This window comes from Bos grunniens, chromosome 5 (assembly GCF_055505025.1).
Source record: "Bos grunniens cultivar Pamir isolate PY7600 chromosome 5, Bosgru_T2T1.0, whole genome shotgun sequence".
Lineage (NCBI taxonomy): Eukaryota > Metazoa > Chordata > Mammalia > Artiodactyla > Bovidae > Bos > Bos grunniens.
The window spans coordinates 39,172,870-39,461,227 of NC_141169.1; the positions used below are offsets into that span (position 1 = coordinate 39,172,870).

The 288,358-nt window shown below is 39.6% G+C and overlaps 2 protein-coding genes and 2 pseudogenes across 11 annotated transcripts in view; 2 read left to right on the top strand and 2 right to left on the bottom strand.

Moving 5' to 3' along the window:
- Positions 1 to 476: 476 nt before the first annotated feature.
- On the top strand, positions 477 to 88,617 carry YAF2 (YY1 associated factor 2). 8 transcript variants are annotated; one of them, XR_015163760.1, is made up of 6 exons: positions 477 to 1,879; positions 2,325 to 2,450; positions 27,313 to 27,445; positions 27,539 to 27,638; positions 79,213 to 79,365; positions 80,163 to 81,952. XR_015163760.1 is itself a non-coding variant. In XM_086399913.1 (5 exons), exons 1-5 carry the CDS (start codon positions 1,854 to 1,856, stop codon positions 80,398 to 80,400), a joined length of 615 nt encoding a protein of 204 aa, XP_086256039.1. In that variant the 5' UTR covers positions 1,497 to 1,853; the 3' UTR covers positions 80,401 to 81,547. The 8 variants fall into 8 exon arrangements, 7 of the variants coding, with proteins under 7 accessions (XP_086256033.1, XP_086256034.1, XP_086256039.1 ...); XM_086399913.1 differs by lacking the exon at positions 27,539 to 27,638 and having other exon boundaries at positions 1,497 to 1,879; positions 27,374 to 27,445; positions 80,163 to 81,547; XM_086399908.1 differs by lacking the exons at positions 27,313 to 27,445; positions 27,539 to 27,638 and having other exon boundaries at positions 1,378 to 1,879; positions 80,163 to 88,617.
- Positions 88,618 to 91,067: 2,450 nt separating this feature from the next.
- On the top strand, positions 91,068 to 142,917 carry GXYLT1 (glucoside xylosyltransferase 1). 2 transcript variants are annotated; one of them, XM_086399915.1, is made up of 8 exons: positions 91,068 to 91,495; positions 99,904 to 99,996; positions 109,148 to 109,319; positions 114,800 to 114,925; positions 118,778 to 119,029; positions 127,677 to 127,800; positions 128,009 to 128,181; positions 137,087 to 142,917. In XM_086399915.1, exons 1-8 carry the CDS (start codon positions 91,275 to 91,277, stop codon positions 137,246 to 137,248), a joined length of 1,323 nt encoding a protein of 440 aa, XP_086256041.1. In that variant the 5' UTR covers positions 91,068 to 91,274; the 3' UTR covers positions 137,249 to 142,917. The 2 variants fall into 2 exon arrangements, with proteins under 2 accessions (XP_086256041.1, XP_086256040.1); XM_086399914.1 differs by lacking the exon at positions 99,904 to 99,996 and having other exon boundaries at positions 91,112 to 91,495.
- A 42,037-nt stretch (positions 142,918 to 184,954) lies between these two features.
- On the bottom strand, positions 184,955 to 186,298 carry LOC147371794 (splicing factor 45-like; annotated as a pseudogene).
- Positions 186,299 to 287,299: 101,001 nt separating this feature from the next.
- Positions 287,300 to 288,358, bottom strand: part of LOC147371795 (pyruvate dehydrogenase (acetyl-transferring) kinase isozyme 3, mitochondrial pseudogene) — a 2,088-nt pseudogene continuing 1,029 nt past the window's right edge. Inside the window, exon 1 of the transcript XR_015164834.1 lies at positions 287,300 to 288,358. This exon is cut by the window's right edge and continues 1,029 nt beyond it. The product of XR_015164834.1 is annotated as a pyruvate dehydrogenase (acetyl-transferring) kinase isozyme 3, mitochondrial pseudogene (transcript).

Genomic DNA, 288,358 nt, shown 5'->3' on the forward strand with positions numbered 1-288,358 from the left:
CAGACACACAAAAAATAAACTTGTGGTTACCTAAGGGGAGAGGGAAGCAGGGAGGGGCAAATTAGGGATTAACAAACTAATATGTATAAAATAGATAAGCAACAAAGATATATTGTATAGTACCCAAAATTATAACCATTATCTTGTAACAATTTATAGAGTATAATCTGTAACAATATTGAATCACTATGCTGCAGCCTGAAATTGATACTGTTAGTCAACTATACTTCAATTGAAAAAGGAAAGAAAACATGACTTGATGAAAGACTGACAGGATATTTGAGCTCTAACCTGGCCAGTTCATTAAAGAAAACATTTAACCTGGTCCCTAAATTCCTTGTCTTTCAAATGTAGTTAGGCTAGTTGATGAGAACATTTGCATAGTCACAAATGTGTAAATTTCCAGACCTTTAAAACACGAATTTGTGTAAAGAGATTTACAAAGTGCCTGCACATAGTGCTAAAGAGTGTTTGTTTTTTTTTAATTAGGCCAAGTCTGAGAGCCTAAGCAAAGTTCTTGATCAGCGAGGTGACACAATGTTACCAGAATTTTATTTTTAATCTGGTTGTGAATTACTGAATAGATTGAGGAGGTGGGGCTGAAGCTCAGAGACTAGTTGGATGGCAACTGCCAGAGTCCAGGAGGGCATCCAGTACGTTGAAGTAAAATCAGACCTGGGAGGACAGTGTTCTTTTTTTTTTTTTTGATTTATTATTAATTGAAGGATAGTTACAATATTGTGTTGGTTTCTGCCATACATCAACATGGATCAGCCACAGGTATACATATGTCCCCTCCTTCTTGAGCCTCCCTCTCTCCTTCCACTCCACCCACGCCACCCTCCTGGGTTGTCACAGACCCCCGGTTTGAGTTCCCTGAGTCATACAGCAAATTCCCACTGGGTCTCTATTTTACAGATGTTAGTGCGTATGTTTCCATGCTACTCTCTCCATTCATCCCACCCTCTGAAAGTGTTCTTTCCTTAACAACGTTCAGGGCATATCAAGCTCGTTATTTAAAAAGAAGAAAAAAGGTCTTATGAGTGTTTTCTTCATTTTTTTTTTTTTTGAAGCAGTTACTGTAGAGGCCTCGGAGTCGAGAAGAGCGCATCTGCAATTAAACGAGGGTTAGAGTCCTAGCTTTATCCTTTTCTAATTACGTAATATAGAGGAAATCACCTAACCTCTCCGGAGCCTCAGTTTCTTTTCCTCCGGAGTAAGGGCAACAATCCTTACTTGGTAGAGCATTCGTGTGCACAAAACCAAGTGGCTCAAAGCACCTAGCAATGGCGCTCACTGGCTCCCGCCTGTCCCCGGGGATCCTTCGGGCTGGGCAGACGCGCCGAGACGCGCCAGGCCCGGAAAGCGGTTCTACCTGGAGACCGCGGCCGCACTCTCTGGTCCGGAGCTGAGATGACCTCCGAACGCCGGCCCACCTCGGCCCAGGCTTCCGGCGGGATGGCACAAGATAACCCCGACAGAGCGGCTCGGGGGACGCCCAAGGGAAGCAGGCGGCTCGGGGCAGAGAGGTGGCGACGGCGTTGGAGGCTGCGGCGGCCACCCCTACGCCGCCGCCAGCGAACTCCCCGCGAGTGCTGGGCCGCGCTGGCCGCGTTTGAAGTCTCCGGCGCGGCCGCTGGTTGGCTGGCGCGGGTCACGTGGCCCAGGCAGGAGTTTCCCCGACAGCTGGAGGCTGCGTGGGATCCGGCGGCGGCTCCGGAGCTCGGCGGTGCGGCCTTCCCCACCCCCTCCCTCCCTCCTCCCCCGCCCGCTTCCGCCCGGCTTATTATCCTCCTTATTGACAAACAGAGCGGCTGCGGCGGCGACTCTCGGCGTGCGTTTGTAGCCAAGTCATGGGAGACAAGAAGAGCCCCACCAGGTAACAGCGCCCGGGCCCCGGGGCCCGGACTGTGCAGGCGGCGGGGCCCTTGCGCCGGGCTTCGGGCGGCCGCCTCGCTCGCCGCCGGGGCAGCGGGACGAGAACGGGGGCGGTGCCGCCGCTGTGCGAGCGCTGCCGCGTGAAGGGCCGGCGCCGGCCGCCCCACAATGGAGCCGCGATGGCGGCGGCCCCGGGTGTCCGGCGGCAGCCCTGGGTGTCCAGCGGCGGCCCCGGGTGTCCAGCGGCGGCGGCTACTGCTGCGGCCGTGCTCGCGCCCCCGCCTTCCTGACTCCCCTCCCCCTCCGAGCGAGAGCCTGGCGCGCCGGGGACCGGCGGGGCGGGGGTCGCGGCACTGGGGCTGGGGGCGGGGCGGGGGCGGCTGCGGGGCCCGGGCGCGGCCCGCTGGTGACCCCGCGCCGCGTCGTGTCCGGGTTATGTCCTGCAGGCCGAAGCGGCAGCCGAAGCCGTCCTCGGATGAGGGTTACTGGGACTGTAGCGTCTGCACCTTCCGGAACAGCGCCGAGGCCTTCAAGTGCATGATGTGCGATGTGCGGAAGGGCACCTCCACCCGGTGAGTCCCGGGCCTGCCCCGCGCGCCGCCAGCCCCCGGGGTCCCGGCGCCGAGGACGCCCCTGCGGCCGCCGCCCCCTCCCAGGATATTGGCAGACCCGGCGGGCCGAGGCGAGACTGAGGTGGTGGCCGCGATAGGAACTGGGTCAGATTGATCACGACCCGAGCGATGCTTTGCGGTGAGGGTAATTGAAGAGGCTGTAATGTTTTTTGCTGCCAAGAGAGACTAAATTATTTAAGGGAGGCATTAGCTCTGCCGCGATTAATTTGTGTCGCTGGATGTAATGCCACCCCCACCCCCCCATCCGCACCACATTCTCTGGATGAAATAACGTTGGCTGCATTGTTGTGATAGTGTGTAGGAATCAGAAAAATCATGAAAACCTCTTTAGGAGCAAACGATGTAATTTAATTTCGTTCCTCAAAAAAAGTATCTGATTAGAGAATACACAATAGATTAAGCTTCCTTTTTTAATATAGACTCTGGAAAGGTCAAATCAGGGATTTGTGTAGTGTTTTAAATCTCAGTTCTTTAATGTTTTATAAATAGTTGGAGGTGAGCCCAAGTCACAGGGACACATTTTTCCTGAAAGTATCTGAATATCTTTAGTTTGATTAAATGGCAATTTATTTTACTATACAAATGAGATAAAATGATCTCTGCCTATTTTCAGTCTTTATTTCATTGTCAGCTTACAGTATGATAACAGTCTTTTAAAAAACCACTTAGGTGTATTAAGTGGATAAAGACGATCATTCAGGAGATTCAAAGTCAGTGACATTCTTGAACTGCCAGCACTTGGTTGCTGTGATTTGTGGCCTGATATTTAGAGGGCATATATTTTTGATTAAAGTTTCTTGGAAAGTGAATTGTCATGAGTATACGAATGCAATATACTGTTGCTTTTGAAAAGGGCTATATGATATTAACCTTGGGGGAATATATTCAGTAGAAGTTATGATTCTAAAAACGAGATATCTTGATTCTAATTAAATTTTAAATGTAAAGACATAAATGGTTATAAAAACTTTAAATTTTAAGATTTGCTTATTGAAGCTAGCTGCTTTTGACATACTTGTCTTTTTGTAAACCATAATATGCTGTTTGTATAGTCTCATTAAATTCAATAAATTGTTAAATATTTTTTTGATATCTTCTAAAAAGCAAACTTTCGAACAACTACTAAATTCAAGGGAATGTAACAACATACGAAAAAGGAAAAAGCACCATTTGCTGAAATGAATGTGGTAGCTATTTTTGGACCCGTGATTTAAGTATTTTGAAAAGCAAAGTATCTTTATACCTTTTAGTTTATATAAGGTTTGATTTGGTTTAGATTGTATTTATCTATGCAGTACTTTGTACTGTTTTAAATGCTCAATAAGCAATGTTAAGAAAAGGCAGGAACTTTAATGTGGAGACAGTTATAATCTTAACCTCTGGTACAGTATTGTTGCTTTTTGTTGTTCCCTTTCTATGTTCTTGTAGCCATTAGAAAAATACTGAAACTAGAAGAGCCTATATGTTTATTTGCAGGGACAGCAAGGAAGGGGGGAAGCTGGTGTCCTACTCCACAGCCAGTCTTGGGGTTAGAGGAACCCTGAGAAATAGAGTAGGTGGTGGCAGCTCAGAAGAGAAGAAACAGGCCGAATACCTGGCACCTGGAAGAAGAAGGAATATAGTGCACAGGGGAGTTGGCCCGGGACAGAGAAGTGGGCCTAGTTTAAAAGAGGTTTGAGGCCCACGTTGGGGGCCCCTGACATTTTTTACCAGTACATCTGAGCTCTTATAGATCCAATTTTTAGTGGTGGAAACATTTCTTGAGAAGGACTCAGAGAAGCATTGTCATTTGGATTGAAACTGAAGAGGCTCTGGGCAACTCACCAGAAGTCTAAGGGACACTCTGTTCCTAAAAGTAAGTGTTCTACACTACGACCCTCTCAGCTTCTTCCTTCCTCTCTCTGAATTTGTCTCTTCTCTTTTGATTTTGGCCCTAAGTTAAACCTAAGAGCTCTAATTTCTCTGTTATTTGTTACTTTTCTCCCACTGTTTCTGAAATGCAGAGTGGAATCCATGTTTGGAGAGAACAATGGAACAGGGCATTGTTAATAGGGCAGATATTGATTGCACCACAAAATATTTGCCTCTCTGGTGGTGTTAGAAATACAGAATTAAAGGACTATATAATACTCAGGAGCAGAAGTTTCAGTAGTTGGAAGAAATAATTCTCTACGACTGACATGTTAATTAGCAGTTAGGGTAATTTCAAGAATGAGGTTGGCGATTACCAAGGCAGGGACTGGATAGCTGCAAAGCAGAAGGAGGCAGTTTCCTAATGACTTGTTTGTGAGACTGACGGGACTTCAGTCCCTTGGGTCAGACTGATCTTTGAACTGATTCTGTCTTAGTTGCCAAATGTGAGGCCATGTTTAAGCCAATCCCAGACATTTGAAAAACTTTTCTTTTTAAACCTCCAGAGAAGATGGAGTCTGTGGTCTCCCTTTAAAGTCTTTCTGGCAAGTCTTTTTTGTTTAAAGGATATCTAGTTCAAATCCTTTTATATTGCAACAGAAGATCTTTTCCTTTGACAATATCCCTGGTAAGTCATGTTTTTTTGCAGAGTAGCTGTATGAAATAAAATGGGGTTATATTCATAGCAGAGTTTTAAGATGAAATGTGATTTGAAGTAACTTCAATTCCTAAATTGTTAGCTTCTTTAAATGTATGCCATTTCCCCAATTGAATTGCAATTTTGTACTTGCTGGCCTTAGTTAGTTTAAATTTGATTAATTTTTAAAAAAAAATCTAAACTCTAAATAACTAGATAGTTCCAGTACTGAAAGTTTTATACATTGTGCTTTTGTAAGAAAATCAATGACAAATGTCAGTCTGACAGGAAAAATCGAAGAAGTTACAGTGACAATTACTATTAAAAGTGCTACACATTTTCCTTTATCTTTATATTTCATTCTTTTAAGGCAATAGTGTCTCAGATATAAGTCTAAGAAACTTTAAAAAATCAAGAACAATTCTGAATTATCAGAGAAAAAGAAGTAGCATAGCGTGTGTGAGGTAGTACAGTCAATATGTTGAGTTAGAGTGGTATCTTATTGTCACTTCATATAGGAATGGAAATTAATGCTTAATTCAGATTGTAGATATTTGAAAATGAAAGTTGATAGAGCTATTTGGTTTTGAACTGTGATCTAAATGAATACTTAAAAACACCTAGCCCAGAGCAGGCTTTCAAATGTAATTTCAAGTATAATAGGTAGTGTTGTATTTTCTGAGGGTAAATTGTATTAGTTCCTTTGGGTTTCTCAGAGATGTTACAAGAATGATGAGAAAGGTTTCATGTATTAGCAAGAGCACTAGGTGTTATACTAGGAGTTTAACCATGAATTCTTATTTTTAACCACTTCAACATTCAGCAATGTTTACTGAACATCTTATTTTGTCCTGGGGTTGAGCTAGGTACTAGACTTACAGTGGTGAACAAAATAGATACTTGTTTCTTCTATAAAACTTTATGATTTGCTGTCAGTTCAGAAACACTTTGAATTGTACCCAATTCTATACATGAGGTCGTATTAGTAATTCTTAATGTGTAAGCAGAAGAGGTGAAATTTTCTTATTTAAAAAAACAGTGTTTATAATTAAATACAGCATTATGGTTAGGATTTGACTGTTGGTAAAAAGAGTGATTTAGTTTCTATAAAATGGAAGTAAATGATAAAATTCACATTTTTTTGAAGAAACCTTAAACCAGTTATCATCTGATAAAAATCTTTTCAGTGTCATTGTTGTCATGCTTGCTTTCTGTCTTCTAATTTGAGGCTTGGCACAGATTTCATCTAGACTCTTGTGTGAGAATGTGGAGAAAAACACTGAGGACCATCTCAGGCAGTGTGTTTTTCAGAAATGCAGAGTTGTGAGCCTCCCTTACCTGAGGAACCTTTCCCACCACACAGTTATATTGTTCATAGACTTCTGATTCTAAGAGGTTGGCTTATTTTCTCTACATCTTGGGTTAGAGTAGCCACACGGTTCTTTGTATCTTGGGTTAGAGTAGCCACATGGTTCTTTGTTTACAGAGAAATTTTAAAAAGTGATTAGTGTTTGGATAGTAATGGTTTTCAAAGTGTGAACCAAGAGTCCCTAAAGACTTCTTAGGGAGTCTGTAAACTCCAAACAATTTTCATAATCATTCTAAGATGTTACTTGCCTTTTTCACTGTGTTGACACTTGAGGTGGTGGTACAGAGTTAATGCTGGGTAATGTTGTTGGCTTGGGGCTTTGCTGGTGGCTCGGTGATTAAGAATCCGCCTGCCAGTTCAGGAGACGCGGGTTCAGTCACTGATTTGGGAAGGTTCCACGTGTCTCGGAACAACTAAACCCATATGCCACAACTACTGAGTACTAGAGCTCTTTAGAGCCCAGGAGCCACCACAAGAGGCACCACCACCGTGAGAGGCCCCTGCTTGCCACAACTAGAGAAAAGCCTGTACAGAAGTGAAGACCCAGCACAGCCAAGAATAAATAAATAAAATTATAAAAAAAACCCCAAACCTGCTAGCTCTTCAGTGGCACCACATTGCTGTATTCATCGTAATTTCACCACCATGCACATGTTGTAAAAATCATGCTAGTTTCACTTTAGAATATCCTTCGTGAAGCAATGAAAATGATTAATTTTAGAAAGTCTCGTGTCTTTTAAAATATTCTGTCTGATGAACTGGGAAGTACAAGTAAGGCATTCCTGCTGCATACCAAAATCATGTGGTTGATTCACGGGAAAGCATTTTTGTAGTTGTTTGAGTTTTGAGCAGAACTAGCTTTTTTGATAGAATATTGTTTTTATTTGAGAGAATACCTAGCAAACTGTGGTTATTCAGACTTGGATACTCATTAGATATTTTCTCAAAAATGAACATAGTCTGTCACTTCAAGGAAAACAATTGATGGTATTTGTTGCCAATGAAGAAAACTGAGCTTTCAAGTGAAAATTTTTGAAAACTTGTAACCTCTATATTGAGTTTAAGAGCTTCCTAGTACTTTAAAGATGAGATTGGATGGTTATATCAACAAATATAATTTCTGATACTTTATCATAAAGTTTGTTATCATTTGGAAGATTTGTATAACTCACTAAACCAGTATTTCCCAATTACCAGTGTATTATGTTATAAAACCATACATAGATAATCCATTCAAAGTATAAAAGAACCAGTGGATTTTAAGGGAACCCTGTGAAAACTTCCCTGATGTGGTTCCAGATTTCATATGCAACTAACCTTTTAGAAACAACTCCTTTTTGTGTTTTTATGTACGTATGGAAGAATATCCACAATTATCTGAAAAGGCTATTAAAATATGCCTCCCTTTCTCAACTAAAAATTTGTGGGAGTCAAGATTTTCTTCATATTCTTAAAAAAACACATTGCACAAAATTGAATGCAAGAGGCATTATGACAATCCAGATGTCTTACGTTAAGCTGAATAGTTGAGTACATTAAAAATACACAAGTACACAAAGTTATGTTTGTTTTGGAAAATATAGTTTTTTTTCATAAAAATATATTAAAATATTTTAAAATGAAGTAATGTATAAATTTTTCTGTTTTTATTTTCAGTGTAGTAATTTATTTCTTGGTTTAGATAAGAGCTAGATAAACAAAAGCTCTTTTAGCTTTTGAGAGTATAATGAGATCCTGGGACCAAAATATTTATGCACTGCTGGCGTAGAGTTTTACTACCTTGGGTTTCTGTATGCGGTAGATGTCCTTCATTAAGCATTCTTTCCTTTTCTTTTGTCCTTAGTTAAGTGACAGCTCTCAGATATAACCTAGTGACCCCTAGTGACCTAGTGTTAAACTCAGAAGCCTAATTCTCAAGTCTTTTTCATGACACCTCAGCAGTATTTGATGTTGGCAGCCTTTCCTAAAAATTTAAGTTCCCCTTCCTTGACATCTCTAACACTCCTTTTCTTAGTTTTCCTAATACATTTTGAAATTAACTTCTGCTTACCCCAAATTGACTTCTCTCTATTCCTTATTTTGTATGGGACATAAGCTTTATGGAATTTCATTGTCTCAACTTTGATTTCAATTCATCATCCTCCCTCATGTCTGGTCTTCTTTTGGCTTTTTCTCAAATCTGTCCTTTTTACAGTTTTTGTTGTTAGAGTTAAGAAGCCAGTTATCATTTCTCTCATGAGTTATTGGACAAATGGATTTCTTCTCCAGAACACTGCTAATGTTACTACCTTCAGCACTTTTTTGACACCTGTGGGATTATTTTGATTGCTCTGTATTAAAAAAAAAAATTGAGATCTTTCTAGTGACTGGTTAATAAAGGTTGAGCTCTTGAGCATGGTATTCAAGGCCATGACAACCTATGTCTAGATTGCCTTGCTAGTTTCAGTTCTTGCTATGTATCCCAGCCAGGCCTGTGCTGCATCAGCACTCAAGTATTCCTATCAGATGGTGCTTCTAAAAAGAAGTCCTGTGGGATTGCAGCCCTCCCTGCACCCACTCCCACTATCATATTGATTCAGTGTATCTTTTTATGTGTATGTGTGTATAGTTACTTCCGCAGCAGAACACAGTACTGTGTAGGTGTTTGCTCTCCCCAACAAGGACTATCTTACTTTGCTATCTCTGAAGCTAGTACTTGGAACATTTTAGGCATTTAAACCTTGTCTGTTAATGTTCTTTTAAATTTGTTACTATTTGCCACCTGGCATTGCTTTTCCAATAACTTTAGAGATTGTCTTTGTAAAAATATGATTGGATTATTTTGTCTTAATTTGTTAAGTATATACTAATCCTTCGTGCATTTAAAAAATTTTTTGCAATTTTGCCAAATAGTAAAAGCACTATTTTTACAGTTGGATTAGTAACTGAGATGAGTAATTCTGAGTACTTTTTTAAAACATGGAAATAGTATTTTTATAATACAATATTTGTTTATTTCAAAGATCAGATAAAAACAAAGAGCTTAGCACATGTCTTATTTCTATTACCATATTTTATTTCTTATACACATTCTTAAAAGCATGTATGTGTACAAGAGAAAAAACAACTTTTATCTCAGTTTTAGTACATTTTTGGCTGTATCATTTTTTGTATTGACATATAACATGTTTCATGTTTTAACATTATTTCAAGGATGATATTGTACATGAATACCTTAACATTTTTAAGGTTTAACTTTGGAAAATTCTATGTTTATTATCTCACACCCTTTTGTTAGGTCTTGTTATTTACATTACTGAAGTTTGCATAGTATTGAAGTACTTCCTGACTATACTGAAATCATAAAAGAGTACAACATATTGTCAAGTATTTTTTATTACTCGATTAAATTGTAAGTTCTCCATTGAATATTCAAAGTTAAAATAGTTGATGTCAAGAGCCTATCAGAAACTAAAATATACTGGACATAAATTTGTAATATTTGAGATTGTTTAATTGAAAAATAATTTAGAATTCAGATTTTTGCAATTGTTTGAACTGTACTGACTTTAAAATTAACCAATGGAATGAATTAAATTTAATTATAATTAAAATGGCACTAATTTTTACCTTATGATTGAGGTAGCATTGTTTTATCTATCAACACGTTACTTTTAAAGATAAATCAGTTGTACAAATTAGCAGACACCTGTGTAACTGTAGAAATTAGCTGTTTTTCAGCCACTAAATCATGTCCAACTCTTGCTACTCCACGGACTAACACACCAGGTTCCTCTGTCCTCCTCTGTCTCCCGGAGTTTGCTCAAATTCACGTCCATTGAGTCAGTGATGCTATCTAACCATCTCATCTTCTCCCACTTCTCCTTTCCTGATAGAGATTAGGCAGACATTAAAAAGAAAAAAGAAATTTCCCTCATCTTGTGCTTCTTTACTATTTCTAATTTTTGTGAGTCAAGCTAAAAGAACTAGTCATTGATATCTTTCTAGAATTGGTTATTTTGCCTGCATTGTTAACTGCTGCTTCAAGATCCAGCTCACATGCATAGTCTCTGTGCCGTTCTCCTAAGTCCATCCAAAGCTTGCCTGCCTTTGTGTCTTTGTTCATACCTCTCATTGTGATCTCTAACTTGAGCATTTCCTCATAAACCCAGAATTGGTTTTGTCTTTCTCATGAAGCTGAGTATTTGAAAAAGGTGGAATTCTGATACAGTTTAAGTCAATACTTGGAAAAGAAACCTTCTGTATACATGTATGAATTATTGGAAATAAATGATCAGAAGTGAACAGAATCTAGATTCTGAAATCTTCAATTGCATAGCAAACATCTTCTTGTTGTTTGTTGGGCAACATGTTGTCATTGGACATGTACCATATGCCAGAAATTATGTTGCTGCTGCTACTGCTACATCAGTCCTGTCCGACTCTGTGCGACCCCATAGACAACAGCCCACCAGGCTCCTGTCCCTGGGATTCTCCAGGCAAGAATACTGGAGTGGGTTGCCATTTCCTTCTCCAGGGCATGAAAGTGAAAAGTGCAAGTGAAGTTGCTCAATGGTGTCCGACTCTAGCGACCCCATGGACTGCAGCCCACCAGGCTCCTCCGTCCATGGAATTAGGCCTGTAGAATTGTAGACACCAGTTCCAGCTTCTAAGAGTTTGAAATCTAGCAAAGAAGATTGATAGTATTTGCTAATGAGTAAACAAAAGAAGGAATTTAAAATTTTACAATATTGTCTAGTTTTTGGACCTACAGTTTTTATATTCAAGTTGAGTATAAAAACAGTTACTGTAGTGGCCAGTAGTAAAGTGCTTTTGGTACAAAGTGTGCTTTAATATTGTGGCCAATTTCCAGTTTGATTGATTACCTTTCTCCTAAGAAATTTCAGCCAAATGAAGCTGCCACTTTATTGTTGGGTAAAACCCTCTTTCTCTTTATATGTGTGTATATATGTATGTGGGTATATATATATATGTATATATGCATATATGTATAAATACGTATGTTTTTAAAAGGGATTGCTGTTTTTAACAAGATGTTTAAGGAGGAGGAGAAGGGGTTGACAGAGGATGAGATGGCTGGATGGCATCACTGACTCAATGGACATGAATTTGAGTAAACTCCAGGAGATGGTGAAGGACAAGGAAACCTCGTGTGCTGCAGTCCATGGGGTCACAAAGAGTCAGGCATGACTTAGTGACTAAACGATGAACAACAGGAGGATGTTTCCTATGTAATTGAAGATTTCAGAAGACTAAGATGATTACTATCAAGACTATGACAAATTTACATAGGATGGATTGAATGAGGTTTATGTATATTTTGTACTTATCCCAGGAGCCATTTTTTTCTCAGCTGTCTTATTGGTTATATTGGCAGTGATCTTCATTATGCCACTCAGGTTTTGTTTTTCTAGTTTGTTTTTCCTTTAAAAGTGTTGAGAAAATTAAATGAGTTAATTTCTGTAAAGCCTTTATCATTGTGGCTGGTACAAGTAAGTACTCACTAAATATTTTTTAAAAATATTTATAACTTATTGCTACCAAATTAATTCTTAGTTATTATAGGTTGTTTCTGTGGGTAGGGATTCAATAAAAGCAATATCATTAAATTATTTATCATTCATATAGTGCTTTACTGTGTTCAGAATGCTTTTGTTTATTCTTCCATTTGCTCATCAAGCCACCCTACATTCAGGAGAGGGAGATGGTCATCTAATCATAGTTTTATTGCTAGAAGCATAGTTGTTTTTTTTTTTAATTCTAAATAAACCAAAGAAACACAGGTTTGTTTGACTCACCCTTCTGTCTCTGATAAAGAGGTTTATGAAACTATTTTATTTGGGTGAAAGATTTCTTTGCTGTTCCTCTTTCCTTCGAGGTTAGATATCTGGCCCACATGCTTTGGTACAAGATTGGCATTCTTTGGGGTATCAAGTTTTCATTCAGTGAAACCTGAGATGGTTCCTTTTTTTAAAAGACACATTTTCCTTAAATAGTGATTTTAATAAGTTGTAAAATATTATGTAATTGTGACTTTGAAAATAAATTATTCATTTAACAAATATTTACTGAACACTTAGCTGTGTTTTGTTTATCGGCTTTTATTCCTGCTAAAATCTCTACCTTTTGTTACATGATATGTGATCTATGATTGATCAGTTTTAAAAGATTCAGTAGAGATTTCATTCCTTAATATTGTTTATTATGGCAATTTACAGAATTACTGAGACTTTTAAGAGCTGCCATAGTGTTTAGTCATTTCCTGAGAGAGGCTGTTTTTTATTTCTTGAAACCTTAATGGTAGAGGGCTTCCCAGATGGCTCAGCAGTAAAGAGTCCATCTGTAATCCAGGAGATGCAGGAGACTGGGTTTGATCCGTGCGTCGGAGCTGTCCCTTGGAGGAGGAAATGGCAACCCACTTCAGTATTCTTGCCTGGAAAGTCTCATGGACAGAGGGGCCTGGTGGGCTACAGTCCACGAGGACACAAAGAGTTGGGCACGACTGAGCGCACGGGCACCTCATGGTAGAGAGAGAAGGTGGTCTCCAGAGGGAAGTTTTGAGGTGTATGGGGCGGAGATGTTGGTATTAAAACTTCTGAAATTGTCGAGGCCGTTATTGTTTCCAGATCCTTTTGTTTGACGTTTTCAGCTCAGTTTAGAGGATTCTTGTTTCACTCAAGTCTTAGAGAACTGCCAGGTAACACATAGCAATATGCTGGGTGAGGTCTTTTCTATGTGTTGGAACTCATGGCTCTAGCTTAGTTTCTTGACAAGTAAGAAAACAGGCCTGGAAAGATTGTGACCTGTTCAAGGTCAGTAGCTGGTTAATGCCAGGTTCAAATGTTTGGATTTCTTTAAGTCTTTTTTATTACCTTGCTGTGGTAGCTTTAAATTTGCTGCTGCTGAGTCACTTCAGTCGTGTCCAACTCTGTGCAACCCCACAGATGGCAGCCCACCAGGCTCCCCCGTCCCTGGGATTCTCCAGGCAAGAACACTGGAGTGGGTTGCCATTTCCTTCTCTAATTTAAATTTGCTAGCAAGTAGTTTCTTAAGGATTTCTTCTGGTGAATTTCCTATGCCTGTAGCTAGTGTTGTACACCTTGAAAACTTCTAACATTAAACCTACTACTTATAACTAATACATGAACTTATGTTAAAATTTGGGCTAGCATTATACTGAATAAAGAACAAAATGACTGTTGTTTTCCTTATTTTAGGTAATATTTTTGAAGTTAAAATGTTAAACTTCATTTTGATGTCTTTTATGGTAATGGTTATTGTGCTATATATTCTGACTTCTTTGATACCATAGTGTTTCTTAGGAGAAAAATCCCAGTAAATATTATTTCCTTCTTTTATTTGTGATACAAATACTAAGAATCTCTAATAGTATAACTAATAACAAATATGAATGTGTGTGTATGATAAAAAAATTTGTACAGTTCTCTGATAATTTTTAGGCATGAGTTGAGAGTCACTTCATCTTTGCATATTTTATAGTCTGATCACAGCTTTTTTATACAATATCATCCTTTATAGGATATACTAATGATGATAAACTTACAACAGCAGCAAGTAGGTAATATTCTATGCCAGAGAAGTAGTTGCTCAGGAAGTAGACCTCTTATGTGTGTTTTCAGAGTAGGCAGAGTTGTTTTAGTCGCTTTTCATCTTTTTCCATCCTTGTTCTTTATTTACTTTTTGTCTACCCAAGGCCCAGCATCTGCTTGATAATAATTTATAGCCTACTTTCTGAAATGTTCTGATTCCTTTATGTTGTTACTCCACCAGCAGTTATTCCTTTATTAGAACTTTCCTGTTTTAGGTAAATCTAAATAAAATGATACTTTCAACTATGAATGTAAATAACCTGAGCATGGGGGATAGAATTATTTTTTTGCTTTAAGACAGTAACTCTTTTTGGTAATAAAAGCACTACATGTTTATTGAAGATACTAAAGTATAAGGAGGAAAATAGGAATGCGCACCCATTATGACATCTCTCCAGCCAGAGAGATGTTAGTACAGCATTGAATGCACAGCCATCCATTCTTTCAGCTGTACTGCTTGTTCAGGGCTAGCTCTGGGAAGCCTCCTTCCTGCAAGTTGCAGGAAATAAGAAGTAAGGAGGAGACAGGTTTACCGCTTAGAATCAAGTAACATGTTTCTTGGCGTAGAGAGAGCTGTTTTTTCCTTTAGAAGGGTGCAGAGGTTTTGAATTGTGCTGTTTGGAGCCCTGAGATCTCTTGAAGTTGTCTCAGTGGCTGCCAATAGAGCAAACACGTGGGGCTTTGTGTTCCCCCTACTCTACTTCAGCCAGATCATCTGTGCTCTTAGACATTTTGTTGTTCAGTTGCCCATTCGTGTGTGACTCTTTGTGACCCCATGCATTGCAGCACGCCAAGCCTTTCTGATCCTCACCATTCCCGAAGTTTACCCAAGTTCATGTCCATTGCATCAGTGATGCCATCCAGCCATCTCATCCTCTGTCATCCCGTTCTCCTGCCTTCAATCTTTCCCAGTATCGGGGACTTGTCCAACGAGTCAGCTGTTCGCATCAGATGACCAAAATACTGAAGCTTCAACTTCAGCATCAGTCCTTCCAATGAGTATTCAGGGTTCATTTCCCTTAAGATTTACTTGATCTTGCTGTCCAAGGGGCTTTGAGGAATATTCTCCAGTACCACAGTTTGAAGGCATCAATTCTTCGGCTTTCTCCCTTCTTTACAGTTCAGCTCTCACAACCATACGTGACCACTGGGAAGACCACAGCCTTGACTTACACATTTTACTTACTAGGATTTCTCTTAATTTTTATTTCCTAAACGTGTGGTGCTGTCAAAACTTTTTGAAGATCATTGTCCTGTTCTATCCATTCTACCACTCAAATTCTGTTCAGCACAGGCTGGGTTAATTGTGCCTAGACTTCTTAGGCTCACATTTCAAAGGAAAGAGCTAATACTGACTTTTGTACAGTGGTGGGGGAATTTGAAGCTTTTCCCTTCGAAAAGCCTTTTTCTTTCTCCCTCCTTCCCTGTTCCTTTCCTTTTTGTTCACCCATCTTGGACTTTATTTTTTGCTCTTTTTATTTTTTTAAAGACATTTTTGCTTTTTTTTTTTTTTTTTTTTTTTTAAGACCAAGGCTGGTAAGGCCCAGAGCTCTATAATCATTGATTAGATACATAATGAGCAGTACAACTTACAGGGTCATCAAGTTGTACTTTATGATAAAACTTAGTAAGACTATTTCCTCATCTATATGAACGTGGTTATCAGATTTGCTCAGTATGCTAGTTTTTTGTAACCTTCATGTCTCTGGTTCACACAGCACTTTTTTGGTTCCTTGGTAGTGTGCGTTTTAATTGTAATCTTGCCATCTTCCACTTATGTAGAGTTTCATTATACTTGTTTTTAGTGCAGGAAAATATATTTAGTTTTATTTTTTAAAATGTGTATTTGTTTTTAATTTTTATGTATACTCATTATGATAACAAAAAGCAAAACAAAGGAAAGAATGTTGATATTTATGAGTTGCTTGTAATTATGTAGTATAGTGGTGAAGAGTTTTGATTCTGTAACTCATCTTCTTGGACTTACATATTAGTCTCCACTTACTGACTATGTGAACTTAGGAAAGTTACTATGAACCTGTTTTTTCATTTGTAAACGGAGATGATAATAACAACCAAGGGTGGTTGTAAGGATTAAATGAGATAATTTTTGTAAAGTACTTGGCACAGTGCCTGGCATACAATAAGTCCTCAGAAAATATTAGTTGAAACAGTCAAATACCTGAGTGGTGATATCATAGTAGATTTGTATTTAGGGGTATGACATTCCCTATTGTCAAATGTGTGGGTTCCAGTGGGGTGAGTGACAAAACCAGAACATAAGGGTAAGTGTCTTCTACTGAAAAATAATATTTCATCAGATTGCCTCAGGGATGTTTTCTCCTCTTACCTCCTTCCATCTCTCCCTCTTTCTTCTCTTCCTTGTGTGTGTGTGTGTGCATGTGTATGTGTGTGTGTGAAGCTGATGTGGACTGTCATAGAAACATTTGGACCTCACCAGTAAAAGTTTTAACCTCTAGGAAGTACTTTGATAGTATAATAATGGTAAGCAGTTTATATAGACTTAATTGAATAGTTAAAAACAGCCTTTTTTTAAACTAAGAGTAAGTGTATTTTCATGTATTTGAGCAAACTCCAGGAGATAGTGGAGGACAGGGGCGCCTGATGTGCTTCAGTCCATGGGGTTGCAAGGAGTCCAACATGACTTAGTGACTGCACAACAGCAACAAGTCTGTTTTCAAGGTTGGATTGACAGACAGCTTGGTCATGGTCTTTTTTAGGCCACTGTGTCTTCTTGTTTATTATATTATTTCCTCTGCTTCATACTCTCCTATTCGTGACAGTTTCTTTCTTATTCTTTATGACTGCTCAAAGCATCATCTCTCTCAAGAAGCATTTCTTTATCTATTAGGCTAGAATGAATACCCTTTCAATTAGTCTTAAAGTGTTCTGTGCAAAATGTGATGATCATATTTACAGTGTACTGAAAATATTTTATTTTGCTTCCCTGAACTGTATTTCCTTGAGAATAGTGCCACTGATACTGGAATCACATTTTAGTTTAAATCCCTAACATGCCATTTATGGTCATATAACCATAGGACTCTGTGTTGATGATTGAATTTGATAATTGATATAAGAAACTTAACATAATTTTTAGTTAATAACAATGATAATAATTGTAAATGACATTAATAAAGGATCCCAATGTCTATCATTGTGTCTTGCATGAAAGCGAAAGTCGATTAGCCATGTCCAACTTTTTGCGACCCCATGAACTACACAATCCATGGAATTTTCCAGGCCAGAATACTGGAGTGGGTAGCCTTTCCCTTCTCCAGGGGATCTTCCCAACCCAGGGATCGAACCCAGGTCTCCTGCATTGCAGACAGATTCTTTACCAGCTGAGCCATCAGGGAAGCCCATAGGTACTGACAATGCTTAACTGAATTGCAAAGGCTCTTTATCATTTATCTGGTTCTATTGTTCCTTTAAACTGTTTGTCACTTGTTTTTAAGGAACACTTACATCATTTCATTTCATTTTTTGAACTTTTGAGTTGGGTAGAGTATTTACTTCATAAGAGAACTTGTGTTAACCTAAATTATCTTCATACTCAACTTTTGCAGGAGTTTAAAATGTTTTCTTTTGCCATCAAAATAATGCATAGTAGAAACGAGAGCAGGCAGCATTTTATTCTGCTTAAATCATGCTTACTGTTTGTTGAATCTTAACTAGAGGTAGAGAAACCATTTGGTGGAATTCATTGCAGTATGCTAGGCAAGAGACAGTAGTGGCCTAAACAAAGTTAATGCCAATAGGAGAGAGAAATGAATGGATTCTAGATATGTTTAGGAGAAAATATATAGGCCTTGATGGATGGTTGAATATGGTTGTGGAAGATAGGAAGTTGGGTTTTAGAGAGGAAAATTTAGAGAGTATTTAGAGAGAAATTGAGGATAAATCCCCGGATTCTGGCTTAGTTATACAGCTAGGTCAATGGAGATACTTTTCACTGAAAGGGAACAGAAGAAAGGACAGGTTTTGGGGAAGGTAATATTCATTGGAAGGACTGATGCTAATGCTGAAGCTCCAGTGCTTTGGCCACCTGAGGCGAAGAGCTGACTTATTGGAAAAGGCCCTGATGCTGGGAAAGATTGAAGGCAAAAGGAGAAGGGGGCAGCAGAGGTGGAGACCCATATAGCATCACTGACTCAATGAACATGCATTTGAGCAAACTCTGGGAGATAGTGAAGGACAAGGAATCCTGGCATACTACAGTTCATGGGGTGAGGAGTCAGACGTGACTTGGCGACTGAATAGCAACAAATGGGTCACTTTTAGATTTGTTGAATTTCAAGCATCTGAGAGAAATATGAGAGGGTAGATATATGAGGCAGTTGGATATGTGGTGCTTAAGCTTAGGAAGGAAATCAGAGCTTTAAATGTATGTTCAGTAGTCATCAGCACATATGACCAATTGAGGCCATGAGAGTGAGACAGATCAAGGAGAGAATAGATTGAATAGCATGAGAAACGGAGAAGGCAGTGGCACCCCACTCCAGTACTCTTGCCTGGAAAATCCCATGGACGGAGGAGCCTGGTAGGCTGCAGTCCACGGGGCCGCGAAGAGTCGGACATGACTGAGCGACTTCACTTTCACTTTTCACTTTCCTGCATTGGAGAAGGAAATGGCAACCCACTCCAGTGTTCTTGCCTGGAGAATCCCAGGGACGGCGGAGCCTGGGGTTGCACAGAGTCGGACATGACTGAAGTGACTTAGCAGCAGCAGCAGCATGAGAAAAGAGAACCCAGGACAGAAACTGAGAAACATCATCACTTCCTTAAGGTAGAAGAAAAGCACCATATAAAGAAGAAGAAAGAAATGGAGGAGAAAGAAAAATTAACTAGGGTATAAAAAGCCCAGGAGAGAGTAATGTTATAGGAATAGAAGGAAAAGAATGTTTTCAAAAGGAGAGGATGTGGTTGGCCATGGCAGAGGGCTTTTACTTTGGTCAGAATCTTAATTTTTCCTTTGCATTCTGTGTAGTGTTTATTTTTAACAAGTGTTGCATTAACATTTATATTTCAAATTGTAACAATAATATAATCCTGCATAGTTCTTGGGCTAAGCTTTCCATGATAGTTTCAACAATTCTGAATTAAATCTATAGATCACATAAAGGAGGTTATGGATGTGAGAGTTGGACTATAAAGAAAGCTGAGCACTGAAGAATTGACGCTTTTGAACTGTGGTGTTGGAGAAGACTCTTGAGAGTCCCTTGGACTGCAAGGAGATCCAACCAGTCCGTTCTAAAGGAGATCAGTCCTGGGTGCTTTTTGGAAGGACTGCTGTTGAGGCTGAAACTCCAGTACTTTGGCCACCTGATGCGGAGAGCTGACTCATTGGAAAAGAAAAGACCCTGATGCTGGGAAAGATTGAGGGCAGGAGGAGAAGGGGACGACAGAGGATGAGATGGTTGGATGGCATCATCGACTTGATGGACATGGGTTTGGGTGGACTCTGGGAGTTGGTGATGGACAGGGAGGCCTGGCATGCTGCGGTTCATGAGGTCGCAAAGAGTCAGACACGACTGAGCGACTGAACTGAACTGAATGATGGTAGATCAGGAGATGAGTAAAATTATGTTACTCTTTCAAGGAATAATGCTCTAATTATCTAGTTAAATCTGTAACTAAGCCTCTACGTTTACAGGTAACTCCTGATTGTAGCTATAGAAATGAATAGAATTAATTTGAAAATTGGGTCCAGGTTAGTATCAAAAATATTTTAAGTGGTAAGTATATTAACTTGGAACACTGTTTTGGAAAATTGCATTGTTAATTGTGGGGGAGCTTGTATAGTTTGAAGAAGTCCTTATCTTCTGTTTTTAGAAGGAAAGAATAATAGTTTTAGATTAGCTTAGTAAGCAAATCACAATACTTTTCATACAGTTCTACAGTTTGGTCTCTAAAGTGATAGCCATTGTGGGGTATGTTGACTTTGATGTGATCCATGATTCAGATTTTTTTTTAGGCAAAATAATTTTGTGACCTTTTAAGCCCTAGAGAAGGAAACAGCAACCCACTCCAGTATTCTTGCATGGGAAATTACATAGACAGAGGAGCCTGGAGGGCTACAGTCTGTTGGGTCAAAAAAGGGTCAGACATGACTTAGGGACTAAACAACAAGCAGATGTATGCTAGCTAGATATAAACAAACAGATATATAGCTAGATATAGATAAGCTCTAATAAGCCCATTTGTGGGGTATCTCTTTTGAGAATGTATGTTCATTACACTATGATTCAGATTTTATGAGTGCTGAATTAACAATATTTAGAATATAGTCAGTAGGTTGCAAACTGTTACTGTTGACCTCAGACTATTTGAGATTTATTGTTAGAAAAGTTTGCCATTGTTTTATAAAATCAATTTTACACTGAAAATATGCACTTATATTTTAGAGATGGTTATTAAAAATTGAACTGAAAATGAATACAGGGCTTAGAATCTCCTCAGATTAATTTTAATATTATAGTCAGAAAAGGTGAGAAAAAAGGTGAAGTTGCAGAGTAGAAGTTAGACTTCTTTATCATGTTGACATTCAAAATAGTTAGCTGTTTGTTATTTTTGTGTATTTAACTTGGATACTGACTATAATTAGCATATAAAGGACTAATGCTCCTGATACTTTGAACTAGGATCAGGAAAATATTTCCTTGAACTAGAAACTATTAAGGATAGAGGAGTGAGTGAGTGAGCGGGTGAAAGTTGCTCAGTCCGATTCTTTGGGACCCCATAGACTATAGAGTCCGTGGAATTCTCCAGGCGACACTACTGAAGTGGGCAGCCCTTCCCTTCTTCAGGGGATCTTCCCAACTCAGGCATCTTCCCAACCCAGGGATTGAACGGGGGACTCCTGCGTTGCAGGCAGATTCTTTACCAGCTGAGCCACAAGGAAAGCCCAAGAATACTGGAGTGGGTAGTCTATCCCTTCTCCAGTGGATCTTCCTGACTCAGGAATCGAATTGGGGTCTCCTGCATTGCAGGCAGATTCTTTACCAACTGAGCTACCAGGGAAGCCCCAAGAATAGAGGATATTAAAAGACCCCAATGCTGGGAAAGATTGAAGGCAAAAGGAGAAAGGGGCAGCAGAGGATGAAATGGTTAGACAGCATCACTTACTCAATGGACAGGAATTTGAGCAAATTCCCAGGAGATAGTGGAGGACAGAAGGGCCTGGCATGCTGCAGTTCATGGGTTGCAAAGCATCAGACATGACTTAGTGATTGAACAACAACATATTAACTTTCTACAGAAGTACCTCATTTTAAGATAGAGTTTTTAAAATGTGTTGCTTAGTTAAAGGCCTAGGGTATTTGTCAAATTAGAAAGATCAAAATATTGTTGAAGATCAATTAATGTGATTAAGGTGTCCTTAGGAAGAATGACTAGAACATAAAATGATATAAAACGCAAAACCATATAGCATTATGACACGGGGTAATTGGTCATGTTTAGCATAGTACAGGGGGCGGTAGGAAGTGAGAGATGTTATTTGGCACTTGCTAGAATGGTGCTTTATTCTGGAGTTGTAGTGATGTAGGCTTCTTTATATTAAGTTAACCACATCTTAAACTTAAAAATTAAAAAACGTAGCTTGTAGATAACAGCAGCCAGTTTTCAGGGCCGCACACCTAGACTGTGTGCACTGTGCAGGTCTTTGTAGTGCTTTGGCTCTGTCCAGAGGGTTGATGTGGGGCAGGAAACAGACCTGGAAGATGACGTCTGATTTGTTCGCAGTTTGAGGAGGTTTGTAGGTATAATTGAGTTGGGTCTTATCTGCTTTAGCCCTAGGTTGAATTTTTGAACCTAAAACCCAAAAATTCAGAATTGGGCCTCCACCAATTGGGACTCATGTTTTCCGGTGAGTTCCTTTTTAGGCACCAAATTGATACTCACTTTGCAACTTTTAGCTTAATACTAATTACTTTGTAACGCTTTCCGTATTAGTTACCTATTGCTGTATAACAAACTACCCCAAAATTTAGTGGTAGAAAACAATCAGCATTTATTATACTCCCTCCCTCTCCCCCATCCTTTCAGTTTAGCAGGTGGTTCTGGCTCAGGATCTCTCAGGCCCAACTATGGAGGGATCCATGTCCAAGCTCTCATGGTTTTCAGTGGCCTTAGAATACCTGCTCCCAGGTTACTCACACAGCTGTTAGCAGGCCTCTCTCGGAACTCTGGCTGTCACAACATGACAGCTTACTTACCCCAAAGCACCATATCTGGTGAGAGTCATGAAAACAAGAGCCACTGTCCTTTTATAATCTAATTTTGGGAGTGACATCCATTACTTTGGCAGCTTCCCTGGTGGCTCAGATGGTAAAGAATCTGCTGCAATGCAGGAGACCTGGGTTCAAGCCCTGAGTTGAGAAGAACCCCTGGAGAAAGAAATGGCTACACACTCCAGTATTCCTCCCTGGAGAATTCCATGAACAGAGGAGCCTGGTGGGCTACCGTCCATGGGGTCGCAGAGTGGGACATGACTGAGCGACTAACGCTTTCCATTACTTCTGCTAAATTCTGTTCCCTAGAAGTGGGTCACTAAATTCACCCCATACTCGGGAGGAGATTACAGAAGGGCATGTATACCAGGAGGTGGGATCATTGTGGACCATCTTAAAGGCTGCCCACCACAATGTCCTTTAAAGTTGAAAACGTTTTTTTTTGTTGTTGTTACAGAATTCGTTATTGAAAGGAAAGTTTATAGAGGAAACCCAGAATATAAAATGGATAAATAGAGAGCTGTTCTCTCCAGAGCAGGGGTTTTAGGAAGCTAGAGCTGACCTACTAGCATCCCTCCCCTTCAGCTTTTCTGAACAGTTTGAGTATTAGTATGTTTACCATCTAATGTCCATCAGGAACATGAATATATACTATTTTCCTCAACCTTTCCTTTTATAATTTGTTAGCAGTTGCAGTTCTAAGATTCTAGCTTATAACAGTCAGGTTTTAGAACATGAAAAAATGATTTGTGTAAATGTTTCTGGCAATTTTAATAGTCTGGGGAGCTTTCTTTACTAGTAAATCTAATGGAATACCTGATTTTGTAATATTAGCAGATATAATTCATATATTGATAGGATAGTGATAGTGATTTACTTAGTAACTACTGTCTAGAATGTTTTCTTAACTATTTCCAAATTGTATGTATTTTTTAAAAAATCACAGGTATATCAATGATATTTGTACTTCAATTTCAATATTAACTTGTTTCGTATCTCTTTCATACTGCAAATCGTGATTCTTAAGTGAAGTGAAAGCCACTCAGTCATGTCCGACTCTTTGGGAACCCATGGACTATACAGTCCATGGAATTCTCCAGGCCAGAATAATGGAGTGGGCAGCCTTTCCCTTCCCCAGGGGGTCGTCCCAACCCAAGGATCGAACGTCTCCCGCATTGCAGGCAGATTCTTTACCAGCTGAGCCACAAGGGAAGCCCAAGAATACTGGAGTGGGTAATCTATCCCTCTCCAGCAGATCTTCCTGACCCAGGAATCAAACTGGGGTCTCCTGCATTGCAGGCAGATTCTTTACCAACTGAGCTATCAGGGAAGACCAATTCATGATTCCTAATGAATACCATAAATTCTTATTTTCTTTCTCTTGCAATATAAAGAATATAATCTCAAAATAATAGTAGAGTCATCCTTGTGTACCCATGGGGGATTGGTTCTGGGACCTTCTCCGTTACCAAAATCTGAATATGCCACAGTCACTTATATGTAGGTTTAGGATTATTAACAGCATATTCCACAAACCTACACATCCTCTTGTATATTTTAAATAATCCCTGGGATACTTATAATTCCTAATACAATATAAATGCTCTGTAAATAGTTGTTAGCATGAGAAATTCATGTTCTGCTTTTTGAAACTTAGTGGAAATTTTTTCTGAATATTTTTGACGTGTGGTTGGTAGAATCTGTGGATCCTGAGCCCGTGATACAGAGAGCCAACAGTTAATACAAACAATAAATCTCTAAACTTAGAATTTTTTTAGTAGTTCTTTGCAGATACGTAAAATCATTTGAAAATAATTCCATTTCTAGGTGGATATGTTACAATTTGATAACATGGTTAGATTCCAGGCATAGTTTTTAAATGCATTACTTAACTCTAGTACTTTGGCCACCTCATGCGAAGAGTTGACTCATTGGAAAAGACTCTGATGCTGGGACGGATTTGGGGGCAGGAGAAGGGAACGACAGAGGATGAGATGGCTGAATGGCATCACTGACTCGATGGACGTGAGTCTGAGTGAACTCCAGGAGTTGGTGATGGACAGGGAGGCCTGGTGTGCTGCAGTTCATGGGGTCTCAAAGAGCAACACGACTGAGCAACTGAACTGAACTGAAATGAACTTACATTTTTATTAACTTAATCGTCATAACTGTTCTGTGAAGTAGGTTCTGTTTTTACCCCTATTTTACAGATAAGTATAGTTTTTTCATCTTGATTTTAGGTTATTTATGTTAACAAGAAAATAATGCTGTTTTTGTTTCTTTATGAGTTCATGTAGAGCTAAAGGATAAAGCTGAAGGAAAGGAAAATTTAATTAACAGATTATCTGATGAGCTTGTTAAGGAACAAAGAAAGATGACAGTTTCCTTAAATAACATTATTTAATAAGTAAGTTTACAGCTCACTTTTGACCTTACTTTACTTAATTGAGCTACACACCTCCCCCTATATTTATGAACCATTATGATGTCACTTAAGTATATGTGAATATATGTATAATATTAAATTTTATTACCTGCTAAAAGATTTCACATCCCGGATTTACCATGAACAACTTTCTACAACTATAGTACCCTACATTAGAATTGCAAACCTTATTTGAAAATTTGAACATGTACTTGGAATCACAGAACCAGTTGTCATTTAAGTTGCTTCCAGCCAAAACATAATATCTAGCAGTAGTGGAAGTGAAAGTTAGCTAACTTATTTTTTTTTCTGAGCAGTTTTTTCAAAAGTTCAGATTGATTTTTTAGAGTAGATTCTCATTAGTGAAATGCTTTATTAGGTTCTTAATTACTTGTTAACCTTTTTGTGAACCAGTATTATAATTGTTAGAACTTACAAAGGCTATTTTTGAGTAGAGTATTCTAATTTCTGGAATTTCTTTTCTAAGCTATTCTAATAAAATCCATTTTAGTTAAACCTATGGCATAATAACAGCAACAAATAGCTTTGAATGCTGGTCTCTTAAGTGACCTTTTAGGTTACCTTAAAATATTTTCAAGATATTTTAATTTCAAATTATTTTAAAAAGTGCATTTGATTTTATTTTAAATTCACAAGATCTTAGTCTAAATGAAGACTGTATGTGTTGCTATTAATTAAAATTGGAAATTATTGTTTCCAATTTCATTAGTTCTTAATGAAAAGTTTTATACTAGCTTTTACTGTAGGATAAAATATTTGGATTATTGCTCCTGTATCGGTTGTGTTAATCCAAACACATAGGACCTTCATGCCATGTACTGCTTCACACTTCAGGAAATATAAGTTAACTAGGAATCTAATTTAAACTAGATGATCCTTTTGGAATTTATCTCTATATTGCAGTTAGAAATTGAGGTCTATGTAGTGCTCCTGTTTGCCTGAATGAGTCATTTAAAAACTAATGCACTAATTGCTATTATTTTTTAAAACTCAGATTTATATAAAATGGATATAGCTTATCCAAAACAAATTGTATCCTTAAGTGAGAATCTAGGAAAAGTCTTGACATGGTGCTGTCCACCTTTACTAAATATAAATATTACCTCATAACAAGATTGAAATGCTAGATTTTCATTAGAGTTACATTTTAAGAATTTTTTTTGAATTACATTTTGTTTTTGATGAATTAATGATTTTATATACCATCTTACCCTGTTTACTCTTAAAGTAGAAGCTATGTATTTAATTTTTTCCATAAAAAGAAGAACCATGAAACCATATTTTTTGAAGGTAGGAAATAACTATTAAATAGCAGCATAATGAGAAAAGGAAGACTGTTACTGAAATATATCTGTATCTTCAATAGGAGCTAGTGTTTGAAGTCATCACTACTATAGCACATCAAAATGGACATGTACCTGATGAATATGTATTGCTGCTGCTGCTGCTAAGTCACTTCAGTCGTGTCCGACTCTGTGCGACCCCATAGATGGCAGCCCACCAGGTCCGCTGTCCCTGGGATTCTCCAGGCGAGAATACTGGAGTGGGTTGCCATTTCTTTCTCTAATGCATGAAAGTGAAAAGTGAAAGTGAAGTCTCTCAGTCGTGTCCGACTTCTTTGAATATGTATTGAGTTAAAGGTAAAAGCAATCTTCATGTGTCCCTGAAGATAAATTTCTATTGAGGATACCTTTCTTTTGTTAGAAATAGTTTTCTTTTTGTTTTGTTTTGTAATGACAGGTCCAATTTAAAAAGTATAACAGTTAATTGAAAATATTACTGTACTACTTTTATAAGTGTTTACATTAAAATCAGCATTTTTATTTATCAGTGGCCTGGCATTCTTAAGGGCTTCACAGGTGGTGAAGTGGTAAAGAATCCGCCTGCCAATGCAGGAGATGTGGGTTTGATCCCTGGGTCAGGAAGATCCCCTGGAGAAAGAAATGGCAACCCACTCCAGTATTCTTGCCTGGAGAATCCCCATGGACAGAGGGGCCTGGTGGGCTACAGTCCATGGGGTCACAAAGAGTCAGACATGAACATAGCACAGTGACATACTTACATATATATATGTGGTTGGTTTGTTATAGGTAACAAATGGTTATTTTAAAGACTTATTGAGTGATGAATGGGACTTGCATTGCTGCTGTTTATCTGAAGTGTTATAGATTGTTAATTGACTGTAGTGGCCTCTACACCCAAATTCAGCCTACGTTAATGACAGTGTCTAGAAAGAAACGGTAGATTTTGATCAATTAATTACCCTTTACGGATATTAAAAAATGATGGTAGTACTTTAATGAGACAAAATAGTCCGATAGCTGATATTTTTATAAATTAAAATGTTGCTGTTGTTGCAGTAGAGATTTTAAAATGAAACTATTCAAATCATTTTCTTTTTCTTGTGTTTCTAATAGTGCCAGAAGTTTCTGTTGACTATATAGTTAGCACATTGTTTCTGTATTTACTTTGGTGTGTTCATGTATAGTTATCTAATTAATTTGCAGCCCTTTCCCCTGTAGTTCTTTATGTATTAATCTCAAATAAATTTAAATAATTTTCTTATTCTGATAGAGAAGAAAAAGCTGGATCACTTACCAGTAACTGGAGTTGTCCTATTGGGTAATCTCCACAGATCCACATTCTTTGAAGTTATTGTGAATGCCTCGTGGACCATGGGACTGTTGAAATTTCCAATTTCAGGAAGGTAAGCAAGCACACTGAAGCATGTCTCTAGCATCTCCCAAATCCCCTTCCCTCCACTTTCTTACATATGCATCTGTCCTGCATGCCCCCTCAGTTCCAGTGGATGCCCGTCAGGAAGATTCCCATGCTGGACAGAAGGGCAGGAGAGGTGGATCTGTGAGGGAAAAGACCCAATAGGATAACTCAAGTTACCGGTAAGTAGTCTAGTTTTCACAGACTTGAGATTCTTTTTGCCCATTTCTTCTCTTGAGGAGTTCATTTAATTGCAAAGAGAGGAAATGGTTTGGGATAGTTTCTTTTTGTAAGTTTTATGTGGATTATAGTATTTATTGTATAGACGATAAATACCTAGTTCTTAATGGACATATGAATGAATGTGACATTAAGGTACAGCATTTACATAATAGTTTATAAAAATTATGTATTTACTACCTTTTGGTAAATAGTGTAATAGTTCTAAAGCAATATGAGGAGCTATGTGTTGAATTACTTTAGTTCTTTTATTTGTGATACTGCTTTTATTGAAGTAGATGCTCCTACTGTAAAATTTCTGCTTGTGTCTAATTTAGCCAAATTATTTTGACATTGTACTGAACAGCAAGAATAGTTTTACATTAATTGACCAACACTTCTTACTGATATAATTTTCAGTGTACCTTAAATTTCATTGAATGTATGTTTGGAAATAATTTAAGGTATCTTGCAATTATATTTACTACTTTGTTGTTTATAATGGATAGCCTTATTAATGTGAAGGGTAACACAGTTGGTTCAGTGTGAGCTCTGCCTCAGTTACTAACCCTATTTATTTGTATAAATGTTAGAATTGTATAGAGTTCCTTGCTTCCCATTTCTCTCTTACTCATTCTGTATTGTTACCAGTTACCGTTTCTAAAAGGCCACTTACATTACATAAAGAGCCATAGTGATGCCATGCTCTTGCTGTTTTATAAAATTTCATCCATAGCTCAGTACTTAGGGCCTCTCATAATCCAGTCCTATTTATCCAGCCTTAATTTCTTTTTATCCAGCCTTAATTTCTTCAATTTGAAACTTTTGTTTTGGTGTTACCTCAGCATTTATGCTTTAGCTTGTGCTTTTCCGTTTTCTTGAAATGACCTTGGAAGATCCATTCTGCTTCTCTATATTTTAAAGTTGAAGTTAAGTCCTATCCCTTACGTATATCCTTTTATGCTGACATCTCTGTTCGTCTCTTTCTTCAGTGAAAAAATGAGATTACTATGAGGCTTGAATTAATTAATTAATGAAATGTACTTAGAATAGTGACTAGCAGCACATACTAACTTCTCTTATTAACTATTATTTGACCATAGATTTATCTTAAATATTTTTGTGATTGTACATATAATTCTTATCTGTATGACACAGTTTAGCTTTAAATATTGGTATCAGATTGTACCAATAGATATTTCTTCTGATACAAAACTGTTACTCTGACTTTATTGTCTTTGACAGCAAGTATAGGCTTTTATTGGGCTTCCCTTGTGGCTCAGAGAATAAAGAATATGCCTGGGATGGGAAGATCCCCTGGAGAAGGTAAAGGCTACCCACTCCAGTATTTTGGCCTAGAAAATTCCATGGACTGTATAGTCCATTGGGTTGGAAAGAGTTGGACACGACTGAGAGACTTTTTTTTTTTAATAGGCTTTTTTTTTTTTTGTCTGTAACCTTACTTCTTAAGGTTAGTGACTGAGATTAAATCATGCCCATTGAAAAGTTAGTTTTCATGTAGAATGACATACATACTTACCAGTTTTTTCATTTGTAAAATAGGTTTTCATTTGGCTAATCAATCCTGTTTGTACTGTATGTTTTTCTTAAGAACAGCTTTCCTTCAAAGCTGATATACATTGTTAATTTCCATTGCACTCGAGAAAAGACTGTATAGTATTGAGAGAGTTAATTAGATTGTATTCACTTTAAGACTGTGTGTTATTGGAAAACAATCTGGAAACTTAATGTACTTGATTTTTGAGGCCTGAATATCTTAGGAGATAGTTGGTTGATTTTTTTTCAGAAATGCTTGAATTTAAAATACCTGTCTGATGAAACAGTATATAGAATCTGATTTCAAGGCCATTGAAGGAAGGAAATGCTCTTTGACAGATTGGGTGTCACTTTATTTTATTTTGTGGCTGTCCCATGCGCCGTGTGGGATCTTAGTTCTCTGACAAGGGATCAAACCTGTGCCCCCTGCATTGAAAGTGTGGAGTCTTCACTGGGCCTCCAGTGAAGTCCCAAGTGTCACTTCTAAATAATCACCAGAGAACCACTTCAGGTCCAGTTAGATGAGCCAAACTGAAGAATGTTTAGTCAAATGACAGCAGTGTTTGATTTGAATCTGCTGACTGTTCAGTCTCCTGATTTTTTAGTGTGATTGTGGTATGGTGGTTACATTGAGAATGGCCTTATTCTTTAGAGGTACATGCTGAAATACTTAGAAGTGAAATGTCATGGTGAGTTCAGAAAAATCATGTGTGGGTATCTGAATGTGGTATATGTTATGTGTATGTAAAGAGAGATAAAGGGAGAGAGAAAGCAAATCTGGCAAGTTTTAACAGTTTTGGGTCTAGGGGAAGGGTATAGTGGTACACATTGTACTTTAAGCTTTCCTGTGGCTCTGATATTTTTCAAAGAAAAGTTGTGTGTGGGGGAGAGTACTTTAAAAAGAACTTTATTGTGCTTCACTTTCTCTAATTCTAAAATGACAATAATAGAACTTATTCTTTCCATGCCCTGATGCAGGTAGGCACAGTGGGATAACATTTGGTAGAATAGCAGCCAGGAGAGCTTTTTAAGAAGTAATTTTCTTTTTACGTTAAAAAAGAATTTTATAGTGGAGAACTGTTCAAAGAACATTTCACCTAAAAGTGTATTAGATTAAAATATATCTGTTCCCTTTTTTATTATTCAGAGCACATTCCATTATAATTGAATAAAAACAATCAAGTAACAGTAAATACATGTAGATATATAAATTAACCAATTGAAATCTTGAAAATGAAAATATCTAGTTATAAAATAATCATGGGCAAAACAGAAGATTAGACATAGATAAAGAGAAACGTTGTTAATTCCAAGATAAAACCAATAACTCATCCAGGACCAGAGCCCAGGGAGATGAAGAATGAAAAATAGAAAAGAAAAACTAAGACACTTTAGGGCTAGCTTGCAAAGCTCCAATGTAATGTACAGAAGACAGAATATGGAGAATGGTAGAGAAGCAATATTGAAGAAAAATGACTAAGGATTTTTCAAATATTAAAAAGAAATAATGGAAATTAAGAAATGACTAGAGTGGAATCACAAAAACGTTGTATCAAAACTAGAAGGATGTAAGAAAAGTGGTACTTAGGGGTAAATTTATAACCTTAAATGGCTGTGTTAGATTGAAAAAAAGTAAGTGAGCCATATATACAACTCAAGAAACAAAAATAAAAAGTAAAACCAAAGACAGGAGAAAAGAGAAAATAAAAATGGAATTAGATGAACTAGAAATAATCAACAATAGAAATGACAGCAATCATCTTTCAAATCAAAGCTGTTTCTCTTCAGCTAACTAAGTACTGGAAATACCAAGAAGCACATGACATAATAAAATTATAAAATGGGATATAATTACAAATAATAATTGTAATTTAAAAAATCATAAGAAATCACTATTAATTTGTTATAAATTTTTAAAAACCTGATGAAATTGTCTGTTTTCTAGGCAAAATATCAGTTAGAAATTGACTGTAAAAGAAAAAGATAGTCATAGAAACTAAAAACCATTAAAAAATTGAAGCTGTAGTAAATTTCCCCAAGAAGTTTTTAAAAATATCAGCTTAATTGCCGTATAGTTCATAAACCATACCACCTACCCACCTAAAATGTACAATTTAATGGTTTTTAATATTTTTACATAATTGTTGAATCATCATCATAGCTAATTTTTAGGATATTTTCATCACCTCAGAAAGAAATGGTGTACCTATTAGCAGTCAGTTCCAATTCTCTGAAACCCTCCAGCCTTAGACAGTCACTAATCTACTCTCTTGTTTCTATAGGTTTGCCTGTTCTAGATCTTTCACATAAATAGAATCATTTAATAAATGGCCTTTTGTGGTTTGCTTCTTTCATTTAGCATATTTTTAAGGTCCAGCCATGTTGAAACATGTATCATATACCTCATTCCTTTTTATGGCCATATAATATTTCATTGTATGGATATACCACATCAGTTGATGGATATTTGGATTTTTTCCCATTATGAATAGTCCTTATACTGGCATTTGTGTATAAGATTTTGTGTAAACATAGTTATATGTTTTCATTTCTCTTGGATGTATACCTAGGGGTAGAATTGATGGGTCTTGTGGAAACCATGGAACAACAACAAATAGGGAAAGGAGTACATCAGGGCTGTCTATTGTCACCCTGCTTATTTAACTTCTATGCAGAGTACATCATGAGAAACACTGGGTTGGAGGAAGTACAAGCTGGAATCAAGATTGCTGGGAGAAATATCAATAACCTCACATATGCAGATTACACCACTTTTATGGCAGAAAGCAAAGAATTAAAGAGCCTCTTGATGAAAGTGAAAGAGGAGCTTGAAAAAGTTGGCTTAAAACTCAACATTCAGAAAACTAAGATCATGGCATCTGGTCCCATCACTTCATGGCAAATAGATGGGAAAACAGTGTCAGACTTTATTTTTTTGGGCTCCAAAATCACTGCAGATGGTGACTGCAGCCATGAAATTAAAAGACGCTTGCTGTTTGGAAGAAAAATTATGACCAACCTAGACAGCATATTAAAAAGCAGAGACATTACTTTCCCAACAAAGGTCCATATAGTCAAAGCTATGGTTTTTCCAGTAGTCATGTATGGATGTGAGAGTTGGACTATAAAGAAAGCTGAGTGCCGAAGAATTGATGCTTTTGAACTGTGGTGTTGGAGAAGACTCTTGAGAGTCCCCTGGACTGCAAGGAGATCCAACCAGTCCATCTTAAAGGAAATCAGTCCTGAATATTCATTGGAAGGACTGATGCTGAAGCTGAAAGTCCAATACTTTGGCCACGGGATGCAAAGAACTGACTCATTTGAAAGGACCCTGATGCTGGGAAAGATTGAAGGCAGGAGGAGAAGAGGGTGACAGAGGATGAGATGGTTGGATGGCATCACCGACTCAATGGACATGAGTTTGAGTAAACTCCGGGAGTTGATGATGGACAGGGAGGCCCGGCATGGTGCAGTCCCTGGGGTCACAAAGAGTCGGACACGACGGAGTGACTGAACTGAACTGTGGTAACCATGGAAGCTTTTAAGGGACTATCAAACTATTTTACAGAGTAGCTGTACCATTTTACTTTTCAACCAACAGTGTATGAAGGTTCTAGTTTTTCTACACCCTCATCAGCATTTTCATTATATGTTTTTTTTTTAGTAAAGCATTCCTAATGGGTGTGAAGCAGTATCATAAAGAATAGTTTTAATTGTGATTTTGTTATCATAATTTCAGACATATTTTTGGGGAACAGGTAATCCCAATTTTATACAAACTGACCTAGATAGTAGAAAAAGAGGGAGAGCTGTTCTGTTGTTTATCAGAGAAACTTACCCTGGAAACCTAAACTGAAAAGAATATGCAAGGAAAAATAATGGTACATTCAATCTCATTTACAAACAGAGACAAAATTTTTAATTAGGATAAGAATGTAAACATAGCTCAATATTTGAAAATTATTAAGACGATCTTGAAAGATTTGATAAAATTCTTATAGAACTCAATACTCATTAGTTTTGTTTTTTTTTTAAAGTAACCTTTAAACCATGACGAGAAACATGTTTCTTCCAATAGATGCTCTCTTTAAAACTTAACTGTCTAAATCTTAGAAACATACCCATTAATATCAAGAACAGGACAAATATACCTCTACTAGTAAGATTAAAAAAAAAAAGGAAATAAATTACAAAAGGACTAGAAAGGAAGAAAAATGAGATGAATGTATCCATAGGAAATTAAAAACAAAAAATAACAGACTATGGTACTTCCTTGTGGTTCAGTGGTCAAGACTCGACATTCCCAATGCAGGAGACACAGGTTCAATCCCTGCTCAGTAAACTAAGATCCCACGTGCCATGTGATGTGGCCAAAAAAAAAAAAAAAAAAAATTTTTTTTAAATCAACAGAATAGGGAATTCCCTGGCAGTGCAGTGGTTAACATTCAGCACTTTCATTGCTATGAGCCTGGGTTCCATCCCTGATCAGGAAACTAAGATCCCTCAAGTCATGTGGCTTGGTCAAAAAAACCCTCAAAAAGCCATCAACAGACTGACTATATTCATAAGAGAATTCAGTGTTGCTGGATACAAGATCAACATTCAAGTTGACAGTAGCTAATTAGGAAATAAAAATACCTCTTTTACAGCAAATTCTATGAAGTACCCAAAGTTTTATTGAAGGACATAAAATTAGACATGAACAAAAGACAAGATATAATTATTAGTGGGAAGTATAAATATTGCTAAAAAATTAACTTCTGTATGACTTATATGTAGTTTCAGACAAAAACCTGATAGAATTTGTTTTCTTTTTTGGAGGAAAATGATCTTCATATACAAAAGTAAAGAACCAAGACAGTTGTGAAAGAAGAATAAGAATGAGGAGGAAGGAGTTGACTGTTGGATATCTAGATTAATCTTAAATTTTGGTATTTAGAATAGAATCTGACACAGTAATGAAAAATAGTAAACTGCTACACACAACATGTGTGTGGCTTTCCTAGTGGCTCAGACAGTAAAGAATTCACCTGCAATGTGGGAGACCTGGGTTTGAGCTCTGGGTTGGGAAGATCCCCTGGAAGAGGACATGGCAACCCACTCCAGTATTGTTGTCTGAGAAATCCCATGGACAGAGGAGCCTGACGGGCTACAGTCCGTGGGGTCACGAAACATCGGCACACACAACATGAAATGAATCTTCCAGACTTAGCATTGAGCAAAAGAAGTGGGACAGAAAAGAGTTCATATGGTATGAGTTCATTTTTAGGAAGCTCAAAAACAGAACTAATCTATGATGATTGAGATCAGAATAGTAGTTCTCTTGGAAGCATGGTACTAACTGAGAATGTGTATGAGGGAGATTCTGAAGCATTGAAAAAAGTTAAATCTTAGTCTGAGTTGGATCACACAGGGGTATACATACTTAAAAATCAGGTTGTACACAGTACTTGTATTTAAAGTAGTATAGTCTTAATAATACGAAAAAACAGATTCATATAACAGAATAGAGTTAAGAAATGGATCCATATATATTTGAGAAGTTGGTTGGTGCTCAAGATGGCATTTTCTGTCATCAGGGAAAGGAAATGTGAACTGTTGGATTGGTTTTTCTATATGGGGGAAAACTAGATTTCTACTTCAGGACATATGCAGAAATAAATTCCAGTTGAATTAAATACTAATCGTGAAACCTGTTTTTTTTTTAAAAAAGGAAAATATCTTTTTAAAAAAGTAAAGTATAGGTATCTTCAGAATATGTAAGGCCTTTTTTAACAAGTCAAGAAAAAAAGAAGAAACCATCAGGGATGAAAAACCATCAAGGATTTGACTACCTAAAAAAAAAAAGAAAAAACAACCTTAGGTTTAATGTAAGTTCCCATAAACCCAAATAAAACATAATGTCACAACTGGGAGATATATATAATGTCTGTACTATCCAGTGTTTTTGTGTCCAGAATATGTAAAGATCAAAAGAGGTAAGATAGGTAATACAAATAAAATGAACAATGGATAGTAAGACAATTCACGGCAAAGACTGGAAATTGTACTGAGAGGATGGTTAGTCTGTTTGTAGGGATTTTATTTGAAAGTGTTAGTTGCTCAGTCATGTCTGACTCTTTGTGACCCCATAGATTGTAGCCTGCCAGGGTCCTCTGTCTGTGGAATTCTCCAGGCAAGAATACCAGAGTGGGTAGCCATTCCCTTCTCCAGGGGATCTTCTCAACCCAGGGGTTGAACGTGGGTCTCCTACATTGCAGGCAAATTCTTTATTGTCTGAGCCACCAGGGACATCCCATTTTTAGGGTAGATGCAGTTAAAAACTTACGAGTCATCAGTGTTTACCCATTAAGTTGCAAGGCTCAGGATCAGGTAAGTGTTACACACATAAGATAAGTGTTACACAATTAGAAATGTGCATACACAGTTACCCAACAATTTCTATTTAAGATATTGTCTAGAGAAGCTTGCACATTTGCCCAGGGTGATTTGTGCAGGGATGTTCATCTGGAAAACAGTCTAAATGGCTGCAATAAGAGTCACGGATATATAGGATATAATAGTTATTTAATTAAGAATTCCCTGAGTCTATGATTAGGTTACAGGCTTCCCTGTTGGCTCAGATGGTAAAGAGTCTGCCTGAAGAGTCTGCCTGCATTTCGATCCTTGGGTTTGGAAGATCCCCTGGAGAATGAAATGGCGACTAACTATAGTATCCTTGAGTGGAAAATCTCATGGACAGAGAAGCCTAGTGGGCTATGGTCCATAGGGTCGCAAAGAGTCAGACATGACTGAGCCACTACACTTTCACTTTTCATGATTAGGTTATTATCAGTGGTTTAATTTACTTATTTATGGCTACACTGGGTCTTCATTGTTGTACACAGGCTTTCTCTAGTTACCGAGAGTTGGGGCTCTTCTTTGTTGTGGTGTTTGGGCTTCTCATTTTGTGGCTTCTCTTGTTGCAGAGCACAGGCTCTAGAGCGGGGGCTCAGTAGTTTTGCCTCGTGGGCTTAGTTGCCCCGTGGCATGTGGAATCTTCCCACATCAGGGATCAAATCCGTGTCCTCTGCATTGGTAGGCTGCTTCTTTACTTCCGAGCCACCAGAGAAGTCCAGTGATTTTTTTTTTAATATAATAAAGTGGTACTGTCTATAACCATGATTGTTTTAAGCATTTTATAAACATTAAATATTTTAGTCCTCATGAGAACTTAGAAGTAAGTACTGTCATTGTCTCCACTTTTTAGATGGAATACTAAAGCATAGAGGAGTAAATACCCCTGCCTACTCTCATGGGTAGTAAATAGCAGAGCTGGGATTCACAGTTGCCTTGCTCGAGTCCACTATGCCATGTTGCCTTTTGATGTTTAAAAATATGGAGAGGCCTCCTAAATATAAGGAAAAGTTAATTCCTTACATAAATGTAAGGAAGAGTCTCATTTACACCAGTTCATGGTAGTTGTTACCACTGAATGGGATTGGGAGGTGAGGGAGATCCAGTGATGGTGGTAAAATAAAACTAGCATAGGGAACTTTCCTTCAAGATGATGTATATTACTATATAGCTTTTAAATACTTGCACTTATTGTTTATATATGCTTATTCTGTTAAAAGAAACACTGAAAAGATTGGCCTTTATTTTAATCTTTATTTTTCTTTTTTTTTAAATTTTATTTTATTTTTAAACTTTACAGTATTGTATTGGTTCTGCCATATATCGAATTTATTTTTCTTGATATTGGTTATATAGAAAAAGAAAAAAGCAGTGGCCCTAGAACAATGGCTATGATTTAGTCTAGTTCTGAGATAGTGAGCAGCACATAAGTGCCAGACCCTGGATTAGGGTGCTGGAGATAGGGTGGTTTCATCCTCAATGGCTCAGCAGGTAAAGAATCTGCCTGCAATGCAGGAGATGCAGGTTCGATCCCTGGGTTGAGAAGATCCCCTGGGGGAGGAAATGGCAACCGACTCCAGTATTCTTGCCTGGAAAATCCCATGGACAGAGGAGCTTGGAAGGCTGCAGTCCACGGAGTGAACAAAAGAGTCGGACACAACTGAGGGGCTAACACTTTTATCCTCTCTCTTTAAGGAGTTCAGAGTTGTACAAGGAAAGAGATTAAAAAAATAGTTTTAATTCAGTATGTTATATCCGGATCTCTTCTTCTTCCCTATTTCTCTGTCCCCATCCTTTCCCCTCCATATGCAACTGGAGAAGGGGGAAATGTCTTGAGCTGAGGCAAGAGAAACAGGCAGTGAAATATTGATTGTGATTCTACTGCCTATTCTTTTAAAAACTACCGGGGAGTAAATTCTATAATGGTCGGTGATTGTGGCTTGTTTACCGTCTCCGAAACTTGGTATAATGCCCTGTGCTTAACAGACCCCTGGATGTTGGAATGAATAACTAATGCACTTTGACGTTTTACTCTCAAATGACTTAGCACCTCAACCCAAAGTTCTTAAGCCATCTAGGGTATCTTCCATTGACTAATAAAGTTTAAAGCAATTTACCTGAGAACTTTATATGAAGTCTTATGTAAAATTGTTTTGTGCCAAAGAATTCTGACTTGAGAAATATTTTCATCTGTAGGAAATTTTGGATCTCTAAAATCTAATATAATTTTCTTTGTGCTGAGTCCATGGACTATTTCCAGGTGGTACTAGTATTTATAATCTGAGAATTCTAGTGTCTTTTAAAATTTATCTTTTAAAGTGACTACCACTTTTCAGTCCCACCAATGATGAATGAGAATTCCTGTTGCTTCACATCTCTCCAGTGTTTGGTGGTATCAGTGTTCTGGATTTTGACCATTCCAAGTAGGGCAACCAAGTAATTTTTGTTTTAACTTTAGTAAGATCATGTTATTCCCCATTTAGAATCTTCACATCCTACTTCATTTCCCATCCTACTTAGAATAAAATCCCAAGTTATTTCCAACTGTATGAGAGGAAGGCTTTGTATGATCTGGTCCATGGCCACCTCTTCAAACTAGTTTTACCATTTTCTCTCTTTTTCATTGCAATTCAGACATGTTGGTCACCCTAGTGTTCTTTGAACATGCCAGCCTTCTGCTTCAGGGCCTTTGCAGTTGGTCTTGCCTTTCCTGGAATGTTTCACATCTAGATACCTTCAGGGCTTACTCCTGTATTTCACTGAGGACTCTGCTTAAGTGTAACCTTGTCAGAGATGCTTCTCTGATTTTCCTGCCAAAAAATAGCACTTCTGTGCTTCTTCCTATACCCTGCTTTATTTTTCTTCTACTGCTACCTCATAATGTATATATGTATACTTGTTTATAATAATATATATAAATTATATATATAATATATATGTAGCCTATCTTTATGAAAATGTGCGCTTCATGTGTGCATTTCTGTATACCTCTAGAGTAGAACTGGTACACAGATGGTGTTTAATAAATATCTGTTGAGTGGATGAATGATTGTATTACATCAAAAAATGCTTTAATGTTAGTGATTTAGAATATTATGGTAGGACATAATCAGACACATAAGGCAGGCTTAAAACTTAATAAATAATTAATAATTAAATGTTTAATTTCACAACATGTAATCTATCCAAGGCTAGGAATTTTTTCTTCCTTGCTATATTCCCATGCCTAGAATGTTTCATGGCAGTAATACACATTTGATTAAGTATTTGCTGAATGAATGAGTTTATGTAGCATATCTTTTAAATAAACAACCAAATTATGCTATATGTAAAAGTAATATTGAATAGAACTAAAAGTAGACCACAGAACTCCAGAATTGGGAGAAAGGGGACGGGGATGAGCGATAAGTACTATGTAAATTTTTGGATCCAGCTTCACCATTTGCCAACTGCTCCAAGCCAGCACTGCTGCTTGTCAGGCCTACTCTAATACTGTACCATTTGTTCTTCAGTTCCGTATGTGTCATGTTTCATTCTCTATGTTTAAAATTTAAAAGTATTTCAGGATCTTTCCGTTCAGTTCAGTTCAGTCACTCAGTCGTGTCCGACTCTTTGTGACCCCATGAATCGCCAGGCCTCCCTGTCCATCACCAACTCCTGGAGGTCACTCAGACTCACGTCTATCGAGTCAGTGATGCCATCCAGCCATCTCATCCTCTGTCGTCCCCTTCTCCTCCTGCCCCCAATCCTTCCCAGCATCAGTCTTTTCCAATGAGTACTGTACCTAAAATAAAACTGAGATTCTCTCTTTAACTTGGAGACCTGATGTGGCCTTTTTACCTCTTAATCTCATTTAGTTCATCCCTCTTGCTCAATATCCTTCAGCTTTTCCTTCTGTTTCTATAGGCCATCAAGTTCTCTGACACACTTATACACTTACTGCTTACTTTCTGCCCATTATAACCTTTCTTTCACTGTGTCATTGAAGCACCTTCTTTGTGTTATTTAAGTCTGAGTGTGTTGGATCTTGTGAGCAGTCTTCCTTGAAAACCTTATCTACCCCTGCTCATATTAGAATTGCTTCTGATATTTGCATGGGGTGGGGAAGAACAAAACCACAGTTTGTAATTATGTATAGTGTCAGTCGCTCAGTTGCCTCCGACTCTTTGTGACCCCATGAACTGTAGCCCGCCAGTCTCCTCTGTCCATGGGATCCTCCAGGCAAGAATACTGGATTGGATTGCCACTCCTTTCTCCATTATTATGTATATGTGCTAACTTTTTTTTCATTTACCATTGTGTTCTTAATGCTAAGCATGGTACTTGGCACATAATAGGTGCTCAGTAAATTTTAAAAGATGCTTACTCCTTGAAAGGAAAGTTATGACCAACCTAGACAGCATATTAAAAAGCAGAGACATTACTTTGCCAACAAAGGTCCGTCTAGTCAAGGCTGTGGTTTTTCCAGTGGTCATGTATGGATGTGAGAGTTCGACTGTGAAGAAAGCTGAGCGCTGAAGAATTGATGCTTTTGAACTGTGGTGTTGGAGAAGACTCTTGAGAGTCCCTTGGACTGCAAGGAGATCCAACCAGTCCATCCTAAAGGAGATCAGCCCTGGGATTTCCTTGGAAGGAATGATGCTAAAGCTGAAACTCCAATACTTTGGCCACCTCATGCGAAGAGCTGACTCATTGGAAAAGACTGTGATGCTGGGAGGGATTGGGGGCAGGAGGAGAAGGGGACGACAGAGGATGAGATGGCTGGATGGCATCACCGACTCGATGGACGTGAGTTTAAGTGAACTCCAGGAGTTGGTGATGGACAGGGAGGCCTGGCCTGCTGCAGTTCATGGGGTCATAAAGAGTCGGACATGACTGAGCGATTGAATTGAACTGAACTGTTTAACATGTGAATAACTGTATAGCAAAAGATGGAATATAAAAATGAGCGTGAAAGGAAAAAAAGACCCTCAAAACCAGAAAAAAGATCATATGTGCTTATTAAAACAACAGAAATCCATGACATAAGCTCAGCTGTTAAGCAAGACTCTGATAAATCATAAAACCCAACTACATGCTTGATGTTAGAAACATTTAGAACAAAACTTCTGAGGGAGTTGTGGGTAAATGTATAATCAAAACAAGATACTAGGCAAATAAAAACAAAAAATTAATTGTTGCATGGTATTGCTAAACAAAGGTGAATTAAAAGTAAATTAACATTAGGTGAAAAAAGATGCACAGTGTAGTATGTATGTACATACATACCTGTCTTATCTATTTCTCTCTATATTCACACACACATATATATAAAATCAAGCATATAGTTACCAATATGAAGAGAACCACAAATCTTTATTTCTTGAAGATGAAGCATTGAAATGTTTAAAATAAAAATTATAAATTCAAGAAGGAAGAGAAAGAAGTCTAACGGTAACAGACTTTAAAACATCTTTCAGTTCTAGCCATGTCAGAAAAATTAAAAATAGAATCTGGAGATCTGAATTATGTAATTAATAAATCCATATAATATACTTTGTTATTATAAAAAGAATAGCATATTTTTAATTCCCCATGGGACATTGTCAAAAATAAATACTAGAAAGAAAGTTGGGGGAAAAAAGGTATTAACTACATGCTCTACAATGAAATCTTAAGTTAATAGAAAAGTTAGAACCAGAAACCAACCACAAAATCTTCCCAACCTCAAAACAAAAACCTCAGCTAATTGAGTTTAAAAATGTAAAAACATTCTCCTAAAAAATTTTAGATCAAAGGTCTAAAGGTACCTCAAACCAGCAATTGTGGTCTCTCTAGAAAATAATTACAATAAAAATTAAATACAAGGACTTCCCTGGCAGTTCAGCAGTTAACACTCTACTCCCAAGGCAGGGGGCGCAGGTTCAATCCCTAGTTAAGGAATAAAGATCCCACGTACCACATGGTATGGCTTAAAAAAATAAACTAAATAAATACATAAATTTATTTAAAAAATTAAATATATAAATATAAGACATAAGTAATTTCTAAAAGTTTCATTACTAAATGAAAATAAACAAGTTAGCATTCAAAGAATTTATTAAAAGAACAATAACACAAACCTAAGGAAAGATGGAAAAAAATAATAAAGCACAACATAGCAAGTAATAAATAAGAAAACAAAACAGGTAGTTAAGATAAATACAACCAAGAACTGATTCTTTGTTTAAAACAAAAATAAGACTAGCTAACTTTTTTTTTGTAAACAAAAGGATAAAGTACAAAACTTAAAATTTAGATTATGAAGAAGAAAGCAACCGTAGATGTAAATAATACAAACATAAGAGAATGGTTGGCACAATAAATAAATTAGAAAGCATTGGGAAAACATATCATTTTCTAGGAAAATAGACATTATTCTATATTCAAAACTGATCTAAGAAGAGACTGAAAATCTGAACCTACCAAGCCCAAATGGTTTTACAAGTGGTTTCTTTCAAGCCTTCATGGAACAGATAATTTCACATATATTTAAATTGACCTAGAGAAAATAAGGAGGAATCGAGGCTTTCCTATTATTTTTAAAAAAACTTCAGCATAAGTCCTTCCAATAACCAGGGCTGATTTTATTTAGGATTGACTTGTTTGATCTTGTAGTCCAAGGGGCTCTCAAGAATCTTCTCCAGCACCACAGTTTGAAAGCATCAATTCTTTGGTGCTCAGCCTTCTTTATGGTCCAGCTCTCATATCTGTACATGACTACTGGAAAAACCATAACTTTGACTATATGGGACCTTTGTCAGCAAAGTGATGTCTCTGCCTTTTTATACACTGTCTAGATTTTTCCATTGCTTTCCTTCCAGGGAGCAAACATCTTTTAATTTTGTGGCCTTAGTCACCATCCACAGTGATTTTGGAGCCCAAGAAAATAAAATCTATCACTGCTTCCACCTTTCCCCCTTCTATTTTTCATAAAGTAATGGGACTGGATACCATGATCTTCCTTTTTTTAGTGTTGAGTTTCAAGCCAGCTCGTTCACCTTTGTCAGGAAGGTCTTTAGTTTCTCTTCACTTTCTGCCATAAGGGTGAACTCGGCTATCTTGATTCCAGATTATGTTTCATCCAGCCTGGCATTTCACATGATGTTAATCTGCATAGCAGTTAAATAAACAGGGTGAAAATATATAGCCTTGTACTTCTTTCTCAGTTTTGAACCAGTCAGTTGTTCCATATCCAATTCTAACTGTTGAAGCAAAAGGCAAGGGAGAAAGGGAAAGGTATACCCAACTGAGTGGAGATTTCCAGAGAACAGAAAGAGCGATAAGAAAGCCTTCTTCAATGAACAATGCAAAGGAATAGAGGAAAACAATAGAATAGGAAAAACTAGAAATCCCTTCAAGAAAACTGGAGATATCAAGGGAACATTTCATGCAAGAATGGGTATGAAAAAAGACAGAAATGACAAGGACCTGACAGACAGAAGAGGTGGTAAGAATACACAGAAGAACTATACAAGAAAGGTTTTAATGACCCAGATAACCATGATGGTGTGGTCACTTTCCTAGAACTGGACATCCTGGAGTGTAAAGTTAAGTGGGGCTTAGGAAGAATTATTGTGAACAAAACTAGGGAGGTTATGGAATTCCAGCTGAGCTATTTAAAATCCTGAAACATAATGCTGTTAAAGTGCTTCGCTCAATATGCCAGCAAATTTCCAAAACTCAGCAGTCGCCACAGGACTGGAAAGGTCAGTATTCATAACAGTACCATACAGTTACACTCATTTCACATGCTACCAAGGTTATGTTCAAAATCCTTCAATCTAGCATTCAGTAGTATGTGAACTGAGAACTTCCAGATACTTAAGTGTATTAGTAGATAAAAGGAAAAAAGCTATGTGATTATCTCAATAGATCTTGAAATACAGTTAATAAAGTCAGACATTTATTCCTGGAAGCAGTCTTTAGTAATAACATGATTAAAATATGTACCTCAAAATCATACTCAGGAAAGTGCTTCAGGGAGATATATTAGAAATTAAGTGATATTAATATTAGAAACAAGGCAAGGCAGTTCTCATCACTATTATTTAACTTTGTTCTAGATGTGCTAACAGTAAAAGAAATTAGAGAAGCATGATATCGAAGTAATCCCCAAACACTTTGGATAACATTCAAGTGCCTTGTTCTGGGCATTTAGTTACCATGTTCAAGAGCTAAACTTTCAGCCACATTTCAGTTATTTCCACAAATGCAGTCTCATAGTGTTTTTGATTAGCTTATTTTAGTGGTTTTCCCATTAAAAAATCTCAAAAAATTTTGTTTGGAGCGCTAATGAATAAAGTGAAAGCAGAACTACTTTTGTTGCAGAGGGATTAGGGAGCACTGTAGTCACCTCTTCGTCATCCATGACTCCTCCATTAGCTTCTGGGAATGCTGCGTGCAACTTTAAGAATTACAACTCTATTCTGTTTCATGGAATTTTTTTTGTGTCACAGTTGTTAATAGTGATATAAAACAATTTTTGTATAAAATACGACCACCAATTTGATAAGATCTTATTACTCTTGGCAATTTTCAGTCCTTCTTTGGTTATGGTAGATATTAAATTAGAAGCAGCTCGGGGCTTGGAGTTGTGATTGAGATGACTAAGGTTGCCTAAAGCAGTTATACAGAGAAGTGGTAACTGATGCCAAGATGGGACACAATAAAAACACCAACTAGAATGAGGCAGCAGTCTGGAACTGCCATTTCAGATAAAGGCAGACTTTGCAAAACATCTTAATGGCTCCAGAACACCATGCTGCATGAAGTTCTAAAAGATGGTTCTGAGTAGAAAAGACAGCACAGCCTTGTGACATGTGGGAAGTATGGGCTGTGGAAAGACAGATACTACATAATGTGGAACATATGTGGAATCTAAAAAAGTTGAACTCATAAAAGCAGGGTGAATGGTTGCTTCCAGGGGCTGGGGATGAAAGAAATGGGGAAATGTTGGTAAAATGGTACAAAGTATCAGTTATGCAGAATAAGTAAATTCTGGGGAATCTAATGTATTAATCCATGTATTCAGTTCAGTTCAGTCGCTCAGTTGTGTCTGACACTTTGCAACCCCATGGACTCCAGCATGCCAGGTCTCTCTATTCATCAGCAGCTCCAAGAGCCTACTCGGTCTTATGTCCATTGAGTCGATGATGCCATCCAACCATCTCATCCTCTGTTGTCCCCTTCTCCTCCCGCCTTCAATGTTTCCCAGCATCAGAGTCTTTTCAAATGAGTTGGTTCTTCACATCAGGTGGCCAAAGTATTGGAGTTTCAGCTTCAGGATCAGTCCTTCCAGTAAATATTTAGGACTGATTTCCTTTAGGATGGACTGGTTGGATCTCCTTGCAGTCCAAGGGACTCTCAAGAGTCTTCTCCAACACCACAGTTCAAAAGCATCAGTACTTCGGTGCTCAGCTTTCTTTGTAGTACAACTCTCACACCATACATGACTACTGGAACAACCATAGCTTTGACTAGATGGGCTGCAGTCACCATCTGCAGTGATTTTGGATTAATCCAAGTTAATACATGGTTAACTGTAGTAACCATGTACAGCATGGTTGCTGTAGTTAGTAATATTATATACTGGAAAATTGTCAGAAGATTACATCTTTAATATTCTCTACATCTTTAATGTTTTCACCACCGCAAAAAGGTGATATTATGTGATGGATATGTTAATTAGTCTGTGTAACCATTTCATAGTATATATGTATATCAAAACATTACATTGTACAGCTTAAATTGTATATAGTTTTGTCAGTTGTGCTTTTTTTGGTTTATTTTTAATTGGAGGATAATTGCTTTCCAATAGTGTTGGTTTCTGCCATACATCAGCTTGAATCAGCCATAGGTATACATATGTCCCCTCCCTTTTGAACCTCCCTTCTACCTCCCACCCTATCGCACCCTACTGGGTTGTCACGGGGCACTGGATTTGAGCTCCCTGCTTCATACAGCAAATTCCCACTGGCTCTCTGTTTTATGTCTGGTAACGTATATGTTTCAACGCTACTCTCAGTTCGTCCCACCCTCTCCTTGCCCCACTGTGTCCACAAGTCTGTTGTCTATGTCTGTGTCTCCATTGCTGCCTTGCAAATAGGTTCATCAGTACCGTCTTGCTAGGTTCCAATATATGCGTTGATATATGATACTCATTTTTCTCTTTGTGACTGACTTTGCTGTATAATAAGCTCTAGGTTCATATACTTCATTAGAACTGACTTGAATGCTTTCCTTTTTATGGCTGAGTAATATTTCATTGTATATATGTACCACAACTTCATTCATCTGTCAGTGGACATCTAGGTTGCTTCCATATCCTACCTATTGTAAATGTTGCTGTGATGAACATTGGGGTACATGGTGTCTTTTTTCAGTTATGGTTTCCTCAGAGTATATGACCAGAAATGGGATTGTTAGGTCATATGGTAGTTTTATTCCTAATTTTTTAAGGAATCCCCATACTGTTCTCCATAGAGGCTGTCTCAATTTATATTCCCGCCAACAGTGCAAGAGGGTTCTTTTTTATCTACACGCTTTCCAGCATTTATTATTTGTAGATCTTTTGATGATGGCCATTCTGACTGGTGTGAGGTGATACCTCATTGTAGTTTTGATTTGCATTTCTATAATAATGAATGATGTTGAGCATCTTTTCATGTATTTATTAGCCATCTGTGCGTCTTTTTTGGAGAAATACCTGTTTAGGTCTTCTGCCTACCGTTAGATTGGGTTGTTTGTTTTTCTGGTTTTGAACAACATAAGCTGGTTGTATATTTTGGAGATTAATCCTTTGTTAGTTGTTTCATTTGCTGTTGTTTTCTCCCATTTTTGAGTTTTGTCTCCTTACCTTGTTTATAGTTTCCTTACAAAAGCCTTTAAGTTTAATTAGGTCCCATTTTTTTATTTTTGTTTTTATTTCCATTACTCTAGAAGCTGAGTCATAAAGAATTTTGCTGTGATTTATGTCAGAGTGTTCTGCCTATGTTTTATAGTTTCTGGTCTTACATTTGGTCTTTAATCCAGTTTGAGTTTATCGTTGCCTATGGTATTAGGAAGTGTTCTAATTTCATTCTGTATACGTACCTGTTCAGTTTTCCCAGCACCCCTATTGAAGAGACTGTTTTTTCTCCAAAGTTCTCATAGATGTGTGGGTTTATCTCTGGGCTTTTACCTTGCTCTGGTGGTTTATATTTCTGTTTTTTGTGCCAATACCATACTGTCTTTATGACTGTAGCTTTGTAGTATAGTCTGAAGTCAGGAAGATTGATTTCTCCAGCTCCATTCTTCTTTCTCAAGATGGCTTTAACTATTCAGGGTCTTTTGTGTTTCCATACAAATGGTGAAATTTTTTGGGCTAGCTCTGTGAAAAATACCTTTGGTAGTTTGGTAAGGATTGTATTGAATCTCTAGATTGCCTTGGGTCATGTAGTCATTTTTATAATATTGATTCTTCCAACCCAAGAACGTGGTCTATCTCTCCATCTGCTGTGTCGTCTTTGATTTCGTTCATCAGTGTCTTATAGTTTTCTGCATACAAGTTTTTTGTCTCTTTAGGTAGGTTTATTCCTAGGTATTTTATTCTTTTCATTGCAATGGTGAATTGAATTGTTTCCTTAACTTCTCTTTTTGATTTTTCATTGTTAGTTTATAAGAATGAAACGGATTTCTGTCTATTAACTTTATATCCTCCAACTTTACTATATTCATTGATTAGCTCTAGTAATTTTCTGGTGGCATCTTTAGGGTTTTCTGTGGATAGCATTAATGTCATCTGCAAACAGTGAGAGTTTTAGTTCTTCCTTTCCAATCTGGATTCCTTTTATTTCTTTTTCTTCTCTGTTTGCAGTGGCTGGGACTTCCAAAACTATGTTGACTAATAGTGGCCAGAGTGTGCTCCCTTGTGTTTGTCAATTGCACCTTAATAAAGCTGGCAAAAAATAAAAGTGCAGACTTTAGAATCAGGCAAACCTGGAGTTCAGTATAACTTGGAATATGATCATTACAGATTCATTAAGAATCACAGATTCTTAAACATACTGAACCTTGGTTTACCTGTCATATAAAAAGGAATATGAAATTAAATAAGTTAGTGAATGTATAAAGCTTAGTATGACCTTTGGCACTTGTAAGGTGTCTTGAAAAGATTAATAGCTTTTATATGTACTGTGTACTAAGGCAGTGAAGCCTGTACTGCATTTGGGGAACAAAATAAAAGATTAGTTTTTTTATGTGTGTGTATATATATATATTTAAAATATATTTTATTGAAATATAGTTGACTTACAATGTTTCAAGTGCACAACAAGGTGAATCAATTATTCAAATACACATAAATTATTTTTGAAATTATTTTCCATCATAGGTTATTGGACGATTTTGACTATGGTTCCCTGTGCTATACGGTAAAATTTGTTGCTTGTTGCATATCTATTTTTAAATTAGAAATCTAGCTTCTGTTCATACTAAGTCAAACAAGTGGAATCAAAATGTCATGATTTTTTTTAGTTTAGTTTAGTTCAGTTGCTCAGTCGTGTCCGACTCTTTACGACCCCATGAATTGCAGCATGCCAGGCCTCCCTGTCCATCACCAACTCCTGGAGTTCACGCAAACTCACGTCCATCAAGTTGGTGATGCCATCCAGCCATCTCATCCTCTGTCGTCCCCTTCTCCTCCTGCCCCCAATCCCTCCCAGCATCACAGTCTTTTCCAATGAGTCAACTCTTCACATGAGATGGCCAAAGTACTGGAGCTTCAGCTCTAGCATCATTCCCTCCAAAGAACACCCAAGGATGATCTCCTTCAGAATGGACTGGTTGGATCTCCTTGCAGTCCAAGGGACTCTCAAGAGTCTTCTCCAACACCACAGTTCAAAAGCATCAATTCTTTGGCGCTCAGCTTTCTTCACAGTAAAACTCTCACATCCATACATGACCACTGGAAAAACCATAGCCTTGACTAGACGGACCTTTGTTGGCAAAGTAATGTCTCTGCTTTTGAATATGCTATCTAGGTTGGTTATCTTTTCTTCCAAGGAGTAAGCATCTTTTAATTTCATGGCTGCAGTCACCATCTGCAGTGATTTTGGAGCCCCCCAAAATAAAGTCTGACACTGTTTCCACTGTTTCCCCATCTATTTCCCATGAAGTGGTGGGACCAGATGCCATAGTTAGGCAAAAACTCATAAGTTTTCTAAAATATATACATTATGCATGTTTATATATATGTATAAAAAAGCTTTTCTGCCACACTTGATAAAGGCTGGAGTAAGAACATCAGAAAAAAAAAGAGATGGAGAAATTGGAGAAGATAAACTAAATGAAAGGGGAGCATTGAATATGAAAGATGTAAGTAAAAGAGTATCATACAGTCCAGTTGTTTTTAAACATGACTACTCATTAGAAACATATATGGAGCTCTGGAGAAAAAAGCAATACCTGAGCATTTATATTATATATTTCAAGATAATTCTGATATGCATCTGGATTTTAAGGAGTGATTACAGATTTTTCTATCAGATCTTCATTTTGCTGATACAAATTTCTATTATTTTTCTGTTGACCAACATGATACAGTGGTATTAAGTGAGTAATGTTTACTCAATCACAATGATGAAAGATCTTTATCAGTTTTCACCATCAATAGCTAGACAAAAATAAAAGATAATTACAGTTTGCAAGCCATAATGGAACATGATTAACTTAACAATATAAAATCAGTTCAGTTCAGTTGCTCAGTTGTGTCTGATTCTGCGACCCCATGGACTGCAGCATGCCAGGCTTCCCTGTCCATCATCAATTCCCAGAGCTTGCTCAAACTCATGTCCATCAAGTTGGTGATGCCATCCAACCATCTCATCCTCTGTCACCCCCTTCTCCTCCTGCCTTCAATCTTTCCCAGCATCATGGTTTTTCAAATGAGTCAGCTCTTCACATCAGGTGGCCAAAGCATTGGAATTTCAGCTTCAGCATCAGTCCTTCCAATGAATATTCAGGACTGATTTCCTTTAGGATGAACTGGTTGGATCTCCTTGCAGTCCAAGGGACTCTCAGAAGTCTTCTCTAACACCACAATTCAAAAGCATCAATTCTTTGGCACTCAGCTTTCTTTATAATCCAACTCTCACTTCCATATGTGACTACTGGAAAAACCATAGCTTTGACTAGATGGACCTTTGTTAGTAAAGGAATGTCTCTGCTTTTTAATAGGCCATTTAGATTGGTCATAGCTTTTCTTCCAAGGAGTAAGCGTCTTTTAATTTCATGGCTGCAGTCACCATCTGCAGTGATTTTGGAGCCCCCAAAAATAAAGTCTGACATTGGTTCCATTGTTTCCCCATCTGTTTGCCATGAAGTAATGGAACCAGATGCCATGATCTTAGTTTTCTGAATGTTGAGTTTTAAGCCAACTTTTTTACTCTCCTCTTTTACTTTCATCAAGAGGCTCTTTAGTTCTTCGCTTTCTACCATAAGGGTGGTGTCATCTGCATACCTGAGGTTATTGATATTTCTCCCAGCAATATTGATTCTAGCTTGTGCTTTATCCAGCCTGACATTTTATATGATGTACTCTGTATGTAAGTTAAATAAGCAGGGTGACGACATACAGCCTTGATGTACTCTTTTCCCAATTTCAAACCAGTCTGTTGTTCCATGTCTAGTTCCAACTGTTGCTTCCTGACCTGTATACAGATTTCTCAGGAGGTAGGTCAGGTGCTCTGATATTCCTGTCTTTTGAAGAATTTTCCACAGTTTGTGGTTATCCACACAGTCAAAGGCTTTGGAGTAGTCAATAAAGCAGAAGTAGATGTTTTTCTGGAACTCTCTTGCTTTTTCAGTGATCCAACGGATGTTGGCAATTTGATCTCTGGTTCTTCTGGCTTTTCTAAATCCAGCTTGAACATCTGGAAGTCCACAGTTCACACACTGTTGATGCCTGGCTTGGAGAATTTTGAGCATTACATTGCTAGCGTGGGAGATGAGTGCAGTCGTGCTCAAAATGTGTTTGAACATTCTTTGGCATTACCTTTCTTTGGGATTGGAATGAAAACTGACCTTTTCCAGTCCTGTGGCCACTGCTGAGTTTTCCAAATTTGCTGGTATATCGAGTGCAGCACTTTCATAACTGGATTTGAAATAGCTCAACTGGAATTCCATCACCTCCACTAGCTTTGTCCGTGGAGGTGCTTCCTAGGCCAACTTGACTTTAGACTCCAGGATGTCTGGCTCTAGGTGAGTGATCACACCATCATGATTATCTGTGTCATTAACATCTTTCTTGTATAGTTTTTCTGTGTATTTTGCCACCTCTTCTTAATATTTTCAGCTTCTGTTAGGTCCATGCCATTTCTTTCCTTGATTGTGCCCATCTTTGCATGAAATGTTCCCTTGGTATCTCTAATTTTCTTGACTTGATCTCTAGTCTTTCTCATTCTTTTGTTTTCCTCTATTTCTTTGCATTTATCACTGAGGAAGGCTTTCTTATTGCTCCTTGCTATTCTTTGGAACTCTGCATTCAGATGAATATATCTTTCCTTTTCTCCTTTGTCTTTTGCTTCTCTTCTTTTCTCACCTATTTTAAGCTCTCCTCAGACAACCATTTAGCATTTTTGCATTTCTTTTTCTTGGGAATGGTTTTGATCACCACCTCCTGTATATCAGGACCATACAGTGTATACCTCCGACCATAGTTATTCAGGCACTCTGTCTATCAGCTCTAATCCCTTGAATCTGTTTGTCACTTCCACTGACAAATTAAGGGATTTGATTTAAGTCATGCCTGAATGGTCTAGTGGTTTTCCCTACTTTCTTCAATTTAAGTCTGAATTTGGCAATAAGGAGTTCATGATCTGAGCCACAGTCAGCTCCCAGTCTTGTTTTTGCTGACTGTGTAGAGCTTTTCCATCTGTGGCTGCAAAGAGTATAATCAATCTGATTTCGGTATTGACCATCTGGTGATGTCCATGTGTAGAGTGGTCTCTTGTGTTGTTGGAAGAGGGTGTTTGCTATGACCAGTGCGTTCTCTTGGCAGAACTCTGTTAGCCTTTGCCCTGCTTCATTTTGTACTCCAAGGCCAAACTTGTCTGTTACTCCAGGTATCTCTTGACTTCCTACTTTTGCATTCCAGTCTCCTATGTGAAAAGGACATCTTTTTTGGGTGTTAGTTCCAGAAAGTCTTGCAGGTCATCATAGAACCATTCAGCTTCAGCTTCTTTGGCATTGTTGGTTAGGGCATAGACTTGGATTCCTGTGATATTCAATGGTGGAGTAAAAGATGTGTGCTCATCTTCTCCTGTGAGAACTCCAGAATTGCAACTTCCTGCTGAACAACCATAACAGGAGAATGTTGGATCCCACAAAAAAAAAAAAAAAAAAGAAACAAGATATATAGCCATTAATCCAAATTTTTGGAGAACTTTATGAAGGCTGAGTTAAATCTTCTCTTAGCAGACAGAAAATAATAATCATTTGTTGATATCTTGTGTCTCTGTGAAGAATTCATATGTAATGTAATCAAAGGGAAACAGACTTAACAGTGATTAGTATTACTAGGCTCAGTGTTTTAAAATCTTTCTGATTACAGGACACTATCTTTTGAAAGAATCCTCTTTAAATTAGAAATCTCTGTGATTGTAGAGATCCTGAATTAAATTGAACAAACCATATGAAGAATACAACAAAAGTTGATTTTATGGCATTTATATTTTAAAAAGACAATTTTGATCAAATTTGTGATTAATGTTTTAAAAATCAAGTGTATACACACGTCTAATACATATATACATGTGTGTGTGTTAGTCGTTTCAGTTGTGTCCGATTCTTTGTGACCCCATGGATTATAGCCTGCCAGGCTCCTGGGTACATGGGATTCTCCAGGCAAGAATATTGGAGTGGATTGCCATGCCCTCCTTCAGGGGATCTTCCCAACCCGGGGATCGAATTCTGGTCTCCTGTCTTGCTGGTGGACTCTTTACCATCTGAGCCAAGAGAAGCACATATATACATACACAAGACCAAATAATAAAGTTGAAGCACATCTCTGCTTTGTGGTGTCACCGTGCTCTTATGCTTCAGTTATAAATTGTGACATCATTGTTCATTCCTCCCCTCTGTCTCAACACCTCCAAATAAAAATAGATTTCTGATTATTTTCCCTACATATGCTCTCGCATGTAGCCCATCTAATCCCTGAAGCTCTATTTTAAACACTTCTGTAGTAACAATTTCTTAATGATTTTCTTTGCTTTCAGTCTAACCCTGAGCGTCTTGCATGGTCAGCAATGAGGATTCAAAAACAGTTTCAACTTTTAAACTTTTATTTATATGTTGTTGTTATTCAGTAGCTAAGTTGTTTCCCACTCTTTGTGACCCATGGAATGCAGCACGCCAGGCTTCCCTGTCCTCCACTATGTCCTGGAATTTGCTCAAGTTCATGTCCATTGAGTCAGTGGTGCTATCTAACTTTTTCATCATCTGCTGCCCTCTTTCTTTTGCCTTCAGTCTTTTTCAGCATCACTCTGTTTTCCAGTGAGTTGGCTCTTCACATTGGGTGGCCAAAGTATTGGAGATTCAGCTTCAGCATCAATCCTTCCATTGAATATTCAGGGTTGATTTCCTTTAGCATTGACTGGTTTGATCTCCTTGCTATTCAAAGGATTCTCAAGAGTCTTCCCAGGACCACAATTTGAAAGCATCTATTCTTTGCTTCGAAAGCCTTCTTTATGGTCCTACTCTCACACCTGTCCATGACTACTGGAAAAACCATAGCTTTGACTATATGGACCTTTGTCAGCAAAGTGATTTCTTTGCTTTGTAATATGCTGTCTATGTTGGTCATAGATTTCCTTCCAAGAAGCCAGTGTCTTCTAGGTGCAGTCACCAGCTATGGTGACTTTATATAACATTATATGAAGTTTCAAACATATGATAGAAAGAATATTATATGGATTGAACTTGATAGCTCCTTATTCTTTCAGAATGAAATCCAGACTCCAGACCACTGAATATATATCAGTCAGAACTGTCCATAGCCTGGCTTCAACTTGCCTTTCCACCTTTATCTCTACACACGAGGCTAAGTTTAAGTACCGTCTCCTTAGCGGGGCTTCCCTGACATGTTTCTTTTCAACTCTGACTCTCCTAGCTGCAGGTGTGCTCTTTGAGTGTATCCTACTCCTCATATTTTTTTCAACAAATATTTATTAAGACTATACCAAGTTCTAGGTCATTATTGAATTCCTCCTGACAGTTTCTTCTACTAAATTGAGCCTCCATGACATTAGGAACCACGTCATCTTCATCGTTTGGTCTCTTCTTCCATTTAGCACAGTGTCTTGCATATAGATGAAGCTTTGAAGTCAGTAGTGATCTCAACAGTTGACCTTCAGTTATTTTCAAATAGATCATTACCTAATAAAATTATACACATGACATTCAGAAAGTCTTTAGAATTAAAAATTAAAAAGTTTTTAGGATTACAAATTTCTGTTTTAACTTTTTAATTTTTTTCTGTTTTTATTTTTAAAGTATAATAGATTGTTAAAAGTCTGGAAAATATAGATAAGAGCAAAAAAGAAGATTAAAATGACTTTTGAAACCTAGAGATAACAACCTAAAACGTTTTAAAAACTTTGCATTGATGTATTCTGTTCACTTGATTCAGTCTCTTCCCCACTCCCACCCCCTTCTGTATTCCTCTTTCCCACACCAGAAACCACTTTCTTTTCACCTGGATTTTTGGCAAACAGATTTATATATTTCTGTGTAACAGAGTATTCCAAAACATTTGTTTTCTTACAGCTTTTGTGAAGGAGTAGTTTGGGAACAGCTTAGCTTGATAGTTCTGGCCTTGGGTTTATCATGAGGTTGCAATTAAGATGTTAACTGAGGCTACAGTTGTTTGAAGGCCAGACCCAGCTGCAGCATCTGCTTCCAAGATGGTGCACTCACACTGGCTTTTGTTGGTGGGACGTCTCAGTGTCTTGCCATGTGTACTTCCCCATAGGCCCTGCATGAATGTTCTGATGACATAACAGCTGGCTTCCCCAGTGTGAGTGATCAAGGGTGAGCAAGATAGAAGGCAAGTGTTGTTTATGACATAGCCTCGAAAGTCCCACTTAAATCCACTTCTGCAGTTTCCTTCTGTTGGTAGAAATCAGCACTGTTCATCTTAGGAGGAGCCTGTGTAAGGGTGTGAATGCCAAGAGATGTGAAACTGTCTTGGAGGCCAGCAACAGTTGTCTAATCTAGCTCCAGAACTGCGAAACAGAGGGGAAATGAATAAGCCAAATAGCTTTTAGTTTTTTCCAAATTGGGATTTTGTAGTGTAGAAGTGATTTTTTTTTTAAGATGACAAAGTATGAAAAACTTAAAGTCTTATAAAAGTATGTGTTCCTAAATCATATTTTAATTCTACCTTCACGTATCAGCTTTCAGATTTCTTACACAATTATAGGTTGCTGAAATGATAGCAAGCAATAGCTTGCTCAGATAATTCTGAATGTTCAAACTGAACATACCTCCAAGATTATAGATAGTTCCTTAAACTGTTTCTTGCACTCTCAAACTCTTGATCAACTTTGTCTTACTAAAATGCTGAAAGTTTGCATTTTTTCAAATTGAGGCAGTGGTGAGTGTAATATTAATTAGCTTCCTGGTTATTTTTTAGTGGGAAGATCAATCTCTAGGTGATCAACCCACCATATCTGACTTTTCTTAAACTAAAACAGAATTTATTATTTTGTACCCTAAATCACCATATTTCATGCTACTCAAGATTTTAAACATATTGCTCAGATATTTATATTACTTGAACAAGTCTCTAGAAGTCATAGAAATGATCATTTCACATGTTATCAGTGTTTTAAAGAAACATAAACATTTTTTACTGCAACAGATTATATTGATGTGCAAAATTCAGTATATTCAATGTTTTCTTTGTATAGAAAAACATTATGACCATTCTGATCACATTGAATCAAAACAGGGAGGTGTATTTTTGATTGCCAGCTATATACTGAACAGTAAAGTAATGTGAAGGTTAGGCAATCAACTGCAACCTCTTTTGTAAGTTGGTATCTATACAAATGGGCTTCCCAGGTGGCACTAGTGGTAAAGAACCTGCCTGCCGGTGCAGGAGACATAAGAGACGTGGGTTTGATCCCTGGGTCAGGAAGCATGGTAACCCACTCCAGTATCTTTGCCTGGAGAATCCCATGGACAGAGGAGCCTGGTGGGCTATAGTCCAAAGGGTCGCAGAGAGTTGGACACGACTGAAGCGACTTAGCATACACACATGCATCTATATAAATATCTGGTGTTCTATCAATACTGACCCTGACCCACCTTTTGCAACTGATACTGTGGTTCACAGTTTTCAATATAGTGTCACTCTACTGGAAATAACTTTTCTGTAGCTTGGGATGTCAGTGATAAATCAAACAAAATCATTGATCATTTCTCTTTCAAATAGATTGCTTATAATGACATAAGAACTGCTTGGGTTTTTTTCACATTTATTTTTTTCCAACTGTAAAACAAAAATATCTGCTAGCGGGCACATGTACAATACATAGTATTGTATGCTATTAACATTATATGATGTCCAACTATATCATATTACAGGAATTTTATGCCTTCTACTTTCCCTTTAAACATATCATTGACTTTGTGAATTTTTTTAAAAAGCTTCTAGTTTATGATGTTTTTGATAATTGCCAACCTCCGCTGGATCATGGAAAAAGCAAGAGAGTTCCAGAAAAACATCTATTTCTGCTTTATTGACTATGCCAAAGCCTTTGACTGTGTGGATCACAATAAACTGTGGGAAATTCTGAAAGAAATGGGAATACCAGACCACCTGACCTGCCTCTTGAGAAATCTGTATGCAGGTCAGGAAGCAACAGTTAGAATTGGACATGGGACAACAGACTGGTTCCAAATAGGAAAAGGAGTCCGTCAAGGCTGTGTTTTGTCACCCTGCTTATTTAACTTATATGCAGAGTACATCATGAGAAACGCTGGGCTGGAAGAAACACAAGCTGGAATCAAGATTGCCGGGAGAAATATCAATAACCTCAGATATGCAGATGACACCACCCTTAGGGCAGAAAGTGAAGAGGAACTAAAAAGCCTCTTGATGAAAGTGAAAGTGGAGAGTGAAAAAGTTGGCTTGAAGCTCAACATTCAGAAAACAAAGATCATGGCATCTGGTCCCATCACTTCATGGGAAACGGATGGGGAAACAGTAGAAACAGTGTCAGACTTTATTTTTTTGGGCTCCAAAATCACTGCATATGGTGACTGCAGCCATGAAATTAAAAGATGCTTGTTCCTTGGAAGGAAAGTTATGTCCAACCTAGATAGCATATTGAAAAGCAGAGACATTACTTTGCCAACAAAGGTCCGTCTAGTCAAGGCTATGGTTTTTCCAGTGGTCATGTATGGATGTGAGAGTTGGACTGTGAAGAAGGCTGAGCGCTGAAGAATTGATGCTTTTGAACTGTGGTGTTGGAGACGACTTGAGAGTCCCTTGGACTGCAAGGAGATCCAACCAGTCCATTCTGAAGGAGATCAGCCCTGGGATTTCTTTGGAAGGAATGATGCTAAAGCGGAAACTCCAGTACTTTGGCCACCTCATGCGAAGAGTTGACTCATTGGAAAAGACTGTGATGCTGGGAGGGATTGAGGGCAGGAGGAGAAGGGGACGACAGAGGATGAGATGGCTGGATGGCATCACTGACTCGCTGGACGTGAGTCTGAGTGAACTCTGGAGTTGGTGATGGCCAGGGATGCCTGGTGTGCTGCAATTCATGGGGTCGCAAAAGAGTTGGACACGACTGAGCAACTGATCTGATCTGATCTGATCTGAAAACTATGAATGCTACCTTTATAGTTTTAGACTTAGCTGTTTTTGATGACAGAGTTCATTGATTTCACACCAAAGACCGTATTTTGCCTTCATTTTGTAAAAGCTTACTTGGTTTGACAGAAAAGTACTACATTTTAAAAAATAATTCAGAAGCTTCAATGCTCATGCCACTGTTTGAAAAAAGATTATACCGTGATCATGTGAGATGACAGGATGCTAGTTTATTAAAAAACAGTTTTCAGATATTTATCAGATATTTTTCCATTCACACTTTTCTTTTCCAGGTATTTGTGCATACACATGATGTAGATTCATTTACCTGTCATAATGACTGATGCTCTGTATTCTCTTGAAGCCCTATTCAGTGAATTCTGGTATTTTTTCACTTCTACTCTTATGAGTTTGAGTTACACATTATGAAATAATAAGGTTTTTGTGGAAATTTGTAATTGACCTTCCTTTTAAATTTATCATTATACCAGGCTGCCTGTAGATACTTAATAGATGACAGGGACACTGGTGGTACACAAGCCAAACTTTGAAAGTATTGCACTGAGTTGTTCCAGGAGCAGTTGTTAAAATAGCCACAGATCTGATTATTACATAAGTAATAGGTCTGGCAGGTAAAAAATAAAGGAGAGATAAAAATGAAAGTAGAAGTTATTAATGCCTTGTGATGATTCTGAAAAACCATTGTCTTAACCCACACCAGGCCAGGAAGCAGAGGAGAAGCAGTAGAGCAAGGAGTAGGATAGACAACACAAAGGAAACTTCATAACAAGAAGAACTGATAGTACAGACTAAAGGTGAACAGTACAAAGGAGTGAAAAGAAATACCAGTTGGAACTTGTGCGAACATTAAGTGAAGAAGAAATCAAGTATTTACTTGAGTAACTTCAAGCACAGGACAGCTTGTCCCATGCTGAAGGTGCTGTATCTGATAGATGATTTGTTATAGTCCAGTGGTGACCTGAGTCCATACCATAATCTCTGTGTAATATATAAAGATTCAGTGGATCAGAGTAGGTGTATCAAAGAGGCCATTATCATCCAATATGGGTATCAGATTTTCTGTAATGAAGGATGATGTCATAATACCTGGAATCTGAATTGGTCTTAATAAGTATATTATCTATTTCTGCATAATAAATTATCTCAACATTTAGCTGCTTAAAAACACAAACATTAATTGCCTCACTGGTTCTTTGGGTTAGGAATCTGGGGACAGCTTAGCTGGGGCTTCTGACTTGGGCTGCAGTCATCTCAAGGCATCGGTGAGGGAGGAATTGCTTCCAGGCTTGCTTAGGTGGCTGTTGGCAGCCCTCCTTTCCTCACTGGGTGCTGAACAGGCTTCTTTGTCATGTGGACCACTTTATATAGAGGCACTCACAACAAGGCAGGAAGATGTGAACAAGGTGGAAGATAGAGTCCTTTGGTCTCCTAATTTTGGAAGTGGCATCAATCAATTTTGTTGTAGTCTGTTAGAAGCACTTTATAAGATCCAGTCACTCCCAGGGACATGAGATAGGGCATGAATACCAGTGAGTGGGATTACTGGGGACATCCTAGAAGAAGGCTGCCACAATAAACATGTTCATGAATGAGTAGATGAATGAAGGAAAGAAGAAAAACTTAAGAAAAATAGCTTGTACTAGTAAGTCCTCTACAAATATGGATTACTAGAAAAGAAGCTGAGCCATAGAACAGAAAATTAATCTCCGGATAAGACTTGTTTTAGCTTAAAATAGACATCTTGATCAATAAGTACACTAGGAGTTCTTCAATATCATAAAAGAAAGACTTTGAAAATATAAGTGCTATTTTCTGCAGACTGTAACTCAACATCTTTTTTTTTTTTAAGATTTACTTAATTTTTTGACTGTGGTGGGTCTTCATTGCTGTACTCGAGCTTGCTGTAGTTGCAGTCAGCGGGGTTGCCTTTTCATTGTGGTGCGTGTTCTTCTCATTGTGGTGGCTTTTCTTGTTGCTGAACACAGGCTGAGGTGTGCGGGCTTCAGTAGTGGGCTCAGTAGTTTCGACTTGCCTGTGGACTAAGTAGTTGTGGCTCATAGGCTTAGTTTTTCTCACCATCTTTTAAATGTTATCAGTTTCTATGTTTACAAAAGTTAATGACTTTTGATGTGTTTCAGTCATTGGTTTCCAGCTCTCCTGCACATTGGGATCCCTTTAGGAACTAGAAAACCGAACTAAAAAAGAATACCAGACTCTATTCCAGGCTAAATAAATCACAGCTCCAAAAGGTGGGGCCCAGACAAGGAAGTAGTGTCGTAAAAGCTCCTCAGGTGTTAGCAGTTTGTCATCAGGGTTTGGGACCACTGATTTAAGTGGTTCTGGTTTTTGGGGGAGAGGGATTGTGTTGCATTGATAGGTCAGATGAGAGGGATTGGTATTTTTAAGAAACTACTTACTTTTGTCTGTGCTGGGTCTTCGCGGCTGCGTGGGCTTTTCTCTAGTTGTTGATGGTGTGATGGTGAGCAGGGGCCGCTCTCTAGTTGTGGTGTGAGGCCTTCTCATTGCGGTGGCTCCTCGTGTTGTGGAACCTGGGCTCTAGGACACGCAGGCTTCAGTAGTTTCGGCTCCCGGACTCTAGAGCACAGGCTCAGTTGCTCTGCGGCATGTGGGATCTTCTGGATGGGTGATCAAACAAACCTGTGTCTGCTGCGTGGGCAGGCAGATTCTTTACCACTGAACCACCAGGGAACCCCTAAGTGGTTCTTAAAGGAAAGATTTGAGCATATACCCTTTCTCAGGTGTAGTACAAATTGAAAAAGGAAATAATTTTATTAACAAGCTTTCTTTATTCAACATGTTTATTGTGTCTAGTATGTGCATAGCACATGTGGGGGATTAAAATACATATACGTAGTCTAAAAATGGGACTAAGCTTTACTTCGTGGTATATATGTATTTACTATGATTACCTGATAGTCCTCATGGGCTGTGGGATTTTCGAGAGGGGAGAGATACATACAGGCTCCAGTAAGAAGGCTGTTTGGAAGAGGTGGGATCTGGGTGCGTTAGAGCAGTACAAGGTGCAAGGCAGTAATTTGCTTCACTTGACAGATCCTAGAATCTGACTTGGAGAAATTTGACAGTTTAGCTAGCACTTTGATCTTACTCTGTAGTGGCTATATAAGAAGAGCAATGGAGGAGCTATGAAAAATACCAAGTTTCACTGCTGGAGAATTTTATTCAGTTGGTCTGAGTGGGGCCTAAGTATTGTGATTTGTAAAAGACTTCCTGTGTTGGCTGCTGTGCAACCAGCGTTCAAAAACTGCTATAGGACCGCCTAAGGTCCCTGGAAATCTTTGAGGAGGAGGGTTTCAATTTACCCTTCTATTAAAAACACATTAGGGTGGCTTTTTGTTTTGTTTTGTTTTTTATGCCATAGAAAGAGGGCAAACAGCAGTGAACAAAATAAAACAGGACAAAGTCCTTGTTTACACTTATAGGGGTGGAAGGCAGCTTAAATTCTTTTCTGGTAGAGGAAGACAGGCAATAAACTAATAATACATGATGTGATAAGCAAAAACAAATGTTTTGAAGGAAATAAAGCATAATGAGGGAAACAGGAATGGGCACAGAAGGGGGAGTAGGATCAGAGAAGAGAGTGCTATTTTATGTCAAGTTAGGAGAGACTTCCCTGATGGTTGGCATGTGAGCAGAGACATGGAAGAAGTGAGGGAGTGAGTAGACAGAGGAAGTCATAAGGGAAACTTCCAGGCAGCCATAGGCCAGTGAGGTTGGATGTTGTGGACTGCATTGTGCAAAACACATACCTGTACCCATTTATATATCCAAACCTTAATCCCCAGCATGACTGTTTGGAGATAGGGCTTCCAGGAGGTCATGAAAGTTAAATAAGTTGTAAGTGAAGTGAAAGTTGCTCAGTTATGTCCGACTCTTTGCCATCCCATGGGCTACATGGTCCATGGAATTATCCAGGCCAGAATACTGGAATGGGTAGCTCCTCCCTTCTCCAGGGGATCTTCCCAATCCAGGGATCAAACTCAGGTCTCCCACATTGCAGGCAGATTCTTTACCAGCTGAACCAGCAGGGAAGGCCAAGGTCATAAGTATGAAATCCTAATGGGATGGGATTGGTGACCTTTTAAGAAGAGGAAAAAGAAATCACTCTCCCTGTTTGCCATGAGAGAAACAGCAGGGAGGCCTCTGCAAGCCAGGAGGGGGAGCACTCACCAGAAGCTGAATCCTCGACTTGATGTTGGACTTTCTGTCTCCCAAACTTTGAGAAAATAAATTTCTGTTCTTTCAGCTACCCAGTCTCCAGTATTTGTTATGGCAGCCCTAGCCAACTAAGACAGCATATTAAAAAGCAGAGACATTACTTTGCCATCAAAGATCCATATAGTCAAAGTATGGTTTTTCGAGTAGTCATGTATGGATGTGAGTATTGGACCGTAAAGAAAGCTGAGTGCTGAAGAATTGATGCTTTTGAACTGTGGTGTTGGAGAAGACTCCTGAGAGTCCTTGGACTGCAAGGAGATCCAACCAATCAATCCTAAAAGAAATCAGTCCTGAGTATTCATTGAAAGGACTGATGGCTGAAGCAGAACCTTTAATACTTTGGCCACCTGATGTGAAGAACTGACTCATTAGAAAAGACCCTGATTCTGGGAAGGATTGAAGGCAGGAGGACAAGGTGATGACAGAGGACAAGATGGTTGAATGACATTACCCACTCGATGGACTTGAGTTTGAGCAAGCTCTGGGAGTTGGTGATGGACAGAGAAGCCTGGAGTCCATGGGGTCGCAAAGAGTCAGACACAGCTAAGTGACTGAACTGAACCAACTGAGACTCCGGAAACAGAGGATTTCAGAGGGGAGAGTATAGGAGATGAAGTAGAAGAGGAACTAAATCATGTAGGGCTGCAGTCTAGGGCAAGAATTTTGGATTTTCTTGTCAGTTGCCATGTATTCTTTTTGCCTGGGGAAGGAGTTGGGTAGGGAGGAGGAATCCATTGAATTGTTTCAGGCATAGGAGTGGTATACTTTGATTTACACCTAGAAGGATCAGCTGGCTGCTTTGAGGGAGCATAGTCTTCCTTCCAGGGACATCAGTTATCTTGATAACTGTTGCACATATAGTATCAGTGGGAACAGTGTGAAATCATCCAATTCTAGATATAGTTTGAAGGTAGAGTGGAAAGAAATTGCTTGTGAATTAGATGTGGGTGTGAGAGAAAGTGGGGCATGAATACTGTGTCTAAGTGTCTGGTCAGAGAAACTGAAAAAATGGAGTGCTATTTACTAAGATAGGAAGACTGTCAAAGAATGGAAGAATGGGAGGAGGGAGCAATCAAAATGATAAGTTATTTTGAGTTGCTGCTAAACATCCAAATGAAGATTTAAGTAGGTAGTTGGTTTATAAGAGTTTAGAGGGGACACTGGGGCTGGTGATAGAAATTTTGGAGTATCATTGTATAGATCAGTAGTTTTCAACCTTGGATGCCCTTTATAATCAGCTTGGGAATTTTCAGAACATTTCTAAACCTGGTCCCACCCCTGTATATTCTCATTTAATGTGGGAGTGGGGCTCAGGTATTCCTGTTTTAATTTGGCTAGTGGTTAAACATTTTTTTCAACAACTTTTATTGAGGTATATTTGATGCCCCATGTACTACACACAAAGTGTGCAGTTTGATAAGTTTTGGCAGATGAATACACCTGTGAAACCATCACCACAATTATGATAGTGAAACATATCCATCACCAGCAGAAGTTTCTTTATATCCTATTTCAGTTCTTCCCTATTATGCCTCCCTCCCATCTTCAGTCACTGAGCAACTGCTGATCTGCTTTCTGTGTAGATTAGCTTACATTTTCTGGGATTCTATAAATGAAATCTTAACAGTATATACTCTTCTGTGTGTCTTCTGTAACTGTTTTGAGTGTAACTCCTTTAAGTATAATTCCTTTTTGTTACTGAGTAGTATTCCATGGTATGAATCTCTTTTTTTATTCAGCTGTTAATGAACATTTGGGTTGTTTTCAGTTTGGGGCCACCACAAATAAAGCTACTGTGAACGTTTGTGTATAAGTCTTTGTGTGGACATATATTTCCTTTAGATAAATATCTTAGAATGGAATAGCTGGCTTGTATGGATCACATTTTTTAATATATTTCAGCATGAGGGATTTTGTGTGTGCATGGATGTATGTGTGTCCTTGAGGAAACCTTTTATGCCCAGAAGTTTTTCAGACACTATTTTCATTATTAAAATTAATACTCAGTGTATTAATTTCAGTTTAAATCTATAATTTTTTTCTTAAACATTCATTTTGACAGATCTTACTCAATTTAGAAAATTTAGCAAAATTTAACTTATTTTTTCCTAGGTGCAGTTATTTTTAAGAAGCATCACAGGTTAATTCTGATGTGGAGCCAGGGCTGAGAACCATGGCACAGATAGTATTTAAAGCCAAATATTGAATGAGGTCACCTAGGATAGTCATTTTTCAAGCTTTTGTTTGCAAGCAAATACACATATTCCTGGGGCAAATTCTGAGAATTTGTATTTCTGCGAGGCTCCCAGATGCTGATACCCTCAGTTGAGCCGATGGATCATACTTTGAATAGCCCATCCTAGAAGGTTAATGTAGATAGAAGAGATAACCTCAAGGCTGATTCCTGGCCCCTCCAAAGTTTAGAATTTGGAAAGAGGAGTAGAAAATGAGGCAAAAAAAAAAAAAAAAGAGGGTGGTGTTCTAGAGGCTTCTGAAGATAATTATAGTTCTGTCAGGAGGTAAAGTGTGATAAACTCTAAAATATGGCTTGAAGAAACGGAGTGAAATTTGAGCTGTAGTTGACTAATGGACATGGTAAAGTGCTCATTGAAATACTTTACTTGAAAGAAGTGCTTTTGGTGGAGTGATAGGGACAAAAGCCTGATTGATGTGAGCTCATGAGAGAAGGGAGGAAAGTAAGTACAGACAAATCATTTAATGCTTACTGTGGAAAAGAGAACAAAGAAATGGGGCAAGTGACTAGAAGGGGATGTGGAAGTAGGGATGGGCTTTCTTTTTTTTTCTTTTTCAGGTAAGAACTATCATAATGTATTTGTATGCTGACAGGAATAACAGTAGAGAGGGAAATATGGTTGGAGCAGGAGTTGTGTCCTGGGAGAAGGAATCTTGTTGGCAGATAGAGGCATGACTAAATAGGAATATGGAGAGGGAAAATTAGACTATCAAATAGCATCTGTTGTCTTTCTGAAATGAGAATCAAGGTCACTCCATGATAAGTAAAGAGAACACAGTAAGTTTTGTTCAGCACTCTATCCTCAGTACTTAGAATGGTAATTTGAACATGTGAGGGCTTAGTTAATATTTGTTAACTGAATGAATGTAAGGAAGAGTGACCTTGGATTGGAGGGGAGGAGGTAAGGAGTCAAGTCAGGTAGTACAGAAGGTGGCTGTTGGCTTAGGCCAGAGTAGTGCTTATGGGGATGATGAGAGCTGTTCCAATAATATTGAAAGAAAAGTGAAAGGACTTGATTTTAATTTGACTAAGGGGATGGAAAAGTTGAGGATGACTTGTCTATAGCTCTGGAGCATGTCTTTAGTCTTTCAAATGAAGTGGACTGTGATGTTCTTTAATTATTTGAGTGATTTTTCAAAGACTTAACTGCTGAACACTAGCATAGTTTTTATAAAGTTGATGTAGTCATCTATCTTGTCTATACTTACCAGAGAGTGTTTCAGTAGCTCCCAAGGAATCAAGTCTCTCCTGCCACCATCTCTCAGGAATTTAGGGAAAATTGTGTCCCGGGCCTCTGAGGAAATGTTTGATGTTGAAAATTAAATGTATGTAAACCCTGGAATAAAAATTCTTCAAAATACTCAGCATAGATTCTTAAAATGATGACGGATACTGTACATTGCATTCTATAAGCAAATTAAGGCAAGTGACAAGACAAAGTGCATTGAACCTGAGGTGTCAGTTGGTTTGGTGTGAATACCTTGGATCAGCAGACAGAATTGCTTTCCTCACAGCCATACCTCAGGGTCAACTGGGAGATGCAAGGATGAGCACTGAACAGGTGGGGGCTGTGGAGTCTCCACGTTAACTTCAGTAGAAGTTAGTTTGCTTTTGAGATTGATTCAAGATGGTGGTGTAGAAGCACATGTGTTCATCTCCTCCTGGGAGAGCACCAAAATCGAAATTGGCTGTTAAACAGCCATCGACAGGAGGATGCTGGAACCCCCCCAAAGAAGATACCCCATGTCCAAAGACAAGGAAAAAGCCACAACGAGACAGTAGGAGGAACACAATCACAATAAAATCAAATCACATACTCGCCAGGTGGGTGACCACAAAGTGGAGCACAGTAATACCAAAGAAGTTCTCTTCCATTTGGGAAGGTTCTGAACCCCACATCACGCTTCCCAGCCTGGGGATCTGACAAAGGGACTGGGAATCCCCAGGGAATCTGACTTTGAAGACCAGTGAGATTTTATTATAGGACTTCCATCAGACTAGGGGGAACAGAAATTCTACTCTTAGAGGGCACAGACAAAATCCTGTGTGCATCAAGTGTCAGGGGAAAGGAACAGTGACTCTATAGGAGACTGAACCAGACCTCCTGCTAGTGTTGGAGGGTCTCCTGTGGAGGCGTGAGTCACTGGTGGCTCACCATTGGCATGGGGGCACTGGCAGCAGCAATCCTGGAAGGTGCTCCTTGGCATAAGCCCTCTTCGAGAGTTAGCCCTACCACAGAGCGCATAGACCCCAGGGCTGAGACGCCTCAGGCCAAACAAGTAACAAGAAGGGAGTGCAACCCCACTTATCAGCAGATAACTGGATTAAAGTTTTACTGAGCATGGCCCTGCCTGCCAGACCAAGACCCACTTTCCCCCACCACTAGTCCCTCCCATCAGGAAACTTACACAGGCCTCTTAGCCTTATCCACCAGAGGGCAGACAGAAGAAGCAAGAAGAACCACTATCCCACAGTGGCTAGAACAAAAACCACGTCACAGAAAGTTAATCAGAATGAAAAAGTAGCAGGTTATGTCTCAGATGTAGGGACAAGATAAAACCTCAGAAAAGCAACTAAATGAAGTGGAGATAGGCAACTGTCCAGAAAAAGAATTCAGGATAATGATAGTGAAGATGATCCAGGATCTTGGAAAAAGAATGGGGAAGATGCAAGAAATGCTTACCAAAGACCTAGAAGAACTAAAGAACAAACAGAGATGAATGATACAGTAGAAGGAATCATAGCAGAATAACTGAGGCAGAAGAATGGATAAGTGACCTGGAGGACAGAATATAGAAAAAAGAAAGAAAATGAAGACAGTCTGAGACTTCTGGGACAACATTAAATGCACCAACATTTGCATTTTAGGGGTCCCAGAAGGAGAAGAGAGAGAGAAAGGATCCAAGAAAATATTTGAAGAGATAATAGCTGAAAAGTTCCCTAACATGGGAAAGGAAATAATCAGCCAAGTCCAGGAATTCCACACACAGAGTCCCAGGCAGGATAAACCCAAGGAGGAACACACTGAGACACATCATAATCAAACTGATGAAAACTAAAGACAGAGATAAAATATGAAAAACAACAAGGGAAAATGACAAATAACATACAAGGGTACAAGCCAGAAGGGAATGGCAAGATTATTTGAAGTGATGAAAGGGAAGAACTTACAACCAAGAATACTCTACTCAGCAGGACTCTCATTGAGATTTGATGGAGAAATCAAAAGCTTTCCAGACAAGCACAAGTTAAGAGAATTTAGCAGCACCAAATCAGCTTTACAGCAAATGCTAAGGGAACTTCTCTGGCAGGAAACACAAGAGAAGGAAAAGACCTACACAAAATAAACCCAAAACAATTAAGATAATTACCTTAAGTGTAAATGGATTAAATACACCAACCAAAAGATGTAGACTGGCTAGGCAGATGAAAACATGTATGCACTTCCACTTAGCACATCATTCTACTTAACCCCCCAAATTGTATGTAATTATTTTATATTGTTAGGTTAATCATATTTCCATATGTTTGAAGTTGTAATTATCTTTTATTTTTTTGTCTAGCTATTGAGTGTAAAAACTGATAAACATCTTTTATTATTGTGATTATGTAACTATTATTTGCTTAATACTATTGTATCATGATTGGTCAACAAAAATTAGACTTCTATATCACGAAAACTATCATTTAATAGAAAAACCTATTTAAAATTTAGGTGCATATCCGAATTATTTTGAAATTTTTTGAGAAATACAAATGCCCAAGTATTGCTTTTTTTCTCCAAAGCTCCAGATGTGTTTCTAATGAGCACCTATGTTTAAAAACAATTGGACTATATGATGGTCTTTTACTTTTATCTAGTATGTTTCACTTTTTCTATTTCATATTCAGTGCTCCCTTTTCATTTAGTTTGTTTTCCAATTTCTCCATCTCTTTTTTCTTGTTCTTTCTCAATCCTTTATCAAGCATAGTAGAAAAGCTTTAGTATACATATGTAAATATAATAGTATGTATAATATAAAGAGTATGTATAATATATATATTTTAGAAATTTTAGGAATTTTTGCCTAGCTAAATAATTTATGACATTTTGATTCCACTTATTTGACTTAATATGAACAGAATGATAGATTTCTGATTTATATTTACTCAGAACTTTGGTATAGTTCCATGGATTTTGGCACCTAGTATTACTGCTAAAAGTTTAGAAAGTTTATTAATGATTTTTGAAAAAGAGAATTTGAATGAGGCTTGAAACCTCTAATCCAATTCTGAGAATATAAAGAAATACTGTATCATAAAAAAACAGGAAGTTAAATGTGATACAGTATTGTTAAAGTACAGATTTTGTTCAAATTACAAAAAAATCTTATGCTAGTGTCCATTATTTATTTTCATACCTTATTCAAGATTCCACATTGTATTTAGTTGCATTGAGCATCTCCAGTGCATGCAACAGATTCTGGTAAGTTCTTTTTTTATTTTTATTCTAGTACAAATATTTTCTGATTTTCTTTGTTGTATCTTCTTAGATATACCCATCATTTAAAAGTGGACATTTAATTTTCAAATATATGGGATTTTAAGTTATCTTAGTTACCTTAAATTTCTCATTTTAATATTGATTGCTCATTAAATGCTTTCTTCTCTATAGTCACCCTCTGTTTTTTCAGTCTCCTAACTTGATTGAGGCTTTCAGTGGTTAAATCAAAGATCTCTCTTGGTAAATGTCACATTGCACTTGAAAATATGTTGGTTATTTTCAAATAGCTTTTGATACTGATTTTTAACAAAATTCCATAGTGATAAGAGAACACAGTCTGTATGATTTCAATACCTTTGCTGTTGTTCAGTCACCTAGTTGTGTCCGACTTTGCAGTGCCCCAGGCTTCCCTGTCCCTCACCATCTCCTGGAATTTGCCCAAGTTCATTTCCATTACATTGGTGATGCCATCCAGCCATCTCATCCTCTGTCACCCTCTTTTCCTTCTGCCTTCAATCTTTCCTAGCATCATGGTCTTTTCCAGTGAGTTGGCTATTCTCATCACGTGGCCAAAGTATTCGAGCTTTAGCTTCAACATCAGTCCTTTCAGTGATTATTCTGGGTTGATTTCCTTTAAGATTGACTGGTTTGATCTCCTTGCTGTCCAAGGAGCACCACAGTTTCAAAGCATCAATTCTTTGTCACTCTACCTTCTTTATGTCAAGGTCTCAACCATATGTGACTACTGGAAAGACCATAGCCTTGACTATACAGACTTTTGTTGTCAAAGTGATGTCTTTGCTTTTTTAACAGACTGTCTAGGTTTGCAATAGCTTTCCTGTCAAGAAGCAATCGTCTACTAATTCCATGGCTGCAGTCACCATCCACAGTGATTATAGAGCCCAAGAAGAGGAAATCAGTCACCGCTTCTACCTTTCCCCCTTCTATTTGGCTTGAAGTGATGGGGCTGGATGCCATGATCTTAGTTTTTTTAATATTGAGTTTTAAGCTGGCCTTTTCACTCTCCTCCTTCACATCAAGAGACTGTTTAGTTCCTCTTTGCTTTCTGCCATTAGAGTGATACCATCCACATATCTAAGGTTGTTGGTATTTCTCCCAGCATTCTTGATTCCAGCTTATAACTCATCCAGCCTGACATTTCTCATGATGTACTGAGCCTATAAGTTTAATAAACAGGGTGACAATAAACAGCCTTGTCGTACTAGTTTGTCAGTCCTGAACCAGTCAGTTCTCTATAGGATTCTTCTGTTGTTTCTTGACCAGTATACAGGTTTCTCAGCAGACAGGTAAGATGGTCTGGTATTCCCATCTCTTTAGAGTTTTCCACTGTTATGATCCACACAATCAAAGGCTTTAGCGTTGTCAATGAAACAGGTAGATTTTTTCTGGAATTCCCTTGCTTTCTCTGTGATCCAGAAAATATTGGCAATTTGATTTCTGATTTCTCTGCCTTTTCTAAACCCAGCTTGAACATCTGGAAGTTCTCTGTTCATGTAATGCTGAAGCCTAGCATGCAGGAGTTTGAGCATAACCTTACTAGCATGGGAGATGATTGCAATTGTCTGGTGGTTTGAACATTCTTTAGTACTGCTCTTCTTGGGAATTGGGATTTGGATTGATCTTTTGCAGTCCTGTGGCCACTACTAGACCATGAAACTTTTGTACTTTGTTTTATGTCCCTGGATGCGTTCCAGTGTCTCCTAGTTGATAGTCTATGGGAACTTATCTACTGTTGTGTGAAAATTGTATAAATCTTAATTATATTAAGTTGATTCATGGTGCTTTTCAGGTCTACTGTACCCTTCTACTTTTCTATCCATGCTATTAATTTTTGAAAGTTTAATATTGAAACTCCAACTAAAAATCTTAATTTACTTAAAATTAATTGTAATATATAGTGGGAATATATGTAACTTTGTTCTGTATTTTCTAAGTCTCCTGTGTTACCATACTTATAATTTAAAAAATAAAGATATATAAAAGACTTTAGTTTGCTTTCAGTTTTATATATTGTGATTCTTTGTAAAGATTTTATTTGCATGATTATCTACTGTAGAAATAGTAACAGAAAATATTTGTATATCTCTAGGGTAGGTAGCATTGAGTTTTGCTGAGAAGTTAGTGCTGGTATTAGCAGAGTAGATTATTTCATTGTTTGGAGGTGGGGAAAGCCACATAGAAAGGACTTTTTAATCCTTTAATAGTCACTATTTATGCAAAGCAGTCATACTTTAAACCTTTAATTCGTTTTCATGAAAAAGGAAGTAAATGGCTCAGAAGCAAAATGGCATCAGCAAATTTTTCAAGAAAGTGAATTCTTGGAAGTTGGCACCTAGTTAAATCAGTGTTTACAAAATTAATTTATAGTTGTATTTATGCATCATATTTAACAGGTTTTTATGATTGGTACTGTTGAGATATTTATTGAGCATCTAATACTGTAAGATCTACTGTATATGTATTTGTTGGGGATAGAAAAACAGGCAATATGTGATCTTTTCCCACGTAGGAATTAGAGTCCCATTGGTGAGGAGATAGAATGCAGCCATAAAAGGATCAACAGCATTGCAGAAGAGAGTAAAAGACCACCACTCCACAGAGCTGCTGCAGGGGTTCCACAGACATGTGATGTACATTTCTTTTTAAAAATTTCAGTAACCTGTTATATAAATGTGTTCTATGTACTAAATAGGGCTTCCCAGGTGGATAGTGGTACAAAATCCGCCTGCAGTGCAGGAGACACACTGGAGATATGGGTTCAATCCCTGGGTTGGGAAGATTCCCCTGGAGGAGGAAATGGCAACCCACTCTAGTATTCTTGCCTGGGGAAATCCCATGGACAGAGGAGCCTGGCAGGCTACAGTCCATGGAGCTGCATAGAGTCTGACATGACTGATCGACTAAGCAGCAGGATCAGTGTGCATCAAATATTCACGTGCACAAAAGGAAGATGATAAAGCTTACTAATTTATTTTGCTTATTAGTTCACTTTTTTTTTTTACCACTTCAAAATATAGTAGCAAATCCTTCATTTGTATTTCTCCAACATAGTGAAAACATTCACATGGCCTTAGCAACATTATTTAGTCATCATTTTCTCTCTTCTACCTCTGCTCTCACACAATAGTTTTGCTCCCAAGCTACACTCATCAAAACCTCTGTAGCCTCAAAAACTGATCTGTCGAAAATAAGATCTGACCTAGAAAGCCTGGGAAAGGAAGACACACTGAGCAGGCCAGGCCACGGAATGTACTTCCCTGGGCCCTGGGGGGAGAAATCCAGGGAATTTCAACGGAGTAACTTACCTACCTTCATGCTTGTTAGGCTGCACGGTGTTTGGGCTCTCTGACTCCAAGTCATCGTATGACAGTAATCCTGGATGAGTTTTTCTGCAGATTTAAGCAGACCACCTGATCTGCCTCTTGAGAAACCTATATGCAGGTCAGGAAGCAACAGTTAGAACTGGACATGGAACAACAGACTGGTTCCAAATAGGAAAAGGAGTAGGTCAAGGCTGTATATTGTCGCCCTGCTTATTTAACTTCTATGCAGAGTACATCATGAGAAACGCTGGGCTGGAAGAAGCACAAGCTGGAATCAAGATTGCTGGGAGAAATATCAATCACCTTCTGAGGTGCTATGCAGATGACACCACCCTTAGGGCAGAAAGTGAAGAGGAACTAAAAAGCCTCTTGATGAAAGTGAAAGAGGAGAGTGAAAAAGCTGGCTTAAAGCTCAACATTCAGAAAACGAAGATCATGGCATCTGGTCCCATTACTTCATGGGAAATAGATGAGGAAACAGTGGAAACAGTGTCAGACTTTATTTTTTTGAGCTCCAAAATCACTGTATATGGTGACTGCAGCCATGAAATTAAAAGACGCTTAACTCCTTGAAAGCAAAGTTATGACCAACCTAGATAGCAGAGACATTGCTTTGCCAACAAAGGTCCATTTAGTCAAGGCTATGGTTTTTCCAGTGGTCATGTATGGATGTGAGAGTTGGATTGTGAAGAAGGCTGAGTGCCGAAGAATTGATGCTTTTGAACTGTGGTTTTGGAGAAGACTCTTGAGAGTCCCTTGGACTGCAAGGAGATCCAACCAGTCCATTCTAAAGGAGATCAGCCCTGGGTGTTCTTTGGAAGGAATGATGCTAAAGCTGAAACTCCAGTACTTTGGCCACCTCATGCGAAGAGTTGACTCATTGGAAAAGACTTTGATGCTGGGAGGGATTGTGGGCAGGAGGAAGAGGGGATGACAGAGGATGAGATGGCTGGATGGCATCACTGACTCGATGAACGTGAGTTTTAGTGAACTCTGGGAGTTGGTGATGGGCAGGGATGCCTTGCATGCTGCGATTCATGGGGTGGCAAAGAGTCAGACACGACTGAGCGACTGAACTGAACTGAAGAATTATAACATGAATAGTCTTTTAAGAACAGAAAGGGATATGGTTTCTCACACAAGTAGTCATTCAACCCAAAAGACTCTGTCATGAAATATTTCACAATAGTGAACCTGAATCATCTTGTTTTGCTGTAGGACATGTGATAGTATTCTTTCTTCATCTTTGATATTTGGCACTGAAATTTGATATGATTGATAAGTGGACAGCTGCTGAAGGGTTGGAGTGTATACCTAGTCTAGAAATGACAATGTGTGATATTTTGGGAGCAAAGAAAATGGCTGTCCTCTTCAAAAAATTGTGAGCTGTCAGGCTTTCAGATTAAAAGTGTTTTGATGATGCAATGCAAGACATGGAAGCAAAGAGAAGCCAGAGTCTATTAGAGATGTATTTGAGATCAGGAGTCACTATTTACAAGGTAGATATGTTCCTAGGATTAGGCCTATCAAGCTGATGAGGAATTAGTTACATTAGTCTATATCAGGTCTGCTGCTGCTGCTGCTGCTAAGTCACTTCAGTCGTGTCCGACTCTGTGCGATCCCATAGACGGCAGCCCACCAGGCTCCTCTGTCCCTGGGATTCTCCAGGCAAGAACACTGGAGTGGGTTGCCATTTCCTTCTCCAATTCATGAAAGTGAAAAGTGAAAGTGAAGTCACTCAGTCATGTCCGACTCTTAGCGACCCCATGGACTGCAGCCTACCAAGCTCCTCCATCCATGGGATTTTCCAGGCAAGAGCACCGGAGTGGGGTGCCATTGCCTTCACTATATCAGGTCTATATACCTTCAAATAGAATAAAAATTTGGGTTTACTACATTTTAAAGTCTTATAAAATTTTTAGTAATATTAAAATTTTTAATATTAACTGTTCCTTTGTTTTTTACTTCTGTAAATTATTCATAAAATGATTTAAAAGAGGAGAGTGGCAGTCCATGGTGATGGCTGTTTTTCTTGGTGTACTGATGGTTTAAACATGAGCTAAAGTTCCTTCCATCATGGAGTAAATCCTCTGTCTGATTTTTGAAATCACAGCACATCCTTTTTTCCTTCTTGGTGCTTTTGACAAAAGTTACTTTTATTTATTTAGTTATCCTTTGTGTGGCTTCTCTCCCATATATTAAGGAAACACTTTGAGGGTGAGAACTGTGTCTGTCTCGTTCACAGTGAATCTCCAGCACCGTGTCTAGTGTCTGACACGTGTGGATGTGCAATATATTTGTCAAACAGTGGGGCTTCTTTATAAAATCTTCCTTGGTTATATTTTTGGACTTTTGTTAGCAGTGTATCAACAGACTTGCAACAAGTTTAAGTTTTTGGTTTAGTTTTTTAACTCACTTAAATTTATTATATTGCTTCAATTTACAATATACGTATTTTAGTGTTTTGCAACAGATTGTATCTTTCTCAGCTATGAATAATGTTGCCTCCTTTAGAAAAGAATGAATAATTGCTTTATATCTTATTTATTGCCTATCCAGTTCGACAAAACTAATTTGTGATGAGGTTAATCAAGCTTAAAATATTTATTTCGTAATATTCAGCACATAGAATTTTTGTTGCAGGGTGGTTGGGGTGGAGGGCAGAGACATAGTTAGAAACGGTATATATCAAGCCACCATTAACCAGTCTCCTACCCACATGAAAAGTCAAACAGCTCCTAAAAGTACTTTGTTCTGATGAGTAGGAGATATCCATAAATGTTTGTTGAAATGTTCCCTCCTCTTTTTTTTAATGTTACAGGAAATCAATTTTTAGGTTACAGGAAAGCAAAAGAGACCTGTCAAACTTTACATAGTCTCTTTGACCTATTTGTGATGGATACATAGGGAGACATGGAGATCCCAAAATTTTGGAATGCCATATTTTACAAGTTACATCAAATCATGACATATGTGAATAATAGAGTACAGTTGAGATATGTCTGGATAGCACTTGTTTTTCTAACTGGGTAACCTTTTTGTCCTCCTGATCACAGAACCTTCAGGATTGTAGGTTTATTGTCAAAAATCATGAATGATAAATTGCTGAACATAAAAAAGGCATACCATATACATACCCTTCCCCTAATATCCTAACTATCTCCCATATCTTATCTCCCACCTCTAAAATCCCCTGCTCTCCTCTAGATTTTTCTCACTAAGTAGAAAATGGATCACAGTTAAACCTAAGACTCTAGAGATAGGAGAGCTTTCTTTTGAATAGAGCATGGTGAAGGTGAGTCAGTTTATGATAGGCTGAAAAGATGGTCAGAAGCTGTGTTCCTCCTGCCTTCATTGAAGGCTCTTTAAAACTCATTCAGCCATTAGAGAGCAGCGGAAAGCTTGTTCAGTAGTTAAGCTACGTGTATACACATGTTTTGTGCTTCTTTCATCCATAGTTGTACCACATCAAATAATCCTACAAAAGAGGAGCAAAGATGTAATTTTTAAGTGAAAATCAACCATCTAATTAAAATAAGAATAAAAGAATGAATTAATAGGAAAATCTAGGATTGAAAGAGAAAGAGATGTAACTACTGAAAAACAAAAACAATATTTTTTGAGGCAGAAGAGAGCAACTATAGAAAGTTTGTTGGTGCTTAAAAACTAACAAAAAATTAACAACAGACAGACAGTGCCAAGTACACAGATTACTGGTTGCTTGTGCGAACACTGGTCTCACATTTCCACTTGCCCCAGGGACACCTTTTCTTAAATTTTATAAAATCCACAAGCCCAGCACGACCAGCACCATCATTTCTAGTTTGTTGTGATGGTCTTCGAGCTTGTCCCCCGATTCCAGTCTTTCACCTGACCAGGCCAGCTAGTCTTTCTTTCTGTGTTGTGTTCACCTTGTAGGAGAATATACATTTATTATTTTTATTCTTACCTCTGAGAATATGGCACTTAGAAGAAATCTAGATTCATAACTTGTTTTAAAATATTGATTTATTTAACTCAACCTCATGGTTTTATGGAGAAAATCATTCTCTACTGACTGATATGCTTTCCTTTTCAGATTTATGGGCCATATAAAAAGGGGAAATGGTTCTAGAAAAATTCTGGAGCGAGAACTTGTTAACTATGAAAAACACTTGGCAGCAGTTTTATTGTAAGGTTCATGAAGTTGGGAATGAGTTTTCTAATTTCTTTCTTACGTAAAAGTGGGAGTGACTGAGGAACTGTGTCTCGTAAGCAACATGTACCAAGTTGGAGACAGATACTGATGGGGAAGGGGAGTGGTTGATAGTGTTGTAAAAATATTAAGTACCTAACCACAACACAGCAGTTACATTCCTAAAAACTTAGTGATCAGAGAATCCATGATTGAGACAGTTTCGTCTTAAGGGAAATACTGTATTGAGGTTAATAATGAATCCAGAAAAACCTAGAAAAATATTCAGTTTTGCTTAAAAACAGCACTAAATAAAGAGAATATACATGATTATATATCTGAAGTTAGTGATAATGGCCTATAAATAACTAAAGTCAATTTATTGATTGATGGAAACATCAGGATTTCTACTCTAGAATGTGAATTTTTAAAATTTTCCAGTTTATTGTAATTCAGTTTAAAGTTTTTATAAATTTATTTTGTATTCAGTTTTAGGTTTAAGGGAGTAACAGTACAAACTGTAATAAAGGAAGTTGTGAAATTCAGACACCCATAATACCTTGGGAGAGAAATGATGACCACACCTCAGTTGCATTATATAGCTTGGAGTGACTCTCAATTTTAGGTGACTCACTGTTCACCAGGCACTAGTCTAACCAAATCTTTATACAACCTGCCACACCTTTGAACTCTTTCTTTTCATACCCTAGAATAATTAAAAGAGAAATTAATTCCTGCTGCTTTTGCCTTTCACTACTTGCTTGCTTCTATGTAGTGAGTGAGTGGTTGAGCCTGTGAGTATGCATAGAGACAGTATTCCTTTCCTTAAAAAACATCTTTGTGGGTGAAGGGTGGGAGGGAGGTTCAAGAGGGAGGGAACATATGTATACTAATCGCTGATTGTAAAGCAGTTGTCTTCCAATTAAAATTTTTTAATAAATGCAAAAACCTTTCCTCGTTAAACCTGATTTTATCATTCATTCATTTTTCAACAAATATTAGGTATCTAGTATTTTCCAATACTATGCTAGGTACTAGTTATCCAGTGGTATATAAAACTGATATTGTCTCTTTCTTTGTAGAGTTTATACTCTAGATGAAGAAAGAGACGGTGAAATTAAAATTGCAATTCCTTCCTTAAAACTCCCTGTGTTCCTTACCTTTTTTTCTTCCATAGCATTTATCCACATCTAAGACTTTATTTTTTGTTAAATTTCATCCACAGAATACTGGTTACATGAGAACAAGCAAGAATTTCTGTACGTTTTGCTAAGGGACTATGTTGGTTGAGAAGTGGGAAAGGCATGTTTAATTAGTCACCATGTCCCCTGATTCTCTGTTTCTTCATTCTGTCTTTAAATAACCCCATGGCTGCTTCCTTTTTAGTTCAAGCCCTTTGTATTTTAGCCTGATCTATTAAAGTGGCTTTCCCTGCCTCTGTAGTACCTTTCTCTTCCACATTGCTGCCAGTAATTTTTGTAAAATTCAAGTCTGAATTTCTTCAGTGAGCTCCCATCTTTAAAGAGTAAATCAGAGTCCTTAGCTTTGCATTATCAGGTTCCTTCATATCTTTTTTCATTTCTCTGCTGCTCCCTGCTCTCCATCTTAAAGTCTTTGTTGCAGTAATGTTAATATATTACACTCCTTCAAGCTTCTTTGCAAAGTGTGGTGGCTGGACCAGAGGCTTCTGCTTAACTGGGAAGCTATTAAAAATGCAGATTTTAGGGTCCGTCTGAGACCTACTGAATCAGAACCCGGGGAGCAGAGCTAAGCAAGCTAAACAAGACTTTCTAGTAATCCTGATGTACCTTAAATTTGAGAACAGTGCTTTAGTCCTTTTTCTTTTAAAGTTTATTTCCTGAACAAGCTCAGCCAATAATATTTTCATCTATGTAACTCTTGATATGTATGTATCATTAACCCTGGTATCTGGGTTAGCCCTACTTTTTTTTTTTTTAATCGAATTTATTATTTATTTATTTATTTTTTACTTTACAATACTGTATTGGTTTTGCTGTATTCTGGACATCTTTCTTGGATATCCTACCTTTACTTCAAACTCTGTTGGTTCTAAACAAAATTCAGTATCCATCTATTAAGATGTTTTATATACTGCATTTCCTGTTTCCTCCTTCAAAGGATTCCTTCCTCCTTACAGCTTTGAAAGCTAGATTGTGCAGTATTTTCTCTTTGGTTTCTATTTTGTCTTGCTTTAGAAGAACAGAGGAAAAAAAATGTTTTTAATAGCTGTGCTGACCAAAAGAGGGTCAGGATTTTCCAGGCAATAGATTACTGTTGTTTGTAGACCATCTGTTATGATTTATTTTTATCTTACTTTTCCCTGTTTCGTTCTCCCATCTTTTTTCCCCTCTTTAGTAGTCTTTCTCATTTTAAGAGACCCTCAGCCTCCCACACTGTACCATAAAGTTGGAGGGATCCTTGACCCTGGGCTAATAGAGTGACAACTGGTACCAAAGGCTGTAGTCAGGCAACATTTCATCTCTCTTGGTACAGTTTTGCAGTAGGTTCTCAATACATTTATTTATTTATTTTTAATAAGTAAGCTAGGCAAGTCTCAAAAGACTGGGAAGATCTCCAAGGTTAAAAAAGCACAGTGAAATTGTGGCTAGATAGGTAAGGAAACTTAAAGACTTTAACAATAAGGAGAAAATTTACTGAATGAATAAACGAATGATTTTTAAAGAAAAGAATAGCCACTGTCACAGATGGTGAGCTATTTCCTTCTCTGAAAGAGGAGGGATACATTTAGATTTTATTTCAGTGTAAACTTTCAAATTTAATTTAAAAGTTTCATGTTTGTTTATATGTTTGCTTCCCCATGAGCACAGTTTGATATACATTTTTAATAATTTTCATGTCAATTTATGTGACAGTTACATTTTAATTGTTTGACTATATATCTTGGGTGATAACTTTGAACTGTTATTATAGTTCTATTTTTGTTGACTAGGAAAGAAATTATGTGTGTGTGTATATACATATATAGATCTGTTAAATTACACATCTGAATTACCTTAGATATGAAAATTTTTATATGTGAAAATCACAATATATATCTATTCTCATAATTTGAGGTAGTCTCATAAAAAATCATGTTCTTAAATTATAGTAAGAAAAAAACCTTTGTTTTTAACATGCACACAGGAAACCTCGACCTGTCTCCCAGTTGGTTGCACAGCAGGTTACTCAGCAGTTTGTACCCCCTACACAGTCAAAGAAAGAGAAAAAAGATAAAGTAGAAAAAGAAAAAAGTGAAAAGGAAACAACTAGCAAAAAGAACAGTCATAAGAAAACCAGGTAAATTTGAAGAGTGTTTTAATGGTACTTTTGAAATAATAAAATTAACCATTTAATATTGTCTTTTAACACTGATATATAAAGTAGAATATGAAATATATAATATAGAAATAAAAGATTTCATCTGTTTTACTATGTCATGAAAGTATTTTTTCAAGTTGAAGATATATTAGAAATTAAATATGGAGGCCACAAATACAGGCTTAAGTGTGCGGACACTTTCTGCTTTTTGTTTTTGTTTTACTAGATTAAAAGACATTTGTGTTTGAACTATTTCTTTTTCACTCATAAAGCCAGGAGTGATATTCACAATACTGAACAGATATTTGCATGAATTCTAACCAGTCGGAATGGTTTTGGGTCCTGGCAGAGCAGACAGTCACGATGCCCTTATCGTAAGTGCGCATCACTGGAGTGGCAGCCCTCCATCTGACTCAGCCTTAGCTGCTGTCAGCTTCCTCTGTGATGCAGCTGTGACTGCTGTTCTAAAATCTTTACTGTAGTAAAATTGATAAGCTGTTTGCCAAACTGAGATAAAGTTATAAAAGCGCAAGTAGGAGACCATTACTCCCAGTATTTTTTGTCATGTTGAGGAAGATTCATGAATGATTGGCTTGATTAATGTTAATGATTTCAAGCATTTAATTATATTTTTGCATTTAGTTACACATGAATAGAGAGCTTTAAATATAGATGTACTTATTTTGTCATTTTTACTTAATTTAATATGCACTGCATGCTCAGAGACTTGGTAGAGAGAAAAGCTAGTTAAAAATTTTATTATCTTTTGTGTTTAGGCCAAGATTGAAAAATGTGGATCGGAGTAGTGCTCAACATTTGGAAGTTACCGTTGGAGATCTGACAGTCATTATTACAGACTTTAAGGAGAAAACGAAGTCCCCGCCTGCGTCTAGTGCTGCCTCTGCAGATCAACACAGTCAGAGTGGCTCCAGCTCTGATAACACAGAGAGGGGAATGTCCAGGTCGTCTTCACCCAGAGGAGAAGCCTCATCACTGAATGGAGAATCTCATTAAAGTCTATTTTCTCCAGTTTCCATCACTTCTGTCATACCATGCAAATACACAGATTATGCCAAGAAGTACCACATTTTCATGACAAACATATTCGTGCACAATCCATGATTTACGTTTTAATTAAAATAGAAATTTGTTAGAATTCGTTAGGTTTTAATTGCAATCTGTGCCTACCAAACATTTCCAGACTTAATGTTTTGGTCTCCACAGTTAAGCTGCCATGAAAATGTGGTTGAGTTATTCATTATGCAGTGTTATTGGTAAGTCTATTTTCACTTTTAGTTTAGTGAATTCTAACACATAATTCTTGAATTCTCTACTATTGGCATGTAACGAATTTAAATTTTTATAACATAGTGCAAGCTGCCTAAATATGTATTATTTGAGAATTGTGAAACAAATAGTTATATGTATACAAGTCAAAGATCAACTTAATCAACTATTGCTGCAACAGAATTTTCTTAATGGATATCCTCTTAAATACACCTGCTGGTACTTGGTGTGGTTAAATAGGAAGATTGTTATTAAATAAAGAATTTGTATGAACCATTGCCAATGTTTTTGACACATTTTACTAAATTATTGTTTCTGAATTACATTTTAGGTTTTATCTGTTTTGGGGGGATTTGCTTATCTTTCAAAACATTCATTTATTGTAATGTTTACTAGCAGACTAGTAAACAATAAAACATTGATTACGTAGCTTTATAATTCAGGTTTAGTGCTATTGTCATTGAACACTGGTATTTTCTGTATTGTATAGAACATTAAAATTCAAGTAATTATAAGCATTTGACGAAAACAGAAAAGAAAAGCTGTAATTTTAAGAGCTGCAATTTTGGAAAAGCTTTAATTTAATAATAGTTTTATCACTGTTTCCTTGCCCCAGACTTATCCAGGGTCATAGGAGTATGAATCTAATTAATACACAAATGGGAACTGTTGCACAGAACCAGGAAATAACTAATATTTAATCAGCTTAATTGGCCTCTTTATTAAATATAACAATTCTTATAAAAATTATAGTACCCTATTTTCAGAGACACTTGCCAGTTTATGCATTTATCAATATCCTAAAATTAAAAAAATATTTACAGCCCCACTTACTATTATGTAAATTTACCAATAAAATATTTTTATGACTACAGATTTTGCATTTTTGTTTGCAACTAATAAAAGTGTTTCATGTTGTCTTTAAAAATCAAACTTAGAAACCACACAGTACTTCTTAAATTCTAGGGTCTCCTGCTTTCTCTTAGCCATTTGTTTAATACATATTTACCTGTAGGAGACTTTTGAACTATAAATGAACTTAAAATCATAATGTGGATACAAAATATCACATAAAAACATCATGATCGCATTTGAAGAAAGGAAACTGTAGACTCTGACAGTTGTGATATTTGGTGGTTTCATGTGGTAATGTAACTTTTTGTTTAATTGCAGTACTTTTTACAGGCACTATGGTACTGTCTTTTTGTAAGATGCAAGTTGTGAAATACAGTTAATTGCATACAGTAAAAGTCTGTGATTAAAACATTTATATACCTCATTCTTTAGTGTTGTTAAGTGGAAGAATTTTGTTTTTAAGATACTTCCAGTGGAACCCCAAATAACTGGTATGTTCTTTTAAAACATGAAATTTTTAAATTTTATTCTTTTTCACATGTTTCAAATGTTTTATATATATGCATATATATTCATTTTTTAGACATAGTAAAAATTGCAAGTATTAACTGTAATAGGGAAAATATTATAATATTTAAGTTAGAACTACTCTTTGGAGGTACTGGGTCTTCTGATGATGATCAAATACTTTCTAGATGTGTTTTAAATGGACTGCAAGAGAGAATAATCGGACAGAAGATGGGATTTTACCTGAACGGAGCATAGTCATCTGTGTGAATAGTAAGGAGACACTGCAGCATGGAAATGAAGAGTGCTAACTGGTGTCTGGCATTTTAATCTCTTGTAGAACCTAAGGTAGCTTGAGTTAGTCACTCCAGGTCATTTCCTCTTTGGTATACAGGGATAATGATAATCATGTCTAGCTCGTAGTGTTGTTGGATTAAATGTCAATCCATATGCAGTTCTTAATAATTACCTGATCCATACCCAATGCTCAGTAAAGGTGAGCCGTTAACTGTCTTTATAGGTAAAATCCCATTTACAGAAACATAATGCTTTTTGGGTTTTTTTTGATAACAAAAATTATTTCCATGCCTTCTTGGATGACTGAAAGGAATTGTGTTCTACAGGTTAAACTGAATTTTTACACCAGATGTTTGCTCTGATCCCAGATGAGCTGTCTTTCTATAATTAACTTGATGATATGTATTATGAGACAAGAGAAATGAGTTGAGTTGGCTACTTTGACATTTTGTTTTCCTTTCGTTAATTATAGTTACGTTTATCTGCCTTTGTTTCACCCTACCTCAAATACACTTCCAAACCAGGAGACAGACCCCAATTCTATAAATACTTATCTCTAATGTTCAAGTATGCAAAAAGATTCAGAGCCTGGGCTTAAGGTATATATTTAGCTCTGTTTCATCAATTTACCTTGTGGTTTTAATAGTGGATTCTTTTAGCCAAATTCTACACAAAAAGAGCATTTGGATGTTTTTCAGAGTTTATTAGCTTATTTTGATATAAGTAAGAGTGAAGATATAATTTGAGGCGTACAAGAATACATATTCTTAAAACCTTTTATATTACACAGAAATAGTTGACTTAATAACTTAAAGGTTTTATTTTTATTAAATGCTTCCTAAAATTATAGTGATTATAGACAAAGTGAAAACATTTAAAAAGAAAAGACCTCAGCTTTTCTAAGTTGACATATTTATTACCATTTTTTTAGACAAAAGTCCTCATTGCCTGACAATATTGTAGTTTATTCATAGTATATGAATTTATGCTGAGTGGTCCAGAATTTTTAGTTTCCACTGACAGTCTTATTTTACCTGTTTCCTTGGTCTGCCACTTATCTCTTTCCTTAAATCTTTTAAAGACTTGAAGTAGGAACTGGGCCATTAATAAACTTCTGTACTGTACTTTGAAAATTAAGTGAAAACAGTGAATGTGTGTGTTAAGAATAATCACAGAGTAACACTTTGACTTAGCACTGGCTCCCCTCTTCAACCACAGGCACCTTCAGGTGTCTGGAACAACAACGGAAATGTAGAAAAACTGTAGAAATGTCATCAGTGACAAAATAGCCGAGCAGAATCAGGAGACAGCGGAGGTTACAGAATACACGACGTGACTGATCATTTTGTGAAAGCAGAAGGAAAAAACATTCCCTGGCTATTGAGGGTGATGAAAAAGAAGGTCCCCTAATAACAGAGGCAAGAAAATGAGGGAGGCAGAGAAAAAGCAATAATAGTAGGAGAAATTAGAAAATGGCACATTGGAATGCAGTTGATGACAGCAGAGAAGAACCACTAGGAAGGGAGAAAGAGAACAAATAGAAGAATTTGTCTTGGAAAGTCTCTTGGAAAAAATTTTAAAACATGATAAATCATCTTCATAATGATGCATTGTTCCAGTTGTGTTTACTAGAGCAGCAATATGTGAAATAGCTATAAAATGATTTTCTTCAAAACCAGTTCACTTTTAGAAGCGTCATAGAGAAGATTTACCTTGAATTATATGAACACTTTGCTGTCTTGAATCACAGCCCTGCTAGCCTGGATAATCTAAATGTTATACTTTTTAATACAGATTTGTATTTAGCCAGTGCAGGTATTCCTGCCTGTGCAGAATGGGCCAATTCTGGAGCATATGAAGTGTCATGATAAGACCAGGTCCATATGTACTAGAAAAATCAAGTAGAGCTCTGGAAGCTTTCAGTTCTCTGGGACATGTTTCATGTTCTGAATTGCTTTTTGGTGGTGATTTCTCTCCCCTCCTTCAGTGAAAGTTGTAGACTATAGTTGCTGTTTGATCACTACTTCCAGTATTTTCCTGATCTTGATTTTCTTGATGTTGGTATTCAGTGAACATTTATTGAGTATATTTGTGTGCTAGGCACTGGTCTGGGGGTTGATTTCAAAGAGGACTAAGATGTGGAACTCTCATACTAGAGGAGAGATCTGTAAATATAATGGCATTACTTCAACACTAAAAATACATATACAGAAGTAACAGAGAAGAGGGAGTGCTTGCCACTTTCCTTTCCTTCCTAGAAAATTCAGGCTTGGCCTGAGTGCCCACTGTGAGTCCACATTGATATTAGGATCTCACCTTGATAACTTGCAGCTGATAATGTTGGGTGTTAACCAGTAACTTTAGCCAGCTACCATTTCATCACCCTAGCTTGAATTTTCAAAAGTTAGACCGTAAGCCATGTAATGTGAGATTATTATTTTCCTGTTCTAATGTTTAAAAGTCAGTAAACCATTGAATGAGATCTCCTGTTGCCTTTTTGTGAGGATATTGAGGAAACATTACATCTCTCAGAATCTAAATGAGAAATTTTGTTCAGACCTGTTTCAGGAAGAGCTTTACTTCAACCTGAGAAATCAATTTGCATGTTTCTTATGAACAATGCAAATCACTGACTGTTTTCAGTGTTTGCTTTAGTTGTGAGAAATCTCAGATTAAAATCAGGCCTACTTTTAATATTTAGGTAGAACTCAATCATCTGTGTATTTGTATTCTGACTTGTTATTTTTGATCCAACTATATTTTTTTAGATTCCAATTTTTATCTACTTAACCTTTTTCCTTGTGTTCTAAAGTTCCTCAAATCTCTTCTGTAAATAAGGCTAAATAGTAATACTTAAAAAAAAATATCAAAAAAGCTGCTTAATTTTAGTTGTAAGGATAAGCCCCAATGTGAAATTTTCAGGGCAAGTATCCAGTAAAATGCATCCAACTGAAATTCCTGTAGAGTGGAAATAATACACAAGTTTGGTAGGTCTTCAGTTAACATCCAGGGAAACCTGGATCTGCTGATTTACCTAGAAGTAGGGAATGTGAATGAAAGTTACTATTTCATCTTCATATTTTCATCAACTCTTACAAGAGAATTCAGAAGCTAAACTGGGTACCAAGATTTATTAATTTAAACTTTTTCATGTGTATTATTTTCACTGTTTTAATTCAGACTAATAGAAACAATGAGGTTAGCCTGTGTTTAGAGTTGGGATACTCTTATAAAACCAGTTGGGGAGAAGACTCCTAAAGAACAAAAATGTAGTGAGAGCATTAAAAAGGAAAGTAGGTTGGTTTCAAAATTAAAGAACTGAGTGATCTGGCCTTTGGTCGGAGAGAGAGCTTTTGGTCTTTAATAAGAGATATATGAAAGACTATGATGTTTTCAATATACGATAAGTAAATAATGTAAGGGACACTTAATTAGAACAAAAAGAATTTTTTAACTATTTAAAATACAAAAATGAGAAAAAAATTCAACATATGAAACCTATTAATATTTAAAAAAAACATACGACTGTTTAGGATGTAATTTCTATATAGAAAGGCATATAGATAACAAGAATTCTGACTTTATTTTTCAACTAAGCACTGTACTTCTGAAGTGTAATGGTATCAGAATTCTTTATTTTCATCTTTCAATTTGGAGGAATCTAGGTCCAGATGGCATGAATGTTTTAATTCTTATTTTCCCCGTGACTAAATTTCCCTACAAATCTAGACTTTTAATTTCACTGACACTAAATAATAATAGATTGTAATCTATTAATGGGAATGGAGAGTTCCTGTAGATTTAACCAGGGAGGATTATAAGGATGGCCCATAGGATATTCCTTTCTCCCATCCCCACTCTGCCTCTTCATACTCTCCCTCCTTTGTGGGCAGAAATAAACCAGCTGAATTCTGGGATTATTTGGGAGTGAAAAATGAAAGTGAGAGCCGCTCAGTTGTGTCCGACTCTTTGCGACCCCATGGACTATACAGTACATGGAATTCTCCAGGCCACAATTCTGGAGTGGGTACCTGTTCCCTTCTCCAGGGGATCTTGCCAACCCAGGAATCGAACTGGGGTCTCCTGCATTAAAGTGTCACCATTTATTAGTTTTCCACTGCCACTTTTTTCCTAATCTTTTTGCCTACAGCTGAGTTTTTTGAGCGTGAAAATAATCACTTTACTCTTTCATCTTCCCCCTTACCCTACCCTTTTTCCATATTTGCTGGTCTGAATGAACACAAAATGAAATTTTTTGCTCCAACTGACAACATAGTCTTCCAACTTTTTCCTCCAGTCCAACAAGGTCTCTAGGAAGTGGCTTGTGAAAAAGGTAATTTCACTAGAGGCCAAGAAGAGGAGAGAGTGGTTTTCACTTTCAGTGTGAATTTCTGATTCTTTGTGCTCTGCAACTAATCTGATTTCTGTTTCTTTGGTTGTAAATTTAATTTGTCTTATACCTTAAGACCGATCTCACAGATTTCCATGTAATATCTTTTTTTTTCCTTTTTGCTTTTCCTTTTAATCTGCATAACTTAGTTTAGCATTTATTTGTTCATAGTGAGATAGCTTGGAGAAGGCAATGGCACCCCACTCCAGTATTCTTGCCTGGAAAACCCCATGTACGGAGGAGCCTGGTAGGCTGAAGTCCACGGGATCGCTGAGGGTCAGACATGACTAAGCGACTTCACTTTCACTTTTCACTTTCACTTTTCACTTTCACTTTTCACTTTCCTGCATTGGAGAAGGAAATGGCAACCCACTCCAGTGTTCTTGCCTGGAGAATCCCAGGGACGGGGGAGCCTTGTGGGCTGCCGTCTATGGTGTCGCACAGAGTTGGACACGACTGAAGTGACTTAGCAGCAGCAGCAGCATGGTATAAGGGAAAAAAACAAATACACAGTTTGGATCCTCAAATGTTCCCATTTGAATTATGGATCTTCATTATTAGCCATGTGGTTAATGAACTTCTCTAAATTTCAGGTTCCTTGTTTTTATTAAAGAATAAAATAACATCTATTTCATATAGCTGTTATCAGGATTAAGTTAGATTATGCAGACCTTTATAAAGTGAAAGTTATATAAAAAAAGTCTTTGAGCTTTACTCTGAAAAGGTGTAGAATTTACCTTGTTCCTCATAGGATATCTTTTTTTAAAGAAGTACTGAAATGTAGAATTGGAAAAGAAATGTTGAGCAGAACCTAAATTTGCTCTAGAATGACTTGGGAAAGATTTTTAAAATTTCATTAACTTGAGTGTCTATTATATATCCAACATGTACCAGGAGCTGCATGAAAAATCAAGATTAATCTTTTGAATATAAGATTGTTGATACTGGGATTATCCTGAATCTGAGAGTTTTCCAGGTCTGGAGAAGGTCTCTATCTCCATAATTTAACCAACAACCAATGTTGCTGTTTTTAAATTTCTTTTCATCCACCTAAACTTAACCTTTTTGACAGAATGAAGGGAAAATCAAAATTGATTAAAAATGTGAATATAGCCAGCCTGTCATTAGAGAATCAAGAGGGTGGTCTAGAGATGCCAAAATAGACTTAAGAACATGTACATACACAGAGTAAATGAAATAAATGCCTAACCGTTACGACAAAAATATTTTAAATCACTTGCAGTAATTTACAGTTGATTTTAGAAATATCAATATGTATGAATCCTGGAAATGATCAGAAGTATTCACACAGCTCCTTATACTCCAGGATAACCAGTTAGGATAGTGGGTGGGTAATACAAAAGTCATATCTAGTTTTGGAATGCCATATATACTTTTTCAACAATTTCCTTTTTAATTACAGGATTAAAAGGGATCTAAAGGTCTAGAACCCTGATGTCAAGTAAAAGGATGATTGTGCTTCTCGATATGCTCTTCCCATATATTGTGCAGAAATGAATACTGCCATTCCAGTATTTTAACATTCTCTGGGTCATTAAATTATTCTTTATTATATTTAGTTTGTTGCAATAGAAACAATCGTAGTTAGCATCTCTTTAAACTAAACATACTTTGAGTACTAGCTCGTACTCTAGTTTCTTGTTACAATATCCTTTAGTTGTCTCTCAAAGTCTATTTTCTGTTCTTACAGATGCTTTTATTATCCATCTTTGTATCTCACTAAGTTTCTATTTATTTCTCTAAGAATTGTAAGGTGTAGTGAAAGGATTATTGTTGCTGTTTTTACTTGCCTGTCTCCCCTTTTGGGGGCAGTACAGAATAGCCCCTTGTCTGGCATGTAGAACATATTCAATAAATGTTTATTGAATGAATAAGTGTATGTTTTCATTCTATTCATACATCTTATCAGCATGCTAGTTTTACTTTTTTGTTAAGTAAGGCAAAAAATTTAATCCTTATAGGGGGAGAAACTGAGGCTTAAATGTGTTAGTAAGTAGTTCCCATGGTCACAGAAGCAGCACTTATTTGGTGTAGGGATTCCAAATGAAGAAGTACTACTAATTACACAGCATTTCCCGGTCTTGTTTTACATGGCCAAACTCTTCCAAGCTTCAACTGCAATTTGAACAGTTTAACAGCATGATTTTTCTCCATGGAGAGAGAGAGAGAGAGAGAGAGGGAGTGTGTGTGTGTGTGTGTGTGTGTGTGTGTGTGTTTAAAGCCTCCTTCCTTTCCCTCACTTTCTGGCACTGTAGCTGCTTTCTGGCTCGTTTGCTCTCTCTCCCAGCCTCCACACAGTAGCCAGAATCTGCCCTCCAAAAGGCAGATGTTACCATGTTACTTCATAACTTAAAACACCCTCAGTGGTTCACCGTTGTCTGCCAGATTACCTTCAAACTCCTTGGTGTGCTGAACAAGGAATTCAGATATCTGGCCCCTTCAACCTCCAGTCTTATCGCTCATCATATTTTCTCTTGCGTTTGCTTAACTGATGGTATCACACTTCTCCCAGCTCCCTGAACACAAGAGCCTGTTTCACTGATTCCTCAGCCTGGAATCACTTCCATTACCCCATCCAAGACTCTGGGGCCAGTTTTGCTATACTCAAAGATTCACAAAGAACAGAAGTAAAACCTATGAATCACTGAAGTAGTTACCAGTAAAAGTGTATTGTGCACACAACCAAAAGACAGCAAACTGGTAACACTCAAACCAAAATATGCAATGAGGCTTAGAGGTATATTGTTATCAAGCAGTGTATATAGTGTGAAGGCAGTGAGTGTGTTGTCTTTTCAGTGATTGGTTAAAACATTACAATTTTTTCTTTCTTTTTTTTTTTTTTTTGCAGTTTAAACTTCAAACATTGAATATTTTATTCAACTGCTTTTCTTTCTTATTTCTAAATTCTTTTTATTATACAAGTTTCAGGTGTATAGCATTATAGGTTGCACTAGTAGTAAAGAACCTGCCTGCCAATGCAGGAGATATAAGAGACCTAGGTTCAATCCCTGGGTTGGGAAGATCCCCTGGAGGAGAACTTGGCAATCCACTCCAGTATTGCCTGGAGAAGCCCACGCACAGAGGAGCCAGGTGGGCTATATTTCATGGGGTCGAAGAATCCCTCACGACTGAAGCAATTTAGTAGACATTCTGCAAAGGCATCACTACCATAAGTCTAGTTATTAACCATCACCATACAATTGACTCCCTTCATCTATTTGCCTATGCCCCCGGGAGAATTTACTTAAATGAAAAGGGAATTGGTTAGTGGTTACCTCATACCAGTTTTGGGGACTTAAATATTTAAGTTATACTTATTTTCAGATGTATAGGCAAGAAGTGACGCAGATCAAGTTAAACTCTTATCCTGCAAAATATGCTAAATTAACCTTTGCTTGTATGACCCGGTTTTGTCTGGTCAAGGAATTTGCAAGTCTGGTCTCTGTTTCATTTGACATTATGAAGTATCTCCTGACCATGCCCGCAGGTAGAACTGGTGCTCCTTTCTGTGTGTACCCACACCTTTACAGGTTTCTATCCTGACGTCTGTATGGTTGTATTGCACTTACAAATATTCACTGTCCCACCCCCATGCCCCAACTAGGGGTTTTTGTGCTCCAAGATACTCACAGTGCTTGGCACATAGTAATCATCTATAAATGTTCAATAGATGAATGGCGTGAAAATAGGGCCGAAGAAGAGGGAGAAGGACTGGAAAGCTCTCTTTAGGGGGATATTATTGCAAATGGTGAGTTGTGAGCTGGTTCATAAAGGAGTAAAAGCTTGGACCTTAGTCTTACAGGAACTTACAACCTCGATGGGAGGCGGAATATGCATCCTCAACAGCATTAGGCATCTGCACTCGATTTCTGCGTGAGAACGGCTCGAACCAACTCTATTACAGGATACTGGAGGCTAGGGAAGTCGCTGCTGGATGAGGTTGGAGCGGAAAAGCGGCTTAATCAAGTGCCTTCTCAATACAAGCCGTTTTTTGTGCGTTAAGCAATTTAATCTTTACAACCATCCTATGATGAGGATATCATCTCCATTTTAGAAACGAAGAAACCCGCTCAGAGAATTTAGGTCGCTCAGCGTCCCAAACTACTGTGTGGCAGAACCATAATTTGAAATTGGGTCAGTTGCCTCCAACGCCCCGCTCATTTCGCTACACTTCTGCAGCGCAGTTGGGAGTTGCAGGGCTTGGGAGTCGCTCGCCCGGCAGTCCCCAGTTCCCAGAGCTCCAGGACACCCCAGCCCACCAGGCGCGCCCCGCCCTCGCGCTCAGTGCGCCGGCGCGTCGGGCCGCCAGCCCTCCGGGAGGGGCCCGCGGCGGAGGCGGGGTCAGGGCGCCGGGGCGGGGTGTCGGCGCGCTGGTGAAGGTGGTGGGCAGGGAGCGGAGTGGGGCGGGTGCGAGGCCGTGGCGGAGGAGGAACTTGTTGCGCTCGCGGCTGCGCGGTGCCGCTCCCTCGGTTCCAGTTCGCCCGGGCGGGCGCGGCGACGGCGGCGGCGGCAGCAGCGCTGGGCCAGCGCGATGCGGCGCTATCTGCGCGTCGTGGTGCTGTGCCTGGCCTGCGGCTTCTGCTCGCTTCTCTATGCCTTCAGCCAGCTCGCCGTGTCCCTGGAGGAAGGAGCGGGCGGCGTTGGCGGGAAGCCGCAGGCCGCAGCGGCTTCCTGGCTTGGGGGCGATGGACGCGGAGCCGGGAGAGGGGTGGGCAGCGCGGGCCCTGCGGCGCATCACGGCCGGTCGGACAGGTACGGGCGGTTCCCTCTTGGGGGGCCGGGGGTGCTGCGGCACGGGGCTCGGGACTCGGCCTGGCCCGGGCTGCCCGCGAGTCCGCCTAGCGCCTCTCGCCGCCGGGCCCGCGTCTCCCGCTCCTTTGCAGCCGACTCTGACCTTCTTTGCTCGTTTCCCTCCTTCCCTTCACCCCAGGGGTGAGCTCCGTGCTGCTCTAGCCCGAGAGCACACCACGCGTTTTGCGTTTGTCTTCTGACCTGTTCCTTAGGCACAATTCAGAGCAGTTAGAAATTAATTTTCAACTCTTACTTGACAGTTGCGTCTTCCTTTTCTTTCTTTCTTAGAATTTGTCGAAAATAAGGGGGTCTTACAAAACCTTCTTGCTGTCTGACTAGTGGGAATTCCCTCTTGTTTCCATGGCGTTCCAGTTGAGATATTTAAACAGCCGCCTGGCGCCCTGGTTCAGCTTTCCGCCTCCCTCGTAAATGAGGCGTCTAAATTTCCTGTTAACGCTTAAAATTTTCATTATTAGCCGATCAGTTAAATCTGGAGAGAGCATTTTCTGCTGATGGTGAATTTTTCTTTAGGAAACAATCGGTCTATTGTGAAACTTAGAGCAAGTTAAGAAAAATAAGGGATACTTAACATACGTCTTTTGTGAGTTGGGATAGAGGTGTCTTTCTTTAAAAATGGGAATTTAAAAAGCACAGTGACTTAAGTGGATTAACACAAATCACTGTCAGAGTTGGAATCAGTATGAGATTTAAATGGAAAAAAGAATGCAACGCATTACGAATGCTTAAAATCTGAGTGCTCCCACTTCCTTGAAAAAGAGGCTCCTCCATTTCTGGGCAACTCTCTTGCTCCGAGTACGCTTTTAGTAAGAGGCAAAGGCTGCTTTGATCGGATAAAATATCGGATTGGTAGGAGGAGGGAGCGCAGGTCAGCTGTAGACTGTTGAAGGTTCTTCTCAAAGTTGATGGCCATTCCTAAAATGCAAAGGAGCGTTTGGGCAGAGGAGCAGCACAGAAGAGCCGGACTGTCGTGTTTTTTCACCCTCTGACTTGATTACAAGGGCTCTGTTCATAAAAGCAGAACTACTTTCCAGAGCCAGGTTTGTCACTGCCTTTATCTGTCCTGGGAGAGGCAGTGACCGAAGATCTGGACGAGCTCATGAAAAGCTGATCGAAGTCTGTGTTGTTCTGTGAAGCATTTAAAGTTAAGGGAAGGAAACTGTTTTTGTATTGGGTAGAATTGAAGAAACATTTTTGTCAAAATGGAATTGAACTATGATACTAGCATTTCAATTTGATAGAGTAACATGCATTTTTAGTGCCTTGTCTGAGATACTTAAATATTTTGTGACAAATTTTTATAAACTGTATTTGCTTGGCTAGCTAATTTTAACAGAATTACGTTATTTGAAATTCAGAAAATAAGCGCCTCAGTTTTAAAAGATATTTTATAGAGCTGTTACTGAAATCTGAAGTTTGATGTGTCAGAACCAACTAAAAGCTTTGTATTATAAGTCCTCTGAGCAGCATAACTCCTCATTTTAAATGAGGCATATATTTGAGTTAAAACTGAAGGTGTATCATTCTTTGCTAAAATGTTGTGAAATAACATTTCACCGTGTGTGCATGCATAAGAAGGTTGAGAAGAGGAACAACGTGGAAAAGCTGGATTGCTTGGATCGCATGATTTGATTACGGTCAGGAGAATTCCTAAAAGATACCAGGCTCTTTTCATTTTAGATATTATCATTTATAACATCTTTTTAGACTTCTCACAGAGTTCAGTTTTTTTGGCTATCATGGGATATGGAGTAGGCATTAACCTGCTTCCAGTGTATAAATTGTTTAGCCAAGATGCAGGGAGCATCAGTAGTGGACCAGAATTAGGAACTGTGTATCTTCTGCTTGCTCTGCCAGTACTCCTGTAAAGCTGCTGTGCAAAGACCCTAGTCTAGATAGTGTTTAATCAGTGAAAAATGGGGCTATGAGGCAAGCAACGTCTGTTTTTTCCTTGGTAGGACTTATCAATTACATTCTTACTTTTTTTTGAAGCAGTCTTAGCTCAAAGATTAAAACTACTATTTCTCTCTCTCATTTAACACAAGGGATTACAGTTGTATCTAATAGGTTCCACTGGTCAAATCTTAATAGAAAATATTCATTGCACAGTATTCCATGATAACAAAATACTTGTAAACGTCCTTTCACATTCTCAAAGTAAAAAGTTGAAAATGATGGAAACAGTTTTTCAGTGAAATTTATTATTAATTAGTCATTTTGTTTGAATCCATTGTTTTGGTATTTAGAAAATGGGTAGATCTTAGTGTCAGACAAACCTGTGCTGTCTTTCTGGCTCTGATTGCTATGAAACCTTGACCACCTTTCTGCTTTACTTTTCTCACCTGTAAAATATAGTTTATATTTACTTTAATAGCTCAAGTCGGTAAAGAATCCGCCTGCAATGCAGGAGACCTGAGTTCGATTCCTGGGTCAGGACGATACCCTGGAGAAGGAAATGGCAACCCACTCCAGTATTCTTGCCTGGAGAATCCCATGGACAGAGGAGCCTGGCAGGCTACAGTCTATGGGGTTTCAAGAGTCGGACTTGACTGAATGACTAAGCACACAGCACACACACAATCAGAATTCTTAGTTGTCAGTCATCAGAACCCATTAAAACTGACTTAATATAGTATTATATATAGACTATAGACTATGTAATAATAGACTATATATATGTGAGTCTCTCTCTCTCTATATATATATAGTATTACATATAGACTTATATGGGTTGTTAGAAGGAACAGGAGAAATGCTTGCTCAGCCATAGGAACCTCAAGGGCTGAGGACTCTTTCTCTTCTGCTGTATACAGGCTTTGTTCATGCATCTTTCCACTTCTTACAGTGTTTCATCTCTAATCTCAAGTAAAAATTCTAGAAAAAGACTCTCTTTGGACTTGCTTTGCATCACATGCCCATCGTGGGCCAGCTGTTGTTGACTGGAATGGGGACCTCTGATTCTGTGGGCTATATCCCTTGCACATCTCTACTGCAGACAGAATCACATGACCGGTGTAGGAGAGGAGTGCTGCCTCAGTGGAGGGAAGTGAGAGACTCTGAAGCTGCTAACTATGGACAGACTGTGTTACAGGTATTCGATCTACAGCACTTAATATTACCAGGTGTCAGTAATTCTCCAGAAGGAATTAAACCATTTTGTAACTACATTCTCAGGATGAGTAATTTCTCACCTTTCACTGATGAATCCTGGTAGTGGCGAACCAAGAAACTACTAAGCACTTCAGTGATGCCTTTTCTGGACTGTCCTACCCTTAGTGTGAATGACTGTTACCTTGAGAGGTAGGCATCTTACTTTCCTTTGCAGATCTGGTCAGGCCATCAAGTTATGGTTTCTGCTGGGTCCCAGGAACACCAGTAGGATATACTGAAAATGTAGGGTGCCAAGAGTCAGGGCTTTGGAAACAGGCTTCAGCTTTGCCCCTTATTGACTCTGTTAACCTTGAACACATTTCCTCATCAGTTACAAAGAGGTAAGAGTATCTATGATAACTGGGTTTTTTGGTGGGAACCGAAATAAAATAGCATGTGTAGATTACTTGGTGGTGCCTAGCACAGTAAAATTAGAGCTAATTCAGTGATGGTTTTGATCATTTAACTTTTAAGTGATTTTTTTTTTTTTTCTTGATTTCTGACCTTTGAGGAAAATTGAGGCCCCAGTCCAGACCTACTAAACCAGAGTGCCAGGCAGTGGGGCCTGGGAATATATATTTTAGATATGTGCTCCAGGTTATTGTTATAAAACCAAAGATTGATTAAACCATTGATTTAACTGGGAATCATTTGACCACTATTTTTGCACTGTTGTTTTCTGGGGGAGAATTTTCTTCCCTCTTCCTTGTGCTTATTTTTGAAGAGGAGAGGAGTTAAGCAGTGAACAGTGAAGAAGGCTGAATTATTTACTAAAGCCACTTTAATCTCTGCTTTGTTAATGCAGCGACATCTTATATAAAAACCAGTAACTTAGCACCTTGTATTTCATTTCATTGAAGATTACATTTCATGTATTTGTAAAGTGCTTAGCACAAACTTAACTAGTAATTAGTTATTCTGTGATTTTGAAAAGCGAAAATGATTAGGCAAGTGAAAAAATGTGTACTTTTGATTTAGAAATCCTATTTTAAAACCTTAAGATTATTATCTATGTGTCATATCTGTTGGAAATACTTCCCCCAAACATGTTGACTTAAATTTGTTGTTGGAGTGTATACTACGTGAAGTTCAAAATTTTACTGTATTCAGATTGGCAGGTTTTCCTTTTCTTTTTACTGTTGTTGTGTAGAAAAACTTTCTATCAGTGGGATTCCCCCCCCCCCGCCCGCCCCTTTTTCTTTACATTTAAATCTTTAATTCAGTTTTTTTTTTTTTTGGATAGAGGATAGGTTGTACAGTGTGATGCTAACCTATTTTTTGAAATAACTGTTCATTGCCATTTATATGTAGACAATTCTTTCTCACTTCCTGACTATTCCTGAAACTAGATATTTAAGAAGAAGAAAACTGATTAGAGCTAGAAACTAATCTAACTTGTCTGAAGACAATTTTTAGGTAAAAATGGGCTGTGCAGGTACTGATCTTTAAATAGTAGTGGTCAGAACCATGGGAATGGTCTCCTCTTACGTGGCTGTGAGCATCTTCGTTTCTCTCGCAGTCACAGTGAAGGTATCCGTTCATGCCTTAAGGTGCATCATTGGTGAGGCACCTCATTGAGACATTGTTATGCTGGATATGCCTAGACATATCCCCGACTCTCAGTATGTATGGTTTTCACTAAAGCCTCATGGTTATCATGGATGTTTTGAAATGAAAAATACCTTTTCCAGTTGAATTTAAAAGTATAACTGACCTTCCACTATTGGATTTAAGTAAATTTGAAGTTTGGAAACTGTTATCGTGGAGAGAGTTGCTACTGTTTAATGCTCTGTTTATCTCCAGAGGGTGATGCCTCAGTTTTTAAAACATTTTTCAAGTACTGAAATTTGTGACCTGTTTGTTTTTTTAAACTTTTGAAGTAAATGTAAGTTTACAGGAAACTTTGTGGACATCCCATTTAATCTTCACTCAGTTTTTCCCCAGTAGTGACATCTTACGTGAGCTTGGTATAATACCTCTATATCTGGAATATATGTGTATGAACGTAGTGGAGTACTGGAACCCTAGACACTGACATTGTACAACCCATACACCATCTTCAGACATCACCAGTTTTACATACACGTGTGTGTGTGTGTAGTTTTATGATGTTTTATCAATAGGTAAAGTTCCTGTCACCACCCCCACAGTCATCATGGAGAGTCCCGTGCTGTCCCTTGATCAGTTTGTGTCTAGACAAGCCACCTAGTTAGAAACATTAAGCCTATGAAGTAGGAGGATGAGCCTTAGTAAAGTTTTATTTCTGTCTGATCCACGGTGGAAAAACTTTGCATTTATGAACTTTACTGATTCTGGATATCATTACTTACTGAAGACATACCTATTTGGCTCAGCTACAATTTTATTCCATTAAATATATTGAAGTTATCTTTTTGAATTTTGTATATCTAATGTTCCATTTTTCAGTAGTCTTAAGGAATAAAAGCAAAAGGAACTAATAACTAGAACTTGGATAAGTACCTTTACTTTTCCAACATTTTTAAGATTTTTTTTTTCTGGCCTGAAAGTGCAAGTACTATCATCGCTAGTTTAGTTGCTTTTCCTAATTTATTGTTTGTAGTGAGGGTTACTGGTATGTAATGAGTTCTCAGTATGAGTTTCTACTTTTTCAGTCTTTAAAACCAAGTTTTCATAAGTGAGAGAATGTAAGCTTGGGAGATAGAAAACTTAAGTAAATTATGTCTCCTCTTGCCAGCAGCACCTCAGTGTTTTATGTGTGTGTGTGTGTTTTTTTTTTAAATAAGGAAAATGTATAATCACTAATGGATATGTTTTATATTTTCATTAAAGAAAGAAACAAAACATTCTTCCTATAAACTGTGTTTTCTGACATTGAGTTATTTATGGTCAAGAAACTTAGGTAAAACTTGACATTTTTTTCCCCTGTAGTTTTATCTGCATTAATCAGTTTACAGTGGTTACACGATCCAGCAATTCCTCTTGTAGGGATATGTACTCACACTCAAGAGAACTGCAAACATATGTTCACTTTAAAATTGTACATGAATCTTCATAAAAGCATTATTTATAATAGCCAAAACTATCAATGACCCAAATATTCACTAATTCAAGAATGGATAAAGAAAATGTGGTATATACATTTATTTATAAAAGGGAATATTATTTGGCCATTAAAAGGAATGAAATGTGCTGATAAGTGCTACAGTGGGTGAACCTTGAAAATAAGCTAAGCGAAAAAAAAGTCAGATTCAAAAGGCCACATACTAATGATTCCATTTATCTATGGAGACAGAAAATAAATGTGTGATTCCTTAGGGCTAAGGGATTGAATAATGCAAGTTAAGGCAGAAAATGGTGTTAATACATAATTTCAGATAATCATTTTTACAGAAAAATTTACTTAGTCATTTTCTTGAGACTTCATTTTCATTTTCTACTGTTGGAAGATTTGACAGGAAACGGAATAACTAGCTTCCTTCCTTAAATAAAGGTGTTGATTATAAATAAATTGTGGGCTTGAAAGAAAGGTTTGATAATCTGTATCTGAAAGATAGGGATACCTATTTGAACAGTTCGTTGTGAGGCTGAAATGGATGTGAAAGCTCTTGAGTCTGGAAAAAAAACTTCGTAGTTGCCACTTCCACTGAGCCTAAGGAAATGCAAAAGTTAAAAAGTAGGTGACCACACCTGGAAGGGGACAAACATAAATTTCCTTATCAAGTTGTACATTTTACTGGTCTGTACATGTTTTCTTTTTCTTATTTATTAACCATTTAAATTAAGATACGTTAACGTTTTATGCTGTGCTTGAGAATGCCGTCCCTTTCAAGAAAAACCACATTACAATGTCAGTTTTTCCCATTGATTTAAAATTCTGATCTAGTTCCTTGTGCAGTAGTATACAGAATTACTTAGGCAGGGTTTTAAAAACTACTAGTTTTTTAAAAAAAAAACTACCAGTGCCTGGCCCCAGAGAAGGCACTGGCACCCTACTCCAGTGCTCTTGCCTGGAAAATCCCATGGGCGGAGGAGCCTGGTGGGCTGCATGCAGTCCATGGGGTCGCTAAGAGTCGGACACGACTGAGCGACTTCGCTTTCACTTTCCACTTTCATGCATTGGAGAAGGAAATGGCAACCCACTCCGGTGTTCTTGCCTGGAGAATCCCAGGGACAGAGGAGCCTAGTGGGCTGCGGTCTATGGGGTCGCACAGAGTCGGACATGACTGACGCGACTTAGCAGCAGCAGCAGTGCCTGGCCCTGTTTTCACAGTTTCTGATTTAACAGGTCTGGTGTAGGGGTCTCTGGTGACTTCACTGTGTGTCCTGGATCTGAAACTCCCCTGTCTTAACCTGTTGGCATTTGTGAGAGGTGGACTCAGAGATCTTGCAAATATGACATTTCATAGACCTTTCACTGTAAGAACAGTCAATTGAATTCATGATGATGGGACATGGTTTAGTGACTCTGGCTTCAGACTTGCTTACTTTAGTAAACTCAGGCTTCCACTGTCCTGAATTACCAGCTAGACTATTGTTTTGAGAAGAAATAACAATGAAAATACATACATTTTGTATTGTTAAGTAGCTGCTGTTGTGTGTGGTTTCTTTTTTTTTTTAGCTCCAACCTGCAGTCTAAGAAGAAATTTGATCCTCCCGTTTAGCTTGTGAAATACAGTGAAGCTGAGATAAATGTAGAAAAGTGAAACAGAACTGTGAATATCAGCATGATTTCTTATTTCCCACTTAAAACATCATATGTGTAACTTGGATTCAAGATTAATTTAAAAGCGTTTAAAGATCTTTTTCCTTTCCACCAGCATTTGTGGCTTAAATTTTGCCCCAGGATAAGCAGATGTTTTGTTTGGCTGAAATAGATTTTTTTTTTCTAGGGGGGATGTGTGCAGTTCATGAAGGAAAATTTTAGAAGTATTCCAGTATTTTCTGTGTCATCTGAGAAGGAGATCTTACTATATTAGAGAATTCATGACTAAAAAACTTTTCCAGTCTGTAGTATTTTCTGCCTAAAAGTTTCACAGTTCTGTTTAAAATAGTGGTACCCTAAGGGAGAAATCAATTTCCAGAAATCCTCATTACCATAGCAGGTTGGATTTGCAGTTTTGTTGCTGTAAAATAGAACAGTACGTTTTTATGTTATTGAGTAAATTTCTTGTTAGTTTTAAGCCTGAATACTCACATAGGTTTCTGTCTCACTCTGTTAGGTGTAAAGAGTTCTCTCTGTGTTACTGGAATCCCTATTGGATGCTGCCCTCTGATGTTTGTGGAATGAACTGCTTTTGGGAAGCGGCCTTTAGGTAGGCACTTAATATTTAATTGGTAGATCAGTGTAGGTAAGATCAGATAGTAGATAATACATTTTTAACTGTAACAGGTCAGAAAAAGGTTTCTTTTCTTGTCTTCTAACATTATCATAAAAGTAAGTAAGTCATTTTCTGATTAGGTTTTCTTTTTTTTCCCACTTTGAAGTAGTTACGACTAATTTTTAAATCCATACTTTGTGTGAAATGCTCTAAAATTTTTTAGATGTTATTAAGATAAACCATTGTTCATAGAACAATTTATGGTCTAATTTTAGGTAATAGGTGATAAAATGATAAACAGATATTGAATATAGACTTCCACTGACATTTGCAGGCATGTGGCATTTATCTAATTTAAAGCTGGTGTACTAAAAAAACATTTGTAGGTAGATGGAGACAACTGGGGCAGGGTTAAGTTGGTCATTAGCAGAGGGATTGAATATTTGGGAATGGGAGGAAAAAGACAAATGTATAATGAAGAAGCAAATGATGTGACAATGTTTATTGACCCTTTTTAAAAAAGTTTTTGAAGAGTGTGGCTTTGTTAACTTATCAGGATAATGAAGGCACAGGGTTGGCTGACTCTGGTACCTCCTGCTTCTAACCCTGGATGAGGGAAACAAGTGTAGGTAGAAATGGAATATCAGACTCTGAGATAGTGGCAGGGGAATGCCCTCCCCAAGAGTAACATTTTTTTGTGATTCATTTGAATTTTAATTCTACTCATTCCATTTGCCAGGCACAGTGCTAGATGGTAAGAATCAGACTGAGTCTGGTTAACACGGCCCTGTTCTTCTGGAGCTTACATTCTGATGGAAGCTTCAGATCTGAGATTATAGTAGAGGGTGACAAGTTATAGCCAAGATGATGGGAGAAGCAGGTGATCATCAGATGGAATTATCTTAAGGCGTCAAGGAAGGCTTTTTGGAGGGGTTGACTACATGAACAGGAAATTAGCTAGGCTTAAGGACAGGAGGTGACATATTCCAGGTGGGAAGAACTGCATTCTTAATCAATACTAGTAGTGTATATTTTTAAATTCTTATAGTCCAGATATATTATGCAGCCCACAAACAACTGGGAAGAAATCGTTGAAATCAGATATTTTAATCTGGTTGCTATGGAAAAGATTGGATGAATGAAATTCTAATACGAGTCAGTCAAGTCAGATTATGTAAACTTTTAAATAAAACTAAGTTTTTAAGGTAATCTTACCATTCAGCTTGTTCATAATTTTGGAGAGTAGGAGCTCCATATTTTTCCTTCTTTAAAGAGTTGGCTAATGAATAGAGTATTGACAAGCTTCACTTGTTGTCTCTGGTCTTGTGACATAAATCTGTTCACTCTGGAAGCTGGGTAAGCTTGAAAGCCCCTGTATTCTCCGATTTATACAACCCAGACCCTTTTGTAAGTTCTGGCATGAGTAATAATCTTTCTACTCCTTTACTGCAGGAGCAGCCTAGAGAAGCTGACCTAATCTGAATCCTGGAGCTCTGCTCAATATTCCTTTTGTTTGAGCCTCTCCAACTCATTATTTTCCCAACACTCCCATGTATTCCCTGGAAGGAATTCCGTGTGGATGGATACATGATATTGCAAACCTTGTGCTTTTTACCATCCTAAATTGGAGATTTTAAAAGTTATACATCCAAAGTGTAATTCTGAAACCGTTTTAGATGTATGTATGCATATTACTGTATGTGTACATATATGTATATGTACATATTACTGTAACATACTGTTAACATGTATCATATCATTATGTAAAATCTCTTAAACTTAGTGTATGATCAGGCCACCCAAGATGGCTTGTTCTCTTGCTCTCTGTACATTCCCTCTCCACCGGTGCCTACTTCACATTCACCCTACTCATGTGACTGACCTTCCTGCGTACTTGCCCCTAAACGGACTAGTGAGTGTTCTAACACTTAAATCAGAACATCTCTATGATAGCTTATCAAAGGGATGGTAAGAGGCCTACCCCTCTGCTGGTTTCCCTGGTAACCAGTGAGCCAACCTGAGGTCAGTTCTCGATAACTGGTAATCTTTCCTTCCCCAGAAGCTCAATAACTGGTCATCTTTCCTTCCCCAGAAGCAGACACTGCTGCCCTGTCCTCTGCACACGGTGGGGTGTTGCTGCAGGGCCTTGCCTCCTATGTGTAAACTCCCCTTGTCCATTAAGCCACTGGTGTCCCTGTCGCGTGACTCCAGCCTCCCCCTCCTGTCTTGGAACTGAGCAAGTACAGGCTTGCAGGCCTGCATGCTGCAGTCCAGCATGCGCAGTTTCTTGCTGTAAACTTGGGAATCCCGTATTTACTTGGCCTGTTCACACTGGCAGACAAGCCAAAGTGCTGTACAGCTGCTGTGTCATTCTCATGCTCCACTTCAGTATTTAATTAACACCGCATTTTGGCCTGACTCGAGGGCTTCTCCACCCACCTAGGAAAGCATCTTGGAAATCCCCTCTGCCAACATTAGGACTCCCGTCTTGTCTGGCAGCAGTGGGCCCTCAGCTGGCACCGTTTTCTCCTCCTCAGACTTGTCTCAGAGTTCCCAGTTTGAATTTGTATATTTTGATCTTCTCTGGAGGGTTAATTCCTCCCAATTGATTTATTATACTATGATCATAAAGTAACAGTTCAGTGGCTCAGTCCTGTCTGACTTTTTGGGATCCCATGGACTGCCAGAAGTAACATAAAAAAGCCCAAATCGCCACGTGTTTTGTCCATTTCCTGCATGTGCTTTTGGTAATTTGTATCTGCATCTGAGTGTTTGCTGGCTGACTGTGCCCCAGTGCTCACACCTCGTCTCCCTCCTCTGTCCTTGAAACAACTGCGAAGTCCCTACAGCACCTGCTTCCAGCCCTTTCCCTTCAAGCCTCCTTCCTTTATTTTTTCTCTTCACCAGCAAGCATTTATAAGAGTATCTTCTGGCTTTACTTCCTTAAAAAACAAAAGCCACCTTCACACCTCAACTGTGAGCAGCACCCGCTGCTGACCCGATGTCACCTCTGGTGTCGGAATTGTTCCGAGGCCTAATCTGCTTCCTTGTTACCTCTTCCTCTGTCTTCCTTTCAGTGCTGTCTCCATCTCTGGCTCTTGAGACCAGTGTCCCAGGGTTTGTTTCTCTCTGCCTCTGGACTCCTTAGGACTCTGCTCTTTCCCTGCTCCCTGGATGGTCACGGGATCAACCTGTTTAATTGGTCTCTTCAGTCCAGAGCTCTTTCCTGAGCTCCCGAGCCGTGTTTGCAGCTGCGCTGGGGTGATTTTTACCTGCCGATTCGTTCTGGCTCATCACGCCTCCCCTCGTCTGGGTTTTGTATCTTCACGCGCGGTGGACTTTGCGTGTGTCAGTCCACAGTGACTATTCCTGCTTGTCTCCTTTCTTGCCCGGGCTCTTGCCGGCCCCCTCCTTTCTCTGCCTGAACTCCCATGCCATCATTTCTCATCCAGCCACTGTGATCTCACTTCCTGCCCACCTCTTCTTCCTTCTCTGTATCCTGTCACGTACCGTACCTGCTGCATCTCCTGTGGTTGTGAATTGTTACCCATTTCAAGAAGTGCTGGCTTTGTAGACAGACACCAAGTGTTGCTCATTATTTAAGCCCCATTATTTAGCCAGGTGCTTGGCAACCAGTAAATGACTAGTAGTAATTTCCCCCAGCACTTCCAGACTTAAGGTTAGATGTTTGTGTAGTAAACCCTCTTAGCAACCTCAGTTGTTTTCTAGTTAAGCAGTTACCATGCTTTTTGTTTAAATCTTTAAAAAATCTGTTCTTCACAACAGGCTCTAAATTGTATGAGGTTCGGATCGTGGCTTTCTGGCTTATCCCGTGTCTAGCATGTGAAAGGAGTTCAAATATTACAAAGAATGGATAATCCCTTGTGTTCTAAAAATTATAAGCCTGCACCAGCATTGTGTTGTCACCATAACTTTAGCATTCATTATTGGGAATTATAATTTTGCCACCTAGTAGAGTAAAATGATATTTTTTATTGATTTATATTCATTGATTATTTCTTGATATATTTCTGTATGTGTTTATCTTTTAAAAGTTTTGTTTGCATTGTCTGTATTGATATTTACCTGTTTGGTTTTTAATGATTACTTTATGAACTCTAAGAAGAATATATTTGACATTGATTACAAATGTTTACCTAATCTGTTTAATTTAAAAATTTTAGCTATCTTTTCATTATATAATCTCTTAATTTTAATATTATTAAATGACTTGAGCTTTTAAAATAATCTTTCTCTTTGTGATGGGAATTGATTTTCAGTTCATAGTGTCTGTGTATTTACTACTTGAACTGTTATCTTGAATGGTTCCATACTAGTTTTAAGAGGTATATTTTTACAGACTATGTTAAATTGTATTTTAACAGTTAATACTTCATATTGAATTTTTAGATTTTTAATGCTTTACATAAAATCTTGCAGTTTTTTGCAAAGAATTGCATTTTGTCCCAAAAGTGATTTATGCGTGCTGCATGTTAAGTTGCTTCAGTTGTGTTTGACTCTTGTGACCCCGTGGACTGTAGCCTGTCAGGCTCTACTGTCCATGGGATTCTCTAGGCAAGAATACTGGAGTGGGTTGCCATGCCCTTTTCCAAAAGTGATTTATATACAACCTTTAAAGTAGTTTTACCTAGTATGATAATTCACTACAATTCTTTTTCTCTATAGTAAGAGGAAAAACTTTTTTTTTAAAAGGTTACACATTAAGGAAATTATCATTAGTGTTTCTGAGTAGAGTTTTCCAATTTTGTTCAACTGCAAATTTTAAAAATTAGTTCATAGTAGCTATTATTTTAGTTTGAGGAGAATGTTACCAGAAATGTAATTACTTACCTTGAGTTTATGTACTTCGTTATAATGCTAATTCCTAGTCTAAATCTTATTGTATGTTGTTTTCTTTTATAGAGAAAACACTAGTTTAATTATAGGCTAGAAGAACACACTGGAAGCTTTCAGTGTGGCCTGATTTTTTAAAAAGAGAGGGAAAGTTATTATTCCTTTATAACAGGAATGTTACTTAAAATAAGTCTGTTCTTAAGGCTTATTTACAGTATTTATATTAGAATTTTCATCTAAAACATTGTGTTAACTTTTTTCCCTAGATTCCTCCTCTCAACTTTCTACCTTGATAAGTTTTCACATCTACAGAGGCTATAAGAACAACAGAGTGGACACACTTACCCGTACTGGATATTCACCTGTTACTAACATTTTGCCATTTTGTGGCTGAATCATTTGAGCAACAGCCATTATGACACATGGGCTTCTCAGGTTGCTCAGCAGTAAAGAATCCACCAGCAATGTGGAAGAAGCGGGTTCGATCCCTGGGTCAGGAAGATCCCCTGGAGAAGGAACTGGCAACCCATTCCAGTCTTCTTGCTTAGAAGATCTCATGGACAGAGGAGCCTGGCAGGCTACAGTCCTTGGAGTCACAAAAATCAGGCACAACTGAGAGATTAAATCGCCACCACCATGACACATATTTTTGTATTTGCCTAAGAACATGTATTGCCTAAGAACACGGGTATTCTCCAATTTCACCATAACAAAATTGGCACTTCAGTTTATTTAACACTGACAATATGTGTATGTTAGTTGCTCAAACGTGTCCAACTGTTTGCGACCCCATGGACTGTAGCCTGCCAGGCTCCTCTGTCCATGAAATTCTCCAGGCAAGAATACTGGAGTGGGTGGCCATTTCCTGCTTCAAACACTGATAATATTATATTTGTATACTACATATACATTTATATATATTCATATCTCCTTATTTACCTATTAATGAATTTTATATCTTTTCTTTCCCATTCAGAACCCAGTCAAGGAAAATACATTACATTCAGTTATTTAAATCTATTTAGTCCCCCTTTTCTCTAGGACAGTTTGCAGACTTTTTTTTGAAGGAGGGGCAGGGCAGGGACATGATATTTTTGTTTTGTAGAATGTTCCTTTGTTTGAACTTGCCTGTCCGCTTGGGATCAGATTCAGGATCTTTGGCAGGAATTCTGCACAGGAGATCCGGTGCCCTTTGGGCGTGCTGTTGGGAGGCACCTGGTGGTAGATGGTTAACATAATTGGTTGTTTGATCAGGTGGTTATGGTGGTGGTATCACGTTTCTACACTGTTTCAGTATCATTATCCCCTTTGTAATGTGTGGGGATAAAACCTTGATACTGTGTGGTTTTAGCATCTATTAATTATTCCTGTTCAAATCATCTACTACAAGAGTGAATGCAAAATAGTGCTTTGTTTGGTTTTCCCATTCCTTCTACATTTTTTGGTTGGTATTCTTCTTTAAAGGAGAGTTCCTCCCCCTGCCCTCCTTACCCTTTACTAGTATCATTTTGGACCCATTGATTCAGTTTTTTTGATAGAATGTGTTACCCTTCATTACTGTCAAAATTGCTGTTTGTGTTCAGGTGATGCCAAATTTAGTCATGGGGACCCTCAGGTATTAACTTTGAATTATCTGAAGGATATCTTCTGATCCTATATCTGTAGAAGAAGAGAGTGGACTTTAAAATGTCCTTTTGGATAACATTTCTTTAAATCCACAGGGGTTTTTTCTTATTCACACTGTGATTAATATATAACATATAGCACATTTTTGTAGATCCTGACAATATTAACACCATTCAGTTGGGATCAAAATTCCTTGAATGGCTACTTTCCTATTAATTTCTTCGAAAGTTTCAGTCATCCCTTCCTCTAGTGTAGAAGCTTACTTTAGATTTCGTCCAGTTGCAGTGACTTCCCATCCCTGGGTCTAGGGACTGGGTGGTGGGCAGAGACATCTTCAAACCATGTTTTGTCTTCTCAGTTTAGATGTACTGTGTATAATGCTTTTACTGAAAAGAGACACAGAAAAGCAAATTTCATAGAAACTGGTGGGAGGAGTGCTAGCAGTATGATTAGAAGAAGCCTTGCTGCAGTGCCTGAGAGCCAGAGTCCCTGGGACTGACTCAGAGGGACTTTTTTTCCATGAAGAACATTTGACTTGTTTTTCTTGAGAAGGTTTATTCTGCTTCTTGTCTCTGTATGTAGAGAGTTCTCTGCAAAGTGGCACATGCCTGTTACTGCTTACTCTCTTAAGTCTCCAGGCTTTTTATCTTTGAAACAGGATCGAGTTATGGCCAGCTGGGTAATTCGAGCCCATTATAAGATTCTCAGATCTTGGTCATCATAAGGAACAGGATCTGGAGGCGTTTATCAGAAAGATGAGACAGTTTAGAGCTCTGTGAAATTGTTGTGTGTCTTGATTGCCCTGGCTTCTGCTTGTGTTACTTGACTTCCACTGCTTAGAGATGAACTGGGTTCACATGCCCTTGTTTAGATATAGAATGTGTGGATGGTCTCCCCTGATAGGGATCCAGTGTTAAACACTGACGGGCTCCACAGAAAAGAGGGGAATGGATAGAGGGTGCAGACAGGAAGGAGGTGCTGTTGCTTTCTAATTGCTATCAGTACAGAAGAACAGAGCTTTCAAAAGACCCGAGCTTGGGCTACACCTTATGTGTGAGAGAGGTGGCATAGCAGGTGGGTAGGGAAAGGCTGGCCTCTCTGTGACCCTGTAACAGAAGGAGCTTGGACGACTGGATAGCCACATGCAAAATTGTGCAGTTGTCCCCTCTTCAGACCACTCATAAAAATCAGTTCCTGGTAGATTGATGTAAATTTTAAAGGCAAGATATGTACCTGATATCTTAATCTTATTAATAATCTTAATAACTTGATGAGTGAAATATCAGCACCGTTTCTTGAATAGTAAATATTCTTCTTCCAAGAATACCACTTTATATGTGACTTCTCCATTTACCACCTTTAACAAAGTGGTGTAATAATGTTTAACTTTGTCAGGTATCTGGGGAAAGTTTCATTTTCTTAAAAGCAGTTTTTGTTGTTTTTTTGTAAAGAGCTTCACCTTTAGAATAATCAGCCCATTAAGGGTAAGTTATCAAGGTTATGAGTTTCAGTCTCCCAGTTGAGGGATCAGGGAAGGAAATCACCCCTTTTTTTCCTAGGAGGTGAGTATTCTGTGCTGAAGGCTGACAGTTACCAGTAATTGTGTATACAAGAGAAATGAACCTGTTTTCAGGCCTCAGGAACCCAGTAAGACCAGAAAAGCATCAGTTTCAACTGCTGTCTTAAGTGTCTCTAGGCCCTTAACAAACAAGCTTGTTAATAGGAATGGACAGATCCACAGTAAAAGCAGGAGCACGTTTTATCTATCTATCTATCTATCTCCAGGCTTAATTTTTTATCATGTTAATATAAATAATTGGTATAATTATTAAAAAGGATAAAAGTATAATTCCAAATGTTTAATGTTAAAACATTAAGATGTATGAATTTAATATTTGGGCCTACCTGGCTTAGTGGTAAAGAATCCACCTGCCCAAGGCAAGAGATGCAGAAGACATGAGCTCAGTCCCTGTGTTGGGAAGATCCCCTGGAGGAGGAAATGGTAACCTACTCCAGTATTCTTGCCTGGGAAATCCCATGGACAGAGGAGCCTGGCGGGCTGTAGTCCATGGGGTTGCAAAGAGTCAGACATGACTGAGCACACACACATGCCTGCATTTTTTTATATAGTCAGTTGTTTGTATTTAATTTTATTTAGCATATTTTCTCTTTTTTGATATCCTCATTAGTTGAGGGAATATCCATGAACAAGATTTTCTTCGGAAAACAGTTCTGGGTCCACTCTGCCACATGCAAACGTGAATACTCAAGATTCCAAAGTCCTGTGCTAATAAGCAATGTAACTGCAATAATTTTAGCCTGTAAAATTAAGAAAAATGATTGATCACCCACCTGTTCCTGCTACTTAGTAATATATATATACAACTATTAATGTTAAACAATATAATTTCTAATGCCCTTTACATTTTACAGAAGGGATCTCTAAACAAAAATTGAAGTCAACAAAGTGATTTAATTATATACATATATTTTTTCATATTCTTTCCATTATGGTTTATTGCAGGATATTGAATATAATCCCTTCTGCTATACAGTAGGACCTTATTGTTCAAACCTAAGTCTTTGAACACAGTCAGAATACCATGTTGTTAACATGTTACCCTGTACTAAAACTGTTGGAATATGTGGTTATCTTTTCTATCAGATATGGCGTGAAAATGCAGCCCGTTGAGAGAGTGCACCTAGCCGTGGTTGCCTGCGGGGAAAGACTGGAAGAAACTGTAACCATGTTGAAGTCAGCGCTCATTTTTAGCATCAAACCTCTTCAGTTCCATATTTTTGCTGAAGATCAACTGCATGATAGTTTTAAAGGCATAGTAAGTATTTGAGACTTAGTCAGGTCTGTAGAGTTGAATATTTAACATATACTATAGTAAAATGTTGTTGAACAAAAATATTTATCCTGCAGCTCTGCCCTCTTAGAGTGGGGACTGCTCCCTGCTGCCACTTGCGTCTGTGCATCCAGACCTGGGGTGTAAGAAGGAGGCTTGTCTCTGTGAAGGTGTTAGGCTGCTTAGTCCTACTTAGTCCTTTGCCAAGCATGGAGGTTTTGTTTTACTAACTGTAGTTCCAGGATGTTTTGACTGAGAAGTCCTGTGTCTTAATTGTGTTCCCATCCGTGCCTTGAGAGTGGCTCAGTCAGAGTGTGCACAAGGTTTTGATTCTGTTTTGAGTGGAGGGAACTTTTAATTGATAATATGGAAGGAAGTGACTTCTTGTTCTGATAGTAAGGTTTTCTATTTTGGTTTTGCATTAGTTGCAATCAGTTTGGCTGTAACGGCAGAAAACCCAAAATGTCTTAAAAAGATAGAAGTTTATTTCTCTCTTATATAAAAGCAGGTAGTCTGTGTTACGTGGCAGCCCCATGTTTTCAGGGATTCTGCTCTTTTTTCTCTCATGTGGCTGAGCCATCTTTAACATAAGACTTCTACCTCATGATCCAGGATGGCTGCTCAAGCTCCAGTCATCACACTCATATCCTAGCCAACATGAGGGAAAAAGGAGTGAAGAACAGTGTTCTCCTCCTTTCTAAGGAGACTTTCTAGAAGTCGCACAGGATGTTCCTGCCAGTATATCATTGGTCTGATCTTAGTCATGTGACCATATCTAGCTACTTGTGAAGATTGAAAATATACTCTTTTAATCAGGACCACTGCATTATCTTAGCAAAAAAAATTACTATGCAGGAAGAAGAGAACAGATAAACATAGAAGGGAGAACATACACAAAAAAGAAAATTCCCCAGAAATCTCATGACCTTGTGTTCTGAAATGGTGGTAAAAGTGACGGTGGTTATGCCTTAACCATCTCTGTCTGTCTCTCTGTGTCCATTCAGTTAAGCTTTCAAACTGATTTGGATTTTTATGCTTGACCTATGTAGGTAAAGCTTGTTTGATATTTTCTCAGGTAATTTAGTTCATTTTTCATATTAGTTGAAAAATACTACTTGTGACCTCAAGTCTTTTAGTTTCCTGCTAAAATCTTTGATTCTAAGAGGTATAAAGCTTTACTTACTGTTTTACAAGGAATGGAATTGGAACATTCTCTTAAGACCGTACACAAAAACTCAAAATGGATTGAAAACCTAAATGTAACACCTGAGACCATAAAACTCATGGAAGAAGATATAGGAAGAACACTGTTTGACATAAATCATAGCAGTGTTTTTTGGATCTGTCTCCTAAAGCAAAAATAAACACATAGGACCTCATTAAGCTTAAAAGCTTTTACACAGTGAAGGAAACCATTGACCAGCCAAAAAGACACAGCTTACTTAATGGGAGAAATACTTGCAGATGATATGACCAGTATGCCTAGCATGCAGGATTTACTCAAAATCCTGCATGCTAGGCTTCAGCATTACATGAACTGGGAAATTCCAGATGTCCAAGCTGGGTTTAGAAAAGGCTGAGGAACCAGAGATCAAATTGCCAGCATTTGCTGGATCATAGAGAAATCAAGCGAATTCCAGAAAAGCATCTACCTCTGTTTCATTGACTATGCTAAAGCATTTGACTGTGTGGATCATAAAAAACTGTGGAAGGCTCTTAAATTAAGAGATGGGAATACCAGACCACCTTACCTTTATGTTGAGAAACCTGTGTGCCAGTCAAGAAGCAACAGTTAGAAACCTGTGTGCAACAGCTGACTGGTACAGGATTGAGAAAGGAGTATGACAAGGCTGTATATTGTCACCCGTTTATTTATCTTACAGAGCACATCATGAGAAATGTTGGGTTGGGTGGGTTACAAGCTGGAATCAAGATAGCTGGGAGAAACATCATCAGCCTCAGATATGCAGATGATACCACTCTAATGGCAGCAAAGAGGAACTAAAGAACCTCTTGATGAAGGTGAAGGAGGAGAGTGAAAAAGCTGACTTAAAACTCACTATTGAGAAATGAAGATCATGGAATCTGGTCCTGTCACTTCATGGCAAATAGAGGGGGAAAAGGTGGAAGCAGTGACAGATTTCCTCTTCTTGGGCTCTAAAATCACTGCAGATGGTTACTGTAGCCTTAAAATTAGAAGACGATTGCTTCTTGGCAAGAAACCTATAACAAATCTAGACAGTGTGTTATAAAGCAAAGACATCACTTTGCCGACAAAGGTCTGTATAGTCAAGGCTATGGTCTTTCCAGTAATTATGTACAGTTGTGGGAGCTGGACCATGAAGAAGGTAGAGCACTGAAGAATTGATGCTTTTGAACTGTGGTGTTGGAGAAGACTCCTGAGAGTCCCTTGGATAGGAACGAGATCAAACCAGTCAATCTTAAAGGAAATCAACCCCGAACACTCATTGGACTGATGCTGAAGTTCCAACACTTTGGCCACTTGTTGTGAATAGCTGACTCATTGGAAAACACTGATGCTGGGAAAGATTAAAGGCAGAAGGAGAAGAGGGTGACAGAGGATGAGATGCCTGGATGGCATCACTGATACAAGGGACATTAACTTGGGCAAACTCTGGAAGATGGTGATGGACAAGGAAGCCTGGTGTGCTGCAATCTATGGGTCACAAAGAGTTGGACACGATTTGGCGACTGAACAACAACATGACCAGTAAGGGGTTAATGTCCAAAATATATAAACAACTCATACGACTTACCATCAAAAAACAGCCTGATTAAAAAAATGGGCAGAAGAACTGAGTAGACGTTTCTCCAGAGAGGACATGCAGATGACCAACAGTCATAGGAAGAGATGGTCAATATTGCATGTTAGTCATCAGGGAAACGCAGATCAAAACCACGGTGGATCTTGCCTCATACCTGTCATAATGGCTATCATCACGAAGATCCGAACAGCAAATGTTAGGATGTGGAAAAAGGGAATCCTGTGTGCTCTTGGTGAGAATGTAAAGTGGTGCAGACTGTGGAAAACCGTATGGAGGTTTCTCAAAGAATTGAAAATAGAACTACCATATGACTTAGCAGTTCCACTCCTGGGTTTATATTTGGGGAAAAAACCTAAAAACACTCATTAGAAAAGATGCATGCACCCCAATGTTCATAGCAGCATTACTTACAGTTGCTAAGATATGGAAGCAACCTGTGTCCATCAACAGATGAATGGATAAAGAAGAGGTTGTGTGTACACACACACACACACACACACACACACACACACACACACACACACACACACACACACACACACACACACACACACACACACACACACACACAGTGAAATGCTAACAAGCCATAAAGAAGAATGAAAATGTTGCCATTTGCATCAACATGGATGGACTTGGAGGATACTGTGCTAAGTGAAATAAGAGAAAAAAAGTACTGTTTAATATTACTTATAGGTGGAATCTAAAAATTACAGTGAGCAAGTGAATATAACTAAAAAGAAACAGACTCACAGTTATAGAGAACAAACTAGTGGTTACCAGTGGGGAGAGGGAAAGGAGGAGGGATAATACAAGGGTAGGAGATTAAGAAATGCAGACTATTATGTATAAAATAAGCTACAGGATATATTGTACAACATAGGAACTGTAGCTGGTATTTTATAATAACTATAAATGGTGTATAACCTTTAAAAAGTGTGTATCACTGTATTGTATACCTGTAACTTACAGAATATTGTACATCAGCTGTAGTTCAATAAAATAACCAAAATAAAAGCCTTACTTAACCATTTTAAAATATTTATAGTTTCTGTATCTGTGATATGTGCTTTTCTGATCCTAAGGTCATTATCTGGGTTGTTTTCTGAAATATTAACAGAAGAATTAATCTTGTCCTAACAGTTCAAAGACCAGCAACAGATTGCTACCAACTGTGGAAGCCTTTGAAAATATAATATAAAAGTAAAATAAATTTATTGCTTCATCTTATATGCAGCTCTCTGTTGTCTTCAAATCTGGATGAGTTATTGCTTGTGTAGTATTATTATATTTTTAAACTTAGTTTTTCATTAACTATCATAGTTAACTCTGAGAATGTTTGGGTTTTCTTTTGATGAAAGAGAATCAAATATTTTCTGGAATGTGCTTTTACTGCAAAAAAGATGACTAGATACTGGAGCTTTAAAAATGATTAAGATTTCATTTTGATGTTGGTATTTAAAGGGTCTTTAATAAGTGATTAATAAGTCACGCAAGGGTAATAAAATGCTAGTGTTTGAAACTAGTTGATGGAGACATCAAAGCTGTGTTGGATATAAAGCTATTCCCTTAAACTATGTTGGAAGGCATATGTTCCTTCCAAACATATGTTGGAAGAAAAGAAGAAGGAGGATGTTTCTAAAAATTACTTGAACACAGACATAATTCAAAAAGAGACCTTCAGTCTGTATTTTTTTCTTCTCCCAGAGATTGTGAATGCTCTGTAGAAAATTTACATCAACAATACTGTTGAAGCAGCAATGATAGGTAACGCTTTCTGAATTTGAAACAATTCAGAGTCTCCAGATGCATTCAGGAAACTAAAATGTATTCATTATAGATTTTCAGATGAGAAAATCAGATTTTGCTTTTTTTTGTAATGATTTTTAAAAAATTGGCACTGGAAGAATTTCCCTGGCAGACCAGTGGTAAGGACTTGGAGCTTTTCTGGCCAAGGGCCTGGGTTCAGTCCCTGATTGGAGAGATGTGAGATCCTGTGGGCCGCACAGTGCGGCCAGAAACAAAAACTCTGCGTTAGATATATATTTACTGAAATATTTAATCATGAGGAATATCTATGAATATAGAAAATGCATAGATAAATATTTTCTTTCTTTTTTAAAAAATATATTTTGGCCATGCGTCACAGCATGTGGGATCTTAGTTTCCCAGCCAGGGATGAACCTGAGCCCCCCTGCGGTGGAAACATGGAGTCTTAACCACTGGACCACCAGAGAAGTCCTGATAATATTTTCTCATCAGTTCTTTCCGTTGATCTGACTCGGATTGTAAACATTTTCTATTATGTCATACATACGATGGTAATAAAATTAGTGCTTAATTTTTCTGACTTCAACTTGTTTAAGGATTGAGAAGATTTGTACATCAGGTCAAGTTTGATGGAGGTGAACAGTTTGTATAGTTCTTTCAACTTCCTGGTTTTTTGACTGATACTCTTATCCTTTTAATTGTCCCTTAGATCTTTATGGTGAATTCTTTCTAGCTATTAGAATGATTTTAAGATTTTGAATGAAAACGGTGGGAAAGAAAAATCTTCTTTCTCTTAACTGTGTATGACATACGATGTATAACATCTTAATTTTTAGCTTTTGAAAAATAATCTTGGTTTATAATTTTGCAGAAGTTTGAATTGAGTTCTTTTATTTTTTTTTATTGTAGCTTGACAGCTGGTCATTTCTGCAAACATTTAATTATTCATTATACCCGATAACTTTTCCAAGTGAGAATGCAGCAGAGTGGAAAAAACTGTTTAAACCGTGTGCTTCCCAGAGATTGTTCTTGCCAGTAAGTTTTTCTCCAGTGTTTTTTGTTTGCATCTTGCTTTTACACACGAGTTAATGAAGAGTTTCATGTAAATCAGTTAAATGAACACACACAAATTATTTTCCCTTTGAATATTAGAAGAAAGAAAAAACTTCCCATAGAACAAATAAAAGCTATGGTAAAATATGCTGTTAAAAATGAAAAGTGTAAGTAATTTCTGTTGCAATACTATTTCTTACATTTTAATTTATTCAATTGCTATAAACTGTTTCTTCTCTGAGGAGGAGTTGCCTGTCTGCCTGCTAAGTCACTTCAGTTGTGTCCGATTCTTGCGACCCCATGGACTATGGCCCACCAGGCTCCTCTGGCCAGGGGATTCTCTACGCAGGAATAGTGGAGTGGGTTGCCATGCCCTTCTCCAGGGAATCTTCCCGACCCAGGGACTGTACCCACGTCTCTTATGCTTCCTGCATTGGCAGGCAGGTTCTTTACTGCTAGCGCCATGTGGGAAGCCCTGAGAAGGAGTTAGAGGTTATCAGATCTTAATGCAGCCAAGTCTTTGCCAGTAGGAATGCAGTGGCAGGATCACCTGCCAGTTGCAGGCTGCATTTGTAATTTGGGAAATGAAGCAGTTTATTAAATAACTATTTCTGTTTTAACAGCAAGTCAGTTCACCTTTTCTAGCTGGTGCTTTTAACACAGAAACAGAATTTGAGGCACGTGAACTAAAAGGGAAATGGGAACCATTTATTCAGTGGGGCTCTTTGGTGGTAGTCTCTGGTGATAAACCCTGATTATTATTTTTTTAATCTAAAAATATTCAGGGACTTCCCTGGTGGTCCAGTGATTAAGACTCTGCCCCCAGTGTAGAGGGCCCAGGTTTGAGCCCTAGTTAGGGAACTAGATCCCACTGCCACAGCTAGCGATAGAGGATCCCATGTGTCGCTATTAAGACCCAGTACACTCAAACAAGTAATAAATAAATATTTTTAAAAATATTCAGAAGCAAGATTACCTCTTCCATTTTAATTCACCCACATTTAAAAAATTCTCAGTAGTTGTTAAAACCACTATAATGTTTAAAATAATTACGGTAGTAGAAATATTGAAAGTGCATGAGTTCTGTATAGGAATTATCGGGAAGAAGCTTGTTTGTTATTAAGTGGAATAAGGCAGTTCTTAGCATATTGAGAATAGAGTTTGTCAAATCTAGAATGTCAGTTAAGATTTAAAATCATGTTACATTTTGATAGCTGAATCTGCCTAACCAGTAGGTTTATTGCTGGGCATAAAAAGTCTTGATCCTAGGCTATCTTCCTTGTTGTCTGCCTCCCTTGTAAGAAGCACACAAATAAGGGATTAAGAGGGGAAAAGCCTAAGAAGTTTTAGATAACTTCATGCAGGCTTTAAATTTTAAAAATTAAAAAAAATATTTAGGTTGAATCATTGCAGTGTTACATCATTTAATTAGTAGTTTGAGTGCCTTTGTTCTGCCACGTATCCGTACTGAAGTGCTGTGCATATAGGAATGAATATGTACCCAGATTTCTTGTTTTCATAGAGTTTATTGTCTGATATGGGAGATGAACATTTAAACAAGCACTTTATGACATTAAATAAACAAGAATACACCACTGGAAAGCAATGAGTGGTGAAAGAAGCATGAGGTTACAACCACTGCTCTTCTGTTTTATTCAGCATTGTAAAGTTTACTTGTTGATGTTTTGATAGGAAGTTTGCCAGATCATTTAATGATGTGATGTAGTTAAAAATTTGAAATGCTGAAATTAAATACTTGAAACCTGTCAAATTGTTCTTGTACTTCATTCACTCTTAGTTCTGCATCTTTTTAACCAGTTCTAAGTAAGTTGATTCTTCATTTTTCTTAAATGAAGAATTTTCCTAAAGTATTTACTGAAGTAGTTAAGTAAAAACCTTAACTTTCTCCTCTTTTAAAATGGAGGGATTAAGGGACTTCCCTGGTCCAGTGGTTAAGAATCTACCTTACAGTGCAGGGATGTGGTTTCGATCCCTGAACAGGCAACCAACATCCCACGTGCCACAGGGCAGCTAAGCCTGCACACTGCAGGAAAGACCCCATGTTCCACGACTAAGACCTGACACAGCCAAGTCAATTAATAAACATTAAAAAACTTTTTTAAAAAATGGAGGGATTAAAAGATCCAATGTAAGCTCTGGCAAATCTTCCTTCCTCCAGAAGGAACCATAGAAAAATACTGATGTGATTGTCATTTCACCTTATGTGTGAAGGTGGACTTCCTTGGTGGCTTCCAGGTGGACTTCCCTGGTGGCTCAGTGGTAAAGCGTCCACCTGCAATGCAGGAAACGTGGGTTCCATCCCTGGGTTGAGAAGATCCCCTGAGGAGGAAGTGATTACCCACTCCAGTATTCTTGGCTGGGAAATCCTATGGACAGAGGAGCCTAGTGGGCTACAGTCCAGAGTCACAAAGAGTGGGACATGACTAAGTGACAGAACACACACACACACACACATACAACGTGACCGCCGATGGCAGTGGCTCCCGACAGTGACCTTGGAGCTTCCTGTAGCGTCTTCCTAGATTGCTAACAATACAGTAGTCTGTAAACACATTTGTCTCATGGTACAGAAGCAAAACAATTGCGTTCGCTTTTCTGTCCTCCAAAAAAGAAGAGAGGGACAGACAGACAGACACATACATACATATCCTTTTAATTATAGTCCTTGAACAAGTGAACCTTCTCTATTCAGGCTCTGTGGTTAACTGTCAGGTTTTTTTCCCTCAGCCTGCTATTAAATCTGGGGGCATGGAGTGATTTCAGCTTCGCAACTGGTCATTAAGGTGATGGCTTAACCCTAGCTTCAGAAGGAGGCAGCAGCTTTGAAAGGGAGCAGAATGAGGATCAAGCTCTTATCCTCATTATATTCTTAACCAAAAAGCTTTAATTTAGGTTAACCTAATCATTGAGTCTTACTAGTACACTGGGATAGACAAATTTAAATTTGCAGGGGTCAGATTCTAAAGTCTTTGGGTGAGGCAGAAATAAAAACTTACCCTTGAAAATTCCTGTAAAAGATACATGTTGGAGGTTTAACCCCCGGAGTGGGGAAGATCCTATGGAGTAGGAAAGGGCAACCTACTCCAACATTCTTGCCTGAAACATTCCATGGACAGAGGAACTTGGCAGGCTGCAGGCCACGGGGCTGCAAAGAGTTAGACACAGCTGAATACAGCCAGAGCAGAAAGGAGGTTTGACATGTCTTGGAGAAGTGACATAGCCAGTCTTCCAAGACAAGTCTTGTTTTAGCCCTTGCTATTTAAATGCAGGATCTTTGATTTGTTAGGAGATGGTCAGCTCATCTTTAAGAGCATGGACTCAAGCTTGGTGGTCTGGATTTCAATTTTGGCTCTACTGATTGCTGGCTGAGGGCATTATGAAGTAAAGGTACCAGTTATTAGTGTTACGGTAGAGGGGACAAGTTCAGATCTTCATTTGTATTGGCTAATTTCTGTATTTATCTCAGGAAATTAAGATTTGCTATGTCAGTTCACCAAAGGTAATGTTGTTTTCCATTATGGAAAACATTTCCTCCCTAGTCGTTGAGGATATTGCTTTTACTTTTTTAGTCTAGTTTTTAGTATTGAGTTTTTATTCTGATGTGTTTTCATAGCTTTTCTTCTTTAAAAGTTAATAAAAAGATTAGCAGAATATCTATATATGCTATTGTAAAAATGGCAGACTTGGGAAAAATTAATTAAAAAAATTAATGTCAAGTAGTTTATCTCTTAAGTAGTTTTTAAAAAAATAATGAAAGCCTCTTGGTGTTTTATAATGAAATAGAGTTACTGATTCAAATATCTCTCCCCGTAGTTAATCCTGAAAGAAGTTGACTCACTATTGTATGTTGACACTGATATCCTTTTTTTACGGCCCATTGACGATATTTGGGCTTTGCTAAAGAAGTTTAATTCCACACAAATTGCTGCAATGGCACCAGAACATGAAGAGCCTCGAATAGGCTGGTATAATCGCTTTGCCAGACATCCATACTATGGGAAAACTGGAGTGAACTCGGGAGTTATGCTGATGAACATGACCAGAATGAGAAGGAAGTATTTCAAGGTAAGTGACTGATTCAGGTTAGCATTCTGCTCTTTTCCCTCCAGATTGTTTGGTTTCCAATTTAGTTTTGTTTTATTAAAAGCTAGATTGACCTATTCAGAATTTTTCTACTTACCTAGAATAATTGAAGCAAGTGTGTTCTTAGTATTCTGTTTATTAGAGCATTACAGTAGGTCAAAGCAGATGGCATTACAGTCAAGTATCAAGCAGCAAGTGTGAACATTCCTAGATAGGTATTCCAGACAAGAGTTGTCATTTTGTAGTTGTGCAGCCTCATAATACTTGACTCTAAAGTGTGATATGTCCTGGAGGAGCACAGATTGTAGTTAAGAGCTTAAGACTGTCATGTTAGCTTGGTTCAAACACTGAGATCTTGGGTAAGTTTTGAACATCTCCAGGCTTTGATTTCCTCATCTGTGAAATGGTATGATAGATAACAGTATGTATGTCATGGGGTTTTTGTGAGGAATAAATTAGTTAGAACGAGGCTTAACACATAGGAAATGTTGGCTATTTTGGTGCTATTGGAAGTTATAGTGACTTTTTAAAAAATTCCTACCATGTTTCTTGTCTCAAATTTTGGGAAAGTCCGGCTATTTCAATTCTCTGTGCGTTCTGAACGCATTGTACTGTTTATCAGTCTCATGCTGATGAGTCCTTAAGTCATTGTAGTCTGGGGCCATTGGAGTCAAGTGGTTTGGCCTTATGTTTAGCTTTGTCGCCTGTTCACCACAACTACTGGCCAGCTAGTTAATTTTCAAATGTCAGTTCCCTCAGCTGAAAAATAGAGATAATAAATGACTTAAGTAGGTTGTCTTTTTAAAAGAGACCCACTCAAAGTGCTTAGTATAGGGCATGACACATAGTAAGCACTTCAGTGTTAGCTAAAAGCAGTGATTTCTGAAACACTCATACTCACTGTTTAACCCTTTACATCTGGTTAATACTGAATTAAGCATTAAGGGATATTATCTTTTATAACATGAATATCTATACATACATATTTGCACATGTATATATTTAGGATTTTTCCGTTGGCTGTGGTGGACCAGAGTTTACACTGTTATTTTTATTCCTGTCTTTGTGTCTAATTTAAATCTATCGTCCCTTCGTATCCTTCCTGTACTTCACTGTACTGCTTGTGGCCGTCACCACCCACATCTGGACATTTCAATCCTAAGGCAGTTTAACATCCATCACTCTTGTCTTCTGTATATCTAGCCTACATAGGGCTTGTTTGTTTAGCTTTCCCATCTTCTTTACCTTTCTGAAATCTTGATGTCTTTTCAGTTTGTCTTCCACAAATGAATGCTTTAATGAAGCCAGTGTAACCTGTGTTCTCGCTTATCAGTCAACCTCAGTTACCCAATTTGATAATATATTTTGAGTTTTAAAAATGTATCTACCATAACATTTTACTAAATAAAGCAGGTGTCATACCATGAGTTTTCTTCCTTTTCTGATGGTTAGACTATGCACGGTAATACTATACCAGAAGATGGTGCTGTAAGATTGTGTGCTAAGGAATAATGTAAGTCCTTAGGAACTCTTCATTTGAAATTCTTAGAATTATGAGAAGTGTTATGTTGCAAAGAACCTTAGAGATAATTTAGTGTAACACCATTATTTGATTTTTAAGAACATTTCAAATTACAGCTATGTAGTTCAAATCTATAATTATTTATTTGCCTTTTACTTATTTGAATGTCATTCTTAAGTATATGTAATGGTTTCTCCCTTTTCCTTTTTGTGTGTGGTATGTGATAATCCAGCTAGCGATGTAGATACGGGAGTTGAAATAATTTCTAAGCTTTCAAACATTTGTTTCTGTCTGTGTACTACTAACTTAATGAAGAACGTATGAGGTGTATGATTGTATATTAATTTAGTAGGTGCAATTTACTTCATACGTACTATCCCTTTGTTTCAGACAACTCTGTTCTTGCCCAGCGGGAACAAAGATTTGCTCTGTTTTTAAAATATTTTATTTACGATTGCTGATATGTTTCGACAAAATTTATTGATTTTTTTTGTTCCATTTTATATCTCTTTATTTTTCCTGATTTCCAAAAATATCTTTAGCAGACATGGCTTTGTTTTTTTCCCTACTGACTCATAATTTCTGGCACAAATGTTAAATTTTAGAGCTCTAGTGATATAACTGAATTACTTGTAATAACTTTTCAAACTGTTTCATACACGTCCACAAATGTTATCCCATAGTTATCGCATGAAAGGCTGTAAGACAACCCATAGGACAATGACCATGTTTTAAATTCTTAATATGCTTTGTTGTCACCCAGCCCCTACCATTCATAATTATTCAGTCCCAGCCTTATGTAATATAATTATATATTTTAAAATTTTAAATAGTAAAAATTTAGCTTTTTGTTTTATGTCTCATAATGCTGACAGACACTGATATAACCCTGGCTAAGATACCGCTTTGTATTTTGTGTTATGATTGTTTCTGCAGTGTTGAATCCCTAGTAGATTTCTTGACCTTTTCCTATTTATTAGATAAAAACCAAAGACTATACATAAGGCATCTTGAGAATTCTTTTCTTGTATGTTTGCTGTACCTTGTTTGTGTCCTGCCATTTATTATTTTGTAGAGTTTAATTTTTGCCTGTTTTCTCCATGTACTGAAGGAAGGGTATGTCTTTTTACAGCTTTGCTTTCAGAATATTTAGCATGGAGTCTGGCATAAAGTAGCAACTCAATGGATAATTACTGGCAGAAGACAGAAGTTTTAGAAACCAGGCTGTTACTGAACTATTTTTTTTTTTTCCATTGATGAATTATTGAAAAGTATTAAAAAATAGAATACTTACTGTGAGGTAGTTGTGATGATTGTTTTTACATATTTGAAATATGTGTATGATGGAAGGCTTTTATTGTGTTACATATATAGCCTAACTTTTCAGAAAACAGTAGAGTAACCAATCTTTGAGAATTCATGAGTTCTCAGTTTCTAGTGTTGTCGGAGCATGATATGAATAGTCATCTGTCAGTTTTATTTTTACATATAACATAGACTTATGGTAATAATGAGTTTGTTTTCAAAAGCTTACATAATTCTAAAAATGAAACTAATTTATCTTAATATGATACATGTGCATTTTTGGTAGAGTTCCTGAAATGAATATTAGAGCTGCATCTTTTTTAAAAAGTTACAAAATCATGCTTGTAAAAATTCAGGCAATTCATTGAGTTAAAAAGACACTTTTCTGCTTTACATACCACTATCCCCAGAAAGGCAATGCCAAAGAATGCTCAAACTACTGCACAATTGCACTCATCTCACACGCTAGTAAAGTAATGCTCAAAGTTCTTCAAGCCAGGCTTCAGCAATACGTGAACCGTGAACTTCCAGATGTTCAAGCTGGTTTTAGAAAAGGCAGAGGAACCAGAGATCAAATTGCCAACATCCGCTGGATCATGGAAAAAGCAAGAGAGTTCCAGAAAAACATCTATTTCTGCTTTACTGACTATGCCAAAGCCTTTGACTGTGTGCATCACAATAAACTGTGGAAAATTCTGAAAGAGATGGGAATACCAGAACACCTGACCTGCCTCTTGAGAAATTTGTATGCAGGTCAGGAAGCAACAATTAGAACTGGACATGGAACAACGGACTGGTTCCAAATAGGAAAAGGAGTACATTAAGGCTGTATATTGTCACCCTGCTTATTTAACTTCTATGCAGAGTACATCATGAGAAACGCTGGACTGGAAGAAACACAAGCTGGAATCAAGATTGCCAGGAGAAATATCAATAACCTCAGATATGCAGATGACACCACCCTTATGGCAGAAAGTGAAGAGGAACTAAAAAGCCTCTTGATGAAAGTGAAAGAGGAGAGTGAAAAAGTTGGCTTAAAGCTCAACATTCAGAAAACAAAGATCATGGCATCCGGTCCCATCACTTCATGGGAAATAGATGGGGAAACAGTGGAAACAGTGTCAGACTTTATTTTTCTGGGCTCCAAAATCACTACAGATGGTGATTGCAGCCATGAAATTAAAAGACGCTTACTCCTTGGAAGGAAAGTTATGACCAACCTAGATAGCGTATTCAAAAGCAGAGACATTACTTTGCCAACAAAGGTCCGTCTAGTCAAGGCTATGGTTTTTCCTGTGGTCATGTATGGGTGTGAGAGTTGGACTGAGAAGAAGGCTGAGTGCCGAAGAATTGATGCTTTTGAACTGTGGTGTTGGACTCTTGAGAGTCCCTTGGACTGCAAGGAGATCCAACCAGTCCATTCTGAAGGAGATCAGCCCTGGGTGTTCTTTGGAAGGAATGATGCTAAGGCTGAAACTCCAGTACTTTGGCCACCTCATGTGAAGAGTTGACTCATTGGAAAAGACTGTGATGCTGGGAGGGATTAGGGGCAGGAGGAGAAGGGGACGACAGAGGATGAGATGGCTGGATGGCATCACTGACTCGATGGACGTGAGTCTGAGTGAACTCCGGGAGTTGGTGTTGGACACGGAGGCCTGGCGTGCTGCGATTCATGGGGTTGCAAAGAGTCGGACACGACTGAGTGACTGATCTGATCTGATCTGATCCCCAGTTTCATTCTTTGCCCAAATGACATTATGTACTTTGCTCTGTATTCTTCAGACACTTTTAAAAAGGCATTTTGAAGCAGATATACATGGACATTAGCATTTAAATGTGCAGTCCTTTTATACAGCTTCAGTTTGCTTTTTTCACTTAGCAAATATATAGTTGATTTTTATGTCAGTACATATAGCCCATCACATTTAATGTGTGTCATATTATGGAGAAAGAATGATTTGATTCTGTGTACTAGTATTAATATGTAGTTATATGGTTACTTCTGCTTTATTGACTATGCCAAAGCCTTTGACTGTGTGGATCACAATAAACGGTGGAAAATTCAGAAAGACATGGGAACACCAGACCACCTGACTGCCTCTTGAGAAGTCTGTATGCAGGTCAGGAAGCAACAATTAGAACTGGACGTAGAACAACAGACTGGTTCCAAATAGGAAAAGGAGTATGTCAAGGCTGTGTATTGTCACCCTGCTTATTTAACTTATATTCAGCATACATCATGAGAAACGCTGGGCTGGAAGAAGCACAAGCTGGAATCAAGATTGCCGGGAGAAATATCAATAACCTCAGATATGCAGATGACACCACCCTTATGGCAGAAAGTGAAGAGGAACTAAAGAACCTCTTAATGAAAGTGAAAGAGGAGAGTTGGCTTAAAGCTCAACATTCAGAAAACTAAGATCATGGCATCTGGTCCCATGACTTCATGTCAAATAGATGGGGAAACAGTGGGAACTGTGGCTGACTTTGTTTTGGAGAGCTCCAAAATCACTGGAGCTGGTGACTGTAGCCATGAAATTAAAAGACGCTTACTCCTTGGAAGGAAAGTTATAACTGACCTACACAGCATATTAAAAAGTAGAGACATTACTTTGCCAACAAACGTCTGTCTAGTCAAGGCTATGGTTTTTCCAGTAGTCATGTATGGATGTGAGAGCTGGACTATAAAGAAAGCTGAGTGCCGAAGAATTGATGCTTTTGAACTGTGGTGTTGGAGAAGACTCTTGAGAGTCCCTTGGACTGCAAGGAGATTCAACCAGTCCATCCTAAAGGAAATCAGTCCTGAATATTCATTGAAAGGACTGATGCTGAAGCTGAAACTCCAGTACTTTGGCCACCTGTTGCAAAGAGCTGACTTATTTGAAAAGACCCTGATCCTGGGAAAGATTGAGGGCAGGAGGAGAAGGGGATGACAGAGGATAAGATGGTTGGATGGCATCACCGACTCAATGGACATGAGTTTGGGTAAACTCTGGGATTTGGTGATGGACAGGGAAGCCTGGCGTGCTGTAGTCCATGGGGTGGCAAAGAGTTGGACACGACTGAGCAACTGAACTGAAGGCTGAAAAACACCTCATGTATTTTAATTTTTACTTCCCTGACTACACCACCCGCTACTGCTACTGCTAAGTCACTTCAGTCGTGTCCGACTCTGTGCGACCCCATAGACGGCAGCCCACCAGGCTCCTCCGTCCCTGGGATTCTCCAGGCAAGAACACTGGAGCGGGGTGCCATTGCCTTCTCCAATATCACCTATGTGGGTGAAAATCTTTTCATACAATTTTTAGCTGTTTTTGTTTCCTCCTTTGTGAATGGCTGTATGTCCATTTCCTTTGACTTTTTCTAGTTTGCTGTTTTTCTATTTCTGTTGGCTTAAACTCTTTTTGTGTATAATGCCTCTTTATTAAACTCATTTTTCATGGCTTTTTTAGTCTTGGATATTCTAGGTTATATCCTCAACAAGTACTACTAGTGTTATTTCTTCTTGTCCAATATTTTTCCGGTAGGACTTCTCCTTTGCATAATAAAGATTTTTTTTTCTTTGAGTAGATGTGTTTCTTTGAGTAGGTATATTTTTCTTCTTCTTTTTTAAATAAGTAAAGTGTAGTGAAGACTTGAGCATGACATGATACAAGGGGTATTCCAGCAGTACTATCTATTGAATGTGTTGCTGGTCTTGGTCCTTGTTGGTCAACTCATATTTTCCTTTTCAGATCCTAAGAACATTTAGTTAACATGATCAATGACTCATTGCAGAGTTATCCTTTCAAATAAATTGTTTTCTTACTATTTCCTTAAGTAAAATTTGTTTCAGTCATTTTCCAGATTTTGTGTATGTGTGTATAGTCACTATATTTATTGCATCCTGAGAAATAAGGTAATACAGTTACTATAGTAGATTAAATTTAATTTAAATATTTAGTTTTTTCCCCTAGGAATTCTTACTTTTCCTTCTCAAAGGATAGATTGCTCATACCTCCATTGAGTTTATTATATATATCAGTGTTCTTGCCTAGAGAATCCCTTAGACAGAGGAGCCTGGTGAACTGTTGTCCATGGGGTCGCACAGAGTCGGACACGACTGAAGCGACTCAGCATGCTTGCAAGCATTGGAGAAGGAAATGGCAACCCACTCCAGTATTCTTGCCTAGAGAATCCCGGGGACAGAGGAGTCTGGTGGGCTGCCGTCTATGGGGTTGCATAGAGTGGGACATGACTGAAGTGACTTAGTAGCAGCAGTAGCAGCAACAGCAGAATAGCTTGTAACAATTGTTTTCAGACTATCTGGAGATAGGATCAGTGAAGAAGGAAAGTGCTTTTTTAAACATTGTTTGCAATCTGTCATGAGCCAATGGTTTTGTAAAAAATAATATAAATTACTTGGAAAATGTTAAAATAAATAGATATAAAATTACTCTGTTAAATTGCTATAAAAGTTTCTAAATCTTACTCTCAATTTCTGTACTTAAATCTCTCAGAGGATATGAAAAATTCACTCATCAGCATGTTGCAAACTATAATTTGAAAAGTACTTAGTTTAAACCTGGAGAGTTTCCAAGAGTCAAATTTGTATAAAAGACTTAGTATTCAACTCCACCCCTTTTCACCCCAGATTCAAATGATCCCCAGCCCTCTTTCAACTCTGTTGTTTCCTTAGGTATCTGACTTGGAGTTTTAAAATAATGAGCTATGAGTAATTCCATAGAGGCTGAAAAGGCATCTGATTAAATTCAGTATCTATTTTTTATTTATCAGTTTCAAGTGGTCTCTTTGAAATGCCAATTATAAAGGATTAGCAGATCAGTCTAAGAATCATAGTGATCATGGTGATAAGAGCTAACCAACACTGTGCCAAGTACTGCTCCTGTGTGTGTGTTAGTCGCTCAGTCATGTCTGACTCCCGGAGAAGAAACGGCAACCCACTCCAGTACTCTTGCCTGGAAACTCCTGTGGATGGAGGAGCCTGGTAGGCTGCAGTCCATAGGGTCGCTAAGGGTCAGACACGACTGAGCGACTTCACTTTCACTTTTCACTTTCATGCTTTGGAGAAGGAAATGGCAACCCACTCCAGTGTTCTTGCCTGGAGAATCCCAGGGAGGGGGAGCCTGGTGGGCTGCCATCTATGGGGTCACACAGAGTCGGACACGACTGAAGTGACTTAGCAGCAGCAGTAGCGTATCCGACTCTTTGCGACCCCATAGCCTATAGGTTGCAAAGCTTCTCTGTCCATGGAATTCTCCAGGCAAGAATAATGGAGTGAGGAGACATTTCCATCTTCAGGGATCTTCCTGACTCAGGGATTGAACCCTGGTCTCCTGCATTGCAGGCAGATTCTTTGTCGTCTGAGGTACCAGGGAAGCCCCACTGCTTCTAGTACTTTTCATTTATATATTAACACCTTTAGTCTTCAACAGCTGTATTACAAAGACATAGGTACTGTGTCTAGATATATGACATAGGTACTAAAACTGTGCTTTTTAAGATGAGGGTACAGTCATATCACTGGAACCACCACCTCCTTTCTCTTTCCCTTTTCTTCCCGACTTCTGTTAGTTTCATCATGGCTCTGTACAGCTTCAGATATCTTTTGTTATCTGTCCAGTTGAGCTGTTCGTTCTTCCTCACATTTAGGTTTATGTTAGGGTCACACTGTTTTGTAACAAAAGAAGTTTGCACATCTGTTGCTCTGTAACAGTGGCTAAGGGAAGAATGAGGAGCTGTCATTATGCTGCCATTTTTAACCTGGAAGTCTGAGAAATTTGTTAATGTATTTACCAACAGAATGATATGACCACCGTGCGACTACGATGGGGAGATATACTGATGCCGTTGCTTAAAAAATACAAACTGAACATTACATGGGGTGATCAAGATCTGTTGAATATCATATTTTTTCACAATCCAGGTAATTTAAAAAATTTCTTTTATTCTTTGTAAAAAAGAAAAACATAGTATTTAGTCAAAATTGAAAAAAATGCATTTATTTGACTTTGGCTTATATTAAGTTATCACTCTTTATGTTTAAGACAGAGTAAACTAAGTTTAAAATCTTTGCAGAACGTTAATTCTGTGGAATTAGTGTGTGTTTACTTCTTTGTTTTATCTTTGCATAGAAAGCCTTTTTGTTTTTCCTTGCCAATGGAATTATCGACCAGATCATTGCATATATGGAAGCAATTGCCAAGAAGCTGAAGAAGAAGGAATCTTTATTCTCCATGGGAACAGAGGTGTTTACCATGATGATAAGCAACCAGCATTTAGAGCTATTTACGAAGCACTGAGAAATGTAAGCTCTTTTTTTTTTGAAGTGTTTTGTGGACAGACTCCCTGGTTTACAGAGAGTTTGCATATCCTTTGCTCCAGTTCATCAGTATAAAGCCCACCACGCCCTCCCCTCACAGCTCTGGCACTTGGTGTCCTGCTGGAAGGAAGGGCACTGCCTTTTGCCCACTTACTGACCTGTGCGTTATCAGTATGAGCTCACTGATACTATTCTTTTCAGCAAATTATAATCAGTGTTCAATTTTATTTATATTGATGCTGAAGTTGTGCCAAATTTGGCGATTGGGTGCCCCTTTTGGCCATCTCTTGTGCTTATGTGACACATTCCCATCATTATTTTGAGTGCCTTCTCAAAGAGGAGGTACAAGCAAAATATCCCAGGCTTATCTTATTATGCCTTCCCTGCCCTCGCCCTGAAATTAGCTGTCTCTCTAAGGAACTCTGATGCTTATTGCTGCAAAGGTGTCTTCCCTTCCAGGCCCTTTCAGCAGCAGAGCTGGGAAATACAAAAATGCAAACACACACACACACACACACAGTCCTGTGCTCACACCAGTGCGCCCAGTTTCATTCTCCCAGGCTCCTTCCATTCCTCTTCTACTTGGTTTCTGTTTTCTTCCAGTTAGAATCCCGGCTCCAAACTAAAACTTTTCCTCTGTTGCTTAATGCTATAATACATTTAAAATAATTTCAATAACACTCCATTTGTACTACTCTTCCCCACTCCTCTCCTTGAAAAACTAGCCGGCTGTAAGCGTTCAGTTTGTTTAGAGTCCTTCTCCCGCCCTCCCCACCCCCAGATGAGGGTGTATGTTCTGTACTGTGTTCAGACGTGATTTGCGTTAGTTTTTTTCTCCTCCTGTCAATGTCTTTATTTATTCATTTGAAATACTGTTGGATTCATATATTTCCATATGCTTTCAGTTACAAGTTTTTTTCCTCATGTTTGTTGATTTAACTTTAATTTTTAAGAGCTTAATTACTTTTTTGACTGTGCTGGGTCTTTGTTGCTGCACGAGGGCTTACTCTGGTTGCAGTGAGTGGGAGCTGCTCTCTAGTTTCAGTGCGTAGGCTTCCCCTTAGAGTGGCTTCTCTTGTTGCAGATCACAGACTCTAGAGCAGGGGCCTCCGTAGTTGTGGCTCTTGGGCTTCGTTGCCCCATGGCATGTGAAATCTTCCAGGACCAGGAATTGAACCCGTGTCCTGCGTTGGCAGGCAGAGTCTTAACCACTGGACCACCAGGGAAGTCCTAAGTTCAGGTTGATGTGAGGAATATTAATGTACTTCAAAAAGTCAAAGCTGTATTAGGGCTTACTCAGAAATTGTTCCTTCCGCATCCTTCTACCCCAAGTCCCAGCCCCAGTCACCAATTTCATTTTCTGGTTTGTCCTTCCTATACAGATGAGTAGATACACGTATGTTTTGTAAGTCCCCTTTTCTTACATGAAAGGTATTCTTCATCTTTATTTGTTCTTTGCTTTTGTTTTACAATATTCTGTAAGTTTGGACATTTATAAATATCTTCCTCATACCTTTTTTAACACAATTGTATGATACTCCACTTGGTGCATGTACTAGAGTTTATTCAACTAATCTCTTATGTTTGAACGTTTTGGTATTCTCCAACATTTTGAATAAGAATGCAGCAGAATTCCCTGGTGGACCAGTGGTTAGTACTCCATGCTTTTACTGCCAGGGCTCTGGTTAGATCTCTTGTTTGGCGGCAGTAAGATTCTGCAAACTGCAAGGTGGGCCAATAAAGAGAGAGGGGCAAAGAGAGAATAAGAGAGAGATAGAAAAGAAGGAAAGAACGGAGGGAGGGAGGAAGGAAGTAAAAAGCAATATATTAAGTAGGATAAATTCCTGGACATGAGATAATTTTATTTGAAGTTACTGCCTGTTTCCCCTACATAGGGATTATTTGCATTCCTGCCAACAGTTCATGAGGAAGCCTGTTATGCACAGGAGTGGATTGTCAACCTTGAAAATTTTTTGCCATGCTCCATAAGTGAGAAATGGAATCTTAGTTTAAATTTCACTTTCTCTTGTGAGTGAGATGAACATCTTTTTATATATCTAACAGTTGTTTTTACATCTTTTTGGAGTGAAATTTCTTTCAGATCTCTTAGTCTTCTATTGATTTTTTAAAATGACTTTATTTTTAACATATTTTATATGCCATCCTTTTCACTCATAGTGTAAATTATTCGGTGGTTTTTAGCATATTTACAGAGTTGTACAATCATCACCATGTGAGACTTTCATACTTTACTTCCCACCTCCCCAGCAGTTGCTGCAAGTTCTTTGTGTATTAAAGATATTAATTCTTTTTCTGTTATATCTGATGTAAATATTTCCTCCCAGTTTGACTTTGTTTATGGCATTTTTTGTCGTTCAGAGTTGTTTTTTTAAAAATTTTTGTGTAATCAAGTTTAAAACTTAAAAAAACAGTCATAGTTAGAAAGTCTTTCCCTACCTATACTCAGTTTACAGAAAGGTTTACCTGTATACTGTTTCACTTACTACGTTTAGTCTTCTGCTTGGTTTGGAATTTACTCTTGAGTAAGGGATAGATCTGATTTGATCTTTTTCCAAGTGGCCGTCTTGTCCCAATTATGTTTATTTGAAAGGTTATCTATAACCTGAAGATTTGAGATACTGACTTTATCATGTACTAAAGTTCAGAACTGGACATGTAACAACAGACTGGTTCCAAATAGGAAAAGGAGTCCGTCAAGGCTGTATATTGTCACCCTGCCTATTTAACTTATATGCAGAGTACATCATGAGGAACGCTGGGCTGGAAGAAGCACAAGCTGGAATCAAGATTGCTGGGAGAAATATCAATAACCTCAGATATGTGGATGACACCACCCTTATGGCAGAAAGTGAAGAGGAACTAAAAAGCCTCTTGATGAAAGTGAAAGAGGAGAGTGAGAAAGTTGGCTTTAAAGCTCAACATTCAGAAAACTAAGATCATGGCATCTGGTCCCATGACTTCATGTCAAATAGATGGGGTAACAGTGGAAACAGTGTCAGACTTTGTTTTTTGGGGCTCCAAAATCACTGCGATGGGGTAACAGTGGAAACAGTGTCAGACTTTGTTTTTTGGGGCTCCAAAATCACTGCAGATGGTGAGTGCAGTCATGAAATTAAAAGATGCTTACTCCTCGGAAGGAAAGTTATGACCAACCTAGACAGCATATTAAAAAGCACAGATATTACTTTGCCAGCAAAGGTCCATCTAGTCAAGGCTATGATTTTTCCAGTGGTCATGTATGGGTGTGAGAGTTGGACTGTGAAGAAAGCTGAGCGCCAAAGAATTGATGCTTTTGAACTGTGGTATTGGAGAAGACTCTTGAGAGTCCCTTGGACTACAAGGAGATCCAACCAGTCTATCCTAAAGGAGATCAGTCCTGGGTGTTCATTGGAAGGAATGATGCTGAAGCTAAAACTCCAGTACTTTGGCCACCTCATGCGAAGAGTTGACTCTCTGGAAAAGACCCTGATGCTGGGAGGGATTGAGGGCAGGAGGAGAAGGGGACGACAGAGGATGAGATGGCTGGTTGGCATCACTGACTCGATGGACGTGAGTTTGGGTAAACTCTGGGAGTTGGTGATGGACAGGGACGCCTGGCGTGCTGCTCATGGGGTGGCAAAGAGTCGGACACGACTGAGCGACTGAACTGAAAGTTCCATTTGTGATTTCTGGATTTTCTTTTCTGCTCCACTGGTCTGTCCATTTGTGCAGTAACACACACTGTTTTCACTATGAAGTCTTTGTGCTGTATTTTAATACCCTGTTCACATCCTGTCCTTTTAGTGTCTTCCTACTTAGTGTATTTTTATTTTTACACAGATACCAACACATTTAACAAAAAGTTGTTTTTTTGTTGGGAGTGTGTCATCTTCACATGTTGACTTAGTGACTGCTGACGTTTTGATGGTGTTGAGACATTTTAGGAACAAGGGTTGTCTTTGAGTTGTGTCTTTCAGGAATGTTGAATAGATCTCTTCATACTGTGGATTTTGAACATATCTTAAGTCTGTTCTGTTTTCTTTGTTGCCTTTGTAAATGAGGTTTTCTTTTTTAAGTACTAAACTTTATATTGAGTTTGGAAAAAATGATTCTGGCCCTGTCACCCCAGACACCTGTTTCTGTCTCTTTTTCCCCTTGGTCTTAACAGTCCACTTTTATGTAGCTGAGGTGGATTGACAGGGAGAGATGATTGTACTTCACGTGCCTGTAGACTGATGCATGAATCAGGTCTCTGAGTATGTTGGGGACCAAGACTTGGGGCAAAACCAAATAAGGGTTGGATTTATGATTTTGCTTAATGAGCTGTATATCAGGCACTATCCATGCAGCTAATTCACCGATACCTGGGGAGAGGTTATATGTGACCATTCATCTCTCAGCGGGTATGTTCACTGTGCTGCTGGACTGTGTCTAATCGTATATGGATGTGAAGACAAATACCAGTAACAGGAGTGCTGGTGTGGTCTAAGTGTGGGGATCAAAAGAGCTGATGCCCCTATTGGCAAGAGACTAAGCATTTGCTAATGACTGATCTCAGTATTTGCTAGTACAGTCTCATTAATAGGAATGAGAATAAAGATACTGAACTCTAATCTCCTGAGACACAGACTGTTTTAGGATGTGGAAGAGTGCAACAGCTGTGCCCCAAAGGGCCAGGGAAGGCCTCACTGATGAGGAGGCATTTGAAGTGAACCCTGAAGAATGAGTTAAGAGTTTGCCAGGTAAGCAGGCAGAACCAATACTGCCTGAGAAAAGGTCTTGCTGCTGCTGCGTCGCTTCAGTTGTGTCCGACTCTGTGCGACCCCATAGACGGCAGCCCACCAGGCTCCCCCGTCCCTGGGATTCTCCAGGCAAGAACACTGGAGTGGGTTGCCATTTCCTTCTCCAGTGAATCAAAGTGAAAAGTGAAAGTGAAGTCACTCAGTCATGTGGGTGGTGAAAAACCCATGAGGAGGTCAGGAGTTGAGCTGTTTAACTGGGGTGATGGGTGGAAGTAGGCAGTGGCTGGACTGGGCCAGACGTGGTGACGATGTGTGCTGTGTAAGGTGATGATCTGCAGTACAGGGAGCTGAAGTTTTCTCCTGGAAATGAGTGTTGCTCACACTTGGTGGTAGGGAAAGTGCTGATAGCATTGTAAGCTACAGTTTTAGTGTTTTTCTAAGTTTCTTAATCCTATAAGCCTGAGAGATAGGGTTTCTGAATAATCAGTTTATCATGATACAGCTACACTCACTGAAGAATTATAAAATTTAGTGTTGATGTTCATTTTCATGTAGCTGACCTTGTATGCCTTCAGAATCAACATTATATTTTAATAATGCTTTATTATGGCTTGTCAAGAGGTGATAAAAATAACAAAAGGTACTTTTGGAGTTCTGAGACTTTGCAGGGTAGAAAAGAAATGCACTCCTATAAAAATGTGATTTCTTTGTTGCCCCCGAGCATTTTAAAAAAATCCATTATTAAGGAATTAAATCTTACTAGTTTTATTTGATCTTTTCTTTGATCTCTTATAAGTATATACTTAAAAAAAAAGCTGAGTATTTGTTTTAAGCTGATTAATTACACTCGATTTTTAAGAAATAAATCTTATTTTAAAAACTGTTTCAAACACTGAAGTAATTAATGACTAGTGGTTGTTTTCGGTTTGTATTAATTAGCCGTATCTACCCAGTTTTCAACTTAATGAAGTTAATCAGTCTTTTTGGTGCTTGGTTAGTGTTTTTATCTTCTCTTATCTATTATTCAATGGAAAGTATAATTTTTAAAAGAATTACTGTTCAGACAGAGGTATTTATGCAAGTTTCAGAGAGAAGCTTAGTCATAGCCATTGAATGCTATGAACCATAAGGATGTGAACAATCTGTAAAATGTGAATGCATGGCTATGTCTGCCAGCAAATCAGGTTTTACAGTCCATACATAATTGTTAAATATTAGTTGTTGAGTGAATACAAATACTAAGATTAAAAAGTGCAGATTCACAGTGGGAATAAAACATTTTATTGCTCTGTTAAGTATTTTTTGCTTCCTGTATTTCATTTGAATTATTAGATTTTGTGGTGTTTCTCTGTTAACTTTGATTTACCTCACACCCTTCTTGTATCTGCATGAGATGCAGTAGATTTGCAGAGATGCAGGGGACTTGACATCCTCTCCTGCACAATTTTCTTATATGTAGCTGGCACTTGGCATCTGAAGGCTTGAACTGCCTGCCATTGTACCTGTATTTTTAAAACATGTTCTGTTTTTTGAAAATGCCTTGAAGTATCTCATTGTGGGCATCATAGCATCACTGTTTACTCTCTGCTTTCAGCTGACATTCTTATATATAAAACATGACCTTCCTAAAAGTTTGTGTGCTGGGCACAGTGCCAGTGAAGAGGGAGTGATTATCTGTGTGAGGAGAGTTTCTCGGAGGAGCTGACATTGGACTGAGCTGGAAGGACGAGTACCAGGCAGCCAGGAAAGGTGTGGACAAGTCTGGGTAGCACACAGTAGGGGAGGAGGAGGCTTGCAGTCAGGTGAGGGCACTGTAGCCTCTGGGCAGGTGAGCCTCTGGATGCAGTGTGGGTGCACAGCCCTGGGTGTTTGTGGAGTCTGCCTGGCGGAGGGCATGACTGCTGGCTGTGTATGTACAGGTGGGCATTTGGGGGTTTCTCACCTTCTTCTTTTGGAGAAGGCGATGGCAGCCAACTCCAGCACTCTTGCCTGGAAAATCCCATGGACGGAGGAGCCTGGTAGGCTGTGGTGCTTGGGGTCGCTAAGAGTTGGACACGACTGAGCGCCTTCACTTTCACTTTTCACTTTCATGCATTGGAGAAGGAAATGGCAACCCACTCCAGTGTTCTTGCCTGGAGAATCCCAGGGATGGGGGAGCCTGGTGGGCTGCCGTCTGTGGGGTTGCAGAGAGTCGGACACGACTGAAGTGACTCAGCAGCAGCAGCAGTAGCAGCACCTTCTTTAAAGGTCAAACTTCTTGTGGTATATGGTGGACTAAAAGAGCTGTAATCCATGGGGCACTGTTTTTATTTCAGGAAAATATTCATCAAAAGACCTCCCCAGTGAAGAAAAAAAATTTTAACCACAAACACTGGGATTTAAAATCACAAGGAAATGAACTGAATCTCAAGTATTCCCAGGAATTAACTTTTAAAACACCTTTGTAACATTTTCATTTTTAGTCATTGTAGAGTAGGAAAAAGACCAGTTTGGTCTTCCCAAATTCCCTATTACTTCCCTATTACTCGCTTCTCAGCCACAGTTGTCTAGGATGTTTTTGTACACAGTGAAATGTTACCATACAGTGTCACTTCATACAGGTGTTACACCTTGAGGAAGGTTACCTTCTTCAGCATGGCTGCTCCTTTTAACCCCAGAGGAATGTAGACATATCTATATACAACACACAACAGTTGCCCACTGTTAACTGAGCTTCATCTTTTCAGCAGAGTTTTTGAAACTCACTTGGCACAATTTCATTTGCTTTTTTGTGTAAACAGTGCTGTGTGGTTGTAAAGCTCTTTGCAGGTGGAATCCTGGCTTAGCCACTTAGAGCTTTGTAAGTGGAAAAATTCTCTCTCCCTACCTTAGTTGCTTCATTGTAAATTGTCATGTTTCATAAAGTCAGTGTGAGGCTTAAATGCATTACTACATATAAAGCTGTTAGCCTGATGCCTGGTGTGTAGGAAGTGCTTTCTTTTTAACCAGTCCAGCTTTCAGCAGTTTCTCCCAGATTCCAGAGTGCTGGCTGTTATTATTTTCATTACATTTCTTCCTAGTTAAGCCTCTTCTCCCCTCTGCCTTTTTTTTTATTATTATTTTTAAAAATACCTGAAGATATTAATCTTCAGTATATGGGATTAGGTTTGAAAAAATTACCCAAGAGGGAAGGTTTCATGCATAATGATCCTAGTTTTCTTGCATAGAGGCACCAGGGTGTAGGATCTCTGTGCAGCCCTATCACATCAGTGTTCTGAATGAGCATTGAAGTTCAGCCTGTTCTCCGTAGAGAGGCTGCAGCTTCCTACAGACTCACTAATTGTGATTCAAGTGGTGCTTCCATTTCCTCTCCCTCTGTGGCAGAGTAGTAAACCTCAGGTCATTTGCAGTCCTCCTAGATTTCAGGTTCTGAATTTCCTTTAGAGTCTTCCATTTTTTACTGACTTCAAAATTTCCTGTAAGATATTTTCAAGCCTCATCAGTCTTTCTAATTGTGGTTGCAAATAACAAAAAGGTACATGGCCGAAAATACTAAGATCTCAGCTTTTTTCCCACTTACTACTACTACTGCATTGTTTTCCAAAATATATTTCTTGAGATATGAATACATTTTGTAGTGAAAAAGGATTCTGAAAGTACATTTTGGAGTTAGTGGCCAAACAACATTCAGCAGGTGCATCTTCTGTTTTAATAGTTTCTCACGTGCCCCTGTGAATTTCGCTCAAGAGTGCATGGTGTTTAGCAGTTCTCACACATTTATCCTTGTGCAGCTAGGGGTCTTTGGGAAGCCCTGAACTGTGCTCTCTTTATCTCACTCCTTTCCAGTCCAGCTTCACCAGTGTTACCGGAGTGATTTTTTGGCTTTTATTAGTCTTTCTCAGCCCCTTTCAGACTGGTTGCTTGTCTTCTCACAGTTGTGAGAATCTCTGGGTCTTTTCTGCTCTTGACCATGTCCTTGCCTTGACACAGGGTTCCCCGCCTCCTCCCTCCTCCTGTGAGATGTCTTCTATTTAATTCATTGAAATTATTTGTTGGGCATGTGCTTTCTATGAGACTTTAAAGTGGAGACTGTTGATACAAAGTTGATTGAAGAAGTTATTGGGAATAGAGTTAAATTTTTATGTATATCTTTGTCTTTTTATCTCTAGTGTTCTTTTGAAGATGACAGCATCCATTCCTTATTAAAGCCATTAGAACTGGAACTACAAAAGACAGTGCATACATACTGTGGAAAAATTTACAAAATATTTATCAAACAGCTGACAAAAAGCATACAAGACCGTTACGACAGACCGCCAAAAGAAAGGTGATTCGTGGTGACTGCTAAATCAAATGAATTAAAACAACAAAATATCAGAGACTATTGTGAAGGAATAGTCTTAGATGAAGTTTTCAGGAAGAAATTACTCATCTTCAGTATAATTTTTTTCCTGAAGAAGTTAAATGAGCTGTATTTTCATGTAATGAAGAACAAGTTGAAGTCTTGGACCTCAACAAGAAGATATTTTTGATCTCTGATGTTTTATAATGTTATCTGGTATCATTCCAGTATTGACAAAAATCTTATTGAATGGATATAGCCTACAGACTTGGGTTGACTCTTAACTCTCAAGTAGGTAAGAGTAGTAGGGATGTATGGATGGAGAAAATGTACCTCATACACAGTGGAAACACTCAAACTGTGAGTATAGCAATAATCTTATGTCAGCACTAACCTCACTTTAAATGTGTGAGAAAAAAAAAGTTGTTTACAGAAACAGGAAAGGTTCTGTTTCTAAAGAAATGTGATGTAACTGATGTCACTATCGACAATCTGTGCGTGCCTTCATACATTTCATCTCTGTTTAAAATATTTTTGTGACAATCATGTTTAAAAGTGTTTTTAGTTTATATGTAAGCTGCACATTTACGACTGAGCTCTATAAGAAAAACAGTGAAAGTTTGGATTTTTTTTGTGTGTATTTGTGAAATGTAGTGTTTTCATTTCTATGTGCTTAACTGTGTTGCCAAAAGTCAAATCTAAGATGATTAAGCAAGTATTTTAGGAAAATTTTTCTATCACTTTAAATGAAAAATTTCAGCTTTACTGGGCATTCTGGAAGCAATAAATAGGCAGATAATAAAGTGAGAACCTAACAAGCTTACTTACGTGATGATGGAAAATGTGGTGGACCAAAATACGGAAGCTATGTCTTCTGTGAGCAGTGATCAATTATGGTTACAGTGGAGCAGGAAAAAGCGGTCCATTGAAACCTTTTCCCTTCTACCTCAAAGTGGCTTTGCAAAATATCTTTGAAGAAGCAAATATACGTATACAACCTTAATTTAAGTACATTAGAAAACTTTCATGGATGATTTGGCTTAAGATTGTCACATCTAACTGTAGAAAAAACAGTTTTGATTTGGTTAATGTGCATGTCCTCCTTTTTTTTGAATGTCACTTGAGACAGCTATGTTTTTTATCTTAACAGTAAGAAAAATATTACTTTTCTTAGTGTTTTTGACCTTTAACTGATATAACTATAGATTCTGAGTACTTGGCATGTACTGTGCTGGGGCACATGTCTCTTTACCAAGTACTATGAGGTTAACTTCTTTTTCTCCTTTTGATATTTTAATACTTAAATAGAGAAGAGAAAATCATGAAGGAAAACTGCCACTCTCTGGTCGTTTATGAAGTACCTAAAATAGTGGTGACTGGCTTTATGAAGACACAGTGCCCTCTGTGGGGATGTGAGAGAAGATCTGGCTTCTGGTGCAGTTCAGTCAGGGACAGATTGAGAAAGGAAGGTGTAAGAAAGACGAATCCGAATTTGACAACCAGCCCGGCTCTCATGGGACAGAAGCATTTAGGGAATGCCACAGTGAACATGAGCACTCATGAACTTGTTGATTGTTCAGACTGAATTGGCTAAATAAAAAATAGGATCCCTAGAATTTCAAAGTTTGGAGCAGATAGGATCATTTTTAATGGCCCCGGAGGAGCCCCTTGGCTGCCTGGCATATTAGGCTCTTGTGGGGACCTTGATGAGAATGGCCTGGGCTTCACCTTAGATGACCCTGGTATGCCATATCCAGATGGATCTGCACATTACACAGAAGTGGAGAGAACAGTACAGTGTGGGACTCCTTGTCCAGATTGAACACGTCAGTGTTTTACCACATTTGTGTTATCTGTCCCTTTTTCCTTTGCTGATGTATCTTAAAGAAAATGCCAGTCATCATGTTATTTCACCTGTATAAACACTTTGCTAACTGCAATGACATTGTACCCCCTTTGGCTTCAGTTAATATCAAAGGCACATTTCCCTTATGATAAGAGTGCAAAAATAAGTCACCTTATAATTCTATTTTTAACAAGCACCTCAGATGATTTCGGTGTCATTTAGTTTGGGAACCACTGGAAATCATTCTGCCAACTTGAAGGTTGAAGTTAGGACCACAGTTCTCAGCACAGTTGGTGGATTATAAATGTGATTCTGAAATGTTAGTGGAAGTACTTGGGGTTATTTACAAAATATGAATTTATATTATTAGGAGGTTTCTTAGGTTTAATTTTCTCAGTGAACAGACTCTTAGCCCCATGGGCTCTAGTATGATTGAGACTGGGTAGAGTGTGTCATAGTTTAACTGGACTGTGTGCTGTGGTCTCACACATGTTGTGCCTTATTTATACCATCACACACTCTCCATTGTGGGGTCAGTTGGAAGGTTCTTCACTTGGTTTATTCAGTCCTGACCTAATTTTAGCATTTTACCATAAATTGGGTTATGGTGAAAACTCTCCACTGAGGGACTGTTTTTACCTAAAATTTAGGATATCACAGAAAGTCCTTAACAATATTAAAATGAATTTTCTGAATTTATCTTTAGATAAACTTTTTCCTTGAGAAGTTTCAAGAAATACAGTTTCTCAGCATTAGTGAGGTTAAATTCAAGAGCAGCTTAGAGAATGTTTTATATTTCTTTCCTTAAGACAGTATATCTATGCAGTGTATTTGAATTATATATTCTTTGAGTCTATGTCTTAGAAAAATTTTGACCTCAGAATTATCTCTGGGCTACAGTGTTACCAAAGTGAAATGACTTTATAATGTAGTCAACCTTCATTTATATGAAGTTGCCATATTAGAGGAAAAAACCTTTAGAAAATATGTATTGTGATTTACATTTTAAGAAAATACATATTTTGTTTTTTCCCCCTGGGAAGAGTAGTTCATAATGTATATACAGTAACCTGGTTATCTCTGGATACTTCAGAGCCTGAAACAGTTTTACTGCTTCACTGCTCTCTCATTTTGCCTCAAGTCAAATGTTATTGGTATAAAGGAAAGAAAACCAAACTGAACTGGATCTACATTCTCCTCTTGGTTAGGGGCCAGGGCATATCATTCACCTTCTCTGTACCCTAAGTTTGCGAACAATCAGCGTGCCTTTCCCGCCTCACAAGACTCGGCAGTCATGGAGCTGTGAGACCCAGAAGAGAGAATGGGTTAGCTGCGTGGCTTGCCTCATGCCCCTCCAGCCTTGCTGCTGAAGTTCTGGGCTGCCCTGTTGCCTCCTGTACAGATCATTCTGTTTTAGACTGAATGTTTGCTGACGTGCATTGTATCTCCAGTGTGAATTTGCTTAGCTTGTGTAAGGAAGAATTTTTAAGGAAGAGAAAGCAAAGAAAAGAATGATGTAAATGAATGATTAGAGGAAGAAGGGAAAGAGAGGAAGTGAGAAAAGTGAGGAAGTAGAAGGGAATAAGAGTGAGAATGGCCAAAGGCAGAGAAAGAGAAGAGTGGCTAAGAGTGGGGAATAGGGAAGGCAAGAGGGAGGGAAGTGGTGTGGGGACAGTCACTTCTGAAGCGGCAGCCCCCTAGCCTGTACTGCCGTCAGCTTGCCTTCCTCTGTTTCAGTTCATGGCCCTGCGGGGTCAGGCGTTCATGGAAGGGGCAGCCAGGCTACCTCTGTTGAATTTGTTTGTTTGATTTGTTGATAGTAGAGTCTTTCCCCAGTTACTCTGCTCACTGATCATTTAGTGCTATGATTCTACATTGTAGTTTTTGTTCTTCTTTTTATATATTGGATCCCAGTTTGTGACCTAAGACCTGTGGAAACAGGATGACAAATATCTTCTTTTTTGACATCCTTTAGTCCTCCCAGATAATAGATTATGCAGGACTGACCACATAGATCATACAGGAGGTTAGAGTGGAGGGCATAACCTTATTAGATCTGAAGGGGGCCCAGGAATCTATCTGGTTTTCTCAGATGATACTGATAGGAGGCCAGGTTTGGGAACCACTGCCCTGCCTTGAGTGGCAGTTTAAACCACACATCACATCCATTGATTCCTCAATAGGCATACTTCCAGGTGGAGTGTTAGGAAGGGATTCAAGAGAACAGGAGACAACAGGAGTACATTAAATGGGAAAACCTTAAAAGAGGGTAGTCAGTGTCTTCTTTTTCAGAAGTTTATATTGTAAGGAGTAAACATCTTAGTGTTAATCTGTAGCGATTTAGCAAGACCACTAATTTTTTTCTTTTACTTTTTGATTTTGTAAACAGAGAAGGAAAGTAGGGGCACACTGTGTCAGGAAAGGTAGGCGCACAGTGTGCCAGTGTAGGAACAGTTGTCAGTTTATTAAATGTAACTTCAAGTGTCTTAAAACAATTGCCTTATTGCATTTTAATCTTTAATAAAAGTAGATTAAATAATGATTAGTACTGTAACAGTTATCCTTTTATACATTGCCAAAGCAACCCTTTTTTGCCTATTAAAGCCTGGCTTAACTGTCCTGATGTTTGTTGTTTCTTGATTCACTGAACATGAAACTAGATTTTTAAAACTAAGTTATATGAACTTAAAGCAGGTGTAAAATGTGGTGCAAGAATTTTTTTAACTAAAAATGAATATGATGTTAATTTAGATATCTAGCAATTACAGAATTATGAGAAGAACATGGAATAACATGTTGAACTAGGCAATTTAAAACTGATTACAAATCAATGTCAGACTTACTTCTAAATGGAAAATATCTATTGTCACCTCATTTCTACCAATAATTCCAAATATCTAATGGGGTTATTTTTTAAGAATTTTCTATAACTCCAGTTATCAAACAAAAGAGAGCCTTTGGAAAGATATGGAGAGAAGAAGGAAAATCTCTCTCACTTCTAATGCTGTGAATGCTATTTGGAAGGTCTGGTCAGACTTTTTAATACAAACTGAACTGATGTGAAGCCTCTGATGATGTGTAGTTTACATATACCGTCTGAATTTGTAAGCATATTCAAATATATAACAGCATAGTAAGTCCTTGTAAAAACTAAAGAGAAGCCAACAGTGTACCTTCCATTTAAGATATAAGTGGACTTTGACTATGATGGAAAATAGCTGTTTTCAATCTGTGTATAAAATTTCTTCAGGGAATATTGGGGTGTTATGCAAAAATAATTCAGGTCTTGCAGCTTTGCTGTGGACTGTGTCATCCATTTCAAAGTCAACAGAACACACGTGCACCACATTCACTGCCAGTGTCTGAGGGCTGGGCCAGTGGCTTTTGATGGATGTTGTAACAGAAGATCTGTGAAGGAGATGGTGGTTTGCACCTGTTCCTGAAATCAGAAACTGGAAGGTGTTTCCATTTTTCACAAGTCTTTGCATAAATGTGTTAATATTTTGGGTAGTAATGATTCTAAAGCTGCAAGAAGGCATTTTGCTATACTGTGATACATAGCGATTACTACTCTTAAACTGCTTTTTACCTTAAAATATTATGATTTTAGGATAAATTGAATATCCTCCTCCAAGTAGTTTGTGTGTCTTGACATTTATTAAAGAGAAGGTGAGTGCAAGATTATAGATTCAGATATAATGTGAGAATAATGGCAAGTTGCTTTGTTCTCTTGGGGGGAGTTCATATCATCTTTTTCACTCTGTGGTGTTATTAAATGAACATATACTCAATAAATGTCTGATTTCTTCAAATGATGTGTCTGAATTATTCTAGAAGGCTAATACCTGTTGATGTATGGCAAAAAACCATCACAGTATTTTAAAGTAATTATCTTCCATTTAAATAATTTTTTTAAGTTATTTTGAAATCATTAGGCTTGGGAAACTTGATAACTAAAAGTTCAGGCAGATGGCAGTTCCTGGATTGACTAATTCAGCAACTGGACAATGTCATTGGAAACCTAGGTACCTTCTGTCTTTACATTACTGTTCTCACCATGTGAGCTAGTTTTCCCCCCATGGTCCCCAAATGACAGCCAGCATTCTGGGTCCCAAATGACAACCAGAGGCAAAAATACATCTTTTTATAAGAGGAAGGTACCACCTGTCCCCATTCACTTGCCCTCATAGCCATAGCAGTGGCTGGCTGTGTCCAAAACCATTACTTTTCAAAGAGAATGAAACTTGAATGGTTCGCTCAGATCTTGATTTGCCCCAGACTTAAACATAGCCTCCCCTTGAAAAATGGCTACTCACAGGAAGGGAAGAGGAAGTAACATCAGGGTTCTGTTAGAAGTCTGTGGGGTAGAGGGGTAGATAACAGACCTACATGATTTTACTGGCCCAAGTATTTCTTAAAACTTCCCAAAGGATCAAATTTCAGATCTAGAGAAGAGCACTTTTCCTGTGCCGGAGTGTAATTGTGCTTTAATCGGTCTCTGTAATGTTATGATCCAATAGTTCTCAGGTTTTTACATATTTTATTATTTATACTGTGATTTTCTGGTCACAAATGATAGCATAAGCATAAGGGTTTTAAAAGATACTGAGGTGATGAGTACTTACAAGAGAGTTAAAATCAACTATCTTTTGTTTTAAATCATTTATGTTACACAATGTCCTTTTTGAAAAAAATTCAAACAGTACAGAAGAATTAAAAGTATACGAAGTAAAAAAAAGACTCCTAACAAGCCACCCCTGAGAAGATTTAGTGTGTATCCTCCCTGTCTTGCTCTGCACGTTTACACATGAGGCACCCACACTGGGCTTGCTGCTCCAGTGTCTGACAGCTTGCCTCATTTCAGATTATACATTATAATATCTTGCCTTGATACATTAGACCCACCCTATTCTTTAGCTACATACTATGTAATAATAGTGTACTTAAGTAGAGATTAGCCTATGGACTTCTGAAGTATGAAACCAAAAGTAATGAGTTTTAACTTGTTAGGGGAAGTAGTCATTAACTACTTTTACCATTTTTCTAGTTGTGATTTAAGTGCATTAAGTGGAAAGTTTTTGTAAAATAAATAATTTGTAATATACAATAGATAATATAATCAAAGTAAGTAATAGTTACATCTTTGTGAGACTGACATGTCTAAGTGCTGTTACTTCGGGGTTATTCTTACACCTTTCCATTCTTTCTTAAAAAGACATTTTGAATAGTAAAGTTTTAAAAAATTTGTGAAAATTAACAAAATTTGACCATCAATTTTACTTATGCTTTGTCTACTGTTCTTTAGCATTTAAAATATTTTAATAGGGTCACTTAACAGGTTAAAAGAGGTTTTTAATCTGTTGGAACAGTGTTGTCTGAAAAATATAATACAAGCATGTATATAATTAAGTTTTCTAGTAGCCACATGAAAAGCAGTAAAAAGCACTTGCTACTAATTTTAATAATACATTTTGCTTAAGTGTATCCAAAATTTTATCATCTGGGCATGTAGTCAATATAAAAATATTCAGTGAGATCGTATTTTTTCCATAATGTACTAATAAGCATGTGCTTATCACATACAGCACATCTCACTTCAGCTTTGTCACGTTTCAAGTGGCCACTTGTGGCTCGTGATTAACGTATTGGACAATACAGCTCTACCAGAGTGTAAACTCTGATTTCTTTTTTCAAGTAGTGTCTGTCACCATGACTGTACATGGTAGACACAGATTTGCTCAATATATTTTAATTGAGAGATGTTTTATAAAACTTTGGAGGTGTTTTGTAAATTGGTATGAGTTTGAACTCTGGCCGTTTTATTTTTAAAGACAATAAATAAAATTCTATTTCCCCAAAATGTATACCCTCATGGATAGTGAGGGAAGTTAAACCAGAAAAGGTGAAAAAATTTTAGTCTAATTAAAGTGTGTATGTCTGAGATAATGAGAGGAAGCTCAGTGCTAGCAAGGTTGTGGTGTCTACTGCACAGAACTTCAGGTGACAGTGTGAGGTCATATGATTCACATACCCTTCTGGTCCACTTTTTGGATCATTGATTATTCATGCACACATATTAATCTCAAATCTGTATAAACCTGAATCTGCTCCGGTAGATTCTGGCTTTCCTATGTTACTATGCTGCTGCTGCTAAGTCATTTCAGTCATGTCCGACTCTGTGCGACCCCATAGACAGCAGCCCACCAGGCTCCCCAGTCCCTGGGATTCTCCAGGCAAGAACACTGGAGTGGGTTGCCATTTCCTTCTCCAATGCATGAAAGTGAAAAGTGAAAGTGAAGTAGCTCAGTCATGTCCGAACCTCAGCGACCCCAGGCTCCTCCGTCCATGGGATTTTCCAGGCAAGAGTACTGGAGTGGGATGCCATTGCCTTATACGTCCCATCTAAAGCCAGTTCTTTGACTTTGCACTGGATTTGTCATGAGGCTGCTGTTAGCATGTGTGTGGTGGTGAAAGGTACCCGCTCTGCCAACTGTCACCCTTGCAGTGGTGCTTGTTGCAGAGTGCGGAGAGAGGTGGATCGCTGCCTTCTCCCTGGGGCCCTCCTGGCGGCCCATAGTTCATAGGGTTGCAGTCAGACACAACTGAAGCGACTTAGCACGTGTGCCCACCTCTCTCCTACTCATCTCTGGATTTGTTTTTATATTTTAAATTTCTGGTGTTTTCTTTCATAGCATCTTGTACTCATTTTAAAAATGCACTCTTTTCTTTTTTCTCCCCAAGGATGTTAATGATTTTGCATTATTCCAATCACAGAGTTTCTTTCTATTCTTTGTTTTGGTCTGCCTCTAATGTTGGATGTCTGGTGATTGTAGTTAATATTAAAGTGCCTAAGAGCTGAGTGGAAGCTCTGTGTGGGTGGGATTTATTATCTGATGGGCTTTACTATAGGATAATCTGTGCTGTTTTATTGGGAACTCTTGATTCTCTCAGTATCTATAGGTCTTTTTCTTGGGCTGCTCAGATGCCTCAGAAAGGAGACCAGGTTTATGTGGTTTGAGCCTGCATTCAATTATGAGAACTAAGGAGGGGAAGGGGGATGTTAGCTATCATTTAATTCACCTCCCCCTCTTTTTTTTTGGTAACGTCAGTTGAGGCTAATGTATCCAAAGTCAGAGATTTTTATTTTTTTAAAAAATTCAAACTCTAGCCAGTTAAACTCCAGTCTCTGTGGAGGAATGGTACTCACTGTACAGAGGTACAGGGTTGGGTGAGGTTGGCGGGGCTGTCTAGCAGCGGCAGCTAGCTCTCATTTGTTGAGGTCACCAGTGCCCCTACGTTCAGTAGAAACTTGTACTCCAGTTCCTGATATTTCTCCAGGACTCTGATTCAAGTGGCTTATTCCTGTGCTTTCCCCATTTCCTGCTTGTGCTGTGTGCTAAGTTGCTTCAGTCGTGTCTGACTTTGTGACCCGCCAGGCTCATCTGTCCATGGGATTCTCCAGGCAAGAATACTGGAGTGGGTTGCCATGCCCTTCTCTAGGGAATCTTCCCAACCCAGGGATCAAACCTGTGTCTCCTGTGTATCCTGCATTGCTGGTGAATTCTTTGCTGCTGAAACCACTAGGGAAGCCCATTTTCTGCTTACATTTCAGCAAAGAAAATGGTCAGCAACTCCTCGTCCCTTTACTTTTCAGCTTTCAATTTTTCGTTGCTGCTCTCATCTCCTGTCTTTTGTTTTCTTTGCCCGTGTGGATGTATGCTTCTGTTTTGCTATCATTTTGGTGGAATTTAGTGAAGACACAAAGGTAAATATGTGAGTTCAATTCACTATGTTTAATTAGGCAATTTGTTGTATTTTAGCCATGAGCTGTTGCAGGATCTTAGTTCCTCAACCAGGGATTGAACCTGTGTCTTATGCTGCAGTGGAAGCATGGAGTCCTAATCATTGGATCACTAGGGACGTCCCAACATGAAGAGCTTTTAAAAAAAAATTTGTTTATTTGTGTCTGTGCTGGGTCTTTGTTGCTGCATGCCCTTTTTTCCAGTTGTGGTGAGCTGGGGCTACTCTAGTTGTGGTGTATGGGCTTCTAATTGCAGTGGCTTCTCTTGTTGCAGAGCGCAGGCGCTAGGGCGAGCGGGCTTCAGTATTTGTGGCATGTGAACTCAGTAGTTGTGGGACTTGGGCCCTAGAGCGCAGGCTCAGTCCTTGCAGTGCATGGGCTTAGTTGCCGTGCATCATAGGATCCTTCCGGATCAGGGATTGAACCTCTGTCTCCTGCACTGGCAGGTGGATTATTTACCATTGAGCCACCAGGAAAGCCTGAATGAAGAGTTTTGTTCTTGAAACTCCAGCATGAAGAGTTTTGATTTTCTTTTCTGTCTATGCTTCTAACTTTATACATTTCTAATGGCCCTAATTACATGTGAAAGACTCATTTAGCTAAACTCTGGGTGTTTTAAGCTCTGTCTTCTTTCAGAAAGCTCCTTATTCCACCCGCACAAGAGTTTATTAAAGGAGCTAAGCTTTTTCTGAGATAGAGCACTAAGTATGATGCTCTTTGCTTTATATTTATTATCTCATGAAATCTTTATGACAGTTGTAGGAGTGAGATAGTACTATCTGCATTTTTTAAGTGGAGCAAATGAGAGGCATGGTGTGTTACTGGCCTAAGGCAAAACAACTTTTAAGTGGCAAAAGCAGACTTCAATGCTCTTATTCTTTTTTTTTTAGCATTGTTTTTATTTTCTTTAATTTATTTGTTATAAATGAAACAAAGATGAGTATTTTTAATGATAAAAGGTACAATTCACAAAGAAAATAGAAACCATAAACCGTTAGACACTGAACAACAAAGGAAAGATACATAAAGCAAAAAGCAGAAGAAATATAAGAGAAAAGAAAAAAATATATAGTCATAGTGAGACATACCAACATTTCTCTGAGAATATTTTATCAAGTGGAGAAAAAATAAGAATAGGAGCATCTTGAATTATATCAATAATTTAAATATAATAGATTTATATTTAATTCATTTGTATTAATCTTGTGTCCTACACAAATATATTTAAAACTTTGTATCACGTTGTGATTAGACATTTAGAAAAACTGACAAAAAGATAAACATTACTAAATTTCAAAAAGAATTATTTTTTGTGTGATTCATTTACACATATACACATAAATTATTTTTTAAAATTATTTTCCATTATAGGTTATTACAAGATATTGAGTATAATTCCTTATGCTATACAGTGAACCTTTGTTGCTTCTTGCATATCTGTTTTTTTAAATTAGAAATCTAACATTCTATTCATACTAAGTCAAACAAGTGAAATCAAAATGTCATAAGTTTTTTAGGCAAAAATTCATAAGTTTTCTAAAACATATATATTATACTGGAGTGGGATGCCATTGCCTTCTCCAATATATTATACATATTTATATGTATGTATACCAAAGCTTTTCTACTGTGCTTGATAAAGGCTTGAGAAAGAACATCAGAAAAAAAAGGAGATGGAGAAATTGAAAAACATAAAGTAAATGAAATGGGAGCACGGAATATGAAGTAGAAAAAGTGAATCAAACTAGACAAAAGTAAAAGATCCTAATATACTCCAGTTGTTTTTAAACATGCTGCTCATTAGAAACATATCTGGATCTCTGGTGAATAAAAGCAATACCTGGGCATTTGTATTTTTCAAAAAATTCCAAGATAATTCTGATATACACCTGGATTTTAAAAAGTGATTATAGGATTTTCTATTAAATGGTAATTTTGGTGATATAGAATTCTTTTATTTTTCTGTTGACCAATCATGATGCAATGGTATTAAGTGAGTAATAGTTAAATAATCACAATAGTAAAAGATGTTTATCAGTTTTTACAATCAATAGCCAGACCAAAATAAAAGATAATTACAATTGCAAGTCATAATGGAAACATGATTAACCTAACAATATAAAATAATTACATACAATTTGGATCAAGCAGAGTGATGTGGTAAATGGAAGTGCATACATGCACGTTTTCATCCACCCAGTCTATGTCTTTTGGTTGAAGCATTTAATCCATTTACGTTTAAGGTAATTATCAATATGTATAATCCTATTACTGTTTTCTTAATTGTTTTGATTTATTTTCTGTAGTAGGTCTTTTTCTTCTTTACTTTCCTGCCCAGAGGAGTTCCTTTAGCATTTGTTGTAAAGCTGGTTTGGTGGTGCTGAATTCTCTGAACTTTTGCTTGCCTGGAAAGCTTTTGATTTCTCCATCAACTCTGAAGAGGAGTCTTGCTTGGTAGAATGTTCTTGGTTGTAGTTTCTTCCCTTTCATCACTTTAAATATATTATGCCATTCCCTTCTGGCTTGTAGAGTTTCTGTTGAGAAATCAGCTGATAGCCTGATGGGAGTATGTTATTTGTCTTTTTCCCTGTTTCTTTTAATATTTTATCTGTCTTTAATTTTCATCAGTTTTTTTTATGTGTCTTGGTGTGTTCCTCCTTGGGTTTATCCTACCTGGGGCTCTCTGTGCTTCCTGAACTTGATTATTTCCTTTCCCATGTTAGGGAAATTTTCAGCTTCAGTTATCTCTTTGAAGTTATCTCTTCAAATATTTTCTCAGGTCCTTTGTCTCTTCTTCTTCTGGGACCCCTATAATGCAGATTTTGCTGCATTTAATGTTCTCCCTGATCTCTTAGGCTGTATTCATTTGTTCTCATTCTTTTTTCTATATTCTGTTCTGTGGTAGTGGTTTCCACCATTCTGTCCTCCCAGTCATTTATCCGTTCTTCTGCCTCAGTTATTCTGCTACGGATTCCTTCTAGTGTATTATTCATCTCTGTTTCTTTGTTCTTTAGTTCTTCTAGGTCTTTGGAAAACATTTCTTGCATCTTCTCAATCTTTGCCTCTATTCTTTTTCTGAGATCCTGAATCATCTTCACTATCATCATTCTGAATTCTTTTTCTGGAAGGTTGCCTATCTCCACTTCATTTAGTTGTTATATGTGATTTTATCTTGTCCCTTCATCTGGGACATAGCTTTATGCTTTTTCATTGATTGACTTTCTGTAATGTTTTTGTTTTAGTTGCTGTGGGATTTTGGTTTTTCTTGCTTCTTCAGTCTGCCCTCTGATGGAGGAGGCTCAGAGGCTTGTGTAAGCTTCCTGATGGGAGGAACTGGTGGTGGGAAAAACTGGGTCTTGCCCTGGTGGGCAGGCCCTTGCTCAGTAAAGCTTTAGTGCAGTTATCTGCTGATTGATGGGTTTGTGCTCCCTCTCTGGTAGTTTTTGGCCTGAGGTGACCCAGCCTTCAAGTCTATGGTAGAATTAATGACAACCTCCAAGAGGGCTTATGCCAAGGGGCCTTTCCAGGACTGCTGCTGCCAGTGCCCCCATTCCTGTGGCCTCCACAGGAGACCCTCCAATACTAGCAGGTGGTTTTGGTTCAGTTTCCTGTGGAGGCACTGCTCTTTTCCTTTGAGTCTTGGTGTTGGCAAGGTTTTGTTTGTGCCCTCCAAGACTGGAGTCTCTGTTTCCCCCAGTCCTGTGGAAGTCTTATAATCAAATCCCACTGGCCTTAAAAGTCAGATTCTCTGTGGATTCCCAGTCCCTTTGTCAGTCCCCAGGTGGGAAGCCTGATGTGGTGTTCCAAGTCTTCACAGCATTGGGGGAACTTCTTTGATATTATTGTTCTCCAGTTTGTGGGTCACCCACCGGTGGGTATGAGATTTGATTTTATTGTGATTGTGTCCCTTCTACCGTCTTGCTATGGCTTCTTCTTTATCTTTGGACACGGGTATCTTTTTTTGGTAGGTTCCAGCGTTCTGCTGATGGCTGTTCAATAGCTAGTTGTGATTTTGGTGCTCTCGCAGGAGGAGATAAGCGCATGTCCTTCTACTATGCCATCTTGAACTGGAAGTTCCTCAGTGCTCTTATTCTTAGCCTCAGAACAACTAATATGCATCCTTTTGCTTTGTTGTTATTGTGGTTCTTCCTTTTTCTGCTACTATATTATCCTTGGGGAATATGTAGTTAGCTACTGAATGAATCATTTAAATTTCTCTTTAAAAGGACTTTCTGTTGGTTTTTATGTTAATACCACTTTAGGTCATGTGAGGGAGGGTAGTTTATTAGAGTAAAGTGCTTTTCATTACCCTCATGCTCCAAGAATCAAATTCACCCCATACTTATCCTTTTGATAGCTTAGCATCATATCCACAGCTCTGTAATTATATACTGTACCATAGAGACTCATTGGATAAAATGTTCATTTTTAAACAATTGTCAAATTTGTTGAAAATTTGCCAACTTTTTAATACCAAAATATCATCTGTGAAATTAATTTATATTTATATAAAGTATTCCAAACATGTGACCACTCATTCTGTAAAAAAAAAAAACCTACCCTGCAAAAGCAAACAACAGCAGAAAACCTTCTCACCCAAGACCTACAAATCGATACAGAATTTGTATATATTCCAGATATCACTGATCCTTATTTGTGATAGTTTTAGAAAAACATTATATTTAAACTTTAAATTTTTAAATTTACTCTAATTTGCCCTCTCTGTCAGTCTCTCCCTCTGTAAAATTAAAGCTTCTATATGAATCTTTCCAGAGTGAGAAAAGAATCAGTGAAGAAATGTGAAGGTGATCAAAAGTCTGAAATTTTATAATTATTCTCTCTCCTTTAAAAAAAACCCATAATATATCAGAGATGCTTTAACTGCCTCAGGGAATAAACTGAGTACTTCTGGCTAAATATCGAAGAGAAGATTCTGATATTGATGCCAGCTAGTCTGAGTCCTATTCATTCCTGTTAGAGTTCTTGTATAACAAGTGATTAAAAATGGCTTGTTACTAAGTGCCAAAACAGTAAATTTAAGAAAATCCAAACCATCTCAAGCATCTTTTCTAACCAAAATGTTATGTGACTAGAAATCAAGTACAAGGAAAAAACTACAAAAGACACAAACATGTGGAGGCCAAACAATATGCTACGAAACAACTATGAATCACTGAAAATCAAAGAGGGAGTAAAAAATATGTGGAGACAAATGGAAATGGAAGCACAATGATCCAAAATCTCTGGGATGCAGCAAAATCAGTTCTAAGAGGGAAGTTTATAGTAATACAAGCTTACCTCAGGGAACAACAATAACAAAACACAGTATTGGATGTCCTAGCCACAGTAGTCAGACAATAAAAAGAAATGAGGAATCCAAATTGGAAAGGAATAAGTAAAACTGTCACTGTTTGCAGATGACACGATACTGTACGCAGATGACGTGATACTGGACATGAAAATTCTAAAGAACTCAACAAAAAACTACCAGAACTCATCAACAAATTTCATGAAGTTGCACAATATCAAATTAATATACAGAAATCTGTTGCATTTCTATACAATAACAACAAATGGTCAGAGAGAAATTGAGTAAATCCCATTTATCATCACATCAAAAAGACTAGAACATTTAGAAAAAATGGAACTAAGGAGGTAAAAGGCCTTTATATGGAGAACTATAGACACTGATGACAGGAAGTGAAGATGACACAAACAAAAACATACATTCATGAACTATAAGAATATTGTTAATATGTCCATACTGCTCAAAGCAATGCAGATTTGATGCAATTCCTATCAAAATAGCCATGACATTTTCATAGAAATAGGACAAATAATCTTAAAATTTATATAGAACCACAAAAGACCCCTAATTACCAAAGCAATCTTGAGAAAAAGAACAAAGCTGAAGCTAATCACACCCTGTGACTTTAGACTATACTACAAAGATATAGTCATCAAAACAGTATGGTACTGGCACAAAACATAGATCATGGATCAATGAAACAGAATAGAGAGCTAAGAAATAGACCCTTGCACCTATGGCCAATTAATCTATGACAAAGGAGATAAAACTGTACAATGGAGAAAAGACATTCTTAATGTAATGATGGGAAAATGAGACAGCTACTTGTAAAAGAATGAAATTAGACCATTTTCTCATACCACATACAAAAATAAGCCCAAAACGGATTAAAGAGCTAAATGTAAGAGCAGAAACCATAAAACTCCTAGAGGAAAACATCAGCAGAACACTCTGACATAAACCATAGCAATACTTTCATGGATTTGTCTTCTAAGGCAAAAATAAATGGGATCTAATTAAACTTAAAAGATTTTTCACAGCAAAGAAAGTCATTGATAGGGAATTCGCTGGTGGTCCAATGATTAGAGCTTGGCCCTTCACTGCTGTGGCCCTAGATTCAATTCCTGGCCAGGGAACTAAGATCCCACAAGCCACACAACTCAACCAAGAAAGAAAGAAAGAAAACCATTGACAAAACTAAAAGACAACCTAATAAATGGGAGCAAATATTTGTAAGTGTTGCGACCAATAAGTGGTTAATATCCAAAATATATAATCAACTTATACAACTGAATATCAAAAAACAAATCAGTTAAAAAATGGGCAGAAGACCTGAATAGACATTTTTTCAAAGAAGACATCCAGATGGCCAGCAGGCACATAAAAAGATGCTTAACACTGCTAATCATCAGAGAAATGTCAATCAAAACTACAATGAGTTATCATCTCATGCCTGTCAGAATGACTATCATCAAAAAGACCACATATAACAATTCCTGGCAAAGATATGGAGAAAAGGGAACCCTTGTGCACAGTTGGTGGGAATGTAACTTGGTGCAGCAGCTGTGGAAAACACTATGGAGGTTCCTCAAAAAAATTAAAAACAGAACTACCATATGATAGAGCAGTTCTACTCCTGCGTATATATCTGGAAAAAACAAAAACACTAATTTGAAAAGATACATGCACCCCTGTGTTCATAGCAGCATTAGCCAAAGTATGGAAGCAAAACAATGTCCATCAACAGATGAATGGATAAAGATGTTTTATATGTATAATATATGTAAATGAACCTGGAAAGTATTATGCTTAGTGAAGTAAGTCAAACAGAGAAACATATAGTATTTACTATATGTTTTCACTTACATATGGAATCTAAAAAGTGAAGCAAATGGATGAATATAACAAAACAGAAACAAACTCATAAAGAACAAATAATGGTTAGCAGCAGGGAGAAGAAAGTGAGAGGAGTAATACATGAGAAGGGGATTATTACCATGTATAAAATAAGCTACAAGGATATATTGTACAGCATGGGAAACATAGTTTATGGGAACCGATAGTATATAATAAGTTTAAAAAGCCTAACATACAGATATAATGAGGGTTTCCATTTGGTATGTATCTTTTCAGGTATTTTCCTTCACACGTTGAAGTGTTGTTTCTGTCGGGGTACAGTCAGGGAAACAGAGTCCCCATGGATGTTACAGAAGAGGGGTTAATTATAATAATTAGACTCTAGCCAATTGTGGGGGGTGCTGGAGAAATGAAAGTCCAGAAGAGGGAGTTTGAGGATTGAGAAAGAGCTAGTAGCCCTTCTCTGGAAGCAGTGGTGTGGGTGGATAAGTTGAAGCTTGCAGGAAATCTGAGAAGCCCTACTACATCTCACAAAAAGCCAAGACTTGTGGTGAGGTCTGTGGGAAGCTTTTGCCTCTGTGAGGTGGGCTGGGATGGGGGTTGCTGTGGCAGCAGCAGAAGAGATGGACATGGAATGAGAAGAGTTAGAACAAGTTGGAAGCTGCCAGGTAAATCTGGGTCTGTCTGACTATATCTCACTGGAAATTCCTTCAGAATGTGGCTGCTGACTCCAGCTCAGACCCAGACAGGGAAGGGGCTTCTGGGAAACGGTTCCTAGGTTAACAAATTTGACTATAGTGTGTGTGTAAGTACATACATGTTCATATAGTGAAAGTGAAGTTGCTCAGTCGTGCCCGACTCTTTGCGACCCCATGGACACCAGGCTCCTCCGTCCATGGGATTTTCTAGGCAAGAGTACTGGAGTGGGTTGCCATTTCCTTCTCCAGGGAACTTCCCGACCCAGAGATAGAACCCAGGTCTCCCACATTGTAGACAGACGCTTTACTGTCTGAGCCACCAGGAAGTATGAATTCATACACACACACACATATATATGTATATACGTGTATGTATATGAATTTATACTCTACAAGGGGTTCTGTAACCTATTTTTCTTACTTCAATCATTGTAAACACTATTGTCTATATAGCTCTTTAGCATATCTTTAATCTTTAATGGCTGTTTAGTTTCCCATCATTTTAAAGATTTATTTGATCTGTTAATCTTCTCAGTTGTTTCACACTGGAAGTTTAGGCGGGGTTGCTTCTGGTGACTGACTGAAGCAGTGAGTGAATTAGATGAAGAACACCAGGACATTCCAGAGCAGAGTGGTAGGTGTTAAGTTATAATATTCCAAGACTTTTAGTAATTTCTATTAACATTGACTACATTTTCTCTGATTTGTGTGTGTGTGCTAAGTTGTTTCAGTTGTGTCCGACTCTTTTTCAACTCAATGGACTGTAGCCCTCAGAGGCTCCTCTATCCATGGGATTCTCCAGGTAAGAACACTGGAGTAGGTTGCCGTGCCCTCCTCCAGGGGATCTTCCCAGGAACGGAACTCACGTCTCTTATATCTCTTGCATTGAAAGGTGGGTTCTTTACCACTAGTGCCACCATTTACAGGGAAGATCATTCCTCTGAGAAATGAATGAAAACCACATTAACTGGTCTCAGCAGGTGATCATACATGTGTCACTGTCATCAAACACAGTGGCACGTGGACACGAGGAGGCCAGAGCAGAAGAGATTGAAGACCCTGCTCCTGGTGTCTGTAAGGTGGCCCACTTTGGGGATGGCTCAAATACAGCTGGAGAACATTTAGGCAAGATTAATCTCCAAACCACAGGGCCGGGCAAGAGAGGGTTTAGGAAAGGTGCCTGAGTAATTCAGGTTATGATTGAGGGTATCACAGTGCATTTTATTTAGCTGCATTCAATTTTTTACTTTGGATTGTAAGCACTTGGAACTCATGGTTCATGTTCAACCATCTTGTTATCTCTAGTGTCTAGGGAGTATAATGAAGCATGTTCAAATTGGGTAACTGAGCAGAAATACATGGAGAAACAAGTTACCAATGTGGGGTCAAGGTTTAGGGAAAACAACACAAACTGTTGGAATATCCAGGGCTCATAACACTGGGGAACTATTATCACTTCTAAGTCCAAAGGGGCAGAGCAGGGAGGTAGGGTTGCCAGAACCCAGAGAACATCTCCTGCTGGGCAAATCCAGGTGAAAACCAGAAAGCACAGAGTCCACTGATGGAGGCCTCAAAGATAGATCCCCAGAGATCAAACTGGGGCAAGAAGGGTGGTGGAGGCCAAACTGGAGGGGCCAGTGGGAGATACACAAAGGTGTTTTTGAGAAGATGAGCCCTGAGCTAACCATTATATATGTTATCATGAATTTTAGGTACGTTTTCATTTTCATTCACTTCAAACTAGAAAATTACAAGAATAGCACCAGGAACTCCTGTATATTCTTAATTCTTTTGCCTCGTTTGTTTTATCATTTCCACCTCCCCTGTTGCATTCTGAGGCTTCCCTCAACCATTAGAGAGTAAGTTGGACATATTATGCCTCCTTTCCCCTAACTACTTCAGTGTGTGTTTCCTAGGCATAAGGACATTCTCTTTTATAACCATGGTACAATAATTTAAATCGAGAAATTTCGGGCTTTCCTGGGGGTTCAGTGGTAAAGAATCCACCTGCCAATGCAGGAGACATGGGTTCAATCCCTGATCCAGGAAGATCCCGCATGCCGTGGAGCAGCTAAGCCTGTGCACCACAACTTCTGAGCCTGTGCTCTAGAGCCATGCACTGCAACCACCGAAACCTGAGAGACCTAGCACCTGTTCTCCACAACAAGAGAAACCGCCACAGTGAGAAGCCCGAACACCACAGCTAGAGAAAAGCCCATGCAGCAGTGAAGACTCAACACAGCCCAAAGAAAATAAATAAATAAACAGAAATTTAACAAGTATACAATTCTGTTTGTTTAAAATACAGCCTGTATTCAAATTTTATCAATCATCCCAATAATGTCTTTTATAGCTTTTTTTTTTTTTTTCCTGGTTCAAGATTTAATCCATGCACATACATTGTGTGACACTGTCATGGTTCTTTAGCCTCTTTTAATCTGGAACATTTCATTAGCTTCTTTTAGTTTTTGATCCTGACTTTTTTTTTTTTTTTGCTATTACTATTATATTTAGGTTAAATCTATGGACTCAAAATAGTTTGAATCCATGTCATCATGGAAATTGAGTTTATAGGATTCCCCTTTCTTCCTTACAAATGTAGATGTTATTTAACCTGTTGCACAGATGTTGAAACCAAAGCCCAGAGAGGGTAAGTAACTTGGTGAAACTTGTAAATAGAAAAGTTAGTCCTGGAATCTAGAGCTTCATGACTCCAAAAACCTGTGTTTTTCACCATCATGTTATGAGGTACATAGTCAAGTAATTTGGAAAAGGCTATTTTAGACATTTGGTCCCATCACTTTATGACAAATAGATGGGAAAAAAATGGAAACAGTGGCAGATTTTATTTTCCTGGGTTCCAAAATCACTGTGGACAGTGACTGCAACCATGAAATTAAAAAGTGCTTGCTCCTTGGAAGAAAAGCTATGACAAACATAGACAACATATTAAAAAGCAGAGACATCACTTTGCCGACCAAGTTCTGTACAGTTAAAGCTACGTTTTTTCCAGTAGTCATGAATGGATGTGAGAGTTGGACCATAAAGCACTGAAGAATTGATGCTTTTGAATTGTGGCGCTGGAGACGACTCTTGGGAGTCACTTGGACAGCAAGGAAATCAAAATAGTCAATCCTAAAGAAAATCAATCCTGAATACCCATTGGAAGGGCTGATGTTTAAGCTGAAGCTCCAATACTTGGCCACCTATGCAAAGAGCTGACTCACTGGAAAACACCCTGATCCTGGGAAAGATTGAGGACAAGAGGAGAAGGGGGCAACAGAAGATGAGATGGTTGGATGGCGTCACCGATTCAATGAACATGGGTTTGAGCCAACTCTGGTAGACAGTGAAGGACCGGGAAGCCTGGCGTGCTGCAGTCCATGGGGGCTGCAAAGAGTCAGACACTCCTGAGCAACTGAACAACATTTTAGATGAAATTACATTGACTTCTTCATTACAGCACTTGTCAGAGCTTTTATTATTCAAATGAACATTGGGAATTTCCAAGAGGGGAAAAGAGTACACAGTGTTGTCTAAATTTGTGTTCACAGAGGTCTTTCCCCCACCTCCTATCTCTCCGGACACGTCTATGCAGTGCTGTTTGTAAACAGTGGGCTACAAGATGGAGTATCAGTGGCTAAGGTGTGTGTGGGGGGCGGGGTGGAAGTACAGAGCTATGGTTGAAAAGGGAAGGTTAAAGACTCTTAATGGGAGAATGGCCAAGAAAGTGGTTTTTAGGAATGAATTCTGGTCCAGGTGCTCTAGGCAGCCATCTTTTCATTGTCTCCTCAGTCTCTGTTTTGCTTTGCTATAGCCGCCTACACCCCTGCTACTACTGCTACTCAGCAAACACAGCCTTCAGAAAAGTTTTAAACTTGTGTTTAAAATGTCAACTCAGAGTCAGTCTAAAAGAAAATAAATCTGGGGAGAAGGAAGAGCTGTTCCAGCCACTATGGATGCTAAGGAGGAAACGGGGAGCACTGAGTAGGAGAGGAGTGATGAGGAGAAGCATGGAGATGAGTGCGACAAAGCTAAGAGGGCTGCTTGGGCAGAGAGCAGAAGCTGGCAGAGCCAACGCCTTTAATTCCTGGAAGCAGAAAACTGGTGGGGACCATCAAACAGGCAGCACTGAAAGGAAACGAAACAGGGGTTTCTTAAAAGGGCATAAATGCCAGAGGATGGGGTAGGACGGAATGGGAGTTACAGTTTAATGGGTAGAGAGTTTCAGATTTAAAAGGTGAGGAGAATTCTGGTCATGGGTTGCAGAGCAGTGTGAATGTATTTGGCACTACTGAACTGTCCACTTAAACATGGATGAGATGTTAAATTTAACGGTATATGTGTTCTACCACACACACGCCATAAAGGTGCTAGTGGTTGACACACTTCTCATTGCAGAATCCAGTCTGGGTAGAGGGTTCCTTCTGCCTCAGGGTTACCACCCTGTTAGAGAACACAGTGCTTCTCAATAAAATGACATCAAACCAGCTGAGGGGAAAACTGCCATCAGTGGGGAGAAGACAAAAACTCGAAGGACAAGCTTTCCACTCAGAAATTACTTTTAAAGGGAAAGTTTTATTTGTATTTCAATTTACATCATATTAATTTATAATTTAGTTTTTAAAAATGAAATGATTAAGATGTCAATTGTTGAGCAAAACATCTTTGAAGTATTCTCAGTCCTCTACAGCCATGGGGTCACAAAGAGTCAGACACGACTGAGCTACTGAACCAAACTTAATCATGTTTATCATAATTTCACAAAATAGTAAAAGCATTTTGTATAAGGAAAAGCATCAAAAAAGGTCATTTTATTTGGTGCATTTTGAGAACCCCTTTCTACTTCCAAGTCCCAAACATCTGTAATTTATTCTTTCTTCACCTCTGACCCCCACTACCAACTCCCACTGCCCTAATGCAGTTTTATAAATATGTCTACAGACACAACTCAACTGCAGAGTTGTGGAGCTGTGTGTCTATTTTGGCACTGAATGCTGTGTATGTCAGATCAGTACAAAGAGCGACTAAATTAACAGCAATGTCAAGATAACAGAAAAATCCAAGTCAACACTCTGTTAGAAAAAAGTCATTGTGTGACACAAATGAAGACCCGAGAAGGTCTGAATCTGCAACTTTGAATAACAGGTATGGAAAAAATTCTCTGCTTTATACAATATACTATATAGAATTATTGTATTTTTAATACTTAGTTATTGAACAATAGTCCATTGTGTAGTAAAGACCAAATGAATACAGTCAAGATTTTAAAAAGAGATTCCTCCCATCAGCACAGGAGCAGATGGAGCCAGGCAGAAATAATGGGACTCTCTTAATGGCTGAATTGGTATGACACCACCGAGGCATATTTGTAACCTCACATTGCTCCTTCTGTGGCTGGATGAAAAATGTAATAATAAGACACCAATTGCACATTCCAGGTTCAAGGGGGAAAACCCCACAATATAATAAGAAGTAAATCATATGTTTTGGAATGAGCAATAAAGGAGGCAGATGCTCTGACAATAATGCTGATATATCCAGGGAGGCATCTGGGATCTTGTAGGACGGCTCCTCCTCAGATTAGCACTGCCTAATTAAGAATAATTGAATTATGGGCCCTGCTGGTGAAGCTTGTATCATTTGTCTTGTTGATAGCAACTCCAAAACACCCACACTTGAATTAATTCACTGGTAGTTATTACTGAATGAGAAGTGAAATGAATCAACAGCCTAATCAGAAGGGCTGGGGAAGTGGAACAGACAGCCATGCTGTCAACTGCATACCGCGGCCCAGTGGGATATGTTATGGAGCCTGTCAGTGACACTTCTGCCTCAGTTTCTTTGTGGTGAAGCTGGAAAACACAAGCAGCTCAGATCTACAGAGACATCTGCTCATCTCAACAACCTGACTGAACACGTGTCAAGTTTATTGGCTTCAAATTCTGGGTTGATCCTGTAGAAGCTAAGAGTGACATTTTGCCCTCTTTCTAATATGCTTAAGCAATTCATATGTGACAGTCAGAGAAAACATGTAACCCTCTGACGTATACCAAAAATAACGAGGCCACCTTGACTGGGTTTGGCCCATGCAGAGCAAAACCTTGAATATTTCCTGAAAATCATTTTATACCTGTTATTTGCCATGTTGGTGTCTGAAGATACATCATGACCATTTGAATGTGATAATCTTATGAGAAAACTGCTGTTTTTCCTTGATGGACAGAATTATGTAAACTTGGTAACCTGGGTAATTCTGCAGCTTTTAAATTTAAATACTTTGGCCAGCCACTTCTGAAGTCCGATTCTTTTGCTGTCTTGGAAAATAGATGCTTTCTTTCCTTTTCTAAATGCTTCTTTCTCTCTCATGCTTTGACAACCATCTCAAAAACCATTGTGCAAAACCCCTAATGGTTTCTTATTATTTGTTTGATCAGATGCAAATTCCTTTGGATGTTTTGTCATGGCTGCTGAAATCTGACCTTGAACTCTTTCTGCACATTTATGTCCCATGGTTCCCTCATGTGAATCCCCTGGCAGCTAGGTAGACCATGGTTGCCTGGATTGCCATACTTGCACATTGGCTCATGATGCCTCTTCCTTTTGAAAAATCCTTCTGACATCACTTTATCAATGCAAATTATATTCATCTCTCCAGGCACAGCTTAGGTCCTATATTGTCCGTGAACCTCACTGGGTACCTCACAGCATTTTCCTTCTCTCAACTTGTAGTATGTGCCACACATTCAGCACTTAACCTCTTGTACCTATGTGAAGTACTTTGCATTAACATTTTATGTCTGAGAACTTCATCCCTCTAAATAGATTGTAAATTTCAATCCACAAGAAAAACGAATGCAGGTGTACTATTTAATGGAGGAACTGGAAACTGAGTACTGTATTGTTTTCTGCTTTTTGCAGAGTTTTCATTGCAATATTGAGACATGTGAAACATCAGAATACAAGCCACTTTTAATAATTCTATGCCAAGTATGACTTTCAGCCTCCTAACAACACCTTGAGCAATTCCTACACCTTTCTGATCAATTTTTGTTATTTGTGCCAAGATGGCAGAGTAGAAGGACGTGCGCTTATCTTCTCCTGTGGGAACTCCAAAATTACAACTTGCTGCTGAACAATCATCGATAGGAGAATGTTGGAGCCCACCAAAAAAAGGTACCCCACATCCAAGGGCAAAGGAGAAGCCCCAGCAAGATGATAGGAGGGGCAAAATTGCATTTAGAATCAAACCCCTTACCCACCAGAGATGTTTAGGGGGACCAAACAAACCTTGTGCACCAGGAGACCTCACAGAGACTGAGCCAGACCTGCCTTTGAATGTTTGAGTGTCTCCTGCAGCGGTATGGTTCAGCAGTGGCCTGCCATGGGGGCAGGGGCTCTGGGTGCAGCAGACCTGGGCGTGGCATAAGCCCTCTTGGAGGAGGTCACATTTAATCCCACTACAGAGCCACCAGAACTTACACAGGACTAGGGAAACAGACTCTTGGAGGGCACAAACAAAACCAGGTGCACACCAGGATCAACTGACCCAGACTTGCCTGTGAGTTAGTGTCCATGAGTCGCTGGTGGAGGTGTGGGTCGTCAGTGGCCTGCTGCAGGTTCAGAGGCACTGAGTGCGGCAGTGTGTGCATAGGACCTTTTGAAGGAGGTCGCCATTATCTTCATTACCTCCACTATAATTTGGTCTCAAACAACAGGGAACACAGCCATGCCCATCACAGAAAATTGAATTAAAGATTTACTGTGCATGGCCCCACCCATTAGAACAAGATCCAGTTTCCCCTTCAATCAGCCTCTGCCAGCAGGAAGCTTCCATAAGCCTCATATCCTTATCCCTCAAAGGGCAGACAGAATGAAAACCACAATAACAGAAAACTAATGAAACATATCACATGGACCATAGCCTTGTCTAACTCAATTAAACAATGAGCCATGCCATGTAGGGCCACCCAAGATGGATGGGTCATGGTGGAGAATTCTGACAAAATGTGGTCCACTGGAGAAGGCAATGGCAAACCACTTCAGCATTCTTGCTTTGAGAACTCCATGAACAGTATGAAAAGGCAAAAAGACAGGACACTGAAAGATGAACTCCCCAGGTCAGTAGGTGCCCAATAAAGAGATGGAGCCAAAGCAAAAACAAGACCCAGTTGTGGATGCAACTGGTGATGGAAGTAAAGTCCGATGCTATAAAAAACAATACTGCATAGGAAGATGGAATGTTATGTCCATCAGTTCAGTTCAGTTCAGTCGCTCTGTCGTGTTATGTCCATGAATAAAGGTAAATTGGAAGTGGTCAAACAGACGACAAGAGTGAACATTGACATTTTAGGAATCAGTGAATTAAAATGGACAGAAATGGGTGAATTTAACTCAGATGACCATTATATCTACTACTGTGGGTAAGAATCCCTTAGAAGAAATGGAGTAGCCCTCATAGTCAAAAAAAAAAACAGTCCAAAATGCAGTACTTGGGTGCAATCTCAAAAACGACAGAATGACTCTGTTCATTTCCAAGGCAAACCATTCAATATCACAGTAATCCAAGTCTATGACCCAACCAATAATGCTGAAAAAGCTGAAGTTGAACGGTTCTATGAAGACCTACAAGACCTTCTAGAATTAACACCCAAAAAAGATGTCCTTTTCATTATAGGGGACTGAAATGCAAAAGTAGGAAAACTAGGAAATTGCCTGGCATAACAGGCAAATTTGGCCTTGGAGTACAAAATGAATCAAGGCAAAGGCTAACAGAACTTTGCCAAGAGATACACTGGTCATACAAACACCCTCTTCCAACAACACAAGAGAATTCTACACATGAACATCACCAGATGGTCAATACTGAAATTAGATTGATTATATTCTTTGCAGTCAAAGATGGAGAAGCTTTATACAGTCAGCAAAAACAAGACTGGAAGCTGACTGTGGCTCAGATCATGAACTTCTTATTGCAAAATTCAGACTTAAATTGAAGAAAGTAGAGAAAACCACTAGACCATTCAGGTATGACCTAAATCAAATCCCTTATGATTATACAGTGGAAGTGACAAATAGATTCAAGGTATTAGATCTGAGAGAGTGCCTGAAGAACTATGGATGGAGGTTTGCAACACTGTACAGGAGGCAGTGATCAAGACCATTCCCAAGAAAAAGAAATGCAAAAGAGCAAAATGGTAGTCTGAGGAGCCTTTACAAATAGCTGAGGAAAGAAGAGAAGCTAAAGGCAAAGGAGAAAAGGAAGGATATACCCATTTGAATGCAGAGTTTCAAAGAACAGCAAGGAGAGGTAAAAAGTCTTCCTCAGTGATCAATGCAAAGAAATAGAGGAAAACAATAGAATGGGAAAGACTAGACATCTCTTCAAGAAAATTGGAGATACCAAGGGAATATTTCATGCAAAGATGGACACAATAAAGGACAGAAATGGTATGGTCTTAACAGAAGCAGAAGATATTAAGAAGAGGTGGCAAGAATACGCAGAATAACCTATACAAAAAAGATCTTCATGACCCAGATAATCACAATGGTGTTATCACTTACCTAGAGCCAGACATCCTGGAATGTGAAGTCAAGAGGGCCTCCTTAGGAAGAATCTCTACAAAGCTAGTGGAGGTGATGGAATTCCAGCTGAGCTATTTCAAATGCAAAAAGATGATGCTGTGAAAGTGCTGCACTCAACATGCCAGCAAATTTGGAAAACTCAGCAGTGGCCACAGAACTGGAAAAGGTCAGTTTTCATTCCAGTCCCAAAGAAAGGCAATGCCAGTGAAAGTTGCTCAGTTCAGTTCAGTCAGTTCAGTCATTCAGTCATGTCTGACTCTTTGTGACCCCATGAATCGCAGCACGCCAGGCCTCCCTGTCCATCACCAACTCCTGGAGTTCACCAAGACTCACGTCCATCGAGTCAGTGATGCCATCCAGCCATCTCATCCTCTGTCATCCCCTTCTCCTCCTGCCCCCAATCCCTCCCAGCATCAGAGTCTTTTCCAATGAGTCAACTCTTCACATGAGGTGGCCAAAGTACTGGAGTTTCAGCTTTAGCATCATTCCTTCCAAAGAAATACCAGGGCTGATCTCCTTCAGAATGGACTGGTTGGATCTCCTTGCAGTCCAAGGCACTCTCAAGAGTCTTCTCCAACACCACAGTTCAAAAGCATCAATTCTTTGGCGCTCAGCCTTCTTCACAGTTGTGTCCAACTCTTTGTGACCCCATAGACTATACAGTCCATGGAATTTTCCAGGCCAGAATACTGGAGTGAATAGCCTTTCCCTTCTCCAGGGGATCTTCCCAACCCAAGGATTGAATCCAGGTCTCCCACTTTGCAGGTGGATTCTTTCCCAGCTGAGCCACCAGGGAAGCCCCACATTTTGAGCACAGTTGCACTCATCTCACACGCTAGCAAAGTAATGCTCAGAATTCTTCAGATCAGGTTTCAACAGTACGTGAACCATAAACTTCTAGATGTTCAAGCTGAATTTAGAAAAGCCAGAAGAACTAGAGATCAAATTTCCAACATCCGTTGGATCATCAAAAAAGCAAGAGAGTTCCAGAAAAACATCGACTTCTGCTTTATTGACTATGCCAAAGACTTTGACTGTGTGGATCACAATAAACTGTGGAAAATTCTTTAAGAGATGGGAATACCAGACCACCTCACCTGCCTCCTGAGAAATTTGTATGTAGGTCAAGGAGCAACAGTTAGAACTGGACATGGAACAACAGACTGGTTCCAAATAGGGAAAGGAGTATGTCAAGGCTGTATACTGTCACCCTGCTTATTTAACTTCTGTGCAGAGTACATCATGCAAAATGCCAGGCTGGATGAAGCACAAACAAATCAAGGTTGCATGGAGAAATACTGATAACCTCAGATATGCAGATGACACTGCCCTTATGGCAGAGTGTGAAGAAGAACTAAAGAGCCTCTTGATGAAAGTGAAAGAGGAGGGTGATAAAGCTGGCTTAAAACTCAACATTCAGAAAACTAAGATCATGGCATCTGATCCCATCACTTCATGGCAAATAGATGGGGAAACAATGAAAACAGCAAGAGACTTTATATTTTTTGGCTCCAAAATCACTGCAGATGGTGATTGCAGCCATGAAATTAAAAGATATTTGCTCCTTGGAAGAAAAGCCATGACCAACCTAGACAGCATATTAAAAAATAGAGACATTACTTTTCCAACAAAGGTCCATCTAGTCAAAGCTATGGTTTTTCCAGTAGTCATGTGAGAGTTGGACTATAAAGAAAGCTGAGCACCAAAGAATTGATGCTTTTGAATTGTGGTGTTGGAGAAGACTCTGGAGAGTCCCTTGGACTGCAAGGAGAACCAAGCAGTCTATTCTAAAGGAAATCAGTCCTGAGTATTCATTGAAAGGACTGATGCTGAGGCTGAAGGTCTAATACTTTGGCCACATGATGCGAAGAACTGAGTCAGAAAAGACCCTGATGCTGGGAAAGATTGAAGGCAGGAGAATGGGACGAGAGAGGATGAGATAGTTGGATGGCATCACTGACTGAATGGATTGAGTTTGCGCAAGCTCCGGGAGTTAGTGATGGACAGGGAAGCCTGGCGTGCTGCAGTCCATGGGGTTGCAAACAGTCGGAAACGACTGAGTGACTGGACTGAACTGAACTGAGTCCAGTTAAAAGCTTCAATTCCATATCTGATGCAAAACTCTTATCCAGTGCTGGTCAGACTTTTTCATCTTCTGTCTTCTATCTTCTGTCTTCTAGCTTGGGGAAGGGATGGCAGGGAAGAAAAACTTCTCTTGTCATCTTTGGGTGATTACAATCTGCTTTTTGTTGCTTTTCTGGTAATGCTGACGGGAGAGGATGCCTGGTTGCAGAGTGCAGACGCTGATTTTCTGACGGGGTCCACACTACAACATCCCTTCCTCTGGGATCTTTGGTTTCAGATCAGCCTCTTCCCTTGACCTGCTCTTCCTACCAGACCACTTTCCTGGCAATGGCTTCCATGAGTGCTGTTCTGGTTGGATGATTCCCTTCCATGCAGTTTCTGTGGATCCATCAACCACACATAAAGTCATGTTATTCATACAAAGTAGCACAGGTGCTGACTCCAACCTCCGCTTTCTCCGACTGCTTCTCCCCTGTTCCCCTTCCTCTGTTCATGGCAGCCTGGGGGCACATATGCAAGACCACTTTCTCAGCAGATACCAAGTGGGGAGAAAATGACAGTGCCCGATGTGTACACACCTGCATTTCACACATATGATTCTCTTGTACACTCCTGATCAAGCAGTTCTTGGTCAAAATTATTCTTGATCAAAATTGTAAAATGAGTAGCTGTTTCAATTCTAAATAAGGTAGTTCTAATGAAAGCCTGAGATCGCCTCAGACATGATATCATATCATATTATATTATATGCACAAGAATCTTTGTTTCACTGAAGAAGACACTTTCAGCAGTTTATTCTCAGTCCTGAAACTTTAAAAAATGTGTGATGTATGAATTTTATTTTATTAGAGGTAGTTTGAGACATCTGTGTAAGTTTCACACACCTTCCAGACAATTCCATTATATTTTATAGACATCCATTTCTCCTATAATTTTTTAAGCTTAATTTTTATTTTTGATTAAGTTTTTGTGGGTATCCTACCCTGTCATCAGTATAATTTTTTCTAGATTTTTACTTTAGGGTCACTTTAAGCTGCTTTGGGGCATTCTAATTTTGTACTCTCTATCTGATATTTCCAACAGCTACAGTTCTTGAGGGCCTAATTCTTTATTTCTCCAGCTCTTTTGCTCATGGCTGGTGTGTTTTATAATTTTGGATTGTGATACCATGTTTGTCTGAATTTTGTATGTTAATTTATTGTTTGGGGGTTTCCCAAACCAATCAGAGACTGAATTTTAATCCCAAATGCATGAGGGTAAACCAGTAGTTATGAATTTCAGAAGATATTTTTTATCTTTTAAGTACCCTAAATCTGTGCCAAGACATAACAATCTTGTGTTTCCTTTTTGCTGATAGGCAGACAGCAATTTTCTAGCCTTCTTTTTTTACTGAGGTTGAACACATGGATTTCAACTCCAAATCCCTGTTTTTTGTAAGTTCAAGATCTTATTTTCTGTCTGCAGGTCACTCTTAAAAACCAAGCCTTTAGAAAATGGGAACTGTCCACTGCTTTGAGGCCAATTGCACTTTTAGGGTCAGCCTGCAACCATGGGTTACAACTTGCTTTTAGGGGGAAATCCCCATACATAAAAAAAATGAACTCAGGTATGCATTGGAGAGAATGACTTATATTTGATTCAGTTTTTCTAAGTAGCTTATAGAAAAAAAGTTAAAACATCTAGCCTGCTGTTCCTTTAAATTTCAAATCCTACCTACTCGTATTTTAGAATTTTCTCCATATCTTGCTCTGAGCAATGTAATAAGAAAATACTGTTTATTGAATGCCATTTATGTGCCAAGTGCTTTATATTTGTGATTCCATTTTGTTGTAATCTTTACTGTAATTCTGATTATACCATATAAATGGGACTCTATCTATTACTCTTTGTATCCACCCCTTGTGTGTATTCTGTATATTGCTATGTTGTTGTTCAGTCGCTAAGTTGTATCTGACTCTTTGCGATCCCATGGACTACAGTATGACAGCATTCCCTGTCTTTCACAGTCTCCCAGAGTTTGCTCAAATTCATGTCCATTGAGTCGGTGATGATATCTAAACATCTCATCCTCTGTTGCCCCCTTATCATTTTGCCTTCAATCTTTCCCAACATCAGGGTCTTTTGCAATGAGTCAGCTCTTCGCATCAGGCGGCCAAAGTATTGGAGCTTCCGCTTCAGCATCAGTCCTTCCATTGTGACATATATTTGGTCTTCACTCAGTTGAGCTCCTAAAACTCTGAATTTCCTAAGTGATGAGAGCTGTTAAGGTGTCTCTTGTTATGTTAACTGGACTTCCCAGGCAGTGCTAGTGGTAAAGAACCCTCCTAGCAATGCAGGGTTTGATCCCTAGGTTGGGAAGATACTCTGGAGAAGGAAATGACAAGCTACTCCATTATAATTGGGAGGGCTGGCGCTTTCAGTCCTGCCACGTGCCCTCCTGGGAAGGTAGAGGGTCTGGCGGTTAAATTCATCGCCAATGGCCAGTGATTTAATCAATCATGCCTATGTAATGAACCTCTGTAAAACCTGAAAGGACAGGTTGGTGAATTTGTGGAGATTCAGGAAGAAAGGTTTGCCATTCAGGAATAGCGGGCGGTCTGGGCCCTTTCCCTAGACCTTACCCTGTGCATCTCTTCAATGTGGCTGTCGCTGAGTTACGCCTTCTAAAATAAACTGCCAATGTGGTGAGTAAGGTGTTTCTCTGAGTTCTGCAAGCCACTCTAGCAAATTAATCAAGCCAAATTTGATTGGTTGGAACCTTCAGTCCATAGCTGGTGACAGCACTGGTGACAGGCGCATAGAAAAAAATGTACGTATTTTCAGATAAAGACCTGTGACCAGGGAAGTGAAGTGACTTGTCCAAGGTTATAGACGTAGTCAGTGATTGATTTGTAGTAAAAGATCAGATGCCAAAGTCCATAACCTCTGCCATTTGGGAAGTTATTTCTTTCATTAGTTTCTGAAAAGCCAAGGTGACTAGCTGAATTATGAAAGTGGCTTGATTAAATGATAACTGAAAAAAATTCTTCACATCATTAATTTTAAATTACATTGAATTTTAATAGGTAGAGGATTTATATTGTATAGAATCAAAGGAATTTCATAGAGAGCATTACAGAGTAAAACTTCCAGGCTGTATCGGTTATACATTGTGCCAATTTTTGTCTTATTTCTGAAAAATAGGTAACATTTGTTTTGAAAACTGTATTTTGAGTTCTCACCTTATTCAAGAGAAATATTAAAAACCACTGTGCTTTATTTCTTTCCTCCCCTACTTTTCTTAGTCCCTGATATAAAGGAGATTGGCAAACTATTGTTTTTACTGAGTCCATTATAAAAATCAGTTTATTATTATTTCTAAAAAACCCACAAAAATTAGCTAGTTCAAAATGTCTTATTCTTACAAGTCTCTAAACATTCTAAAATAGATAAAATTGCCTTGCTTCAACTAATCTATTACAGTTTTCTATTTAAGTCAAAGTATTTAAACTAGACAACACTTTCTTCAATAGAGGCTAAAGCTAGCAAACTGGTGATCAAAGTCAAGCGAGTATGACAAAGAATTTCTATACCTAGAGAGAGTATGTAGTGAAGATGAGATTCTCACAATAGATGAGTAGATATTGTATGCTGAATAGAAAGGCTATTTGGGATCTTTTCAGGATAAATCAGCCTGTAACAAATTGTGAGTCACCACTGCTGTGGTTCATTCTCAGATGGAATTTGGAATAAATGAGTACGTGTGCTGAGTATAAAGATTCTGACTTATAGTGCCTTTTTCAGTTTAGTGCTATGAAAAAAATGACTTCCATTGTCCGAAAGAGTAGTTTTTGGTAGAGTCTGGAAAACGTTCTTATACTTTTAATGGCAAATTTAAAAATGTTGTCCACAGGGTTCTATATTGTACAGCTGAGAGGCGAAGTCTGAGTCCATTTCACAGAAAGCATGGAGCCTTGATTACTGGATGGGCTCCCATGGTGGCATGCACAGAAAACAGCTTTTCAATCTTTAGAGTCAGAGTGTGGGTTTGCTTATGTTAGGTTGTAAATCAATGCTTTTTAACTGCAGAATTGAAATACAAAATATTTTGGCAATATAGTTTTAAAAAATACACAAAGACCTGTAAAAGTCAGTATTTAGGCAAAAGAATCTTTCCAAAATAGGATAGTTTTGAGTGACAGTATGATTTTAACATGCCAATTTCCACACACCTCTTTATATAGAGCGTGATATTAGATCGAAGGCAGGGACATCTCTTATTCACTGTTTTACCCTCTCACTCCTATTATGCCTGGTCAGTCCTGGATGAAGGTCTTTGGAGATATCCATCTGAATGGTCATGGACAAGCCTCTGCTTGAACATGTTTCAACACTTTTACCCCCACTATACAAGTCAACCCATTCTGGTTTTGACAGCTTAGGCAGAAATCTTTTCTTCTCTTGAAGAATTTTTATTCTCTCTTCTTTAATTGAAACTGAGCGCAGCCATGTGGCTTCCCTGCCTGCAAGTACAAAGGCCCCTCTGTGTCTTTTGCTTCTTGTTTGTAGAAAAGCTGAAGTCTCCCAGGCCTCCCAGGATCACATAAGAACAGGCTGAAGCAATGAATGATTAGGATAATAAAGTCATAGACTTAGTGTCTGATGAAAAATTGGGATTAATGCTGTTGCTTATAATCATCTATATTTTTGAGGGCATTAGAATAATTGTAGCTTGCTCTAAAATTGTGAGCAAAGAGATGCTACAGACTCATGCTGATAATTCTCAATCTAAGATCTCGATGCCCTTTCTCAGCATGAAACAGAGAAGAGGGACCTTTGCCCCTAATCTCATAGAAATGGAAGGATATCTGACAGTGGGAATTGGCAAGCAGCTTTTCTATTTATCTCTGTTTTCCTCGAATCTTAATCATAAAAATGAGATCCCTAGGTAACATTTAACCTAATTCTTGACTTCTATTTTACTGAACATACACAATGCCTTGCCTAACCTGTTGATTCCTTTCCTGGATTAAAAGGAGTAAAAAGTGAAGAAGTAAGTAGTAAAAGAATAACTGACTCTCTACATCAAACTTCCCCTTAGCAAATTTGCATGTTGTCCATGTGGGCAATACAGCATCCAAAAAAGGGTCAGAAGCCAGTCCGTCTGCACTCAATGGAAAAATGACAAAGAATCTGACCTCTTACCTTAATGACTAACTGGGATTGTTTCTCCCTTTTCCCTAAAAAAATTGTCATGGCTGAGCGAACCTCAGACAAATGTTCACTATCTCTGCAGATTGCCAGATTTTCTGAATAAAGCAGATTTCCTTTCTCATCAACACTTGCCTCTCAGTTGTTTGCTTTTGAAAGGTGAAAAGCCAAATCTGTTCAGTAAATAACTTTCTCATGCCAGGCTTGTCCTCTGAAGCCTCACAGAACAAGTCTGTTCCTTCTTCCATGTGAAAAACCTTTTAGACATTTGAAGTCAAATACAATGACACAGAATTTGATTTATGGTGTGGCAAGTGCTACAGCACTGGGTTAGGAAGATCTCCTGGGGAAGGGAACAGCAACCCACTCCAGTAGAATTGCCTAGAGAATTCCATGGACAGAGGAGCCTGTGCTGGGTCTTCGTCGCCGTATGCGGGCTTCATCTGGTTGTGGAGAGCCAGGGCTGCTCTCTAGTTGCAGCGTATGACCTGCTCGTCGTGGTGGCTTCTCTTGTGGAGCATGGGCTCTAGGTATGCAGGCTTCAGCAGCTGGCAGCGTGCAGGCTTAGGGGTTGTGGCACGTGGGCTTCGTTGCCCCACTGCTTGTGGAATCTTTCCAGACCAGGATCAAACCATGTCCCCTGCATTGGCAGGCAGATTCCTAACTCTTGGACCATCAGGGAAGTCCTAGGATTTGGATTTTGAAGAAGTCTTTTTTATGGGTTACCTTCACACTTGTTTAAATCGTGTTAATCTTGTTGTCAACCAAAATCCCTGTTCTCTTTTCTCATGCTCTTTAAACACTTTCACACATCCTTGAGTAGAGTTTGAGTTAGACTTTGAAATTTGCATTTATCTCTCTTAAATTTCTTGTTGTATTTACTTATCGTTTTGGCTTACCAGAATCTTCATAATTTTTTCTTATATTAGCTAACGATCCTATAATGCTCTTTTATGTCACTTCCAGCCTCATCTCTCATCACTCCTACCCTCATACACTCTACTCCATACATACAATCAGAAATATAATTCTTGGACAAGTCATGCTTTATCTCAGTTTGAGTCCTTGCATATACTGTTTTGTGATACTTTTTCCTTTTTGTTCTCTGCTAGCTCTTATTCTTCAAGGCTTGACTGAGACATCACTTTTTCTAGGACTTTGTTTATTACTTGGTGAGATGGCCTACCTCAGAGCTCTTATAGTACTCTGTATTTAGGTTAGTCCTAGCACTCATCAAATTATTATACATTATAATGGTCATATCCGTGGATCATTTCCTCACTAACCTGTATGATCCTGAATGCATTTTGTATCTTCATGTCTAGTATAATGCATGGCATATAGTAAGTTTTTACTACATATTTCTTGAGTCAAATGACCTCAGCAAAGTAATAAGAATCATGTGTATATGACCAAGGATGTTGCCCCTTATACCTCATTAAACCCTGCTCCTGCAACCCACAATCTGTGTTTTAGACTCTGGTCATTCAACCAGTTATGGGCCCACCACACTAAGTCACTTTCAGCACGCTTGTTATATCTTACAAGATCATCACCAAATATAAGAATACCATTCTGAAATTCAGTGATACTATGCATATAGACTTTACTTGGCCTACAGTCCCAGAAATGAAATATTTGTGTTGACCTTAAACTATAATGGTATTTAATTCTTTTTTTTTTTTTTAAATTATTTATGGCTGCACTGGGTCTTCAGTGCTGTGTGTGGCTTTTCTCTAGTTGTGGTGAGCAGGGAGTACTCTTCATTGTGGTATGTGGGCTTCTCATTGCAGTGGCTTCTCTTGTTGCAGAGCACCAGAGTGAGCTGTGCTAATCTCAGTCACTCAGTTGTGTCCTACTCTTTGCAACCCCATGGACTGTAGCCCATTGGGCTTCTCTGTCTACAAGATTCTCCAGGCAAGAATACTGGAGTGGATTGCTGTGCCCTTCTCCAGGGGATCTTCCCAACCCAGGGATGGAACCCACATCTGTTGCTGTCTACCTGCATTAGAAGGTGGGTTCTTTACTACAGGTGCCACCTATGTAGTTACAGCGTGCAGACTCAGTAGTTACAGCACATGGGCTTAGTTACTCTGCAGCATGTGGGATCTTCCCAGACCAGGGGTTGAGCCCATCTCCCCTGCACTGGGAAGTGGACTCAACCACTGGACCATTGGTTGTTCAGTTGCTCAGTCACGTCCGACTCTTTGCAACTGCATGGACTGCAGCACGCCAAGGCTTCCCTGTCCTTCACTATCACCTGAAGTTTGCTCACACTCATCCTCATTGAGTTGGTGATGCCATTCAATCATCTCATCCTCGATCGCCCCCTTCTTTTCCTGCCCTCAATCTTTCCCAGCATCAGGGTCTTTTTCATTGAGTTGGCTCTTGGCATCAGGTGACCAAAATATTGGAGCTTCAGCATCAATCTTTCCAATGAATAGTCAGGGTTGATTTCCTTTAGGATTGGCTGATTTGATCTCCTTGCAGTCCAAAGGATTCTCAAGAGTCTTCTCCACAATTTAAAAGTATCAATTCTTCGACAGCTCAGCCTTCTTCATGATCCAACTCTCACATCCATACATGACTGCTGGAAAAACCATAGCTTTGACTATATGGACCTTTGTTGTTAGGGAAGTCCCTATAATGTATTTAATTTTTATTCCCAGTTTCTTGTTTAATTCTTCCCTGTATTGTTTATATAAGCCTTTAATCTCATCTTAGTTTTCTGTAGATTTTATTTGTATTTTCAAAACACCTTTAGCAAATTTAGGATACCTCATTATTTTTACAAATATTAAATATGTTTATGCTATCACTGATCCTTGTCTTTTAACTCTACCTTATGATCCCCTTTCTTAACGTTAAACAAGTTTTATTTATGGTTTAAGTGAGTCTAGAGAAAGGGAATTAACCTTGATGAAGTACATGTATGCCAGACAGTTCCTCCTTGAATTATTTCTTATTTCTCAGAAAACACTGCAAAGCAGATTATACTATATCTGTTTATATAAGAGGGAAGTAAGATGTGAAGCAAGGAAGGCATAGAGTTGTCACTGAAATTCAGTTAGGTTTGGTTCTAAAGCAGAGAACCTCTGAAAGAATCTGATGAAGGCCAAACCTCCCTTCCCAATAAATCCACGTAAGCCACACATCAGTTGGGGTGCTCTGTTATAAGCTAAAAAAAAAAAAAGAAAGAAAAAGAATTGGATTTTGAAATGGAAAAGAGGCTTTATGATTTTCAGACTTTGGTAGCTCACAAAACCTCTGGGAGCATTTTAGAGTTGGAACTGAGATTAACTAACCAGGGAGGAATGTTCAAGCCCACCCTACAGAGGTGTCTGGTGAGGAATCCACTGTTACATTGCACTCTAAGCTGCAGTTTGGACTGCTATTTCTGGAATTTAGTGCTTTGAAACCATAGCTTCCACCCCATTTTTGGGGAAGTGGGTAAACTGTGTTTATTTCCTTCTATTTGCGTGTATGTGTTTAAGGAAAAGGAGAAAACCCCTCCTCCCTTCCAGCACAAAGTGTCCACTAGGCTTAGAGGTGAGTGCATACATGCGTGCTAAGTCACTTCAGTCGTGTTTGACTCTTTGCCACACTATGGACTGTAGCCCGCCAGGCTCCTCTGTCCATGGGATTCTCCAGGCAAAAATACTGGAGTGGCTTGCCATCCTCCAGGGGATTTTCCCGACCCAGGGATCGAACCTGTGTCTCTTACGCCTCCTGCATTGGCAGGTGGGTTCTTTACCAGGAGGTGAGTGCAGTCAGGGCCAAGTGCCCCACTAGAAGATGTAGAAGCAAAAGGCAATGGCATTGACTCTGTAGTCCATGAGGAGGAAGGTGCTGTACGTGGCTGACCCCTAGGCTGCCCTGCACAGTAGGAAGTGCCACAACTTCATCAGGGTGAAGGTAGAGAAGCAGTTCCAAGTCAGGAGCTCTCTGCCTTGGGTCAGCACCAAAAAGGAACCTTCCTTCAGCTACTCCCAGTTCCTCCACATGGAGCCCACACACAGGATGGGATGGCCAGTCTCCCACTGGAACACGACCTGGTCAATCCCAGGCAATGTTGCCATGATGCATCTGTCCAGCATCCTCCTGGTTTTCCTGAAGGTGTAATGAGAAAGGGGAACTGCCTGCTGAGCACCTCCTTCAATTTTACAGCAAAACCTAGTAAACCTGTGTTTATCAAACGGTGGTGGATGAGGACTCCTAGCGGATCTGGCACCTGAAAATAGTTGAACCTGGTGGGCAGTGTCATGAGGAGCTAGGCTATTCATGGTCAGACAGAAACACCCCACTAACTTTGTCCCGCAGCAACAAACATCAAGACTGGCTGGCCTCACAAATGTGGACCCATAGCAACCATCATCTGCACCTTGTTGACACTGCAAATAGAACCCACTCCTGGGCTTGCAAGTTGAGCAGCTGCACAGGGCACCATGTTCTGAAGGGCTCACATTTGGTTTAAGGCTCTGTTGTTACCATCTTGGATTGCTTAATCATTTTTGAACACCAGGCTTCACATTTGAATTTTGCATTAAGCCCTGCGAATTATGTAACTGGCCCTGACTACCCATATGGTCCTGTAGCAACCACCACCAACTCTGCGTGGACACCGTGAACATAGACCTAGATAAACCATCACTGCCATTGCGCTGCCACTACAAACATGTTCTGCTGCAGCTGGGATTGCCAACATGCCAATACCATAGGTACAACCCACTCCTACCCTGAGAGGGTAAAATCCATGAGATACAAATTTTGTATGAATTTTATGAGGTTCTTGGATTTCTAAAACCCTCTTTGTGGTTCTAGGTTAAGACGCTAAGTTTCTAAAGCCCATTTCACACATGATACTGCCTCCTGGACTAGAAGAAGAACGCTTTTCTCTTCTAGTTTTATTGAGATATAATTGACATAGATCACTGTATAAGTTTAAGAGGTACAGCATAATGATTTGATTTAATACATCATGAAATAACTACCACAACAGGTCTGGTTAACATCCATGATCTCATATAGATACATTATTAAAGAAATAGAAAAATATATATACTTTTTTCTTGTGATGAGAACTCTTCGGATTTACTCTCAACAATTTTCATTATAGTATGTAATGGGTTAATTATACCTATTATGTTGTACATTACATCCCTAGTACTTACCTTACAACTGGAAGTTTGTGCCTTTTGACTACCTTCATATAATTTCCCCTCATATGGTAGTTCTAATTTTAATTTTTTGAGTAATCTCTATACTGTTTTCTATACAACTGTACCAATTTACATTTCCACCAACAGTGCACAAGCTTGCTCTTTCTCCACATCCTTACCAACACTTGTTGTCTTTGATAATAGCTATCTGTAGGTGTGAGATCTTTTCATGTGTTTGTGATTCATCTCTATGTCTCCCTTGGAAAAATGTCTATTCAGGTCCTCTGCCCAGTTTCAGTTGAGTTGTTTGCTATTAATATTTTGATGTTGAGGAATATGATTTCTTTATATAGTTTGGATATTAACCTCTTGTTGCATATATCATTTGCAAATATCTTCTTATTCAGTATGCAGTTTTTTGGTTTTCTTTTCTTTCTTCTTCTTCTTCTTTTTTTTTTTTTATAATTTCCTTATCTGTGTTTGCTTATTAATTTGATGGAGTTCCATTTATTTTTGCTTTTGTTTCCTTTGGCTGAGGAGCGAACCAAAAAACTCTGCTAAGACATCAGAGAGTATATTGCCTAGAAGAGGATACTCTTCTAGGAGATTTATGGTTTCATTACATGTAAGTCTTTAATCCATCTTGAGTTTATTTTTGTATGTAGTGTGAGAAAGGGATCCAGTTAGATCCTTTTGAATGTAGTTTCCAGTTTTAGCAATACTATTTACTGAAAAGAGTATCTTTTCTTCATTGGAAAAGTTCCTGGTGCTGGGAAAGATTGAGAGCAGAAGGAGAAGAGGGCATTAGAGGATGAGATGGCTGGATGGCATCACCAATGCAATGGATATGAACTTGGGCAAACTCCTGGAGATGGTGAGGGATAGAGAGGCCTGACGTGCTGCAGTCCATGGGATTGCAAAAAGTCGGACATGATTGGGCGACTAAACAACAACAAGACTGCATATATATAGGTCTTATTTTTTATCCATTCAGCTGTTCTATGTCTTTTGTTGGAATCTACAATCAGGTTTATATGTAGTAATCTATAGGTTTATATGGACTTCCCTGGTGGCTCAGATGGTAAAGAATCTGTCTGCCATGTGGGACACCCAGATTTAATCCCTGAATTGGGAAGATCTGCTGGAGAAGAGAATGGCTACCCTTTCCAGTAAACTTGTCTGGAGAATCCCATGGACAGAGGATCCTGGTGGGCTACAGTCCATGATTATTTGAAGTTGCTGATCTATTAAGTTCAAATGCATTTTAAAATTCTGCAGTGTTACTCCTCCTCTCCATGTTTGTTGTTTGTGACATCATATTTTAACATCCTTTTTTTTTTTGTGCATAGCTTTCCTTATTATTCTATACCAACTGAGCCACAGTAAAGGACAGAAATGCTATGGATGTAACAGAAGCAGAAGATATCAAGAAGAGGTGGCAAGAATACACAGAATAACCTATACAAACAAGATCTTCATGACCCAGATAATCATGATGGTGTGATCACTCACCTAGAGTCAGACATCCTGGAATTCGAAGTCAAATTGGCTGTAGGAAGCATCACTACGAACAAGGCTAGTGGAGGTGGTGGAATTCCAGTTGACCTATTTCAAATCCTAAAAGATGATGCTGTGAAAGTGCTGCACTCAATATACCAGCAAATCTGGAAAATTCAGCAGTGGCCACAGGACTGGAAAAGATCAGTTTTCATTCTAATCCCAAAGAAAGGCAATGCCAAAGAATGCTCAAACTACCACACAATTGCATTAATCTCACATGTTAGCAAAGTAATGCATAAAATTCTCCAAGCCAGGCTTCAACAATATGTGAACTGTGAACTTCCAGATGTTCAGGCTGGGTTTAGAAAAGGCAGAGGAACCAGAGATCAAATTGCCAACATCTGTTGGATCATTGAAAAAGCAAGAAAGTTCCAGAAAAAAACCTATTTTCGCTTTATTGGCTAAGCCAAAGACTTTGACTGTGTGGATCACAACAAACTGTGGAAAATTCTTCAAGAGATGGGAATACCAGACCACCTTACCTGCCTCCTAAGAAATCTGCATGCAGGTCAAGAAGCAACAGTTAGAACTGGACATGGAACAACAGACTGGTTCCAAATAGGAAAAGGAGTACATCAAGGCTGTATACTGTCATCCTGCTTATTTAACTTCTATGCAGAGTACATCATGAGAAATGCTGGACTGGATGAAGCACGATCTGGAATCAAGATTGCTGGGAGAAATATCAATAACCTCAGATATGCAGATGACACCGCCCTTACGGCAGAAAGTGAAGAAGAACTAAAGAGCCTCTTGATGAAAGTGAAAGAGGAGAGTGAAAAAGTTGGCTTAAAGCTCAACATTCAGAAAACTAAGATCATGGCATCTGATCCCATCACTTCATGGCAAATAGATGGGGAAACAATGGAAATAGTGAGAGATTTTATTGTTTTGGGCTCCAAAATCACTGCAGATGGTGATTGCAGCCATAAAATTAAAATATGCTTGTTTCTTGAAAGAAAAGCTATGACCAACCTAGACAGCCTATTAAAAAGTAGAGACATTATTTTTCCAACAAAGGTCGGTCTATTCAAAGCTATGGTTTTCCTAGTAGTCATGTCTGGATGTGAGACTTGGACTATAAAGAAAGCTGAGCACTGAAGAATTGATGTTTTTGAACTGGTGTTGGATAAGACTCTTGAGAGTCCCTTGTACTGCAAGGAGATCCAAGCAGTCTATCCTAAAGGAAATCAGTCCTGAATATTCATTGGAAGGACTGATGTTGAGGCTGAAACTCCAATACTCTGGCCACCTGATGTGAAGAACTGACTCACTGGAAAAGACCCTGATGCTGGGAAAGATTGAAGGTGGCAGGAGAAGGGGATGACAGAGGATGAGTTGGTTCGATGGCATCACTGACTCAATGGTCATGAGTTTGAGTAAGCTTCGGGAGTTGGTGGTGGACAGGGAAACCTGGCATACTGCAGTGATGGGGTCATAAAGAGTTGGACATGACTGAGTGACTGAACTGACTGAATTCCTCATTATGGATGTAAATGATTTCATTACTTTTTTGTTTTAACCTTCCTATTAGCTTTATAAATTGTTGATTTGCTGCCTTTACTGTGTATTTGCCTTTACCAATGAAATATTTTCTTTTGTGCTTTTCATATTTCTAGTTTTGACCTTTTTTTTTTCCCACTTAGAGAAGTATCTTTACCTCATTTCTTGTTTAGCTGGTTTAGTGATGCTAAACTCTTTCTAACTTTTGCTTGTCTAAAAAAACTTGATCTCCCTATCAAATCTGAATGAAAGCCTTGCTGGGTAGAGTATTCTTGGTTGCCATTTTTTTCCTTTTATCACTTTATAAAAGTGCTAACACTTCAAAAAAGTGGAGTATCTTGCCATTCCCTCTGGCCTGCAGAGTTTCTGTTGATAAGTCTGCATATAGCCTCATGGAAGTTCCCTTGCACATAACTTGTTGCTTTGCCCTTGCAGCTTTTAATATTCTCTCTTTATTTTTAACTTCTGCCATTTTAATTACAGTGTGTCTTGATTTGGTCCTCTTTAGGTTGATTCTGTTTGGCACTCTCTGTACTTCCTGGAACTGGATGTCCATTTCCTCTCCCAGGCCAGGGAAGTTATCCACTATTATGTCTTCAAATATGTCTTGGCCCCTTTCTCTCTCCTTCTTCTCCTGGGATCCTTATAATGTGAATGTTTTGATGCTGTCCCGGAGGTCTCTTAAACTGTCCTCATTTTTTAAAATCACTGTCCAGTTTCAGTGATTTCCACTAGTGTCTTTCAATTTGCTAATTCATTTCTCTGAATCATCTAATGTACTGTTGATTCCTTCCAGTGTATTTTTTAGTTTCAGTTGTTGTATTCTTCATCCAGGTCTGGTTGTCCTTTATATTTTTTTAACTCTTTGTTAAAACTTCCTAACTACTCCCTTTGCTTATTCATTTTCCCCTCTGAGTTCTGTGAGCATCTTTATCAGATTGGTTGCTTATCTCTACTTCATTTAATTCTTCTAGGGTTTTATCTTCATATTTCTCTGTTGCCTCATCTTGCCCAATGTGATATTTTTATTTCTACGTATTTGGTAGGTTGCTTTATGTTTCTTGATCTTGGAAAATAGGCCTTGTGTAGGAAACATCTTATGGATCCCAGCAAGGTGCTCTCCTCTGGTCACCAGAGCTATATGCTTTAGGAGTGCCCTCTTTGTGGGCTGCGTGGGTTTTTATGTTGTGGTGGGGCTGACTAGTGTGGAAATACTTGGAGATGTGACTGGCCCTTGGTCTGGTTGGCTGCCAGGCTCTTCCTTGTGTGGAGTCTACTGATAGGTGAGACTGGGTCCTGGTGTAGCAGACTGCATGTCCAGAGAAGTCCTTGTATTGGTATTGGCTATCAGGTGAGTGGTACCAGGACATAAAGTGCCTGGCTATGAAACTCTGGGGATCCTCAGGCTCATGTTGGCCTACTGTTGGGCAGAGCTGGGTCCCCAGGTATCTGGCTGCTGGGCTTGGGGTCCTAGCACTAGTATCAGTCTGCTGGTAGATGAGGTCAACTGTTGACATGGCTGGCTACGGAATCTGGGGTGAGCCAGAGCTGATCGCAGCATGCTGGTACATGGCACCAGATTCTGCTATGCTGCCTGAGGGGGCAAAATTGTTCTGAGCTTGTGTTTGCCTACTGTTGGGTGTGGCCAGGGTCCAGCATGCTGGTGGGTAATGGGTCTTGATTTGGCTGTCTATGAGGTGTGGTTGTCTGGGGCCTGGTGTCAGCCTGCTGGTGGAGGGGCCAATCCGACAGCTAGCCATGGTGGCCCCTGGGTCCTGGGGCTAGTAGACTCATTGGTGGATGGGGGTAGGTCCTGGGCTCTCTGGTGGATGGAGCTGAGTCCCAGGTTGGCTAGGTGCTCAGGGAATCCTATAGCAGTTGGCCTGCTGGTGGGTGGGGACCTGGCCTAGGGCATCTTACCCCTGGGCCAGGTCCTAACACTAATAAGCTAGAAGGAGGATTTCAAAATGGTGCTTAACAGCATCAGTGTCTTCATGGTGAAATGAGCTTCCAAAAAGTGTCGCTGCCAGAGTCTGTGGCCCCAGGGTGAGTTTCAATTGACTTTTGCCTCTCTAGGAGGCTCTCCAATATTTAACAAGAGGGTCTGACACAGGGCCTTTTCAACTTACTGCTTTTGCCCTGGGTCTCAGGGTGTGTGAGATTTTGTGTACATCCTTTAAGAGTGGAGTCTTTATTTCCCACACTCCTCTGGCTCTCCTAAAAGTAAGCCTCACTGGTTTTCAAAGGCAAATGTTCTGGGGGCCTGTTTTTCTGGTGCACGACTCCTGGTCTTGGGAGCTCAGTGTGGGGCTCAGACCTCGTGCTCCTTGGGGGGAGTTTTTGTAATTATAATTATCGTCTCATCTGTGAGTTGCCTAACTGGACTGTGGATCTTGACTGTACTGTATCTATGCCTCTGTATCTATGCCTCTCCTACCTGTCTTTTTTTTAGCTGGTTCTGGTTCTTAGCTGGTACAGAAGATGTTTTCTGCTAGTCTTCAGGTGACTTTCATGGAAAATCGCTCTGTAAATAGTTGTAGCTTTGGCGTGCCTTTGGAAGGAGGTGAGCTCAGGGTTTTCCTACTCCATCATCTTGGCCACTTCTCTCTCTAGCAGAAGAAAGATGGACCAGGGATACTGTGAAATCTTGATCTTGATCTGAATGACTGTAAACTTAAAAAATAATTACAACTGTATCACAGTACAGCATATATTGTCTGTAGAATGGTGACATACTGAAAGATATCTTGTAAGTGAACAGAAGCCGGGAGCTTAGAGAGTGGTTAGAAGTGGAAATTTGAGAGTCATCAACAGAGATGCAGAAGATGAATTAATTTAACCAATATACATTGAGCACTTACATATGCTGGGTAATCTCTTTAGGCATATGCATAAAATTTTGAGCATTAGCACATGTTACTACCTTTAGAGTTCATATCTAGGCACTAGAGCTTTAGAGACAACAGGGAGACTGATTAGAAGGGATATTCTGATACTAATAATTAAAAGGATATGCTTATTCATGTAAATACAACTTTTAAGTTTCCTAGGCATTGAATTGTAATTTTGTCATTGAACTGAAATCTGTAACAGCCGTTCAAAAATAGCAATGTCATATCTAAACGTTTTGTGGGACCTTAAAAAATAAGGCATTTAAATTTAAACATGAACTAAAAAATGAAGCAAGTCCTGTCATAATTTGACAGGCATAATCACTTATCCTTTAAGGCAAACAGTAACCTAATAGTAAGATGCTAATAGCGTCTTGGTGCAGGTGTTGCTAATTAGCTGTTGGATTAAACTGAATCGTATTCTCTTTTACCTGTGCTTAATGTTTGTGCAGAATGCAAATATGAACTGTAAGCTGAAGTGTTTTAAGTGCCAGCTTTGGCTCATGGATTGACCTTGAAGCAATGAGAATTTTGAATTGGGCAATAATCATGGCTTAATTGTAGCTTAGAGCTTAGTCAGACTCCTGGTTCTCCTCTTGATGGTCAAGGGTTGCTCTCAGATAGGAAGTTTAGTTAATTTGGGCTCTGGTCAAGTGGCTAGGTGAGAAGACAGAGTCATTTCTTATTCTTTTCATATTCATTTCTAGCAGTTGGACTGCTCTGAGAGAAATGGTAGGCAGCAATTACTAGTATAATTAGGGATCATACATTTGTTTATTTAGCAAATATTTATTGAGTGCCTACCATGTTCCTGCACTCAGCATATGGTTCAGTTCAGTTCAGTTGCTCAGTCATGTCTGACTCTTTGTGACCCCATGAATTGCAGCATGCCAGGCCTCCCTGTCCACCACCAACTCCCGGAGTTCACTCAAACTCATGTCCATCGAGTCGGCGATGCCATCCAGCCATCTCATCCTCTGTTGTCCCCTTCTCCTCCTGCCCCCAATCCCTCCTAGCATCAGGGTCTTTTCCAATGAGTCAACTCTTCACATGAGGTGGCCAAAGTATTGGAGTTGCAGCTTTAGCATCAGTCCTTCCAATGAACACCCAGGACTGATCTCCTTTAGAATGGACTGGTTGGATCTCCTTGCAGTCCAAGGGACTCTCAAGAGTCCAACACCACAGTTCAAAAGCATCAATTCTTCGGCGCTCAGCTTTCTTCACAGTCCAACTCTCACATCCATACATGACCACTGGAAAAACCATAGCCTTGACTAGATGGACCTTTGTTGGCAAAGTAATGTCTCTGCTTTTCAAAATGCTATCTAGGTTGGTCATAACTTTCCTTCCAAGGAGAAAGCGTCTTTTAATTTTATGGCTGCAATCACCATCTGCAGTGATTTTTGAGCCTCCCAAAATAAAGTCTGACACTGTTTCCATTGTTTCCCCATCTATTTGCCATGAAGTGATGGGACCAGATGCCATAATCTTCATTTTCTGAATGTTGAGCTTTAAGCCAAGTTTTTCACTCTCCCCTTTTACTTTCATCAAGAGTGATATAAATGTTTGTTGAATGAAATATAATCACTTGAGAGTTAAATAAAACCTTCTTGAAATAATTTGTAAATTTTGGGCTTACCTTAATGAGGAAATTAATTCTATTTGTGCAATTGAAGTATGGAAGAGATGCTGAAATAGTTTATTTTACTCCCCTACATTTTTTTCAGCCTCCTTTCAGTTAAGAGGGAGAAAATACTAGTCCTGGCTAATGTGATGTATCCCCTTCTGGGTTGAGACTGTGGGAATCCCAAGGAGGGAGGCTATGTCTTCTAGATGATGAAGAAGAAGATGGTGGAGCTATGTGGAAAGAAGCCGTTGCTGATTTCTGCTGGACATGTCACCTGCGGAGGAAAGAAACTCTTGTATTAAGAGAAACTGGGAGGTCAGTAAAGGATTTGGGGTTTGTTTTTTTCAGTGTCATGAAGTCTATCCTGACCAATAAGAACTATTGTATACTTTGTTTTTTAAAGGATTTTTATACTATATCAAAAAACCACAAAATAAAAAAGGGATCAGTTGATGAATATCTTAGAATTCTTTCCAGAATTTCTGCACCCTCAGCCATGAAGGTTGCCTATCACCTTGTTCTTCTCTGCTCAGTCTGCAGCTTGTTGAAGGATCATTGGAGATGACTCAAACTCTAGTTTTTAAGTCAAACTTGTTCTGCCAAATCCAAGACCCTGATTTATCCAAATTGTAGAAATATTCTTTGGCCACCCATCCACCAAAATACCTCCCCTTTGGATCAACAGCAGCTCTAATTGTTGATTCAGCCCTATCAAATTCTAAAACTATTCTTACTGCTTCATCATCAGGGGCACCAGGAATTTCAAACATTTTACAACTGTGCCATATTTTTCACACTCTTCCTTGATTTCAGCTTCCAAATCTTCATCTACCTCTCCTGCACCAACCATGTTCCTTAGTGTTGTGCTGTGCTTAGTTGCTCGGTCGCCTCCAACTCTTTGTGATCCCATGAACCACATGCCTGGCTCCTCTGTTCATGGGGATTCTCCAGGCAAGAAAACTGGAGTGGGTTGCCATGCCTTCCTCCATGTTCCTTAGTAGGACCACTTTAGTAGGCACAAGTATTTCAGTTAATCTATTTGAATCTGACTTCCTGGCTTCATCTTTCTGAGTGGTGTCACCCATGATGATTTTGCCTTCCCGCTTTCTGGTCTTCTCCTCCGACAGCATTGTGCTTAGGCCCTGCTCAGTCTTCCCAAGAAGCCATACTTCTGCATGATTTTCTGTGTTAGAGTTTGTGCACCGCCCCCGCCTCCCCCTGCTTGCCCCCCTCCAACCCGCCCCATGTTGGCAAGGAAGGAATTGCTGGAGCCAGTCGGGGATCTGGGTCTGTCTTGTTGCTCATACACTGGGGGAGAGATAGCAGCTTTGGAAGACTGGGAGCCGAATCTTGCATCTTCTTCATAAGGAAAGCCTCGGGATAACTCTTTGTCTTTCTCTACAAGAGAAGTGGGTGGTGCAATGGCAGCTCCGCTCATACTTCTCTCTCACTCATAATATTCATGTTCATCAATCTGGATCTCCTAACCTGAAAAACCCACTAGCTTCGTGTCTGGCTTTATGCCTGTTTTCTCTCTCTTCTGTCTTTCCACCTCCCGCTGCCCCTATCGCTCCTCTCTTTGGCCCCTCACTACTTTCTCATAATCATTAGGAAACACTGAATCATATTCCTCATCTGTAGGGATCAAAACTTCTCCTGCAGAAAATCCACTGGGAACAGGATCCTTGAGGCCCGTGGCTGTGTGTGGTGGGGTGTCCCGGATCTGCTGCTCATCTGAAGAGCCACCTTGCTTGAAGTCAATGGATGACTGCGGCAAGGACAGTACTTTGTATTGTCCCCTGGCTCTTTGCCTGAGTGAGAGCTGCCTTCTTCATTTGGAGTTGAGGCTGCAGAAGTTTGAAGTTTGGTGACCAACCTTCTGTTTTTTGAGTCACTATTCTCCACTCCCAGGTCTTTGTATACGGACATCTTCTTAGTTTAATGCCCACTGGATGGGTGGACGCTCCTGGCTGCGGCAGGGCACCTAGGCCCAGGTGCCCTGGACCTGGCGGGCTGGGTGCTCAGAGTCAGCCAGTGTACCTTTTATTGTAGAGAATTTGTTGTTGTTGTTGCCACACTGTGTATTGTAACAAAAGACTGTAGATAATTAAATGACCATTGCCAACAGGTAGCTTAGATAAAGTTTAGTATCCTGTACCATAGAATATCAACCAGCCATTTAAAAGAATGTGCTGATATGGAATTCTCTCTCAGATATGTTGTTACCAGAATAAAAGAAGATTCAGAACAGTGTTCACAGTTTCAATTAGTATAAAAAAGAGACTCTATCATCTACTTACATTATCTGCATGCACAAATGAACACATGTGGTCTTTTTTTATTGTAGTAAAATATACTCGATGGACGTGAGTCTCAGTGATCTCCGGGAGTTGGTGATGGACAGGGAGGCCTGGCGTGCTGCGATTCATGGGGTTGCAAAGAGTCAGACACGACTGAGCGACTGATCTGAAAATATACTTAATATAAAATTTAACCATTTTAGCTGTACTGTTTGGTAGAATGAAATATAATCACACTTGTGCAACTGTCACCATCATACATCTCCTGAACATTTTTCATCTTCTCAGATGGAAGTTGTGTTCCTATCAGACACTAATTCTTCATTTCCCTCTTACCCCAGCATCTGGTAACCATCATGCCACTTCCATTGCTGTGAGTTTGATTACTCTACGTATCTCATATATGTGGAATTATGCAGTATTTGTTCTTTTGTGATTGGCATAATACTTAGCATAATATCTTCAAGGCTCATCCATGTTGAGCATGTGTCAGATTATCTTTCCTTTTTAAAGCTGAATAATATTCCCATCATATGTATGTATGACATTTTGTTTATCCAATCATCTCTTAGTCAATACTTAGATTGCTTCCACCATTTTGCCACTGTGAATAATGCTGCTTTGAACACGAGCATACGAATGTCTGTTCAGATCCCTGTTTTCAGTTTGTTCAGGTGTATACCCAGAAGTGGAACTGCTAGATCATATGGTAATTCTATGTCTACTTTTTAAGGAACACTTTCTTGTTTTCCATAGCAGTTGCACTATTTATATCCTCACTAGCAAGCGTTCTGATTTTTCAACATCCTCACCAGCACTTGTTATTTTCTGTTTTTCTCTTTTGATGATAGGCCTCCTAATGGGTGTGAAGTGGCATTTTGTGATTTTTATTTGCATTTCTCTAGATTATAAATTGAGACAATTTAAAAGTTATACATGATGATAAGACCCTGAGTATTTTATTAAGCTATGGAGTAATAAAATTTTTGTTATTCTCTAAATTATTTTTTTTTGAAGATAAAACTGAACTTGAAAAAGTTGCATTTCCTTTTTTTAAAAAAATCTTTTCAGCTTTACTGAGGCATAATTATAAAAAATTGTATATATTTAAGGTATTCAACATTGGTTCATATAAATATACATTGTGAAATGCTCACCACAATTAAGCTAATTAGTATTTATTATCTCATATAGTTACCTTTTTTTTTTAAATCCCTCCACCCTTCTTTTGTCTGGTAACCACTGGTTTGTTCTCTGTATCTATGATTCTGTTTCTATTTAGTTATGTTTGTTTATTTTTGTTTTTAGGATTCCACATATAAGTGAAATCATATGGTATTTTTTTTTCTGTCTGACTTATTTTACTTAGTATAATACATTCTAGGTCCATCCATGTTGTTGCAAATGGCAAGATTTCATTCTTTTCAGTGGCTAAGTAATATTCCATCCTATATCTACATCAACCACATCTTCTTTACCCATTCATCTATCAATGGACACTGAGATTGCTCCCATATCATGGCTATTGTAAATAATGTAATGAACATGGGGTGCATATATTTTTTTCAAATTAGCGTTTTCATTTTCCTTAAAAATATACTTAGAGATAGAATGGTTGGATCATGTGGTAGTTCTACTTTTCTGTTTTTGAGGGCCTTCTATACTGTTTTCCATAGTGGATATACCAATTTACATTCCCACCAAAAGGGCAGGAAGGTTCCCCTTTCCCAAGGCAATATACAGAGTCAGTGCAGTCCTTATCAAAATACCAATGGCATTTTCAAAGATTAGAACAAATACTTTAAAAATTTGTATGGAAACACAAAATACCCAGAATACTGTAATCAATCTTTAGAAAGAAGTATGAAATAGGAAGTATCGAACTCCCTGATTTCAAACTAAACTGCAAAGCTAGAGTAATCAAAATAATCTAGTACTGGCGCAAATGCAGACACATAGATCAAAGGTACAGAAGAGAGCCCAGAAATAAACCCACGTTTATATGATCAATTAATCTATGACCAAGGAGCCAAGAATATACAGTGGAGAAAAGACAGCCTCTTCATAAATGGTATTGGGAAAACTGAACCGCATGCAAACAAATCAAATTGGCTACTTTCTTGTATCATGTACAAAAATAAACTCAAAATGGCTTAGAGACTTACATGTAAGACCTGAAGCCGTAAAACTCCCAGAATAAAACACAGGCAATAAGGTCTTTAACACTGGTCTTAGCAATATTTTTTGGATATGTCTCCTCAAACAGAGGAAACAAAAATAAACAGATGGGACTACATCAAACTAACAAGCTTTTGCACAGTGAAAGAAACCACCAACAAATGAAAACTTTAGATGAGAGAAAATATTTGCAAATAATATATTTGATAAGAGATCAACATCCAAAATGCACAAAGAACTCATATAACTCAGGATCAAAAGACCAAATAACCCAATTAAACAATGGTCAGAGGATGTGACTAAGACATTTTTCCAAAGAAGACATGCAGATGGCCAATAGGCACACACATAAAAAATGTTCACCATCACTAAATATCAGGGAAATGCAAATCAAAATCACAGAGATACCACCTCACGCCTGTCAGATTAGCTATCATCAGAAAGATAACAAATTACCTTTTCTTTGTCACCTTCTTCAGATGCAGAATAATGGCTGCTATTTAAATAATTTTTATTTGCAATTTTGACACATGAAGTTTCTCACATTTTCCTTAACATATGCTGCTGCTGCTGCTGCAGCATCGCTTCAGTCATGTCCGACTCTGTGCGACCCCATAGATGGCAGCCTACCAGGCTCCCCCATCCCTGGGATTCTCCAGGCAAGAATTCTGGAGTGGGTTGCCATTTCCTTCTCAAATGCAGGAAAGTGAAAAGTGAAAGCGAACTCGCTCAGTCGTGTCCGACTCTCAGCGACGCTATGGACTGCAGCCTTCCAGGCTCTTCTGTCCATGGGATTTTCCAGGCAAGAGTACTGGAGTGGGGTGCCATCACCTTCTCTGAGTCAGGCTACTTGAGTTCAAAGTCTGGCTCTGCTACTTACTAGCTGTGTGACTTTGGACAAGCTACATAAACTTTCTATGCTTCAGTTTACTCTTCTGTAAAATAGGAATAATATTGGCACCTAACTCAGAGAGGTATTATGAACATTAAAAAAATAAATATATGTAAATCACTTGGAACAATTCTTGGGACATAGTAAATATTAAATGTATTAGTCATTATTACAGTTAAGATTAAATATGAATCATTTGGTAACAGTGCAGCATATATTTACATGTATTTGGAAAATATGTTGACACTGTTATTTAGATCTCAAGCAAGGAAGTAAAATAGTTTATTCATTATGGCCTCTGGAGAAGAGTCTATGGCTTCGAATGAAAGGATTTATCTGGTTTGTGTTAGTCAATAAAAAGTAGCTGAAAGTCACCTTTAGTACTTCTCTTCAAAGTAACTAATCTTTTGGTTCCATGGGGCCTTGAATCAATGGTTGCAGATCAATATTTTCTATATACAATTATTGTTTCCTTTCACCTTCTACACGATGGGCTGAAAATCAGCACACTGTAGACTGCGAAAATCAATGGGGTACATTTGTGATTTAGAGAACACTGGATAGGAGATGTATGTCTTTTTGGAAAACACATACAAAGGAAATTATGTAAGCACTTTCTCAGAGGAATCCTAGGTAATTACTGGGTGAATTTGTGATCCAACAGGTTTCTCCTCAATTACACCTGGAGAACACATCAATTCATTTACCTTGTGGTAAACAATCTGCCTCAGGCATCCAAATAAAGACACCAAGATTGTCCCTTTTAGAGTAATTGGCTCTGGTGGACCCAAACTCAGGATTTACAAATGGTTTCTCATTTCTGGCCCATTTGGTCTTGATTTTTAGGGGCAATTACTACTTACTGCTTTGAAGGGAATCTTATTTTCAGCAGTCTCAAGGAAACACGTTTGAATGGTTTGAGCTTTCTGTGTTAGTGGAACCAGATGAATTGCTATCAAAAGCTAATCCATGTAGTGAATTATGTCTTTTTAACAACATGTACTCCCTCTGGGGCAATTAAAAAAGCTGTGCCATGGTTTTAAAGTCAGGACCTCCAGAGTGTTGGTTGGCCCTTGTACTGGGAGTTAGCTCTGCAATAGCTTTCAAGAAATAAACGCATTTCTGTGGTTTGGATGGGGAATGGACTTTAGTGTTGTACTCTGAATCTCCGCATGCTGTTTACTGGTGCAGTCTGTGGTGGGATAGACATGCTGTGAGTTTTTCTCACGTGGATGACCACTTCTTTCAAACAGGAAAAAGGCTGAGAGGAAGAATTTGTATTTTTATTTTATGAATCTACTAGAATGTTCACAATGGGTTGATTATATTATTATTTGCAAAATAGATTCACACAATTTAGAAAACTTATCCTTCATTGTGTTATTATCAGCTAGCATCTGAGCTAGTTCAAGCTCTGCCACATTCTAGTCAAGACATTGGGCAACTCATCCATTCAGTCATTTTTGTGCAAATACACCACATGTCAAGCGGCAACTAGGTTCTGGGGATATAGTAGGGAACAAAATTAAATCTATTCCTTTATGAATCTTATCTAACTGGGAAAAGTGGTTTGTTCTAATCTTGTCAGGATGCCATAATGACATACCATGAACTGGGTGGTTTCAACAACAGAAACTTACGTTTTCACAGTTCTGGAAGCTAGGAAGTTCAAAATCAAGGGGTGGGCAGAGTCAGTTCCTGGCAAAGCCCTCTTTCTGACTTGCAGATGATTGCCTTCTAGCTATGTCCTCACAGGGCAGAGAAAGAGGAGGCCAGCTCTCAGTTGTCTCTTCTTATAAGAATGTTAATCTTATAAGAGAGTGAGACCTCACTCTCATGACCTCATCTAACCCTGATTACCTCTCAAAGGATCTGTCTACTTTGGGGGTCAGGGCTTCAACATAGGAACTTAGACACAATGCAGTTCACAGTAGCGAAATAGAATACCACATAAATACATAATAGTCTGATGGGGATATACATCAAGGGCAGAGCTTATGGGGTTGCTGCTTTATGTAAGGTGGTCAGGATGAACCTTTGTGATAAAAAAAACTCTTGACTACTCTGAGTGAAATGGAGTCATTGTAGAATTCTGAGCAGAGAAGTGATGTGATCTAATGTATGTTGTATGCTTTAGACGCAGCCCTCTGCATACTGTACTGTAAATAGATTTGGGATGGAATAGGAGATAACTGCAGTAATTTAGATTGGTGCTTACACAGGGTTACAGAGGTGGAGGTGATGAGATGTGGACAGATTCTTCTTGAGCATAGAGCTGATAGGATTTGGTGTGCATGGACTTTGGCATGAGGGAAAATAAAAAATGACTGTTGATATAAGCAACTGAAAAAGTAGAGTTGTTATTTATTGGGAAGTGGGAGGCTGAGGGATAACTTTTCTTGGGGGTAATCAAGAGTTTGGTTGGGCCTATTAGACATGTGAACAGAGAAGAGGGCATTGGGGTACATGAATTATGAGTGTTGGGGCATCTGAACTGGAGATGCATATTTGGGAGTCATCAGTACACAGATATCATTTAAAGTTATAAGATCGGATGAGATGAGCAAGGAGATCCCAGGACAGATCTCTGGGAAACAAAGAGGAAGTATCAAAAAAGAGTGAGAAAGATAAACTAGGTAAAAGATGAGCCAAAAGAAAGTGCTATTTCAGAAATCAGGGGAAGAAAGTATTTTGAAAAGAAGGAAATAGCCAACTGTGTCTAATGCTAAAAGTTTTAGTAGAGGAAAAAGTGAAGTTCTGTATACTAGGTTGTCCATTCCCAACTCTGCACCATGTAAAGCTAGAACTACATTTCTCCAAATCCCTTTCCCTGTAAGGAGAGAGCTGGGCAAGAGAGAAACTTGTATAAAGATCTCAAATGTGAAAGCAACAGCCATTATTCACAGGAAGTCGGGGGCGACTCGGGATGGCTCAGCAGGTTTCTCTAGAGCTCCCCCTGCTGGTTGTGATGGCCACAAGCCCTCGGGCTTCCCCCTGTGTGTAGCTCTGCCACTTCTCTACTATCGCTTTAGTTTGTCAAGGTTGTTAGTCACTCTTTTTCTTCTTTTTCAGCTGCAGACTTTAATTCCTATGAAAAACTCCTTACTTCTTAAAACTTGTAGTGGCTCTGTTCTCTGACCAAACCCAGACTGATAAATCCTGCTTGGATCTTTATGGAGTCACTTTAAATATGTTAGCTACTTCTTGGGACTAATTAAAAAGGCACTGCGGCCCCTGAAGGGCTTTTGTAAATTCTTCTTTTATGTTGCTCCCAGAAATCCTGAAATGGGTCAAGGAAGAGCAGTAATTAAGTAAACCTGAAGGCTACATACACAATAATTTCTGTTGGAGGAAGAGGTCTCCCTGCCCTGGAGAATTCACTCATTTCCCTCGACTCTTCTGTGCTGGACCTGCCAGCAACATGCCCTGAATTTGATTTGAGCATCTCCTCACTGTCAAGTAAATGCCTGAAAAGTTTAGGTTCCTCTTCTCATTAATATCATATATTTTTTTCTATCAGAAAGTTAAAGCACACTTGACTATTAAATCTCCTTTGTGCTGTTCAAACACAGTACAGAAAGTGAATTTTCCTTCCTCTCATCAGCATGATAAATCACAAAGTCCCACTATGATATTATGATTTATAAGAAATGTATATTTGAGTATTCAGATAAATATATTTTTCATACGTATTTGATCTTCATCCACAGCTCCCCAAACCCTTGGGATTTCCTAAGTATTGAGAGTAATAAAAGTATCTTTTGTTATGTGAATGAAGTGACCTCTGGCAGTACCTGAGAATGGAGGCTATTTGCCATGGATCTTCCCCACCCAGGGACTGAATCGAACTCATGTTCCCTGTGTCTCCTGCACTGGCAGGCAGATTCTTTACCACTATGCCACCTGGGAAGCCCTAGTCCCTCACTAAGTGACATATTGTTTTAAAATATTTTCCTATTAAATACAATACTAGAATGAATGATCTTTGTATCATTTGGAAAGACAATACATTTATTTTGCATTTCAAACTGAAGGAATTCAACATAGAACACTGGTTAGAAAGGTCTTAGAAAGATTGGAATAGCAAAAGTTAGAAAATTTAGATGACTCTGGAAAAAATGGAAGATAGTGTGACAAGCTGAGATCAGCAGGCACCTGAATATCCCTGGAGTTGAGACCCACACCAGCAGCTGTTCTGTTGGAGACTGCTGCTGACCAATTGCTGCTGAGTCTGTGCACCTAGGTCAGCACTGAAATGGCTGAAAAGATGCTTCTTAGGGTACTAAGTTCGGAATTCTGCTGCCATGACAGTATCTGTCAGCCACCAGCAGTAACTACCACATTGCCAGAGCCAGAAGTAGAAAGTTTGCCTTTTTTTCTCTGACCTTCTCAGTACCTTCCAGAGTCTCTTACTGACAGAACCAAATGGGAAGCCAGAAAATGCAGTTTGCACACTACCAGTCTCAGGAACACAGAACATATTGTAGAAGGTGGGTGAGGGTCTGAGAATAACTAGCACAGTCTACGCCTTAGAATTCTCAGCTCTCACAAAGGTCCTTCTACCCCAAATTGCCTTCTGTAAATAAATTTATAGGACAAATTCCTCAAGTGGAATTGTCCAGCCAATGGGAAACATACTTTGAAAATCTGAAAGATAGAACAAAATTACTCTCCTTAGAGGAGTATTTGAGAGTACTTATTTTTCCATGCCCTTACCAAATCCATGTACCTGCCCATTTGGAAGAACTGGTCAATCTCTAAATCCATATCAATCATACACCAAAGCCTTTGTTCTCAGGAAATACCATGCTTATCACCCATAAGAAAATCATTCTTAAAAATGCCTGAAATCCACCTAATTAGAGACTTGTGGTTAATAATATGAAAATAAATACACACCTGGAAGGGTCAAGGCTATCTATCATTCATTCACACAGTCCTTTCAATTAGATCAACAGCTTGCTATCTTAAATGGAGGTGGGAAGACTGGAAAGGTATTCATATACATGGCTAAAAGGTTTTACAACCAATTTCCAATGTATGGGAAAGGAGTTCCCACCCCAGCAAGCAGTTCTCTGACAGCAGCTGAGTGTCCTACAATTCAGTTCGATTCTGACACTATCATCTGGGAGGTAGAGTCAGATCCAACAGCCTAAGGGCTTAGTCTTATAAGATGGCACTCTCCCCTGCCCCCTCTTCCTTAACAATTCCCCTTTGGATGCAAGTGGCAACTCCGGATTGTCACCTGTGCTTCTGACAGACTAGCTACAGATCCAAGGTTCCAGTGGTCATCCCCACCACCGCCTCCCCCCCCCCCACCCAGAGCCAATTTATTTGCTGGAGTGGCACTCCGAATTCAGAGAACATTTCACTTACTAGATATGGAAGAGATCCATAGGGTGAGGTGTGGGGAAATGTCTTGGATCTTCCATGCCCTCTCCAGGAGTGCTACTCTTCCCAATAACTATGTGTACACCAATGCCAAAGCTCTCCAAATCCTGTCTTTTCTGTTTTTGTTTTTGTTTTTTTTTAAATGGAGGCTTTATTACAATACATAAGCATGATTGATTGAATTTAATCTCTAGCCCCTCCCCCTTCCTGAAGGTCTCATAGTGGGACTGAAAGTTCCAACTCTCTGATCACCTGGCTTGTTCTCTAGGCAACCAGTCTCCATGCTTAGGTGGGGTCCTATGCTGTGCTGCACTAAATCACTCAGTTGAGTCCTACTCTTTGCGACCCTGAACTGCAGCCCAGCAGGCCCCTCTGTACATGGGATTCTCCTGGCAAGAATACTGGAGTGGGTTGCCATGCCCTTCTCCAGGGGATCTTCCCAACCCAGGGACTGAACCTGTACCTCTAAAGTCTCCTGGCAGGCAGGCTCCTTATCACTAGCACCACCTAGGAAGCTCTAGGTGGGGTCCAAAAGCCACCTAATTAACACAAGAGACACCTTAATCCCCCTCACCTCTTAGGAAATTACAAGGTTTTTAGAAGCTCTAAAGTGCCAGAAATGGGAATGAAGACCAATATATTATCTTATTATAAATCACAATATCACATTTGTCTAGGACTGATTCTGCAGTGACTGGAAGTGGGGAGTAATTCTGTAGAGCTGGATGGGAGGCTGGATGTCATCTAATCAAAAGCTTTATTGTGCCGATGAAGAAAGAGGCCTGAAGAGGTGAAATCACTGGTGAACAGAAGCATAGTTGGAGCCAAAGGAGGCTGGGGAGGACTGGACTCCATGTAGATGGATGAAGCATGTCATGTATTTAGGGAACCAACACATATTTTCTAGTGGAAGATGAAATATTTAACAAAAATATTTATTATTCATTGTGAGAAAAATAAAGACTGTTGGATTTAGTTTATGACTTAGTATTGTTTTAATTTTTAATTACATATTGGTGAAGGGGTAACATTTGCTATTTATGGTCTCTGTAGGTCTTATTTCAGTCTGAAATATAGGTCTCTTGAGTCCTAATTCCTTGTTCCTCCACCATGTTCCTCCTCAATGTGCTGTCTCTGAGCATCACTAGAAATGATAATCTACCAGAAAAAATGACATTTCTAGCACTTCTGTATTTATTTTGATCTTAAGTGAAATGAGCAATGAAATCCATGCATCATCTATAATTTATTTAAAACAAAGTTTCAGAATTCTAAACATTCAGTTGGATTAAAAACATCATATATTTCAAAAATGAAATTATAAACCTAGAAACCCTCAAGTAACATATACATTTATGAAAATAAATAGGCATTATAATAGTATAAATTATTAAAAGATGAAATATATAAAATAATGCCTTATTTAAATGGGCTTTTTAGAAAAGGAAGAAAATTAAATTAGTCACAAAATAGAAAATCAAGTATCTAGTGTAATATATAGTTCTTTTAAGAAGTACCAGCTTAAAAGAAATGAGGTCAACAGTATCATTATTCAGTTGCAAGTCTGTGTTTATACAAATTTCTCCAGCTGCTGCTGCTGCTCTTTCATGATTCTGTACATGTCAGAAGTGGAGAAGCAAGCTGGAAGCTAAACCCAGACATTTGCTTCTTTTGACTCTTTTATCTTCAAATAATCCCATCTCTTTGAGGAGTACTTTTTGACGATTTTTGAGAGTGACAATCTCTTTGTTATGGTGAGCTACGATATTTTGTTTGGAAGAAAGCATTTCGGGTTGTCTTTGTCTTTTTTAGTGTCTTGGAGTCACTGTCTTGGAGGGATCTGTATCAGTTTCAGTACTGACACATTCAGATTTCCCTTGTTTAGAAAATCTTTGAATTGGAAGACTAATTCTTTCTGTGAAAACTTTGCAATTGCACATTTGCTTGCTTATCGCACCCTTTTGGGTGTGGTCTTGCCCAGGTTTTAAAAACAAGCACAGATATGTCTTGTGGCACAAACTGAACAACTGAGTCGCTGGATTTTTGAATAAGTAAAGGATTCAGATTTCATATTTTTTCAAATATTGGAACGATATCATCCAGAACTAAATGCGCATTTTAGTACTTAAAAATAGCATAATAATAATAATAGATCCTGCAAATGGCGTCACAATGCCACTTTTTGATCCTTTTCCTGCCCCTTTTTAGCTTTCTGTTTCCTGGGCTTGTGATTCTGGTTTGTATAATCAGGTATTAATGTCAAGTGCATGATAAACTATGCAGACTTGTGAGTTGGCTTGAGAACTTACCCACTTTTTTAGTTCTTTGAGGAGGTACTTTCTTACCTTCAAGCAACTGCCATAAAAATGGACGTTTGCAATATAGTATGTCTATTACCTAATTTAATTGCAGTTCTTATCTATATTATAACAAAAAAGGTTTGACAGAAAGTTAGTAAACAAGAATGAGAACTCTAAGTTCCAACACCCAAATTGATAGCCCTCACTGGAAGCTTATTTGAGTGGGCGTATTCTCCTAAGTGCTCTTTGATAAAACGCATGCAGCCAGCCAGGCACATTGCATAAACATGGCCTTGGCTGTGAACAAACTGCACGTACAAGGGATGATATTCCCTAGTCACACCCATGCTGGTGTACCTTTTCTTGAGTTTCCTGTTTTCTAAGTGATGTGTGAAATTGCTTTATTTAAAGTAAAAAATAGTCAACTAGCAGCGACTTAGCAGCAGCAGCAGCAGCAGCTTCTTATGGCTCAATCTATAATTTGTTTCATGAATACTATTTTTAGCATCTCGTTCTCTCCCAGTATTTTGGGTAATATTTATAATAAAAATAAAAATTGTTTATCTCTTACTGTCACTCCCATCTCAAGCTTTAGGAATAGAAATTTAATTAATAAAAGTCAACATCTGGAATTAGATGTTGGCAGGAGGTGTCAAAAGAGGCTGCCTTTGTGTGGAGGTTTCTGCTGTGTTCCCAATCTAGAATTTTACAGCTGGCTATACATTAGGTACGGAGAAGGCAATGGCACCCCACTCCAGTACTCTTGCCTGGAAAATCCCACGGATGGCGGAGCCTGGTAGGCTGCAGTCCATGGGGTCGCTAAGAGTCGGACACGACTGAGCGACTTCCCTTTCATGTTTCACTTTCACGCATTGGAGAAGGAAATGGCAACCCACTCCAGTGTTCTTGCCTGGAGAATCCCAGGGACAGGGGAGCCTGGTGGGCTTCCATCTATGCGGTAGCACAGTCAGACACGACTGAAGCGACTTAGCAGCAGCAGCAGCAGCAGCATACATTAGGTAAGGGTTTCAAGACATTTGTGGCTGTTTTTGACATCCTGTTTACCATTTTCCCCAGTCATATTACACAAGCCCCAAATCATCCAAGTTAGAGACCAATATCTAGTCCTATCTGGGGCATATTTCATCTGGAGAAGGAAATGGCAACCCACTCCAGTATTCTTGCCTAGAGAATCCCATGAACAGAGGAGCCTGGCGGGCTACAGTCCATGGGGTCTCAAGAGTCGTACACGACTTAGTGACTAAACCACCACCACCACCGCCACCACTGGGACATATTCATCTATAGTTGAAAAAAATCCCATGTACCACTGTTAGGTCTGAAAATAGGCTTCATTAAAAGAGAATTACATTCTGAGTCCAGTAAGAAAAGATCAGTAAACTCGGTGCAAAATTTCACATGGAACTCTGCTCAATGTTATGTGGCAGTCTGGATGGAAGGAATCTGGGAGAGAATGGATACAAATATATGTATGGCTAAGTCCCTTAGCTGTTCACCTGAAATTATCCCAATATTGTTAATCGGCTATACTCCAGTACAAAATTTAAAAGTTAAAAAAATTTCAGCAATTTTAAGGAAGGAATAATAGTTTTGAAATATTCTTTAAATTCTAATATGTTATTTTAAAAATATATATCTTAGTAACTCAAAAGGTGCTTTTTTAAAAAATTTTATTTTATTTTTAAACTTTACATAATTGTATTAGTTTTGCCAAATATCAAAATGAATCCACCACAGGTATACATGTGTTCCCCATCCTGAACCCTCCTCCCTCCTCCCTCCCCATACCATCCCTCTGGGTCGTCCCAGTGCACTAGCCCCAAGCATCCAGTATCGTGCATCGAACCTGGACTGGCAACTCGTTTCTTACATATTTTACATGTTTCAATGTCATTCTCCCAAATCTTCCCACCCTCTCCCTCTCCCACAGAGTCCATAAGACTGTTCTGTACATCAGTGTCTCTTTTGCATTGTTTGAATACATTTTTCCCTCTGCAATATTTCCCTTTGTGTGTGGCATTAACTTTGTAGTATTTAAAATAAAGGCAAGAACTGTAATTAAGTTCTGATGCTTTATTAAAAAATGTATGCTGTGGTTCTATGACATGCATAAATATAAACTAGGTTTTAAACTTCAAATCTCATTTTTGTCTGAGACCCTTATCTAGAATATCAAACAAAAATAAAATGATAGTAAATAATAAAAAATTCAACGACAAATAAATGTCATGTATTCGTTTATATTAGAGAAAATTTCTTTCCAGAACGTAGTCACAGTGCCATTGGAAGAAACGCTTTCAGGACACAGCGTCATTTCTTCCCGTTGTCAGGTCTTCGCCCAGACAGACAGCAGATGGCGCTGCGCTTCCCCTTTTGTCTGCCTTTAGGGATGGGCTGCTGCTGCTGCTAAGTCGCTTTAGTCGTGTCCGAACGGCAGCCCACCAGGCTCCCCTGTCCCTGGGATTCTCCAGGCAAGAACACTGGAGTGGGTTGCCATTTCCTTCTCCAATGCATGAAAGTGAAAACTGAAAGTGAAGTCGCTCAGTCATGTCCAACTCCCAGCGACCCCATGGACTGCAGCCCACCAGGCAGAGCTGAGCTGAAGATGGTAAACATATTCAGAATTGGGTGAACAAATGAAACTACGCATTCAGCATCATAATTCACCTCACTTTGTACTGATCTGTGTGCTCAAGGACATACTTTTCGTTATCTTTGATCTAGGGGGCTTAATGCATTGCATTAACAGGGCTCATTACCGCTAAAAGAACTGGCTGCTTGTTAGGAGAAAGGACCCGATTGTTGAGGTGGGAGATTGAAAGTCTGTTCTCAGCAACACCCAAGGAACACCAAGAAAAGGATGTTGTCTTCTTCCTTGTCACCAATTTGCATTTGTTAAGGGTCCCTTGGTGCTTTGTGGTCAGCTGCCAAGTTGTGACTTGTAACTTTGAGAAGTTTGTGGTCACCCATAGACATTTAGTCAAAATAATTTTCTGCCCGTTGATACTAAACAACCAGCTTCGTTTTGCACTGTTCTAGCATTACTGTGCTGCTGTTGCTGCTGTTAAGTCGCTTTAGTCGTGTCCAAATCTGTGTGACCCCATAGACGGCAGCCCACCAGGCTCCCCCATCCCTGGGATTTTCCAGGCAAGAACACTGGAGTGGGTTGCCATGTCCTTCTCTAATGCATGAAAGGGAAAAGTGAAAGTGAAGTTGCTCAGTCGTATCCGACTCTTAGCGACTCCATGGACTGCAGCCTACCAGGCTCCTCCGTCCATAAGATTTTCCAGGCAAGAGTACTGGAGTGGGGTGCCATTGCCTTCTCCGATTACTGTGCTAATTGCAGCTAATGCTCATCAGCAATCTCTCCTCTCTTCAGTCTTTTGGTCTCTGTCTATTTCTTCTTCTGAGTCTGTTTCTTTAGTTAAATTGCACTTATTGACCTTGGCAAACAAGTATGATTAGCTGTATTTCCTTAAATAATTGAATAAAAATGCCTTTTGTGGGAAAATGATAACAGTTCAGTATCATAATCATGTGATTTTCAGCTAGGTAAGATCGTAAGAGATTATTTCACCTAACTGGCTAAATAATATGGTGAGAAAGTGATGCTTAGACGTGTACAAGGGTTCTCTCAAGTGCCTGTAGACTCAGAGTGAGAACTTTGCCCCATGGTTCTTAAGCAGTCTAACAAGCCACTTTACATTACGCTCTATTGCGTTTTAAAACAGGTTCAGATCAGAAACGTCAAAGTTAATTTCTGTCGCTGACACACTGATCATGGATGGGTTTTGGCAGGTCACATTCATCACACACAGCCTGCATGCAAAGCTACAGCCAACGGTCAGCTCTTTGCTCCTGCTCCCTTTGCAGGTGCCTAGGCTGCCGAGAGCCCCATTGTACTGGCATTTATCAGTGGTCTTCTATAGGCTATCAGGTTGTTGGGAACAGGCTTTTCATCTCACTTCTGTTTGTCTCATTTCCTGTGACTTACATAGTGCCTGACACCTCTTAAGGATTCAAATAGGCTGGTTGAGTAAAGAATGAAATTTTTGTGGAGACCCTGAAAATGGCAAACTCGAGGGCTATGAGAAAACCTCCTCCAGCTCTGAACATAGAGACATGCTGGATTGGATGTAAGAGAAATCCTTAACTATAGCTGAGCCTGAAATCAAGAACACAAACCCTCAAATACTAAAAATAAGCAAAGCCAAAAGTCTGCAGAGACAGCAGAACAGGACGTGTTGGAGATATATTCAACTAGATGGATATTAAGTGAGTTTATATGCATAGACTCTTTGATGACAAGGAACGATTAAACTGAGCTACTTTTTATACAACGAGGAAAGGCCCTGACACCTGGGTGTAAAAACTTGCCTAATAATTGTGTGCTTTCCCTTTCTTTTGTATGTCTCCAAAGAGCCATACTAGTTGTTTAATGTCATACACTTAGGATAGTAATTGGTGTTAGAGACAATCCATCATGTAGTAAAGACAGGGAAACCCAAGTGGCACTTTAAATGACTGAGGTCTGCATAGGAAACAAGGAAAAGCACATGCTAGCCAACAGTCTGCCTAATAAACTGTCTCATTCCACACAAAGGTTGCTCTTTTTTTTCTTTTTTTAGTTTTATTTATTTATTTTTTACTTTACAATATTGTATTGGTTTTGCCATACATTGACATGAATCCGCCATGGGTGAAAGGTTGCGCTTATAACTTAAATATGTGATTTTTCTGGATGTTTGGCATCTTATTTTCCTTTTATTCACAGGTAGGGAAAAATTTGCAATCACAAAATAAGATTTGCAAGGAATTTAATATATTTTCATTAAAAAAAGTCAACACAAAACTTGGAAGCAACCAAGATATCCTTTAGTAGGTGAACAGATAAATAAACTGTGGTACGTCCAGACAATGGAATATTGCTCAGTGCTAAAAAGAAGTGATCCTATCAAGCCCAAAAAAGACTTGGAGGAAACTTAAATGAATATCACTAAGTTAAAGAAGACGATCTGTAAAGACTACATACTATAGTCCTCTGGACAGTGAGGAGATCAAACCAATCAATTTTAAAGGAAATCAACACTGAATGCTCATTGGAAGAACTGATGTTGCAGCTGAAGCTCCAATACTTTGGTCACCTATGTGAAGAGCCGACTCATTGTCAAAGACCCTGATGCTGGGAAAGTTTGAAGGCAGGAGGAGAAGAGGGCAGCAGAGGATGTCTCATCAGGGCAGCAGAGGATTAGATAGCATCACTGACTCAATGGACATGAATTTGAGCAAACTCTGGGAGATGGTGAAGGACAAGGAAGCCTGGGGTGCTGGAGTCCACGGGGTCACAAAGAGTTGGACATGACTTAGAGACTGAATGACAATACAACAAATATGATGTTCTGGAAAAGATGGAAGTATAGAGACAGTAAATAGATCAGTGGTTGTCAAGGATTATGGGTGGAAGGGTAGATGAGAAGGCAGAGTACAGAGAATTTTTAGGGTCGTAAAAATACTCTGCAGGATACCATAATGGTGAATACATGTCATTATACATCTGTCCCAAGAATGCACAGCACCTTATGGTAACTGTGGACTTCGGGTAATTATGATGTGTCCATGTAGTTTCATCCATTGTAACAAATGTACCACCCTGGTGGAGGATGTAGATAAGCAGGGAGGCGATACATGTGTAGGGGTGGGTGTGTGTGTGTGAAATCTTTATACCTTCCTGGTAATTCTGCTGTGAACTTTAAACTGCTCTAAGTTCCCTTAATTTAAAAACAAATAGTCAACATGAACATGACTGTGCAACCTCATTTCCCACAGTGAGCAAGAAACTTATTTATAGTTATTATTGGGGCTTCTTCCAACTCCTTTGCATTGTGTGAGGACCCAGGAAGCTTGGGGGTGCCTAGCTTTCCAGGAAGGACCATGCATAATCAGTCCAGTGTGCTCACAGCTGGCAATTGCCCTGTCCAGGCCGTGTGCCTTGAAGGCAGGCAGCTCTGAGGCTTCTGGACCAGGCCCGGGCACAAGAACCTTGCTCATGTCTGAGTGCTACACTCCGAGAGGCCTGACCTGCCTGAGTCTTAACCACTTGATCCCCTCTTTCCCTGTAGAACAAATGCAGAGAGAAAAAACACAATGTATTATCATAAAATATTATCTTGCCCCAGCACAAGTTAGGGGTAAGCTCATCTCTTCTATCTCCCCCATCTCCGGGATGTTGACAAGACTGGATGAGGTGGGGTCCGTGAAAGCACTTTCACAACAGTACGATGCTGAACAGTGGAGGAGCTGCAGCTCTGGGAAGGGTGCCACGAGGGCCAGATACTGTCCCTCGCTTGGGTTTTCCTCCAGTGTCTAACACATGGTTATTTCCTTGGGGAACACGAGGAGAACTAGTCAGGTTCATCTGTACTTAGGAGTTTGTTGTCCCCAGATACAAACCTTCAAGTCTTAGAATCATGTTCAGTAAGATGAGATGCTCCATGAAAGCCTCTGAGGACCGAGATGAAAAGTGAACAGCTTGGTCCCACCTTCAATCATGTTCTGCTTCCGCTGTGTGTTTGCCTCGCAAGAATGGGTCAGAGATGCTGCCTGCACTTCATAAATGGGTCCTCCCTGGTTTTTCCTTCTAGCTGTATCTTTCTCTTCTTTTTTTTTCCTATTTAAATTCAAGTTTAATCTGATTATGATGTGACTGACTATTAGAGAGAATCACAAGATTTGAAATTACGAGCCATGGGTTCAGTTCGCAGGCCTGCTACATGTGTGTGATCGTGGCCAATCACTTTCTCTGTGTCGTTTTGGCTAACCGTGAGGTTAAAAGTCAGAAAAGACAAGAAATGAGGTCATGGAAGCACATTGTGAATGTAACAGGCTTGACAGAAATTAGTTATTGTGGCTGACTGTGATTTGTATTACTATTTTGGACTGGTCTTTGATGGCCTGTGACCACTGTTCACCCAGCAGTTTGTTACATTGTCTTTTGTCCCTTATCCAAGAATGTTATGATTATCAAAAACAAACCAGCTCTGAAGTCCATGGAAAGGCTTTTCCTGAAGTGAAAGTTCATATTTTGAGTTCCTTATAGAGACTGGGGACCCTGCTAGGAAAGGGGTTCAGAAGCCTCTTTAAAACTCTCCCAGGAGCTAGACCTCCCTGGGCTGTCTCCCACTGAGGAAGAGGGGCTTCAACAGTGGTCCAGGGTCAAAGGAGGTCCCAGGAATACAGCTGGGCTGCAAGGCTCCAGGGCAGGCCCTTATGAGTGGATGTGGGGCCAGAGGTTTACATGCTTGGAAGTTCTCCTCCACCTGGATGGTTTCTTCTCCCTGTTAGCCCAGGAGGCTGGTGTCACGTGACAGGCTTGAGCCACTTCCAATTTGCTGCAGGTGACTTGGAGGGACTCCTGCCCTCTGTCGTGTAGGGGCTGGATAACCACAGAATTTATCCTCCCTACCTGGGTGTGTGGGCTTCCCTTGTGGCTCAGCTGGTAAAGAATCTGCCTGCAATGCAGGAGACCTGGGTTCAACCCCTGGGTTGGGAAGATCCCCTGGAGAAGGGAATGGCTACCCACCCCAATATTCTGGCCTGGAGAATTCCATGGACCTGGGTGTGTAGGGAGGGCATCTTATAATAATTATACTAATCTTATACTAATAATTTTGTCAAGATGATCTAGCAGTGAGGCTTAGGGAAGGCTTTTCTCTTCCTCAGCATCTCTTTTCTGAATGTCTTCTTTCCACGGAGTGGTGAAACTTCAAGACCTGAGATCAGAGGGTGGACCCAAGAGAGGGGCTGTGGAAATCTCCCGGCTGCAGCTTTTGGTCCATGTACACCAGGGTTAGGCTTCCACATAAGGCTCATCGCCAGGACTGAGAGTGACCAGCAGTGGGCATGTAACCAGCCTTGACTTCTGTCTACCTCGGGCTCATCTGGAGCTAGAGGCTGGCCTTGGTTAGATGGGTATCAGATATCCCCATGACATATTCCTGAGGACACAAAATGAACAATAATTATAAGAGCTAATGACACCACCCTTATGGCAGAAAGTGAAGAGGAACTAAAAAGCCTCTTGATGAAAGTGAAGGAGGACAGTGAAAAGGTTGGCTTAAAGCTCAACATTCAGAAAACTAAGATCATGGCATCTGGTCCCATCACTTCATGGGAAATAGATGGGGAAACAGTGGAAACAGTGTCAGACTTTCTTTTTTTGGGCTCCAAAATCACTGCAGATGGTGACTGCAGCCATGAAATTAAAAGATGCTTACTCCTTGGAAGGAAAGTTATGACCAACTTAGATAGCATATTAAAAAGCAGAGACATTACTTTGCCATCAAAGGTCTGTATAGTCAAGGCTATGGTTTTTCCAGTAGTCATGTATGGATGTGAGAGTTGGACGGTGAAGAAAGCTGAGCGCCGAAGAATTGATGTTTTTGAACTGTGGTGTTGGAGAAGACTCTTGAGAGTCCCTTGGACTGCAAGGAGATCCAACCAGTCCATCCTAAAGGAGATCAGTCCTGTGTGTTCATTGGAAGGACTGATGCTAAAGCTGAAACTCCAATACTTTGGCCACCTCATGCGAAGAGTTGACTCATTGGAAAAGACACTGATGCTGGGAGGGATTGAGGGCAGGAGGAGAAGGGGACGACAGAGGATGAGATGGCTGGAAGGCATCACTGACTCGATGGACATGGGTTTGGATAGACTCCCGGAGTTGGTGATGGACAGGAAGGCCTGGCGTGCTGGGATTCATGGGATTGCAGAGTCGGACATGACTGAGCGACTGAACTGAACTGAACTGAACGCATATCTGACACTTACTAAGCAACTTTGCTAAGCATTTCACATGGATTATTTCACTTAATTAATTTAATAATTTCTCCAGGGAAGTTATTACTGTGTCCATTTGGCAGATGAGGAGAGGATAAGTTGTCAGGGTCACACAGCTAATAAATGGCAGACTTGTACTTGAATTTGGGGTCTGCCTCTACAATAAGCTGTTAATCATGATACCATCAGTCATCGGCCCTGCCTTGAAGGGTTTATGAACTCGTGAGGCAGTGAGCCATGAACTAGACAATACTGTAAAAAGCTCTGCTGTATAGACATACCCTTGTTAGAACAGGAACACAGCCAGGAGGCAACTCCACTGCCAGAGAAACCAGCAGAGACATGACATTTCTAACCTTCTTTCTTCCTTTATATTTTCTGGCTTCTACTAGTATCCTAGAAAGCTGACTTTCCTGTACTTGTTCCTTCAGCCTGACAGTGTATTTAGGCTTCTCCCCGACTCCTCTGGCCTCTTCTTAAAGGTGGGAATCACTCCACTCTTGCGTGTGTTTCCTTCTATAGCCAGGTGCCTGGAAATTCACGAGGTGGAGGTCACAAGAAAACCACATGAGGGGAGACATTTTAATGAATGTCTTCATGAATTCTGCCTGAAAATGTTTTCACACATTTCACTTAGGGATGCCTTCTTAACTAATTTGTGCTGAAACTCAGGACTGGAAATATGTTTTAAAGATATGCTTGATCATTTTCCTAGTCTTAGATAAATGCTGCATCAAAGCAACAACAAAAATAGACACTTGCAGCAGAAATGGGTCAGCTTACAAAATTTGTCATATAGCAAACATTAACATACTGTTTTGCTTTTTTAAGTAAGAGTCAGATCACTGAAGACACTGATATTTTAAATCAAAGCATGTCACGTAGGGTACTTGGTAAAAATCCAGGTACACGCACCCGATCCAGACCTGTTAAATAAACATTTTGGGGCGAACGGGGTCTAGGAATCCATATATAAACATGATTTCAAGTGATTTCTTTTAATGCCAACTAAAACTTGAAAACCACTTTAAATTGAGCTTCCTAGGTGGCACTAGTGGTAAAATAAAAAAAAAAAAAAAACCAAAAACTGCCTGCCGATGCAGGAGACAGAAGAGACACAGATTCAATCCCTGGGTTAGGAAGATCCGCTGGAGGAGGGCATGGCAACCCACTCCAGTATTCTTGCTTGGAGAATCCCATTGACAGAGGAGCCTGGTGGGCTACAGTCCATATGGTTGCAAAGAGTTGGACACTACTGAAGCGACTTAGCATGTATGCACACTTTAAATTAATTAGTTGATTAATCCAGCCATTGAATATTTACTAAACCCCATGCTCTGCCATTCATTGCATGGGTTATAAAGACAGGGAACCTCTGTTTTAAGCACTTTCGTTTCAGCTGGTGACATGTAGGGAGGGTTCATGAGAAATTCAGCTATTTAACCACTCTATGAATTCCTGAGAAATCTATATGCAGGTCAAGAAGCAACAGTTAGTACCGGACATGGAACAAGGGACTGGTTCCAAATTGGGAAAGGAGTACTTCAAGGCTATATATTGTCATCCTGCTTATTTAACTTTTATGCAGAGTACATCATGCGAAATGCTGGACTGGATGAAGCACAAACTAGAATCAAGATTGCCAGGAGAAATATCAATAACCTCAGATATGCAGATGATGCCACCCTTATGGCAGAAAGTGAAGAAGAACTAAAGAGCCTCTTAATGAAAGTGAAAGAGGAGGGTGAAAAAGCTGGCTTAAAACACAACATTCAAAAAAATGAAGATCATGGCATCCAGTCCCATCACTTCATTGCAAATAGATGGGGAAACAGTGACAGATTTTATTTTCTTGGGCTCCAAAATCACCACAGATGGTGAATGCAGCCATGAAATTAGAAGATGCTTGGTCCTTGAAAGAAAAGATATGACCAACCTATACAGCATATATACAGCAGAGACATCATTTTACCAATAAAGGTCTGTCTAGTCAAAGGTATGGTTTTTCCAGTAGTCATGCATGGATGTGAGAGTTGGACCGTAAAGAAAGATGAGCATGGAAGAATTGATGCCTTTGAACTGTGGTGTTAGAGATGCCTCTGGAGAGTCCCTTGGACTGCAAGGAGATCCAACCAGCTAATCCTAAATAAAATCAGTCCTGAATATTCATTGGAAGCACTTATGCTGAAGCTGAAACTCCAATACCTTGGCCACCTGGTGTAAAGAACTGACTCATTGGAAAAGACCCTGATGCTGGGAAAGATTGAAGGCAGGAGGAGAAGGGGACGACAGAGGATGAAGTGGTTGATGGCATCACTGACTCGGTGGCCATGAGTTTGAGCAAGCTCTGGGAGTTGGTGATGGACAGGAAAGCCTGGCGTGCTGCAGTCCACGGGGCTGCAAAGAGTCAGACACAACTGAGTGACTGAACTGAACTGATGGATTCTAGAAGCTCTTGACTGACTATGAGAGGGATGCAATGAGAGGCTGGTAAACAAGCTTCTTGGATGAAATGCTGGAGAAGACTGAGATGTCAGTTTGAGAATCACTGGTAACATACTCTCAAGCAGGGTCAAAGGTGAACCCTGAATTCTAGAAGCACTGAGAAGGCAGCCAGGGGAGTCCTCCTCAAGGGAGCTCAGCATGTTCTCTGGAGCCCCAGGCTGCAGTTAGCCTGGAGAGGTATTTGGTGCTGCTTAGCAAGTGTCTCCTAGTTCCATGCCAGATGCCAAGGGAACTCAAAAATACTTGGAAGAGATGGGCTTACTTTCTGTGGAATTCTGGCTGCATGAGAACCTTACCCTACCCGGTGAGAGAGAAGCAGCTGCCACAGTAGCGATGCGAAACCACGAAGAACCTTTGATTTGCATGTGTCTACAGGTGTCAGTTCAGTTCAATGAACTGATAAAATTGATTTTCTCACTGCATTGACTGGTTGTCATACTGAATCGCTGAGGTGATTGACTGGTTCAGCACCTTGCAGATATACCTACAAACTCCAGTGATTCGGTCACATTCCAAATAATAAATTATAGAAATGCTGGGTTCAACTTAATCTAAAAAAGTTGTAAGTTTAGTAACAAATAGCTAGGACTCACTCATTCAGTGGCATTGGCAAATGCTTGGTACTGGGTAACAGGGAACTCACCTGAACTTTACCCTGATTTGACTTTGAGGATACTATGAGTGATAACTAAAGAAATTAGATCTGTTCTACTTTGTATTCAATAGGTTAGCTGATTGGGGTTTTAAAAAATCTACTGTAACTACCTTCAAATTTTGTGAGTCATTATGGTGCTGATTGAAAGTTGGGATCAAATTGTGATGGGCCCTTAAATGCCAATCAAGAGGATTTTTTTTCCATAAAGCACCACACTTTTGCCTGAATTGCTAGACACCCATTTGAAAATTTCAATCTGTGTAGAAAACAAATACTCTTTGCTTTCAAGTAGGATATGCATGATGAGAACTCTCAAATGACATTAGTCCCACTCATACAGCATTAGTGAAATCCCTGTCATTAGGAAATGTTATTTTATATAAAAAATTGATAATAGGATACAAAGATGCTAATATGATTAGGTGATGAGCTGATAATGGGAATTTTTTTCATATCAGTGATTTTCATTTGTCACCAGCAAAGCTGATCTCCCTAATATGATATGATATTATAATAAAACTCAGGCAGAGAGTCAGCAGTGAAATTTATGATGCAAAAGAAAAGTCAATAGCATTATAAATCTTAGAAACTGATTATATTTCAGCTGTCAATGTTCTTGGCTGGAAAATCTCCTTCAATTCTCATGTCTTAGTCCTATTTACTTTAGTGATACCGAGCAAGGAAATGAAATAGATTTAAATCTTTATCTAAGGATAACTTTAATGAGTAACAGTCAATTCCACATGGCCCGGTGACTATAGATCTGCACCTTTGCCTGGATAAACTCCCATCCAATTAAATGTACATTTAAATGCAAGTGTATAGTTGGCAGGGTATAGTTAGCGGAATCTAATTCTATGAGATATAAACCTATTTTTCTCTGATATCATGGTTTTAAGTAATAATGGCTGTCTGAAGGTGTGGGACAATCATTTGAGTATCATTAAAGGTGAATTCTTCTTTTCAGTTACAATATAGTGTGGCCAATGAGCATTTTTAGAAAAGAAGTTCTCTGAGTAGGGAGGGGGGCAAAGGCAATGAGATTCGTTTGAACCACTCATTCAACCAGCATCTTTTGAGTTTAAACAAAACTGTATAAGAAATTCACATCAAAGTCATGACTAGATAACTGATGTGACTATCAGTGTACTGGAGAAATTCTCAAAGGGGCCGACAGTCCTAGCGAGTTGTTTCTAGTTTGATGGCACTAATAGAATAGGAAATGCACCAGAATGGGAATGTGAGGTGACATTTTCCCTTCTAGCTTATATATTAAGAAAGTGTAAGTAAATAAAAGTTACTCTCAACAATATAACATATACTCTATGTAATAAGGAGAAGGCAATGGCACCCTACTCCGGTACTGTTGCCTGGAAAATCCCATGGATGGAGGAGCCTGGTAGGCTGCAGTCCATGGGGTCGCTAAGAGTCAGACATGACTGAGCGACTTCACTTTCACTTTCCACTTTCATGCATTGGAGAAGGAAATGGCAACCCACTCCAGTGTTCTTGCCTGGAGAATCCCATGGATGGAGAAGCCTGGTAGGCTGCAGTCCATGGGGTCGCACAGAGTCGGACACGACTGAAGCGACTTAGCAGCAGCAGCAGCAGTAGCAGTATGTAATAAGGTGTGAAAGTCTTACTATGAGTCTAATTTTGGTGGCTAATGCACTGTCTATAAACTGCTTTTCAACATTATTAACGTGCTAGTGCTAAGTTGTGTCAATCGTTTCCGACTCTGCGACCCTAGGAACCATAGCCCACCAGGCTCCTCTGTCCATGGGATTCTGCAGGCAAGAATCATGGAGGAAGTTGCCATTTCCTCCTCCAGGGCATCTTCCTGACCTGGGGATCAAACTTATGTCTCTTAAGTCTCCTGCCTTGGCAGGCGGGTTCTTTACCACTAGTGCCACCTGGGAAGCCCATCAGCCTTCTGTCAGCCTTTAAAAAAAGGTTTATATTGGAGAGCTTTGTTGGAACCTTTTTCTACCCATGACCAGGATTATGACACCCAGAGAACGGTCCTGTCTATGGAACTTTCATAAATGTTTTTCCCCTCAGAGTCTGTACACACTTTATAAAGCAGATTATGAGGTTCCTCTCATGTGCATAACTCTTGCTGTTGTCAGACTATGGGAACAAAACCTCATGCATAATGTTTACTGAACCACTTCGTCTCATGAGATAGTCACTTGCATAGTTTAGGGCCAGAGAGTACCCTTCCTTTCTTCCAATAATAGATTTGAATTTAACAAAATTTCCACTCCTGCGGTGAGCTTCTGGCTGGGCTGAACTTGGGGTTAATTTGACTGAGCTTGGGTCAGAAGCCACACCAGTTCAGGTTTCTACTCCAGGCAGCGAACAGTTGCTTGAAATAGGCAGTAAGAGGAACAGCCCCAAGAAGGCTAGCAGGATCTTTTCTGTGAACTTCCAATGCTTCAGTGATTTGACCTTTGTCTTCTGTTGTTACCCTAACTGCACAGATTGAATTCAGAAGTTCTTTTGGTTCCTGATTATCTGCTCTGTATTGGCCTGCAGCCTCCTCTTCCTCCTGCATTCCTGGGCTTCAGAGCTAATTTTCCCAATATGCACTCACATACTGCCTTTAACTCATTATGCATTAGAGCCCACTTCTGCCTCTTGGTCAATTTTGTCCCAAGAAATGTGGCAAGTGGGCCAGAACTGACTCACCACATGTAATTAAGGTGTAGTAGCTGACTCCCAACTTATTTTCAGGTCTGGGCTTTTAAGAATTTTTGAAAAAGATACTTGATGATAATAGGGCTACTTTTTCAGTTTTTCATTTTCTTCCATCAATGTCATGTCCCTTAAATTTTGTTCGACATTAGTAAAATTTGTTTTTGCCTGAGCAAATGTTAAAATTCATCTTTCCAGTAAGTTTCTACCTGTAGACACTTCCCAGCCACAGCATGGTCCAGAACTGCAGCAGTCCTGCCATTAAAATACAGTAGAAGATGAAATGAGGGAAAGGATAGGGGTGGGGGGAGGGAGTCAGTAGAAAGAGAGAGCCAACTAGAGCTGTGCATCCCAACATTCTGGAACCTACAAGGGCTCACTATTTCTGAGCACTGAGCAATCAGCTGTGCATTTTCCTGTGCAGTCCTTGAAACCACTCTGTTAAGTCCATTTCTATCACCAATCTAGAGGTAGAGAGATTGAGGCTTGTGATTTTCTCAGGGCTACGTAACCAATAGGTGTCTGTATTTAAATTTAGAGCTGTCTGACAGCAGAGCTTGAACTCCTAATCATCTTGTTAAATTGCTTATACATTTTTATGAGCTGATTGAAAAATATTTAATGACTAAAATTTCCTAAGAATTCAATATGCCCTTCAATAAATTTGTATTATAGCTATTACACATAGAATAACTTGAAACCTAGCAGTGCTCCCACCCAGAAGCTAAGTCTAATCATTGTCGCTTGAATCAGGCTAGCCCTGTGAGTTGCTTGACCAATAGAATGAGGAGGAAATGATAACTGTGTGGTGTCCAAGGCAGGGTCATAAGAAGCTTTGTTGCTTTCATCTGGCTCTTTGCAACACTCCCTTTTTTTGGGGTGCTACTTTTTGCAACCTTGCCACCCAACCAGGAAGCCCAATCTACATGGAGGCTCCACGTGTAGGTGTTCCAGTTGACAGCCTCAGCTGAGCTCCTCTTGCCTCCCCAAGAAGAGGCAGCCATGCAAGTGAGCTGTCTTGGATGTTCCAGGCCAGTCAAGTTTCTGGGTGACTGCAGACATTCTGATACTCCAGGTAACACCAGGTGGAGCAGCAGAAACCCTGGTCAAGCCACAGAATTATAAGGGAGAAAACATTTTGTTTTAAGCCTCTGTGTTTTGGGGTGGTTGCTATTACTATCGCACAATAATCGATAACTGGCACACACATCCTTTGTGATAATATGCTCTTTGTACACTGTACACAGTGAATGATTGTGTTCATATTGATTCAAGAAGTCTTGGCAACTACTCTATAGCTCTGTGAAGTTTCACGGGAAGTTTTCTACAGTGCCACACCCCGTGCATATTGGCTTCCTTCACATCGCTCCTGGCCTCAGGCAGGACAGTATTATTAACTGTCTCATAGGGGCAGAGAAACTCCTGTGAGGTGCTGTGGAAAGTGTGTGTTCAATGTGCACACACACACACACACAAACATATAGATGATCTCAAATGAGCACCATGTATCTGGGTGACATTTGAAAGAAGCAGCCATTTGGCTCTCTCTCTCTTCCAAAGACAAGATACAGGCTAAATGATGCATCAGTAAATGCTTTCCACAGGCATTCTTAATAGCTCCAGTTTATGTGCCTATAATTCTAACACAGGCTTTCAGAATGCAATAAACAAAGAACCAAGTGCAACCATTTTATGATATTACTAAAATAGTGCATATAATTGTTGTCTAGTAATCAGAATATTTTAAAAAATACTTGATTATAATGAGTGTTCTGTTTTAAATGTTTTTCTTCTTTGAACATTGATTCACTTATATAGGAAGTTTTAAATTTATTCTTTTAAAAACATGATCAAAACCCTTAAGCTTTGCTTATATTCTTTTGGATTTAATGATAGCTCCTACTTTTTGAGCACCTATGTGCTTTTAAAGAACCCACCTGCAATGCAGGAGACCCCGGTTCAATTCTTCAGTTGGGAAGATCTGCTGAAGAAGGGATAAGCTACCCACTCCAGTATTCTTGGGCTTCCCTTGTGGCTCAACTGGTAAAGAATCCACCTGCAGTGTGGGAGACCTGGGTTTGATCCCTGGGTTGGGGAGATCCCCTGGAAAAGGGAAAGGCTACCCACTTCATATTTCTGCCTGGAGAATTCTGTGGACTGTATAGTCCATGGGGTTGCAAAGAGTTGAACTCGACTTGAGTGACTCTCACTTTCATGTGCCCTGCATCATGGTGAATCCTTATACAATCTTGCAAAGTAATTATTTTGAAAATCGCTCAGTCATGTCCAACTCTTTGTGACCCCATGGACCATACATTCTATGGAATTTTCCAGGCCAGAATACTGGAGTGGGTAGCCTTTCCCTTCTCCAGGGGATCTTTCCAACCCAGGGATCGAATCCAGATCTCCCTCACTGCAGGTGGATTCTTTACCTACTGTGCTATAAGGGAAGCCCAAGAATACTGGAGTAGGTAGCCTATCCATTCTTCAGAGGATCTCCCCGACCCAGGAATTGAACTGGGGTCTCCTGCATTACAGGCGGGGTCTTTACCAACTGAGCTATCAGGGAAGCCCCTTTATAGATGGTGAGACTGAGTCTTAGAGAGTGAGATCACTTGCCCAAGGTTACTCAGTTAATAAATGCAGGGCTGGGATTTGAACCACAGGCTTTCTGATTTCACAGCCATATGCTCTTGCTGTCTTCCGATGACTGCATCTCCTACTGCCCTTCTAAAAGGCTTATGATTCAAAAGGCAATTTATAATAAAGAGCCAGACTGGAATTGAGGTTTTAAAAGCACTGCCTGCCCTTTGAGGTATAAAACATTTTGTTAGAAGTAATAACAGCCTAATTATAGCAAATTGTCTCCACCTTCACTGTCGCCACTGCACACAGGTCTAGGTTACAAGTTTGAAATTTTACTGATTATTGGTGCATAATTGGCTTCATGTAGATGATAAATGCATTGCTGATTGATTATCATGACTTGGTCATATTTGAAATGTCAAAGTAGAAAATTGAATTGTCGTATTATCGCATGTTCTCATTCAAGCACCAGATAAATATTACAAATGATGATTTTCCACTGAGTACTATATAAAGAATTTATGGAATATTAATAATACTGTTATCCACAACCTTCACGCTTGGTGGATGACCCCAAACTGAAATCATGTTTGACTTTTGAGGAATAAACCTCAAGAACGTTCTGCTTTAACCCACTTCTGTTCTGCCTCCAGGTTTATAGTGTAACTGCTCCTAAGGACAATGTCTTCCTCCTGTAGAGAGAACTGGATGATTATGAGCTACCTGACGATGCCTTTTGACTCACTCTTTTACTACCCACCATGCTTTAAGCTAATCAAGGTGTCTGGGGCGAAATCAGATCTTTGTAGAGGATGAAGTAGGTGCTCTGAGCCAGCCGAGGTTCAGTTCCTGGTACTAAAGGTGGTGAAGAGCCTGACAACTTTAGAAAATGCTGCTGTAAACCATTTGCGGAAGCCAGCGTCTGCTGTCAGCCTTCCCATTTCCTAACAGGTCTGACCTCCGTGCTTTCACTGGACGCTAGGGCTGTCTTTCCACAGACCAGCTAAGGACAAGAGCCTGGGAGGAATCCCTTGAGATAAAAGGCTAGGATACAGATCTTAGCCTGTGAAACGTGAGCCTCTGCTTCTGGCCCTTGAAACTATTAAAGAGAACTTCTGATTCTGCAGTTCACCAAAACTGGTCTGTAGCCTGACTCAACCACATGATTTAACTGCTCGTTAGATATATGTAGAATGCAGATACTGCTGGGCTTAATAAAGTACAAGTTATTTTAAGATAAAACTGAATGTGTTACCTTTCAGCAGTATGCATTTTCTTAACAGATACTACAAAAATAACGTTATGGAAGATGCATGGATTTTTTTTCCCCTCCATCTTCTGGAGTCACTGACTGGATTGAGGAAACAATGGTACAATCGCATGTGCTCTGGAGAGCCAGGAGGGCTGTTCGGAGGAGGCAGTTCCTGCTTCCTAAACCTTGCTAGTTGATGAAGCAGTTGAGGAAAACTTGTGTTTCAGTGTTTTTACAATTTCTTTGATCAGACTGAAGGAGGATGCTTCCTATTTGCTCCAAATTTGCTCCAGGACTCAGCTTGATCATTCTTTCAGATACTGTCATCTTCAGGTTTCCATGGCATAGTGTCTAGATATTTTCCAAATCTTTCATTTTATACTTTATACATAGTAAGTGTTCAATAAATGTTTATTAACGTTGGCAAAGAAGCTGCTTTACTCCAAATTTGCCTGACATCAAATCATCATTGTTAATCATGTTCATATTTAGGGGGGTATCTGTAAAGTGAATGGAGTATCCCTGAGTTAGAAAGGAAAATCAATGCTTCGTAAATGTTATTGAAAAGGTCTATTCTGCTCATCCCTCATATTCAGAAAAGAAACAAAATACATTTTAATTTGAATTAGCCACCTGGCGTTTAGAACTGGCTTATTACAGAGCTTGATCTAAATCTCTGGTATCCATGTTGCTTTCTTACACATCTGTTTGTTTGAAGTGGAAATGCCAAAAGGGTGTGCATACTCTTTGACTTGTAAATAGGCAGCAAACATGAATGAAACCCATGACATGTGTTTTGCAAGCCACCACGCTCTCTCTTTCTTTGTGTTCCATAACTAACATTTCTTCAGTTATTAGTACCAAGGTTTGACTGGTTCCACAGTTAAGCTGCGTGATGGATAACCCTGCTTTGGCTGGCTAAACTAAGAGCCCAATAAACATTTATGAGAAATGCCAAACAGAGTGTTGTCTTTGTGACCAAACCTGCTTGGAGCTGGTGCAACTCTTGCCAGACTCCAAGTGTCCCTGGATCACCCTGTCATTAGAACACCCATTTCATGTGACCTAGGGCAGACCAGTGCTCTCAACATCAGTGAGCTTCAGAATCCCCCAGTGACTGTTGAAATGCACAGTTTAAAAAAAAAATGTAGTCAAGCTCCACTCTCCTAGATTATAATTCACTGGATTAGGGATAGGGCAATATTCATTGGAAGGACTGTTGCTGAAGCTGAAACTCCAATACTTTGGCCACTTGATGCAAAGAGTCGACTTTTTGGAAGAGACCCTGATGCTGGGAAGAAAGATTGAAGGCAAAAGGAGAAGGGGGTGGTAGAGGATGAGATGGTTAGATAACATCACCAACTTAATGGAGATGAGTTTGAGCAAAGTCTAGAAGGTAGAGGAGGACAGAGGAGCTTGGAGTGCTACAGCTTATGGGGTTGCAAAGAGTAGGACATGACTTAGCAACTGAACAACAACAACAATAACAGGAAGTTACATTTAAACCAAGCACCTTGGGTCGTTTTGAGGCTTGTGTTCTGGTGTAAAGGGCTGCAGGTGGGGCAGGAAAGATGGAAACTGGTGCTTTGGAATATGATTAAGATTTGGAGGGAAAAGAAGGCTTTCACAAGTGGGAACTAGTGTGAGTAGAGGTTATAGAGGAGAATGCTAGTTGGAACCATTAATAAGGAAGCCTGGAGTTAGGGGGTGTGGTCTCTGTCTGACAAAACCGGTTCTGAGGCTCCTGCTCCACCACTGATGACCTGTTAGACTTGGACCAGCCACCTCAACCTCTCTACCCGCAGTTTCCTCATCTCTACAACAATTTAGAATGGCACCTGCCCGTTGCCAAGGTTGGTGTGAGGATGAAATGAGGAAGTGCAATGACTGTGCCCTGGTTCAGTTCAGTTCAGTCCCTCAGTCGTGTCCAACTCTTTGCAACCCCATGGTCTGGAGCACGCCAGGCTTCCCTGTCCATCACCAACTCCTCCAGCTTGTTCTAACTCATGTCCTTCGAGTTGGTGATGCCATCTAACCATCTCATCCTCTGTCATCCCCTTCTCTTCCTGCCTTCAATCTTTCCCAGCACATCAGGGTCTTTTCCAATGAGTCAGTTCTTTGCATCAGGTGGCCAAAGTATTGGAGCTTCAGCTTCAGCATCAATCCTTCCAATGAATATTCAGGGTTGATTTCCTTTAGGATTGACTGGTTTGATCTCCTTGCAGTCAGAGGGACTCTCTGTCAGTTAGGGCCTTCATAAATACTAGCTTTTATGTGCAAGTGCACACACAAAAATGTTGTGTTAAAATTTTCTTTTTCACCCTGTAGTCACAGAATTTATATTTTGAAAATTTTCTTTTCTTTTCTTTTATTGTTCTGAGAGTCACCAAATCACACAGAGAGGTAGAAAGTATCCAGAGTCTGGTGAAAGTCAACATATTCACTTGGGAAAAAAAAAACAAAAAACAATCTCTGAAAATTATGTATGTTGAAAAGAGAGCCAGGGCCAAGTTGGGAGAGGGCACAGGCCACAGGCCAGAAGGACTCTTAAGTTCTGGCTTTACCACCTGCCTGCTATACAGTTTGGGGTAATTAGTCAGGACTCATCTCAGTGTCTCACTTCCTGCATTAACAAGGTGAGCGGGTGCTGAGGGCTAGCACCGATGGGGCACTGTGAGTGCTTCTGAGGAGGGCGTGGGTCCTGGCGTGCATGCAGTCGGAACTCTGGGGCAGAACTGCCAGCATCTAACTCCATTTCACAGTGATAAGTCAGTTTTTTCCATTTTAGTTACTTCATCTATAGAGTGGGGGTAATTATTATCAGATCTATGTCAATGGATTATCATACTCATAATAATAAGTAATTAATACACATGAAGCAATTAGTACATAACAAAATGTTTAAAATAGCTCCTGGCACACATGGGTGCTTAGCAACTGTCAACTGTTCTTATACAGATATATTGTCAATTTGGGAGCACAGTATTCCTTTTAGGGAAATTCTTTTGGAAGAATTCAGGTTAGTCTCAAGTCCTTACAGAGGACACCCCTTATCGCTCACTGTTTCTCAGGCTATCTTTCCTTTTTTTCTGTCCTCACTGTTCTCTCATAATTCCATTACTCTTATTGAGAGCTTAATATATGCCAGCAAATCACTTCCACAGCACTGTCACAGTTAATCTTCACCACAGCCCCATGAAGTATGCATTTATTGTCTCCACCTGAAGGTCATGTATCTAGTTAGGTGTAACGACTGCTCCAGAACACACGCCGGTCACCTCCTTGTTTCACTCTCTCTTAAGCCTTCACCATCTGCACTGTTGTTCACTCTACCCCTACCCCACCCAGCCTCAGTTCTGCCCTCTTTTTACACTCTTCTCTGGGTGATCTGTGCTGCTCTGGCTTGGCTTTGATCCCTTGAGGATAGCACTTATCTCCTCTACTGGACCTATTAGTCTCTGTCTCATCCATGTATATGTCTTTCTGAGATACTGGAAGTTCCTTGAAAAAAGGGTCCACGACATCTTCCTAATCATATAGTTTTATGTCAGACGTAGAATGGTAATTATTTGTTTCACGGAATGAAATGTGCATGTGTGTTACTTTGCTTCAGCAGTCAGAACACGACAGACTGGGTGGCCTAAAAAACAGAAGTTTATTTTCCCACACTTCTGGAGGCTGGAAGTCCAAGATCAAGGTGTCAGCAGGTTTGGTGTCTTCTGAGGCTTCTCTCCTTGGCTTGCAGATGGCCACCTTCCTACTGAGCCCCACATGGCCCTGCCTCTGTGTGCACGCACCCTTGGCATCACTCTGTGTGTCTAATTTCCTCTCCTTATAAGGACAGCAGTCGTACTGGATTAGGGCCCACCCTAATGGCCTCATTTAAAGGGCTATTTCTGAATATAATCACATTCTGAGGTCCTGGGGGATTGGACTTGAACATTTGAAATTTAGGGAAGAATGATTCAACCCACAACAGTATATATCTTTCAAATAACACACATTAGTACTGAGTGTGAAATGCTGATCAAAAATTTAGAATTTCTATAAATATATGATCTCATATAAATGTATGATCCATATATGAGGAATGCATTGAGAATATCACATACAATATATGGAGATAACCTCAATGAATCCTCTATATAAGAAGATTTAATGAAAATTAACTTCAGAATTTATTAGGCTGATTACAGAATTCAGGTATCTAACAGGCAGGCTAATGATAGCTATATGGTCTGCCTGCCTAATCACAGCCCACTGGAAATTTTTAAACATTGCTCTTACAGGATTAGTTGGCAGGTATATCATAGATCAATAAGGCCTAACTGCCCACCCAGCTCTACTCCCTCCCTCCAGGTGTCACATCAGCAGGTGTGAATCAGATTAGTAATTTGTGATGGAAACTGAATGCAATCAATTACACAATTTTGAGCTGTTCACATTTAATTCCATTAAATTATATCACAAAACTAGTCCAATGAAGTACTGAAAATAAGATGGGCGTAAACGTGCATAAAGGCCTTTCACTGGGAAAATACAGTTATGAGAGAGGGGTATAAGAGTATGGTGGTTTGATTCCTCCAGGCCTGGGTATGAATCCTCCTAAGGGAATCTGTCACTTAGTAGTTGTATGACTTTTTTCAAGTTTGTTAACAACTTATTGACCAGAAAGGTATTAATACATCTTTTGTTACCTGAACGTTATTGAGCAGAGTGTTTCAATATTCTCTTACATAACCAATCGCTGGCCATAGGGGTTAATTTCTGCAAAAATTCCCTGGTCAGTAATGTGTTAGCTGGATGAATGCTGTTTCCTCACCTGAAAAGTGAGAATAATAATGGTCACTGCATATATTTGTTGTGAGAATTAAATAAGATGATGAAAGAAAAAAACAATTGTCTGGTATGTGAAGAGCATGAGAGCAAGAACATTGTGTCTTTTCTTCATTGCTGTATCCCTGGTGTTTACAACAAGGCTGGAAAATGGAAGTGCCATCTTTTAATAAATAAATGAGTAACTGAATGAGTTAACAACAAAAGAAAGAACTCCTACAGAACAATAGTGATATTCTCCGTGGATGAAAGCAGTGGTTCTCAAATCTGGTTGCACTTTAGAATCTCTTAGAGAACTTTTAAAAAATACTGATGCCAAGGCCTTATGCCCAGAGAACTCGACTTACTGGTTTGTATTTTTGTCTCTAGCATTGGGCTTTTAAAAAAATAACATTTATTGTCTCCTATCATACTGTTTAATCAGTGAAAGTGTAAAACTGTTAGTCGCTCAGTCATGTCTGACTCTTCACTACCTCATAGAAGGTAATCTGCCAGGCTTATCTATCCATGGGATTCTCCAGGCAAGAATACTGGAGTGGGTAGCCATTCCCTTCTCCAGGGAATCTTATTGACTAAGGGATCAAACCCAGGTCTCCTGCATTGCAGGTGGATTCTTTCCTGTCTAAGCCACCAGGGAAGCCCCATTCAATCAGTTCAGTTCAGTTCAGTTCAGTCGCTCAGTCGTGTCCAACTCTTTGCGACCCCATGAATCGCAGCACACCAGGCCTCCCTGTCCATCACCAACTCCCGGAGTTCACTCAGACTCACATCCATCGAGTCAGTGATGCCATCCAGCCATCTCATCCTCTGTCGTCCCCTTCTCCTCCTGCCCCCAATTCCTCCCAGCATCAGAGTCTTTTCCAATGAGTCAACTCTTTGCATGAGGTGGCCAAAGGACTGGAGTTTCAGCTTCAGCATCATTCCTTCCAAAGAAATCCCAGGGCTGATCTCCTTCAGAATGGACTGGTTGGATCTCCTTGCAGTCCAAGGGACTCTAAAGAGTCTTCTCCAACACCACAGTTCAAAAGCATTAATTCTTTGGCGCTCAGCTTTCTTCACAGTCCAACTCTCACATCCATACATGACCACTCAGTACATATACTATTTAATCTTTTGTATATGTAATATACTAAATGAAATAATAAAGTATTATATTTATTCGTTATAGTTTACCATCTCCCTCTAGCACATAAGTTTCATGGTGTAGAAATTTTTTATGTTTGACATCTTGCCATATTCAAAGTGCCTAGAACATATTTGACACATAGTAGTTACTAATAGGGCTTCCCTGGTAGCTCAGCTGGTAGAGAATTTGCCTGGAATGCAGGAGACCTGGATTTTATCCCTGAGCTGGGAAGATCCCCTGGAGGCCAGCACGGCAACCCACTCTAGTATTCTTGCCTGGAGAACTCCCATGGACAGAGAAGCCTGGTAACAAACAATGAATAACCATGGTATATTATCCAAATAATTTGGAGGTAAGTGAAGAATTGATGCTTTTTAACTGTGGTGTTTGGGAAGACTCTTGAGAGTTCCTTGGACTGCAAAGAGATCAAACCAGTAAATTCTAAAGGAAATCAATCTTGAATATTCATTGGGAGGACTGATGCTGAAGCTGACACTCCAAAACTTTGGCTACCTGATGCAAAGAACTGAATCCTTGGAAAAAATCCTGATGCTGGGAAAGATTGAAGGCAGGAGGAGAAGGGGTCAACAGAGGATGAGATGGTTGTATAGCATCACCAACTCAATGGACATGAGTTTGAGCAATCTCTGGGAGTTGGTGATGGATGGGGAAGCCTGGCATGCTGCAGTCTATGGGGTTGCAAAGAGTCAGACAAGACTGAGCGACTGAACTGAACTGAGCTGAAGTTTCTTTCTTTTTCAAGTAACAGATTTTACTGCTCTGAAAGAGACATAAGTTCCGTCAGTTGGTGGTAGGAGGAGGGTTGGAGGGGCTACACCAGAGCTGGTGGATGATGGAGAAGCGATTCCATACCTTCTGGGATGAGGTCATGGCAGAAGTTAAACAATGGAAATCCCAGAGAAGTCTGGGGGAGGATGCAAAGGAGGTGTACTTGTGCTTTGCTTCTTGGGTGAAGCCTGAGAAAACAAAAAGCTTCTTAGACCCCTGCACCAACTGGGTCCCTAGTAGATTACAAATGACTAACGTATACTTAAAGAAGAGTTGACAGCCCACAGCACCAAGTTTACTCATCTCTGGAATAATGCAGAAAGGTAGAGAAAGCAATTGTGTCCTTTAGAGGGGCACAGCCACTTCTGTACCTGAGAGGCCTTGACATCCAGACAAGAAGGATGCAGATGACCTTTATGGCCCTGGTGCCCAGAGATCAGGGTAAAGCCTGCAGGGTTCAGCAGCAGTTGCAGTGTGGTTAGTGCTCCCAAAGTAAAAACATCTGGCCAGAGGTGTTAGTAGTCGACACAGCATATGACCAAAGAAGAAGAAGATGGGGAAAAGATGCTGTCTGCCAAAGACACATAGTGGCCACTTGAGTGTCCGTGATTGAAATAATCTCTGGGCCAAAAAAAAAAAGTTAAAAGGAGAAGATGAGTACACTGAATGGACTGAATTTCCTTGGAAGTGACCAGACAAATTTTTCTGCTTCAGGTGAAATTGAAGTTTGAAAGCTAAGGTAGGTTGAGTGATAGGGAAACAATTTTCTCAAGGTTTTATTTTTGTACATCTGAGCTTATACCCATACTATCTGTCTTTTAACATTTTATCATTATTGTGCATTTGATTCATGTTTGTGTCAGGCTCTGTGGCTGTACATCAGGTACAGTCTTCACAACCTCATCACCAGTAGAACACCCACATGACTGACACAGATGGAAAGCTGATATGTGGTCCAGGTAAAAATTCCTGCCAATGTCTGGGCTTCTGGGGTCTTAGACAGAACTTACTCTTGGATGTAGTAGCTTCCAGATAGCAGCTTGTTTGGTGGTCTCTGTGTTGTGTCTCAATTTCTCAATTTGTTGTCTGATTGATTTTTGTGGCTAACATTTCCTCAAACTCCAGAATGGCTTTGGTGGCTATGGACAGATTCAGAGAACTGGACTGGAGCCCAAAGATGATTCCAGAAGGATAGTGAGCTCATCTTTTGTGCAAACACAAATCTGACCTGAAAACCTCTTGGTTGTTCCAAGCTGCAATGCCCTAGACTGGCATTTAAGCACATATAGACACCGATCTCCAGACAGTCCCTCAAGTACGCATGAGAGCCTTTTATTTTTCTCTGAGCACCAGACCTTTTTCTCTGTTGGTTGTCTTTTACATCTGTTCCTTTTGTTGCCCAAAAACTCCTTACTTCATCTTCCCCTCTCATTCACCTTTCAAGTGCCAGGTCTAATGTCACCTCCTTTTTTGAGAACTTTCCTAAACTGCTTGGCAGTTAATAACTCACCCCTTTGGGCTTCCACAAATTTGGTACATATTTTCTCTAAAGCATTTTTCATGTTGTTCTCTAATTATTTATGTCTGTACTTTTTTCCCCATTAGACTGGGAGTTATTCATGGGGAAGGATTCAATGTGTCTCACTTGTTTTGAATTATTCCCGGTGTGTTATGTATTCTCCTGCACGAGTGTGTGCGTGTGCACAAAATTCCTTAGGAATCACATAGCCTTGAAAGTGAAAGTCGCTCAGTCATGTCCTACTCTTTGCAACACTATGGACTATACAGTCCATGGAATTCTCCAGGCCAGAATGTTGGAGTGGGTAGCCTTTCCCTTCTCCAGGGGATCTTCTCAACTCAGGGATCAAACCCAGGTCTCCCACAAGGGAAGCCAAGGAATACTGGAGTGGGTAGCCTATCCCTTCTTCAGCAGATCTTCCCAACCCAGGAATCAAACCGGGGTCTCCTGCATTGCAGGCGGATTCTTTACCAACTGAGCTCTCAGGGAAGCCCAATCACATAGCCTTAGAATCTTTATAGATCATGATGCAGTCAGATCTGGTACATTGTGGTCTGTTCTTAGCACAACCTCATTCCTACACGAGTCCCATCAATGAAGCCTAGGTCTCTGAGAACTTAGATGAGTTGCTTCCAAAGTGTGGCTCCCAGTACAACAGCATCACCCGTAAACTTGTTAGGATGTAGATTCTAACAAATTGGGCACAAAAGGAATGTACTGCAACATAATGAATGTGTAGGACCAGTTCACAGCTAACATTATATTCAATGTTGAACTGGAGGTCCTAGCCATAGCATTTAGGCCAAAAAAAAAAAAAAAAAAAAAAGAGGGGGCGGGGAGAAGTATAAGGCATCTAAATTGGAAAGGAAGAAACAAAATTATCTTTGTTTGCAAATGCTATATTATATGTAGAAAACTTAAAGAATCCATCAAAAAACCTGTTGAAACTAATAAGCAAATTCAGTAAAGTGGCAGGATACAAAGTTGATATGCAAAAATCAGGTGCATTTCTGTATGCTAACAACAGCAAAGTATCTGACAAAGAAATAAAGAAAATAAACCCATTCACAATAATATCAAAACAGTAAAATACTTAGGAATAAATTTAACCAAGATGGTGAAAGATTTGTACCCTAAAAACTACAGGACATTGATGAAAGAAATCAAAGGAGATATAAATGAAAAGATATCACATACTCATGGACTGAAATAATATTTTTAAATGTCCATAATACCTAAAGCAATCTAAGATTAAATGTAATCCTGGAAATTGGAATAAAAATATCAGTTTTTTGGGGAATAAAATTGGAATAAAAATATGACAGTTTTTATAGAAATAGAAAAAATTCTAAAATTTGTATGGAACCACAAAAGATCCCACATAGCCAAAGCAATATTGAGAAACAAGAACACAGCTGAATGTATCACATGTCCTGATTTTAAATTATTTGTTGCTATTTAGTTGTTAAGTTTTGTCCAGCTCTTTGTGACCCCATGGATTGCAGCAGGCCAGGCTTCCTTGTCCTTCATATCTCCTGGAGTTTACTCAAACTCACGTCCATTGAGTCGATGATGCTATCCAACCATCTCATCCTCTGCCACCCTCTTCTCCTCCTGTCCTCAATCTTTCCCAGCATCAGGGTCTTTTCCAATGAGTCAGCTCTTCGCATCAGATGGCCAAAGTACTGACGCTTCAGCTTCAGCATTCATACTTCCAATGAATATTTAGGGTTTATTTCCTTTTGGATTGATTGGTTTGATCTCCTTGCTGTCCAAGGGACTCTCAAGAGTCTTCTCCAGCACCACAGCTTGAAAACATCAGTTCTTTGGCTTTCAGACTTCTTTATGGTCCAACTCTCACATCCATACATGACCACTGGAAAAGCCATAACTTTGACTAGATGGACCTTTGTTGACAAAGTGATGTGTCTGCTTTTGAATATGCTGTCTAGGTTTGTTATAGCTTTCCTTCCAAGGAGCAAGTGTCTTTTAATTCCATAGCTGCAGTCACCATCCTCAGTGAGCCCCCCAAAATAAAATATGTCACTGCTTCCACTCTTTCTCCTTCTAATTGCTATGAAGTGATGAGAAAACTATTATAATCAAAACAATAAGGTATGGTTTCCCTTGTGGCTCAATGGTAAGGAATCCACCTGCCAACGCCTGAGACACGGATTGGATCCCTGGTCTGGGAAAATCCTGCATGTTGTGGAGCAACTAAGCCTGTGAGCCACAGCTATTGAGCCTGTGCTTTAGAGCCCAGGAACTGCAACTGCTGAGCCCACGCCCTGCAACTACCGAAGCCCGTGTGCCCTAGAGCCCGTGCTCTGCAACAGTATAAGCCACTGCAATGGCACGCTGCCACTAGAGAGCAGCGCCGGCTCTCTGCAGCTAGAGAAAAGCCCACACAGCAACAAAGACCCATCACAGCCACACACACACGCAGAGACACTGGCATAAAAATTGACACATAGAATTACTGGGTCATGTCTAGAGGCAAGAAACAAACCCACACATATATGGTTAATTTTGGATGAAAGAACCAAGAATACTCAATGGAGAAAAGATAAATCTCTTCATAAGTGATGCTGGGAAAATTAGATATGCACATTCAAAAGAATGAAACTGGAAAACTATCTTACACCACTCACAAAAATTAACTTGAAATGGGTTAAACTCTTAAATGTAAGACCTGAAACCATTAAACTCTGAGAAGAAAACATAGGAATAAAAATTCCTTGACACTGAACTTGGCAATGATTTTCTGGCTATGATACCAAAGGCATGCAAAACAACAGCACGCATAAGCAACTGGGACTATAACAAACTAAAAAGCTTCTGCACACTAAGAGAATTGATCAACAAAATGAAAAGGCAACCTACAGTATAGTAAAAATATGTGCATATCATATATCTGATAATGGGTTAATATCTAAAATATATAAGGAACTCACACAGAAAACCAAACGATTCAGTTAAAAAAATGGGCAAAGGAGCTGAACAGACGTATTTCTAAAGAAGAAATACAAATACAAGAACTCCTCATTTTACTGTGCTTCTCCCTTTTGCACTGTGAAAGTGTTGTGATTTTTACAAACTTAAGGTTTGTGAAAACCCTTCATTGAGCAAGTCTATTGGTGCCATTTTTTCCAGCAGCATTTGCTCACTTCATGTCTCTGTGTCACATTCCATTTTTGCAATCTTTTAAACTTTTGCATTGTTATTATGTTTGCTGTGGTAATCTATGATTAGTGATCTTATAATTAAAAAAATCATTTTTAAATTGAAGTATACTTGATTTATAATGTGTGAGTTTCAAGTATAGAGCACAAAACATTTTCAGATTCTTTTCCCTTATAGGTTTACAAAATATTGAGTATAGTTTCTCTGTACTATACAGTAGGTCCTTGTTGGTTGTCTATTTTGTATATAGTAGTGTGGGGATCAACCCTGGGATTTCTTTGGAAGAAATGATGCTAAAGCTGAAACTGCAGTACTTTGGCCACCTTATGCGAAGAGTTGACTCATTGGAAAAGACTCTGATGCTGGGAGGGATTGGGGGCAGGAGGAGAAGGGGACAACAGAGGATGAGATGGCTGGATGGCATCAGCGACTCAATGGAGATGAGTTTGGGTGAACTCTGGGAGTTGGTGATGGACAGGGAGGCCTGGTGTGCTGCGATTCATGGGGTTCAAAGAGTCGGACACGACTGAGTGACTGAACTGAACTGAACTGAACTGAATGTGTATATGTTGATCTCAAGCTCCTAGCTTATCGCTCCACACCCCTTTCCCTTTTGGTAACCATAAGTTTGCTTTCTATGTCTGTGGGTCTATTTCTGTTTTGTAAATAATTTGATTTGTATCTTTTTTCTTTTAAGATTCCACATGTAAATGATATAGTATGATGTTTGTCTTTCTCTTTTTGACTTACTTTGCTTAGTATGATAATTTCTTGTTCCGTCCATGTTGCTGTAAATGGCATTATTTCATTCTTTTTTAGTGGCTGAGCAATATTCTGTTGCATGTGTGCACGCGCGCATGCACACACACAAACACACACACACATGCCCCTTCTTTATCCATGCATCTGTTGATGAACATTTAGGTTGTTTCCATGTCTTGGCTATTGTCAGTAGTGCTGCAATACATATTGAAGTGCATGTATTTTTTTGAATTACAGTTTTCTCTGAATATATGCACTGGAGTGCGATTGCAGTGTCATGCGTGCCTGTGTGCTAAGTCACTTCAGTCGTGTCTGACTCTTTGTGACACTATGGACTATAGCCCATCAGGCTTCTCTGTTCATGGGATTCTCCAGGCAAGAACACTGGAGTGAGTTGCCATTTCCTCCTCCAGGGGATCTTTCCCATCCAGGGATCGAACCCTCATCTCTTATGTCTCCTGCATTGGCAGGCATGTTCTTTACCACTAGCACCACCTGGGAAACCCCTTGCAGTGTCGTATGGCAATTCTATCTTTAGTTTTTTAAGAAAGCTCCGTACTATTCTCCATAGTAGGTTGTACCAATTTATATTCCCATCACCAGTGTAGAAGGATTCCCTTTTCTTCACACCCTCTCCAGCATTTATTATTTGTACACTTATTAATGATGGCCATTCTGACTGGAGTGAGGTGATACCTCATTGTAGTTTTGATTTGCATTTCCCCAATTATTAGTGATGTTGAGCAATTTTTTCATGTGCCTATTGGTTGTCTGAATACCTTCTCTGGTGAAATGTCTATTTAGATTGTGATTAGTGATTCTTGATATTACTATTGTAATTATTTTGGGGTTCCACAAACCATGACCATATAAAGGTAGCAAATGTAATTGATAAATGTAATGTTTATTTACTGATTACATTGACTGCTTCCCTGACTAGCCATTCTCCCATTTCTCTCTCCTTAGGTTTCCCTATTCCCTGAAAAACAACAATTAATAACCCTAGTACTCTTGCCTGGAAAATCCCATGGATGGAGGAGCCTGGTAGGCTGCAGTCCATGGGGTCGCTAGGAGTTGGACACGACTGAGCAACTTCACTTTGACTTTTCACTTTCCTGCATGGAGAATGAAATGGCAACCCATTCCAGTGTTCTTGCCTGGAGAATCCCAGGGATGGGGGAGCCTGGTGGGCTGCTATCTCTGGGGTCGCACAGAGTCAGACATGACTGAAGCGACTTAGCAGCAGCAGCAGAATGACCTCTAAATGTGCACATGAAATATCTCTCACTTTAAATCAAAAGCTAGAAATGATTAAGCTTAACTGAAGGCTGAGATAGGCCAAAAGCTAGGCCACTTGTGCCAGTTGGACAAGCTGTGAATGTAAAAAAAAATTCTTGAAGGAAACTAAAAGTACTACTCTAATGAATGATAAAAAGTGAAATAGTCTTATTAATATGGAGAAATCTGTAGTGGTCTGTATAGAAAATCTAACCAGCAACAACATTCCCTTAAGCCAAAGACTAATCCAGAGCAAGACCCCAGCTCTCTCTGTGAAAGCGGAGAGAGGTGGGGAAGCTGCAGAAGAAAAGTGCGAAGCTAGCAGAGGTTGGGTTAGTGAAAGAAGCCGTCTCCATAATATAAAAGTACAAGGTGAAATGCAAGAAAGTGCTGATGTAGAAGCTGCAGCAACTGAGCCCATGTGCCACAACTACTGAGCTCACACTTGGCAACAAGAGAAGCCACCAAAACCAGAAGTCTGCTTACCACAACTAGAGAAAGCTCTTGCACAGCAATGAAGATCCAGCACAGCCAAAAATAAAACGACCGAATTTTAAAGTTGCTATCAAACAGCATCACATGCTACAGAGAAATTGTCTATGAAAGGAAGAGCCATCAGTGTAGCAAACTTCATTGTTATCACATTTTAAGAAATTGCCACAGCCACTCCAACCTTCAGCAACTACCACCCTGAACAGTCAGTAGCCATTGACGTGGAGGAAAGATTAGGACTCACTGAAGGTTCAAATGATGTAAGCATTTTTTAACCATAAAGTATTTTAAAATTAAAGGATGTACATTTTTTATACATAATGCTGTTGTAAACTTAATAGACTATAATATAGTATAAACACAACTTAATATGAATTGGGAAACCAATAACTTTACAATTCACTTTACTGTGCTATTTGCTTTATTGTGAGGCAGCTAGAACCAAACCCTTAATATTTTGGATGTCTGTGTAGATACAATGGAATATTAATCAGTCATAGAAAAGAAAGATATCTTGCCTTTAGTGACAACATGGATGGACTTTGAGGGTATTATGCTAAGTGAAATAAGTCAGACAAAGACAAATAGCATGATTTCACTTACATGTGGAATCACTCCCAAACTGAAATCATAGAACAGAGAGTAGATTGGTGGTTGCCAGGTTTGAGGGTTGGGGGAAAAGGGTGAAAGTGGTCAAAAGGTATAAACTTCCAGGTATAAGATGAATCAGTCAGTTCATTTCAGTTGCTCAGTCATGTCGGACTTTTTGTGACCCCATGGATTGCAGCACGCCAGGCCTCCCTGTCCATCACCAACTCCTAGAGCATTCTCAGACTGATGTCCATCGAGTCAGTGATGCCATCCAACCATCTCATCCTCTGTCATCCCTTTCTCCTCCTGCCTTCAGTCTTTCCCCGCATCAGGGTCTTTTCCAATGAGTCAGTTCTTCACATCAGGTGGCCAAAGTATTGGAGTTTCAGCTTCAGCATCAGTCCCTCCAATGAATATTTAGGACTGATTTCCTTTAGGATGGACTGGTTGGATCTCCTTGCAGTCCAAGGGACTCTCAAGAGTCTTTTCCAACACCACAGTTCAAATGCATCAATTCTTTGGTGGTCTGCTTTCTTTATGGTCCAACTCTCACATCCATACATGACTACTGGAAAAACCATAGCCTTGACTAGATGGACCTTTGTTGGCAAAGTAATGTCTCTGCTTTTTAATAGCTGTCTAGGTTGGGCATAGCTTTTCTTCCAAGGAGCAGCATCTTTTAATTTCATGGCTGCAGTCACCATCTGTAGTGATTTTAGAATCTCCCAAAATAAAGTCTGTCACTGTTTCCATTGTTTCCCCATCTATTTGCCATGAAGTGATTGGACTGGATGCAATGATCTTAGTTTTTTGAATGTTGAGTTTTAACCAACTTTTTCACTTTCCTCTTTCACTTTCATCAAGAGGCTCTTTAGTTCTTCTTCACTTTCTGCCATAAGGGTGGTGTCAGCTGCATATCTGAGGTTATTGGTATTTCTCCCAGCAATCTTGATTCCAGCTTGTGCTTCATCCAGCCTGGTATTTCACATGATGTACTCTGCATATAAGTTAAATAAGCAGGGTGACAGTATACAGCCTTGATGTACTCCTTTTCCTATTTGGAACCAGTCTGTTCCATGTCCAGTTCTAACTGTTGCTTCCTGACCTGCATACAGGTTTCTCAAGAGGCAGGTCAGGTGGTCTGGTATTCCCATCTCTTTCAGAATTTTCCACAGTTTATTGTGATTCACACAGTCAAAGGCTTTGACCTAGTCAATAAAGCAAAAGTAGATGTTTTTCTGGAGCTCTCTTGCTTTTTCAATGATCCAACAGATGTTGGCAATTTGATCTCTGGTTCCTCTGCCTTTCCTAAATCCAGCTTGAACATCTGGAAGTTCATGGTTCAAGTACTTTTGAAGCCTGGGGATGAATAGTCCTGGGGATCTAACGTAGCACATGGTGACTGTGGTTAACAATGCTATATTGAGCACTTCAAAGTTGCTGTATCGGTAATCCTATTTACAGCACCAATTGTCTTGCTGTATCTCACTGTGTGTACTATTTGTTGAACCCAAGGTAGACAAAGTGCAAGCAGGGGAGCTGGAAGAAAATTCGAGAAGTCGGAGGAAATCTAGATGCGTTTATTCTTTCCTGGCTGGTGAAGCAGCCATAGCAGCAGACATAACATAACAGAGCATAACTGCACACAACCCCCAGGGCTTTTCCAGGTGAAGCTTATATATACTTATAGAACAAAAGTAGCTCGTGGCCAAGTGAGTACCTTGTGACATGCATGTGCAATGAGTGCTCTCAGTGCTCTCAGCCACTGTTTACAGAACATGGGACAAGAAAGCATGAGAGTGTGGGGTGAGAGAGCCTGACTGGCATCATCTCGTTAATTTCCCCACATTCCATCCCTTCAGGGCCTCTTGCCTCACCATCTATGTGCAGTCCGTCTTCTGCGATGTTCCCTTGGCGAGTGACACTGATTCTTGGATTTAACAACATGCAACAGCAGTAGCTACAACAAACAGTTACATCCCCAATACATAGCAAAACCCAATGCCAGGTATCACCTGGAACTCATGTTGCAGTCCTTGCCCTCCTGGGGCTAGAAGAGCCATGCACTGCATGTGGAGTGCCTTTATCTTCCATGGCCAAGTCCGGTCCACCATCTGTCCTTTTGAAATTTCAGGAAAGCCTCCACAGGAGCAACTCCATCCCTGCAGGGTTTTTTATTATTAAGGACCTGCAAAACCCTCAATAGGCATTGGGCCCACCCCTTAAAGGAGGGAATTTTTGAGGCCCCACCCACAAGATTCCAAATGATTTCACACTGATCTAAATCTGTAAGAGAATCAGAGGTTAGTAGCACAGCATAGGACACAGCCTTTAGACCCTGTTCTAAATCTACATCACAGGACAAGCCTGAATCTACATCATACATCACAGGACAAAGCCTTTACAGAATACTGTTCTACTAAATCTACATCATAGGACACAGGTTTTAGAGCATACTATTCTAAATCTAGGACACAGCCTTTACCATAAACAAGGTTGCACCAGTGTCAACCAGGGCCATTACTCTCTGTACATTAGCTAGTGACCAGCGTATTGCAAGTTCTACATGGGCTCTCTGGTTTCTGCTTGGGCTCTTCAGGTGGGCATCGAGGTTTGAGCCCCATTCAAAGCAGAAAAGGGCATCATCAAAAGGAACATCCTTGGGCATCATGTACTGTTTTAATTGAACCACCTGTATCACTTGCTGTGGGTGCTTCCCAAATTTGGCAAGCTGCTGCTCTGGTCTCAGTTACCTCCATATCTCTAGGGGCAGAGCATTGGGCTGTCTATCAGTTTTATTTCTGTAAACTCCCACTGCCAGCAAATAAGCCCACTTTCTTGTCACCTGGATGGGGCCTTTACCAGCTTTGGCCCTCTTCAGGTCTTCACACTTCTAATCCCTGTTGCCTGCTTTTGTCCCTCTATTTCTCCCCAGCTAGCTACCACTGAGGTCACCTTATAGATGGGTGCCTCACATAGGGTGCAAGAATAGCAGTCAGGGACCCAAAAGTGGTAGATGGGATATTGTTCAAAATGGTACCAGCCACCAGTAAAACACTTGCCATCTGGGCTTCAGGTATTTGGGTTAAGTATTGACTGCTTCATGCTCCATTCTCTCACCACTTGCATCAACTCAGCACAGGCATGCCATTTACTCACAGTATATGGGAGCTCTTCTGCGTTCGACTACATGGTGTGGATGGCAGCATTAATCCATTCCATGATGATGTGCATTTAGTTAGGTGCACCTTGCATAAGTTGCCTAGCGTTCTGCAACCTTTGTCTCGATGGGGAGTGAGTGGTTATAGATGCCAGCCATTCTACTTCATCCCCAGAACACAGGATACTGTCCACCCCTGTGTTCTAGAGTCACAAAAGCCCTGCTGCCAAGGGTTCCCCTTGCTTTTGCTGAAATTGCATACCCAAGTCGACCAACTCTGCCTGAGTATACAGTTGGTATGTCATGAACTCCATCATCTTGGGGAGGGTCCCTTGAGGATGTCCCCTAGGCTGTAGGCTGCTCATGCTTCACTTTCTGCTGCACAATGGGCTTCACTGCCAAGTGGCAACCCACAGTCTCGTAACGTTCATTATCACCATCGCTTTCAGACTCACTGTCAGAGATGCTGGGTTCTTCATGGCCATGGGGTTCTTGCTCTAATGCCATATACATTGCTCTAGTTCTTCCAAGCATCTCTGCACATTGCACACTGGTGCAGCATCACAGAGAGAACTATCCATATTCACTTTCAAGGGAGTCAGGAAAATCCACCCCATGGTATCAACGGCAGTCTGTGCCACCTAGTTCGGCAAATGGGAACTCACCACCTGTGACACCTTTTCAGTGCTATCCGGCGACCTGTCCACCGCCTCTCAATCTTCCACTGGAGCCCAAGCTGAGAGGGTCACAGCCACACGGTATTACAAACCATATGGTGGCCACTGGCTTCCTCCATCCAGTGGAGTGTCAGGCTCTTCTATCTGCTGGGTATCCTGCCCACCACACCTATTGTGTTGCTGATCCTGTTTACAGCTGTGTCTCATTGTACACACTGTTCGCTGAACCCGTGGTAGACAAAGTGCAAGTGGGAAGCTGGAAGAAAATGAGAGGAGCCAAAGGAACTGCAGATGCGTTTACTCTCTCCTGGCTGGTGCAGCAGCCATAGCAGCAGACATAACGTAACAGAACATAACCACACACAACCTTCAGGGCTTTTCCAGGTGGAGCTTATGTATACTTACAGAACGAAAGTAGCCTGTGGCCAAGTGGGTACCTCATGACGTGCGTATGCAGTGAGTGCTTCAAGCACCCTCAGCTGTTACATAACTGTGCAAAGTCGTTGTTTACAGAACATGGGGTGAGAGGGCATAACAGCACGGGGTGAGAGAGCCTGATGAGAGCTTCTTGTTGAATTCCCCACAGCTGCCATGGGGACTGACCTTAAAAGTTCTCATGACACACACACACACACAAACACCACACACCCCCCCCCCCACACACCCACACACCCCCTATATGAAGTGATGGATGTGATAATTAAACTTAATGTGGTAATCATTTTGCAACAATCATGTGTGTGTATATATATATCTCAAATCAACACGATTGTAGACCTTAAACTTATCCAATGTTATGTATCAATTATATTTTAATAAAGCTGGGGGGAAAAAGAAATGTAGGTTTTCAGGTCTCACCACAGAGCTACTGAATCAAAACTCTCTGGGCCCCAGAAACCTGTGTTTCCACAAGCCCTCCAGGGGATTCTGTGCATGTCAACTACTGCCCAAGTCCACTCCAGGTACCTCTGTGGTTACCACGGCAGGGAGCTGGGCATCAGCAGGGAATGGGGAAGGCTGAGGTGGGCGGAGGAGTGAACTTAGCTCCACAGTGCCTTTCTCTAAGATTGGGGCGCGAATAAAATCCCCTAAGGATAAGGCGTTTCACTCTTCAGCTCCCACCTGTTGATGTCCTGACAGACTTCTTCATTCCAGCATTTTTGCTAAAATCAGAGCCCTGTAAGGAGGAGATATAGAGCTGTACCATGTCTCCACGGATAAAATCAGCCTGGCGCTTTGATGGATAAAGGGAGAGCGACATTGGCTGAGAACCGGCAGACATTCGGGTGTTCTCCGTTGTCAAGGCAGCGCGGGCAGAAGACTGCAGGGGAGCCCAGAGCAGCCCCACCACCCCAAGGATCCGTGCTGCAGCGCACTCTTGACAGGTAGGGAGACAGGAAAGTGAATGTTTTAGTATTTTATAAATCATTTGGAGGAAATTATGTTTTATTTATGTTCATTTTTGAATGTATTTGAATTTTATTACAGATATTTTTCAAAGATGCAAGCATTGCAGGCAATCCTGGGGGAACATGCACCTCAAAAGAATGTGGTAGGGGTTGCCCTGATTGGCTGAGGGGGTGAAATTATTCATATTTTAAAGAGCAGTCTGAAGGTGGTTTTCAAAGTGGCCAAATCTGAATGAAACTCGAAAAATTTAAGTTGTGATTATGAAGGACCTAGTTTTAAAAGGATGATTTAGTGTAAGTGAATCACAAGACCACCTAAGTGATGTGGAACAGAATTCAGAATGAGAAAACAGAAGGAAGAATTAGGGGTGAATCTCAATTAAATGGGCTGATAATTGTGTGAACTACTGCAGTGGGTACTTTTCAGAATCCCCCTTCTCTGGTATACTTGAGCCTGCAGTTGTATCCATTTATCATCTGGAACTCAGTTCAATGGCACTAGCTCTTCCAGCTGCCTTTATTACCAACGCTGGTCTTCAGGGCTGCTTCCCCAGTGGGATTGATGGTGTGGCTATTGGCACCAATCAATGAATGGAATGACTGTACTGCATGTGTTAACAGGAGGTGCATTTCATGTAGAGATGTGACTGGTGTCCTGCTCCTATTTGATTAGCAAACGGCTTTAATGCTGTTGGAACTAAAATGAAAATGGACATTTTAATTTGAAATTTTTCATGTTGTGATTTTTGCCTCTACAGAGGTTTTCACTGATTTTTGTAAGGATGTTGAATGTTGGGATATAGTTTTCCTTTTTTATTACAGTATGAAGTCAGTCATGGGAAAAATGTATTCTCAATAAATGAGGAATGGTAAATGGAGACAATGAGCATTTCTTCTTCAATGTATCACTGAATCAGGATACAGGCAAATATTTTAGGGTTAAAAAGGTGCATGACAGTGCCAGATACTGATACTTTTCTTACAGTTCAGTTCAGTTCAGTCGCTCAGTCCTGTCCAACTCTTTGCGACCCCATGGACCACAGCACACCAGGCCTTCCTGTCCATCACCAACTCCTAGAGTTTACCCAAACTCATGTCCATCGAGTCGATGATGCCATTCAACCATCTCATCCTCTGTCATCCCCTTCTCCTCCCGCCTTCAATCTTTCCCAGCATCAGGCTCTTTTCAAATAAGTCAGCTCTTCGCATCAGGTGGCCAAAGTGTTGGAGTTTCAGCTTCAACATCAGTCCTTCCAATGAACACTCAGGACTGATCTCCTTTAGGATGGACTGGTTGGACCTCCTTGCTGTCCAAGAGACTCTCAAGAGTCTTCTCCAACACCACAGTTCAAAACAGTATCTGGTTTCAAATTCTCCCTATTATATGATAATGCAACAACAAAAAATTGGTCCTGAGAGGAGATAATGCCTTTCGCATGGGAAAGCAAGAGTCAAATAAGAACATTTTTGTTGACAAAAACTATAAATTAAAAGGTTTTTAGAAAGGCATTTTGATTAGCAACATTAGTTGTCACTGGTTTATGATGACCATGTGGTAAGCCATGCCCACAACTTGATGTTTATTCAGTGATTAATTCAACTCTTATTTAGTGAATTATTAATGTATGCCAGGCACTAGTGTGAACTACCATGGTTAGTTAACAATTCAGCCCTGTTTATACATCAGCCCTGTTTGTCAAAACAAGTTTGTCCTATAGTTCACTGCTCAGGAAACTAAATCTCAAGAACATGGCATGAGAGGCTTGCACCTCTGTTACATTAGAATCACCTGGATTGTTCTGCTTTTGAAAATACTGATGTCTGGGCTCTACCCTAAACCAAATAAACTGGAACGGCTAAATATGGGACTGGCGGAGTGTGGGGAGGACAGTCTTTTCTTGAAAAATATTCCCTTGGGGTTTCCGATGTGCAGTCAGAGCTGGGGACAATGCTGCAGAGTCACCTTGGGCCTCCGATGGACAGAAGCCATGAAGTTGGGTGAACTTAGAACACTGTCGTTGACTAAACTCAGCTCTGTGCGGTGGTGTCAGAGGTTATCAGGAGGATGCTCCCAGGGCCTTATGGATTCTCAGCGCAATGTCTGCTCTAGGCCTCACAGTTTCTTGAAAAGTTCTGTCAAGGTTGCCAGTTTGAAGACAAATACATGATCCTCTGAAGGCTTTTCACTTAATAGATTACTAGGCGCTGTGCAGCATGTGTGCTTTGTAACTTCACTTAGGAGGTTTGTTTTATATATATATATATATATATCCTGGTAATAGCAGTGGCAGAGATAGTGGGGGAGGGAGGGCACGGGGGAAGGCTTCTCTGGTCCTCTCAGAGGACAGCAAGTTATCGCTTTGTTTTCAAATAATGCAGTTGGTAATAAGTTTTTGGATGTGTGTGAGCTGTAAATCGTTCTGAAAATTGAACTGAAGATACAATATCGTAAATCTCTTCCTTGGTGGTGGAATATTTATGGGGAGAGCAATCTAATCAGTTATGTGGGTATGCTGTGTCTGATGTCTGACTGAGCAGACCCTGTACTGACGATCTATCGCCTATTAGAAAATTCCTCTAGGTGAGCACACCCCTGTGTCAACTGGAGGACTATTTTCAATGGAAATGATCAGATGATCCTTTAATAGAATCAATCCAGAGTGTATTAGTGGAGCAGGTGGGGGTGTCGGGGCAGCGCAGTGCCAGGAAGAAGGGCAAGGAGATGCAGGCTGCACATGCATCTTCCCGGGGCAGCCCCCCTCCCCTGGTTGCTGTGTAATTTGGTTCCCTAAATCAATACTTGTTTATTCTGGGGACTCACACTTCTACAGAAATGCATATTTCATTAGATTTGTTTTGAAACTCATTATCATCACTCTAAATACCTCTGTGTGTAAAGTAATGAAATAAAGCCCAAAGAAGTAGTGAAATCACGGCAAGCTGTGAGAAGTGAAGAATCAAGGCTGCAAGTGTATAGCACTGTCATGATTTCTCTTTTGAATAATTATTTAAATTATTTTTATTTATTAAAATAAATTTTTTATTTAAAAGACAAAATTTTATAATTACTATTGATGGTTTTCAGACTTTTTTGGAAGGAGGGTTTGTAGTGAAACACTTTTTTCAAACAAAATCTGATTTGCAGTCACATTATATAAAACAGACCAAAGGCTGAAGCTGAGGAAGTGACTCAGGTCTTTCCCTGCTTAGCCTCTAGCAGCAGCACCTCCCTCCAGGGCCCCAGGTACCTCCACTACCTGATGGTTGTGCCAGTCGTGGTTCTGTAACAGCTGACCTGCTTTAGGACTCTTTCTCCTTTCACAGAGGAGAAGGCAACGGCACCCCACTTCAGTACTCTTGCCTGGAAAATCCCATGGATGGAGGAGCCTAGCAGGCTGCAGTCCATGGGGTCGCTAAGAGTCGGACACGACTGAGCAACTTCACTTTGACTTTTCACTTTCATGCATTGGAGAAGGAAATGGCAACCCACTTCACTGTTCTTGCCTGGAGAATCCCAAGGACGGGGGAGCCTGGTGGGCTGCCGTCTATAGGGTTGCACAGAATCGGACACGACTGAAGTGACTTAGCAGCAGCTCCTTTCACAGACGAGGAAACTAGTCCAGGAAAAGTCAACTGGTAGAGACTGAACAGGGACAAGGATTCTTGACTCTGGTCTTTCTTGCATTTTGTTTTTGTTTTTATCATGAGCTTTTGTTTATTTTTTAAAATTTAATGAGAGGATAATTGCTTTACAATGTTTGTGTTGGTTTCTGCTGTATACCATCACGAATCAGTCATAACTGTATATATACATCTCCTGCCTCTTGAGTCTCCCTCCCACCACCCCCCAATCCTGCCCCTTTAGGTTATTGCAAAGCCCCAGGCTGGGCTCCTTGTGTTATATAGCAGCTTCCCACTAGGTATCTATTTTACACATGGTAGTATATACTTTCTTAATTTGTCCTACCCTCTCCTTTCCCCAGATATACGCATCTGAATGCAGAGTTCCAAAGAATAGCAAGGAGAGATAAGAAACCCTTCCTCAGTGATCAATGCAAAGAAATAGAGGAAAACAATAGAATGAGAAAGACTAGAGATCTCTTCAAGAAAATTGGAGATACCAAGGGAACACTTCATGCAAAGATGGGCACAATAAAGGACAGAAGTGTTATGGATCGAACAGAAGCAGAAAGTATTAAGACAAGGTGGCAAGAATACACAGAAGAACTATACAAAAAAGATCTTCATGGCCCAGATAACCACGATGGTGTGATCACTCACCTAGAGCCAGATATCCTAGAATGCAAAGTGAAGTGGGCCTTAGGAAGCATCACTACAAAGCTAGTGGAGGTGATGGAATTCTAGTTGAGCTACTTCAAATTCTAAAAGATGATGCTGTTAAAGTGCTGCACTCAATATGCCAGCAAATGTGGAAAACTCAGCAGTGGCCACAGGACTGGAAAAGATCAATTTTCATTCCTATGTTCAAACTACTGCACAATTGTACTCATCTCACATGCTAGCAAAGTAATGCTCAATATTCTCCAAGTAAGGCTCCAACAGTACATGAACTGAGAACTCCAGATATTCAAGCTGGGTTTACAAAAGGCAGAGGAACCAGAGATCAAAGTGCCAACATCTGTTGGAAAATAGAAAAAGCAAGAGAGTTCCAGAAAAACATCTACTTCTACTTTATTGACTACCCCAAAACCTTTGACAGTGTGGATCACAACAAACTGGGAAATTCTTAAAGAGATGGGAATTCCAGACCACCTTACCTGACCTCCTGAGAAATCTGTATGCAGGTCAAGAAGTGACAGTTAGAACCAGATATGGAGCAATGGACTGGTTCCAAATTGGGAAAGGAGTACCCCAAGGCTGTATATTGTCACCCTGATTATTTAACTTATATGCAGAGTACATCATGAGAAACGCTGGGCTGGAAGAAGTACAAGCTGGAATCAAGATTGCCGGGAGAAATATCAATAACTTCAGATATGCAGATGATACCACCCTTATGGAAGAAAGAAAGCAAAGAGGAACTAAAGAGCCTCTTAATGAAAGTGAAAGAGGAGAGTGAAAAAGCTGGCTTAAAACTCAACATTCAAAAAACTAAGATCATGGCATCCGGTCCAATCACTTCATGGCAAATAGATGGGGAAACAACAGAAACAGTGACAGACTTGATTTTCTTGGCCTCCAAAATCACTGCAGATGGTGACTGCAGCCATGAAATTAAAAGACGCTTGCTCCTTGGAAGAAAAGCTATGACCTACCCAGACAGCATATTAAAAAACAGAGATATTACTGTGCCAACAAAAGTCCATCTATTCAAAGCTATGGTTTTTTCCAGTAGTCATGTATGGATGTGAGAGTTGGACCATGAAGAAAGCTGAATACCAAAGAATTGATGCTTTTGAGCTGTGTTGTTAGAGAAGACTCTTCCGAGTCCCTTGGACTGCAAGGAGATCCAACCAGTCAATCCTAAAGGAAATCGACCCTGAATATTCACTGGAAGGGCTGATGCTGAAGCTGAAACTTCAATAGTTTGGGCACCTGATTCAAAGAACTGACTCATTAGAAAAGACCCTGATGCTGGGAAAGATTGAAGGCAGGAGGAGAAGGGGATGACAGAGGATGAGATGGTTGATGCCATCACCAAGTTGATGGACATGAGTTTGAGAAAGCTCTGGGAGTTGGAGATGGACAGGGAAGCCTGGTGTGCTGCAGTTCATGGGGTCTTAAAGAGTCAGGCATGACTGAGCAACTGAGCTGGACTTCCCGAGCTGTGTCCACAAGTTCATTATCTACATCTGTGTCTCCACTCCTTCCCTACAAATAAATTCATCAGTACCATTTTTTCTAAATTCCATGTGCAGGCTTTAATATACTATATTTGCTTTTCTCTTTCTGACTTACTTCACTCTATATAACAGGCTCTGTGTTCATCTGCCTCACTGCAACTGACTCAAATTTGTTCCTTTTTATGGTTGAGTAATATTCCATTGTATTTATGTACCACAACCTTTTTATCCATTCATCTGTCAGTGCATGTCTTACTTCCATGTCCTGGCTGTTGTAAGTAGTGCCACAATGAACATTGGGGGTACATGTTAGATTCCATTCTTGAACTCCTTGTGTTAGCCACACCGCCTATTGACAAAGAAAATGTGGTCACTTTGGGAGAGATAAGTCATTTGATTAATTTCATCTTCTTCAAGTGTTTTCTTAAATATCACCAACTTCCTAATCAACTTTACCATGATCTCTCCATTTAAAGTTGCATCTCTCCTTCTGACTCCTTACAATGTTATATATATTTTTTCATAGCACTTGTCTCCTGTCTATGATATTGTTTATATCATTTGTTTGAGTTTATTGTCTCACTGCCATTACTACCAGCCCCTCCCTCCAACCACTCTCCACTGGAATCTCAAAGTTATGAGGGAAGGGCTTTTGGGGGATCTATTTGTTTATTAATGTATTCCTAGTATATATAATACACTACACATATAGAATAGGAGAAGGCAATGGCACCCCACTCCAGTACTCTTGCCTGGAAAATCCCATGGACAGAGGAGCCTGGCAGGCTATAGTCCATGGGATCACAAAGAGTCAGACATGACTGAGGGACTTCACTTTCATGCATTGGAGAAGGAAATGGCAACCCACTCCAGTGTTCTTGCTTGGAGAATCCCAGGGACAGGGGAGCCTGGTGGGCTGCTGTCTATGGGGTCGCATGGAATTGGACACGACTGAAGTGAGTTAGCAGCACACATATTGAATACATATATAAGAGTGCCTGTTATATAATTGGTGCTCAATATATATTTGCCAAATGAGTAAATTTTATGAAAACTGATTATAAATTAATGAAATGGTCTCCACAAGTTATCCATGACCATCTTCCTCATGATTATGTATAATCAAAATTTATTTGGGAATAGAAAAGGCTCAGTAAACCAAATAGTTCAACTATTTTCTATCTGTAAGGAAAGGTAATAGCCCTTTGAATCAACACTCTGTGTTAGTTTTGCTTTCAGTAGCATCTGCCTATTGTGGCCATGAAGACAGCATGACAGGATTAGGCCAGTGGAACTCAATTCAGGGAGTATATGAACTCGGATTGGGGAAAGATTACTATTTTATTTTTGCTTACCTATAGCTTAAATTTAGCATTTATTTAACTACAAATGTAGGATTCGACTACAGATGTGTAGTATTTATTCAACTACAAACCCCAAGAGACTGTCAGCAATAGAAATCAATTTTTTTTCATATTATGTTATTAATTCAGACATACCAAAATTGTTTCAATTATTCTCTCTTTGAAATTATGGTAGCTATATACCTGTCCCTAGATTTTATTATTTAACACATTAATAAAGAATCACATATATTACTATTAATATATGACTAATTTATTAAAATATTTGATAGTTAAATTTCAATATAAATTTTTTTCCTTTGTAATACCATGGATTTTATTTTATGTCTTGAAAAAATTATTCTAAAAAGGAATTCAGGCTTCATCAGACTGCTAAGAAGGCCCATGGCACTGTCTGTGCCAGGAGAGAGTGCAGTGGGAAGTCCTCACTGCTGGGTGACTCCAAAGAACCAGCTAAGACTCACAACAAAAAGAGCCAGCCTCCTGTTCCCCTCTAGGAAATGTTCTCTAGGTGCCAAGTCTGGTGTCTGCAAGCCCAGTATCACCAAAATAGTCAAGCCATCCTAATGCAATTCTGCTGTAGTTAGGATTTCCAGCCCACAAGAGGTGGATCTTCAATTTATCAGTTGCATGAAGCCCTCCTGGGCTACTCTATCTGAAATTTCAAAGATTCTACTCCCATACATACTTTCTAACCCCCGGTCTGCTTAATTCTAGCCACTATATATCATACTATATATTTTGGCTACCACGATTATTGTCACTAGATTATAAGCTTCTTGAAGGCAGGGAATTTTGTGTTTTATTAATGCTATGTCTTCCAGAATCAATGTGCCTAGAATGATGCTTGGAACAGAGATAATAAGTTGACATTGCTCGAACCAGTGGATGCATCCTGCTGCCTTTATTTTGAAAAGTGTTGTATTCTGTAGGGGACATAGGCATCACTTGTATTTCTTCCTAATATCATCCTGCTGTGTTTAACAGATTGGATGACTAGGTGAGTGCTTTTGTTTTATTCAGTGACCTCAAATTCCTTTACTGGATTGAACAGCTGGCCTGAATCACAGGCCCTTGGGCTGAAGCCTTACTCCTTAATTTCTCTAGTCAAGACAGACAAATACAGAGCATCTGGGCAACCAGTCCTGCACTCATGGCAGACATAATGAATTGATTGCAGTGTTCATTTGCTGGAGTCAGGGTTGTTTTCACAGCCTTTTCTAACCTAGTGGTCAGGAATGATTGTTCTTTGGGAATTGCCCATAAGATTTTACATTTTGGCCTTATCTTGAGCTAAGTCCTATTTCTTGTACCCTTCAGCTGTTGTCTGGGATCCTGCTCCAGTTTAAACTCACTCTTAGAATCTTGATGCCTTCTCGTACCACTCGCCACAGCCCATGTCTCCCTCACCAGGACCAATTCATTCATCCTACAGACCCTGCTCTTGGTAATTTGGTGTAGCAATGAACAATATACACAAAATTTCCTGCCCCTGTGCTTACATTCTTGCGTGGGCAGAGAAGCTTTAAATCATAAACACTACATAATTAAATTATGTAGTATTTTAGAACATTAAAATGCAAAGTGTTTCAGTTATACATATATATATATATTCTTTTTTCTTTTTCATTATAGGTTATTATAAGATATTGAATATAGTTTTCTGTACTTCACAGTAGGACTTTGTTGTTTATCTATTTTATATGTTAATATAATTCTGTGTATCTGTTAATCCCAAATTCCTCATTTATTCCTCCCCCTGCTCTTCCCCTTTGGTAACTGTAAGTCTCCTTTCTATATCTGTGATTCTATTTCTGTTTTGTAAATAAGCCCATTTGTATCTTTTAGATTTCACAGTAAATTAATTTTTTTAAAGTGAGGATGAAATAAACTCACTCTGAAAAAAAAAAATCCTATGGATAAAACCTAGAGCAGGATTTAGAGTGATCTTTAGAATTTTCATTCCCCAGAAGGGGTTCAGCTGACAGTTTTGTTTGATTGGCCCTGCCCCGTGTGGTCCTGTTTTCTTTGTTTTAGTTGCCTAGTGTGCTTGGAGAAGGCAATGGCACCCCACTCCAGTGTTCTTGCCTGGAGAATCCCAGGGACGACGGAGCCTGGTGGGCTGCCGTCTATGGGGTCGCACAGAGTCGGACACGACTGAAGCGACTTAGCAGCAGTGCTCAAACCTGGCTTGGTGGGGAGGCAAGTTTGTGGCAGCTGTGACACACACTGTAGATGTTCCAAGGCGAGGTAGGGCAGAGCAGGTCCAGGCTAAGCACTGCTGTGGGGGGCTCAGAGTAGCTTCTGACGGATAACTATACATATGGAAGGGAAATAGAAGTAAAGCTGAAAACATGCTAAAGACAAACTTCACTTTTACAATAGTTTCTCCAGGGCTAGCTCATGAAAAATCTGTTTAAAAATTCAAAATCTAACAAACCTTCATTCTTTTTCATCCTTCCCACTGAAATGCGCTTCCTACCTCGAGGCTATCCAAATTAGAATTAATTAAAATTAAAGGTTCATTTCCTCAGTCTTGCTAATCACTTGTGCTAGTGGCTACCATACTGGACAGTGAAGGTATAGAACACGTTCATCATCACAGAAAGTTCTGGAGGACAGCATTGCTGTGGCCTGAATATGAATGGGTCCAGAGCTGAGTGAGTAACTAAACACAAGAGGCTTGAAGGCCTGAGGTTAATGAGAGGTGGGTTCAGAACCAGGGTTGAGCTTCAGGATGAGAAGCAACCAGGGGCCTGAAAATGAGTTATGTACCAGAGAAACCAAATCAGGTCCACAAGTGGGCTCTCAGAGTAACAGTGATGAGTCCAAGTGGAAATGAGTTGGAGTAGAATCCAGCTGGCTGGCATCCAAGGGTGCTGTGTGAGGTCTGGGGAATGCATGAGAGGACACTCACTGACTTGTTTCTCACTACTCCTCTGTTCCCAGGAGCTGAATCTTCTCGCATCTCCTGTATCCTTGCCTTCCTCCTTTTAAGCATCTAGCCATCCAAGCCAAGCACATTGGAATGGTCTTTGACTCTTTGTGAACTCTTGACCCCTGTCCCCCACCTCACACAACCCATCTGCTTCCTTAGTCCCACCTCTGTTCCTCACACCTGGGTTCACACTGTATTTTGTTTTTCTCTCCCTTGGACGACTATTCACACCTCTCAGATCATATTATTAGCATTAATCTTTTCCCTTTCCAGTCTTCTCTGATTGTTGATGTTCAGTTGCTAAGTCTTGTCTGACTCTTTGTGACTCCATGGACTGCAGCACGCCAGGCTCCTCTATCCTCCACTATCTCCCAGTGTTGGCTCAAATTCATGTCCATTCAGTTGGTAATGCTATCTAACCATCTTATCCTCTGCTGCCCTCTTCTCCTGTTTGCCTTCAATATTTCCCAGCATCAAGGTCTTTTCCAATTAGTCAGCTCTTCACATGAAGTGGTCAAAATACTTGAGCTTCAGCTTCAGCATGAGTCCTTCCAATGAATATTCAGGGCTGATTTCCTTTAGGATTAACTGGTTTGATCTCCTTGCAGTCCAAGGGACTCTCAAGAGTCTCCTCCAGGACTATAATTCAAAAGTATCAATTCTTCTGCAGCTCAGGATTCTTTGTGGTACAACTTTCACATCCATACATGACTGCTGGAGAAACCATAGCTTTGACTATATGAACCTTTGTTGGCAAAGTGATGTTTCTGCTTTTTAATACACTGACATTTGTCAGAGCTTTCCTTCCAAGGAGCAAGTGTTTATTAATTTCATGGCTGCAGTCACCATCTGCAGTGATTTTGGAGCCCAGGAAAATAAAGTCTATCACTGTTTCCATTGTTTCCCCATCTATTTGCCATGAAGTGATGGGATCACATGCCATGATCTTAGTTTTTTAACATTGAGTTTTATTTAAGGCAGCTTTTTCACTCCCCTCTTTGACCTTCATTAAGAGGCCGTTTTTAGTTCCTATTTACCTTCTGCCATTAGAGTGGTTATCATCTACATAGCTGAGGTTGTTAATATTTCTCCTGGCAATCTTAATTCCAGCTTGTGATTCATCTATCCTGGCATTTTGCATGATGTACTCCACATATAAGTTAAATAAGCAGAATGACAATATACAGCCTTGTCATATTCCTTTCCCAATTTTGAACCAGTCAGTTGTTCCCAGTTCTAACTTTTGCTTCTTGACCTGCATACAGGTTTCTCAGGAGACAAGTTAGGTGGTCTGGTATTCCCATCTCTTTAACAATTTTCCACAGTTTGTTGTGGTCCATATAGTCAAAGGCTTTAGTGTAGTCAATGAGGCAGAAGTAGATACTTTTGTGGAATTCCCTTGCTTTCTCCATGATTCAACAAATATTGGCAATTTGATCTCTGGTTCCTTTGTCTCTTTGAAACCCAACTTGTACATCTGCAAGTTCTTGGTTCAGGTACTGCTGAAGCCTAGCTTGAAGGATTTTGAACATAACCTTGCTAGCATGTGAAATGAGTGCAATTGTATGGTAGTTTGAACATTTTTTGGCATTGCCCTTCTTTGGGATTGGAATGAAAGCTGACTTCTTCCAGTATGTGGCCACTGCAGAGTTTTCCAAATTTGCTGATGCATTGAGTGTAGCATTTAACAGCATCATCATTTAGAAACTGAAATAGCTCAGTTGGAATTCTGTTGCCTCCAATAGCTTTGTTCATAGTAGTAATGCTTCGTAAGGCCCATTTGACTTCATACTCCAGTATGTCTGGCTCTGAGTGACCACACCATCATGGTTATCCAAGTCATTAAGACCTTTTCTGTGTAGTTCTTCTGTGTATTTCTGATACACCTGTATAAAATCAGACTTCTTAGGCCATAACTCTGATCCTTATCTGCTGGACTCCTGACTTCAGTGGCCTCTGCTTCCTCTAGAACCAAATCTCCCATCTTGCCCTGGCATTGAGACGTTCTGTGAAATGCTCTATGTTTTCAATGTTATCTTTTCTTACAAGTTTATGTCCTATTCTAAACAGTCAAATTGGATTAATTTTGATTCTTAAATCTATTTCCTGCCTTGATATACTCATACTGTTCCTTCCACCTGGGACACCTTCTCCACCCTTTCAACTTCACCGTGCATAAATATCCCAGCCTTGCTAAAAGGCTCAAGTTAAATTCCTCTCTATCAAATCTCTTCCTATTTCCCCCCTAAATTAAATGTTCTCCACCTATTTCTCCAGATTCACTCTCCACCCTTGTTCGCTGTGATGGGTGCCTAGGGGGCTAGTCTATATGGATTGTGTCATTTACCCTCTGGTTTCTAATTGAGTTTGGCCAATTGTACAGTATCAGAGGGAAAGAGAGAGAGAGCAGTCAGGGTATTATTGCCCTGATGCCCTTCTTGTTTAGCTACAAGGTGGCAGCGATTGCACTCTGCACTGAAGGCTGTTGCTCTTGACTGCTTCTGCCCTTTCAGATACTCTGAGGTCTAGGGATGATAATGTAGGTGTGTATGCTCAGTTGTGTCTGACTCTTTGCAACCCCATGGACTATAGCCCGCCATGCTCCTCTGTCCGTGGAGATTTCCGGGCAAGAATACTGGAGTGGATTGCCATTTCTTACTCCACAGGATTTTCCAGATCCAGGGATCAAACCTGTATTTCTGGCGTCTCCTTCATTGGCAGGTAAATTCTATACCCTGAGCCACCTTGGAAGTCCCCTCTTGCATTGGTAGCAGTCTGCTTTTGCTAAGCCTGCAGTGCTTTGCCAGTTTTGCTTGTTTCTAATAATTTGCCCCATGCCTTTGTAAGTAGTTATTTCATGAAATGCTCCTCAATTATTCCTTTTGGATGTTCTATCCATTTACTACCAAATGTCCCGACTGGTGTACCCCAAACTAGATACAGTTACTCTCTCCTTTAAATCCCTTCTTTCTTAAGGTAGTCTCTGTAGTCATGGATTTTCCTATTAGACTAAATGCCCAGCTTGAGCACTTGTCATCCATCAATCACTATTCTGGATTCTGGGAATAGAGTGATGAGTAATGTAGATTTGTCCTTGCCACCTTAAACCAGAGTAATAGAACTAATACTTAATACGTGATTACCACATGCCAGCACTTTTAAAAGTTCTTTACATGTAGCAAATCACTTCATCCACACAACTGCCTTGTGGTATATTTTACAAATGAGAAAATAGAACCTCAGAGAAATTAAGTTATTTGCCTAAGGTCACACAGCCAGGAAGTAGCAAAACTTGGATTCTACTCCAAGTGGTCTGACTCCAAAGCTTATATTAATACTCTTAACTGCATCACTATATTGTCTCTTACTATTAATAGCTTAGTGTCCTCTGCAATGACTAGTGCATAGCTGACACTCAGCCCATTTTTTGAGCTGATTTGAGTAGATGGTTACATTAGGAATGGAAGAAACCAAAGGGATTATGCCTTCTATAGGTTCAAAAAATTTTTTGATTTCAGTAGTTTGCAAGAATAATTTGATTTTCTTTGTTTTGTATCATGTTTATCTGCATTAGCAGATGGTAAGAAATAGATCCTCTTCCCCATTTAACCAAGCTAAATAGCTGTTTACGTGACTGGAAATTCATCACAGACAGAATTGTGTGTTTTAACCTTGGGCAAGAGGCTGCCTCTCTTGTGACAGAGCAATACTCGAGGGATAGTATTTGCAGCAAATGTTTAGTTACAACAGAATAGCACCCAACTTGTAATCATTAAGAGCGACCCATGTAAGAGTTCGCCACAGCTGTGACTTCTTCCACTGCTGAATCATTCTGTTTGAAATATAATGTACTCACAAAGCAGCAAAAACTGTAGTTAGAAATCACTGTAATGTCTTTCATGAAAGCTATTGCTAATTTAGGGCCCAATTAAAACTAGAAATCCAATTATTGCTGAATAACATAATTGCAAGAAAGTAACTTGAATTGCATGTATGTCAGTAATTAAGGAGGAAGCTTTAATGAGAGAATCTGTCTGAACCATTACAAGGAGGGGCCAAAGAACCTGAAGATCCACTTCCTTTCTCCTTCAGGGTGGGTCACAGCAAGAAATGCCCCAGGTTTTGGGTACAGGCAGTCGGCTCTGAATCCTGTAAACACTCTGTGCTTTTACAGCCTAGCTCATGAAATCCTGGTAGGATAAATGCAGGATTTATAAGCAGCTTAATCTGAATCTGAGTCGACATCCAATGACTATCAAATACATTGTTAACTCTGAAAAAATAAGTATCAGGAGGTGCTATATGGCAGGTACTCAAGCTACTATAGGAAGCAGTTGGCAGTACAAGTGTCAAATGCTCTACCTTTACAGTTCAAAGTCGGATTTTGACCTTGTGGTCAATTTTGCTACACTGATTCTGTTGTTTGCAATGGAGTAGCTGGTTGCTGGGAGAAGGCAATGGCAACCCACTCCAGTACTCTTGCCTGGAAAATCCCATGGATGGAGGAGCCTGGTAGGCTGCAGTCCACAGGGTGGCGAAGAGTTGGACACTACTGAGCAGCTTCACTTTCACTTTTCATTTTCATGCATTGGAGAAGGAAATGGCAACCCACTCCAGTGTTCTTGCCTGGAGAATCCCAGGGACGGGGGAGCCTGGTGGGCTGCCATCAATGGGGTCGCACAGAGTCGGACACAACTGAAGCAACGCAGCAGCAGCAGGTTGCTGGGGACAGGGGTCTCACTTACCAGATTGGGGCTTGGCTCCAGGCCCACTGGGCGTGAAGAGTGTAAACTACAGAAACAAGGCCGAGCGTAAGAGTAGTAGTAATAAGAGGCACCATTTCTTGAGGTCCTTTGTGCCAGGTGTTTTAATTGCCTTATTTAGTTTAATTAAAAACATTTTTTTTTTTTTACCTATTCATATTCATTTGGCTCATGCTGGGACCATGACAGATGGCAAAGGGCACCCTGTGAATGAAATGCCAGAACCTCCAAAGAAAGCAAGAAATCCTATTCTCTGTAAAGGATCGTCTTACTCAGCAATAAATAAGGGGCAACAGAGGGAAAAATCAATTTGCCTCAGGAGGAATAAAATAAAATCCTGATCAAGTCCAAAGACAGTGTCACATCAGCTGTATGTGTCCACCTTCGATTCCTGTCCTGCCGTCTGTGTCTCCCCTTTGGGAGTGGGCTTGCATGCACTCAGCCTCTGACTGTCCTTGCAGTCTCCTCCCCGGCCTGATGAGCGCTGCTGGCAGCAGGCTGGGCCCTTCTTGTCCCAGTGTCTCAGCTCAGGTCCGAACTTTCAGGTAGTTTTGTTTCAATAGTTTGCGACCAAGAGGAAATCAGAGATGAAGTCTGAGCATGTCTGGGCTTTTCTCCACTCTCAGAAATTGGAGAAGAGCTCCTGGAAGGTAGGGGTTAATGTCCACAGCCTGGTTCAGCCTCTCCTCCTCAGGGCAGGTAAGAAGCTGAGAAAGAAAAAATCTAGGACAATAGTATGGTGGATGGGGAGGGGGCAGGAGGGAGAAACAGGGAAGCCAACTGGGGGATACTTCAAAAGGCCTCCCACACATCTCCCCTTCCATAAGGAGCCCAGACTCAGTTTTCAGGAGTAGGGTAAATCTCAGAGTTCAGCTCTGGCCTAAAAAGACCGGAAGCAGCAAGATGGCATAATTACAGCGGGGCCTAGTTCTCTAGGCTCAAGGAGAGGCTTAGAGTTAAATAGTTAGTGAACTTCACAGACTGTTCTGCTTGGAGTTACATGAAATGGTTTCCCATGTTACAGAAGTTTCATGTAGTGTGGACCTTCCCCTTTGCTTGAAAACTTCTGGAACTTTCTATCATCCTCCAGGTTCTGGGGCCCCAGGGAATATTCTTGGCTGTGGTCTTCAGCAAGAGAAAATAAACTTGAGAGGTTTATGTCAAGGAGCCCTTGAGAAAGGTCCCAGCTACGACAGACTACTAATGCTTTTACGAACAAAACTCAAAAGGACCTCAGTCCCTTGTGATGGAAACTTTGATAGAATCTTGCTCCAAAGACACTCTGTTATGCCTGCTCCTTAGTTCTGAATCAGTAGTTTCTATACATTTTATTAAGCTTTAGCTCTTGTGGTTGGTTTTCAAAACCAACAGACCTTCCCTTTTACTTTCCAAATATGAAAAATAACAAAATTAAATGTTTCTTTTAAAAAGTACCTATGCCAGGAATTCCCTGATGGTCAACTGCTGGGCATATACCCTGAGGAAACCATAAGTAAAAAAGACACAAGTACCCCAATGTTCACTGCAGCACTATTTGCAATAGCTAGGACACGGAAGCAACCTAGATGTCCAGACAGTTGGGGTACATAAATACAGTGGAATTTTACTCAGCCATAAAAAGAACACATTTGAGTCAGTTCTAATGAGGTGGATGAACCTAGAGCCTATCATACAGAGTGAAATAATTCAGAAAGAGAAGAACAAATGTCATATATTAATGCATATGTATGGAACCTAGAAAGATGGTACAGATGAACCTATTTGCAGGGCAGCAGTGGAGACACAGACATAGACAACAGCTTGTGACACAGCTGGGGAAGGAGAGGGTGGGACGAACTGGAGAGTAGCACTGAAACATCTACATTACCAAATGTAAAATAGATAGCCAGTAGGAATTTGCTGTAGGACACAGGAGATCAAACCTGGTGCTCTGTGACAACCCAGAGGGGTGGGATGGGGTGGAAGGTGGGAAAGAGGTTCAAGAGGGAGGGGACATATGTATACGTAGAGCTGATTCATGTTGATGTGTGGCAGAAACCAACACAATATTATAAAGCAATTATTCTTTAAAACTAAATAAATTAAAAATAAATTAATAAAAGTACCTATGCCAAGAATTCTCTGATGGGCCAGTGGGTTAGACTCTCCTGCCTCCACTGCAGGGGACCTGGATTCAATCCCTGGTCAGGGAACTAAGATCCCACAAGCTGTGCATGTGCCCCCCCTCCAAAAAAAAGTTAAAAAAAAAAAGTACCTATACCCCTTCCCCCAAATGAAGGCTCACCCAGACAAGCAGGTCTGAACCAGGGTGGGCGCAAATCCTGACCACTGAATTTTATGATTATTGCAAAGCCCCGACTAAGACCTTGCTGCCACTTCATACTGGAGAGAATAGAATGGTTTCCAAGAGATCAAACTGAACTAGCTGTGGGTTTATCCCAACTTATTTTACACAAAAAGATAAGAGTGTAAGAATGGGCATTAATATACAAAAGCACTCCTGGCTGTTTAGACCCTAGACTTGGGTCTCATCCTTGTGGTAAGTCTTTTGCAAAGGTTTTCTTATTTCATAACTTTACACTCAGCCCCAGGGCACAAACGCTGGGGCATCTTCCACCTAACAGCCAACCCGGGCTCTACATGCAGTGACATGCGGTCAAGACAGCCTGATGCCACAGCTCTAGCCAAGTAAACACAAACTGCCTGGTACAAATTAGAAACAGAAGAAAAAGGCACTTTTTCATCCAGCTGTGAGGGAGGAATGGAGTTCCCACCGTGTGTCTCCTGTCCCCCAGTGGTCCCCTGTAAGCCAGAATCCCCAAATTTCCCACAGTCTCCAGCAGGACAGTGTTTCAAGGAGTTGCTCCGTGGGTCCTAAGCAGGAGGCTGGGCCATGCTCAAGCGACTCAAACTCTGTTTGTTGCTCTATTTCTGGGAGGGGATGGGCTGCACAGTTAAGGATGAAGATAGCTGGTAAAGGGATGACCATGTGACAAGCATATGATCTGGGATGAACCTGGCCCAACCAGCTCATGTTTTAACCACAGAGCCCATCAGAATATGGAAGATGAAGTGTGACAGACCTCTCGAAAGCAAGTGGTGTGCTCCCTTGCCGTGGTGTCCATGGAGGAACTTCTCCAAGGTCGTCATCAGATAAGCAAGGCCCCGGGATGCTCATCCTTAGCTTGCTGACCGTGCTTTCCCACCACTGCAGCCACCACAGAATGGGGAGTGGGGTGTGGGGCTGATGGTGGAGAAAGGTGAGGTCTCCACACCTCGCATCCTCCCCCTGCAGTGGGTCTCACGTGGGGCTTGGGGAAGCTCCAGGAAGACAAGGTTTGTGGCAGCCCCAGAATTTTTCTTCTGTCAGCCAACAGCTGGCCACACTGCAAATTTCAAGGTTATAGGGGAGGTCTACCATACAAATGTGGGACAGCAGCAGACGACTCTTGCTCATGGATGGAGATAAGTTGGTAACATCAGGAAGGACATCCTGGAAGCAGGCACCCACGGGGCTCCAGAAGACCTTACACTCTCCTGCTTTGGGGACTTTTCGTCATGAGGTCCCTCTCTTGTGTCTTGGGAAGGCTTCTTTCGTGCAGGATGGGGTGGGATGTCAAGGTCTAAGGCTAAGAGGCGAAGACGAGGGGAGGGCGGTGCCTTTGGACCCAGCAGAGGTAGATTACCAAAGACGAACGGTTCAAGAGGAAAGGCCAGTTTCTTGGCACTTGCTGGGGCGGGGGTTGGGCGGAGGCAGAAGGCGCTGGTCCCCTCTCCTCTTTTGCATTAAAAACGAAGAAAGTCCACGGTGATGATTGTGAATGGAAGGACGTCAAAAGCCGCGTCTCCGGCTCCGTTCAGCGAAAGCCCATTGTCGCCAGACCTCCAGCCACTGGCGAAGGCCTCCCTACCCCTGGCAGCTGGGACCCAATGCTCCAGGGCTGCGGAGCCACGGGTGAGGCGCAGGAAGGCTTGGAGCCGCGCGGGTCCTCGTGGCCTACGAGGCGGTGCTGGGCACACACGCGGAAGGCGAATCCCTGCCTAGGCGCCCAGATCTGGCGGGGTTCGTGGAGCTTGTGGAGCTCCACAACCTCCAGGGACACAGCTGCCCACTAGATAATTCTAGAAATAGCTCTAGGAAGAAGGCAATGTCATCATGATTTCCTGAGAACAAACTGGAGCCTGAGCGTTTACAGAAGTCAGCCAAGGTCTTAGATGATGGAGCCGCCACCTGAGCGCCTTAGTCAGGAAGCCGCCTCTTTCCTTGGCAAGTGAGCCAGATAAGTGAAGACTGGACCTGCAGGGCTGGTAACTGAGCAGCAGTGCTCTTTCCTGAGGTATCTGGAATTCAGCGAGGATGAGCTTGAAAGTGAAAGTGTTTAGTCCCTCAGTTGTGTCCAACTCTTTGTGATTCCATGGACTGGAGCCTGCCAGGGTCTTCTGTTCATGGAATTCTCCAGGCAAGAATACTAGAGTGGGTAGCCATTCCCTTCTCTAGGGGATTTTCCTAATCTAGGGATGGAAACTGGGTCTCCTGCATTGCAGGTAGATTCTGTACCGTCTGAAGGACCAGGGATGTCTCAGGATAGGCTTAGACCTGGGCTGAGTTGAGTTTTCAGGGAAAGAAACTTAGGCAGAGTCTCTACTGAAGGGCTGGGAAAGTAGGAGCCATTGACCTGTGAATCTCAATCCTAAAATGGGAGTAAAATGTTTACAGTCGTTACTGCTTATCTGTCTACTCCTTTCCAAAGTTTGTTACCCTTGGTCAGCTGTGGTCTGAAAGTATTAAATGGAACTTTCCAGAAATAAACAATTCATAAGTTCAAAATTACATGCCCTCCTGAGAAGGGTGATGAAGTCTCACTATGGTGCTCTGATCCTTGTCCAGAGCCTCCTACCTGTTTGTTAGTCACTGAGTAGAGGACTGGATTATCAGATCTCAGGGTGCTGTGCTGCAGTTCAAATTGCCTTTATTTTGCTTAATAATGGCCCTGGAGGCAAGAGGAGTGGCATGCCAAAGCCACAAAATGCTTTCTCTGGGTAGAAAGGTGAAATCTGTGCTGACCTAATATCTATGCTAAGAGTGAATCTTTGATCCTGTGAAGATGTGAAGAGGGAAAGGGAAATTCCTGCTGGTTTTGTTGTCAAACGTCAAGCTGCAAAAGTTATACCTGTAGTGTGTGATGAGTGCTGAATTAAGATGGAAAAGGTATCACATTTGTAAGATATTTTGAAAAAGAGAGACCACATTCACGTAATTCTATTACAGTATATTGATATAATTGTTTTCTTTTTTTTAAATTTTATTTTATTTTTAAACTTTACATAATTGTATTAGTTTTGCCAAATATCAAAATGAATCCATCACAGGTATACATGTGCTCCCCATCCTGAACCCTCCTCCCTCCTCCCTCCCCATACCATTGAAACGTGTAAAATATCATGTATGAAACGAGATGCCAGTCCAGGTTCAATGCACGATACTGGATGCTTGGGGCTAGTGCACTGGGACGACCCAGAGGGATGGTATAATTGTTTTCTTTTCGTTATTGTTGTTAATCTCTCATTGTGCCTAATTTATGAGTTCAACTTTGTATGTAGGTATAGGGAAAAAAACAACAACATAGGTTTGTGTACTATTGGTGGTTTCAGACATCCACTGGAGATCTTGGAATGTATCTCCAGCTGATAAGAGGGACTATTGTCTTAATTATAAGTAGGAAAGTTCCTACTGTAGGAAGTGGCTGCTGTAAAAAATTACTGAAAACTGCGTAGTTTAAAATAACAGAAATTAATTTTCTGATGTTCTGGAGGACAGAAGTCTTAGATCAAACTGTAAGTAAGGCTACCCTCCCTCTAGAGACTCTAGGGAAGAATTCTTCCTTCCCTTTCAGTTTCTGGTGGCTGTGGGCATTCCTTGGCTTCTTTGGCTTGTGACTGTGTTAATGTCTGTTTATGTCTTCACATCACCTTCTCTTTTATGTGTTTTCTCTTCTTGTGTCTCTTATGAAGACACTCGTCATTGGTTTTAGGGCCCACCTGGGTCATTTAGTATGGCCTTATCTTAAAATTCTTAATTTAATGACATCTGCAAAGACTGTTTTTCCAAATAAGACCACATTTATAGGTTTTAGGGTTTTGGGCATCTCTTTGAAGCCCACAACTTGACCAACTACAATTGTTAAATGCTTTCTGGGAAATCAAAGGTAAAAGACATTTACAAAAGGAAATTTTTGTTCATGTGTAGATGAGGTATTTTCTAAAAAGTCTTAATGAAATAGTTCACTGTTGACTCTGAAGCTCAGATTTTACAAGTAATGTTTTTCTTGTAAAATTCCTTGTAAAGTATATTAATACTTTCAAAGAGGTTCATCAATGCTTCCTCCCCCAATTCTCTCTATCCTTGTGGGAACATGTGTACATTAGGAGATGGAGTCTGTTTCCTTCCCTGTGTACCTGGCTGTGGGTTGCTTGACCAATAGAATGCTGTGGAGGTGACTTGAACTTCTGAGCCCTGGCCTGAAGGCAACTTTTGCTTTGTCCTTTGGGACTCAGCTGCTTAGTAAAGAAGCTTAGACCAGAGAACTGAAGAATGTGGAAAGAGAGAAAGGGGGACCCATTCCAGTCACAACCTCAGATGCACATGAGTGAAGGCGTTTTGGACTTTATAGCTGAACATATACCTAATGCAGCCACAAGACTGATCCCAGCCAACACCATGTGGGCAGAAGAACCTTCTGTCTGCACCTAGATAAGGTGCAGAATTGAGAGAAATAACAAACTGTCCTTATCAAGCCAGTAAGTTCTGGGACAGGTTTGTTGAAGTAGATGACAAAAACAATGCAGTATATTGTGTCATTCAGAATTGTAAAAAATTGTTTCATGAGCTAAGGAAGATATAGTAGACACTGGAAGCAGAAAAATGTTTTGATATTGGAAATGGAAGCTATGGTGATTTGCTTTGAATCTTGTTCAGGATCTGACGAGGAGATATGCGCAAGTCACAGAGAACAGGAGGATGGGTAGAAGCACCCATCCTGTGGGGGCGCTTTGGATCTTGTTCAGGATCTGACAAGGAGATATGCACAAGTCACAGAGAACAGGAAGATGGGTGCAAGCACCCATCTCGTGGGTGCACCACCTCTCGTGCTTGTGTTTGGGAAATCTAGCTTGGGGGAAGATGACGTTAGACAAACTGACTTTATGTTCTGGTTTTATTACTAATTTACTATATGACCTTGACCTTGGGAAAGTCATGCATCCTCTCTGAGTTCCAAATAGGAAATCTGTGTGGCCGATGATAACCATTACTAACTGTTAGGCCCCTGATACGTGGTAGGCCTGCAGTAGGTGCCATCCTGAAATAATATTGGACAGCATCCTCATTTTTGGATCAGAAAGCAGTGGTTCCGACAGAGTTAGTAGCCAGCCCTAGATCACATGAGGGGAGTGGAGAGAGGGCGGTAGGTAGCTATTCAAATCCAAGCAGTTAACTTCAAATCTGTGCTTTTGTGGCTGTGCTGCAGCTGCATCCGTGGACTCACTTCTTCCCTTTTAGTTTGAGGCAGTTATCCACCTGTCATCTGAGCAGGTCCTACTGGGTGTTCACCATCCACTGAGGCTCGTGGGCAAGATTCCACGAGCATCTATAAAACCACCACAGAATATGTTCTTTACAGTTTTTCAATACACGTCTTTCTCGTCAGTTCCTCAGTATCATTGCTCTGCCTCCCTTTCTCTCACTCCTAATCAGCAGCTAACTGCTAGTGATTTTTATTCTTCACCATGTTTCTTTTATCTATCACCTCCAGCCACTATCTGCCTTTATCCTACCTTGGCCTGGCACCATCTTTTGCAAGAAGCTCCTTATCTGCCTCACCCACAGTCTCTCCATCAGCCCATTCATCCTTCATACAGCCACCAGCCTTATCTTCTTGCACGCAAGTTCGAGATTGTCATTTGCTTGTTCAGAAAACTTTAATGGCTTTTTATTGCCTATAGAATAAAGAATTTAAAAAATTTAGGATATAAATAACATGTACTTATGGCTCATGGTAGCTGTATTTACTAACTGAAACAAAGCAAAACAACATCCAACCTTTTCTATTCTCTCTGGCCCTGCAGTGTCTGAAACTACACGCATCAGAGGCTGTTTGCCAGAGATGGAGTGCTTTTGTTTCCCTGTCACATAGTGTAGCCAAAGCTCTATACTGGAGTTTGCTTTTGTTAGTTTATGTCTCCCTGTGAGTGGTAAACTCCAGTGGGGGCAGATTTCTATGAAGCCTTTCAATTTTAGGGGGGCAGGAAAGCAAAGTATTAATGAAACACTTGCTTTCTTCTTAGTATTGTTATTTTTATTGCTACCACTCTTGACAGAGAGAGCACGCCAAGATACTGTCACTCCAGTGTCTTCTATCTAGAGGGTATGGCTCATTCCTGCCTTGTACCTACCTGCCTTTGTTACTGACGTACATATTTAAGCTTACTTTTCCATGAGCCTGGGTGCTCTTTGATAAGGTTCACTCCTAACACATGATCAAAATCTCTCAGTAAAGCCCCAACTCCAGAAATTTGGCTAGCCTGGTTGAGAACTTCCCCCTTGAGAAGCACCAAATTAATCATAGCTATCTTTGCTCAAACCTTTCCTGCAACAAGGATGCCCACTGGCATTTCAGGGGGCTTTCATTTCAGGGGCCCCACCAGTGAGCTGAGAGAGAAAGCAGTTATTGTTAAAACTAAAAAGTGAAATCTAAGTTGATATTGCCGAGAAAATACATCAACACTGCATCATTTTGATTATTCAGCTTACAAAAAAACCTGCCTGTAAGCCCTACTCTTCAGGCAGGAGCCATTCTAGGTCTCAGGTGGGAGTGATTGCGAGTGGGAGTAACCTGTGAATAGGGATGAGAAGGCAAGAACAAGAATTCCTGAATAGCTTTGCACTCTAAAGCAAGAGCTGCTAAAGGAACAGAGTTTTGTGATGTTTTTGGTCTATTCCAGGTTTTCCCTACAATTCTCAATATCAAGGACATTTTTAGTGATTGACACCTTCCTCATGTATCCAATTTAAAAAAATCTACAAAATAATTTTATTAAGTAATGACATATGTTTATATATATGTATAAATATATATTTATGTATATTCAGGAATATATATATATATGACAGCAACAACACATGTTTGTCAGTCCAAATATTCAGTTAATGTGGGAAACAATGTAATTAGAATCCATCACAAACTTTTTGTTGTTTTTATCTTGTGCAGATGTTTGATTTTCATTGGACTTTCAGAAATATAAAAATGGTTAAGGACCTCCATTTGCACTTTTCTAAGTTGCTAGGAGTCTAGGAAACCCTGGAAATTGTATCAGGTTATTTTATAATCTTTCTAGATAGGAAGTAACCATCCCAGGATATTGAAAAGGGTTAAGTGTACAATTTTGGATGTTACAAGGTTATATAATCAGCTTTGACTGAATGCTGCTCAAAGACACAGCAAAGATAACTGAATTATGAACACTTAAAACTAATTTGTGCTGACCCATCAAGAGAAATTTATGATTTCATTTCTAGAAATAGGATAAAGAAATGAAATAAAGTCTAATTCCAGTGTGTAAATTAGGGAAATCAACCTCTTCCCCATTTGGTCCTGAATAAACTGCTTTCTATTTGACGTGCTCAAGAGCGTGGTCTTCCCTTTAATTCACATTGTGAAATAATTGCCCTGGTGGAAATCAGAAACATGCAATGTAATATATTAGTTTTACTCAATGATTCTTGAGAGGTGATACCTCAATTAACAAATCCTCAGGGAAAGAGGCAGTGTGGAAAAAAAAAATATGTTCCAATCTCATCTTCATAAATCAAGCCAGGCAGAACTGCCTCTAGGTATTTGGCAAGACAGAAACATCCCTCAGCAGAGTGGTTCTCAGCCCTGCCCAGATGTAAGCAAACAGGGCCACTCTTTAGCAAAAGTATGAAATATTTCAGCCTTCTGTCTTTCTCTACTTTTCATTTTGTTTTATGTCTTCACAGATTCCCCCCTCCTCTGACTTAAGGCATTCCGCACCTTTTTTCCTTATCTTCCATCAGAGACTGATTTTGTTGGAAATTTTCATTTGTTGGAAAAATATTGTTAATGTTGACTTAATGTGAATGAGTACTCATGGATATGGTAAGTCAGGCAGGTCTTGTTTGCTTGTGTGTTGTTTTGTTTTGGCATACTGAGCAGCATGCAGGATCTTAGTTCCCCAACCAGGAATTGAACCCATGCTTCCTGCTGTGGAAGCACGAAGCCTTAACTGCTGGACTGCCGTGGAAGTCCCAAGCAGGTCTTTGAGGTCAAGCGTTTATCAGCTTTGAGAATCCTGGGACTTGAAACTGCTTGCTATGGTATCCCCAGCTCTAACTCACAGCCTAGGAGGTAAATAACAAACTGCTGTTGAATGAACAATGAAAGACTTAGTTCCCTCTCACATGAAGGAATTCAAGTTTAAGGGGTAAGTGAAGGGTGGGGCATGAATGTCCAGAGGCTTAGGGAAGTAGGTGAACTGAAATCCTAGTAGATCTCATCTGATAATGAACCCAACAGTTACTCCAAGGTGTCTGATGGGTATGTCAGAAACAGGGGGTTTTATTCTTCCTTCAACACCCCAGCTTTTTGTGTGCCTGGGAGAAATAAGGAAAGACTGTAGACCCTGGCTGCTGATACTTCTTTTTACATTTATTTTGTCCAGTTAGGACCAATATATCGTTTGCAAGGCCCAAGGTAAAATGAAAATGAGGGCCCCTGTTCAAAATTTATTAAGAATTTCATGCAAATCAAAATGACAATGAAATACCACCTCAAACTCATTAGGTTGGCTGTAATAAAAAGGGTGGATAATAACAAATGTTGGTAAGGATATGGGGAGACTGGAACTCTCACACTGTAGCTGAAAATGTAAAATTTACTAACACTTTGGAAAACAGTCTAGCATTCCATCAAAAAGTTAAACATAGAGTTATTATATGATCCAGCAATTCTATTTTTAGTAGAGAGAATTGAAAACATATGTTCACACAAAAACTTATCTTCATAGCAGCATTATTCATAATAGCCAAAAAGTGTAGCTCAGATGGTAAAGAATCTGTCTGCAATGCGGGAGACCTGGGTTTGATCCCTGGTTTGGGAAGATCCTCTGGAGAAGGGAATGGCTACCCACTCCAGTATTCTTGCCTGGAGAATCCCCATGGACAGAGGAGCCTGGCGGGCTACAGTCCATGGGGTCACAAAGGGTCAGACATGACTGAGCGACTACTGCTCCTAAAAAGTAACAACAACCCAAGGACGCATCAACTGATGGGATAAACAAAACATGAATATATCCATGGAATGGACATATTGCATCCATACAATGGGATACCATTTAGCAATAAAAGAAATGAAGTACTGATACATGCTACAACATGAAGGAACCTTGAAAATATGCTAAGTGAAAGAAGCCACATACAAAGGCCATATATTATAGGATTCCAATTTGATGCAATGTTCAGAATATGAGTCCTTAGAGACAGGAATTAGATTAGTGGTATCAGGGCCTAAGGGAGGGGAGAATGGGGCATGACTGCCAATGGATTCTGAATTTCCATTTGGGCAAAGAAAACATTCTGGAACTAAGTTGTGGTGATGGTGGCACAAGCTTTTGAATATACTAAAAACATTGAATTGTATACTTTAAAAAGGGGATTTTATGGTATGTGAATTATATCTCAGTAAAAAAAATATTGAGAATTTCAAGACAACAAGAGCAGGACGTGAAGCAAAGTGAGGAACCCTTCTGAGTTTGGGGCCTGGGTGACTACACGTGTGCACCCCCCACCCCCCACTGCAGTGTCTTAAGCCCTCTCCCTTTTGCCTCCTCTTTTCCAATCCATATTGTGTATTTTCTCCCAATTTAGTGCTGTGTTAGGTGTGGTATCCCCTGGAGAAGGAAATGGCAACCCACTCCAGTATTCTTGCCTGGAAAATTCCATAGACTGAGGAGACTGGTGGGCTACAGTCCATGGGGTCACAAAGAGTCGGACACGACTGAGTGGCTTCACTTTCACCTCGGTGTGGTATATAAACCAGTTGACAATAGAAAGAACAGCCATCCCGGTTTCCCAGGGACTAGGGGTTTTCCCAGGATGTGGAACTTTCAATGCTAAAACTGGGAAAATCCCAGCCAAATTGAGATGAGTTGGTCACCTTAGTGGTCAATGAACAATATTTATGCTGTCATTTCTCCTAGCTAAAATCCTGACGTACATCTCCAGGTCTTTTAGGTCTATTCATCATCAGTGGTGATGGCAGTGTGATACAGAGAATTGACTCCGGGCCCCATCTTCACCTAGGTAGTTAGCAGAAATGCGGATCCTGAGGCCCTTCCTGTGTGAGCGTGCTCAGTTGCTTTAGTCTTGTCCAACTCTTTGCAACTCTGTGGACTGTAGGCTGCCAGGCTCCTTTGTCCATGTAATTTTTCCAGGCAAAAATAGTAGAGTGGGTTGCTATACCCTCCTCCAGGGGATCTTCCCCACCCAGGGATCAAACCTGGGTCTCCTGCATTGCAGGCAGATTCTTTACTGCTGAACCCCCAGGGAAGCCTGAGGCCCTTCCTAGGCCCACTGAATTAGAACATGCGTTGTAACAAGGTCCCCAGGTGACTCAATACACATTAAAGATGTGGAAGGTAAGAGATGGCTGAGCATATAGGAGATCTGGGTTCTGGTGCTGGATTTGCCATTATCTCTATGCAGCCTTGGGCAAATTGCTTAACCTTTTGGGGTCTCAGAATTTTAACCTGTGAAATGTGGGAGTTGTATTCTTGAAGCTAGTGGATAACGGATATATAAACATTTGTTAGATTTGTAGCATCTGGATTTGAACAGCCCACATCTACCTGGTTCTAAAATCAGACAACTCTGCTTTGGTAACTTAGTAGCTTGGAAACTTTGGTAAATATTTTTCAGTTTTCTCATCAGGGTTGTTGTGGAGAGTAAGTGAGATAAATAGTGTTCACAATGTGCCTGGTTTAAGGTAGACCCTCATTAAGTGGTACTTATTAGTTTTTGTATCATTAGAATCTGAGGTTCTGAGAATGTGCTATTAGAATACATCTTCATTAAGAGAGCTGGATCTGGGTATCTTTTTATAATTGCAAGAATCTTTTGTGTCTTGAAAAGCAGGTAGAAACTTAGTGTTGGGTGAGAGGATGTATTTAATTCCAGATTTCTTATTTAGATTGTTTCAGCTTGGAGGTTACTTAAAAGTCCAGTCTATTTCTACCTAACATATAGGTCTTGTGTCTTAGGATAGAGTAATCAATTGCAAAGATAAAAAAATTCAGGGAAAACATTTGCAAACAGGGCACATCAATATGGTTTCCATGGTTAAGCACACTAAGCTTTGATCTTGGAGAAAGAATGGTGACAGGATTTCAGTGCTTGAGGTTTGCTTCCCGGGCTAGATTTTACCGGTTGACAAGGGTGCATGACAGTTCTGAGTCTCCAAGGTCTTTGTTGGATATTTTTTGTTGTTCTTGGTCCCAGCACTCCATCAGATTTACATGTTGGAGATATAATTAGCCATAGACTGATTGCAAAGAATCAGCCATAATTTAAAAATATGAATTAACATAAAATGGCAAGCATTAAAAGTTAATGTTAACTTGATGCTCATTTATTTTTGCATCCAAATGAGCCTTATTAAGTTACTTAGTCCATCTAAACATCAGGATTTTCTCTCATATGGTACGATATGATAACAATTTCTTATATGCTAACCTCTGATAATAATTTTGAAAACTGCAGGCCCAGTCTGCTGTTGATATTTAGTTTTCAGTTTCTTCTGTAACCTGGATTAAATAGGCGCCACTATACAGTTTGGCATATTAAAATGCAGAGTCTAAATATAGATTTTATATTTTCAATAAGGCTTTCTAATGGAAATTATATTTTGACTGTCAATGCCCTGTGGTTTTCTTCACTGTCAGCACAATCAATAACTTTGCCAGGTGGATGGAGTACAGATGGGGAAGGGATGTAGGGAAAGGTAGCAGGCTTGTGAAATGTGGGCTTAAAAAAGCAAATCAAGCCAATTGGCTTAGAATTATGATGGCTGGCTTTCTAATGCATATTCAGAGAGGGCTGAAAAAATGTATGAAGTTTAATTGTACCATAAAGCTGTCACTAGAAAATATATACTGAATATCAAGTAGGGTAACACTTCTTCTGGAGAGTTAATCTGTAAAAGTTAAAAAAATTAAAGAATGTTATAGTTGAATAAATAACAGGAAGAAATAGGTGGTGCTAGGGAACAGCTTTTGGAATAAGAAGAATTGCACAAACTCGAATTTAATAGGAGAAACGTATTTGATATTTCATAGGTCCTAGAATTTCCCCATTGAATATGTAGAACAAATCTGGAATAAGAGTTTAAAGAATGAGATGATTTTAACATTTCCTAAACCCAAGGTTTACTAAATGTATCAACAGTATTTAGGTAACCATTAATATTGAGATGCTAAGTGCATCAGTATCAATGCATGGAGTTTTGTTCCTTTGTGTTGAAAATCCAGTATTTCTATAAGCAAGGCTGAAAATGACTAGAAATACCTGATCTTTCATCTAGTAGAACTGATTCCTCAAACTTTAATGTGTATATATATCACCTGGGGGGCGGGTCTTAAAATGCACAATTTTTTTTGAACTTTTTTATTGAGGTAAACTCACACACAAAATTAATAATCAACTATTTTAAAGGGTATGATCAAATGGCATGTGGTATGTTCAAATTGTTGTACAATCATCACCTCCGTCGAGTTCTAAGATATTTCCCCATCAAGGAAATCCAATACCCATCAAGCAGTCACTCCTCATTTTTACCTGCTCCCAGACTCTGGCAGTTACCAATCTCCTTTCTGTCTCTCTATATATGTATTCTCTATGTTTCAAATAGGTGGAGTCACACAAATAAATGGAGTCACACAATATCTGAGCTTTTTGTGTCTGGCTTCACTCACTAATGTGCAGGTTTTGATCTGGGAGGTGTGGGGATGGAGCCTGAGGACCAGCATTTCTGCTGCACCACCTGATGCTGCTGCTGCTGCTGCTGGCAAAAGCATGGTGCTTAGATGGGGCTGGGACTCCTAGTGTCAGGGCTGCAGCCCACTGAGGAGCAGGGCAGGCCAAAGCATTGATTGGCCTACTTTAGAAGACTGATGAGCTAATTGAACCACTGATGGAGTCAAATGGACTTGCTGGCTTATTTGTGCTCAGAGATACTGAGGATATCATAGGGCTTCCCTGATGGCTCAAATGGCTCAAAAGAGACTGTCTGCAATGTGGGAGACCTGGGTTCGATCCCTGGGTTGGGAAGATCCCCTGGAGAAGGAAATAGCAACCCACTCCAGTTTTCTTGTCTGGAGAATTCTATGGACAGAAGAGCCTGGTGAGTTACAGTCCATGGGGTTGCAAAGAGTCGGAACAACTGAACAACTAATAACACACACATATTGAGGATCTCTGGCAGATCTTTTCCACAGAATGTGTAAAACTTCAGATCATGTGCACTGCCATTTATGCTTTATTTAAAAAATTTTTTTGGCTGCTGTGGGTCTCCGTTGCAGCATCCGGTCTTTCTCTAGTTGCCATGCAGTGAGGCTTAGTTGCCCCACAGCATGAGATCTTAGCTCCCCCACCAGGGATCCATCGCACCTCCTCTGTGTTTGAAGGTAGACTCTTAACCACTGGACCATCAGGGAAGTCCCATTTATGCTTTATTTTGTTAAATTACCTTTGCCTTCTATATCAGGGGTTGGTAGCCTATGACTAGGGGGCCAAATCCAGTCCATTGCCTGTATTTGTACAGCCTGCAGGCTACTAATGGAATTTTTAAAAAATAGTTGAAGAACAATCAAAAGAAGAATAGTATCTTATGGTATGTGAACATCACATGAAATTCAACTTTCAGTGTGCATAAATAAAGTTTTATTGGAACGCAGCCACATTTATTTGTTTGCTTACTGTCAATGGCTGTTTTCATGCTATGGTATTGTTGACAGAGATCATCTGGCTCACAAAGCTAAACATGTTTGCTGTCTGGCCCTTTACAGACAAAGTTTGTCAACCCCTGATCTATATGATTATTTCAGGCTGCAAATACAAAATAAAGACATCAAGATAACCTGTAAAGTCCTTGTGAAGAGAAAAGCCTGTGATATTACAGCAAGCAAACCAGAAGTTAAATGCTATAAGGAAAAATCAGCTCACAGAGGTGAGTTTTACAAAGCACATCTTTTAAAGAAATTCTAATTTCTAAGTAAAACAAAGAACTAAAAATCAGGCTTCTGCTCCTGACCAAGCATAAGAACTTGTATTCTTTTTTCTTTCTTTTTTAAAAAAGCCATTCTTGGCCATTTCCTCACATTTCCATGGCTGTAAAGCTGTATGTGAAAATGTCAAGTGCTTTCTAAGAATGGATTTTACACTTGCCATTTTCAAGTGCCGTGGATTTACACTTCAAAAAGTCAGACACGACTTCATAATTGAATTGCACCTGATCTTTTCAAGTGCTAGGGACTGGAACTTGGAGTCAAGGACAAGCTCAGAACTAGACTGAGTTTCTAGAGGTTGAATCTATCCTGAATTCAAGCCTTCAAAACTAATAATAAAAGACTTCTGCAGGTTAAATGTAGGCATGGAGGAAAAACTTTTTGAGTTCTAGCCCAGGTTGTTAATGAAAGTTCACTGTGTTAATTTTCCTGGATTATTTTTTGATATTTAAAAAATAGTGGCCTGGGTAACCTAGGATTTATGATATACCCACATTTGATTGGCGGGGCCACTAGGGCAATCTCTAAGGAAATGACAGACTAAGCTTTAGGGATTTTCTCCTACCTTAAAGATAAGTGGACTAGAGGTTGCCATTATGAAAAGCCCAAGGCTGCTTCCAAGAAAGGTTCAGTAGAAGTTAACTCCCCAGAGTCTCAACCACTCAGAGACAGACATGTGCACTCATCTAAACCTTCACAGAGACAAAGTCTTTGTGGCTCTTTTGAAAAAAAAAAAAAAAAAAAAAAAGGAATGTATCTAAAAGTTAGTGTTCTAGCAAACATTTTAAAAATGGAATAAGTTAGAAAAATCAAATGAAACATGTTTTCCTTTAACTCATTTAAAAGCTGTTAGGAAAATATTTTGGCCAAATTTGTGCTCTTTGCATCAAGGAAGTGCATTGATTTGAGACTTTGAGTTCTTACTTGCTTCTCATATATTAAAAGAGAAAAAGATTGTACAAAATTTTTCTATAAAAAGTTACAGATAAAATATGAAAATAGTGTATGAAAATGTGCCCTAAAGACATACCTTTCATTAGAATAGTTGTGCATCTTTGTAAAATTGAAAGGTACTATGTAGTCATTCCTTCTGTTAAATCTGGTGAATGATATTTGAGACTCAGAAGAAGCAAAGGGAGAATGTAGTCTCATCTCAAATGGAGAGCTGAAGTTCCATAACACACCGTCTTCTCTTCTTCTTCCTCTGAATGTGCCCTACACAGAGTTAGACACCCCACAGGTTCATAGGGGATAGTCCCCCACAGGGCCACCCTCCCTTCTGATACCAACTGTAAGTTTGAGGGTATTCTCAAAACCATCCTCTGCTGCTGCTGCTGCTGCTAAGTCACTTCAGTTGTGTCCGACTCTGTGCGACCCCATGGACAGCAGCCCACCAGGCTCCTTTGTCCCTGGGATTCTCCAGGCAAGAATACTGAAGTGGGTTGCCATTTCCTTCTCCAATGCATGCATGCATGCTAAGTTGCTTCAGTCGTGTCTGACTCTGTGCGACCCTATGGACAGCAGCCCACCAGGCTCCTCTGTCCACAGGATTTTCTAGGCAAGAATACTGGAGTGGGTTGCCATTTCCTTCTCTGGTTCCATATTTTGCTAAAACTCACAAGAATTCATGGAGCAGACCATATGCATGTTTATGCTTGTAATTGGGAAAAGATATAGATTAAAATCAGCAGGAAGGAGAGGTGCTTAGGGCAGAGTCTGAGAGTGAATTGAACCTTAAGTTTCTGTTGTCCTGGGGACACATTGCCCTCCCAGTATCAATGTATGACAATACACACGGAGTACTGCCAGACAGGATGCTCACCTGAGCTTTGATATCCAAAGATTTTATTGGAGCTTCATTGTATAGGCATGACTGATTGCCCTTTTGACTGAACTCAGTCACCTGGTTGACTGATACCATGTGACCCAAAGCTCACACCTAAATCACACATTGCTTTTTCTGATGTGGCCAGCCCCCAGCCAAAGATTGTCAGGGGTGGCCAGCCTCTACCCTAAACAAAGATACTCCCATCAGGTATGAGGAGCTTCCCCAGTGACTCAGATGATAAAGAATCTGCCTGAAATGCAGGAAACCTGGGTTTAATCCCTGGGTTGGGAAGATCCCCTGGAGAAAGGAATGGCTACCCACTCCAATATTCTTGCCTGGAGGATTCCATGAACAGAGGAGCCTGACGGGCTACAGTCCATGAGGTTGCAAAGAGGACATGACTGAGAGACTAACACTTTCAGTTTCAGATATGACAGAGATTACCTTCCAGAAGCCAAGGGCAAAGGCTAACCCTCTCTTTGGGGAAAGTCACATTTCTACTATACGCTTCCATTTCAAAATAAAAATAAAGAATTATTTTTGGAGTCAGTCATCTCAAAGGGTTGCCAGTCATTGATTGCAATGCTTTCTTAAGCATTTTGTTTTACACTTGAGATTAGTGTGTGAGTGGAGAAGAATTAAGTTTCCTTTGTCCTTAGCTAAATTCCTCATCCCAAAGTCAAGGATTTTTGTTTGTTTATTTAGTTGGCGAATAGTAAGACCTTTTATTTTAAGTGTACAGTTTTAAAGATGAAGCAAATTACTGTGAAAAATGCAGAGATTGTCTTCTATTCTAAATCCATTAATATTATGTATTCAATAGAAAATATGAATTAATTTTTATCCATTCCATTACTGACAACTTTTTGAGACTAACTTTATTATTTTTGAAATGATACAACATACTTATTATAAAAACCTCAAACAATAAAGTGAAAATCAATTAAGGAAAACACATTAGACATATCACTAACCAGATAACCTATGTTAATAATTTTACTTGATTATAAATTTTAATAAACAGTTATTGTTCTTTTTTGTTGCTTTTTTGTGTCTTCACTAGACCATGAGCTTTATGAGGACAGGGACCAAATCTCTTTTGTTTACCATTGAATAGCTAGCTAATTACAGCATGGTGTCTGGCACAATCACCAAATATTTGTTTAACGGATGATTGGTGAACATCCGTCTATATGTAAACAGATATCTGCAGAATGTAAGCCCTTTTGAGACAGAGCTTTTTGTATGTTTTGCATCACTTTTATACCCCAGCAGTGTAGAATAGCAGTCAACAAACTAACAGCCAGTAACCAAATCCATCTAGCAGCCTATTCGTAAACAGAGTATTGTTGGGACATAGCCACACCCATTTATTTACATGTGGCCTGGGCTGCTTTCACGCTGTGGTGGCAGAGTGAGGAAGCTACCTCACAGACCCTGTGCCCTGCAACCTGGAAATACTTACTATGTTGACTTTTGGGGCTTCCCAGGTAGTGGTAAAGAAGCAGCCTGCCAATGCAGGAGACATAGTAGAGGTGGGTTCAATCCTTGGGTCCCGAAGATCCCATGGAAGAGGGCCTGGAGAATCCCATGGCCAGAGGAGCCTGGTGGGCTACAATCTGTGGGGTCACTAAGAGTCGGATGCAACTGAAGCAACTTAGCACACACACTTGTAGACTTTTGTAGAAAAGGTTTGTCTGTCTCTTCTATGAAATGATGTCTGTCTGTCATTTAGTAAATGTTTGAAAATACTCATAGCAGAATTAGGTTTTATATGAATTCTATATACTGTGCAAGATGTTTCTTACTAAATAATATTTCAGATATCCTATAATTTTAAATAGTTGTGTTAAACTTTATCTGCATGCTGTAATACACTTTTTATTGGACACTTAGGGTATTTTCTTATTTAGTTATTTTTTGTGGTTGTAAACAGCAATATAGTGAGCATGCATCTTTTTCTATATGTGCAACTAACTATATGAGGGTAAATTCGTGAAAGTGGAGTTTCTAGGTCAAAGGATAGTTATGGTTTTACATTTTCGATGTATGTTTGGCAGATTGTCTCTAGAAAGGTAGTACTGATTCACATGCTTAACAATAGTACATTTCCCCATAACTGCACCAACACTTTATATTTAAGACCAGGATTTTTTATTCAGGCAAGACATAGACATAAAAAAAAAGTCAGATGTCAGACATTACTTCGAAGCTTCTTTTGGTAATAAAGCTGACTGTCCTGCCATACGGAGAAGGCAATGGCACCCCACTCCAGTACTCTTGCCTGGAAAATCCCATGGATGGAGGAGCCTGGTGGGTTGCAGTCCATGGGGTCGCTACCAGTCTGACATGACTGAGCGACTTCACTTTGACTTTTCACTTTCATGCATTGGAGAAGGAAATGGCAACCCACTCCAGTGTTCTTGCCTGGAGAATCCCAGGGATGGCGGAGCCTCGTGGGCTGCCGTCTATGGGGTCGCACAGAGTCGGACACGACCGAAGCGACTTAGCAGCAGCAGCAGTGATGCCATAGTGGTGGGAGATATTGATATAAATGGTTTTTACTTGCCAAATTAAGAGCATGGTGGTACCCTTGATTACATTTACATTTACCACTAATTCCCTGAGCTCCTGAACACAGGGGAAAAATCATTATGATAATGAAGGAAGCTATTTTTAAGCAAATGTATGCATGTACATTTTGGAAATAGAAATGTTATGTTCTTTAGAGAGTGAAATACATACCATTCATTTATTCAAGGCAAAACTTAATATCCACAGTAAAATATAACTTTTTTTTGCCCAAAAGTCTTATTTACCTTTAGAAAAGAAGAACGAGATGACAGTCCAATTTCTAGGCTCCTTGATGGCAGTCTAAAGGTGTGTACTGACAGTGATGTATTTGGAAACTATTTCGGATTCAAGAAGCCCAGAGCTAGAATGACCATTGCAGTCCTGCCTTTCACCGCCAGGAGCTTGTTCATTAGTCCTCTTGAAAGCGTAGAAAATGTCCAACTATAGGTGGATGGGGCAGGAGAGGGAGGGGGGCACCATTCTGTCCTCATCAGCTTTTTTAAAAGCCAACTGGAAAGTGAAATTGAGCTCCATTAGCAGGGCACTGTGAGGGCACAGCAGGTTAGGTCCTTCGATCTGATTGCTAAGCTTCTTATGTTTTAAATCTTTTGTCAGGAAGATTACTGACCTTCCCTTCAGTTCAATGCAAAAGTTAGCAGGTTGAATAGTAAAATTTCAAATCTCTTCGTCACATATGAAACTAGTTATTTAGAAGGAAGAAAAGCTCACCTGTGTGCTTAGCTAACGAAATGGATAACTTCATTGTGCAGTAAAGGGTTCTCTTTCCCTCCTGTCTGATGACTAAAACTGCGTGGCAAATAGCAAAATGGCTTGGAATGGGATTTAGGTAGTGTGAAGCAGGTCGGGACCGTGAAGGAGTCAAGGGAAGGGAATATAATGCCTTGCTGCATGGCCTCGGTACACAGCTCTGGGGCACCCTGCTATTCTGTCCTCCACTGCCTCGACTCAGCACAAAATGAAATGAAGTGTTGGAAATTAACAGGTGAATAAGGTGATGAAGGGGCTTCCCTCATGGCTCAGACAGTAAAGAATCTGGCTGCAATGCAGGAGATCTGGGTTCAATCCCTGGAAGTTCTCTGGAGAAGGGAATGGGTACCTACTCCAGTATTCTTGCCTGGAGAATTCCATAGACTGAAGAGCCTGGCGGGCTACAGTCCATGGGGTCGTAAAGAGTCAGAGATGACTGAGCAACTAAGCATGAACTGCTTTGCAGATTGGGCCTAAATGAATATCTTCATTTCAGTTTTACTTGTGGTTATTCATGCAATAGGATATGAGAGAGAACGTTACCAATCATTTGGAAATGTTGTCAGCGGAAATACAAAATATTGTCAAGCATATCTGACATGTGTGCAGCCATACACAAATCCCAATTAGCTGGGTAATTGCCATCTCTGTTTTTAACTTCCTCCCAGTTTCTTTTACAAATTACAATTGACAACTAGAACCTAACCAGAGAAAGAAAATCCATCTGATTGCTGATTAGATCACTCAGGAAAAAGGAATATTTGTTTGTTAAATGACTTCCAAAGGTTATTTGCTAAGAGACAGCTGCTAAACTGGAACTCCTGAATCAGTATTATTGACTGTAATTCTTGGGTAAAGTCCATTAGAGACAACTTAGCCTTATAAAGTGGTGGATTATTATTTTAGTTACAGAATAGTTGGTGAATGTCAAGGAATATCCCATTTTAATGAGATGCAGGTCCTAGGCAATTATTCAGTTGTTCTTTAGTGGCTAAGTCACGTCCAACTCTTTTGCGACCCCATAGACTATAGCCTGCCAGTCTCCTCTGTCTATAAGATTTCCCAGGCAAGAATACTGGAATGGGTTGCCATTTTCTTTTCCAGAGGATCTCCCAACCCAACAATTGAAGTGCATCTCCTGTTGTTAATTCCTCAGGTAGTTTGCTTATGGTTGATGTACTTGAAAGTAGTAAGGAGTCTAGATAACTATTCTGTAGATGTTTTATTATGATTGATTTTTTTGGTTACATCTGCCTTTTTCAATTTCTGATTCTTCCAGGCTAAAATTGTGGTGACCCAATTCTTGGAGTGGAATATTCTTGCTACATTTATGTAGTACAGAAGATTCAAAATTACTTTCAAAGAATTTTGTTCCTGCCCTCAAACGCTCCCTCAGCTCACCAGGAAGTGGAGGTGAAATCACCTTTTTGTGCTTGTCAGGCTTTTCAATTTTCACCCAAGAATGTTAACTCTCTTCCTAGCTCAGCTCAAGCATAAGGCTCTGTAGTGAATTGGCAGCATAAAATGTCCATACTTTAGTTATGTTTGGAAGAGTGCATATTAAACTCATTGCTGTATGCATCATCTCTCAAAAGCTCAGCCAAGAGCAATAATATTCATGGAGGTTGTTTGAAGGCTGCTCAATTTAAATGTTCCTCTGGATAACTTCAAAATATTCCTGGATTGAGCCATGACAGCATAAACCTATGTGCCTAGACTGATTCATCTTGGCCCCTTGCACGTTTGCTTTTTACTGTATTGACGTTGGAGTTTATTATTACCAGAGTGATCAACCATCCCAGTTTGCCTAGATAGTCTTGTTAGAATTGACAGTCCATGTCTCAGGGCAATTTCTAGTCCTAGAAAAACCTGTACAGTTGGTCACCATACCAGTCAATCAAACACATCACCTTGGAACTTACTGGTGTATCTAACATAAGGCTGTGAAAATCTTCATATGAGTTCTCAGGAGGTAATTCTCTTTGGTCTTGATTTTTCTCCTGAGCAGCTATGTATTTAGTCAAGCATCTTAAATTTAAGTGAATTGTAAGACTACAGAGTTTACCTTCTTTTACATTCACAAAAAAGAGCCACATTTATGGCTCAGCTAAGGGATGCATTTTTGTATTAGCCACATGCCTAGCTCCAATTTATGTGCTTGATTTCTTTATTTTTTATTTCTTTATTCTTCCTCTGCTACCTCTAATATGTTAACTTGTATTTACATATTCATGAAAACTGCCTTTGGTGCTTTTTGTTAAAGAAGAAGCATAAATAAAAATTGCTATGTTACACCACAAACAATATTGCAGGTCAGGTTTTCCAAGAAGTAGACCCTGATAAGGAAATTTATGCGTAGGACATTTATTAGGGAGTACTTTTAACATTCATAAAGTGAGAGAAGGGGAGGAAGCAGGACACACAGCAGAGATATTGAGGCTCCAGCTGATCCCAGGGGACCTCTGGAACTGGGATGGCCATGTGGTCTTGTCTTGGATTTGGGCAAGGAGGCTGACACTTACATCCTCTCTCCCTTTGATGAGTTATGGAATGTGGCTGCTCCTGGAAGGAGGTATGACCTTGGGTGAGGGGCTGTCTTTAGCTGAGGGCAAATCTCAGAGAAGTCCAACAGTGAGGTGTCAGCAACACTGGTAGCTTGGGTAATGAATCCTCCAGCATTGTATCCTCCATGACTAGCATGCAGTGTGGAGTAGTAGAAAGAAAGTCTGCGCTATTTGTCTGTAAAAGAAGGATAAGAATACCTTAATTGCAGTATTCTTATGAAAATCAATCAGAGTGTATAGTACTATATTTCAGTCCCTTAACACAGAATGTGCCACTCAATAGATGGTTATTGTTGTTGTTTAGTTGCTAAGTCATGGACTCTTTCGTGACCCTGTGGACTGTAGCCCACCAGGCTCCTCTGTCCATGGGATTTCCCAGGCAAGAACACTGGAGTGGGCTGCCATTTCCTCCTCCAAGCATTCTTCCAGATCCAGGGATGGAACCTGTGTTTCCTGCATTGGCAGGAAGATTCTTTACCACTGAGGCACAATAAATGGTAACCACTATCATTTCTCTCTCTTTTATCTACATGAGCCTGATGGATTAATCTATGTGAAAGCATAATGGATCATTTTATTCAATGATTTTACTATGCATGAAGGTAGTTATAGAAGAAATTTAGGTTAAGAAAAACAACAAAACAAAAATAATTTGAAACATGCACATTCTAACACTAGTTAGAACATAATAGGCTTTCTCTAACAAATTAAGAGCATAAGAAAAATGACATAGAATGTTCTAAGTAGATTATTTGCAAGTCTCTATTATGGAACTTCTTGTAAGCCTCTTGAATTTTTAGGATGAGGAATTAGAAGCCAGCATAATACATACAAAGGAGGCTGGGCAGCTTTGACACTTTCCTGGTTGTAACCAGATTCCTTCCATTTTGAGCATTTCTATGACCCACTTTTTTTCAGGCACTGTGAAAGCAAGAGACCAAAAATAGAAAAGCACAAGATGAGACTAAGAATAGTTAAATAAAATGAAAGAAATTGAAGAAGGTGAGATAGTCATGAAGCTAAAAAATGTTAGAATAACTATCTCTAGTGATATATCTTTAAATAAAATATCTTCAAAGAGCAAAGTATAAAAAGCTTAAAGGGAAACTAGACCCTTGAAGTTAATAACCAGTAAAATAATGCCGATTTAAAAATAAACAGGAAAGTTAAAATAATAGAAATTTAACATAGAGCACAAAAATATTTGAAATTCTTTTTAACAACAACTACAGAGATAACATGGGCTTCCCTTATGGCTCAGCTGGTAAAGAATCTGCCTGCAATGCAGAAGACCTGTGTTTGATCCTTGGGTTGGGAAGATCCCCTGGAGAAGGGAATAGCTACCCACTCCAGTATTCTGGCCTAGAGAATTCCATGAACTGTATAGTCTATGGGGTCTCAAAGAGTCAGACAGGACTGAGTGACTTTCACTTTCACTTTTCACAGATATAACATTGCAACAATATACGACCAGGGTTATTTTATAAAACTCAAGTCAAAGACATATAAATTAAGACAAAAAATAATCTAGTTAAATCAAAAAATATTTTTATTGGAGTATAGTATATTGTGTTAGTTTCATGTGTACAGCAAAGTAAATTAGTGATACATATACATGTATCTCTTCTTTTTTAGATTCTTTTCCAGTATATATGTTTTTATAGAGTATTGAGTAGAGTTCCCCGTGCTATACAGTAAGTTCTTATTTGTAGTACTCTTGCCTGGAAAACCCCATGAACAGAGGAGCCTGGTAGGCTGCAGTCCATGTGGTAGCTAAGAGTCTGACATGAGTGAGCGACTTCACTTTCACTTTTCACTTTCATGCATTGGAGAAGGAAATGGCAACCCACTCCAGTGTTCTTGCCTGGAGAATCCCAGGGACGGGGAGTCTGGTGGGCTGCCGTCTATGGGGTCGCACAGAGTCAGACACGACTGAAGTGACTTAGCAGCAGCAGCATGTATATGTCAATCCTAACCTCCCAGTTTATCTCTCACCTCCCCCTTACCCCTGATAACCATTTCTTTATTTGTAAAATTTGTTTTATTTGTAACTTTGTGTTTTGTAAATAAGTTTATTGATACCTATTTTTTTTTTTGATTCTACGTATAAGTCATACCATATGCTACTTGTCTTTCTCTGTCTGACTTACTTCACTCTGTATGACAATCTCTAGGTCTATCCATGTTACTGCAACTGATAATACTTCATTCTTTTTATGACTGAGTATAAAATTCTTTTGTACATATGTACCACGTTTTTATCCATTCCTCTGTAGAAAGACATTTAGGTTGCTTCCATGTTCTGGCTATTGTAAACAGTGCTGCAATGAACTGGGGTGCAATGTATCTTTTTGAATTATGATTTTATCCAGTTATATGCCCAAGAGTGGGATTGCTGGGTCATATGGTAGTTCTATTTATTTAAAGTTAAGACCATAAGGAAGCTATATAAATACGTGAAACAGAGCAAGACCCTGTAGGGCCTTGTTGGGAACAGACCTCCGTATCCCTGCCTATTGTTTGTAGAAAAGTTTTAGCTTCCTAGGCCTTCCCCAAGTTCCACAGAGCAAATTTAGCCTGTCAGTTCAGTCACTCAGTTGTTTCCAACTTTTTGTGACCTCATGGACTGCAGCACACCAGGCTTCCCTCTCCATCACCAACTCCTGGAGCTTGCTCAAACTCATGTCCATCGAGTTGGTGATGCCATCCAACCAACCTGTCCTCCATCGTCCCCTTCTCCTCCTGCCTTCATCTTTCCCAGCATCAGCGTCTTTCCCAATGACCAATTTAGCCGGAGAAGTCAGAAGATACAGGAACAAAAGTAAACTGTCAAGTAAGAATAATAATAGTTTAGCCATAAAACAAAGTCAGGCGTCTTTAGTTCCTCTTCCAGGGCTATAGATAACATTCTGAGCTATATATTTGAGTTGTTTTGCAGATGCTAAGGCCCCTACCTAGTGGAAGAAGAAAACTCCTTATTGACTATTAGCATGTAGATCCCAGACGAGTTGGAACCAGAAGGTTGACAACTGAGATTCCTGAAACATTACCCTGTCACCTCACCATCAACCAGAGGACTGCACACAAGCTGATCATGTACTCTGTGATCCTTTCCCTCACAATGTATTTATTTTTATCTATTTATTTACTTTTGGCTGCCCTGAGTCTTGGTTGCTACAAGCAGGCCTTTCTCTAGCTGTGGTGCAGGGGCTTCTCATTGCAGTGGCATCTCTTGTTGCGGAGCACAGGCTCTAGAGCATGTGGGCTTCAATATTTGTGGCTCTTGGACTTAGTTGCCTCATGGCACGTGCAACCTTCCCTGATCAGGAATTGAACCTGTGTCCCCTGCATTGGCAGGTAGACTCTTAACCACCAAACCATCAGTGAAGTCCTCCTTCACACTGTCTTTGAAAGATATCAAAGAGTTGGGTCTCTTGAGCATCAGCTGCCAATCTTGCTTGGTGCCCCACAGTAAATGCTGTGCTTTCTTTCACCACAACCTGGTGTCAGTAGATTGGCTTTGCTATATATCAGGTGAGTGGATACAACTTTAGTTTAGTGACCTACGTTCACTTTTTAAAGTAATTTCAAGTCTGCTCCTTTAAGGAGTCATTTGGTACCATTTATCTATAATGTGAATTTTCCTAGAAAATGTGAACTGAACATTGGCAGAATGATATCATGTTCATGTTCAATTCCCTTACAAGATATTTGGTAAACTATAAAACAATATGCACTTATAAGAATTATAATTATTACCTAATAGTATAGAATTTTGCTAGTCTTTTATTTACTTATTTATTATTTTTAATTTTATTGAAGTATCAGTTCAGTTCAGTCGCTCAGTCATGTCCAACTCTTTGCGACCCCATGAATCGCAGCACGCCAGGCCTCCCTGTCCATCACCAACTCCCGGAGTTCACTCAGACTCACGTCCATTGAGTCGGTGATGCCATCCAGCCATCTCATCCTCTGTCGTCACCTTCTCCTCCTGCCCCCAATCCTTCCCAGCATCAGAGTCTTTTCCAATGAGTCAACTCTTCGCATTAGGTGGCCAAAGTACTGGAGTTTCAGCTTTAGCGTCATTCCTTCCAAAGAAATCCCAGGGCTGATCTCCTATAGTTTATGTAAAATATTATGTTACTTTTAGGAGAACTACATAGTGACTTGATATTTACTACATTATGTAATGATCACCACAATAAGTCTAGTAACGATTTGTCTCCATACAAAGTTATTACAGTAATAGTCACCATTTTCCTTATATATTATATCCCTGAGGCTTGTTTATTTTGTAATTGGAAGTTTGTACCTCTTAATCTCCTTCACCTATTTTGCCTTACCCTTCCCCACTCCTCCCCTCTGGCAACGACATCTTTGTTTGCTGTATGATTAACTGTGTCAAGGGAGGTAACCTAAGTGACAAGGGGACTAAACACGGTTTCTTTTTCTTTCCCAATCCTATTTAAGATGTAGCAAGTCCATAGATAACTCATACAAACCTACTGTGCAGCACAGGGAACTCTACTCAATACTCTATAATGACCTATATGGGAAAAGAATCTAAAAAAGAGTGGATAATATATATATATATATACACACACATGTACACATATACATACATATATATATATAATTGATTCAAATACTTTGCTGTATAGCAGAAAGTAACACCACATTGCTAATTAACTATGTTCCAATATAAATTAATTAAGAAAGATGTAGCATGTCCAATTAAATTCACTAAAATGTTTGACTATTAATGGACTCTAAGAAAAAACTATGAAAATATGCTTTTGAAAGATAAATCATAGTATTAAGTTATTCTTAGCTTTTAAAAGCACGGTAATTTGAAATAGCATAAATCATTTCCTGCATCTTCACGCATGCCACATCTTTCATGTTTTTGCAACTGCTTTCTGTTATGGATTGTTGTTTTACTGTAAATGTTCCTTATTGCCTGGTGAGATTTCTTTGGGGGTATTCTTTTTGATAACATTGTCACTATAGAAAAGAAAAGTTCTTTGGGAGCTAGAAGAGCAGTTAGAAAATATAACTGCACTCTGCCACTGTTATCCCATTCAAACCCTCTCTCCCCCACCGCTGCCAATGCACAGAGATTCAGAAAAGCAAAAATTCGCAGTCCTAAAGAAGTGTTCAAATAGTAACTGCAATTTATTCATTAGTTACTTGGAGTGCTTGTAAAGCGCTTATTCTTGGATTCCTCTCCAATCTGATTAGAACAGTCGGTTTGGGCCCAGGAATATGTATTTTAACAAATGTGATGGGTAATGCTGATGTCCACTCAAGTTTGAGAACCACTGTTGCAAACGTCAGACCGGGAAGTGAGAACTCCTGGTGACACACTGTCACACAGGACAGCTGAGAGGCAGAGAGTAGATCTTCAACATGTGTATTAGAAAAATCAGCTATTTCCAAGCTGCAACTGACATACAGATGATAAACTCACATAAGGGATGCTTATCAAATTTGTAGACAACTCAGTAGAAAGAAGGGTTGACATGATAAATGGTGGCATTAAAACTCAAAAGGGTCTTGACAGGCTGTGAAATAGGATTGAAATCAGACACTGAAATGGAACAAGGATAAATGTAAAATCCTCTGTTTGGGTTGACAAAAAAGTTCACTGCTCAAGGTCAAGATGGAAGAAAGCAACTTAGTAAGAATTCACCAATGAGGATCCAGGACATTTTGTTGACTGTCACCATGATAGAAGCCCCCAGAATGAAGAGCCTGCTAACAAAGCTAAGACAGTACGAGGCGGAAGTGGTTGAGAGAGGCCGAGGGTGGAGACACAGTCTTGAGTTTCTCTGTGCTGGTCAGGGTGTGTTCCTTCCTGGATGAAACAGTCTAAGGAGAATACTGATGAACCAGAGTTCAACCAGAGGAAGCAGCCAGGATGACAGTGCCTCATAATCACGCTAGATGGGGGATGACCGAGATTTAACTTAGAAAAGTCAGGTTTTTCAAATATTTAAACGTACCTACCATTTATAATAGGGAACAAAAGAACAGATGAGACAGTGAGATCTTTAGGAACCTAAAGGCTGGGATACAGAAGAATTGAGAAGGATCAAATGGAGGAGAAGCCTTTAGGAGAATATGTACTGAAAAAAAAGGGAACTTTGCTTTAGTATGTAGAAAATCAGCTGCATTGTGTGATAGATGCAGAGACGAGATTTGCGAGGACGGGGGCTGGCAAATACATGCAGGCCATCTTTGTAGGCAACAAATTCTAGAATTTTGGTGGAGAAGAAAGGGAAAGAATTTGGATGAGTTTTTGCAAAAGGCACTAGCCTGAAATGTAATTAAAAAAACTATTTATTTTTTGTCTGTGCTGGGTCTTTATTGCCATGTGGGCTTTTCTCTAGTTGCGGCCTGCAGGGGCTACTCTCTAGATGCGGTGCCGAGGCTCATTGCAGTGGCTTCTCTTGTTGCTGAGAATGGGCTCTAGGGTATGTAGTCTTCCGTAGTTGTGGCACGAGGTCTCAGTAGTTGCGTTTCCTGGGCTCCAGAGCACAGGCTCAGTAGTAGTGGTGCAAGGCTTAGTCGCTCTGCAGCATGTGGGGTCTTCCTGGACCTGGGGTCAAATCCATGTCTCCTGCATTGGCAGGCAGATTCTTTACCACTGAGGCACCAGAAAAGCCCCTGAAATATAATTTTGTTTTAAAGGTAAGGCAGTCATGTAGGTTTTGATGGGGTGACTGGATCTCAGTTTGTAGATTTAGGTCTCTTGCCTCGGCATATTACTGATACAGTGTTTGCTTTCACTCTCAAGAGTAGGCTGGTGTGGATGATAAATATCATGATGTTGCAGTCTTTGAAGGCTGAGGGAGGTGAGCCAGTGGAGGAGGCATGAGACTGGAGATTTTGCAGTGAACATGTGTAATGAGGAAGTAAGTCCTGCTATGTCCTGACTGGGCAGCAGCAGGCTGGGGCTGGCCAGGAAGCCAGGCTGGGGATTTGGTTGGATAGGGAGCTCTGGCAGGTGCTATGAATCCATAGACTAGAGGCCAAGTCTGGAACTTGGCTGGAACCAGCAGGCTTCTGGCATTGTATCTGGCAGTGATGAAGACTTCTGCATTTTAATCAAGCATTCTCAAGAACAGAAGTCTTCCTGACTCCAATGGATGCAGGTGAAGAAGCTCCTCCGGGGCTCCTCTCACCAGACCATTCTAAGGCCAAATCCCAAGTCCATTAGTTTTCAAAGGCATGCTGATAGAAGCTCTCTTCTGCTGGGGTTTCTCTCTCCTGAGTGGAATGAAAAAGAACTTGCTTCATTAGCAGTAGGCAAAAAGTAGAAACCTATTAAATCAGAGCGAGTTATGTAAGTCTAAACCTAGAAATTGTGATAAATGTGCCTTCCAAGAGGGCCGCAGACGCTGGTACTTTCCTGTGAGTGCACATTTAATAGGACCGAGGACTTGTATGTCCTATCCCCACTCACAACAGCCACACACAACGCCCTGGGCTTTTCAAATGTCAGGGAACCCTGGACCGCCAGCCGTCCTTTTAGCTGCTCTTTTATTGGCCTCTTTGGGGCTGTATTTCTTTTCCACCATGGAGGATAGATGTCATATTATAGCCCCATCAGAGGTTAAGAGCACAGATATTGCAATCAGGGGAACTGGTCTGAAGTTCATTTCCATTAGTTACCACCACTGTTTGCCTTTGGGCAAATAACTTCCTGGGTCTGAGCCTCAGTTTTTTCATTCGTGGAATGGGAATAATGCCAGTACTTATGTCCCTAATTTTTTGTGGGGACTACATGAGGTAATAAATGTGATTACAGTGTGAGGTAAAGTGATTACATTGTTGTTTTAGTCACTAAGTTGAGTCTGATTCTTTGCAACCCCTGGACTGTAGCCTGCCAGGATCCTCTGTCCTTGGCATTCTCCAGGCAAGACTACTAGAGTGGGCGGTCATTTACATTTTTGGCATTAATACTGCTTGTGGCTATTTTTCGTGTTCTTTGTTGCTCTTTGGTGAGATTTTTGAGGGAAGCTGGTTTCTCTTTTCCCTTTCACGCATTGGAGAAGGAAATGGCAACCCACTCCAGTGTTCTTGCCTGGAGAATCCCAGGGACAGGGGAGCCTGGTGGGCTGTCGTCTATGGGGTCGCACAGAGTCGGACACGACTGAAGCAACTTAGCAGCAGCAGCAGCAGCAAGTAGAGTCAGGAAGTGCTTCTGTTTTTCAGGTCTCTTCATCAAGCATTTACTGAGCACTTCATATATATGTGAAGGACTTTGTTGTTCAAGAAAGGTACCTATCAATATTTTACTCTGTGCTAGTCTGGTGGATGGAGAAGGCAATGGCACCCCACTCCAGTACTCTTGCCTGGAAAATCCCACGGACAGAGGAGCCTGGTAGGCTGCAGTCCATGGGGTCACTGGGAGTTGGACACGACTGAGCGACTTCACTTTCACTTTTCACTTTCATGCATTGGAGAAGGAAATGGCAACCCACTCCAGTGTTCTTGCCTGGAGAATCCCAGGGACAGGGGAGCCTGGTGGGCTGCCATCTATGAGGTCGCACAGAGTCGGACACGACTGAAGCGACTTAGCAGCAGAAGCAGTCTGGTGGATACTGTCTAGCAGGACCCACTAGAATGAATTGCAGTCGATCCCTTCCTGACTCTACTGTGGATTTTTTGAATGTTTAATTACAAGAATGGTAACAATAACAATCATAAATACATACCACTTTAAAGATGTATAGAACAGAGTTCTGGTTCAGACCAGGACTCATGTGAACAGTGATTTACAATTAACCAGTGTCTTCAAACCAAAGTGTGTGTGTATGTGTGTGTAAAGGTTAGTTCCTCATTATAGTAGCCATGTGGCTGTGAGCAGGGCAGATAATATCTTCTCCATACTTTTGGTTGAACTCATTAAGTTTGTATAACTTTTTTGGAAAAGAATTTGGATTGAGTAGCTGTTATGAGAATATGTAAGATTATACAATATTTTGTAGTCTTTTGTAACTTTTTTTGAAATAGTTATGAGTTCAAATGTGGTGGCAAATTTAATCTATGCTGCATGACAGGATTTCAGATTAGCCAAAAATGATTAAGCCCTTTGACACTGGAAATAGCAATTTTTTACCATTTCATTATACTCTTCTTAGGGTTAGAAGTGATGCATTGGCTGTTAACCAGCTCTAACAGCTTTAGAAAAGACTGCATTTTCTTTTTTTCCTTCTGTCCTTCCCTCCCTCCCTCCCTCCCTCCTTTTCTTCTTTCCTTCTGTTTTTCTTTCCTTCCTTCCTCAATAATATACTTGACTTCTTTTGTGAATAGCTAAGATTTGGAATCTACAGATCAAGGTGCTTTTAAAATAAATTTTAATTAAAAATATTTCTGCATATAGCCATATACCTTTTCAGCTAGCTTGATTTCTTTTTCTCCATGGGCTTAGTTTGTGAACCTGGAGCCAATTTACATAATTGATTAAAGCAAACCTAGATAGTTCGTGACCCATTTTTATTAGAAGTTTTTCTCTTCCTCATCTGCTATTAATATCATGACAATTAAGATGGTATTTACACTAGCCTGGCTAGCAATTTTCAGATTCAAATCTTGGTTCTGGAAGCATGAGATTTTTAGAAACACTGAATCTGAGTTCTCTCATCTGCAAAATGACTTTATTATCATTTTATTGAAATACGTGAATTGAAATGTACCTTGTAATTCTTGGTTGATGGCTTTTTAAGGATAAAACTTTAACCTATGTAATTCTAAAAAGCAAAATATGGCTAACTTGATAATAGAGATTTCTAGGCCATCATCAATATCCTCTTATTAATGGCAATGCTGGTAGTGACACCAGTAGGAATAGATGAAAAAAGACTTGTATCTATAATGGCATCATAATTAACATGTCACTAATGGTCCTTTGGCATTATAGTTTGAGGAAATAATGAAAATGTCATTTCAAGTTATTCTATCATTTATTAAGAAGCAGTAAATGAAGTCCTCAAACTGCAGGTTAAGATCAATAGGTGTTCGTCAGCTATTAGCTGCAGGGTCACTGAACTTCAGCTTGTTACTCTTTCCTCTTTCTGCTACACACTGGACCATGTGCCCATTGTGTGGCTATATGATAGTGCAGCCTAGGAATGAATAGGGCTGGAGTCACTCACACTGGGGTCGAATCTATACAATGGTTACTTATACATTGTGTGACACACTTAATTGTTCTGAGTCTGCTTCCTAAAATGTAGAAATGATACCTTTCTCAGTCTGGTTGTGAGGATTAAATGTGATAATGCATAGAAGTACCTGGCACCAAAAACTGGTAACATGTATCAAGTGTCTCCTCCATGCTTTCTGTTTATGTGGTAGTTCAGACAATAAAGAATCCATCTACAGTGCAGGAGACCTGGATTCGATTCCTGGGTCAGAAAGACCCCCTGGAGAAGGGAATGGCAACCCACTCTAGTATTACTGCCTGGAGAATCCCATGGACCGAGGAGCCTGGTAGGCTACAGCCCATGGGGTCACAAAAAGTTGGACACATCTGAGCGACAACAAAATCAACAACAACCACTTAACTTAGTTGAATGAATGCTCCATTTCCGTTTTACAAGTGAGAACTCAGGGAGGTTGAATGACCTGTGACTCTTGCATAGGCAGTGAATACCTGAGGTAGGTTTCCGGCCTGGGTCTGCATTCTCTGTGGCTTCTGTTGTGGTGCGTCCAGCATGGCAGGTCCTTGAGAGACCACAGCTTTTCTGCTCCCTCCACAAGGGTTTTTGACTAAGGATCTGAAAGAAATAATTTCTTCTCATTAAGTTTGTGTCAATATGACCTTCAGTTAAAATACAAATGTACAACTTTCTACGCTGGCACACTCTGAATTCAAGCAAGGGATTCTGTGTGCTATCAGTCACTCTTAATGGCAGAGCTCAGAACTGAAGGTCTTTATACCACCCTAAATATTCTTTTTCTTTTTAAAAAGTTTACTTTGACATAATTCAAATTTACAAAAATGTGTAAGAATAGAAATCCCATATTCTCTTCTTTTAATTTATATTTCATTAAAAAATATATTTTATTGATAGTTGACTTAACAATGTTTCAGGTGCACAGCAAGGTGATTCAGTTGTACATATACACATATATTATTTTTGAAATTATTTTTCATCATAGGTTATTACAAGATATTGATTATAGTTCTCTATGCTATGCAGTAAACCTTTGTTGCATATCTATTTTTTTAATTAGAAACCTAGCATTCTATTCATAATAAGTCAAACAAGTGGACTCAAAATGTCATAATTTTTTAGTTAGACAAAAATTCATGTTTTCTAAAATTTATATACATTACACAGATTTATATATATGTATGCAAAAGCTTTTCTACCACTTGGTAAAGACCTAAGAAAGAGCATTAACAAAAAAGAAGATATGGATAAACTGGTGAACATAAACAAAATGAAATGGGAGCACTGAATATGAAATAGAAAAAGTGAAATAAATTAGATAAAAGTAAAAGATCCTCATGTGAATAGTCCAGTTGTTTTTAAACATGAATGCTCATTAGAAATGTATCTGGAGCTCTGGAGAAAAAAAGCAATACCTGAACATTTGTATTTTTTGAAATCTTTCAAGATAATTCTGATATGCATCTGGATTTTTAAAGAGTGATTACAGGTTTTTCTATTAGATCTAAGTTTTGGTGATATAGAGTTCTATTATTTTTCTGTTGACCAACCATGATACAATGGTATTGCTAGCGGTACTTAAATAATCTCAATATTAAAAGACATTTATCAGTTTTCACAATCAATAGCAAGACAAAAAATAAAAGATAATTACAATTGCAAACCATAATCGGAACATGATTAACTTAATATAAAATAATAACATAAAATTGGGTGGGGATCAAGCAGAGTGATGTGGTAAGTGGAAGTGCCAATATGCACATATTTTCATCCATCCAGCGAGTCTGTGTATTTTGGTTGGTGCATTTAATCCATTTCCATTTAAAGTAATTATCAATATGTATGATCCTATTAACATTTTCTTAGTTGTTTTGGGTTTATTTTCTTTTTTTTAATTTTATTTTATTTTTAAACTTTACAATATTGTATTAGTTTTGCCCAACATCGAAATGAATCTGCCACAGGTATACTCATGCTCCCCATCCTGAACCCTCCTCCCTCCTCTCTCCCCATACCCTCCCTCTGGGTCGTACCAGTACACCAGCCCCAAGCATCCAGTATCGTGCATCGAACCAGGACTGGCGACTCATTTCATACATGATATTATACATGTTTCAATGCCATTCTCCCAAATCTCCCCACCCTCTCCCTCTCCCACAGAGTCCAAAAGACTGATCTATACATCAGTGTCTCTTTTGCTGTCTCGTATACAGGGTTATTGTTCCCATCTTTCTAAATTCCCTATATATGCGTTAGTATACTGTATTGGTGTTTGTCTTTCTGGCTTACTTCACTCTGTATAATAGGTTCCAGTTTCATCCACCTCATTAGAACTGATTCAAATGTATTATTATTTTTTTTTTTTTTTAACTTTTGGAACACTTTAATCAACAGAATGGAAGTATACAAATGAATTTCAAAATGAAATCAATGCACCCAAGAGGGAGATCTAACATGAGAGTATCTACAGCTCACAATGAGAATCTGGTCAGATGGAAGAAGGCCAGAGTCCAAAGCAGAGAGTGAAGAGGGATGCGTAAGAGAGAGGAAGGGCTCTGGGACCGAAATATCAAGACGTGCTCATCTGATGTCTTCAAATTCCAGACTCCCCAAGGCCACAGTTGGTGGTTTGGGACAAACATGGTATTTGGTCACAAAGAGCAGCAGTAGAGATCGGCTGTATCTGGAATGGGGAGGGAGGCAAGACATCTGGGGAGACTGTAGATAGTCTATGATAAAGAAGACGGAGGTATGAGGGCACGGGCACTAATAAGGCTCTGTGTCCCCTTACGACAGGCGCCAACCAAACCACAGCAATGTACTATGAAAAATGACTCAAGTTACTGCTTTAGTGGAAGATATGAAGTAGCTACAGGAAACTTCTGTGGAAAAGGTCCAGCTTATATGGAGAAAAATACACATTCAAGCACTGGATTATCTATAGCGCCACATTCAGAGTTGGTGGAGGAAAGGAGCTCTTTCTGGGTGACTTGCAGAAGGCCATCTTTTCTTCATGGAGAGGACTGAAGCATTCAGTTCTTTACAAAGTTCTGTTAGTCTTCATCTTGTCCTGTTTTGCCTTGTATTTGGAAGCGTCCCTGGGCTCACTGCTGGGATTGCTCCAATCGTCAGCTTCAGCTGTGCTCTTGTAATGGCGCCATGCGGACTTGTTAAAAACCGGAAGTCTCTCAAATGATTCACTTGAAAGGGCCTTTAAATAAATGACAGCATCAGTACCCACACCTTCCATAGAATAGAGCTTTAGATCTCCTTGAAAATATCTAGCATACAGACGAGAAATTGGCAAGCCATAACCAAATCCAGCCAATGGGGCAGCTCGGGTAGGCTCCAGGCTAGGTCTCGGAGCAGTTGAATACATGTAGTTAAAAAGGCGATCTATTTTTCGGAGTGG

Bases quoted from the DNA above. Each gene is read 5' to 3' on its own strand.
- YAF2 (XM_086399913.1), top strand. From the start codon at position 1,854: ATGGGAGACAAGAAGAGCCCCACCAG. The intron at 27,446-79,212 runs GTAAGCAAGCAC...ACATGCACACAG, and splicing joins AAATTTCCAATTTCAGGAAG to GAAACCTCGACCTGTCTCCC. The intron at 79,366-80,162 runs GTAAATTTGAAG...TTTTGTGTTTAG, and splicing joins AACAGTCATAAGAAAACCAG to GCCAAGATTGAAAAATGTGG.
- GXYLT1 (XM_086399915.1), top strand. From the start codon at position 91,275: ATGCGGCGCTATCTGCGCGTCGTGGTGCTGTGCCTGGCCTGCGGCTTC. The intron at 91,496-99,903 runs GTACGGGCGGTT...TCACTCTGTTAG, and splicing joins CATCACGGCCGGTCGGACAG to GTGTAAAGAGTTCTCTCTGT. The intron at 109,320-114,799 runs GTAAGTATTTGA...TTTTTATTGTAG, and splicing joins ATGATAGTTTTAAAGGCATA to CTTGACAGCTGGTCATTTCT.